Here is a 288,358-nt window from a genome sequence, read left to right as displayed (position 1 = left end):
TCAAATACTTTTAAAGTTTCTACTAGAAAAAAATTAAAAACTAATGTTTCCTTTTCCTTTAATTTTTATATTTAGCCCAACGTTTTGCTGGCGTAACATTAAACATGCCAATAATTGCATTGTACCAAAATGAAAAGAGGCCCAAAAGCCTCTAAAACTGTGGCAAAGTACTGTGCGTATTTAGGAGTGTGCATGCTTGCTAGTATTTAGAAAGCAGGGGTGCACATGTTGACAAATGAGTGACAAACTGCATCTGACTCGGGCAACACTAATGCAGGAGTTGTGAGCCAAAACAGAGCTGCTCACTCCAGCTCAGCCAATTTGTTCAGCTGGAAGCTGCCCACTCAACTGAGGAAAGCAGAAACAAGCTTTTATCCTTGTTCAAACTGTCCTCAAGGACAAAAGTACCTGAGCAGGGAGGATTTCTGATGTTGATAGGAGAAGGTGATTTTGAAGAACACCTTTGCAGATAAAACAATCGCATTTTCTTTATTTCTGCGATACTAAGCTGTTCTGCGAATCATGCAGTCTTGATAAGTTTACTTAGACATAAAGGTAAAGTTATCAAGATAACATGTAACAGTTCTTTTGTTGCTTTAATCATGTTGGTATGAACATAAATCAAGTCAATCAGACAATCAGCTGTAATTTGTACAGTTAATTTAGTGTTTTTTCCAGTTAAATTCTTATTCCAAGATTTTATCAGGAAGCCAGGGAAATGGAACCTACTCTCACTATTTCCATCTGTAAACGCATTAATTCAGCACCAATATATTGGTGAAATTTTATCACCAATATCAAATTTCACCAAGATTCTTAAGAATCTTATTAAGATTTTTATAAGATAAAGATCTTATTCAACAAGATTCTTATCTTGTTTAACAAGAACAAGATTTGATCCTTATTAAGAATCAAATAAGGTCACAAAGATGTGCTTTGATTCATAAATGGGAATAATCTTGAAATCAGCTCATTTTCTGTTGGATTAAAACTAATAATTTTATCAAGAAACTCGTAGATTTGTTTTTCTCAGTGTTTGTCACATTTAATTGTGGAGTTAAAGCTAAAATTATGCTAATGAGTTTGTATGCGCGTCAGCCTGAATCTGAATAAGCAAGACAGAGCTTAACAAAAACTAAAGGCCTGAATTGCTGCATCTCCACTTTGTGCAGCAACTTTTACTCTTAGTGGTTTACGACAGAAGAAAAGAGCAGAGCAAGATGCCGAACTCTGGTGGAGAGAGCTCATTTGTTCATTTACCTATTGCTACGATAACAAGACTTTTTTCTGTATTACTTTTTCCTCCATCTCAAGCTTGGTACAATGGAACTCGCTGTTAAAAACACTCTCAGCGCAGTTTTTATGAGATTATTTTGTCAATAAACTTGTGAAATTCAAAAGGACTTCAAGCTCCACTTTGCAAGGCATTGATTTCTGTCCAAGTTCAGTGCCTTTCTTTTGTTTATGACACTGGCTGCCAGTCATTTACCCAGCTGTCGGGAAATATTTGTGTCTCACCAGCACTCTTTGCAGGTCAGTGTGTTAATCTCTTCACCCTGGCTGCCTGTCTATGGGTTTCATGGGCTTTCTGTGAGCAGCTGGTGTGCTGCAGCATTGACCAGACTGCTAACGGGTTTCTTGGCTCAACATGAATCGGTTAACCCTCCGCCTGGTTGCCCAAGCATCATGTTGGTATTGGTCTAGTACCATTTGACATTCGATGTGATTGTTATCTGAACTTTTCTTTGAGTTCAAGGTGAACAGTGGACTTACAGTAGAAACGTTAGGGACAGAATCTTGGAACCTGTTTGGACCGGAGTCATTATCAAAACAAAATAGCAGTAAGTTGGTAGGTAACTCAAAAGTTACCCATCAATGTAAAGCTAAAGAAGATAAATTAAAGTGTGTATCCATAGTCATGTTGTTGTTTTTTTTAATCTTTATACCCCTCTGAACTTTTTCTAGTTATGTTTACTGAAATATTACTGTAATAATCCCTCATCAGTCCATCATGTTATATTTTCAGTGTGAACCATTTCACTAAAAACATGATTTTTGTCTGTGTTCTTGTTTTTTTTTGTTGAGGATATGCTAAAATGTTATGATGCTGAGTTTTGAAGGAACATTGAAGGGTTACAGATACTCATAAACCAATGAGTATCTGTCATATCCCTTAATGCTAAAGCAGCACCCCTCCGCTTCCAGCTTCATTTCAGTGTTTTTAACTTGTAAATTCACCATCAGTCAATGTTGCGTTGACAAACATGCTGCCAGCAAACTCGCAGACATAAATGCCTGCTGTCGAACTTTGAGTAGGAGGGGACAAAGGAGGGAGTGAGATACGGAGCCACATTAGCAGAAAAAAAGTGAGGCTATGCTCTTACTGGATGGTTTTGTTGCCTGTAAATTTGCTTACCATTGGTTCAGCTTTTGTTATTATAATTACCAATGACAGATAATCATTCAAACATTCTTGTTTGATTTGTGGATATCAAGGCCAGTTCAGCATCATGCTGTACCAGTGCTACTCAGGGAGACCACAGGCAGTTTATTTACATGAACCGTTGCTGATAAAAATGATAAACTGCAATAATGAAGTTTCAAAATGTCAGAAAATGAATTCATCTGCTAAATATCCTCGATATCTACTGAATCCTGAATAATAATCAAGCATATTATATTTGTGTTTGTTTTTGAAGTTTTTGGAAGTATTCATTAGCATGTTTATTTCCAAAAGTAAAACATTATCTTACAAATGTGCAGTAAGTCCTTCATAAATATTTGGGTTGGATCCGAATATTTTCTTCGGTTAAAAAATTTGAAACATTACCAAACCAAACAGGGTCATTCACATAATTGTTTTCTCTACTCATTTTCGTCATACAGAAAGTAAGACACAGTTCTCTGTGTCTTACTTTAAAAGAAAAGTGAAAAAGTGGAATGAGGAGTGGGGAAAGTTAAATCATAAAAATAGAGCCTAAAGACCAGGAGGCATCAGCTGAGGGAGATCATTACAGTGTTAGGATGAAAAATAATATCTCACTTTTTGCCTGGATTGGAACATTGCAAACCTCATCTCCTTTCATTGCTATCTATCACATACAAGCATTGTCTCAGCTGAATTTTGACGTTTGGTGAAATTGGTTTTCCCAAATTAGTCTTTTAGCCGCATCAAAGTCAGATAGATGCCCACAGAAATCGGAGTGAAGCAACAGCAGCTTTTGTCTGCACTTGCACTCAGTGTTTAAGTCTTACTTTAACTGAATAATTAAGATAAATGCTATTCTGGGAGTTAATAATTAATCAGGTCTTACAATTGGGGTTGGCTCAGTTAAAGTGCTTTTAGAAGTTTTCTTATTGTTGATGTAGTGCAGCTCAAGTCTATTTAAACTCACTTCTTGCTACAAAGTTATTAACTTATTCAACAAACAGACTGTGACGGTTTCTGCATGTTTGTGTCCTGTAATGTACATTTTTAAATGTAAAATAATTAGTTAGAGCTTCATGAAATAACTTTTAACAAGTCTTACCTGGAATATCAATATCTGCCCTCTGTTTCAACGACAAAGGAAAAGACTTCCGTACATTAAGAAAGTGTTCATAATATGCAACACATAGCAAACACTTTTTCAAAATGATGGGAAACAGTGTGACAACAACTTACAAATCAAGGAACAACAAAGAAAGAAGCTCATAAGGCTCACACAGCGGAATTTAATATCTTTCCATTTGACATTTGTCTGAGCTTCATACTCAGATATTTCCCCACTGGTAAGATATATCACCTTTGCTTTTCAGCCATAAGCATTTCTATCCTCTTATGAAGAGCAAAGCAAATAGAGGTATTGTTGGCGGGACTGCGCCCGACTCCCTGCATTAATAACCCAATGCTTTTCCTGTCTGTCTTAATAAAAAATATATAATTATGGTTTTGGTTTTATTTGTTTATCTTTTTGCAATAGCATGAAAAAGCCTCACTGCTTTGTTGATAATTGTTTATAAATTCATTATGCTGGTTTTAAACGCAGTATTAAACAAAGTTAATAAGAATGTAACACATTATGTCTGAAATAGGAGCACAGTGTGCATCAAATCATATCTGCAGTGATATTTAGCTGTTATTTTGTTAAAGGTTAAACAAACATGATTTAAGGATGGAAATTATTTTTTTCTTTTTGTCAAACATGGTTAGCAGATTACAGTAGATTGAACTGCCATGTGAAGAATTTTATTTTTTCTCTCAGGAAATATTTTGTATATTTTCAAAGAAATGTTCTGTCAGTTCCCATTGTACCAAATGTGCAATGCAGTGCTGTTTTCGAGGAAATGAAGTCTGCAAAGCTGTGATGTTGTGGACTGAAGTGTGAACCCCCAGATATTTAACAGTGTTTTATTTATCAGTTTGTCTCTCAGCTTCGTCTGATCTCTGCACACGGAAAAAAACTCAAAGAAGGGGTGAAGGAGGAAGCAAAAATAAATGGCTGTGCAGGCTCCTGGGAAACAGTGATAATGCTCAGATCACCATCATTCTGGGATTAAAGATGTCTATATTTATAGGAAAGCTGAGCCAGTACAACATCATAATATACTTTATTGCATTGCAATAGACCCTCCTTCACTCATAGTAACAGAGAAGTCATTTTTTCCAAGTGAAGTCTCTTCCCAATTCAGTCACCCTTTTTTCTGACCAAATTACATTTTTATCAACTTGACCCTAAAATCGCTTTTTAGAAGTGTTGGTTACCAGGAAAACGCCTTTCATGTTTCCAAACAGGTTTCCTCAAAGTAAGAGTTAGCTTACATGTTCCACGTCTACGTATGCATGAAACTTATACTCAAGACTAAAGTGTTGAATAAGGCTTTTGTCTTGAGTAAAACCAAAAATCACCTGACATGAAAGGGTTAAGAATTATAAATGTTGCTGAGAGAAATGCAGCTTGCGTTTTATTATTAGCTACGTGTTTAACTTGAGCAAATTAGTTATCCAGAAGCTATCAGGAGCACAATTTGCTTGGTGTTTCCTATTTGTCGTTGTGCTTTCAATCATTTTGTCTCTGATCCTCCCTGGTTCCCAGAACTGATGCGGTGAGTCAAGCCGTTGCCTTTTTGCTGTCAAGGAAACATTATGATGCTTAAATGCAGTTTCCTTGTACCACAGAAGTTTATTGTATATATGGATAAATCAGAGTTTTGTGGGCTGATTTTCAGTCTCAACCATTGTAAAGGATTAACTTGCTGATATTGAGTAATACGAAGAAGCAATGCATTACAATGCATTACAATTTATGAGCATACGGTACAGGATTTAGGTGAAAGTCATCTGAGAACTTGCCTTTCATTTTTTAGACACACATAATAAAAGGTTTTTATTATAAAGTGAATTCCCATTATCGTTTCTCCTTCATTCTTGTCTTCAACATTTCCCCTGAAGGCATCCTCTAAAATGTGAAGGCTTCATCACATAAGTATCTAGCTTATTTATAGTTCATTTTGTTGTTATTAGTGTAAAGTGTTTCATAATGAACTTAAGTGAAATATTCATAAGGGAATAGAAACATGAACATCTGATTCTAGAAACCTAAAACCACATTCAGGGACTCTTTCCAACTGTATGGTAGGTAAAGTTAGAAACAAAAACAATTTGTACTTCTGAAATTCATCCCCTTTTCCTTTTTAAGGACATCAAGGTCAATATTTACCTCTCAGCCCTTGATTTTTCTTTTCTCTTGTTCTATAGTGGTTTGTAAAACTCAAGCAGATTTTTTTCAAATGTCACTCTGATTCTAAAAGGTAAAACATTTTACATTTCGACATTTTAGAGACAGAGACTGAGTTGTTATTGAGCCAGTGCTGAAGTGCCTCTGGGTTTAAATCCACTGACAAATGCCAACAGACTTCTGTTCGAAAATCAGCTTATACTGATTCAGGAAGTTGTTTACAGAACGCGGTATCTGCAAACTGCAAAATGTACACCAGATACCAGGAAAATACAGCTCTAATTTTCCAAATGTGGGTTTTGTTTATTTCCAAGAAACTTTTCTATCTTTTCTGATGATTAATTTAATTGCTGACTTACTCTTGATGCTTTTTGGTTTTAAATTAATCTAAAAACAGCAATAATTTAGTCGACTGTGATTGGTTGGTTTCTCATGAAGTATTAAACAATTATTTACCATTGAGTGATTTAAAAATTATAAAATGTCGATATGCAATCTATGTATAGTAATGTGTTTGTGGAATTAATTTTATTCAGTTCAAAATTAACAAAAAAACTACACAAAATAAGTTCTGCTTACTCAAAAGCAATTACAGAATGTGCAGCTGGGAATACAACCTGATTTTTTTGTCAATTTTAACTCTAATTATTAAAATTGTATTACCATTCATTGAAATACTGGGTTGTGTAGTATTGTTACGAGTCACCAGTATCTTCCCTCAGTGGGAAGCAGTCAGTGCTGTACAAGTTTTGGAAAATAAAGAACAATTGTTCTTGTTTAGGAATTATGCTAACCTCCAGGAACAAATACTGTGCCATCTAAAATAACTCCAACTCAAAACTTTCTTGCTGCCAAATATTATTCTTTTGGCAACAGGACAATTTTTTGGGGAAATATTTTGTATCTTCTTGTTAACTAATGGCTTGTGTAAAATAAATGGTGACAATATAGATTCCTAGTTTAAAATATTTACTATATTAAAAAAATCTAGTATCTTTTTTCATTTAAAAGTCTTCAAAACGTTGGTGATTCTCTTGTGGTGATCTCTGCTGCAGCAGATCTAAAGAAACCTCTACTGCAGATCTTCTGTTGTTGAATTACTGAATAGTGAAGAAAATGGTCATTGTTCCCTTTTTATTTTTATGACTCTTCTTTCTTTGCGCAGTCTGCTTTGGAAGCTCCGGAAGAATCCAACAGAACTAAACCAGGCTTTTTTTAATCCGTTTATACAGACTCCAGATAACATCCCACTCTTCACCACAGACTGAGAAACTTATGAATTTAATGTTATAGAAATGCCTCTACCTGAATGTTGTTAAACTGAGAGTGTATCTTCTAACTTGTAAATAAATCTCTTACACACAACGGGCAAAATGTGAAAATGAAACAAATCATTAAAGGGATTTCTGATTGCGACAAGTTGTTGTAAAGTATACGCACTCCTGTGAAAAACAGCAGATTTTATGGGGTTTAGAAAATGAGACAATGAGAGACTTTTTTTTTCTCCACATTTGCAAAGATGTTGCAAGAGATCAACATTAACTTGCTGTCGAAAGGATCATTTAGGAGGGAGGTGTAAAAATACTCAATATTGTTCTGTATGTGCTGCACGTAACTATACAAAGAAATATGTGATGGTGTTTTTTTAACACAGATAAACTGCATGGAAGTGTATGCTTGTATATCACAGACATTTATTCATAATTTTGATGTCGTGTGTTGAGAGTTATTATTTTTGAAAATTCATATTTAATGGTTAACAGGATATTAGCTGGGTTTGGTCTGACTGCATCACCTCCAGGCTATTAGCCAATGCAGCAATGGATGAACTGGGTGTTTTTGCAGAGTTTTGTGCTCTGTATCTGGGAAGAGAGCTGTAGCTTGGCATTCAATGTTAATGACTCATAAATAGAGAGCCACTTGTTCTTTTGTTAATGGGAGTGTATAACAGAAGGGAGGTTTTTATCATGTACAAGATTAGTCGGAGTTATTTTAGTAATTTGGGGGATTTTGTCTTTTATATTCTATACAGTTAATTATATGCTTTATAAACATTTTAAAGTGTATTCAGTCATCTTTTTTTTCCCATTAGGTGCATATTTTATGTCTGGATTTTTTTTTTTGTTTGTTTGTTTGTTTAGATAAGGTCATAATTAATAAATGCTCCTGGTTTGTGAGTGCCTTTTATGTCTATATATGTGGGTGGAGTGAGGTTATTTAATCATGGCTGTTCAAGTTTAATAACCTCAAGGGAGTCATCATAAGGGTTCAATATATTGAACTTCTGTAGTTCAAAGGGCCGCTATATTTGTGCTGATATACTTTTGTTTGTATATTTTGACAGTGGTGACAGCGAGTAACTGTGTTGTTCTGTCCGAAACACTAAAATCACATAAATGTCCCTCTTGTAGTTTCTCTTTCAAACCCGTCACTCCCTGTTTCTGTCACACACTCCAGCACACCTCCTCTTTTGCTCTCTCACTGTTTGCCTTGTTCTCACTTGTACCATGAAAAATTTATCAGCTGTGTAGCAAAATCACAGAGTCCTTATTTAAACGTGTAGTCTCTCTTCATTTGCCTAAGGCTTGAATGAGCAAACTTGTCTGGAAAAGTCTTCTTTTTTTTTTTTTAACAGTTTTATGTCAGTGTGTTAGTCGGGTGGGCGTCCAATTTGATCTTGTAGTAAGTGATGCAAGTGTGTGTAACCCAATGCCTTTTTGACCTGCCACAGGAGGAAGGAGCTGTCTAATGTGCATGTGCTGTTTGAACACTGTTTCACACTGACACTTCAAGGGCAATTACAGGATGCTTAAATCCTATTGATTTTGACACAGAGAAGCAGAGATCAATGTGTTTTCTTGTCTGTATAACGTGCATACTTAAAGTATTCTTATTCCTTTAAACTTTGAAACTGGTCAGAGTTGATGTACAGAAGGAGGAAGCACATCAGCTCATCATAAAGATGACTGTATTTGTTGTTCTGATTTTTGAAGATGTAAATGGGAGCTGTTAACAGCTGGATGTTTATTCTGTTGCAGTGTTGTGTCTTCTGAAAGAGGGAGTAGACCTCAACACTGCCACTTCCTCAGGGGGATCTTTGCTGCATCTGGTAAGATACTCCCATTATGGTCGTAGTTTTAATAACCGAATAATGAACAGCCCATCTATGAATATTATTTTTCTTTTTCTTTTTTTTCCTCAAGGCCTCAATAATTTTCTTCTCATAAGACTATAATTATCAACAGTTCTGCACAATAGATTTTTACAAAGATCAATTACCATGCCACATGATTTTCACAAGTTTTAATTATCACACAACGCTTCTGTTTCAAGGCGAGTAGCTGGCTCTGCCTCTGGATATACGCTTTTCCCAAATATGGGATTAGGACTACTAATGGGAATCATGCTCTCTGGTTTTTCTGCAGTGTGCCCGCCATGATAACGTGTTTGCAGCTGAGCTCCTGATCGAGCGAGGCCTAAATGTCAACCAGCAGGACGAGGACCTGTGGACAGCCCTGCATGTAGCATGTGTGTGCGACCACGCAGATATGGTGCTGCTGCTCCTTCTGGTGAGCACGATGCATAAACACAGACATGTGATTAAGTGGGAGGATTAATCCACTAACACTAAATGCAACAGAGCACTTTATGGTTGTAGTAAGATTGATTTTTTCCGATTCCTCCAGCTTTGTTTGTTACTTACAAATTATGTTAGTGGTTTGGACTTGGTTGGCCTTCAGATTTCTTGCTGAAGTTGCTTGCAGCTTGTCAGCCTACTGGCATCACTCCCTCATCTGATAATTTCCCTTGGACTGTTGGCATATTTCATTGATGAGGACTTGTTGATTCCAGAGGCCCTCAAACATTACTTTTCATTCCTTTACATGCCCATTTACATCTTCAAAAATCAGAATCAGAATATTTCCAAATTTTGCATTGCCATGATATCAAAGAGAAAGCTTATTCTGTGGAGAGTGCCTTGACAAGACCTAAGGTTGCACTGATTAGGTCCACAATGAGAAATGTGCCAGCTGCAGGGGAGGGCATGCACATACAGCCTCGTCATTCAATGGGTTGGCACAGCTCTGCTGGTGCTGATTAGATCCGCAGAGGACTGACTGGCGTGAAGAGCTCTACAGAATCTTGTACAGCCTCATTCCTCTGATTAGCTCCTGAGTGATTGCTGTTAACCTTCTGTTAGACCAGAATAACACGATTCTGGGAAGAACAAAAACATCTGAAGAAATTCCTGGAAATAGGTATTAATTCACACGTGATCTGCTACTGTATGGTATGGCTTATGGTTTCATATATGTGAGGATGCTTGTGCATATTTAGATGCATTTAATTTCCTTCCAAGCAGACTCATTTACTGCTTCACTGGAGACTGTAACTAAATGTTTACCCGTTACAACAGAGAAAACTATTTTCCTGTGAACAAGCCGTACAAACAGGAGTAAACTCTGTAGGAACATATGGTAATGGAAATTGAAGGTCTTTTTATAGATGAAAATGTCTTTCTTTATGCATGGTAGCAAGACTATGACTGTGCAACGTGTTTAGAGGTCTGAACTTTGTAAAATGATGCTTCTTATTAAGATGCATCGTTGATAGTTTGTGGCAAATTTATAAAACCCAATTTGATTGGAGACTTGTATCAATTTCCAGTTGCTCGTATCTTTTCTTGTTGCCTGTATTGTTATAATTTGAAAGTTATTTTTGGATGAAAGCATCTGCCAAATGCATAAACATTAAACAAACTGCGCTTAGCAGAGGCAAAAGTCTTCCTAACACTAATTTTTAAAAAAAAGTCTATTCATTCACTTTTTTTTTAAATGTAGTGATATTTTCTTAGGCTGATTGGAAGGGATTTCAACTTTAGAGGAAAGTCATATTCAATGAGTTATATTTTGCACAACTTGCTTGATTTGATATACATAAGAATGAATGAAGGGTTCCACAAATACAGCATTTTGAATGACTGTTCAAGATTTCATAGACTTATTTTTGAGTTAGAAGATTTTAATTTTATTAGTTTTAGACTTATGTTAACTTATGTTCTTCCTTCCTCACTACAATCCTACCTCCTGTTCATTCCTCTTACAGGTGGGTGATAATTTTTGGTTTGTCTCTTGTTCATTTTGCCGTATGCTGCCAGGATATTTATTGTCAAAATTTTGTTTTACAACTTATTTTCCAGCATTTTACAGCATATTTTCTGTGATTTCCTAAACATTTTATGGTAACTAAGGTCTAGTAAACCATTGATATTTGTGCCATCTCCTATTTCTTAGTCAATGGTAAAACATTGACCAAATTGAAGAAGTAACAAGATCAAGTTAATCTATTGCCTACAAATATTCAAATCTTTTGATGACCTCCAGTTTAGAGAGGCTATTGCATGAAGAACTCAAGAGTCAGAACAGACCCAAGACATCTAGCAGCCGAAGTGACACGGTAATTCTGATGATAATGACAGGTTGATTTGTTTTCCTTGATTTTGCCAATACTTCTACCTGCTGCTCAGTGAATTAGAACTTTCTGTTTGTAAAAAATTACGGGATGCTTCTCTGCTCGAGTGGCTGTAAGTGATCTTCTTTAGGTCCTTAATCTAAAAGGTTTACATTCTAACCGGAAATCGAAGAGTGGTCTTACCGAAAGGAGCCTGATTGAGCCATCTTTATCTATATTATCTATGACTGGCACAGGAAGGAACACACCAGCTAATATGTTCTAATCAGTTCTGTCCTACTCTGCCATCTCTTTCCTCATTTCTCTTTTATTGCTCTATGCGTCTCTTTGTGATTTCCTGTCTCCAGTTTTCATGCAGGGAGACTGAATGATTTTTTATTTTTTTTTGCTGACGGAGAGGTTTGCCAGTAGTCTCTCATGGGCACAGCGAGGGGCGGGGGTTGATGAGAAGATGGAGTACTTTGCAGCCAATGATATTAATTCCCTTATCTTCTGCTTCCAAACAGCAGGGAAGCAAGCCATTAATAAACTGTGTTGTTTCCAGTATTTTGCCAAATGCTCCAGTTTTGGACACTGACTGTTTAAAAACGCTGGTGGGATTTGGTGAGATTGGTATTTAGCAAATGAAAACTTGAATGTGTGCATGATATTTGTAAATGCCAAAATACTAAGAATAAATATAATGTTCTATGTAGTAAAATACTCTATTCTCCAGCTTGTGATTTTGTGTTGAAACTGCCAAGATTTTGCTATGCTTAATTAATGCACATTACTCAGATTTTTTATTATCTTAACCTGCATTTGACCTTCCCGTAAGAGTATAGGTGTACAAACTATTTATTTTAACATATTTGTTATTCAGAAACTTCTATTTAATTTTTTTATTTTCATTTTATTTTGTGTTGAAATTTCCTGAACTAGTTGAAATTTATTTTTGAGTTTAGTCAGAACAGTCTGACTAAAGGAGAACTACACTGGGGAAAAAAAAAATATACTTTTTTTTTTTGCCTGAAACTACTAGCACTCCTAACGCTTTCTTTGCTGGAAAATTATTAATTCATATCTTCAGAACTCTGAGACTTTTGAAAAGATATTCTGTACTGAAAACTTCTGAGTTTTTCATCTACTTAATGTAAGAACAATATTTCTGTTTTTTAGTTTTTCAGGCAGATGGAGCTTAGAAATGATGCATACAGCAACTGAAAACATATTTCACATAAAATACTTACATATCTTTGGTCATTTTGCTTCTAGATTCATCACCAAATGCAACAATATTGTCCTACCAGTGCAACTATTGTTCTACAAACAAAAAAAAATCCCCTATGGAAAATGTTGCTTTGCTACATTCATCACATTTATCGTATTACGCTGTATAACTGTACTGGTAAACAATGCTTATTTTCTATATAAATAATATTTTCAAATGTAAATGCAGCATGTAATTGTTATCATACGATTATTTTTTATCACAATACATTTCTCTGCTAAATTAAATTGAACTGCGTTGTCCATCCCTATTTACTGTGAAGTCGTAAGCTTTTCTCTGCTGGTTGTTGGAGTTGGTCTGTCAAAACACAACTGTTGAAAATGAAGTATAACAACACAGTTTGGGTATAAACGAGTCGTGATGGGTCAAATTTTTTGTGTTACAAGCCTATGTATTTTGTTGCATCCTATGTTTTAATATGAATTGTCATATTGTCTTTGCTGGTTGTTGTCCAGCTAATTTTCAAACCTGGTCCTCTCTGACTGAGCAAGACAAGATCTGTTAACCTTACTGACAGAGTGGTATTGACTGTTTCTGGACCTTGAAGTTGATTGTGCAGTCAAGCCGACTCCTTCGTTATCACTAATGCAGTGCACAGCTGTTCCAACTGTAAGGACTGCATGCCATGTATTACGACACCCTAATTGAAATCCAAACAGCCACAAATACTCAGAGTATTATATTACGCTTAAAGATGAAAATATAAAATCAGATAGATGAGGTGGACTGTGTGCTTGTGTGACATGTTCAGAATATTATGTAATGTTGCTTTTGTGCTACACTGTTCTGCACCTCCCCTCCAATCAGGTCCTTTGTTTTTTGAAAGGTGCTTCAAAAATGTCCTGTTTTTTATACAGGATGATTAAGTAGCTGTTGGTTGTTTCCACTCTTATTACCCGCAAATCGTTTTGTATATTCCTGCAGCTAACCTTCATTGGCAAGAAAAAAAACAACTTTCACTAAATAAAGGCTGACACACAAAAGCCTCACAGAAAAAAAAACAGATTCAGAAACTGTAATTGAAAACCTCGTGTGTCCTAAGAAGCCAATTCTGACATTTTTTGTGTAGTTGAAATAATTGTTTTCTAAATAAAGAAATAGATTTAGATAGTCTATCAACATCAGCAAAAAAGAAAAACATAGTTGATTTGAGGGTGAGCTACACTTTACACAAAATGATACAGACTTTACAGTATCACTAAAAACAAAAATCACATGGTGTCATTTCATTTAAGAACTGTTATTCATAAACAAAAATGCTGCTTCTTTTACTACTACACTTAGATTATTATAATGCATTGCTGTAGTTGTTATTTGGCTGGCCCAATGATGCAAAGACACACAGTTGTAGAACAACAAATGGATCAATGATTTGTCACTAAATGGTCATATGCAACACAACGTTTCAGCGTTTTGACTTCTTACATTCAGTACTCAGATTTTCTTTGAGTTTCATGCTCTGCTGTAACACTGTGGTGTAACCTTTTTTATAAAGCAGAGAAAGACTGAGGGGTGGAACTAGTTCTCATGATGCAATGAAGTGAACCTGTAGTTATCTTAATTTTTTTTAAGGCCATTTTACTCAGTGTACTGACATGGCAGAGCAGAGGAAGCACCACTTACATTCTCTTGAGGAAAACACCTTTTATAAACCCCCCTCTGTCTCAGACATGTAATTAGAAAACATTGATTAGGTTCTGAAATCACTTAAAGCCTTTTGTCTTATCTCCTGCTGTGATGGTGAACTGTAGTGGATGCATTCTTGTTGAGTAAGCACACATTAATCTCCTGACATACATGGATAAATGCAGGCTACCGATTCCCTCACCCCTAACTCTCAGGTAGTTATCTAATAATTTATTTAATTCCCTGTATTTCTTTCAAAATATCTTCAGAGCCAGTCAGATCTGCACCTGAAGTGCCTTGATAATTAGTTCCAGTTTGATGAATGTTTCTTTTTTTTTTTTTTTTAACAGGCCGGGGTTAACATTTTGCTGCAGGACATTAACGGAAACATTCCTCTGGACTACACTTTCGAGGGGACAGAGACCAGCTATATTCTCCTAAAATATCTGGAGGACAATGGTGAACCTTTCTGTGAATCTTTTATGTTCTTTATGTGATCCCTCCCCCCATCTTTGATTATAGTGAAACATGTTTTTGTCATACTCCCATGTTTCCTGCTGTTCACAAACCATCAGTAAGATAAATGCTTAGTTTAATGTTTAATTTACATTCAAACTGTGCTGAATGATTAAATGAGCTGCTCTGCGAGTGAACGTCATCCTGCTTGAAGGTGAAATGCAGCTATAGGCCCACTGATAGCAAAATTTGATTTGTATTGTTGTCTACTATAGAAAAAAGGACAAGGTCAATAGTTCAGCTGAAATGGAAGAGATAAAAGAGGAAATTGATTAAGAACTGAATGAGAAGCAGTAAAAAAAATTGCTTTTAAATAAAACATGCGTAATGTGCATAAACAGTTACAGAAAAAAAAAATTCTTTCCCCCGTTTGAATGCGCCATCGACCTGCATGAGCCTGGAACAAATCACATGACAAGTGGCACAGTTCTTTCATAGGATCGTGGATTTATCAAGACCACCCACCACAGACACACAAACACACACTGCAATGTTCATTTCAGTTTTCTTCCTTCTGTCACCCCCATGTTGTGATCTCCCAAACCCACCCCCTTCCCACTGGGACTTGCCTCCATGAAGCATACCCTCACTCACAAGGGCTCCATCAGCCTCTGTTGCTATAGCAACAGGGTTGCATGCTCTCTGTCCTTATCAAGTTTGTGCAGTTACAGAAAAGACAGATTGTCCACGTTTGACGATGCCAGGAGGTGGGTGCTGAGGGTAAATGTCCTCTCATTCTCCTTGATGAGTCACTACCTTTCATGGCGCATTAGTTGAGTTTAATCAAGATGTTGCTTGAAGGAATTTCAGATGAAAACTATAAAATATGTAGTTCTGCTCAGAAGTTTGCATAGTCTTTTCAGGAGCATAGATGCCAGATTTATCGAGAACTTTTGATGTGGGTATTGAACCGTTGTTTTCCTCTGGTGGCATGAATGTACAAACAGACTCTGGCTCTTTCTCAATGTCCACTGGACAATAAACAAACAGGGAGAGGCAATACATAAGTGGATGGGGTTTGAGGTCATTGTCATGTCCAAACATCCAGTTATGATTTGATTGCAACCCTCTGATTAAAAATGACAGATAGAGACCAAGATCTAAGCGCCTGGTTCAAAATCAACACCTTGAAACTTAGAACTCACAGCTGCTCAGACAGAAAAGCCAGATACCTTATTGACAAACATTATGATCAGATGAGCTGTTTGGCCATTATGCATTTAAGAGTATTTTTGAAGAGCTCAGGTAAGCCGTTCAAATTTGTGACGGTGGTTAGGAATGGAATGGTAGCATTATTTCACAAAGTAAATGGAATGATAAGGAAGGAGAATTATATTTGAAGTCTACAACCTCACCTGAAATTCGCAGCGAGGAGGTAGAAAGCGGGACACAATTAGATGTCCAGCCAAGATAATAACCCCAAAAACAACAAAACAGCTTTAACTCTGCAAGATCCAGTGTTATAATATTACGTCATCACTGTACAGACCTTTTTTCTAGTGTTTTTACCAAGACTTGGCAATTGAACTGTATTTTTCAGTTTTAGAACACTGTTGGTTAGGAGATATGCATAAGTTCATCATTACAATGTCTAGAGGACTGTACAAAATGCAAAATATTTTTATATCATAATTAATCTTACCTTTAACCTTACAAAAGCAAAGCAATCTGAAAACATCACATTTTCCTGCAAAACAACCTACAAGGTTGAACTGTTTCAGTTCCCACTTCTTTGTGGATTAAGAGTGAATGCAGCAGGCGAATTTTTAAAATGTATTAATTCCCAGACTGCTGTGGATAAAGTAATATATTTTTGTTTGGATAAAGTAATATATTTTTGTTTGTACGATGTGATCTGAGAGCAAAGAGCTCCGTTAAAAAAACAGATGGATCAGATCTCTGATGTATGATAGATCTTGACTTTCAATCGCTTAAGGGTAGAGCTAGGGTGGTAGAATAACTTAGAAAGGTCACAGTACAGAGACATCAGATCAAATCAAGAGAGCTAAACACCAAACAGCTTCACAAATTACAACAGGAAGTGACGTCATACGCCTTACCTAATCCACACTTGAGTTCTGCTGTTTTCATTAGGCAAATTAGATTCAAATTTTTGCTGCCAATTTTTGCTTTAAAAATCAACTTCATTGTTATGGTGCATAATCATTCCTCTCTGAAAAAGCAATTCAGATGAATTGTCAAAATGCCTGGATTAATATAATATTCATGTCAGTGATGATTTTATGTAAACTTCTGACTAGAATTTTTGGTATTATGATTGTTCAGATGAGGACTCTTCATTAAAATTTTATTGCCAAAAGGCAAAATTTGTCCTTGCAGATTGCGTGGGAGTCAGCCTTTTCAATTAGCCATGCAATTTTATCACTGTTGATATTTTATTTATTAAATACAAGCCTACACATTCATAGCTATTAGTTAGCACATCCTGGAGCAGTATTTCCTGCCTTGATTTACGGAAAGTATAATCTCCCTAAAAAGATTCAGGAAGAAGGAAACTCAGATGACTTTTTGGTGATCTACAGATATTTTCATTCTGCAGTCTCTTACTCTGCTCTTTTCTTTTCTAAGAAGCACCATGGCTGAGACAGAGCTGTCATTAAACCATTCTAAGATAAGCTAAATCTGACACCTGCTGCAGTTTATTATTTTAAACAGTCATAAAATGTTTTTTGGTGAATGTAATGCTTTCACAAGCTGAATAATCTTTTAATGCCTTCCGGTTAAAGATTACAACTTTAGGCTCAGAGGTTATTATACAATTATAAAGATTAAGACATTGATTAACTAATTCTACCAAAATACATTGATGTTTATGGTTGAAACATGATTAATGTGAAAAATGTCAAGGGGTTCTAAAGGTTTTTTTTTTTAATATGCAAACTAAGAAGTCATAAAATCATTTATGTAATGTTACTGTTGCTGTAGGTGTAAACGTGGCTTCCATGCACACCATGAAGACTCAGAGACCAACCACCATGCTGTCTGATGTTAAACATCTTGTAACCACCGGGGGAAACCTTAACCAGCCTAATGATGAAGGAGTTACTTTGGTAATTTAACAGTTCCTAAAGATTTTTGATAGTGACCTTTTTTTTTTTGTTTGTTTCTGTTCCCATTTGATTTCTTCAACTCTCTTTTTATCAAATTATCAAAGTGTTTATTATTTTTCTAATATTCTTTCTGTTTACATCTCCTTCTTCTGAAGCTCCACATTGCATGTGCCAGTGGCTACAGAGAGGTGGTGTCGGTGTTATTGGAGAGCGGAGCAGACCCCCATCCAGCTGACAACAACTTTTGGACCCCACTCCATTTGGCCGCAAAATATGGGCAGGTACCTTGCTGTTCAATGTTTTAACATTAATCAGCTAGAAACCTAATTTAAACTGAACTTGCTCCATTGGTCCATTAAGATCGCTTCAATTAATTAAAAAGTAGAATAAAAATGAGAAATTTATTGATTGTCTCTTCCTTCACTGAACCTGCCTGTAGGCATCTGAGAGTAGGAATTGATCAAAACACGACTCTCATTGGAAAATGAAAAGAAATTAACAAAACCATGGTTTCATGATCTTATTTACTGTGAAAATTATTTTTTTGAGATTTACATCATGTTATAATATTGTTCCCCCATCAAAATCATATCTGCAGTGTCGCTTTGATTTTTTTGTCTTGCATGTTTGAGGAATCCTTGAATCTCCCATCGCAGCATTCTGTGGTCTCGCCAAGGACTGTCTTTTCCACAAACTCCTCATTAGCTCAGTAGACTTGCAGTTTTGCTAATTGCTGCTGCCACTAGTCTGGTGGAGCTGAGTGGAGAAGATGTGAGGGAGGGGTGCTCTGTGAGGTGCAAACTTTGCTTAATACTGTAGTTCAGGCAAGGAGCTTAGGGTAAATAAGCAGTGCTTATGCACTTCCCAGTAGGTGCCATTGGGAGATTCAAGGATTCTTCAACATGCATGAAAAAGTCAAAGCAAAGCTCTAGGTCTGTGTTAGGGTTAACACCTTTAAACATACATTAACAAAGACAGAAAAGACAAAAGAGTTAGATTCTTTTTCACTCGCGAGGAGAACGGACAGAGATGTGCTTCAGTTACAATCTCCTACCGCTCTGAAGCACATTTTGTCTGCTCCTCTATTTTATTGTTTCTAGGATCCCTAATCACAAGGACGCTGTAGCTCTAAAGGGAGGGGGCAAACAGCTACAGCGTCAAATGTTATTCACTAACTAACACACAATCATTCTGTACTAGATAATGTCCTTCCAGGCACAAAGATTAATAAAATATGTAGTGATCTTAGCAATGATGGTTTTATTGGAGGCCAGCAACTCAACCGAAAGCAGAGCTCTTCACCAAGAGGTAAACCTGCAGGAAGATTTTGTTTCTGCTCTCTGTCAGTGAGGCCTTCTGAGAAAGGAATCAGAGTAAATTAACAATACAAGAAACATTCTTAATTCTATAATGAGATTAACTTTAAGGAAAGCATCAATTAAAGATACATTATAAAGATCAATGAGAATAACAAATAATTGATTAATAATATCACAATTTCTCCAACATTTCCCCCCTGTTTATCAAATATTTGTTCTAATTCTCATATCCTTCCTAAACAGCCACTTCAAACAATTTTCAACTAGGAGTTCATTTTTTCAAGAAAGCAAACACGTTTACACTCAAAGTTTATACTCAGTCCAAAACTTAGAATCAGGAAACACATCAAAAGAGTCCTCATCAGAGCTTTCTCTGTCAGACTCAGGATCTTTTACTAGTAGAGGATACATCGGCGTCATCTGGTTCCCCATGGGCTAAATTGCTGTAGTGATGAGACGATTAAACAAAGAACGCAGGCAAGGAATACAACAGCATCCACACAAGGTTAGAATGGCAGCAAAGACTGCCATCGACACTAAAGCAGAGGACACAAGGGTTCGGTACTTTCCAAAAACATTCATCCAGTCGCCCCACCTGGAAGTATTCACTCCAGAGAACTCCTTCAGCTTACCATTAAGGGTACGGAGCCCCTCAATGGCCTTCGTCAGGCTGCCATCAGCCGCTGTGTTGTTGGGTAGAAAAGTGCAGCATCTTTCACCAAAGATTGCACACACTCCCCCTCGTTCAGCCAGCACCATGTCAAGTGCAATGCGGTTCTGGAAAGCCATCAGTGATGTAGCGGCCAGCTGCTCATGCACCGCCTCGAAGCCTGCCTGTGTCCAGTTGCCCAGTTTTTGTACATTGTAATGGATGTAGTTGATTCTGTCAACGTTTTTGTTTAATGTACACCACCAACAAATTGTGGACTCAAATCCTGCTGCAGTTTGGTCGGCCAATTTATACTCATCTGGTACACCACGGGGAACACCAATGGCATCGATGTATGTAGGATCATTGTTCCTCCAGGTCAGGTCTCGCTTCTGCAACTGACGTCACTGCTGAGGCACAACATCAGTTAAAGCATGAATTAGATGATCAGCAGTCATAGGATAAACAGAAACAGGCAATAATAAAGAAATTAATGCAGACATCCCTGTTACCTTCCTAGGTAATCTATTAAAAATTTTGTCACCACTGCACCACCACCAGACATCTGCACGAAAGACAGGGTTAAATTCATTGTTCACAGAGAGAACAGTCCGGTGTTAAAACATCATTTGTCATACATCAAGTTTAATCTCTGTAGTTTGCCGACGTCATACTTGCCCAGGAGACTAAAACAATGATAACAGAACTAGGTGAAAAACACACCTGAATACTCATCCTCATTCTGTAAACAGTGTTACAAGAAAACATTTTTATTCGTGACATGAATTGTTCCCAGATGAAAAACAAAATAAAAACAAAAAGATATATTCACTTGTTATTTTCATTAATGTGCAAGTCCGTTCTGCTCCTAAAGACACTACAGGGTTGTGGACAATCTTCACCAGTTTTGAGACGGAAAAACTATTTGGTTTAACCCCTTTGTAACCTGGACTTTGCCCTGTAGGTCGGTGAGCGTCCTGAGCTTGCTTCCCAATTACTTTTGAAATTAAATTACTTTTTGCAGTGTGTTAAATGTATCCAAGTTGGCTTTTCCGCTGCATCTGGGTTTTTAGTGAAATGTTCAAGCCATTTAGAAAAGCATCAATTATTTCTAAACAATATTTAACTTTTATTCAATTCTATGAAGTCCATGTGCATTACTTGAAATGGATATTGCAGAGTAGGAAACTTTCCTCTAAGTGATCTTAGATTGCCCTGAGAGTTATGTTTTGCACATATCAAACAGGTCCTACAGAATTTTTTTTTAAATAAGAAATAAATCCATAAGTAGTGTAATGTTGATGTATCCTACCATCCCCCCTGTTGAGACATGCAAAACGCCATGGCTCAATATTGCAGCCCATTTATACACATCTTTTTCTTGGTAAAATAGGTTCAGTTTCATATAATTTTCCAATTTTGCTCCATTTTTTTTTATCCATAAATCCTTTTCATATTGAGGACTTAATTGTTGCATGTCTCTTAAAGTTTCTTTCATAAATTTAATTTTTACGTCCACATGTAATACATTTATCTCTCCCTCAGCTGCTTTTTTTTTAATTTTTTTTTTTTTGTCTTCGAAAGCATTCCCTAGGGACACCTTATCTGTCCCTGCAGTGTGCGCCGCACATTTACAGATTGCTAGTTTTGGTAGGTGCACGACTTGTAATAATTCTTTTAATAATTCTGCATGTGTTACTTTTGATGTTAATGGGTGAAAAAGAACTATAGGAGCTCTAACTTCTACTGCCATAGAAGCAGCAACTACAGCTCTCACACAATGTGGTAAAGCACACGCTACACTATCAAGTTTTGAAGAAAAATATGCTATTAGTCTCATTCTATCACCATGCTGTTAGACTAGCACCGAGGTCATGACATGACCTTTACAATCCACCATCTGAACAAAAGGTTTTTTTTTTTATTGATAATCTGGTAACGCTAACGCAGCGCTTGACACGAGGGCCTGTTTTAGTTTCCAAAGTCCTTCTGCTTCATCTGCCCACAACAAAGAAGAAGACATTTTAAAATCTTTTTTACATTAATTTATTCAGAGCTGCCACAATTTCTGCATAATTAGGCACCCAGTTTCGACAATAGTTAGTCAACCCCAAAAAGGACATCATCTGTTTTTTTTTGTTCGTGGTTTGGGAGCTTGGAGAATTGTCGTTTTTCTATCCTCCGCTATGGTTTGTCCTCCTTCACTCAAATTATGACCCAAATATTTTACTTTTCGTTTACACAGTTAAAGTTTATTTTGTTAACCTTATGACCTTCTTTAGCTAAATGTTGCAGAAGCGCTAAAGTGTTTTGCTTACAGGTTTCCCTGTCTGGAGAGGCAATAAAACATCAACTATGTACAACAAAACTTGGCTCCCTCCTGGGGGTTGAAAAGTTGACATACTTGCACTCATTACTTGAAAGAGAATTGTAGGGCTTTCACAGTAGCCTTGAAGTAGTCTGGTGTACGTGTATCTTTTCCCTTCAAAAGTAAAAGCAAACCAAAATTGGCTCTCTTTCTCAATTGGTATTGAGAAAAAGGCATTTACTGATGTCTACAACCGTGAATACTTTTGCATCTGATCTAAGAGAATTCAACAATGTGTGTGGATCAGGCACATGTTTTGTGTCTGTGTACAGATAGGTCACAGTTATCTTGGCTGGGGTGACCTTGTTGAGTCTCGCTTCATAGTTCCTATCAGGCCCAGGAACTGTTTTGAACCAAAGTGTGACATGCAAATCATCAGGAGACTTTTGATCCTGTAGGGCAGAAATGGCTTTATGCCCCTCTGCCAGAAGTGTTTGTGCAGTTGTGTGGGGGTTTGTTGGGCACATCCAATGAATAAAAGTAATACAGTTCCCTGTGTCCCTGGACAACAAAGAAATCCCCTTCTTTTATTCCTGTAGCTGATCTTGACATTTTTCACCACAAATATTTTACCCCAAGAATGTTTTCTCTACATGTTGTTCTACATGCACCCGTGTCACAGAGGAAATTTACAGGTTTGCTATTTATTAGGAGAGTTATTTCAGGTCTTATGCTGTCCATAGAAAGTAAATCCTGAAGATTTAACTGGACCTCTTCACTCCCCAATTTCTCTGATCTTAATCATGCTGACTGTCCTGTGTTTTTTTGTTTTCTTTTTCTCGGCAATCTCTGGCTAAATGTCCTTCCTGCCCGCAACACCAGCACCCTGAGTAACTTTGCCTGTAGTTTCCTCTCCCACGTCTCCCTTTTAAACCTCTAAGGTTCTGACCTCTGCCCCTAAAGCCTTCTTTTCCTCTCCTCTCCTGATAGAACATTTGTTCCTCATCCTGGAAAAAGGCTCCTGGAACCTTTTCCTTTTCTTTTGTAATTTCTTTCTCCCCACTTTCTCGTTTTTGCGCTACTAATTGTACATCATGATACCCTTCCTCGTACAATTTTTCAGTTGAATTTGTTTTTTGTTTTATTTTATCCTGATCTTTAATAACTTTCCAGTCGTTTGATTTTAGACTGTCTGTTGGCTTAGTTTTACTTATCCATTTATCCATTTCCCCATTTTTTTTTGTAAAAATTTGGACCAGTTGTGCCGACTCCTAGGGAGTCCTAGAAACTGGAGATCTGATTCAGTAGGCCAGCAATTGAAAGAACCTGTTGTGGTAACTCTCACTTCAACTCTTTCGAGTGGAGAGTTCTTGCCTGTGCATCCACAAGAGGTTTGCTGCTCACAATCCTACTGTTTTACATGAGATAAAATACCAAGTGGTATTTATACCTCCAATCACGCTCACATACACACACTTTTTTTTTGTTTCACGGATTTGAAGCGCCTGTTATCGCCGTCCGTTTAACCACGGGTATTCGTCGGGCCCCGTTCCCACAACAGGTGTTCGTAAGATCTCAAACCACGTGAGGTTGCAAAACCCCGAACCAGGTGAGGTTTGCAAGTCCTCGTCCAGTAGGGTTTTACAAGACCTCCAGCGAGGTAAGGTTTACCAACCCTTATTTTCTAGTTTATTTTATTTTTTTATCACGGAATTTAAGCGCCTGTTATCGCCGGACTCCGCCGTCCGTTTAAACACGGGTATTCGTCGGGCCCCGTTGCCCACAACAGGACAAGGTCTCCAACCTTGCAGCACCAGGCTCCGTACACCTTATCGCGGAACTTTTGCGCCAGGACTCCGCTGCCCTACACGGATTTTGTGCAACTATTTTTACCTGTTAGAGTCTAGAATTGACAGGGTTTTCACTTGTGCGCGCAACAACCTTCAGTCAAAGAAGAAGTCACTCTTCTCCCACACAGAAGAATGACTTACTCTCTAAAACGTCATTCGCCACTTTTTAAAGAAGAATCACTCACCCTCTCTTGTCTTTCCCTGGAGTGTCGTCAACCTTCAGATCCCAGCAGGCAGGCCGAGCCCAGTCCTTTAACAGGTTCTCTTGCCGTGCGCACGGTCTTACTGGGGTCCGCCACACCTGCCGGAATCTTTCCAGTATATGACATCCGGCTCGAAGGACCAAAAATGTTAGGGTTAACACCTGTTAAACATACATTAACAAAGACAGAAAAGACAAAAGAGTTAGATTCTTTTTCACTCGCGAGGAGAACGGACAGAGATGTGCTTCAGTTACAATCTCCTACCGCTCTGAAGCACATTTTGTCTGCTCCTCTATTTTATTGTTTCTAGGATCCCTAATCACAAGGACGCTGTAGCTCTAAAGGGAGGGGGCAAACAGCTACAGCGTCAAATGTTATTCACTAACTAACACACAATCATTCTGTACTAGATAATGTCCTTCCAGGCACAAAGATTAATAAAATATGTAGTGATCTTAGCAATGATGGTTTTATTGGAGGCCAGCAACTCAACCGAAAGCAGAGCTCTTCACCAAGAGGTAAACCTGCAGGAAGATTTTGTTTCTGCTCTCTGTCAGTGAGGCCTTCTGAGAAAGGAATCAGAGTAAATTAACAATACAAGAAACATTCTTAATTCTATAATGAGATTAACTTTAAGGAAAGCATCAATTAAAGATACATTATAAAGATCAATGAGAATAACAAATAATTGATTAATAATATCACAATTTCTCCAACAGTCTGTATTTATGAGCGAATAACATGATATAAAGCTAAAAAAGTATATTGTTCTTAGCTCCAGAGAAATCTTCCATGACTGGAGCTTTATCTAAGAATTTGTTTAACAAAACATCTACAGGAATAGAGTGAACAGACAGAAGAGTGTTTTTGATATAAAAGTTTCAAAACCTTGGCTTAGTAGCCCATAAGAATGCATTAATTGATTACAATGATTACAATGTTTTAAATGATCAGGTTTACAAACAAGAAAAAGTTCTTTTGAGAAAAGCATTTGGAACAAATATCTCCAGATATTTGGTTTGTTAGTCCACAAACCACTATTTTTTTTTTCTAACTGTTGTATGTTTCAGTTTTATCCTCTGACTTTGCATGCAGCCTTTCTCTGTTTCATTCATATGCATCTCCAGACCTTCTTTTCCATTCCTCATGTTTTATTCTGAATTTGCACCACTAGTTTATCTTATTTTTAAATTCCCAGATGCTAATCATTTAGTAGATCTGCATGTAATAATCAACTCTACAGTCATGTTGAAGGAACTGGAGTTTAGCCATTATGTTTTTCTTTGTTCTTGAGCTTCCTGAATGCAGAATTACAATGCATGTGAGTGTGTGTTTGCAGGACTGAAATGTATTTCAGACTAACCAGAGGCAGAGTGGAGGATAGTAGAATTGATTGGGTTTTTCTTGCAGTGCTAAATCACCTCAGTTCTCTGCTCTTTACTGGTAACAGTGCACTCCCTCCTGCATGCAAAGTGCTCTACGGGTCTTCTTAACATTTGCCTTTTGTCACCTTCTGCTTATAGCTAGTCTTTCAGTGGCACATAACACAACTATACACCACCTGGTACATTAAACTCTGAGACCTCTTCTGCAGCATGCCATGTGCAGTAGAATGAACCTTTAAGAAGATGTATGACCCTATTATCCAGTTAATTAAGCTTTTCTCCTTTGGATTTGTGATAAGTAAGATCCTGCCTCCCAGCTCCCATAGTTTGAATCAAGGATTTTAAAGTTCTGGTCTTCAGAGGGACAAATCGTTCCTATTATGTTGGATTTTCAGTCAAAAGTAAAAGGGAATTAAATTACCAACCTGCTTGGATTGGATTAATTTCTTCAGTTTTATAATTTAAGCATTGGAAGTTAAGTAAAAGTGGAGCTTGGATAGTTTTCACTCTTTAACTTTAACTTCAACTTTTGAAATTGAACATGAAAACATGACCTCAGAAGAGTTCATACTAAGACTGCAATTTCTCTGGATCTGCCTAATAGATAAGACAATGCACTTGTAATCTTTTCCTGTTCCTCTTTGAAACCTGACTTGCTGAAGCATTCAGATTCTTTTAGAATTATTGATGTGTCGCTATTATTTATAGAGTCTGAGCCTTGCTGATAAGCTTCACGGGCAGAGGCTGTGCTTTGGCCTCATAACTTTACAACTGTCGGCATAGGTCACAGTTAGTCTTGAGAAAATGCTGACTCACTCTCCTCTGCTCTTCTTTTATGTCCTATTCCTGCAATACAAATAATCACTTCACCTTCCCATATGGAGGTGGAAAAGTCTTTTTTATTGATTTGGCATCATTAAACTGGCTTTTATTCTGTATTATTCATCATTGTTTAAGCTTGCATATTTTAGGCTTAGTTTTATTATTCTCTATGTCAAAGATTGAGAGTATGTAAAGCATGTAAAAGAAACAAGTAAAGGCAGTGAAGAAACCTGTTAAAAGTGGGTAAAGTGTAATGACTTCACATCTGGAACAGCAAATATGGGTTAAAATATGTTTGTGTTTTGTACTCAGTGCTTAGCTGCCCAAGTAGTAATGGCACAGACTTCAACTTGAAATAATGAAGCAAACTCAGTCAAAACAGTATTGTGGAAAATAGAGAGATTTTACATTTCCATCTATCCATCCATCCACATATGCATATCTGTTCTGCTCTTGAGTTTTCCTTGGATTTTGGAGAAACGGAGATCTGCTTTTCCTCTCTGTTTTCCAGACAAGCATCGTTAGCAAGCTCCTAAGGCATGGCGCAAATCCAACTTTGCTCAACTGCAACCAAGACAAGCCTTCTGGTAATATATTTACTGAACACATTCACACTAATGAGCATTTGATCACAAACATAAAAACCACTGCAACTGGAGGGGCAACATGCTCAATCAAGTGGAAAGTAATAAAGCAAAAAAAGAAAAAGAAAAGGAAAGAAAATAATTTTGTCACAGACATAAATATAGATGTGTGCTGATTGCCTTTGGGTGAAAGCACAAGTAATGAAGGGGTGTCACAAATCACTTTACAGGAACATGAAAACAACAATGTTATGAATTCTTAAACATTATTTTACCTTTCACCTGTTTTGTACTAACCAATCAAAGGGGAAATGATAACTAGGCCACTAAATGTGGGTTCTTAGTCGTCTGTGGTGGACATCTGTTCCTGTTTTGACTGGTAGCCGCCCGTCTTTAGGAAATGCATGAATAAATAATAAGTTACCAGCTGAACCAGCGACAATCAGAAGATTATGCCTACTTTTGATCTACAAAACTCTTCTAAAAGGTCTTAATTCCCTATTCATGAGCGTTAACGATGTGATAGCTGAGGGAGACTTTCGCTCCTCATGGAAAAGTTAATGTAAAGCTTATAGCAAAGGGCAAAACAACATACCTTGTACAGGCCAAAATAACGTTCTGTGTTCAATTTGGTGCTTATTGTTTAAGAATTCACAACATTGTTGTTTTAACAAATGTTTTTATACTGACAAGGATGCACTGCTGTGGTTTAATTAATGGTAATGGTTATTACCTGATGGTTATTTCAATCACTTTCTTTTCACCTGCAAGATGATGACTGTAAATCGCTTCAGTGTAGTTTAAGATTGGTAGTTGGGCTGTAATGGAGGGAAGTAACACATATTAAGAAATAACCATTTACTCTGCTCCTTATATGCCCTTCTTCTTGATGATGATATAATCTGTCACACAGTTTGCAATCCTAGTACCGCAGCATACCATTGTTGAAACACTGTCCTCTAATTGAAATGTCGATAGGTAAAACTAATTGAACTTCACACATTTAAAAAGTCTGTTTCCTAGCAGTCTTTAAGAATGTTTTGAAGGTAGAAAAGGTTTCCTTCAATTTGTGTTTTGGTAGCACTCAGTGAGTCATTCTACTATTGTGGAGCGACACATGAAAAGTTAAGATTGTTCTGACTGCAGTGTTGGCACTGCTCGCCAATAATGCTTTTAAGATAATAGTGGCCAATAAGAGACATAAGTCTTTGTGAGAGCATTCAAATAGATTGTAGACTTTTCCATCAAGAACTCTGTAGACATATCACTGACCTGAATTTGATGTGGCCTGTTAAGGGTAGCTAGTGGTGTTCAGCAAACAGAGAGGTGACATGTTCACTTTTAGGCAGATTAAAAACCAAACTCGCCTCTGTGTTTTGGACCATCTGGTGAAGGTTCACAACATATACTGGGACACCAAACTCTTGCAGTCTATGGAAATGGCCATAGACTGCAAGAGCTGGGTAGCATATTGAGTTGGGCATGGCGTGACTTTTTGTACGTTTAATGATGCAAAGTGATTGAGTCATGGAGACATGATCTTTAAAGGTCATTGGTCATGACACTTAAGTTTCTAGTTGCCATAAATGGACCAAGAGATTAATATTCAGTTGAGACTTTATTTATTTATTGACTTCAGAGAGGAAATTTGTATATGAACATTCTTATTTTATTAATATGGCCTATTTACTTTGCTGCCAGATGCAGTTTGATTTAATGAAGTCTAGCATGCTTTCAGGTTACCATCTTGAGATATCCTTGTCATAGAATAAAACTGGCCTGGCGCACATCGGCAGCCCCCGCCTCCATATGGTAGGCCTTAAATACCAAAATAGAACAAAAAATGAAAAGAAAGCAAAAGAAGGGAATTTGATATCCAATATATTTTATTGTATTTAGTGTAAATACATAGATGTCTTTTATCTTTTTTACTATAAAAAAAGTGTGCTGTGCAATACAATGAACAGTTTTCCTTTCACTGTCCAATTATGAAACAATTTTATTGGTACATCCCTTAAAATCTTTCTGAAGTCTATAAATTAAAATGTAATAGTCTTATGGATACTTTTGGATAGCACTGTATAAACAAACACACAGACAAAATGTTTCATAGACTGGAGCATTGAGTTTTTTTCCTCCCTTTTTGTTGGATACAATCTCTCTGCTGCTGCTCACCATTTAACCAGGCCTGTGACTCATTCTGGTCTTAATCAATACCCCATATTTGCATGAAGACACAGAAAACATGTGAGACAAACCCCGACAGGCTGAGAAAATCCCTACCATTTAACATGGAAGCTGCATGGTTTTCCTGTAGAAGCCAAATAATGGGGCATAGCAAGAGATGGGTGTCAGGGGCGCTGTCTGTCAGACTGAAATAAAAAGCTAAAAGCCATTCTCTTTCCCTTGGGCCCTCTTAGGCCTCATTACAGATGGGGAGATCCTAAAGCTGTCATCCTCTGCAGCGCTGGATTGATTCTGTTAGATTCGAATTCTGGATAAGGGCAATGTCATCAAATACATTTTTAAGAAAGAGGTTGTAATGACACTTAGTAGCGCCAGTGTTGTTTAAGCCATCAAAATTCTTGTATACCAATAATTTTAGAGTCTCCTTACTTTTTACCTTTTGTTTTTACTTCCTAAATAAATATTTGAGTGGATTAGAAAGATAAAATAGATTAATTCTGCTCCCATGCATTCATTCACAAGTGCCTGCATTAACTTGAGGATTTTTATTTTTACTTTTGGTGATGTCAGATTTTCGAATGATCTGGGTTTTCCATCATCAGATGTTGCCGTGTCAGAACCGATAGCAGAGATGCTGCTAAGTGCGGAGGAGAGCTGGTTGCAGAGACTGAAGGACCCCGGAGCCCCGCTTCCTTCAACCGACCAACGTTATGATGGAGGCTCTCATGACTTCAACACTCCTCTCAAAACTTTGTGCGTCTAATCTGTTATATGCACACATTTATTCAGTGTATTGTAAATTATGTTTTATTCATTTTAAACTCAAATATTTTGTTTAACTCACCATGCCTACTCTTTTGTTAATCAGGAATCCGCTTGGTCTCTCAATCTCTAAGCGGGACAGTCTGCTGGAGAAGTGCACCATGTTCAGAGAGGCAGGTGGAGCACTAAGCCGGCAGCCCTCTCAGGATAATGGCCTAGATAGTCCGTTTAGCTCTGGACCAAGCAAACTGGAGCAGGTAACTTTGCTTCAAAGCCCATTTAGGGATGAACCTTCTCAGAGTGTCTTTGGCTGGTAAAGAAAAAAGCTTACATTTCAGTAGAACTGACCTTTAAAACTCAAGAAGCTGTACTATACTTAATTTGGTGTGTTTTTCTTTTAATGAAGGATTTGTATCTTCTGAATAATTTAATGACAGACTTCAGTGTGACATCCTGTGATCTGATAGACAAAAACTAAAGTAGTGCATAATTGTGACGTAAGAAATGTTTTCCAAATATGTAAAATGTGGTTTGTGTTTGTATTCATTCCCTTTTAGTCTAAAATATTCCTCAAATATATCCAGTGCAACCAAGTACTCCTGTGTTTTGAAGCAAGATTAGTCTATAGATCTAAATCCCAAATATCTCATGGAATACGGTTCACTCAATCATCTAAATGTGGATGCTTAAAAATTTTGCTATTGAAATCCTGTTATTTCAACATCGAAAAGCTCAAAGTGAAGTAACAAAAATAATCGTCTCATAGAAATTACGCAATGTATGTGGACAACAACAGAGGATATCAAACACCACTCTGAGTTCAGATTTAATTCACTGCGTTTCTTTAGGTCAAGCTGATGCCTCCAGCTCCCAATGATGACCTCGCTTCCCTCAGCGAGCTGACCGACAGCAGCCTCCTCTACGAGATGCAGAAGCGCTTTGGTAACGACCAAATCTATGTAAGCCTGTTATGTCCTTTTACCTTTTACACACAAAACCTTAAACACTCAGAAAAGCCTGAAAGGCAAAGAAAAATATGAAAGATATTTTCTTGACATTGCAGTTGCCTGTTGTTATTGGGATGTTGTCTAAAGTGAAGCATTTGGATCATATTGCACAAACTATATACCCAGAAGGTCTGAATTTACAGACTTAAGGTTGTTGCCCTTAAATCTTACTATTTTTACACTTTGTGGACATAAGTTGTATTGTGAGGGGACCTTGTACTTTCTTAAAATACAGTATCTAGCTTTGGTTTTTGAATGGGCTAGTTTAATTATTCTTGTTAATTGTCCATCAGATTTTGTTTGCAACATGAATTTTATCTCTTTCTTTCAGCCCACTGACCTAACAGAGTCTTCTACCTCCCTTACTCACACATATTCTGGTGAAAATATGACAAAATCAATTCTGCAACTTATTTTATTTCCATACTTTTGTCATGCTTTTAGCAGGCTTCCAGGTAGGATTTTTGAAAGACTGTAAATGGAATAATGTAAAGCTGCTATTACAGGAACCCAGATGGCAAATAGACAGAAGGGTTGTTCCCAGTGTTGGAGGTGACTAAAGGAACTGAAAATAGAGAATAGAGAACTCTGCTTGTGACGTATTTTGTACTCTAGGATCTAATTTGTTAGACTGAAGAAATTAGTTGACAAAGTCTAATGAACGTGAATTATTGTTTTGCTTTCTGGTTAACTCTTCTAATATTTTAAAAAGTAGTACAACTGAGTTTTTCTGTTGCATAACCAAATATTTTGGTACACAATGAGTTAAGTCCTAAAAGTAGAATCATAATAAGCGCCAGTTGATTTTTTTACTGTACTAAAACTAATTGTCTTCAGTTTTGTGACACAGGGTAACAGAGCAGAGAAATTAGGGACATAAATGGGAAGGAACAGGCAGGATAATCCATGTGCTTCCGACAGGGTGATCAGGGAAGCGGGCTTTCAAGAGTGGCTGCTGCTTTCTGCAGCACAAAAGACCTCTTCTTTTCATCCTTTAAAGGAGAGGTGAAAATTGGGGAAAAAAGTATAAATTTGAGATAATTAAATAATGAATCTAATTGACTTTTACTTTTTAAGAAAAACATAAATAAAGATTGCCTCCAATCTGCAAACAATGGGATATTTGTTCAAACCATTAACCTTGAAAGACTGGCATTAACCTTGTCTGGAGGACTAAATATTAGAATTAGCAGCACTTTCACAGGAGGCAACTTGGCTCTAATGGAAGTTGTGAAGGGTTAGTTGGCTAGAGAGGAGGGTCAGAATAAGATCTGGTCTTGATGTCTGTAGGGCTTACATATGAGACAGTACATCTGAGTTCTTCATCAGGTCATTTTATCAGTTGGAGTTTCACTGTTATCTTCTTACAGTGTTTAGAAACATTATTAGAAAACATGTAGTTTGCTAAACACATATGTAAGGCTTTCTTTTAGTATGACTGTTTATTAAAATATTTAGAAATGAGGATGAATTACTTGTTTGCATGTCTCTTTCTGCTGGTGTTTAGACTTACATTGGACACATTCTTCTGCTCATCAATCCAAACAAAGAGCTGCCCATCTATTCCACTTTGGTGAGCAAACATTTAAATTACTTGTATGCATTTACAGCAGAAAGCCTTTGCTGTCTGTTAGGATGTTTTGGTTTAGATGGGAATATATGGTAATACTCTCTCAAGCAGGATGGATTGCATTAGATGAGCTTTAAGTATCACAGCTGTAAAATCATTTTATGAAGGAAAGAGTTTCCTGCATAAAGAACAGAGCAGCAGGGTCTGAAATGGACCTAGTAGTTGATAAATAATGCAGTCTTCCTGTTAGCGATCCATAAGGCTGACTCTGCATTTGGCAGAGAAAACACATACAAACAGCCTTTCCTAGACTCAAACAGTCTCAGTTACGGCTTCTCGTCACAAGAGCAAAAATGCTTATCAAGCAGAAAAAAAACAAACAACAAACAAAAAAACAACACAATCCAGTGGGAAAGTTATTGAAAATTGCTCATTTATTACCTTTCCCACAATGTAATGTGCAAAAACTTCCTCTGTCCCCGTTTCTGCTGTCACCAACATAACAGTTTCATACCACTGCTGGTCTTGGCAGACGGAGACAATATGAATGACAGCATGCTGATTCTAAATCTAAAATGTATACTTTTAACTTTTAGGATTATTTATCCATTGCTTCAGTTATAGAAAACAGAAAATGAGATTTATTTTTACTTCACTGGATTAAGTATTTAAATTTGGACATTTAAGTTTGTGCAAACTGTAGCTGCATGGTTACTTAGAGTGATATTTTTTTGTCGAACACTCGGAATGATCCCCAGTGTGGCCCCACTGTTTCACTGAAAATTGACCCCTCGCCTGATTGTGTGTACGTCTTACGTGAAGCCTCCATCTGTTTCTTAGGTGAGTCAGTTGTACCTGAGCTCCACTGGCCGTCTTTGCTCTTCTCTACCGCCTCACATCTTCTCCTCAGCTGAGAGAGCATATCACATGATGCAGCAGGAGAGACGTCCACAGTGCTTCATCCTGAGGTACTCCTGTTCCTTTCTATATAGCAACCCCCAAAGTTGAGACATTTTGTTAGGTTTGTTAGAGCGCACTAGTTTAAAAAAAAAAGAAGCTTAATGAAGACCAATGAACTTATGTAGAAATGAAGTTGTTAAAGCAGGTTTAGCTTGTTGAATATTATCCTAAACTACAAACATCCTAATGGAGCACTGCCACTGCATCAAACCTGCAGCTGTGGAGATCTGCCAATCAGACTGAATCTGATCGAATCTGTTGAAATGACAACTATTTGTCATGCCTTTTAAAAAGCCGACTTTTTGGAAAAAAAAAGTGAAAAGGGAAACCATAAGAAGGGATGTTTAAAGGATGTCACAAGCACACACAGCAAACATGTGAAAGAAGGTGTTCTGGTCAAATCAGAATAAAATGCAAAAATGCCTACATCCAAAACACAATGTTTTGGGTGAAAGCACAGTAATATGCAGTTAGAGAGAGAGAGTTTGATGGTTTAAATCAGAGCACAATCAAAGCCCAGGCCTGAATCTTCTCACACTCTTAAATCTGCCTGAATTTAACATATTTACCAAATAAAAAAGGGCAAACATTTCTGTCTATAAATGGCAAAAGTTGATGAAGAAAAAAGCCAAAAATTTTAACTAGTGTATCAGAGCAGAGAGAACAGAAATGTATTTTCACATTTTTATTTATGAACCAACCATTTTCACTACATAGTAGCATTATGCTTCTTGTTGGTCTGTCACATTAAAACCCAATAAAATACATTGACATTGCAGTTGTAATGTGATGAGATGTGAGATATGAATACTTTTACAAGGCATTCTATGTGAACCCAGAGCTGCGGTGACAGTTTTATAGCTAAATAATTGTGTGAATAATTGGCAGGTTGCTCACGTGGTTTGTCCACTCCCCTCAGCTGCACACCTGTTAAATCCTTCCAGAAAGATTAATAGCTCTGAGCCCAAACCAAGCAGTAGACCTGTTCCACGTTTGCACAGAGATGGATGTTTGTTGGGAGGGTTGCAGCGCGGTGCTCTTTGTCCTCGACTGGACCAACTCAGCACCCTGATTGCAATTAAATCCTGTTCCTGCTCTCCAGTGACATTCCCACTGAGTCGTAACCAGTCTGGCAGAGAGTTAATGCGCCCTGGCCACAGGCTATCCATCTCACTTACACACACAAACACACCCTCAGTGGCATTGTGGCGTGCACTCAGAAGTGCACACGTTTCCATTTCCTCAATTCCTTCCTTTGCACTTTATCACTCCTTCTCCAGTTTCACTTTTGGCTGTCCCGTGGACCTCCTTGTTGTCAGACATGTATATATACCAAAGTACACACACATATGCACACATACACATCTCCTTTTGCATGCAATCAATGGTCCAGATCCCTCTTAAGGCAGATACGCTAACAGTCTACCTCTAAAATCTAATAAAACTGTAAAATAAAAAGATAGCGGAAGAACCTTTGGACATGGCAAAGTAGCATAACGCATACATACCCCCAAACCCCGAAAGCAAGCTGCGGTCTTTAGTGAGGAGACCCTGACCTTCTCAAGCCATCTGCTTGGTGTTACTATGCATGTCTCGTCTCCCTGCATGTCAGTGAGTATCAGAGCATGTACTGTAGGGGAGCCTTATGTCAGCCTTAATATCCACTCACCAGAAAATTAACAGGCATCCTGGGTGTTAAAAGTATGGGCTCAGTCAGTGAAATGTCACTGATGTCAGGACATGTAATGGGTGGGGGTCTCTGAGGTGTGGGAGATGTCAGGTGGGTGGAGACATTCGGTGTAGGGGACAGATGATATTACCCTGATGACTAACAACTCACACCTACTCTTTGGAGACACCGGAAAATCTCTATTTGAGATTTTTCTTGTTTTATAATGTGTTCCAAATTATTATGCAAATTGGATTTAAGTGTCAGAAAGATTAAATTTTCTGTTGAACTATTAAACTGATAGATGGTATTGTGTGTCAGGACTCTTTTAGTCACTATGATTAATTTCAGAGAGCTGGTTGATTAGTTTGTCTGGTGAGCTCAATTAAAGGAAATCTACTTAAGAAGGATGTTCCACATTATTAAGCAGGCCACAGGTTTCAAGCAATATGGGAAAGAGAAAAGATCTCTGCTCATGAAAATCATCAGATAGTGTAGTGAATATGACAAGGCATTAAAACAATAGATATTTAACAAAAACTGAAGTGTTATTTTACGATGAATAGATTTGTGGTTGACTCAGAACAAAGATGGGTTTGTACAGATAAAGACTAATGAGGAAGTTTTCTGTTAGACAAATTCATCAAATCAAGACAGCAGCTGTTAAAATGCCCTTACAAAACAGCAAGCAGTTATTTGAAGCTGCAGGTGCCTCTAGAACCTCAAGGTGGAGGATCCTCCAGAGGCTTGAGGTGCATGAACCGACTATTAAGCCCCTCTGACCAGAGATCACAAGCAGAGACAGTTGCAGTCGGCCCAGCCATGCATGAAGATTAATTTTCAAACAGACTTGTTCACTGATGACTGCTGTGCAACCCTGGATGCACAGCACAAACTCCAGATGGACGCGCTAGTGGATTGGTGGTGGTTTGCCACAACGTAACACGGCTGTGATGTCAGCAAGAAGGTGGTGGAGTCATTTTTTGGGCCGAAATCATAGGGAGAGAGAGAGAGAGCTGGTCAGCCCATCAACTCTGACAAGTTGAAGTCCCAGCTGAAGACAAACATTCAGATGGTGACATGATGGTTACTGGGTGCTGTGGTGTGTGCTTTTCGTAAAACATAGTGTTTAGCATGTCACCCCAAAAATGCTCTACTTGTTCATCCTGGTAGTTTATGTGGAAGTCTTTTCTTGGTAGGTTTAGAGCTTTTTCGCTTTTTGGTGATAAATTGAGCAGTGCTCTGAGATATTCAAAACTTGGTATCCTATTTTATATTTGCGTTTAACTTCTCCAAAACTTTATGCATGAGATATTTGCTGTGTTCCTTGGTCTTTGTGATGCTTTTTGTCCTTTAATGGTTTCTAACAAATATTTGAGGTTTTCACCAAACAGCTCGATTCACTCTAATATCAAATCATACGTCTACTCTGACGAGTTTTTGTTGAATTGTATTTCATTCAGGGCTTTTTAAAAGCATTCTGTCTTTTTCACAATTAAGCACTGCTTTGTCTTGATCTTTCACATAAGAATTGGTGTCCACAATTGTTGAAGTTTCAATGTTACTCATTGTGGAGGAAATCAAAGGTTATAAATACTTTTGCACAACACAGTGTGAAAGACTAACTGAAGACTGTCTCTTTCTGTCTTTTCAGTGGTCAGAGTGGTTCTGGGAAAACTGAGGCATGTAAGCACATCGTCAGACACTTGACAGCTCGCTGCAGCCCCAAAGGCTTTGGGTTAGAGCACAGAATGAAACACGTACGTCTGAATGCGTCCGTCTACAAGATGTTTGTCAAATTCTGCACTTCAAAGATCCAGTGGGTGAAGAGGGGTCCTCCGTAGACGTGCATGATTTAGGAACATGCAACAATGACACAGCTGTGTCCTTGAAATGACTTTTGGATCTCATATCAGATTTCACTTCTTTATTTTTTTCCTTAAATCTCTCTGACAAACTCATAAATCCCTGTGTGCCCCCTGCCTGCCCACTTTGCTTGCATACAGTGACGTTCGCCAGTGTTTCACATATAATGGCATGCAACATCTTTATTCTCTGCATTCATGATAGATACTTGCTTGTTAGATTTTGAACACTTTTTGACGGCGCATTAATCATTTCCTAAAATGGTTTGAACATAAAACAAAACATTGCTATGTGTTTCACATTGGTATAGCTGCTTAATTGTTAAGACATGAATCCTTAAGGTCAACACTAACCAAGTTATTTTTTAAAAAATGTTTCTAGATAGGAAATTTACATTCACAACAACATTCTGCTTTTGCTCAGAGACTGATTTAAAGTACTGTAATCAGTGAGTGCTCTTTTCTGATGAAGTCATTGTTAAGTAGGCAATATCTGGGTCAACCTTTCATTCTGGGACATGAAATGATGAGACTCGAATCATAGATTTGCACTGACATCTAGTGGTTCAAAACAAGATTTTCCTTGTTACTTTTGACAAAGATGTTTTATTTTCTTCATAGTGTGTTGTGCTTTATTTCTCATTGAAAAATAATGCAAAGCTTAACGTGAGCTGTTTGATTATATTTACAGGTAAACTGTATTCTGGAAGCTTTTGGACATGCAAAAACTCCAAGAAACAGCAACTCAAGCCGTTTTATTAAGTTGCTAACGATCCAGTTCTGTGAAAAAGCAAAGACAATACTGAGAGGTAATGCAGTTTGCACATCTGGCTGTAGATGAAATTGAATTATGAATAAATTCAATGTCTTTATTGTCATAGTCGGATATGCATAAGATATTTACCAGGCATGTTAAATTTCATTCTTAAGTATATATACTATCATGTTAGTTCTTCTGAAGATTTATATAAGCCTTTCTTTTAATTATGTTTTATTCGTTTTGTTTATTATTGTTAATATTATGTTAAGTTATTTTATTGCAGTTTTCTGTGAAACACCATCACAACACAGTGTATAATTGGAAAAGGAAAGGAAACTAAAACATTGCTTTCTTGCAAATTATAATTTGCAGTTTGCCACAAGAAATGCATTTTTAGAGGGGAGATCAGTCCTAGTCAAAGGCCAAATCTGATCTAGTAGAAGATCTATTACAAAACTTGAAATTTCATCGAATCTGATCTTGGGAAGTAGGGCAAAGTGTTCAGTCTTAGGATGAGAGAAGCTAAGAAACAAACTTTTGAAAGCCAGATTTTCTTTTTCACTTTAAATGTGTATTATTTTGATTTCATTTCACATAACGGGCAACTTTCTTGTTTGTTTCACAAATGATTTAAATCAAAGTAATTTGCATTCCAACACACTTATTGTGGAAAAGTTTACAACTACAGATACCTGTTCACAGCTTTAAACAGGTTACTAGCTCTGAGCTACCACCAGGAGGCAGTAAAAGCTAAAGAATATCCCTTCATGATGATTTGATTTAATGCCTAATTTGTATTTTTTTATTTTTTTCAACATTTTATCTCCATAAATTTAATTTCATGATACCTGCCATTAAATAGGTACTAAAAAGGTAGTAATTTCAAGCTGTTAGTCAATAATGATGTGAGGTTTTTGTACTGACTTGAATACCATGTGTCCTATTTAAGCCCACATTTACACCTACATGCTGGAAAAGACTCGTCTAGTTCACCTGCCACCTCAGCAACAAAACTTTCGAATCTTCTATATGATGGCCGAAGGCCTTTCCCCCGAGGACAAGACTGCACTTTATCTCAATAATGTCTTGTCTCATAGGTATGTTGAGTAATAAAAATATTGAATTATTGAAATTTGCATTTAGAAATTGATGATTGAAGTTTGTGTTATTGTTTCTTCCTTCCATCTTCCTGTCACCAGGTATCTTACTGGTGCAACTCCAGGAGACAGCCCTCCTGTCGCCCTGGCTTCTGCCCAGAGCAGGGAGCATCTGGCTGCAGTCAAACAAGCCCTGCGCGCCCTGGGCTTCAACAAACAGGTCACCGATCTGCTTGTTCTGTTTGGTCAGATGTTGTAGGCGTACGGTTAAGGTGTAAAATTCACACACCCTAAAGAAAAAAGTATTTATATATATATAAATATATAAACTGTAATTTATATATATAAATATATAAACTGTAATTTATATATATATATATATATATATATATATTATATATATATATATATATATATATATATATATATATATATATATATATATATAATTAAATTATTGTAATTTATTTGGATGTTGAGATATCACTGTCTTTTTTTTTTTCTAGGTCCAACAGAGCTTGTTTTTTTTGTCCAAGAGGCATAAAGTTGCTCAAATTGAAATTGACTTTTGATCAGTTTGTTCAGTTAAATGATTTAAACTTTAGGAACAAAACATTACCATAACAAACTTTGACATATGTAATGTGAAATCAATTCATACAGCAAACACGACTTAAAATGAGATGAGAAGACGCTCAAAACCTGCAAGGTTTCAAGGCACCTCATGCATAAAGTACTCAATCAAGCCTCTAAGCAAAGATCTAAAAAGTGCCTCTAAATGCAAATAAAACTGTACAAAGTGTGCCTTCCTTCCATCTTCCTGTCACCAGGAACCACAAGCTGTGAACAAAGCATGTGGTGCACTTTAGTGGTGCACACAGCTAGAGGTGCGGGGAACACACCACCACTAGCTGTGTTCGCAGACCATTTTCAGGTTCTGTTCTTAAATATCCATTTAGCATTTATCAGCAGTGGGTGACCATCATCTCACCTTTTAATCCAGCAGCAGCCAATACATGTGGGCATAAGGGATGGAGGAATACAGTGGCTGCTGGTGGTGTTATCATAGGACACTACCATCCAACTGGATAAGACTGCAAGGTAGAGAAAAGGGGGCGGGGGAGTGTTAGTGGAAGTGATCGACCACCCATTGGTCTCTGTCTAAGCTCTCATCAACGGACGACTCCCAGTCCAGACCCACGGGTCAATCGTCATTAACGCTCCTTATATCACTGCTTTGCTTTGCTTTGCTTTGCTTTGCTTTGCTTTCCCTTTCTCTTTCTCTTCATCTTCGCCGTGCACAAGAAGGGAAAGGGGAGGTGGGAGTTGCTCTGTGTGTAGAGTGTCAGACAGAGACTAATGCCTGTGTTTATCTCTGAGATATCAGCTCCAATATCCTGCCCTGAGAGGGCGCAAACACAGACACATATTCACAGACGTTCACGAGCACACACCCTCCTACACAGACATCCCCCCGCTCAGAGAATCAGAGGCAACTGTAAAGTGGGGTTTTCCATGAGGCGTCCTCTGTTGAAGGGCACAGAGTGAGGAACGTTGTGACAGGAGAGGAGGGCAGCAAGAGAGAAAGCAGACACTGTTGTTTTTGCAAATTGCAACATGTCATGATGCAGTAGTTGTTTTTCTCCTTTTGTTCTGGTTTCAAGAAATTTAAGAGCATTGTGTGTTCTTTTTTTTCCCCCACACCTTGTTGTTTCAAATCATCTGACAAATTTTAATATCAAAATAAATAAAAAATCCAGTTTTCAAATAACATTAAAAAAAGCTTTTGAGAGCAACCTGTCTCTATGTAAGGTCATTGTCACCCATATTTACATTTTGAGTTAACAGTAATTAACCAAAATTCTGGGTTCAATTACTCAAGTCATGCAGGCACTGCTTTTCCTTCAAAATAAATAAATCAATAAATCAAAATCTGTATAAAAGCATAAAACAGGTTTAATCATCTTAAAATCCAACACAACACTCCTCAACATTGACAAATTTACAAAAAAACACCCAAAAAAACTAGGTCTTTTGAGAGTCTGGAAAAGTTTATAAAACTATTTGCAAAGCTTTGGGACTTCAGTCAAATCCAGTGAATTACTGCAATACACATTGTCTACAAATCCCAAAACATGGAAAAATTGAAAACCTTTCTAGGAGTGGCTAGAGAAATTTCTCCAAATGTGTATTGAAAGCTCATTCAGAATCTCTCAAAGGAAACTAGAACAACAACCCTCAGCACTGGAGGTCTTACTTGCCCCAGTTAGGTCAGTGTTTATGATTGAACAACAAGCAAGAAAGAGGCAAAATAGCAACCATGCAAATGTTCCAAGTTCAAAGCCAATGCTGAACAAAAAAATCTGGAGACACAAAGCCCCATCCCCAAAAAATAACTAAATATTCCATACACTTATTAGACAAATGTGGGGCATCTTGAAAAAAAAAAAACACTACATTTAAGAAGAACAATACCAACACTGAAATATGTAAAAGAGTCTTTGCAAGTTTCCGCAAGCAATTTACAGCAGATGTTGCTATCAAGGTCAACACAACCGGTTTTTACATTGGACTTATTAGGATAGCTTTTTTTTCTTTATATTTCTAAACATCATTAATGTTTCTTAAAAACATTGGAGACAATAATTTCTTAATGATTTGTAGCTCTGCCTATGTGCTTAAATATAGGGACGAGTCTTTTGCACTCGTCTCTTGAAGAACAAGAAATATCAACTAGAAAATTATTACAGCCTTAATTATTTTCTAGATAACAAGTGACTTTTCTGATGTTTTTTTTTTCATTCCTAATTTTCCAAATGACATAAAAAACCATTTAAAAACTTTTTTTGCATAGTGTGCAGGAAGAAAATCTTCAAAATGTAGCAATACTTTTTAAAACCTTTTTTTGCTAAATAAATATGTTTAATATAAATGCTGATTCTAAAACATCATAAAAATGTAAAATTTACTCTTTCTTTTTTATTTATTTATTATCCCAAATTTTTTTTCCAGTTACATACTTATTCCCTTTCTATCTTTTTCTCATCCAGGAAGTTGACTCTGTGTTCACGCTGCTTTCTGCTGTTCTCCATATTGGGGACCTACGTTTCACTGCCCTGACAGATGCTAATTCAGCCTTCCCTTCTGACCTGCAGCTGCTGGAGAGAGGTCAGTGCCTCCGTCACAACTATGCCCTCGGCTTTACAGGCACATTTATACTGAAAATTGGGAGTGTGGAGACCATTATGGTCCCACATCATCTTTCTCCTGTCCTCATTGCCTTTCTGTCACTTTTCCCCGAGATTGTCTGATTTAGAAATAGCTAAAAGCTAGACAGTCGCATGTTTGGCAACCAGCAACAGTCTGAAAGAGCAAGTCTGAGACACACTCCACTATGTTGAAGTCACAATTTTCCCTTTTTTCCTGCTTTATTTTCTCATGGCGTACTCATTCCATGTGGTCCTGCGACCCCCGACCCTTTGCAAAGTGGTAAACAACAACGTCAGTGCCCAGACGGGAAAGAGCCAGTCGTTGTCAGGGAGATGTGAAGTCATGGCTGGTGATGTCAGGAAAGGGTTTCTGGGTTTGCCATCACCTGTTTGTGCTGCTTGTTTATGGATTCTGCTCACAAGTCCAGCGGTGACTAATCCCTGCCAGCTCTTCCCATCAGTTAAGCAGGCATCAGCTGTGCCAGTGTTCAGCTTGTTGTGTTGTCATCGTGACGTCATGATCAGACCACTCTGGGAGGTCATCAGCATTACCTTTCAGATACTCCATTATTATTTAACGCTGTTATTTTTCAGGTTTTCATCACGTTGTTTACTCTGATGTCTGATGTTTCTCTATTTGTCTCTCTTTCTCTTCCCAGTTGCTGGACTGCTGCAGGTGTCTGCTAATGATTTAAGCACTGCCCTCACTTCTGACGTTCAGTATATTAAAGGTATTGACCAAACAACCTTCACCACTGCTTTATAGTGGTTTTTATTTTGCTGCAGAGAAATACTCTGACTACTGAAGTAGCCAAATGTCTTTAACCTTATTTGTTTCCTATAATTTCAGCTCTGCCTACTTCCTTCTGATAAACCAGGCGTTCTTGCTTAAGTTAATCCAAGCTAAACTTATTTATATCCTCCTTGCCGACTTAGATTCAAAGTTGCATATTAGCTTAACCAACATGTTTCTTCTGCTTGGAAGTAATATGGATACTTTGTAGTGATTAAAGTATTTTTTTTTTTCTGCAGAAGACATCATTTCGGTCTAACTGTGTCACATTAGGTTTAGAAAAACCCTTAATGTAAATGAGCATATTGAAATACTCATCACAGAATCTGCAACTACAGCCTTTTGCAACTTTGCCAAGAACCGATAGATTTAGCTGCCTTAATGATCTTGTGGAGTGCCAATTTGTAACACTGTATGAATTCGCCAGTTTCTGGTAATGTATTAATTACAGATGTCCCAATTAGGATAATTTGTGCATGATCCTGATCTGAATAATTTAGGAATAGACATTTCCTGATGCATACTTTCAGTCCGAATCTTAATTGAAAGAGCAACTTGCAACTTGCTTACATTCTAGACTAACATGAGCATGACTAACTACTTTGGTTTTACAGAACTTAATGGTTTTAATTATTAGATATTTCAGTGCAGTCTCATTTAATTGTATTTGGACAAATCTCAGAAAAGTTTGTCTTCTGCTTCAGAAACATAGCAGCCATTTGGCTGTGAATCTGTTATTTAGCTATTCTCTACACATTTTTTCCCCCCGTTGCAGAAAAGTTGACATGACATGGACAAATGGAAAGCTGCAGTGCTTAATACAGTCTCTTGCAATTTTAATATCCTAGTAAAGATGGGAAAACACTTAGATTAACAAGGAAAACCAGGATTTATTGGATGAACAGGATAATCTGCATTCCCTGCAATGCATATTTGTAAGCCATGCCAGTTAAAAGGGAAATGAGCTTTAGAAAATCATTGTGCTAAACATGCCCACTTGGCAACTGGCAATAAAAGCACCTATCTGAGTTTTAAGTTTTTGATTCGTTACTTTGGATTTGATCTGGACTTCCCTAGTATGAATGTTTAAAGATAATTTACATCATAACACAAAACACTATAAAAACCCCTTTTGTGCTGAGGAAACGTTTTTTTTCTTCTTCTTTTTTTATTTAGGCTTTAAATCCTCTAACTGGTGTTGAACATGTCCTGGAAAGTCCCAGTATATCCATTACAGATAGGTCATCATAGTGATCGATAAATTGTTGGGTGGGGTTTCTGTGAATTGAATGATTCATGTAATTCCAATGATGTGGACATTTTGCTGTAAGAGAACAAAATGAAGCATAGTTTGATTTGGCTGTAAAATGTTAAGGTTGGTGGAAAGTATTAAAACAACATACATAGGACCCAGAATGATGCTAAGAGAATCTACTAGAATCAGATTTATTGGTGCTAGCATGCACAAGCAATGAATTTGAGTTTGTTTTCATCTACTCACAGCGTGCATACATGAAGAGGAGCCTGCTTAATCGCCTTTTCCAGTCACCATTTTCTGACCTATTGGTCAAATTTTAAGTAAAATAAATGTTTTTAACCTTTGGTCAAGTAGTAAAAATGTTTATATTGCTTACATAAAGACGTCTAGAAGATCATCTTTAGTAACAGTTGTTTTTCCTTGAAGCCAGAGGAGCAAGGCACAGTGTACTTTATTACATACTAACGTGAAATACTGTTGACATAGTTATGATGTAAACACAACAAAAAATTAGATCACAAACATTCATGTTTGTCTGATTTATCAGCTGAATCATTTTCTGTCAAAAACAGCCAAGTCGTCTCCAAAATCATTTCCAGTGTTGTGCAAACTCCCTCCTCACTAGTCAGTTTTTATTTTACATCACTGGGAACTGATTCATTTATATAATCCATCACTTGGAAATTTCACTAATTATGTTTCACATAATTCTTTTCATAAGTTGATGTCTTCTGATGAAGTTATTTTAAATGAATTTGCAAAAAACTACTTATTTGTGGCACTTTTAGAATCCAGCTTGCATTTTTGACCCCATTTTATTTTTATTTATTTATTTTTTTAGGTGACGTGATTACTAGACGTCACACTGTAGAGATGGCAGAGCATTACAGGGACCAGCTTGCTAAATCCATCTACGGGCGGCTCTTCTACTATCTGGCCAACAGCATCAATGACTACCTTCAAGGACAGGATGACAGCATTGGGTATGTGTTATGTGTGTTTTTACTCACAATCACAAAATAAAAAAGTCCTGGGCTATTGGCTCCCTTGTGTCTAAATTCCTATCACTGACGTAAATAGCTGTCATTGCAGACAAATAGTCACATTTCCAAGGCTGAAGTACTGTAGGCTTCATTGCAGAGCGAACATTCTCCATACTTTACAAATGCACCATGAAATCCAAGAAGAAATTTAACAGACACACTCAAGGCCTATAATGCTTGGAGGTCTTACAAAAACACACTAAAAAACAAAACAGCACAAGGTGGAGGTCATGGGATCCTTGGTGTTAATGTTGTTGAGCGTTATCACACCCTGACAGAAAACCCACAGTGCATCTTCTGGAATGTGTTTGTGCTTTGCCTTGTTTGCACACATACCACTAAATATAATAAATTTGTCAACCACACATTCATGGCACTCCCTTTTTGTCAGATGTTGCTGCTTATACAACCTCACAGGCTTTACTGCTGATGTAGCATCACACCAGACTCATACTGATCCTGGAAATTAAATTCACTGCTTTAATGAATATGCTGTGTGTGTTTTTTGCTCGATTTATTACTTTCAGCGATCCTGCCATGGAAATTGGAATCTTGGACATGTTTGGGTTTGAAGAATTTCAAAGAAACGAATTTGAACAGGTGAGACCGGGTTTTCCATTTTAAATTTTCGCAAATCAAACATTAATATTGTGTGACTCTCGCCTTAAATAGAAACTCTCTGGCTTTTTTGAGCTGAAGAACAATTTGTGATCTTGTAATTTTTGTCAAATTGTTGAAATAGTTGGAGCTCTTATCTGTTTAAGGCTGGAATGTTTTCATGTGTAATTGTAATGAATGAGCTGAGGTCTGTGGCTGAGTGTGGCGTGATTTTCAGCTGTCCTCCAACGAACTGATGATGGCCACAATGACTGACTGTGCGCTACATGTAGGCTGCAGTCTCCCTCCTTCTCTCTTGCTTCCTCTCTCTCTTTCTCAGCATGAGTTAGAAGACAGAAACCATGTTTTTACAAAAATATTTTGTCCAAGAACCAACACATAACAGTAAAACAAAAAACACAGTAGTTCTTTATAAAAACACACAACTTCAGTGAACATAGAAAACCACAACAGAATTTAACAAACATTTCCCTGAACTTAAGGTTAAAAAAGGATAAAGCAACTTAAGAACTTCTCAATTTATGGTTCTGCTAAACATAACTTTGCTTTGTATTTTCTCTCCATGCCAAATTTTGTTTTTGTGCCTTCTAAGAAGAAGTATAAATACCCCCAAAATGAAAAAAAAAACTTTAGCATTTCAAAGAATGCAATGGTACAACATAAAATAGGGAAAGTGCAGGTTATTTATTTCAGATATAAAAAGATCCCAATTATTTGGGCCATTTCAAAGCTTTGAACTGCAGATATCAATTTAACCCTATTATATTTGCTCTATAAGAATTATAAAAAGAAGACATACAGAGGGAGAAATAAGTATTTGATCCCCTACTGATTTCCTAGGTGTGCTTCTTTACAAATAAAAGTACAGTCTTTACATTTTATGTTTTTTTTTTGTTTGTTTTGCTTTATTCGGTGCAGAAAAACAGAACATGGGTCACAGCTTCTATGCATTTTATTGAACAACCACAAATGCAATGGACTGTAGGCCCAAATCCTGGTACTGGGTCCGGTTGTTGAGGATCCCTGACTTGGGACTCAGAACTGACCAAATTCAAATTGTCTGACTGCAACACTTTCTCCCAAGCTTTGTCTGAGTTGTTCACCAAGAGACACCAAAGCTTCCCTCTTCATGCTTGAAGCTGAACTAGAAAGCTGCTTCTGTGACAAACTGCTATATCAGAGGTGCACAAGAGAGCTTTATCACACATCCTTCCTCTCAGCATCTGTTAGATTTTGTAACTATTACCATGCTCCAGGCGGCTCTCCCTCAATATTCAGTACAGTGCTCTGGTGAATCTAGACAGAGGCTCTATGATTTTGTGGGATGAGCCAACATGCCGACAACAACAGGGATCGACTGTCAGGTCCTCAAAATGCAACTTTAACTTTGTTTCCAGATACTGTCAGAGTTCTTGAGCATAGGGCTGCCAGACCAGAAGCTTCAAAACGCAGGACGACTGATCCTGTTGAAACTCAGTTGGATGGATAAAAAAGAACCCGACTTGTTACATGTGGCACATTATTCTGTTAGCCTTTTCAGAACTCTTTTGGCAAATTACTTTCACATTTTTTACTATTTAAACTACCTGACATTCCCCACCTATTTTCTTATCTTGTACATTCTTGAAAAAATTCTGTCTGTTAGGACATCCTATATTGTTTTGTGTATTTTTTTGTTGTTGTTGTTGTTGGCTTATTCTGAATAAGACATTTTACCTGTTGTATTTGTTTGTGACTGTAGTTCATAAATCTCAAGTGACTAAGTGCTTATTGCTTCTATTCAAAGCTCAGTCTCCTCCACCCCCTGTGGAGCAGCCTGTTTCTTCCAGCTTTTACCAAAGGCAGTCACTGTTTGTCTTTGCTTCTGAACCCTCGTGTGCCAGTAATGTTTTTTTTTTTTTTTTTTTGTCTGCGTGGCAGAAGGATAAGTACTTTCCTTATCTGGATGCTCTCCAATCCAAGTGGAAGTGAGGGATTTGCACAACCATTTATTTCAGGTCAAAGAAAGTGCCAGATTAACTGACGTATATGGGAGACAGACAACAGCAATGAAATTAGAGAAATTATCTGTCGCAGTTTAAAACTGTCAATTCAGATCTGCCTCTTGATACCACCACACATTATGAGACACTTGCAGAGGAGAAAAAGGGAGGAGCAGCGTTTGGATCAACAAACACAAGGCTCATTTACTGTAGACATGGCACATAAGTGACACACAAGCTCTGACATGTTTATACTCTCATATACACACAAACAGAAACTCACAAACACAGAACCCATGTGTGGTATGATCAGAGATATTAGATCTTGTTAATTAGAACTGTTTGTCGGTCTGTGTTGTACCTGCTCAGCACTTTGCTAATGAGCTAACTCAATCAACCACCTGCTGAGACTAAGCTTTTAATGGCCTAGACTCACTGGGAGATAAACAATAGACAAGCAGAAAGAAAACAAAAACACAAATGTGACCTTCTGCTCCAGCAAACGTCATACCTACTCCTCAGAGTATAATGAAGGAACCCTAAAATTTGGGTCATGGCAACATGGTTGCAGTGTTACATGAGTCTGACAGGTGAATAAAAAACATTAGCTTGTCAAAAGTGCCTTTTAGACCCAAAGTTCTCAAACGATTGTACTGTCGCAACCTAATTAACACCCGGAAAAGGAGTTGTCGAAGCAAATTGATCTTTGCTTGAAATAAACTGCGACAAAAGAAGTGCAGTACAAATCGAGCGCCACGAACAATCGCTAACTTAATAGCATTCCTCTGAGATCAGAATGTAAATGTGGGAATGACCTGAAACCTAATTTAACCGTGTTCCAGTTACTAGCCAGATAATTGGTGGGTAATGTGGATTACTACTGTGTGCAGTGACAAGCTATCTCTATTTGCTCTACCTAATAATGAAATGCTTTAACTAAGAATGCTTTTCCTTTGCATTTAGTTTTTAGTTTGTGATACAGATCCTCCGAAGCAGAAATAAATGACAGAATTTATTTCAACATTCAGTAGCCCTGTTGGTATTTGAAGTTGAGATTGGTGAGAATCGTCCAACTTTATCGTTTGGAATTTAACTTCAGGGGATTTTCTGTCTAATTTAAATGTTTTTGCTATTGAGTTTAACAGAGGGCATATTAAAATCATGCCCCTCTAACAAAACAAACAGCTCCCAACATGTAAGACCTACTTTTAGAAGGAAAACAACACACCAAGCCTGTATATGCCAATTTAATTTAATTAATTTAAAGGCTCCATAAAATGGTAATTGGAAATCTTAGTAGTTACCAAGTTGGTCATACTTGTAATAAAACACCTGAGTACTATAGTTTAGTGTGGTTGTTGCTATTTTTCCCCATAAATTTTATATCAACATGTAACTCGGTTCATTCAAAAATAATACTAACGACTAAATCATTATGTTCTATTTTTCTACCAATGCGTCACCTTTAATTTTAGAATGTGATTTATTAAACTTTTTGATAATCGTTATTTCCCAATGCACTACATGTCAGAAGCATAATTTTGCCAAAGCATTGCATTTCCAAACACCACTTATCTTGTACCTGCATGTAGCTCTTAATGTACTTATTATAATGTAATAAAACAGAGATAATCGTTTCTCAGTAATGACTCTTGTTTTTATTTGCATGTTTGAACATGAAAATGACTGCAGAAAATGAACGCATTAGTCCTCTCAATGGAAAGGAAAACATTTCTCAGTTGCACTCAAGTTAGCTCATCGTCAGACTGCAATGCTCTATGCTTAATTTATGATTGAAAAACAGTATTCAGAGTGGCTCCTGGTAAATATGTGTTCCTTCAATAACTTTAATTCTCAAACAGGAATTAAAAAAGTAATTTATAATTGGCAAAAAGAAGAAAATCCCATAAAAAGCTAATCTTTTGAAAACTAAAAAAATGGTTTGGAATTTCCTTCTCCATTTGTTTCAACATCAATTGGTCTGATCACAATTAAACTATACACAATAAAACTTTGTGAAAAAGCTTCAGCTACAGACACTGCAGTGACGTGACACACAAGTTCCATAGGAAAGATTTTAGCAGCTCACTTTGTCTTTGAAAAGGTGGAACAGCTGACAGGAAGACTCCTTAGTGTGTTCACAATCCACAATTTGGCCCTTTTAATGGCTAAATTCACATTGGCTGTGTTACATGAGTAGTCACTTTACTTCTGGCCCATTGACTGCCACAGAAGGTTATGTTCGAGGTTGTATTTGTTCCTTTGTTTGCTTTCAAAACATTGAGCAGCCTGTCTCTGAGGAACTACGCTGCGTGGGCTGAGATACGCGTTTTCTGTGTTCTCTGTGTGCATTCCAGCTGTGCGTGAACATGATGAACCAACGGCTGAGGCTGTACGTCTCTGAGGTGCTCTTCCAGCAGGAGCAGGCCGAGTGTCTGCAGGAGGGCATCACCATGGAGATCCCCTTCTCTGGCAACAGCCACGTCGGCGTGCTGGACTTCTTCCTTCAGGTTGTGTTTTCATCAGGTTTTGACCAGTCTGCTCCAGTTTGGTCACCCTTTAAATGATGCAAGACCTCAAAACTCGAAGTCAGATGTGCAAATCCAATGTTTCATAACCACAGAAAGGGACGTTTCCCTGCCACATCTCAAAAAATGTAATGCTCTTTTTTTTTTAAATATGGTTATAATATTTGGAAAAACTTATAAAAATGGACTACCATATAATGGCACAGCCGAAGTTCATTTCTGGCTATTTATATTGACATCCATATCAACCCAAAAGTACCACTGAAACAAAGAGTGGCAGCGAATCTGATTTGTGTCAGAGGGGGAGAGGGGGACTCTTTTCTACAGGGATCAATAGAAATGTCAGAAGGAATAATGCATCACTGGAATCAAATGGGCTTTGTAAATATGACCAACATAAATAACGAGAGCATATACTTGTTCCTACTCCAGAGGCCTCAGGGACTGCTGTGTGTGCTGGATGAAGAGAGTCAAAGCTTACGGCCTGCAGAGCAAACCCTTTACAAGAGGCTGTCCGCCCAGCTGGACTCCAGTTCAATTTGTGGGCTTTCACTCACCACCAAGGATGGCAACGGCAATCCCCCTCCCAAAGACCATGGCCCAGCCTTCACTGTCAGCCACTATGCAGGACAGGTCTGTTTTAATGAAACATGTCCACACCAGTCAGCTGTAGTGTGATTATGACCACTGATAGGTCGGCTTAACTCTGAGTTCAGCTCAGAAAACTTGTCATTTACGTTTGTCTTCTAACTTTAGCCAGCACATCCAACAGTGAAACAATATTTGTTTTTGAGAACAATGGAGGAATTACTCAAAGAACAGGTTCTATAAACCTGTTTAGGTGGAAAATACAGGATCTAATATTAGTCTGGTGGTGACAATGATACGTCTAAGAAATGTTCCCATTCTAAAATAGACACTTTAGAGAAAGTTTATTAAAATGGCAAAAATAGAAGAAAAATCCAGCTTCTTGATGTGGTTGCTAGGAAACATTGTGGCAGATAAAAATCCCGACTGGGCAATTCATTGCCAGTCGTCTCTGCTGTCGTCTTCACCAAGAGGTCTGTGTGGGGTACATTTTAACATCAAAGGGGGGCACCAAGCATACATCAAAAAAAAAAAAGAAAATGGTGAGAATACGAGTTCAAGACGAGAAACAATTATATGGAGACTGACTCTGTAACAAGCACTTTCAGATCCAAAATTCAAATATGTTGTAAACAGCAGCAATTTCAATTGCAATCCCATTAAATTTCACTGAGAAATTCCCAGGTCCATTCTGTTGGATAACTTGTGCTATGAGAAACCTGAAATAATAAATTATCAATGTCAAGAGAAAAACTAACATCAGGTTTTATCTTAGAAGAAAATAGATCCACTCACACAATATCCTTTGTATATAGTGTTTGTTTATTAAAGGGGGTCATTCTTTCTTTTCCAGGAACATTGTGGCATTTGATATCACAATCAAGTAACTATGTTACCTAATATTGCTATGAAAATTCTGTATAGCAAAAATAACTTCAAATAAATTTTTGATGTCATATCTGGCGCTTTGATATTGTGCTCTGTCTCTTTAAGAAGCTTATTCTCTTTCCATTTTTGTCTTTCCCATTTTCTGTGAGGTAACAGTGAACAAAGGCAACTAATACCATAAAATGAAAATAAATAAAATACAATAAAAAAAATAATGTATAAAAAATGTTGCATGTCTTTTTATGTTGCAAGACGTTTCATGATATAAAAAAATGTTATTGTACGGTTTGTTTTTCCTGATAGATTTCATATGACCTCACTGGATCTCTGAGCAAAAACAAGGACTCCTTCCCTCAGAATCTCCTGCTTACAATGAAAAGTAAGTTCCCAGTACATAATATGCATATGAATACAATGTGACATCAGAGCTTAAGTGAACACAAAGATGCACTCATGTTTAAAATTGCAGAACACAAACCCAGCCCTTGTCTTTATGTAGTAATATTTCTATGAGTATGCTTTAGCCCATATGCAGCAGACATCGTCTGTGTGTATATTGTCTAAATAAGCTGCCAGATGTCGGGTGTTGTGGCTCGCAGGACACAGGCAGCCGTTGTGTGACTGCCAGCTTAGTCTTGCGTCCAGCAACCTAATTGCTATAATTTCCATGATGAGGCTAATCTTCTAAAGGCTAGCCCTTCACTCATGCTTGGCTGGTATTCCTCTGTCTGACAAGTCAATGCAACGCTGCCTTTTATCCACATACAGCCATAAACTTGGACTGCCCTTGAGAACAAAGACTGGGGTGTGTTTTTGTGCTTCCCAATGATGTTTTATTCTTCTTAGCATTGGTGAACTGACCTTAGAAGTATACATGATCTGGTGCAACACAATGCGAGGCACCTTTAACAGGATCAAGAGTAGATCATGAGATCGTAGAGAGGTCAATCCTGGATCTAGAGGACAAGTTAAGAGTAAATCTTTTCAAGGATAAAACGCTCCTGTTATCCATAAACAAACTACTTTCCTTTCCAAGTAAAACTTAAAAAGAATGTTTGGCCTTGAAAATAAATTCAGTTTTTCTTGAATTTGAAAGAATTTATCTTGTTCACCGCATGTTGCAGCCCTGGTTTTTAAAGGACCTCCAGCATTATAAAGATGCTGACTTTGTTCATAGTCTAAACCTGGTTGCTAATCCTTGTAGTTGGTGCCTTCCTCAAGTAGTCATTGGGTGGCAGGGTGCACCCTTTACAAATCACTAGTAAATCATGGAGACACACAAGACAAAGAACCAACAACAACTTGCACAAACTCAAACTTAAAGACAATTTAGAGATCAGTTAACCTAACAATAATGTGGGCAGATGCCAGATTATCCAGAGAATACCCACACACTCACAAGGAGAACATGCAAATTTCATTCATGTATACGAACTGTGCAACTGTACAGCTGTCCAGCAAATATATTTTAATACATTAACAGCACACTTCATCTAATAAAAGCTTTTTGGCTTCTAAACTTGCTAAATTTAATTGACATAGTTCTCTTTCTAAGAATTTCAACCTATCTCCAGTGAGTTAGGTTAATTATAACATTTTTATTTAATAATTTACCTTCTTTTCCTTAATAACTCCTTTATATTTTAGTAGTTAACATCAAATTTATATATTGAGTCATAATAGCAAAAGAAAAAAAGTAAAACAAAAAACATATTTTGTCAAACAAAACTTGATGTGACCAGATACACATCAAAGGAGAAATGCATTGCAGTCTAATCATTTTTATTTTTTCCTTTAATAATACACTTGTAATGTTGGTTATTATGTGCCATGTTCCACGTTATGAGCATATCTGTAGTATAATGCATTATGTGTGCTTTGTCTTTTTGAAAACAACTTCAATTTTCTGCTGAAATCAGAGCTCTTAGACTGCACTTTAAAAAAAATTGAGACGTCAGCAATTTTCAATTTGATTTGTTGCACTGATCGTTTTCAAAGAATTAAGTCCTAAAATAAGTTGTGTTGCATCCTACCAATCTCTGGGCGAGAACCACTTTGGTTTTCAAGCTATGCCTTTTCCATGCAATTATCATCAGGAGTGTAAAAGAGTTGGCCAATCTGTAATTCTTTTATATTTAAGCCAGATATAATTTTTAACAAAAGGATCTAAAATGTTAGAAATTCCCTGTCTTGGGTGATTGCTTTGCATACCATTACATTAGCTCCTAATTCATTTTCTGAAAACCTTTGAATCATAGTTGAGCTGGATCTGCCTTTCATTCAGTTTTCCTCTCAACTAAGTCCCCAGAGCAGCTCACTGTTACCTATAAAATAGTTCAGAAATAGAAACAATTCTCTCTTTGAGGTATTCTAAGAAACGGCTCCATGCCTCTCCCTTCACCTTGAGACTAGATTATTGTAATTAGACATCATGAGGCTAACCTGTCATCTCAGTAAATACCTTGCAGTTTGTTCAAAACTCTTCTGCCAGAGTCCTGACTGTTGTTCAGCAAAGACGGATCACATTTTTCCTACCTTGGCTTTCATACACTTGCTGCCTGTACAGTTTAGAATGACATGTAAAATCCTGCTGCTTAGCTGCAAAGCTCTATCTGGCTATGCACTGATCTGCCCCAAAAATCTCTCTTCTAAATATTCTCATTCTCTTTGGTAATGATTTTCAACATACTGAGGTTGGGATATCTGCTTTTGTCCCTTAAACTCTGAAAAATTTAAAGATTAAGCCGTTCAATCTAAATCTGAAGGGGTATGAATAACTTTGACCTCAAAAATTGATTTGTGAATAACATTTGATTGATTGGCTAACTGATTTCTTTATGCATAGTAATAGGAAAATACAACCATGCTCAGTTCTAGCCTATTAATCATACACATGAACTTGTTTATACAATTATTTAAATGTGCCAATTTCACTCTGTTGGTATTTATCAAAACAAAACTGCAGATTCTTATAAAAAATCACATTAAACTAGACCCTAATCAAAACCTACATATGTACAATGAATGTAAAATATAATACACATTTAAAAGGAAGTGCTTTCTTTCTACCATAGTGAGGTTCTGGTGGTACCTGCAATAATTCACTACTCAGCCACTTTCTTTCTTCCCTGAACCTTTCAGATCAGAGCCTCTCTTCCTACATTTGCACACATGTTGTTTAGCTCTCTAAATGAGCTCATTGTTGTACAGTGCTCCATGTGTTACAGAATGACACACTCCACCCACTTTGTCGTCTTACGGATTGTTTACATGCAAACTTTACTATCACTCCACCTTTTGTCCCTCTTTTTTTCCGTTGTTAAATCCTTTCATATGTTTTTTCACCCCTCCCCACTTCTTGTTCTTCCCCACCTCCTTTCTCAACCAATGCAGTTGCTTATTTGCACTGATTTTCCCTGTATATCGCTTTGTGCCCTGCAGCCAGTGAGAGCGTGTTACTGCAGCAACTCTTCCAGTCCAAGCTGACTCAGACTGGTTCTCTGGTGCCAGCTGCCCAGGGTCGCATTGGCCTGAGAGGGACTAAAGTGGCCTTGATGCTCCAGAGGATGCCATCAGCCTCCTCTGTCAATGCCACTTGTATTCCCCAGCAGCCTCGGAGGTACCATGATCTTACCAAGGTAATGTTGTTCATAGTTTGGAGCTGTAGGCTGCAGTATCTCATTCCAACTTCAACACGTACAAAAGCATCCTTAAAATTTTATGGCGGCAGGTTTTAGTCAAGAATGTGTTAAAGGGGCAGTATTTCACATCAAACAGGTAGCACCTTTTTTTTTCAGCAAGCAACTGATAATCAATGGAAAAAATGAGGACAGTATTTTTGGTAAGAATCTTGTCTAATTTAAGCTAGTTCCCACCCCACATCTAAATATAAACCTCTGGGAATTGGATTGTGTGTGTGTGATGGGGTGGAGGGGTGTCCACAGACATTCATGAGATAAAACCCTTTCCCAAGAATTCACATAGAGATAAAGTATGGGTTTAGGTATAGACCTTCCAAGACATTAAACAAAAGATAAAAATCTGTTTTAACCAACTAAATATTTTTTTGCTTGGTGCTATACTTATGGGTGCTAGTATCTTTGGAAACAGAGCAGTTGTGTGCATAATGTGAGTGAAAAGGCTGTTAGGTTGTGTAACCTCCAGGAGTCCGGTCTCCTGTCTCAGTGGCTTATTATCTATCTAGGTCAAATGGTTATATAAGACCCATTTTGCCCCCCTGACTTATCCTAGCAGCCTTAAATGTTGCTGTGCTAATGTGTGTAATACCAATATACAACAATATATTTCAGCGAGTTGCATTAGTGAGTTGCATAGAACAAAACCCTTTTTATACAGATTGTGAAGCCTCCACTAATTCTCCCATTTTCCTTGGGATAATTGGTGGAGTTAATTTAAATTGGTTTATTTCCCATCATAGATCTTTATGTTACACATTTGTTTATAAAAAAGCGTTCCATAAGTGTAGTTAATGTTAGACATTTTTTTTTTCTGTTCAAAAATGGGCTTTGGTGATCATTTGAGATTGATAAGATGGTAAAACAGCCAACTGAGTCTAAGGTACAAACATTAACGAAGTACATAACTTCATTGCGTAGATTACTAATTTTCACTCTCCATGTAGTTTGGAGAAAATCCACAAAAACTTTAAATTTGTGCATCCAGTTCATGTTTTCTGAATTCAATGGTTTGTGTTGTTCATCTATTCCAAGCTGAAAAGAAAACAATTTAAATTTCTCGTCCAAACATCTGGCCACAGATGTTTACAAAAGCAAATACAAAGACAATTTAATCAAGAAATAAATGCCTTTAATAGCCTTATAAACTATTTTCTTTAGATCAAACATTAAAATGGGAAACAATTTAATGTTTGCTGAAACCCTTCTGTGATCTTCTGTTTCCTCTTGAGGCTTAACTCTTTCAGATATACAGTTTTTTCTTGTTTCATTCTACCTACAGATCCTGAAGAAAAAGGGTTCAAGTTCTTTCCTCCAACGACTTGAGCGTTGTGGGCCAGTCACAGCGGCTGTCCAGCTGAGGGTACGAGAAACTCCTGTTTCTTTATTATAAAGTAAATCTGGTATCTGCACCTTCCTCAAACATGCTGGATGTTTAGATAGTTCATTTCACCAAATGCATTTCCAGTTAGCAGCAAGCATCTGGATCAAATTTTTAATCATTACAAGCCTGTTGTTTGTTACCAAACTGAGATTTAATTCAGACAGTATCTCACGTCAGTGCATTCGTCACAATGGTTCTTCCAACCTTGGCAAGAATGCAACCCTAAGTGAAGGGTACTCATAACTTTTTTGTAAAGCAGCAACAATATTCGGTTTGCAGCAAGCAGCTTTGTCTGTGCTGGTGACGCAAGGAGGCTGAGACGTGGCTCAGAGAAGCAGTGCCTTTGGTCTGAATGAAACCACTGTGTTGCACAATCAGAGTTGTGGACCTGCGGTCGACGAGTCCCCTCCGGGAATGGCAGGGAAGGAGAGAGTGGGCTGAAAAATTATGCTGTACCAAGCCAAACATGAAGCCTTCTGCATGAATGAATGAACAATGAACAACAGCCACTGTGTTCTGTGGGCATGTGTTTCCACGTGTGTGTGTGGGGTGGGAGGGTGTTTCTGAGGAGCAATGTGGCTTTTAAAGATGAGGGGTGAGGTGCTGGGTATTGTACTTGAAGTTCCTGGGAGATGTCAGTTTGAGGTGTAGCAAACTACAGTAAGTGTTCACACACATATGCCTGTGATCTTAGATGCATCATCTTGAAGTTGAGGAGTTGAAGAAAATCTCCTTTTTCTCACCTTTGGAAGGAACAGGCAGTTATTGTTGTTGCTTTGTTCTTTTGCTTCCTTCAGAGGCAAGATGTACACCCAAAAATCAGACAATGTTGTCTCTCCCACAATGTGGTGTTGCTCAATACAAATTAATCAAATTACATCAGAGAATCCATCCATCCATCCATCCGTCTATTTTCTTACACCTTTGTCCCAACTGGGGTTGAGAGGGGTGCTGGTGCCTACCTCTAGCGAGACATTTCGGGCGGCGTACACCCTGGACAGATCGCCCGTCTGTCACTGGGCAACACAGAGACAGACAAACAGGACAAACAACCATGCACACACACGCATGCACGCATGCATACACACTCATAGACAGGGAGAATTTAGAGAGACAGATTAACTCAACAATCATGTTTTTGGACTGTGGAAGGAAGCCGAATACCCAAAGAGATCAGAGAATTTTTAGTCCCATTTAAATTTTGTGTTAAATCATCTTCCTCTTCTTTCCTTTTTCAGAACTCACTGTCAGAGATTATGAGTAAACTGCAGACTTGCACTCCCCACTTTGTAGAGTGTGTGTGCCCCAACTCTAGCGGTCAGCCAGCCAGCTTTGATAGCTTCCACGTCTCTACCCAACTGCAGTACATCGGAGTGCTTGACATGGTGCGCATGATACGTTACGGATACCCGGTCCGCCTGTCCTTCTCAACGTTTCTCAACAGGTCAGTGCTGAAATGCTTCAAAAAAATTTTTTTTTCTTCTTTTTTTACTTTTTCACATTTTGTGACAACCACAAACTGCAACATGTTTTATTATGATGTCATGTGATAGACCCACACAAAGTGAAAAGAAAAGTAACCATGTTTTCTGCATTTTTTTCCAAATAAAATTCTAAAAGGTTTCATGGATTTTAGTTTATCCGCCCTGAGTGAACATTTTGTAAAGAAAGCATTTGCTACAAATAGAGCAGCAGGGAAGTATGAAAAGCATGTTTGAACCGTAATTTTCAAGTCTTTCCACTTTGGGTCTACATTTTGAGTCAGCTACTCTTAAACAATCATTAATTTAGTTCATATTGACTGGATAGACTTGTCCTGCCAATGTGCCTAATGTTTTACATGTTTGCTTCGATAATTGTCATGTATTGAGTTCCCCTCATCTTCTACTAAATTGTGACCCACTCTCCTTGACCAGTATGTTAATTTAGTCCTCAAGGGCCAGTGACCTACAACTATTACATGTCTGCTTCTGCACACCTGGGTCCAATATGAGCTCATTTGTAGAGCTCTGTAGAGCTCGACTGCATGCTAGTAAGACAGTTCAGCCCAGTGTTGCCCAAAGTCGGTCCTCGAGGATCGGCATCCTGCATGTTTTAGTTCTCTCCCCAGTTTAACGCACCTGGATCCAATGATGGCTCATTAGAAGGCCTAAGAAGAACATTGACATGCTGAGGAGGTTGTTACTACCGCAGGAGAGAACTAAAACATACAGGATGCCGGCCATCGAGGACCGACTTTGGACTCCACTGGTTAACCATTTGATTCAAGTGTGCATGACAGGGGACACATCTGGTTCTTGATGACTGGAGTTTAAGACAATTGGTTAAGATGGTTGGCCATGTCTTTGTAGGTTTCCTGTTGTGTCTTACTGTCATCATGTAACATTTCATTTTTGCTGATCAGCTCTGCACTACTTCCAGTTGGTCTATCGCAAAGGTGCCCAAATGCAGACCACTAGTGTTATGCTTTGCGATGTATCCTCAAAGCACACTGCTCTACAACTTTTCACTTATTTGAAAAGTTCTTTAAAATTATGGAATGCTTTTTCTTGTTTCTTCTTCTGTTTGTCGTGTTTCTCACTCTTTCAGAGACTTGAAATTTATGTCGGGTCACTTTGGTCTCGGTCATGTTTAGTGTGGCAAGACCGGCAAAATGAATTTGTAGCAGCGTTTGCTTCCTCCACACTTAAATCCAGACCACATGCTCACATGTGATCAGTCACAATAAAAAGTCAGAGCAACCCTTTTATTTAAGGTGCAGTTTGACTCTGAATGTCTCTTTTTGGCTATTATGGGAGACAACTCCTGCTGATGAAAGTCACTGAAACATTTTCCCCCAAGTCAGCCTGACACTGTAGTATTAAAGCAGCCAGTTGTCTGTAAGGTCACTTTGTTCTGTCTTTAAATTCTTGGTATTGTGATTCCCCATCAGCTCCTTTTTTATACTTTTGTTTTGTTCTTCCTATCCAAGAAGAAAAAAGAAAGATCTTGTATAATACAAAAAATTCATTTTCTATCCTTTTATGTTTTCTGGTTTTCATCTGTTTTGTTCAAAATCAGCTGAAAATATACCATCTGTCTTTCATTTTGATCTTTTCTTGTATATTCCTTTTGCTGTTTTTATTTTTTTTAAATAAAGATGCAGGATTTGACATTAGCACTTTCTTTTTTGTTGCTCTCTTACCCAATTTCTTAACTCCTTTAATTTTCTTGTGTTTCTGTCTCTCAGTTTGGAGATGAAGGGATTAGGAGGAACATTTCTGCCAGATAATAAACGATGACAAAGCTGGTCGCATGACCCCCATAGCCTCTCCGCAAAACTTTCCATTCCTCTGCTGGAATTATCACATCACCACACACACACATACACCCATACAAGCTCGCTGCCCTACTGATGTCTAATTGGGCATCCAAACATCTTTCCAAGACTTGTTTTAGATTATAAGAATGAAGACTGCCAGTTTTTAAGAGAACTAATAAAGTTTAAAGAGGGAGTATAATATAAAGTAGATATATTGGACTTTACATCATGCTTTTATATTGTTCCTTCATCAAAAACATACCTTGAGTGCGACTTTGACTCTTTCTTTAATGTTTGAGAAATCCTTTGTCTTCCCTTGGCAGGGTCCCTAAACGTTTGCTCTCACTGAGCATTGCCTTTTTCCACACAGCTTGGAGCTTCCAACTCACAGACCACTCAGCTCCTCAGACGAGCAGCAGCAGCAGCAGTTAGCAAACACCTGGTGAAACTATACATCTGCTGAGCTTATTATAGTAGCTACTTCTCAAGAATGCTCTCAAGAATGATGTTAAAGGATTAATGGAGAAGCATTGTTGTCATGACTTGCGGAGTGTTATAAAGAGAAGGAGCTTCTTAAAGAGACAGAGGCTGAATTTCAAAGTATTACATTTCATAACAATTGAAGGTAACATATTAACTTGATTGTGGTATAAAATTACACTATTTTCCTGGAAAATACATAATACTGCCCATTTAACACTCAAAATACACAAAAGTGACTTTTCACCCTTATTTACTTTGAAATGTATTTCCAAACGAGGCCTAAGGCAAACCTTAATGAGGCAATAAATTCTGAATGAAGAGAGGAAAAACTAGCAGTGTTGTTAAAGCTCAGGGGAACAAAAGTTAGCATAACTTTGGGAGCAAATATGTTACCAACTCACAAATACATTAGTAAATTTAAATACTTTTCACAATGCCCTAAGCTAAATAAGAAGATACAAAATGGTGGTCTTTATTCTTTACGTGTTCTTGGAGAAGTGGCTTTGGAGGCCTAGAAAATGCAACCCAGTTCCTGCTGTGCAAGTGTGAGAATCAAAGTTGCACAGCTGTTTTGAGCGTGTTGAACCTTTCATGGCGAGATTGTTCATTACTGTGGTGGGCTGGCAGGAGCCACAGAGAAGCCTAGTAGTGACAGTGGTGGCTTATCTATGGCTGTCAGGCACCACTGTGTCTTGGTCATCAGAGAATTGGAACAAGGACCATTCACACTGGCCTTATGCCAAGGCTACATAAGGCCATGACAACCTCATGACATCCATCCTGGGCTGGAAGCTCGCCAACTATTTTGCTGTAATGCCTTTGGTGCTGCAGCTGCTATGAGCATTGCATCCAACCATTGCTCTCCTTGCTTCTCAAAGAATATTGTAGCTGATATGAGCACTCTCCACTCAAACCTTTGCATACAAAGATATCAAAATAGGCTCCTGGAAAACGTCTCTATATTGGACAGAGGTTGGTTGTGTGAAAGAAATAGTCATTTTCTCAGACTGCCTGTTTTCATATTTAGCTGTAAGGAAAGGAACAGGAGAAGAAGCAGAACAGGTGCAAGGGATTGTTTAAAGGGTTTAAAATACTATTATGAAATAGCTTACAATGTGACTAAAAAAATGGGTTTCAGAGCATTGGAACAAGGACCATTCACACTGGCCTTATGCCAAGGCTACATTATCGCTACATCCTCTCCTGGTGCTAAGATGAGGGAAATGGTGAAACTCTGAAGGTGGAGACACAAACATATTTTCAATCTGTAAATAGAACTTACTCATTTTAACTACATGTTTTATGTATTTTATGCAAAAAATTATATAGTTTTTTAACTATTTACAAATGTATGTAATTTCTTTTGGAAGTTGTACTGCTTCTACATTAAGATAATCTTACTTGAAGTTTCTATTACTCAAAAGTGCAAAAGTGCTCTGATGCCCTTTATTCCGGGCATCAGAGCACTTTTTAAAAATGTTTAAAATGCAACTTCAACACTGACTTAAGAAAAATACTGCTGTTATCCATTTTATTTTGCTTTCTTCTACCATTTTCTTACCACTGAAAGAAATAAAACATTTGTACTTTCCATTAGGCTTCAATTACAATTTCCTCTTTCAGAAGAGAAGAAGATGGCTTTTGAACAGCTGTGGTAATCTGTTCAAAAGCATATTTCACATTTAAGGTTAGATTCTGTTTGCATTTATTTGTCTTTTGATTTTTCACATGCCTATGGCACTTCCTATAGTAAAAATGATAGGCAATTACTCTGCGATTAATCTTCAATGTTGCTTTATAATCTTGTAAACAATTGGAGCATTGGATGTAAACAAATCCACTTACACAATAGAGCCACCTTTGACTCCTTTCTAAGTTACATTGGCTTCCTGAAGCAAAACACGTTAGTGTCTTGGTAACCAGAGTGATTTAGGAGAAAATCTATTTTACTGCTACTTTTATGTGTTGTTTAGTGTCCAGGATTATTTTTCTGTCAGATGTAGTTTTTCTATAAATCTTGGTCCTTTTATATTTTAACCCTCTTTTTCCAGTAATCAAATTATTCCTACATTTAAGCATTTAATGAGAAAGACTCGTGAGCAAAGAACAAGTCACAAACGTAGTTTACGAGCTTGTCGGTCACATTTTTATCTCCGTTTTTTCATGTAGGTTCTCATTATTAATTATTAATGGGCAATAAATTACCAGCAGATGAATATACATAATTCAGTTTGCTCATTGTGCCTACATATTCATGACTAAATGACACTTATGGACTCATAAAAGAGCTGCAGGTCAGAGTTTGTCAAGAGCAGTTTCAGAGTTTGAAGTACAGGTTCACCGCTGTCGCATCATTGGTTAAGTTATAGACAAGACCCAGCCACAAAGCAGCGTATAATCCATGTCTTGTATGTCAGGCTCATAACAGTTCTTTGAATCCATATGAGGCTCCCCTGGGACTTGTAAAAAACAGGGAGCATCAATAGTTTTCATATCCTCATAAGACAGGTCACAGGTTTACAGAGTTCCTTTGTGTTTTATGGGCCCTTTGGGGCAGCGTGAGCTGTCTGTTGGACCAATATTACCACAAAGAGGGAAGGTTTACGGCGAGTTAAGTCAGACCCCACTTCTCCAAATCAAACACATCCCTTATTCACGTGAACTCACTTACTCACTATTGACAATACAAGTGGTTTATGTTTCCAACCATCTGCTTCTGATGTTTACTTTGCACGTGCGATGTCATCAGGTTTTTTTTTTTCTCCACATTCCCGAGGTAATATTAAGAGCATTTACTGATGAGATTTAATTAAAGTAGCTGAGGTTAAAACATGACATTCTTTTATTAATCTTCCCCAAGCCCCAAGATAATTTTAGAAATCAAAGATCATGCAAAATGAGCCTCGGTTTTGATGTGGCTAGTTAAGCTAAAAGTAGGTGACATATAGTGCCTCACAAAAGCATTCCTTACCTTTGACCTCTAACATTTTGTCGTGTCCAACCCATACTTATATGTATTTTAATGAACTTTTATGTAAACAACTTCTTTCTACTGCTGACTTTGTGTTTTGAGTTGTTTTCCTAGTGTAAGGCGACCCTCCCCTCCATCTCTGGTCACTTCCACCCTCGATCATTTAGTTCTTTTCATTTAATTCCACACACAACTTCCCATCAACTCAGACGAGCATCTCTGTTGCTGCTGAAGAAAAGCTTCCCCCACATAATGACTCTGTCGTCATTGCGTTTGACCACATGGAGCATTCTGCATGTGAGCCAGAATGTTACATTTTTGTCTTTTTTGTTGCTGGGTTTTTGGATTGTACCAAAATGGAACTGAGATTCCTGATAACATTTTTTTTTCAGTGCTTGTTTTATTTCTACCACCTGAGCAGTGGATCTCTGAAGCTCATCCAGATTTATTTTTACTTCTGGTGCTTTTGTGAACGATGTTTTTCTTTTCCAGATTGACTGCAGCAACTGTGTTCTTACTGTCACTCTTTTCAGGTGGGAATGGAATATCACAAAGCTTCAAAACTTCGAGTATCGTTTTGTAACCTAACCCTGATTTAAAATCCCTCTATAACTTTAGACTTGTCATGTCTTCTTTGTCACTTGCACTTTATAATGTGGTTTACTCACCTAAGCCCTTTACCAGATATTCAGAGAGCTGGATTTATAGAGAGATTATCTTATGTACAGGTGGATTCTGTATACTAATTAGTGAAGACAATTAATTGTAGACTTTTGCCTACAACTCAGGCCTGCAGGGCTAAGCTTGTCAAAGAATGAGACTTGGCTCAAATGTCTGCTAGAGCTATAAGTCGCTGCACTCACCACTAGCACTACAAATCCCTAATGCTCCGCTGGTGCACTGAGGGACCCACAAAAACCCTCCCACTGTTGACATTCAAAAGCGACTTCAAGTAGATAAACTGATTCAGGCTTTTGGCTTGGTCCAGTTTGCATCAGAGTAAATTAATGGGTAGAAAATACACTTAAATTAATGTTTGTTTGTTTTTTATGCAGCTTTTCTCTTTATTGTTAAGGCTTGGACTTATATGTTTAGATTCTAACTGAAAGAGCTTATTAGCATGTATGTTGATATGACTGGCGTCGTAAAGTTAATTATGCAAACATCTGAAGAGGATAGATCCTTCATGTTGTGATCTGGCCACCCCACGGCGGGTCATAACAAAGTATATTAAGACTACCATTGAAAGCTAACATGGAAAGCTACCAACAGAAAAAGATTTATACGATTTCTTGTTATTGTCTTTTGACATTTGGTTCCTCGTGTATTAGACTATGCTTGTTTTTGCAAAAAAATTTGCAAAGGCAATATAAAAATGAAATTTAAAAATTTCTTATGAGCATATGTGCTGTTCAAGAAACCATCTGGGGTTTTTTTCAACAGTAGAATAACTAAGAATAAAATGACCGATTAGGAGGTTAGGAGTCCATATAGTAATGAATTCTTATGCAAAGAATTAATAACACAGATCACTGATTACAGGAAAACTATAGTGGCAGATGAAAGCATCTTCTTTCAAGCCTTTATAATTATGTGTGTCTGCAGTGGGACTGTCTTCATTTAAAACAGTGATATGCAAGATAATAACCTGCATGCATACTAGAAGTGAACTTCACATCATGGCAATAAAGATGGTTATTATCTGTATAAAACACTGACAGATGTATGTGCTATTTGTCTTCCAAATGGCTATAGATGGTTTTTACGTGTGAGAATGGATAAAACATTTACAACAAACTCGATTCGGCATCATGTTTTTGCTGATATTCCAGCTACTCCTTTGTTTGTTTGTACGCAATCAGCTTAGGCATATAAAATACTAAAGAGTTTACAATCTCCTTCACCTGCATTATCTTGGCAGAAACCAAGCTGCTGACACAATCCAGTTGATCATTCATAGCAAGTGTAACCAAGGACGACAGCAACAGGAGCAGATGCTCTTTGGCTGGTCCACCGTGTAACCCCAATGACCTTTGAATCCATTGTTCCAAGAAAGACTATGCCATCGAAATTTTTCAACACAGCTTGTTTATTTGTGCAGTTCTAATGTTTCATGTTATTTTGGTTGCTGTTTTCAGATATAAAGACCTAATAGTCCTGAATTTGGGAGATAAGAAGAAGTTGTCAGCTGAGGAGAAATGCCGTTTTGTTCTGCAGCAGTCCAAACTCCAAGGATGGCAGGTGTGTTTGTGTGCACACTTCGCTGCTGCTTCTTTTTGCTTTGTTTTGTTTTTGTCTCCATCAGTAACAAAAGATTTGACTTAATCCCTGACCCTGTGTTTAAAAGATCCCATGGAATCTAGACGGCTGGTTCCAGCTGTCCGACCTCATCATAATGCTGCTCACACACACAGGCACAGCAACACAAACCACTACGCCCCTCTCTCTGTCCTGTCTGCTACACTGCTGTTGTGTCTGAATAAGTGACCCCACAGGTCACATGCAGACACGCACACCGTCCCACACACACTTCTAATGCAGCCCAGTTTAACACACGCACTAACTCTGCATAAAGCTGGTGTTGCATTAGTCGTCAGTGATCAGTTTCATGCACTTTCTATAGAGCGACCTGTGTTGCCCCCCGAAATAACCCCTGAATGCTGGAAGTGAATATGCTCCACTCCCACTAATTATCATGAATTATTGCTTCATCACTGCACTCTCAGACACACTTCTGAGATGTCAGCAGAAAACAGTCAGACAGGGTTTGTGTCATGGGGAATAACTCATATTGTGTATCTGTGTGTGTAGATGGGCAGTAGTAAAGTGTTTCTGAGATACTGGCAGGCTGACCAGCTCAATGACCGTTGCTACCAGTTTCACAAAAGGATCATCACCTGTCAGAAAGGTAAGGCATAACCATTACCAAACAAACTCTTATTTGCTTCCTGTCAGTTACTGAAACCTTCCTCATCTCCTTCCTGTTTCTCAGTGATCCGCGGCTGGCTGGTCAGGCAACGGGTCAGTCACAGGCTGTCACTGCAGCACAAAGAGGAGAGTAGCGTGCAGCGTTTCCTGCAGGGAGCCGAAGACATTGGGCTACGGACCTATGACCAGCTGGTAATCCAAAATGCATCTGACATTGCACGGGAGAGCGACCGTCTGCGCTGCCATGGCAATGGTCAGCTCAAAACCCTCAGTAGCAGCCCACCGCTTGGTGAGAGGCCCGAGCCAGTGGGCAAAGAGGAGGATCAGCCAGTTAGGAGGTAAATTAGCTTCCACAAGTTGCTCATAAATAGATCAATTACTGTTTTACAATGCTGGCAGTTTTATAAGCAACACTGCTTATATGAGATTTTTCCAATATGATCAACCTGATTTTTATTTAGAATACATAAACACAATCGAAAAAAATCTAATTTCTACCAATTCACTGCTTCTGATAATAACCACAAGCTAATTCATTGTTCAAATAGTCATGATCTAATAATTTGTTGTCAATTTGGAAACATTTTACAAAAGACCATAAGAGGAAATTGTTTCCCTCTCTAAATATATTTGCGTGTTTAATCAAATGCACACGTGTGCATGGTGTTCTTGTGTGTGTGTGACAGGTGTTTTGTGATTAATGATGTCATTGGATATGTCTGAGCTCAAGACCTTTACTTGTAAGCGTTGTGATAGATGATCAGATAATGATCTGTGTTATCAGACTGTATAGTGTTGCATCAATGGAACTTTACTCCGGTCTAAACCTACCTCACACTGACCAAACAAAAACTCCAAATAATTCAGGTAATGACGGTAACGGAGAGAAAGGTTTGAATGAAAATAACTGACTTCTTGTATGGTTTGATCATGGCTCCAGGAGATTTTGTTTGTAGGTTTACCATTCTCATTAAAAGCAAAGTTTGGGGTTGATCTCTTCGTTGATTCTAAACTGTTCATTTGACCGCACCCACTAAATTTGTCACTAGATATATTTTGGGAGTTGGATTAATATCCATGGTTTTAAATTTCTGGTGCAGATCACATGACGTGGAAAGTAGAGCCAAACGTAAGGTCAAGGCATAATGTCTGAGTTCAAAACTGTCAAAACTGTTGAAAACTGTCAGTGCTGGAAACTAAGTTACACCAACATGTCATGGTCAAATTTTGAGGTTCTTCCACATCCATTCAACATGCTCAAAAATTCACAATTTTGATAACTTTATATCACACTTTCCTAATACATCAAAGTCTCCAGTTTGATTAAATTTGGAGGCTATGAATGGCTAACGTACTTTATTTGAATATTATGTAATAAACCAACAACATTTTGAAGTTTGTGTAAAAAAATGTGGACAAGCTCCAGTGGTTTTAGTACTTTTGCAATTTATAGTATAAGAGGCCTTTTGAAACATTCACAGTAAATTAAGCTGAAACAAAAGAAGTTGCATATTGCACCTCAGCACCCATTGTCAGAGAAACTCTCTCCTGATTTCTGTATCTTTTCTCTGTCTTTATACTCATAACATCTGCTGCCTCAACAGGAGCAGAGAGGGGCTACTAACAAGCAAAATGTTATCATGTCGTGTACTGTCAGACAAGTCGCATTTGCAGTTGCCTAGTTTCTCTTCTGGTTTCATAAAATGCCCCCCCTGAGCCCCACCTCACACATGCTGTGTTACCCCCTGCCTGCATTTGCAAAAGTAACAGATGGCTAACCCAGATTAGCAGAGGAAATATCAAGATAGATGTTATCCAATTACAGCAAGGAGATTATATTTAAATCCTAATCTCTGACTGTTGTCATTCAAACTGCCCCTTTAGTTCACTTTCTATACTCAAAACAGGCTTGTGGTTTCAGTATCCTAAATATCTTAATGTATTTTCTGAGTAAATCATAAAACACTTTTGTGTCAGGGAGAGGATTTTCCCCCTATTTTAATGGAAAAAGTAATTTTAGGATAACATTGAAGATGGAAAGACAATCTTAAGCAGAGCAAAAATTACATTTTTCTCCTTTGGCTCAGTATTTCACCCTGTCACATCATTTCTGTTTTATTCATTTTGCTTTAAAGGATGGTGGAGAAGAGTGGAAAAGTCCACGAGGGGCATGTCAATGGGGGAAGCAGAATTATTCGCCACTTTCGTTCTAGCTCAGTACCCATTCCCCTCGCCGTGGATAGCATGGTCCACTTCTCTGCAAGTCCACCAGTCAAACCAGCCTTGCAGCAAGCAGCTCAGAACAATGAGGACGGAGCAGGGAACGGGAGTCTCTCTTCTCCTCGCAAGCAACCTCCTCCGAAACCAAAGAGGGACCCCAACACCCGCCTGAGTGCATCTTATGAAGCTGTAAGCTCAGGATTGACAATGGCTCCCAAAGAAAGCTGCACTCCAGAAGGGTCAGGTTCACCGGCTGAAAGTCCCCCAAAATCCCAGCTATCCCCCAGTGACCCGGCAGGTATGTAAACTCCTCTGTACAATAAAATGTGTTTGATTCAGCTTTTCAGTTTTACAGTAGAGACCTGTTAGTGATCTAAAACGGCAAGTTTGTTGGGTATAGATCATCGAAATCTGAAAATCACCAATGTTTTCCTGTCAGTGAAAGCACCTGTTCGTGGTTGTAATTTGACAATATGTGAAAAGTTACAGCTTGTATGAATGCACTATACACTATGGTTATGATACTTTGTCTCTTATGTTTCATTCATTCATTAACAGGTCCCACTAATACTTTAGGTGTGGAAGTTGTTTCCGAGATAAAAACACTCAAATGTGTTGTTGTTTTTTGTTTGTTTTTGTGGTCGTACACATTGCTGAAACCTGCTTTGTGTTGAAATCCCTTCTTATGTCATTTCCTCAGCAAAGCCGCGTCCTCACAGTGATGACTACACAACCATGAGAAAGGTGCCGCCGCCCAAACCTAAGCGCAGCCCTAACACTAAGCTGACAGGCTCATATGAGGAGATTAACGCCGTGGCACCCCAGCTCCACCAGCTGCGCCCTGCTGATGTAAAGATGGCCCTGCTTTCTCGAGGTGGGGGGTTTGGAGGCCTGATGCAGAGGGCAGCTTCTTTAGATGCTCCAAAAGGGGTTCCACTCAGTCTATACAAGGGCCAAGACGAAGAGGATGTATACATTGAGATGTTAGGGTCCCAGCCACGGACTCGGAGCCTCCAAGAACCCCCTGACAGCCCAGATCTGGTGGACTCAGAAGCTGTGTATGAGGAGATGAAGTATCTCCCACCTGAAGATGGTGGAAATCCTGCTCCTGCAATCACCAAGGCTGCTAGGCTCCAGGCTCTAACACTGGGCCTGATTGGATTGGGGATGTCTCCTCCAAAGGGTGAGGAAAACAAGCAAATACCATCTAGTGCCACTGCTACTATGGATGTTTCTCACACACAGAGCCTGCCTAACAGTGCTGCTACCAAAGCTCAGCTTGGCAAAGATGGCAGCTGTGATATCCCTGCTCCGTTCCCCAACTTGCTCCCTCACCGTCCCCCTCTCCTGGTGTTTCCCCCCTCTCCTGTTACCTGTTCTCCTGCTTCAGATGAATCACCCCTCACCCCTTTGGAGGTAAAGAAGCTGCCAGTGTTTGAGACGAACCTGAATTATGCCACTGGTCCAGATAGCCCCCTGTCCCCACAGTTTTCACGCCAGAGGGCTGACTCTTCACCTAGTCTCACAGTCCTCATGCCAGAAAAGAAGTCTACACCTCCGCTCACTCCTCCACCACCTCCTCCTCCCCCAAGCGCACCACCTCCTCCCTACAGACCACCCTCACACTTCCCCTTCCCACCTGAGGCCAACTTCCTGGCTCTGACTCGTGCAGCATCTGTCACTGGGAGCTCTGACTCCCCCAAAATCGCCTCACAAAGGGCAGGTGGGGACCCAATGGGGAAGCCGCCTCCTTATTCGCCTGTGAAGATGTCTCGACCTGAGCCACGGAGGGCACACTCATGTTCATCATCACCACTGTTGTTTAACCCAGCCAATGGGAGACCCCTGACCAGCCCCCTAGAGGAGCTCAACACTTTGTTCAGTTCAGGACGCAGCTTGCTGAGGAAGTCAACACCTGCACGCAAAATGAGAGATGGAGGTCTGTTGATGTTTTTTACGATGTTGTACGACTAATAGCCAGATTTTTTGTGAATTCAATTCTTTAAGATTTTACTTTAAAATCCTTTTACTTTCAGTTTTGTTTTGCCATTTTGTTATTATTTATAATTCCAAGACTTTGCAGTAACAAGAAAGAACTTGCTTGGGGGAAGGCTCTCTCATTCTTCATCTAAAGCTGAACATTCAAGGAATAGACACCCTTCTCACTTCAGTATACATCAAACCTCTACCCAAACCCTTCTTGCATCTTCTATTATCTTTTACAAAATGATTATGGAGAGAGCACCAAACTCTTCCGCAGTCCACCTCCTTCACGGACAACAAAGTTGCAATTTCCATCCAGGATTTTTTAGCCGTTTGACATTCTGTGTTACTTTGTGATTTATTGTACAAATGTACTTGATTCCTCACCAGATCACATTAACACTCCCTAAAATTCTACATATTGCCTGAAATTACAAAAAAAAAAAAAGGAAGCAAACTAGTTAAAACAAAATATCAACGTTGTTTTTTCTGCATAAAACATGACCACAAACTTCTGACCAATCATACGTCTGACCACACAGGGCTCTGTGCAAGACAGGGGAGGCAGATACAATTTTTGTCACCAAACTAAGTTAATGATTGCTGATCTTGACACTTCTGGTGCAGTATGGGAGAGCCTTAAGCTAATTCATGCATCAGACTACATGCAGTGCCACTGACACATCAACTATTAAAGTTTACATAAGCATTTATTCATTGCGCAACTGAAGAATCTAGATTGAAACTAAACGGATGGAAAAAGGGATACACACAGATAAAATTCTATGGATAATTGTTTCCTCGCCTTTGTCAGTCATTTAGGTATCTGACATGCATTTTGCATCATTAGAGTCAAACTGTGCTAGGCTTTTAGTGATCAACTTCAGCTTACAGTGCATTTCCACATCACACACCTGCTGAGCTGTCTATTAGTGCCTCACTGTGAATTTATCTTATACAACACCTCACACCTCCATGTGATTAGTCTTGTTGAGCCTACCATTAACTATTATCTATACCCACTTATTGTTGCAGGGTTGTGGAGGTGAAGGTGCCTATCTTTAGCGATCATTGAGTGAGAGGCTGGGTAAACCCTGAACAAGTCACCAGTCCATGACGGGACAAACAACCATGCAAAAAAAAAAAACACTCTTTTTGTGCTATTACAAGTCATATGTTAAGAGTAAATAGGAACAGGAAGTGGACTGTCCCCTCTGGGGTGCTGACTGACGCAAAGCCAGACCACCACATGAGCTTACCTGTAGATTAGTTAAATCAGGTTTTGAATAGTATCAGGCTCTCTAACATCTACCATAGAAAAATCAATATTGTTATGTAGATGTTGCAAGAGCCATCTTTGTTGGCAGACTTGCACAAACCTATTTGTTACTATCTGCGTCGCCGTGCCCTTCGGCTTCCACATTTGCTTTCTCACATGTTGGCTTATGAGCAAGCTTGCATAGGCTCCTTTAGTGTCGGATAATAATCAGTTTAAGTTCTGGGTTATTGTGCAAGGCAGTTCAGTGGGCTGCATGTGGTGCACACAAAATTATAGAAAGTAGGGCAATATTTCAGTCACACACAGTTGGTGCAGTGGAGGGTCACCAGGTCAGGCTATTCAAGCCCAAAAAGAGATTGCTTTGGGATGATGTAAATATTCTAATTTGATGCAGTCTTAACACAACTTTAGCCTATAAGACAAGATAGAAATTCAGCTACCCGACTGTGTTTCCTCAGAGTTTATTAGTTGGGGCTTTGTCAATAATGTATGAGCAGTAGAATGATGAGGATTAGGCATCAAATATTTACCAGCTCACTCATGTTGTATTGAGGGGAGTGTGAATGCTCTGAAGCAGTGTACAGTACAACCTGGTCAAATATCTAGAGGAGATGTAATAAAAAAAACTGCAACAGAGTGGAAGGTGTAGCTGTTGGTGAAAATAAAAGCTCCTCTTTCCATTGCCTTATGGAGGAGCTCCATGGTTTGCGTAGTAAGCTATTGCATCATGCTTCTATAATGGTAAAAAGAACATCAAGCTGGATGCTGAGAACCTTATAAGACGCTGTATGTGAGCGAGTGAATGATGACGCATTTGCCCCACATCACATTTTGTACTTGAGTCTTCGTCAGCACCTGGACTGGAGCAGGAAAAAGCACTGGCATCATGGAAAGTGGTGTGTGTGACAGTGAGGTGGGCAGTGGGGTATTTTGAGCACAGCGGCCACCTCAGATCTGAGTGCATAGGGATGCCTATGAGTTTAACAGGACAAGCCACTTCCGTTCCCTTTTGGCAGTCAGATGGCTGAATGTGATACTCAGCTCTAGGGAGCAGGCAGAGGTTATAGTTGCTATCCCTGACATCTCTGTGCAGAACAGCTGACTCTCCCCCGCCGGCCCCCTCCCCGTTCTCACCCCAATGGTATGAGAAAACCACAGGAATACCAAGGAAAGACGGCAGGTGGCCTTGAGATTTTTCCACAAACGTGTCATAAAAAAAACCATACTTCAAAGAAATGAAGAGGATTAGCATCCAGTTTTACTTAACCACATTCCCCAGAGACAAACTTGGAATTGAAGTGATCATTTCTACTTCTTGGACACAATTTTTAACTCTGGAAGCTAATATGTTGTATTTGAGTTTGTCAAGCGTATGTTTCGGTATCGTGTGACTGGGTGGGTGTGGGTGAGCTGAGACAAAAGGTAGACATTCTTCGTGTGAGACAACAGCTGATCATCTACTAACACATGCAGCCAGGGTTACTCATGCAGTTTTTGTATGACCCTTGAAGAGCTGCAGAGGCTTTTGGAAACACATCTCAACCAACAGCCAAATTGGAAACTTTTCAAATAATAAAACCAAATTCAAAAAGTAAAATTTAAAATGCAAAAGTATGAAATTGCATTTTCATGTTACAAATGATTTACCAATTTTTCTCAAGTGGAAATAATCAGTGAATATTATTGCACCATTCACAAATATTCTCTCTTCTTGCAGAAACTTTTAAAAGATCCTAAAATAAAAGAAACTAGCAGTTATAATTAAAATGCATTTTGATAAAAAATAAAAAATCTGAATAAAAAGTAGCAACTTGGATTATCATGCTTACTTAAGAGGTATTCCAAAAGGAAGTCTAGATCCTAATCAAAGATTCCTCTATCTCTCTGTTTCAACCTTGTAAAATATTTTAAAATAAATTTCCTTTTTAATACCATGGAAAGGCAGCATAAAGTAACAAGGATACTAACAATTGAAGCTTTCTGAGATTGTCATAGATTGCTAATTAAAAGTTCCTAAACTATTGTGTCAAATGAAGAAGATCAAAATATAAACTACAAGTGTTCCTAGGAATGTTTATAATACGGGAAAAAACTTTTTTTATTTAACATTACATTTTTCCCTCATTGTTAGATTTGTCTTAATTTTTCTGCCACAATAAGATTGTAATTTATTTTAAGACCTTTTATATTACCAGGGAAGGTATTGAGTTTAGAGACCTTTTTTGTAAATGTTGAAATTCCACAGATTTTTGTCTGAATAAGTGTGACTTCTGCGTATATTGTGTTTTTCTCTGGTTGTTCTGTTTCCAGGATTCAATTCTAACATCAATCTGCCAGGGAGGGAAGAAAGTGGCTCTGCACCGACCTCACCATCCCTGCAGCTGCAAGACAAGAACGCCAACAACCACTCTCTCCATCCCCCAAGCCCTGTCCCTGTGGAGAATGGCAACCAGATATCTAATGGTAACACCACGAGGCTTTACGTTTTACTATTTGCCTTCCTGACAAATGATCTCTTGAAATCATGATCTGCTATACTGTCTAGGTCAGCCAAGGTTTAGGGAGTTCCCTGTTTCTCTTCCATGAGTTTACGTATGACAACCTATTTAAGAAAAAGCAGGTTGCTCTCATCTTCATTGAGAAAAATCTAGTAAATGGCAACGTCCAGCCCTAGGGTCCAAAAAAGGAAATAAAAGCCAAAAATCAAGCATTTTGACATTTTGTTATGCTGTGACTTAAAGTAACCGAGTTGATAATGAATCCGTCTGCACAATATGTGAACTTAGCTTTTTGAACTGTTCAAGAAGTAAACAAAAAAAATTGTTTTAATATTTAAATATTGGAGATTTATTTGCTGAAATTTTAGCAAATGAATGATTATTATTTCTCTATGGTTTTTATTGTTAATGTGTTCATTTTCTTCAAATGGAATATGACCAAATTATTCAAGATACCTATCTGAAAAAAACTTGTATACTAACCATTAAAACTATTGATAAATAATAAATAAAAATGCAAAAATAAAACTTATTTAAAAGTTATTTAAAATATCAAAACATATTTTTTCTCGCTTCACTTTTTGAACAGTTTAAAAAGCTATATTTGTATGTTACACAATAAAAACTCAAAATTAACAAATTGAATAAGGATAAACACATACAGTAAATGTCAGACTGTGCCGGCGTCCTGTATATCCACTCAATATGTGGTTGCAGCGTGCAATTGAGGCAATCAGTCTGTGTCTCTGCTCAGGTGTTATGAAAGACCAGCTCCAGCTTGTCTGCTAGTCTGGAGGCTTTCGTCTTCCTCTTGATATTATTATTCCATAGAGTCTGTGCTGGGTTTAGGTCGGGTCAGTTTGTCGACCAAATCAAACTTAGACTTCAATTGTTAAAGATTTCATGCAACATTAACATTTTTTTTTTTTGAAAAACTTAATTTAATATTTTTATTGTGACTTACCAAAAATAAAGTCTTGAAATACTTCACTTCTTGTATGTAGACTCTCTATGATAACTGTGTTCATTTTTTTTAACTGAATTGCTGAAAAAAATGACCTTTTCGGCTGCTTTCTAATTATTGAGATGTACAGTGAAAAGAATGCCACTTGAATATTTTTAGAGCTGGATTTGACCTCCGACTGGGTGTTTGCTATTTGTGTAATATTCAGGATCACTGGAGGATGAGAGTCACAGCAAGTCAAACTCCAGCACCACCTCCCTGCACAGACATTTGGACAGCCATCATACTCAGGTAATCACACATCACAAAGCATTTCCATTCTAATATTTTATGCATAGCCCCAAAAATGGCGAATTGTTTGATTAATACACTAATTTTCCTTTCAGCTTTAGATTCTGTGTTTTTTTTTTTTATTATTATTATTTCAGCCTGTTAGCTCCAGACGCTGCCTCACATTTGCAGGCTTTGTGAAACCTTGGCCTTCATTTTTAGATCAGTTTGCTTACAGCCGGTTATAGACGCACAAACATTTACTCAAACACATTCACAGCCCCTGTAACGACAGATGTTATTGTGTTTGGGTTTGTTGACGAAGCGAAGGGAAAAAGTCACCTCCTTGGAACATCATGTACCTCTCCTGACACGCGAGCTTCTTCAGACACGACAGGCAGGTGTCCTGTTGCAGGATTAGGTTCGTTGTCCTGTCCACTCGAACCCAAACTCACACACATCTAAGTGAAAAACAGAGGCACAACTAACCAGTGCTATAATTATCAACAAGCCTAAAGCAGTAGGAAATCAAACTTGCATGATCCATGCCACACACAAAAAGTCCAAGGATAGAGCAAGAGAGATTCAAGCTCTCATAGTGATTATCATGTGCTGTAATTTCACCTCTGGCAAGAACTTTTTTTTCCAAAGATGACATTCAACTTTTCTTTATATCTGGGTTGTCATCTTCTAAAAATGGAGAAAGCAGTCCTGTGATTTACTGAAAAAAATTAACCAAACGACAGCATTCCCTGAATGTGACTCATTTAGCATTTAATGGTAGATTGATTCTTTGAATTTTCCCATGTAGAACATTGGAGATAAACTCTTAATAGCTCATGTCTGAAATATAAGATAGAACTGTCAGTAATATATGTTTATTTGTGAGATTCACTTCATAAATGTTTACAGATAGCCAGGTCTATTAACATATGTAAAAGTCCTCCATGGCAGTTTTACGCTGTTGACGGGTTTAGGGTTCTTACTCTCTCTTAACAATGTGCATCTTTTTTCATCCTGATCTCAAGATACAGTAATAATCTATATCTAAATTTTTGCAATTTCAAATGATTACTTTGAGTTTTATACACATTCACGAAACATTTTATCAGGTAAACATCTCTAATATTGTGTTGGACCGTTGTTTGCACTCTTCTGTCTGAGATTTCGGTGCATCAGTCTGAGGTGCCAATAACCATGCCACTTAAAGTCACTTTTGTCTCCTTTCTTCCTCTTTCTGATGCTCAGTTTGAACTTCAGCAATTTATCTGAACCATATGATAAACATATATCAGTCAGTTTTGTTCATCAAGTCAGTGCCCATAAACAGATATTTTAACTTTCTAAAGTTAGAAAAGTAATGTGTACTGGGTATACCAGGACAGAGGAAAGTCCCTCCTCCTGACTCTGACTGGTTGTTTCTAACCGAGCGGAGTATTTCTCCAAGTGGCAATAGGAGATCAGGGAGAAGCCAAAGGAGGTTTTTTGTTTGTTTTTCACTAATTATCTGTCTCACATTCGACTGTTACGTCATAGTGACAGTTTTAGCAAACATAAAAAATTATTTTTTATTAAATAAAAGTTACATACCGTACTCCATTGTTAAGGTCCTAATATATTGCATGTTGAATAGTATTCAAACTTCCACACAAAGTTTTCTCTCAGGAAAAACTAAAAGACTTTTAATATCAGGTTGGATTCGTTCAGCTAAGCTCGAAGCAAAAGAAATAAGCAAAGGACACGGTGTACCACTTTGAGACGAGCTCACAGGATTTACCTTTCATAGATAAAACTCCACAAAAGGTGTGAAAGGACTCTGTGTTCCTTCTTTAAAATCCTGCGACTGAAGAAACACTTTTCCCCTCCATTTCCAGATGACCTGTGTGTGAACGCAGGTAAAATGCTGATGCGCCAGCTTTCCTAGTCACAGTGTTTCTAGACGTCTGCAGCACCTTCCAAGTACGGAGAAGACTTTCTTTCTCTGCAATTCTAACACTTTGCTCTTTTATCCTTCATGTATTTTCCAGAGGGGGCATCTCAACTTTTCTCCATTTGGTGCAGGGGCTGCCCTCTAAAACAAAGAGGGTGGTCAGGGGGTCTCACCGGAAACACTTCCCATATATAGGGATGTGGTGAGTGTGTCACAGCCATGATGATCTTAAGCCTGACGGCAACAGCAGTGTTTTTCATAGAAATTCTGCGAAAATATGATACGTCCTCAGAACATTGGCAAAAAAGATTAATAGTCTGGTTATTTATGGAGCCTGGGGCTTTTATAAACAACTAAAGCCAAGGAAAGAAGATCATAATGTTCTGATAAACATGTACATAAAATCAGGAAGTCAAAATTGAGAAAAGCACTGCTTTTGCATAACTTCATCAACAGTTCATCTGCTCCCTTTTTTATTGTTTGTAGAGAAACCTCGTATTACCATTTTTTATATCTTAGAAGAAAACAGACTAGCTGGCATTCCTCATTCTTAGATCGTCAATGATACTCACTGGTGCTCACAGTAATCCCAGTTCAGTGATTGATTCAAGGCATAGAAATGTGATGCTCTATTTGTAAAATTAATTCTGAAAAGTCAACAAAACTCAAAATGCAGTTCCTATTCATCATTAGATGATTAAGCTGGCAGTCAAAACTCAACTGTGGAAATTGTTACTGAGGAAAGAACATTTATATCTTGAAAATGTTATTTGCTGTTTTGCACCATGGAAGTTTTTGGTCATTTTGTAAACATTTTTGGATACATAGTGAGTTTTTTGCCACAATCTTTATCCGCCTGGGAGCATTTTGCCAGCAAGCAACTGAGATATTACAGCAAAGTTGCTTAGTTTTATTCTTAGGTGCTCTTAACTTCTGTTTTACAAGATGCTGATTTTGGAAGCTTTGGGGCTTTTTGAAAAAAAAAAAAGTTAGATCCAGAAAATTAGGCTGAAACTCACAACTTCCCAAATGCAGGATGACTATTCTTCTCACCGGGCCACCGTCGCCCCAGAGTTAAGGTTGGCATTCGTAACACTAAACATTAGTACTATGAGGAGGGTAAGAAGAAATATTTTGAATGCTGTTTACTATAGCTCTGGAAGAGAAATGATAATTGACTAGAATTGGTATCAACAGAAGAAAACTTCACAAAAACCAGAGTTCAGACCAAGGCAACAAATCTCTGATCAGTCTTTGATTTTATTTGTTATTCACCTGGTCAAAATTCTCTGCTGTCTAATGTAACTTGATTTACCTATTAATCCATTTTCAGACTATTTTTTCTTATTTATTACTCTGGTGATTCATCTTATTAAAAGTTGGACCATATTCATATGTTTGTGTTTGTGTTTTTTCTGTCTTCTTCTATGCTCTGCTCATCACCGCAGACATGTTGCAAATACTGTGAGGAAAAGAAAAGAGAAAATACTTTTCTGATGGCTTTTTGGATCGGTTTTAATGTCATTAATTTCTTCATTAATTTCATTCTACGAATCACTTTTTTGTCTGTTAGCTTCATTCCAAACTCTGTTTGCGTAGGACTTTCATAGCTAATAAGAAGAAAGGATGCTGGAAGATAAAGGGGGCAAGCTAATTAGGAATGAATAGACTGGTTTGTATTTTTCCAAGAGCAGTCGAGGCTAATTATATAGCAAATTGACAGACGGCTGAGTGACTGAAGACAATAAAGATTGATAGTTTTGTTTATCCGTTCAGACAATGTCTCGGGAAAGGCAATGACATTTAAAGTAGGAGTCTTCACACGTTTCCTTCTCCGAACTGCACAGCACAACACATTCCCATTTCTGAAACGTATGAGAAGGACAAACAGTATGATACATTGTGGACCTAAACCCGCTGGTAAAAAAGACATTTCCAAGAAAAAAAAAAGCTCACACAGAAATGATTACTGACTTCTGATGTCATTGCCCCTTTCATCTTTAAAGCACAGTCTGTTCTGATATTCAACAGATTGGGACAAACACACTTTCAAAAAGTATAATATTCTTTTTAGACCATCATACTTTTTTTTTTTTTACTTTCTCTACAAATGTGGTATAACTTAAATCACATTTGGGACTGAGATACTATATATTCTTAGAATTTATGTGCTTAGTATTTAAAAAACTAGTATATAGAATTACCATAGATAAATGCATAACCCATAGATAAATGCATAACCCTTTTGACTGAATATTTTTAATTTCACAGTTGAGTTCTAAGATCAACTGTGATCAGAACAAAGACGTCACCTGTTTATTCTGGTTATTTTTGTTTTAAGTCAGATCTGTATACTCATCAGGACTGGGGAAAGGACGCAGGTGGTTTCAAGCTTTACCTGACCCAAACTCGTGCAGGTTGTGCACAGAATCTTCATGATATTCTGGCGGTTCGGTTTTTTCGGAATTATTATAAATTTTCTTTATGTTGTAAATGCTATATTCACATCATATTATGTTTATCGTTCCATTTTAAAAATTATTGCTGAAATGTGCAGCGTTCTCAGTCAGAAAGGTCACAAACTACAAATCTTTGAATATTTCCAATAGTTTCTGAGCCTTGTTGCATTCAGTCTATTTGTGTTTGTGTGAGTCCATGTGCAGTCATGCATTGCAGAAGGACATGGTGTTCCCTCTTGTCTACTGTTCCAGTAGCTGGTGTTCCTGCTTGGCACCACAGCACTGAATAGCCTAGCAGAGAGGTGTAAATTATGGATTAGATTCTTGTCTGCCGGTGCAGGCGGTCAATCTGAGTGTTTAATCTCATATGGATATCTGAAACATAATGCTCATCTACGTCACACCACTGCTTGTGTGTAATTGCTGTGACAAAGTGACATGTTTTGGAAAGTATTACAGTAAAAATATTTCAAGCTTGGACAAATCTGTTTGGTTGAAAGAATAACTTTTCTTTGAAGCAATTTGTTTTTCGACATCTCGGGTTAATACAAAATACATTCACATGTGATACAATTAGATGATTAAATTTAGATTATGGACTCGTTAGACATCCAGTCACCTCCATGTAATATCTGGTGAACGTATTGTGTGTAAACTACTGAGTGAAATAAGAGACTTAAACAGATGGAAAAAAGACATATGATGAATGTCAGCAGGAATAAATAAATGTAAGTTTGCTTTTTTTAGAAATAATAATAACTTAGATGCAGCGAAGTGAATTGATTTTCATCGTAGGGTTGTAGAAATACAAAATTTTTATAGGCTTTAACAAATTGGATTGTTTTTATTGCTTTTTCCAGATCACAAGCTGTGTTCTAAAGACTGTGATCAGTGACGAATAATCTTGCCCTGATAATCAGTAGACAATTAAGAAAAAAACAAAATTTCTTACAAAGCTGATCTCCACATAATTAATCTGTTGAATTCTAACTGAACATGGAAGTTTCTTTTTAATATTTTCTTGGTTTGGATTATCAACAAAAAACTGAGAATTCTTTTCAACCCATACAATTGACTTGAACATCAGTAGTGATTTGCTCTTATTTCAGTGGTTGAAAGTGTTTCTACATGTGCACATTTTTATTTACGGCCTGTCAGAAAAGTCCAAGACTAGAACTTGTGTATTATTTTTTTTTTATCCAGCTGTGTTGATGTAAAACCTGAACTTTTCATTCACATCTCTCATTAATCATACATTTGCTTCTTCATCTCATCAAATCAAGTAACATATGCTCTTCCTCTCTAATCCCAACCAAACTTCTTCTTCCTTCTCTAGTTGCTCCAGCGCCTACATCTGACCAACAGAGACGAGAGTGCCGCCCTCAGGGAGCTTCTCCGTTGGCAGCAGGTGCAGTGTGAGGGGCGGAGCAGTCACAAGCAGCGTCCGCCTCAGTCCCCACCCCTGCCCCCCACACTGCTCTGGACCAAAAGGAAGGCCTCTCCTTGAGCTGCGGTATCTGAAGTTACGTCTTCAAATCCTTTCGTCAAAGATAAACTCTTTGTTGTAAATTTGATCTGGGCCACCAACCTCAGTGCCCATGGGCTACGCTGATGAACCGAGGCCGAAGGCTAAGGAGCCTAGCCCCTGGGCTGGGGCTTCGGCTTCTCCTCTATTTGCACTGACTGTGGAAGGTGCTCTACCTGATATGACATAAACTAAGTGTGCAAAGTGTGTATGAATGCATAAACAGCTGTTCCTGTGAAAGTGGGTTTTATTATATGATCAAATACTTTATGTATAAAAAAAATAAGCAGACGTATAAGAGATTAAATTATTATAACACGTCTATTTATTTTCACCTAAAGGACGATGTCCATTTATTGGAGGCTGCACCTGAGAGCAAATCAGCAGTATATTTGTGGTGGTCAGATGCCGAAGAACCTCATGTCTCTCCAATAGATGGTCTTGAATTGCTGTTGCACACAAACAAGTTTCCTCCCCACAACATGGTGCTGATGATACTGTTGAGTTCCTACATGTTCACACCGGGGTTCTTGCATGCAGACTTGTGAAGTTTACAAGCAAACCCAACGCCTTTAGGAACTTCCAGGTTTTTAACATCCGTGCAGCTGGCTTCGACATGCTCGACTCCTAAGTGCTTCTGGTAACTCGGGCAGCAAGACACCAAGGGGTCAGGTACTTCTCGTTCTCGTTATTGACCAGCCTTGAATAAAAGCCCTGTGCCCAAATTCCAAACCACTGCACTTACCTTTACCGTGAAAAGGGAATCTAACAAGTTGCTAAAGATGCAAATGTTTTAGCAGACAGGTGTGTCGTTCATGTTGTGAACACGCGACTCTGTGCCAAAGTGATTCAAGTGAAAATACGATTGAAGTATTGTTGCATATGATACATACTATAAGCTCTTTAATTATTTGATGTACAGGCTGGTTTAAAAGAGTAAATATGTTTTATTGACAATGTGAACAGAGGAAAAAAGATTGTAAATAAGAGAAAAAACATGCAAAACTCTAATTGTGTGATAACATAAGCATTGTTAGGTGAGAGAATATGAGGCCAGACCTTTCTTTGATTGAGTCAAACACATTAAGTCCCATAGAAATAATGACAACTTTTGCTCAAATCTTCAAACAATTTATATTCTTTGACCTCTGAGTTTGTAAAAGCAACTTCTTTAAATTCTGGATTTGTTCATTAACGAATATCAGTTATCCTACTGATCAGAGATGCTGCTTCATCTACAAAATTAGTTCGATGAAGAGGAGACACTTTCAAAATGTTTTTTTTTTCTAGTTTCACCCACAACAGACATGGAAAGCCTGAATGTCATTAATTCTAGGCTTCAAATGATTTATTTGCGCTCTTCTTTTTCCATGTCAGTCTGACTATAGAGGATATAACCCCAATTATTCTGATACTTATTCATGTTTTTTTTTTAGCTTGCTCATTAGTAATGAATTAATAAGAAAAAATAAATATAGTTGGACTTTAGAGTTTGCGTTGCTGTTCTGAGCCTCTAATGTTTCAAGCTTCTAACAACGAAGCGGGGTTGTGTGTTCGGTGTCATGCTCACACTCAGATCAACTGGACTTCTGTGCAGATTCTTCCACTGTGTGCTCGTCCTGCACTGACCTCTAACCCCGAGTCCTTTCCGTCATCTCCCCCGTTTGACCCCAAACCACAGACCTTCTTTCCAGCTCAACCTGCTGCCCTCCTTCCTCTAACAGACGGATGAAACTGGCTTTACGGGTGTTTCCATGGTAACGTCATTGTAAATAGCGACTGGTGTTTGAAGTCCTTTGCTTTCATCATCCCAGAAGAGCATAGAGACTGAAATAAAAGACAAAAGACATGTATGATGTGTACAAATTCTGTTCATTTTAAGGACTCTGAGATTGAAGAATGTTTTTCGATTTTGTTGTTTTTTTTGTTTTTTTTGGGGGGGGGCGGAGGGTTTGATGCAATGAATGAGAAACTGGAAGAGATTTATTTAAAACATGTGAATATCTTCTTTTTTTACAATGACCTGTCTGTTACTGTGGAATTATTTTACGTATTTATTATCCAGATCCTGTTATGTTTTTGTTTTGTTGTATTTTTGTTCGTTTTTTTCCTGATGCAAGCCGGAAGATTGATTTAACAGTTGTTTGCTGCACAATGTTTATGTGGTGTAGTGGTTGATCTTTGTGTTGGGCGTGTCTTGGCAAGCCGTTTGATCTTGGGAGATCAGCCTAAATGGTTAACAACACTCAGTATCAATAGAGCTAATGGATTTCTCTTTGCCACTGATCACCCACAATGTGTCTGATTGATTTAGCCCTACAAATTAGCAGCACAAAGGTGCAAGACGACTTGGGAATCACCACCACCAGAGTTCTTTTTTTTTTTTCTTTCTTTTGACTGAATGCCGAAATGCAAACATTTATTATTTGAGCATCACTGATATTCTTTGTAGCTTTGTGAATTATTACTGGAATATGCTCTTGCTTCTAAAAAGAATATACTTGACTGCTTAATGTGAACTATGTCTTTGTTTGGAGTTCATTTTTAAAGTGAGGTAACAATGCAAAAAGACCGATTTACTCCATCATGAACACCTTCTGAGCTGCAGAACTAGAAACATTATCGAGGAGCAAATCTGATGCAAGCATACTAAGCAAAGATCAAGCTGGTGAACTCTGTTGATGCCCTCTGCAGGGTAAAACCTACCATTCATCATGAACAGTGTTCGGGTTTTCTGTGTGATTTTTGTGCATACCCTTAAACCATGAAATAAGGCTTTTACCTTGCATGATCGATATCTTTGCACTTTCCATAACATGCTTATGTTAGGGGGGGTGAAATGCAGATTTTCTAATGTGAAGAGTTGTTTTTCGCCACACTGTGAACCCTTCGCCTACCCCAAACACTAATTGTCCTCATTAAAGTCTACAATACGTATAACTGGCAGGCCGATTACTGCCACTCATCTCTGTTTGTCAGAAATCTATAAAATCATCTCTTCAGAGATCAGCTTTCTGGTGCTACAGTCAGTGTTAAATGGCCATTCTGTTATTGTTATTCTATTATTTCTGCGCCTAAATATGGGGTTTGTCACTGCCTTTCATAATTTTGTCATATGTTTGTTTTGTTTTTTATTTCTTTTTTATTGTGATCCTTCTTTTGTACCTGACATACAATATATTTTCATTTGCATATGTATGTGTTTGTGGAAAAAAACAAAAAGATTGTGGTATTTCATAAATATTATCCCAATGTTTTATAATTCTGTCTCTGTACAGCAATAAAGCACAATTGTGTCAATGTCAGTTTCTCTATGTGTAAAAAAACAAGGTTACACAAAGTTAAGTCTAAAGATTTATTTAGAGCTCATTTCCTTTCTTGAGCAATATCACATTATACATTATCTTTTTATTTGTATTCAAGTTTGCCACAGATTACATGAAATTGGTTGGGATTATTTTGTATTTTTATGTTGATGCCACTACAATGGTGTTGTGTTCAGATTGCACATTTTGCTACATTCTCAAACAAACTTATAGACACTTATGCCAACATTAAGTTCATATATAGCCCGTCAACTCACAAATATTCTGTAAAAATGCTTTTTTTGTGAAAACTGTGGGCAAATTGGAGATTTGTGGAAGCCCCATGTTTGTGCTTGTCTACGTTTGCATGTGGCACACAAGAAAAATTGTCCTATTTCATAAGTTCTTTTAGAAATCGACGTGACTTGTCGAAATCAGCTGTTGTTCCCTGAGGCATTTTCCGTGTCACCTAGTGACACCTTTGACGACGACAGAAACCTGCTAACGAAACATGTCAGGTATGTCTTTATTGACAAAAAGTTTAACAAGCAAAAGAACATAAAGAATATGTAGCCTAATAAACTTCACTAAATTGACTTAAAATATTTTGAAGCCATTTATTTCTATCGACTTCAAAAATCATGTGCTACCTTGTGTTTCATAAAATCTCAGTAAAATAAATCTGTCCCCAACAGTTCTGGTGGTCTATCTCGTCGTGTGCATGTTTTTGAAGGAATAATGCTTTGTGGTTATGTAATAATTAAATCATTACTCTTTAGCTGCAATTTTCCATACTAAAATAAAAAATGAGACAACTGATATTAATCTTTTCTCCTGACAGATGTCTTGTTTGTAGCTTTAAAATGTTCCACACATCCCCTCTGGTTTTGGGACTCCATGTTTTGAGCTGAGATTTTGATGATGTGGAAAACCTTCTCGCCATTTATGATCTTTGAAATTACAAACGCACAGCATTTACCCATCTCCATCTAGCACTGCAGGAAATACGGAATTAAATAACTTTGTCTTTCTGTTAGTACATCAACTTCCACTATGACCTTTCAGCTTTCTTTTTCTCATATCTTGTCCATGTTGATTTTGATTCTTGTAACATTTTTTGATTGTTGAAGACAAACCCTATGCAAGAAACCTCAAAGATAACACACAACTGCAATGAAGATTGGGAAAATCAATGAAAAGGTGTGTGAGGACCAATTTCTTTTCGTAAAATATACATAAAGCGTTAAGTGTTGCATCTTTTCACAAAAACACCCTCCTCCTTCGTATGCATTCTGTGTATTTCTGTCTTAACATTTTTCAAGTCATTTGGAATAACGATGACATAGCAAATAGTGTACCTTATATCACAAAGAAGAGTTGATGAAAATGTAAATATAAATGAGTAAAGTGACACTTTTCCCTTACTGAGCAAATTTTCCATAGATTCAGGGAAAGATTTGCCTCCATAAACTAAGTTTGGTCACTAAAATCATCAGTACTCTGGCTCACAGTGAGTAAAGCTGCTTTCTCTCTGTGTAAATGTTCAGCCAAAACATTGTATGATATTGGAAAGCAGGGAGCACAAATCTGTACATCAAAATAATTATTAAAGATTCTTACAGTCATTTTCTCACACACTTTTCAGTGCACCTCCTTTCAAGTCTTTCGGTGTGGAATGAATGTGTGAAAACAAGCACATCTTGTCTTAGTGAAGTGACGTTTCCCAGGATGATGAGCGACTGCACCTCGGGGCATCACGTACACCGCAGTGCTTTCTGTTCAAAATCAGGTCAAGACAAGCACATCTTAGCCATCTAATTGCTTTAAAGCAAAATAAATTTGCCGCTGTAATTTATTAGAACGCCTCTTCGAACAGCAGTAGGTCAAACGCGCTGCCTCGCAGTGTGGGAGTGTATGTTTGAAGTTTGTGTCAGTGTGCGCCACTGTATACATCATCTGCTTCGGGGCACTGAGTCATGCACTGCTGGGTGTGTGCTGTGCGTAAAAAGCATTCATCAGCTTTGATCTGCCAGTACTGTGCCACTGGAATTTTTGAATTATTTGCTAATTATATTATTCAAGTTATTTAATCAATGACAGGAGATTAGTAAGGAGGCTGAACAGGATAAAGGTAGATTGTTTCATTTAGGAGGCGGTGTGTGGAGTTGTGGTTATTTCAGCAAATAATCAAGAGCTTTGTAACACCTACTGCCTTGACATACAGACGGCGCTAGAACAGAACAATTGGGTTCAAAGTATATTTGTCAATCAGAAAGGCCCAGTCAAAGTCCAAAATTCAGTCATACCAAATCTGGAATATTGCTGTACACAGGCACTCTCCATCCAGCGAGGCTGAACTTCAGTCATTTTTCAAAAATGAATAGGGAAAAAAAAAATCTGTCTAGATGTGCAAAAATCCCGAAAGCCTTGAAGCTTTGAATCTCTACAAAATCTTTAGCATCATTTCACAATGACTCACAAGAAAGCACGCCAACAAAGACTGCAAAACTCTGCAGCCGTTCAAATTAAATAAATGAAGTTTTTATGATTTGCTTTCATGCACTGATCTTTACTTTTAAAATACCTATATCAATCATTTTAAGCTGTTGTTTTTCTTCTCTGAATGGATTCAAAAATGTACCAATATGCCATTATTTAATGGCATCAAATACTCCAATATCGGAACAACTACTTCTTTTTTCCAGATAGCAATAGATGAGAAAAACAGTCTGAATTGTTGAATTAGTCATCACATGCTTTAAAGCCTTTCTGCTCCAGCTGCAAAAAACAAGTTTGTCCAAAAGTTATTAAGTTGTACATGTGAATGAAGGAAAACAGCATTTTTCAGAAGTTTTAGATCAATTAGCCACATGCTAATTGATGTGGTTGATCAGGGTATAATTTAAAATTGTGTGAGCAGAAATCCAGTATAATCACCACAATCTCTGAGGTAATGATTCCTCCCCTCCCTTATCTTCCTTCTTTTGTTTGTGATATAATTTTCATTATGTGGATTTTGTAATTACACTTGTATTTATGCATGTGTGCTTGACACATCTCTATGTATGCAAATTTCCCTCTATAGCATTTATTTTCGTAAACAGGGTCTTCATATTCTCAATTTTCTAGTAGAGGGATGAAAATTTAAAATATATCCTCCATTGTAATGTTCTTCCATAATGTAGTACATTTGTAGAACAGTGATGGTGAAACATAAACAACTCTTCTCTTTAAAAGTGAGGTTGTTTTAGTTTTAAAACTATAAACTACTTGTGCAGTTTTGTTAGAATCCCAACTGGTTTCCAACAATTAAATACTTTGAATAACCCGCTGTAACACATAGATTGTTTTACTTTAACTTATTAGGCTTTCTGTTCTAGATTTGAAGCTCTAGATTCATGCATAAATCCATAGCTTGCTAGTTAACTTTTAGTCCTTTATGAAATGAAACACTGAGATTTAATGAGGATTAGATTTCAGTTGTGTTTTTTAATCTAACTTCCTTGTGCTAATGTTTCTGGATATGTTTTCTAAAATGTTTAAGAAATATTTTCTAGCATTTAGATGCCCTAGTTAGCGTAATGAGATTAGATAATTGCATTAGGTCATTAGGAGTTCATTTTTCCATTTGCTTTGTTTTTCTCATAATTTATTTTAGTGTTGTCATGGGAGAAAAACTTGCAAAATTTTCTTGCATTTGATTGTTTCTCTATTTCTCTGTAGAAGAATCCGTTTTGATTCATCCCATGTAACTGAAATGTCTTTTATTAAAAATGTTTATACTGTAAAACTGCAGCAAAGGTGCTTTGGTAGACGTTAAACAGTCCACAAACATCACAGCTCATTTTGTTGGGTTTCATGCTTTCTGTCCAGACAGTGAGATCGCATCTATTCATGTATTCTTCTATTTTTATATTTGAACAGTTTTTTGTGGATTAAATCATAAAAACTTCATTTATTTAATTTGAACGGCTGCAGATTATTCTCTAAAGCTCATCTTCAGCAACTGTGAAAAATGTTCTGTTTTTCTTGAGTCACATTTGTTTTTTATGTGTTTTTGTTTGTTTGTTTTCTGTATTTGAAAGAGTGCCTTGGTACCATTTTTGCAAACTACCTGACAGCTGAAAATCCTGATGACAGGAGCCTTTGTAATTTGGTCTGTTGTCTAAAGGAATTTATTTAAAACTTGTATTATTTTACAGTATTTTAAGTTGCCAGATGTTTGCTGTGGCTTCACCTTGGTGTGAATTGTTTATGAAGGTCAGTCTGAATGTTATAAGCTGCTGATTTTGCAATTTGACAAGTTTTTTTGTGGCATTTAGGTTCGTTTCATGAGTGATTAAGGTTGACGATTTTTTTTACTTCTACTTGAGAAAAACACATTGAACCATAATGCTACTCTTACTTGAATACAAATGTTCTTGCTACACTCCCTAACTCTGAATGTAAGTCATCCAAGGTTTAAATAAACTATGACTCCAGAGAATCTTTACATCAACTTTTCTATCACTTCTTCCTGGGAGAAACCAGGTTGTTCTTCCCAAGAAATGCTGACCTGTCAGGAAGTGAGGATGCGTGTGTGCATGTGTGTGTGAGAGCAAGTGCTGAAGAGGGGGAGCTGCTGTCGGTGCCTGATGCAATGAAAAGGAAGAGGCAAAGTATTGATCACATGTGCTTGTTTTGTTTTTGAGGTCGCCAGTCCAGAGGGAGTCACACGTGGTCCTGTTTGTCCAGGAGTCTATGTGCTTGTGTTTGAAAGTAGCCGGAAAAAATGACTGAGAGGAAATATTTGAAGACTGAGAGAGACCCTGTGTGAGGCACATAAGGAGATCGTAAAACACATGTGCAAATAGGATTTCCACCTCTATTGATTCACTCAGCACAGGTTGGAGGGTTGACTGGTTTGTGTTGACTTGCAAACAGCCGAGGGGACTGGCTTGCTCCAGACTGATCAATGCAGCTAGAAAAAGACACATATGAAGGGTTGTCCCCTAAACTGTGAGCATTCACAAGTTTTAGAGGTATTCTACTGAAAGAACAAGTTGCTTGAGCGACAAGCTGCTAAAAGAGCAATAATATTCGTCATGACAATCACCCTCACCTCTTCTTTGGCTCGCTTCGCTCTCCCTCAGCCCACATCTTGTTTTGACTATTCCTCTCTGACCCTGTTGCTGTTCCCACCTTCACCTCTTCACCCACTTCTGGTTGTGGCACAGACCTCCTTGCGCCGCTCTCTGTGAGTGTGAAAAATCAATATCATCTCAGCCCTGCTTCAATTTTCAATTAACGACTTTTAGGTCAGCTTCCCCAGACACATCCATCACATCGGCTCAGCCTCTACCACACTAGAGCAAAAGTGAAACTCAGACAAGGTTCCTCTTCAACTCTCACAGCTCATTGGCTGTTTTCACAATGTAAAATACGATAAGAAATATGAATTGCAATCTCAAAAGATGTATTGTTGTTTAAGTAGTAGAGAAAATGTCCTAAAAATTAAAGCCACAGCTCAGTTCTAATTAGTGTTTCAGTATTTTATCTGTTGTTTCTTTGTGGTACTCATTCAAAGCTGCTGTCTGCGTGGCTTACACAATAATTTTATTAAAATGCTTTTTTTTCATTTTATTCTGCTTTTGATGAGAGTCACAATTGCCCTACAGTGAGAATTTCTCTGGTCCAAATCCTGCCTGAATCCTTCTGGTGTGGAGTTTTGCATAGTCTCACCAAAGCTGCTCACATGCGGTTTAATGCGGTTTAACCTCTTTTCACCTGAGTCTAAAAATGAAAACATGACACAGATTTTGTAAAACATCAAGTCCTGCCACCATAAAATCCCTCCATTGTTTTCCATTTATCCACACAGACTGAGAGGTTGAGACGGGAGCCCAGTCGTCTCTTCTCAACAACACTTAATTTCCAAAGTGACATGAACACAAACTCCTTTCTCATTCCACTGTGATCTGATGCTCCCATTCTTTTAAGAAAGCAAAACAAGACTGTGAATTAATGACAGCGGATCAGTGAATCGTATCTGCTCCACCCTCTGTGGATCCAGACTGAAGGAGCTGAATCATCTTCCTTCTGCGTGCCTTTTAGCTAGCAGTCAGCAGACACTGCCTGATTCTGTCCATAATGAAGCTAATTAATGTGACAAATAAAGTAGCTCTGCAGAGCTGACAATGTTGGACTGCAACACTCTTCCCTGCGACATAGGAATTAAAATGCACAAAGAGGCTCAAAGAAAACAAATAATCTGGAACTCGGTTCACTTTTTCTTAATTGGCGCCGTAATGATTAAAATTTTACAGCTTAATTCATCACATAAATTATTTGAAGACGGATCCTTCTGAAATGATACCAACAAACTCACGATTGTTTCCATTTAAGTGCTGACAAGTCTTCTGCAGGGATGTGTTGCTTGGGTTATTTCTCATATTGACTTATTTTGCTTCAGTTTGAACAAAATAACAATATAATAAGTACATGCATAGTTTGACTTGACATTATCCACGCTTTCTCCCAATTTTCAGAAGAAACATACAGGGTGAAAAGTCTGATATGAGCAATGAGCTCTGCTGGCAGGAGAGCCGGATTCGAAGGGAAAATGTCAGATGCTTCTCTGCTCTGTCCCAGGGGTCTTTTCTTTATGTGGTGGCCAAGCTTTTACCCGCTCATTTGTCTCTGCTGTCAGCGATAAAATGAAAGATTTGAGAAAATCCCTCAACACCACACATTTATACACTTTGTGTCCAAGGGAGACACAATGAGAAATGCAGGAAGGTAAACGCCCCATAATTCTCCTCGGATTCTATAGTCATTTGTTTCGGCACAAATAGAGCTGAGAGCCCCGCAAACATCCAGCGGACCATCCCCCCGCTCGAAACTGACCGTCAACACCACATTTTACCGTGACACTTTTTAATCAAGCTTTAGTTAACTAGCTAATCAACCATTTGCCAACCAATTAAATCTTGTAATTGCCCTACTTAAGAGGTGAAAGTAATTTAATTACCATAGCTATCTTCACTTTACGGCTGGAAGAAGAGCTGCTGAGCAGTTTGACTGGACCATAATCATTTCCTGTTAAGTCAACTACAGGCCATCTGCATTTACAATTTGTCAAGACTATAACCTTTCAGAATCTGAAATTGCACATGCAGAACTTGGTACTGTGACTGTGTAAAATGTAGGTGTGAATGTTTTCAAGCTGGTTTAAAAATACATTTTGACCACATTGATGTTTTTCTCAGTTAATATATTTCCAATTATGAAATTTAAACATACTTGGTCCATAAATTAAGTTTTCTGTAATAAAGTGGACGAGCTAAAGGTGCATAGAAGTCAAGAATATCAACTAAAATCTTCCAGTATTTAGAAAGCAATGGATGGATGGACAAGATTAGCTTTTATATAGGGGGATTTGATTTACTGACTATTAACTCTTAGATTTCAGAAGTTTATGACTATTTCCGCTCCATATTCCCACACAAATCATAAAGGCTAAGAGAAGGAGCTCCAGACATGGGTGGTCATAAACAGAGGCTAACGGGGGCCAGGCCCCCAGTAAAACTGGTCCCTGCCCCCATTAAGTGTTCTCTTCTGAAGAGATGAGTTCAGTTTCTGATGATGTTTGCTCGGACATAAGCTGTAAATAATTGGTTCCTTAGAACAACCAAACTTCAAAGTTTTACTTAAATAATGAATTAAAAAGTAAGTAGTTACTTACTTTTAGATCTAACAATCTAAAAGATTCACTGCCTTGCTCTTTTGTTCCTCGAGTGCACCCTGGTTCCCCTGGCAAATGTAGCCTTGAGCTAACACTAGAGAATAAAAACAGACATTAGTTTCTTGGTATCGGGGGAAGGTTTTGTAAAGACATTTTAAAAGGTGATATTTTTTCTGTAGCTTATTGTTTCTTTCTATGTTTTCTTTTTTGTGGCAGTGCAATGCTGCCTTAAGGGATTGGTGGCATCCTTAGTAGATTTTTCACATACCACTCATGCATGTATGGGGTTATTTCTGGGTCCTTCCTCCTTCTGAATGACATTAGGCATGAGTATGTGTTTCTCTCTGTGGGTCACTGTGTTGGCCCAAGAAAAGACCGGCAACCTGCTCAGCAGACACCCTAACTCACCCCATCAATTAGGGCGAGCTAATCAATACTTATTACCAAGTGAGGTTCCAACTATTTGAGGGACACGTCCAGCACCCACATGAGCATGCACAAGATTGGGTGAGCATAATTAAAGACCTAGAAAATGAGCATAGCTTGACTAAAATTACAACAAATAAAACCAAGGATTTGAAATGCAGCATGTGTTTATGTCAGGGTGTTATATCTGGGTACGCTGTGCTCTTTCCGTGTAAACTTCACAGCATATCTTTACACACCATGTGATATTAATGACATGATGTAATAGGTGATAGCATCTGTTATGTTATTTCCTTTAGTCATTTATGCCTTCATCTGTTCACTCCCCATACCTCTAAGGTATATTCTGTACTGGCATCCGACCAGTTGATAGTTCTAATAACTCGATGCTGTGGGAGTGGGCCAATCGTAACGATAACACTTTGCTACATCTGAGTTTTATATCACAAAACACTTCTCTGTCCAACAGAGTGACATCACAGTCAAAGACACACTCAGACATCGGATGGTTATTGTGATTCCAGCTATTTTTCGCTTTGTACAAGCAAAATACATATGAAATGAGCACAAAAAAAACTGATGGATTTCCTGTTCAATTGAAATACTAAATCCGACTGGATGTATCACAAAGAATGTGATCGACTAGTGCTGGGGATTTGAGGCTCCACTTTGGTTATACTGTTGAACTTTATAGCCATTACTATTCCACTTGGAGGCTGTTACTAATGATATAGAGACATCATAAATATTTATAAGATGCTGTATTGAGAAATATGTGTGAATAAATCTGAGAGACAGTTAAAAATTTGTGAAACATCACAGTTGGTATTTGGTGATGACTTCCACATCTCAGTAAATGTACAAAATGGAAGAATGTTGAAGATTAATAAGTGACCAAATGAAATTGTTAAATGATTTAAATAGTGAACAAATGTGTTACTGGGGAAACATTCTCATCAAATCAAATCTGAACATATCTTTTCCCTGTCTTCATGGAAATATAGAAATTAAGCAAGCATTTTTGTAATGTTTAGTATACAAAGAGCAAAAAAGTGAAGTACATCCATCCTTGTTTGGATTTAAGAGATTTTCTGATTTATGCATTGAAATATGTTTAGTTGATGGAAAATTAATCTTTTAGGCAAATTTATTATCATGGATTTGAATCAAATTTTATCACACAATGTAGCAATACTGAATGAACAATGTATATTTACAAACATTGCATGGCTATTAATACACCTTAAACTCAAACTGCAATCGTCAATGGAAATTAATATGATTTTATGCCTTTTTATTTATTAATCAGATACTTCTCCAACTCAAAACTCCAATTAAGGACATTTGGTTGTGTAAAAATGACACTTCTGATGACTTATTCTTTTCTGCAAGAAGTCTCATAGCAAAGAAATATTCATTTTATGATAAAATATTTTCTGATTTTGTTAATTTAGAAACTCTATATTTTGCTCATGTACTTATGCCACTGCTCACCATCTTTACCTCACAGCTTGGAACAACTTTACTATTTAGACTGGACGACAAAGGTTTAAAATGTCATTATAATAAAGCATTTTATTTGACAGTGCCTTTCAAAACACCCAAGGACACTTTACAACAGTAAAAACACAAATTAAACAGAAAAGAAGTGGCTACAAAACACAAAACCAGAAAATAACTACACAGTTGAAGTGAAGTCAAACTTGAACAGATGAGTTTTGAGTTGTGCTTTGAAGGTCAGAAGAGAGTCAATATTATGGAGGTCAGAGGGAGGAGCGTTCCAGATTTGGGGAGCAGAATAAGACAAGGCTTTTTCCCCTCATGGTCTCGTGGTGCTGAGAAGGACAAGAGGCACACAGAGGTGAATGGAAGGGAACATGAATGGGTGGTGATATGCAGAAGATCAGACAGGAAGTAAGGTTGTGAACTGAAGATTGTGAAATTTACATAAATTTACATAAATTTGGAACAGTAATAACATTATCGTCTAATCACTCAACAAAGAGTGATTAGAAGAAAGCTTTCGATACGTATATATATAGCCTGATAAAGCAATGGACAATCTGAAGACTTGAAACATTATAGACGTGAGACTTGGCTTGGACGTACGACTCAAAAACGTGCGACTTGGATTAACTTGTTATTGAAAGACTTGAAACTGAACTTTGACTTGTGACAAATAGACTTGTGAACATCTATGGATCTTATTCTTTTTACTTCTCTGTGCTGCATTTATCAAAGCTTTCTGTTTCTTGATGACTTTGTTCACTTCTGTCGGCCATGATTAGTAGCACACATCCTCATCTTTTATTAGAAAGAAGAAGACTGAACTCTCTTCTTTCCACAAATGGCTGACATGAAATTTGTAGGTCACCTTGCCCTTCTTGGATAAGGTGTTGAGAAGCACTCATACTTAGATCTGACACAGTGCCAGGGGTCTCGCCGTACTTAGATAAGGAACAGGACGTTATGCAGCTGCAGGCACGTTTAATTTGGGCTGCCTAACACTCTGTGTTCTCCAGAGCTGCTTGCAGCACTGAGAAAATACCTTTACCTCACCTCAATAGTGAGGAAAAAAATAGTAAAAGTTGCTCAGTTGTTCAGAAGACGTGAATGAAGTAGATTTCTTGCAGATGTATAAAATGTACATAGGAGGCATCTCTCTACAGTGTGGGGCGACACCTTGGACACGCTCAACATTTTTTCATGGACAACACAAACACACACAGTACAGACCACCATCCACACACACGCTTGTAAAGAAGGGCACTTTGGAGTCAACAATTAATCTAACAATCAATGTTTTCAGACTGTGAGCAACAACAGTCTGAACACATTTGATTATTATATTCTACCCATTTCAAATCTCTAGATTTTTGTTTTCTAACACATATCACTTTATTTGTACAGATGCCAATAAATAAATAAATCTGCAGTTTGACCACAAATTATTTGTCTATGTTTAAGAAACATTACAAACATTTTTTTTCAGAAAAAAGAATAGCTTTCACTGAGAAAAAGATGAGAGACTGCAATTATTTCAGGTGATTACCTCATAAAACACAGAATTCAAGGGTTTTTAGGTTTCTGATGACCTTGAAATGTAATGTTGGGAGAAAAAAAAACATTGTAAATATTATCCCAGCACAAATGAAGGAACAAAACAGAAAAAGAAACGGCATGAATTATGTTGTATAACTCTTTGAATGAGAAGGAATTTCTAATGAAGAATTTGTAATTGAAATCAGCCAATCAATCAATCAAGTTTATTCTCGACGTAGCACATTTCAGCAACAAGGCAGTTCAAAGCGCTTTACCTCATAAAAACACAACAATATGAAGCCAGAACACACTGTCAGTTACTGAAACATAACATTTCGTCTGGTGGCATTGTTACACATCAGAATGTTTAGCAATGTCTCATTTATAATGTTTCAAAAGCAACTCTAATCAGGTGTGTTTTAAGACTTGATTTGAAGGTACTCAGTATTTCAGCTGATTTGCAGTTTTCAGGTCGTTTTTTGCAGATTTGTGGTGCAAAGAGTCTAAATGCTGCTTCTCCGTGTTTGGTTCTGGTTCTGGGAATGCAAAACAGGCTAGAACCAGAAGACCTGAAAATAAATACATAGAGTAAATGAAATAATATGTTTCATGCCATTCAGGACTACAAAATCTGCCTTCTGTGCAGTTCCACCCAATTCTCATCTCTCTCCAGTGGTCCATCTGGGATTTCTCCCATTGAACTCTATTTCGACAGATGAATTTCAACCAGGTCAATTAGTGAACGATAATATGAGTTTTCTGCTCTGCTTTAAAACTATAATCTGCACAGCGGTATAGTGTGGCAATAGCCCTTTATTGACAAGTCTATGTATGTATTATTTGAACTTAAGATGTAATATGTACTGAAATGTGTATTTTGAACAAAGAACAACAAATGGTACAAATAGGAACTGAAAAAGTATAAAGTTCTCATGTTTTTGAAAAAAAGCAGTTGAAATGACTGCTGACATACAAAACATTGTTTTGTTTTCTTGTCTATGTTTATACCTATATGTGCCTGTAAATATGCATATTTATTCTTGATTTGTTTTTGTTTATTATTTCATACAAATTTGTTCAAAAATAAATAATATCGAACAAGACTGGCAGATGTAGCTACCAGTTCTTATTTATTACTATCTACACCCAAAACACTCTTTTTTTTTGAGGTAGACATAACAAGAGGTGAGCACCCAACCCCCATAGTCTGCAATACTCCGCAGACAAAAAGGTCAGCCAGAGTCGTACACCATAAAGGGAGACCACGGTCAATGAGTTCCTCTAAAGTTCAACCACATTCAGCAGAGGCCCACCCCTGTCTCCTCTGTCTCTCCACTTTGTGCTTCCAGAGTTTTGTGCCAACATGTGCTTCATTGCCTGCACGTGTTTGTGTGGGACTGAGCGCCAGAAACAGAAAGAGCAGAAATGACTGAGATTTTCAACATTTTCTTTAATAAACAAAGGAGTTGTTGTCAAGTGGGGGGAAGGGGCTGTATACTGACCCTGAGGCAGAGTGACCCCAGGGTCGGAACAACAGGAAGGAAGTCACATGACACATTGAAAATCCAGTCTGTGAGAGTGTGTGTGCAAAGTGCAGACAAACAGCGAGGGAGCAAAAAGCAGGGGTGACTGGGGGAAGGGGCCGATTCTGTTCTTTGCACTCTTGTTTTTTTCAGTCTGACGCAGGTGTCTGCAGACATCGCTGGCACCGCCCCAGGTGGGGATTACAACATCAAGACCACTACAAGGGTTTGACGCATGGAGACAAATTTGAAGCCCATAAAAGAAAGAATTGTTTTCAGTAACATCTTTTTATTTTAAGCAATTGTTTTTTTTCCTCTTATCTCCTCAGGTTAATTAGAAAAGCAATGAAACTGCCCACATATGGTTGCTTTACAACCACCCTCCACAAAGCAAATTATAATATGTTTTCACATTTTGACACTATAAACAGAAACTTTATTATATTTCATTGTAATACACTAACACAAAGAATTGTTTAACTGCTGTACATGTAGATTGTTAATGTGCAGCACTAAAATATAAAACCTCGCGTTCCATCAAAACAAAGTAAAGATTACTTTTAACTATAACTAAAGTCTGCTAATTGGGTTAACATTTTTCATTAATCTACAGAGACTGTCACCTCTTTTGCTCCTCTCTGGAAATAATTACTCACCTTAAACAAAGTCAGGCCAAACATAAACATCACTGGTACGAAGAAAAAACCAGCAGCCTGCAACTTTCAATGCATCCCAAAGATGTTGGAGGAGTTAACAAATCATACATTGGACTATTTATATATACAAGTACTCCAAAATGTAAACAAATAATTTCACAATAAAATGTCAGTTCAGTCTCAATAAAAAAAAAAATTAATAAAAAATCCCCAATGACGCCATTGGATTTATGGTTGTATGATCATTTTAATAACTGACTAATATACACTGAATCTCTGGCCTCTTTTCAAAATGTTAAGACATGTTTATGTAATCAAGCTGTTGTCAAAAAATAGCAAGAACATTTTTTTTGATTGGACCAAACATGTACGGAGCCATGACTTTCAGCAGTGGCGTCTTCAGACATTTTGGGGGTCAAATGTCTGAGTGGAAAAAAAGGGCTCCTTGTTTGGCACATGTTTAACAATATTCAAAACTCTGCATATCGGATCTCAAACAATGAAATTGGCAACAACAGAACACAGTATAGCAATACCACACACATCTTGCTTGTGGTATTGTTGGTCAGTCACATAAAATGAAAATAAAACACAGTGAAGTTTGTAGATTTAACATGTCAAAATGTGAAAACACTCAAACATTTTGAATTTTTGTACGGTTCCGAGTATACAGCCCTGTCAAGAATATGTTTGAGTGTTGGTTTGGCAATTTTATTGGAAGTGTCAGCCTCTCCTTTCATGAGAGACAGAGCATCGCAAGCAGTGGTCATTAATGCCAAAATTTATTGGTCCCTTATGTCATAACAGAGCCAGGGAATAATGTAGGGTCATATAAAACCAGGTTGGAGGAAGTGTTGGTTTATTACACTTTGACTTTTTATTGCGTTGTTTTACAGAAACTTCTTACTATTAGGCCATTTCACCCAGATATCTGACTTTATTGACATAAAAAGCATTTCTACATAAAAATGATTTACTGGCTTATCCTAGCTGACAGTGAACCAAACACTGTCAATTTATGTTATTAACAATCTTAAGTATCAAAAACCTTCGATGCGAGACCACGATTCTCTACTGCATTCTAATTGATAGTAGACGCTTACAAGTAGGTAAATATTTGTAGAACAGAGATAACTTACTCAGTAAGTTATTTACAGTTTTTAAATCTAATAAGACTCATTTTATTTTTATGCCTTTCTGTTTTATCTTTTGTATCTTTATTTTCTGCATATATTTCTGCTGCTGCTTCTTGAGTGTTCAATATCATTAGTTATTCACTGCAGCACCAAGTGGTTGGATAAGATTTTGCCTTGCTACTTATTTAGTATAAAAGAAAAACCCAACTTATTTTTGGATAATTGTATAACTTTCCTGTGAGAGTTTGCTCATTCTTGAAATTGGTGCTAAAGAAAGTTGAGCTCAGGTGATGTGTCAAATCGAATTATGGTGCAACGCACAACATTATCTGCCAAAGAGATGCCAGCTCCTCTGCGACAATCCGCAACAAAAATATGTTTTCAAAAAATGGCTTGGCTTGTATTGTTGAACAATCACTTTGCAGCTGTAAACCATCATTTAAATTGTTACGAAACTATAGGAAACTTACACAAACTGACATTTAATGACATTTAGAAATATTGTGAGGAATCTCTCGGCCTCGTATGCAGCAGCTGTGTTTGGGTGTCACTATGACTCTGGTCTAGTTTTGCGTATTTACCCTCCGGCTGTTTTATCTCTCCACTCCCTCTGTCGACACTGATAGTGATCAGCGGAAGTCTTTATGACTTCCGTTATGGCTGAATAATCATTGTCCTTGGACTTACACACGCACATACTCTCGTGCAAGTGCACCCTTCCCACGTAAGGCCCTGCTACTGGCCGCCACGTTCCGTGTCAAATAAAGGAAGGAGGTTATTAGCTTCCTGAAGGGCTGATAGGACTGGCGAGGACAAGATGGGGTCAGCAGTGTAATGCGTAGCCGTTTGTCAAAACACTACCTCCTCCTTGACCTTGGTTTTGTTTAAAGTCATTGTTGTAGTTGTAAATCATTGTTTAATCAAGATGAAATATAACCCACCAAAACCATATGCCCATAGAGGGAAGCTGTATAGTTGCTGCTGGAGAATGTCCATTTCTGTTTTTCTTGTATTTTTCCTCTCTTTTGATACAATTCCTTTTTTTACAACTTGTTTTCTGTTTGACTTATTATGTCAGATGGAAATCAACAAAAATATAAATTGATTTATAGAAGCTAAAGTTTTGGATTGTTGGTTGTACGTATTATTGCCCATGGCATTTTTACTGGTGACAAGTTGAGCTCCTTGCAGCTCAAATGCTAATTTGATGTCGGGCTGCAGTTTATACCTTTCTTCTGTTTTGTATTGCATGCTGATGTTTCTGATGATCAAACAAATTTTTATATTAGATATTCATGTCGTAGAATGTAAATACAAAATGTAGTGTTTAAATAAAACATACATTTATTAACAAAAATTACATTAAGAGGGGGAAAAAAATATTTTCTTCCAAAACTTTTAAAAACTCACTTTGATCTGTCTTTCTTATTGTTGAATCATAAACTCAGAACTTACTTTAAATGTGAGTAACTTACCCTCACAATTGAGTTTTTTTAGGTAAGGACATGATCTATTATTTTTTTAATTTCCAATAAAAAAAAAACATCTTCACGATATCTAATGATTGGACCTGACTGTAATGCTGTAGCCTGACCTCAACTGTGATGTTCAGCCTCAAAAAAAATATCCAGCATCAACAACAAGGGACAGTATCTTTGAAAGTATCTTTATAGTTACCAAAACGTATTTAGAAATGTGCCTTCTGTTAGAAATTACTTTGGAATTAGATTTGGAAAATATGCAGTTGTTAAATTAAAACACCCAAACAGGGGATGTCTGACAGACATCATGGAGGCTCCTAAATAGCAAGTGGATAGACAGGGTAGGAGGTTCAGAGGCTCTCTGAGCAAGGATACATCAGGGCTGAAACACTAAAACATCAAAACTGCCCTGACCTTCAACCTGCCACTGCTGTCAGAGACTGTTGTTTGTATGGATAAATATCAGGGCTTCGGTGAGTGTTTGCATGTGGACACATGAAAGGCCACCCACCACAACAAACATGGAGCATGCCAATTTTCAGATAACCAAAATACCAAGTCATCCTGTTCCCATTTGTCCAGTGGCAATTAATTTGTGTGAGTGTGATTTTATGTGCAAGAGTGTGATAGTTGAAAGTGCAACATGGTCAAATAGTCACGGGTGGTGCATTGTGAAAATGATACAAAATATAAAAATTATGACAAGGTGAAGAAAAAGAATTTAAAGCACTAAAAAGACAGTTTTTACCTTCAGGTTACCTTCATAACCTGAAGGAGAAGTGGTATTTCTCCAGTGGTAATATTATAACCACAAGATTAAAAAAAAAATTACGCACATGGCACAGAGTCTCATAAACAGAAAACACGTCCCTTCCACTGTCTCTTTCGCAGAAACACATTTGCCCAATCCTGCCCTCAGCACAACTTTGTTCCAGCCAGCAAGTGGGCTTAAAAACAAATGACGTGCTCGGCCTTTTATTGTGTTCCGGACACTGTTTTACCCTGAGGCTGGAATGCGAACAGGAATGTGTTGTTGCTCTGCTACTGCTCAAAGGGTGAAAAAACCTACCATGCTAACAAGCTCAAGGAGAAAGACCAGAACTAGCGAGACAAGAGGAGAGAGAAATCAAGTGAGGCAACTTAAAGAGAAGCTGGGGGAAACGCGCACTTGGAGAATAACAATCCATTACTGTTTGAGCGTAAACTGAGGGGGTAGGGAGCTCTGAGAGTATTTGGAGTTGTCATTGAAGGCTCACTGTTTTCCACTGGCCTACTCTGCCTTTCAGTCAGTCTCTGGCTTTCATTACTGCTGTTGTGATGCTCCGCTCTCAGACCTCGCCAGGCCTTACATAACTCTCCCTGTGTCTTTGGATTGCCCATCTAAGCATTACTCCTGTTATTTTCCCTCTTCATACTCTATAGTTCTGCATGCTGGATGTACCTCTGTTTCGCCAAGACTGGGTTGAAACTGGTTTTAGTATCTCCACCCAAAACTTAGACCAAATCTCTCAATTTATATTGCATAGAAACACTTCTTACTCAAATATAGGTATAATGTCGCAAACTTTCTTCTAGCTTGATATTAAATGCAGACACGTTCACTCCTAAAGATTTATTTGCCAGTGGTAACCCGGAGTATTTAGAGAGATTCCACAGATGTACTGGAAGAACATGCAAAGAACACCATGCTGCTGGTATTTGAACGAGAACCTTCCAGGTGCAATGCAACGTGTTAAAAACTGCACCGTTGTAAAGTTACGCTGAAAATTTGTCACTTTTAATCACAGTGCATGTATTCCATGGACCATTTCACAATTTTTCTTTCTTTTACTCTCTACATGGAGCACAGACAGAGACTTTCTCTCATGGTTTTCTACAAGGTGTACCAACAGAGATAGGATTGAAAGAAAGATCATTTTATATTCGGGCAATTATTTTTGTTCCAGACATTGTGGATCTGGAAGACCAACTGATGAACGCAAATGTTTTATTTTTTTTGCTTTCTCATAGAAATTACCAGATTTATTGACCCACTATATTCATCAGTGGGCATGAGATAATTTTCCCAATTCAGTTTTTTTATTTTTTTATTTTTTAGTCTTTGGTTTTTACCTGATATCCAACTAAAGCGCATGTTTTTGTGGAGATTCCTATAGCTTTAATTAATGCCATGCATTTAGTATTTGATGATAAGAGAAGAAAAGCTTTTTCTTGTCATTTCTTCCAAATAACAAATTCGGTTCATAGCTAGAGGTTGTTATAAACAATTGGTGATTTTGATTTCTTTTACATTCTTGTCACTGTGTCTGGTGTCAAGATAAAAAAAATAGGTCCTTGTCCAGGTTAGTTTTTCACAATTTAAAACTTTTTGATTTTCTTATTTCAATGGCATGTTCCCCTGGTATATTCCATTTTTAAGAGAAATGGGTCTGTAAGTTTCAAATCATATTCCCACAGAGAAATCAGAAATCATAAATTGCTAATTTAAAGGTCCAACAAAATCTAATCAGCTCAAAAAGTAAAATTTCAATTATAAAAGTTTCAGTTCCATTTATTTTATGGGACTTGATCGATGTACAGATAAGAAAGACACACATTGATGCTGTGATTTTGTACAGCCAGCCTCATATTACTAAAATGATTTTTCTCTTGAAATCAGAAAAATGATGGAACACTCCAATTCAGACTGTAAATCTTTGTAGATGAGGCAATGAGTGGATATCCAACAGGCCTTTTAGCATACTGAGAAAGGGATCACGCTAGATGTTGCAAACAAGTCTTCCCTTCAGTTTCCTCTATCGCAATGTTTTTCTAAAGGTTTTCTCCAGACTTTCCAGGTGAAAGTCTGCAACCACTGAGATCATTTATGACAGTGACTTGTGGTTAAAGTTGGAATATCTAGAAAGATTCTTGAATTACGAAAACACAGAACAGCAGAATAATGCATTTCTCAATTCCTAAAGGGACACAAGCAAATAGATTTTAAAAAGTTGGAACAAATTTCGCAGTTTGCAGAGTGGTTACCAGTTCTCTTTCCTGATTTCTGTGAGACTACCCAGTCCAACCAGAATTACAGTATAAAGTTGCTTCCCAGAAGTCATACTTCTCAGACGTTGCGGTTCACCACAGCCTATAGGACGGTGGAATGTTATAGCTTCTTGCTGTAGTAGACACAGACTGGCCTTACTGGAGTAATGAGGGGAATGTATTTTTCCTACACTGTTGATGCTTCAATCTTTTTTCTTCTTTTTACTGTGGTTAAATTTTAACCATTTATTTCTTCCCATTTATATATAATTCATCAATTAGGAAGATTTTTATGACGAAAAGTCTGAAATTCTAGTTTCTGTAATATATCCATTGAATTGGAGGTTCTTAATTCCAGTCAAAAGAACTACTGATACTTCACTGAGCTCCCAAAAGCATTTTGGATAATTTTATGCTTGCAACTTTGTGCAAAGAATAACCTCTTACCGTTCTAACATGACTGCACAGAAAACAAGGCCCATAAAGACTGGAGAGAGAAAATTTCACGTGGAAGAGCATTTCTGTGCTTCTCAGAGACGTCGTCTGAACCCAGCTGAACAACTTTGAATAAATTCAACAAATAAAATATTATTGTAATCTTCTGATTTTCTTGAAATCGTAATGAAACCAACATTAAAAGCAGAAAAAGAAATCGTTCTAATATTTTTCCAACTTGAAATATGATGACGTTTTGTAGATATACCCCAGCATTTCTGAATATTTCCATGTAAGCTGGGCAAAAGAAACGTTTCCAATGAGGTACAGTCATATTACATTGAAGTCATAATCACAAAGTCACAAAGATATGGAAATGCTTGAGTTCGACCAAAAATGTGTCAGTAGCAGACAAAAATATGACAAAGCATGTGGGTATTCTCCAGCTGAAGTCCCTGCCTGTCCACGGCCTGGATTAAGAGTCAAAGGAATGGCTCTATAGAGGAGGGCGTCTCAGAATGTGGGAAATTAGAAACTCCTGATCGAAATAACTGCATAGCCACCTGGTCAATATTTGTGCCTTTTTGTAATTCTTAATACTTCTGCAGAGTTGATTTAAGTCAGGTGATTGAAAGCAAGGAGAGACGTAAAACATGCAGGTCAGGGGGACTTGAGGAGCAGGTTTGGGAACCACTTCTCTGTGTCTCATGAGAATGTCTGAAACTCTGGAAATAACAGAAACAGCCAATATGGTGCTATAAACTGAATTTAGGTGAATCAAAGAGTGTGTGAGGCTGGCTGCGGAGGGGAGGATGGTGGGGATGGGGGGATAGGATGAGGAATGGGTGGATGGCCTTTCTTTTGATCCTTCATTGAGTGATGCTTCATTCGGTGTGTTGACTGAGACCACCTGGGGGACCCCAGGGGAGGCTCTGTGTTTGCTTATTGGCACTCATGGGGGGGTTGGTATCATTCGGCCATAGAAGGCTGTCAGCTCCACGGCCTTCCACATTGGGGTGATTGAAGGAAACCGATGGCCCAGTTCCAGAGAGTGTCAGTGTCTCAGGGGTTCTCACCAAACCTGCTGTGTGATTTCAATGATGGAAAACAGCTTTCATTACACAGATATTGGAGAAGCCAAACAAGGGAATCTTTTGTGCCTTGAGTCTCATTCTGGCATTGTTGCCAATGAAATTAATAGTGAAGTGGGGGGAAATTAATCCACACCTCTGTTAAATGAATGCTGGGCTCTGCTATCTCTTTGCCTTGAAAACAAGAGACCTTGTGTAGTTTCCCTAATTATTTATTTATCTCCCCCTACCACTACCAGTCTCCATCATTCAGTGGACAGGGTGGTAATTCCCAAATGAGAAACCCATTCCCCTATTTGCCTTGTGCCCATCCACCAAATCCTGTTCAACACCTGAGTGAGCAGCTTTGTGGAAGACTCTCTTAGACCTTATATAAAGGTCATCACATTTTTTTGTGACCAGAGGTGAAATAAATGAGTGTGTAAATAAAAATAATGGGACAATTGTCCTTAACTTTTCTCTTTTTTCCGTCTCTCCTCCCATCCCTCCGTGGCTTTCAAACATAGCAACTGTAAAGACGAACATAGAGTTATCTCAAAATTGACTTTTCAAGGACGCCTTCCCAGTGTAGCATAGAAACAGCACGACCTTGATCGACTCTGTGCGTCATACTGAGAGTGGCTGAGATAAGATGCAGACCCTGAGAATTCAGAATATTATCAAAGATATAAAAAAAATGTAGATGGGGAAATGTAGAGATTGGAGAAAGCAAAACCTTTGAAGTCATCAATTAACTTGGGAATAAAAGGAGAGGCAAGAAGTCGTGATTCTGCAGAGGAAAACGGGGAGAAAAAAAAGATATATGGTTATGTAGGTGTGTAGGTATGAAATGCCGGAAAAAGAGGCAGCTCTCCTTGATTCAATTGGCCAGGTATGCAATATTCCACTGCACAGTGTTCCTGTGCTCTTCCAACTAATTATTGAGCAACATTACTAACTGTCTTGTTTGTGTATCCCTAAAGAATTTCCTGGAAAAAAAGCTTGTGAAATTTTCCACAGAAGAATAACACTACATTCCAAGATGTCTTTTTATAGAAGCTGATTTTCTACCTGAAGTTTCACGCAAAACAAAGACACAACAGCTTCAGTCAGACAACTGCAAAATTATTACTAAGCAAGAGAAAGACGTCTGTTGTTGCCACTGTTTTTAACAGAGTAATCAACAAACTCCCATAGGAAGGCAAATAAAGTTCATTTGAGATTAGAAAAAAGACCCACAGAAATGTGTGTTTCCATATTTATCTACATATTACCCATGAAGATTTCAATTTGTGAGCAGAGTATTGAAAATCAGTTGTGGTTTTCATTCGTTTCACAGAATGAAATGAATGAAGTTTATTGCAATGAACTTCACTCATTTTGCAACTTGCAAGTTCAAGTTGCATTGAACTTGTGGTTATAATGCACTAAAATGTGGAAAGCTTCAACATATATCAATTCTGTTGCAAAACAGTGTACATCTTGTGCATTTTTGCTTGTAAAAATGCACGTTTCATAGAAGACATTTGCAAAAATGCTGTTAGAGATTGAAAAGACCAACTAACAAATGAGCAGAGTTGTACCAGCAGAATATTTACCATGTGCTCAAAGGCATTGCTAAATTTTGGAGCGTGCTCTTAAAATGATGCAATACACCACAATATCACATGTCTAAATTGGCATGGACAACCCTTTTATATAGTTGAAAATGTACTTGTATTTTGTTCATGTCATACCCACTGTCACAATGCTTGCCCAGAAGAATTTGACCTTGTACCATTTAAAGGATGAGGACTGAGACAATGCTTAATTTTGTGTCAAGAAAACAATTTCTGTGTTAAGTGGGCATTCTTTTAAAATGGGCCAAAAGCATCAGATCCCTCATCAGACTTAACTGAGGTTCTGGTTACTGTCCATCATTTGTATTACGTCAGACCCACCTGAAATGTTTTGACTTTAGGCTCATCTGACCAAATCACGTAGTTTCACTAAAATCAATTATCATAGATAGAAATGGTTTTCTCCTCATATTCTTCTCAAACTGGTGAACAAATGGTATAAAAAGCTGCCCGATATGTTGTTCCTTAGTATTATTCCTACAGCTAGGAATTATATTTTTACACGCTTTGACATTATGACCTCTGTGTGTGGTAGCAAGATTTACTTGGAACCCAATCTGGAATTGGTTGTCAAAGTTATTTCTTTTCCAGTTCTCTAAGTCTAGAGATGGCCAAGTTTAGATAAATAGCCCTTTCCTGACTCACAAAGATCAACACATATCTGCGTCACTTAAAGATCATGTTTTGTTTTGGGTTTTTTTTCCTCTGTTGCTCTCAGTGAAGGCAGACACTTTTTTCCTCTGCTCCCTCTCTGCCCTTGCCTGCCCTGCTTGCTCTGTTTTTGTCCTGTCTTTTTCTATATTTTGGGAGCCTTTCTTTTCACATCCTCCAAATCTACAAATTATGGATCTGGTCAATTGGTCTCTCAATGCAATTGGTAAAATTTTCTACATAAGAAGACTGGCCACAGGAGAGCCCTCTTGTCCTGCTGGGACACACCTGGCGGGATACAGCCTGGATTTATTCATGATAACAGGATTTCTGCTGTTTGGAACTTGCGGATACCTGGCTTACTGACACATTTGTGATGGACTTGGCCGAACCAGCGAACACTAGACTGTTGGTGTGGACAGAGATGCAAGTTGGATGTGAGTCTTGCTGAGACTCACAGCCCAGCTGAGGCTCAAAACTCACTAACAGGATGGAATCAATCTTGGAGAAGTTGCTAGTTTCAGTTCAGTGGAACGACCAAACTAATTTGAATGATTGGGAACTGAGACGTATCGGAGAGACTTTCGGGAAGATTGAAATTTATAATCTGCCTGACCTCAGACATTCTGTATCTGAATTGGCTTTCCTCGTGTTGCCTTTGGGGAAACACGGGGAAAAAGCTGCATATTTCCAATCTCCTTGAAGATATGTAAACATAACGCTCATTCCCACCTCACCCCCTCCTGTTATCCCATGCAGATGTAGACCTGAGCGCTCCCAAGGACTGTCCTCGATAACAAAATCTTGTCGGACTTCTGTCGGGAGGCTGAGAAAAGTGGTTTCATGCCCCTGTGATGTCACCGCCTTCACTCAGCTCTTTGTTTTGCCTGAATGTTGCCATTTGCCCTAATGTTCCCTTTCCTCTTTTTTATTTTATTTTGTAAGAAACTGTAGAGTATTCACTTTCAACCCAGAAAAGGAATTAGAACAAACTTGGAATCCAGAGGCTCTAGTTTTTTAGTCACTCTTTAGCTTATTTTTTTGGAAACTGAAGAGTACTTACTCACTGTTTAGATGGACAGTGACTCCTATTATTGCAACCCAGAAAAGGAATTAGATCGAACTTAGAATCCAGAAAAATTCTTCCAGAACAGGAGCATTTAGTTCTTATTATTACTTAGAAACTGTGGAGCACTCATTACTTTTCCAAATTTAGAGCACACTTACAAAGTCCAGAAAATACTTATAATTATTTAGCATCTCAGAAGTCCAGAGGATACTTGTTTACTTACATTTACTTAGCAATCCAGAACAGGGATTCCCTGAAAAATTGCCTTGTTGTGCATATTTGCTATATAAATAAAATTATCTTCACCTTTCTGCCTTTTCCCACTTTTAGAACGAGTTCTGAGAAATTAATAAAACACAACCACGCCCAGTTGATAAAAAAAATTAAAAAAGGTATCCATCTGAGGCATCTGAGGAAGAATAAATGAATCCTGAATTTGCAGATGTAAAACCATCAGAAAATGTTATCAAGCTTCCTTGATTTCTCTTGTCAGTAATTTTGCTAACATTGATGGGAACACAGAATAAAGACAAGATTGCTACCATGTCAGATAAAAGAACAGCAAATATTGATTTATGCTACAGTGTAAACAAGCGACAGTGAGTAGATCAAGACAAATTACTGTCCTTACTGGAGCAAAATGTTTCCCATTGGTCTGGAAAGAAAACTACTTAAAAGGTGATACAAGCAAAGGGTTGTCCAAATATTTATACACTTTAAATCTGTCTACTGTCTCTCCAATATAAAATTCTGTCAGCTGTGATAAAGGTGTGAGACCAAGGTTAAAAGATATAATCGCTTAGTGTCCATCTTTGCTTGGGCAAGATCCGAAAAAATATGAAAATAATAATCCAAGTTTTGATTTAAACTCCCTAACATTAGCATCAAAGTCTATCTGAACCCATTATTCTTTCTCCATGTTGGCCACAAAGAAAACCCCACTGCTGAAAGGCCATGGACACTCAGCAGCCAAGAAAGCAGATGTTGCTGCCTTCTAAGGAACTTGTGGCTGTCCGCAGGTTGTGTGCTGTGTCCAGTGACCACATCCATCACTTTGAGGCCTACAGCAGGGAGGGAAAGAGACGGAGAAATGCCTCTCGTACCGTGCTATTCGTGATGTTCTCATTGAGTGTGGTTGCTTTCAAGGGATAGCAGACTAAAGAGTTTCCAAATTTAAGACTGTGACATCAAAACCTTAGCTCAAAGTTTTCTGAATTTATAGTACTTTGCAAAACTCTTTAGCCACAAGGTTTATTTATTTTTTTTTACTATTCCAAAGAGAGGTAGACTTTCTTGGAATATTTGACATTGCCTTATTAAAAAGTTCTTTCAGTTTTGTTCCTAATTTTCACCTTTTTACTGTCTGTTTAAATTTCCATTCTTAAAGAAAAGAGTCACAGTTGCATGTACATATAGAGAAGCAGAACAAAAATCGGAAAACTAAATTCTCGTGTGTTGTCAGTTTTCGTAAATGAGAAATTCCCCAAAAAAAGATGGTTTGACAAGTAAAATAATTTTTGCTCCAATGCAGTGAGTCATAAATTTGTAAACCATTAGCCAAATCCTTGGCACACAGTAGCTTTGCATTTTATTCGTTGTGTCCTAAGCTTTCTATACTAAAACTAAATGAGTGGCATAAAAAACTGTGGTTAAACAAAAAAAAAATGCTTAAAGCTGTTGAACAGAGCTTGAATTTATATTATGAAAAATCGGGGGGGGGAATTGGTCCATTCATTGTGTCCTGTAATCCCCTGAGAAATAGTATGATTTTAAGGATTTGAGTTTTGTTTTTAGAAAGGAAAACTGAAAGTAAAAGGTCTGGTAAAGCAAATGGCACAATGCTTTAATACTTGGTCTAAAAGGGAAGGGTAACAGGTCGGTGGTGGAAATCATGAAGCTTTGCTTTGCTTTTTCTTGAGCTAATCAAGAAGGGCTCATGAAGCATGCAGGTCTATAGCTGTTAACTATGCAGAAAGTTGATGCACACTATGCAAAACAACATCCTCCACTTGGTTCACTCTGGAATATTTAGTGGTTAGGAAAGCCAGACACTATTAGATCCACTGACTCATTCTTTCACAAATGTTTGTTTTATACATTTGCAACCAAAGAAGTGACTGAAACAGCTGAATTCAAGGACTTGGATGAGACAGGTAACGTATGACGGAGCATGTTTGTTGAAGCACTTCTCCGTCTTCCACGCTGCTCTCTCTGATTGTCACTTTGATGATGCCGGCAGGGTGGTAATAAATCTGCTGGAACACTGATGTAATGAAAAGCTCTACCTCTGCTTGAGAAAACATGTTCACCGGCAGAGACACACCCTGAGCTGACCTGCAGCTGTAAACACACGTTCAACGCCACCTGTGAAGTGTGAGTCACACGGAGTGGGCGGAGCCAGAGGACGAACGTGAGCTCATCCTGTTCCTGTACCTTCCCACTGTTTTCTTGTTTTTCCACCTCTCCTGCCTATTCTTTCCATTTCTCCCTTTTACATCACTTCATTTATTTTCTCTACCATTGTGTGTGTCAGCTTGTATTATTCTTTTCCTTTACCCTGTCTTTATTGTGGCTTTTGAGTGAGTGTGGCCCAGGTAAATGGTTGGCCAGTCTGCGTGCGTGTGCGTGTGTGTTTGTGTGTGTTCATATTGGTAGGGATTACAACTAAAGCAGCCAGCGTGAGAAACAGGAGATGCACAAGAAGCGTGAGAACGCTACCTGGGAAACAGCTGGGAATGTCTTTGGAAGAAGATGACCTTGCACGCACTCGACCACACCAAGTGAGGGATATGAACTGAACACGCACATTTTTATGCATGTTGAATCAGACCTAACTGGGTCTGCTTTTATCAAAAATCAGTCATTCTGAACTAACATCAGTAACCATCAAACCCTGTTGTCTCTTGATAATAGTAGCACTACAATACATAGAGGAAAATTAAATGAAAGTACACAGGAAGGATTAATTTGTGTGACAGTTCACATGTAAACACAGAGAGAAAGATATCAGCAGAAAGCGGAAAGCATTCTTTGTTTACTCCAGCTTTGCTGGCTTGTAATGAAGTGCAGAGAGAATGATACAACAACGTCAACATGATCCAGAGCGCCAGCTAAAGAATCGGGTGCGTGTTATTGTAAAGAAAAAAAAACAGGAAAGAGAAACAACTGTTGACTACTGATTCACAAATAGGAAGTGGTGCTCAAGTAGATGTTCATTATTGTCATGTGTGTCAGTCAAACAGGCCTGAACATTTCTCACCTCATGATAGGCTGAGTCTCATTATCTGTTCAATCATTACAGTCACAACCAACAGGTGCCATGTTTCATTCATGGACAGGTAAGATGAGCTACGGTACCTTTCAAAAGTATCTTTGCTAAAAAAAAAAAAAATTATGTTATGTTCTTTGATCAAAACCCTTCCATTGTGTTGCTGGAAGGCAAACCTCCACCACAGTCTGCAACCTTTTTGAAGACTTTTTTGCCAAAACTTCCTTAATTTAACTTCATTCATCTTCCCATCGGTTTTGAGTGGCTTCACAACAAGCCCTGCACTAATAACCAAAAATTGATAAAACTATATAAAGTGCTTAAACCTTATGGCATATGTATGCATAAAATAGTTGTGGTTGTGGTCAATATAATGGGTGACACAAATTTTTGTCTAACTTCAGGTTAGGCCAGTTGCATTAGTTGTAGCAAGTCATTTAGGTCCTTAAGCAAAGCAGCTCAAGGCCATCACTGCCACCACCATGTTTGACTGTTGTTATGGTGCCTTTTTTCTGAAATGCTGTCTTAGTTTAACACCACACATAATAGGCTTTTTAAAAGAAAACAGAAGGAATTCACACCATCAACCCAGTATTATACTGAAAATATGTCAGCTATTAGTGGTCACTCAGGACAACTGAAGGCTGTCTGTTTTGATTGGGTGATGGGGATGGAGAGTGGGACTTGTGGGGACGTGGAGCTTTACATCCACAAATGGCCACACAGCCTCCTTGCTTTTAAAAGCACACACACATTTATACACACAGTTGCTAATGTGGTGTCCCAGACAGCTTTTCCGGAAGCGTACCATTTCCTTTGGAACCACTGAAGGTCCCTGTCCATAAGTCGGATGACCCCCTTGGGGCCACAGGCTACTTTATGCTACTCATATGGACCTCTCCATTCTTACATCTACTCCAGCCCACCCCCACAGCCCCCAGATAACACATATGCTCACTTGTGTAAATGGATACAGAGACTCGTGCACACCCAGACATACAGACGCTATTCACACACAATGAAGTTCAATGGGTTCACAATTGCAATTTGCATGGTCTTATCGAGAAAGCCTTTATTTGAGTCTAAGGTAAAGTACCACGTCTTCCATATTTGACTCAGTCAACATAAAGCACTGAAAATATCACTCTATCAGCAAACAAGCCACAGGAACAGGAGACTTGTCAGGACAGAACATGCCTGCAACGTATTTTCTACACTACATTCATTTTAGCAAACTGAAAGAGTCTTAACTTAAACATTAGCAACAAATCAAGCAGGGAATAGACTCAAAAATTAAATAACAGTGACAGGATTTTTGTTTTAATGACAATATTTCCCACTTTACTCTCAAGGATTTTGCCCTCGCATTAGCCCTGTCTGTGCTTCTGGGACATCTGCCTAATGTATGACCTCCACCCCAGGGCTATTATTCTATACCCTCTGCACTGTCAGTCAACCAGCACATCGCTGCAGCTCAACCCATCTGTTTCCAGCTGTTCCAAACAATTCCTCCACAACAGCTACAAAACTTCAAGGAAAAATCTATCATTTTCAGCTTGAGTGTAGGGCTTCATAAACAGTATTTGCACTACTTTTTAACTTTTTTGAGTATCCTACATCTACGGATGTACATGGTTTTTGTTGGAATTGTTTCTCCTTGTTCAACATGAAAGAATTCATATTTTTAATATAAAAGGAACGTCTTTTTAAACATCTTTTTTTATACAAATATAAAAAGTGTTACTTGACCTTCCATAAAACCCAGTGCAACCAGTTCTCTGCAGTAATCACCCACCCAGAGTCCTGTTGTGTGTAATTTAATCTCAATATAAATTCAGATGTTTTTCAATGCATCAGAGGTACAGCACATTAGAGAACATGAGAATAGCATCATGAAGAACAATAAAAATAGCAGACTGAGCAGGAAATAAGTATAGCAGTGACATAAAAACTGCTCAGATTTGATAAGGAAGAGGACAAAGCTAAAAAAAAAAAAAGGATCATCCTGGATGGAAACCTGAAGAAGAATTGTAACTGGAGGAGAGGTTAAGCTTTTATTCCACAGATGAAATGGTTCAGGTGAAAGCATGTTGATGTGTTGGAATGGTTCAGTCAAAGTCAAGACAGTAGTGTCACAGAAAATCTGCAGCAAAACCCAGAAATCTGTGTTCATAGATGTGCCAGCCTCTATCTGGCTAACCTTCAGCTGCATTGCCAAAAATGGAATGGGAAATGTTTTTTGTCACTTTTATCTAAATGTTCAATACTGTTTATGACATACCAATAAAATAATCAGGGTCAAAGGTGGTTTTGCAAAGTATTAAGACTATTAGCAGATTTTTATTTATAATAAAATAAAATGCAACTAGAAATTATGTTTTGTTTTCCTTCCACTTCCTGCTTATGTTCTACTTTGGTTTGGTTTCAATATAAAAATAATTTTAATATGTCTGAGGTTTATAGTTTTCACCTGACGTTATGTGAAAAGTTCGAAGGTGTATAAATATTTCTACAAGTGCACAAAAACTTGGAATCATGCCTGCCATTCAAACAAAGAATCAGCATGATTTTAAATCCCTCCAGCTGTTTCAACATGGCTTGAGGTCGGGACAACCAGGCACACAAACAATGACAATGCTAACACTGCAACTATTGCTAGATAAGCTCTACGCCCAAGTTTTAAAATTATGTTTATAGACATAGAAAACAAGACGTGCCCAATTTTTATTTTATTCCGACAAGTTATAAAAACAATCTTTTTGAAGATGAGCAAGAAACACAAACCAGTCTTCAATTTTCTTAAATATCATTTATTGCATGTATCTATAAAGAATCAATACAATCTAAAGCAATAAGCTAAGTTTAAATTATCATTTCTTAGTAGCATCACAATGTGCATGATATGAAATATTTACAATGAAGACACAGCAAGGCAAGCCAAAGCCCATGTCGTAACCTTTTTTATGATGCTGAATAAAAACATTTTCCAAAATGCAAAACACTGCTCAAAACGCCAAAAATAGTTCATTAGCCAAAAGAAATGAAAAAAAAAAGCCAAAAGATTTTCCATTTCAAAATCTGAGGACAAAATTGTACAAATGGCAAACATTTTTGATTTCATTTTTTTAAAAAACATTATCAACATTATTTCTACATTTGGTTCATCTATGTAAACTAATTTTTCGAAAGGTGTAAATATTGCATAGATGCCATGTGTGTCGTACCTAAGTATCAAGAAGTAATTGTGTCAAGTATTAATCATTATTTTCTCTCTATTTTTTTATTTTATATTCCAGAACTACAGCATTAGAAAATGTCCTCATAGTGGCATCCATTTTGCAAGACAGTAAAAGAAAAGAAAAGAAAAAATAAATCAAAAGCCAAACCTTGTTGGTCATCGTATAACTTAATTAGTGCTTTTGTTGTGTCAGGAAAAAAATTCACTCAAACACATACTATGTACAGTACAAACATATTCTTTAACTTAACACCTCTGAAATTTTCTCAGCAATTGCTCAGATGTAATTGTCTGTAACACCGCATTATCTACACTATATAGGCGAAGGTACCTGTGAGTTAAATAAAATGCTTCCCTTGGTTTTCGTTCGGCGAGTGTAAGTGTGGTGGTTTGCGTTGAGTACATCTGGATGTCGCCTTGTTGAAGCCTGCGTTCCCAGGCTCAGAACACAGCACGTACTACATTCAGCGTGTCTCGTGTTACAATCTGGAAAGTTTGTAAATGCAGGACCGCGCAGAGAAGCCTAATCAAAGGGCGGGGCCCTGTGGTCCTGCAAGGTTTGTGTGCCACATTGCTTTGGTGACAGAGCGCTGCAATGAGGCATCAGGTGAGGGACAAATACTATCCTAGGCTGTATAAATCGCTCGCAAACATTCATTCTCCTGACGCTTGTCCTGACTGGGCATGGACCGGTTTCTGTTGTCAAGGCTTTCAAAAAGTTGAACTTTTATAGCTGTCAACATGTTCTGCCATATTTTCATTTTCAGCGATTGCCACTGCTGGTTAGCTGGCTGAAACAAGGGTGCCTCGCTCTTCCCTCGCTTATGAGAAAGACCGATTCAGCTGTTTGGAAATATTTCTGGTTGGCAAAAACAAGGGCAGTCATGCTGTGGAAACATGAGTGTTTGTTGCTCTTGTTAAAGTAAAAATATTTTACTGGCAAACTGGCCTATAATTAACCTGCTCATTAATATCTCAGTCTACATAGCACGCCCTTGAAAATGATCCCAACATTTTATATTCTTATCATAAATTTCCTGATTAGCTCTTTGTCAAAATAAATAAATGCCTTGATACTGTGAAACTGGTGTTTTTCTCCAAAGTTGTCATCACTTTAGAATCTCACACCGGTCCATGCCCAGTCCAGGTGGGTCATCGTTTCCTGCAGCATGTCACAGGTGAAATGAGACTTGTGCTCAGACAGGCAGACACAGATGTGATGCTCTGCTGCGCGCGCCTGTGGTGCTACTAAGGTCATCCTGGCATTAATTATCTCTGTGTGAAAAACCATGTCATGGATCACAATAGATATATTACTCTGGTCTTTGAATACATCACTTTTGTTATAGATGTGGCAAGATACGGAACTTAATCTCAGAGAGGCTGGCTCTGATAAACATTCAGTCAGTTAAAATGATCATGTAAATCTTTGATACTGTGTATTTAAAGGTCCAAACTGAAGGGATCCATCAGAATGAGGCTGATGGCGAGAGTAAGGCTTTGGATTGATGGGGGGTTTTTTTGTACTTTTTTTGCATTTTATTTTAACATTCACCTCTGAAAATAAATATTTCATATATATTTCTACTGTTTGACTCAGTGCTGAGGTAGGGTTTTTTTCTTTTCTTGTGTAAGTAGACATTACCTTTGACTTTTAAATAAGCTCCACAAATGCTATCTTCTTTTTGCAGCTCAACCCTGTATGCAGATTCTCACACCCTTTTCATTTAATACATACATACATCATAGATAAATAAATAAATATATATCAGTATTCATGAAAGGTTTTTTTTTTTTCTTTGCATGTAATTGCGTACGCATGCTCTCCAGGTTTGGTTCACAGGTTTTCAGGTGAGAAAAGTCTGACAACTACTTGGCTGAAGCCAAAATAAAATCCAATTCTAAGTCTGTAAATGGAATAAACTACTACAGTAAATGCTGTAATAAACTACTGCAGAAGAGATTGAAGGCCTAGGAAATGAGATAAAGTTACCTATCTAGTGTTAAGAGTTTCATATTCTGTCGGAGTTCTTGGTCTAGCACTACAGCAGCAATGGCACCTGGATGTTTGGGTGCTGAGAAAAAAGGAGAGGAGGGATGTAGGTCAAGGGTCAAACGTCTGTGTTTCCATGGTTATGGCCGTCTCCAAACCCCCCACAGAGGGCAGCGAAGAGGTTAAGGGACGTCAGCTGTCCAACTGTTGCAGTGGTGACTTAATCATCTGGATACAGCGGAGTTTCACTTTCACAGGAAGGGGAGGAAGAAGAAGAGGAGGAGAGGTGGGAAGACCCATCAGTCTTCATTCTGGAAGAAGGGGAAAAAAAAACTTTTTAGAACCAGATGTTGTACTGTGATAAAAACACATGTTTCTATTCAGTATCTTTTTAATGGAGAATGAAAGAAAAGGTCCACAATTTGGACCTTTTCTTGGAAAATGTCAAGTTTGTGTTTTGGGTAGAGCTGTGTAGACACCTCAACAATGCTGGAAAAACTCGGGTGTTGTTTATTGACTGTGTAAAAAAGACTATGGAAAAAAAATTATGATCTGGTACACTATTTTAAAGAAATACAACCTCTGTTTATTTAGAGGGGCATTATTTTTGTTAACAGTAATAAAAGCAGTTTGGATATATGAGAAAAGCCCTGAAATTACACACCAGATGAACTCAAAGTTGTGTCACTTCCTGCTACAGCAGCCTGTGCCTTCTGCAGTAAAGCAGTGATACATAGAGTATCACTGCTTTTATGTATCTCTCTGGCTGGTGAAGGGAATTAGATCAATTAGTAGATGTGTCCTTTGGTTTATCTCTTTTGTTCAGCAGTTATAGGTGTGGTGTCTCAAATGTCATAATACCGATATTATTGTTTAGCCTGTCTGGAACTGGGTCCAAACACCTCAAACTCCCAAAACACATTGGTTTGCTTATTATATGCTTTCATTCTGTAAAACACTTCAGGCGTCCCATTAAGGAAGGTATTTTTTCCCTCTAAAGAGAACAAAACCATTGAATCCTCCTATTGGACACTTCAAAACACATATTTTTGCCTTTCCTTCTGTCACTGTTTCTTTTTTCTACAAAATGCTGCCAGATCATTTAGAAGTGGTAGATGCTTCTTCAGTGATTTTTTACAACACAATCTGAGAAACAGAAATAAGGTTTCCAATATTTTGGTGGCAATAGAACCATGTGGCAAATAGAAAAGGGCAAAAATCAAGTTAAACCTGGACTGAATAAGTATACAGTGAATCCCCCAGTATGTGAGGTAAAGGTTGACAGCAATATAGCAAAAACCTGAAATCTGCAAATACTAGCAATGCTTTCTATAAATGCTTATAATTGTAAAAAAAAAAAAAAAAAAAAAAAAAGTTTTTAATTTCTGAATCTAGCATCTGCAGTCTGCCTTATTTCCGCTCTGGGAGAACAACCAATCAGTGCCAAGAATCAAGATTAAAATATTTTGCTTGCAAACAAAATTTCATCAATTCTTTCCACCTCCATATTTTGAAGCTGCTAATGTTTTCTACCCTTTTTATAGTTTTTATAAATAACCAGTTGAAAATAAATACTCATTTGTGTAGAAAGGGCTTAATGGTCCCACTTTAAACAACAGTTGCCCTTCGAGGAGTTTGCTTTTGTGTTGTATATGCCTCGGCTGGTGAACACGGAAGTGGCAGGGGGATAAAACAGTGAGGCATTTAACACTATGCAGCTGAAACATGACAAGACTCTCCTGCTGACTAAAAGAAGGGAAAATACCAACGCTGTACCTCAACAGAACTTTCATCTGTCCCTAGCACTCAGACAAACGCATGAGCTTCCAAATACCCAGAGAGCACGATGTTTGACGTCTAGCATGTCTCTCAGTGGAAAGCTGCACTGACCTTATGCCCCTGTGTACATGTTTGTGAGGTTTCATTTGCATGCAAGGCTATCAGATAGGAGCGGAAGTCTTGGCCGGCTGACACAAACACGCACACACACACAGAGATAGCGGCTGCATTTCTTCTCTCGCTCACTGCCTCCTCTGCTTCTTCCTGGCCGTGAAGAACAAGAGCTGTTTTCACAAAGCTGGATGTGATCATCATTCTCTAAAACAAACCTTTCATTCAGAATCCCTATATACTCCCCTCCAACCCCTCCTCCACCCTTTTCCCACTATAAACATACAAACACACACACTTCTGTTCTCTATCTCTGCTCTATATTTTGCCTTGAAGGAAAATGAAGATAGTAGTTTGTTCTAAAGAGAAAAAAAAAAGCACAGGGAAGTTGCTTGAGGGGGAGTCGTTGTCCAGGATGCAAAAATATGGATCTGGAAAAGCTCGTTTGAATAAGCGGATAATTGATTTTACTCCTGAGGTCACCTGTGCTGGCGGAGAGGGAGGAAAACAGACATGGTGGGGTGGGAAGCGGTGGAAAAACCACAGTAACAGAACGAACCTGACAGAGAGGAACGGGAATGCAGTGAGGTCATGGGACTCGGAGACCATACCGATCCAAATGTGTGTGAGGGGATGGGCTAGTCAGCAGCCTGTAGAGGCAAGCACTTGGGTGAGAATGACTGCGATCTGCCGGGAAGGAGAATTGAATCACCTTACCAGCTCAGATCAACAACCAGGTGTGGCTGCTAAAAACAAAGTGATGCATCACCCCTCTTCTATCTATTTTATTTTTTTAAATTCCTAAGAACAATAATTGCAAAGACGGCGATCGGCCACACACAGCGCTTTTCAAACCCAAGAAGATTGTAGCGAAGAAAGGAGTAGGCTGGAAGGTTTGGGAAAGTGGGTGTGTTACTGGGAGGAGGGGATCCAGCAGGGGGGGATGAACCCAGTACCCCCTACCCCTCCTCCTTTTTACAAGCACATGCACACACACCCCCACCTCTCACTGCAACAAAAAACCCACCCTCGTGGCCCCCACTCCCGGCCCCATACCTGCCCACCCACACCAACACAGACACACACACAAGCTCTGTTCATTATTTATTTAGTTCACTCAAGCTAAAATTAGCCCCTGCTCCATTCAGAGACACAGTTATGTATTAGCAGACTCCTCTCCGGCTCTTCACTGTCTGTTTGCAGATGAATCGCCAGTTTATGTCACCATCTGTCTGAAAAACGGGCCAGTAAACGAAGGAACGAACAGGTCCGCTTTGTTTACATTCCTAAACCTGGTCAGCTCCTCCCTGATGTACAGCAGCGCTCAGGCCAAACAAACACCGGCTGACCTCTCACACCTGACCTGACCAACAAAACAAAAACAACAACAGCAAGCCAGGCTGTTGTCCCACACCCACAGCATCAAAATTTATAATTAGAATATTTTTCTTTCCCATTCAACAAATGTATATAATGTCAATAAACAAATTATTGACATCATTAGCAGTCAATAAATCAATATACATTTACTATGATGTGCATTTGAGCATACATATGAATGATTCTTCATCATTTTGACTGGTTTAAAACTTCTTCCTAAAATTAAAGGACCTTCTTTTTTATATTTTTTGTTAAAAAATCTGTCTAAAATCAGAATCAGAAAGTCAGACTATTGGAACAGCAAAGCTCAGCTTATCTTTTTTTGCAGGAAGCTTGTTGTTAGGTTTCAAAGTCCTGTACCGAAATGCCAGAAAAAGTGTCGTACTGACTGGACCAGCTGAACAGAGTAGAGAGGTGCAGCCCCTCACTTATTATTCTATCAGTTATTCAGATAATTAATTGATTAATCTGATAAAAAAAAAGACCAGGACTTTTTGCAAGTTCTTCATTTAACCACGTAAGCCTTTTTTGTACAATATTAGAAAAATATTAAAACATGCAAATATTTTTTTGCAGCAAAGATTGTGTCTGCAACTAAAGAAATACTTCCAATATAAATGAAAATTTCAGCCATTTCTGGTTTCTACAACTTTTTTATATTTTATAATCAGGATTATTATGGCACCAGAATCTCATACCGACAGATGTTTAGTTTGCAGTTATCCAAATAAATTAACACAAAGAAGAAACCCTCAGAGCTGAAATGAGGCAACACCTAGTTGTTTGGCTTAGAGTAATTACCTAATCCATCAATCAATCATCAGAGCAATATGTGCTCTAATTTTAATTCAGGTGTCTGTGATAAATGATGTGACAGCTCCATTCTCCACTAAAACAAACAACTGGCAGGATTCCAGTCCAGAAACAGAAAGTCATCATACGTGACTTCAGAACGCTGCACGATCATAAACATCAGATGTGCGAGCTGTCTTTACATTAGATCCCTCTCACCTGGCGTGTTTTTGGGTACAGGACGAATACACACACAGAGCCACTGCCTCTGCTTCACCTTTCGAAAAACAAGCTACTGAACAATGTCTAATCCTGAAGAGAATGTAATCCGTCTTACCTCCGAGCTAAATTGAGGATACGTGAGGTTAACTTTGTTTTGATCTTGCGCTGGAACATCCCGCCCTACTTTGCTCAGAGTTATGTATCAGAGACGCTGCTTACGTGAGTCTGCAGGCCAGGGGGTGTTTGGGACAGGTGAGGATGCACACAACCCTGTGTCCTAAAACTGAGATGCACTTAATATGAAGGAAATGAGACTGAAATGAGAATCTGGACCGTTTTCTAATGTGCACAAACAATTGCCAGTGAGTTGTGTGTAAAACCTAATCAGAGATTCAATAAACAACAACAAGCTCCCATGTGCACTGGATGTCACAATGTTTCTGAAAAACAGAAACCACAGTTTTGAAGAGCAAAGACGAGGAGAAACGGGGGGAGGAGGACGCACACAGGAGGAAAGAAAGGGGGGAAGGGTTTCGGGTTGGCTTCTTGAAACTGCTTGGCCACACCCCCATCTCCCCTCTCTATCCCTCTCTCTCTTACACACACACACACACACACACACACACACACACACACACACACACACACACACACACAGGCACCCTCTCCCTCTGTTGTTGTGGTGGCAGATGGTGGCCAGTCACTGCCGTATTGTCACTCTCCTCGGAGGAGCCAGATAACCAGTGAGTACTGCTTGGCGGGGCAGGTGCAGAAACCCCTGACCCCACCACACCCCCACTACCCACCATCTGCCGATAGCTGTATATCTACGCACTTAGTAGTGGCACACAAAGTCAGAATGTGTGACTGGTGGGTGTGTGTATTTTCAGGGATAGGGGGTGGGCGAGCAGTTTGGGCCCACAAATGGAGAGCGTGAGTCAGTTTTCCCCCTCCGTCTGCACCCGTGCAGGACTGCTTTGATTCAAAGAACCAAATGTTGCGTAAAAAGAAAATAGGAAACAAAAAAGCTGGAAAATTGGGGGTTAGAAATGACAAAAGGATGATGAAGAACATTAGCAGGTAGTACAAAAAATGGGGAAACAAAAGGAATAAAGAGAAGGTGTTAAAACAGCAGACAGGCCTCCGTTACCTGTTCTGACCGAAACATAGACATTTAAGTGAGTGGATTTCTCATAATCCTTTCAACACAACACCACCTGACACCCAGACAAGTAAATGACACAAGCTGTGTTTCCATCAGAGTTCACTTCAGGGCATTAGGAAACACTCACAAAGCGGTCTAAGTTTGGCCAAAAGCCTCCTCTACATTTTCAAAACATGTTTTTACGCGTCCTTCAGGTAGATTTAGTCTCTTTTGAAAAAGAGCCGTGGTGCATACACAAAGGTGGACACACCTCTAAGAGTTCACATCAAAAATTAGCCAACTTGCGGTAGGAGAGAATTTTTAGATTGTGCAAAGAAAATGTCAGTAAATTTAATGTGTAATTGTGTAAGGTAAGGCTTCACCAATCAGGCTTTTTCTGACTGATATGCTTCTCCTTTTTTGACAAAATTACATTTTGACCTTCCAACTATTCCTTGTAGGAAGAATGTGATGCAGGCTCTTTAATAGAGGTGTTTGTTTTGACAAAATAAGTGAATTTAAAGATTAGTTCCCTTTATCTTTAAGTGATTTTTGTATCAAATTCAAAAAATGCATCAAAGTACATGCAATTGTTTGATGTATTGATGGATGGAGAATCACCATCAAGTATTACGTTTTGAGGTATTTAATCAACAAGAAGAAACTGATTTTTGGTTTGGCTTTTTCTGATCAGGGCAGATAAAGGGAGAATCAATTAGAAAAATTCATTGGTGCCTCTAATGTAATAATTTTTAACTACTACCTTCGACAAAAAAAGATCACTCTGCTTTTAGCTCATTGCAAGCATTTGAGCGCAAACTTTCCATTGGTACAAAGAACAAGAATAACATGGTAATTTGACTAATTTGCTTTGTTTTTGTGAAAAGTCTGAAAGAGTCCGTCTGAAATTTGCAACTCAAATAAAGAGAAATGCGGCTACTGTCCGCAGGCCAGTAACGTTTCCAACGGAAAACCTGCAGAACTTCCTCCGTACACTGACAGACAGGAAGTGTTAACAAATTAGCAGCATCTTCCTTCTATGATCTGGGATGACACATCACAACAGGTGATGGCCAAACGTACATGAAGAATGGCAGGAATGCAAACAACAGTGTACCAAGCGAACATGGGGAATGTGGTAAAGCCTGTCAACTTGTAGTAAACAGGTTCCGCTTTTTTTTTCTATAAGAAATATTTGATATTTCGATGCCAGAGGTCATTCATCTGCAAATGGGCAAAGACTGACTAACATTTCCCCCTGCGTTGTGTAGATGAAGGCATGTGACTGTTCTTTTTTTTTTTTTTTTTTTTCGGCAAGAAACATTTGCAACCAGCAGATTTTCTCATTCTTGTAAAAAAGTTCAAACTTTATTTCACCTTATTTCAGCTAGATGGCTGACACTGTGTAGCAACAGGTGGGGGCAAGGCAGCGCTGCCATCATTAATGCCCCAATAAACAAACAAGCATCACATTTCCAGGTCATTTCACCTTTTTGGTCATTTTATTTATCTGACTTTTTGGTATGTGAAATTGTGATGTGTACTGTGAGATGTTCTACCGTGCGTCAATTTGTAATTCATTATGTTAACGTCTGTAACATAATAAAGTTACTCGACCCCAATAAATTATCACTCAATTGGACATTTATTGTGTGAGGAAACAGCTCCAAATGCGGATCAAAACGAACGGAAAAAGACTGTAATTCAAAGTTTTCAACTAATAACATTCAACTGAATCATACATTTAATTTTCGAACCTTTATGACTATTAATTTCTTTATATTATCCATAAAAATAATCAATAGAGAGAAGAACTAATACTTAAAAACAGAAAAGAAAAATTCTACCAAACAGTTTGTACACTGAGGCGGGTACCAAAGGGATGCATTTACCCAAAACCATATCCATACAGGGAGGAGTTTCAATATTTCTGAACAATCCAGGAACATTTTCAACAGGTCGGAAAGTACACGTTTACAGTGCATGTGTGTCTCTTTCAAGACAACTATCCCCACACAAAACATGTTTATCAGAGCTTGTTCTTGTAAAAGAACATTTCATTGGCATGTTTGTGAAGTTGCTCACAGAGGGGGAAAGGAAAAGAATCCTCCCATCACCCCCTCCTCCTCCTCCTGCTCCTCTAAGTCCATCCCACCAGGTTAGAAAAACAAGTGAGCATTCACCTCTCCCAGCAACCTTTGCACACTGCCCACATTCCAGCTCTGAAACCCAGTACCTGACAATTGATAAACAACTGACTCACTTGTTTTTCTGGGGAACCCGATGACTTGCACTGAGCTCCATGCCGGCTGTGGCTCAGAGAATGAGAGCCTTGGCTGAGACCAGAAAGGGGAGACAAGCCCAGTTGTGAAAGCACAAACACTAATTAAACTCTACTATTTCACCATCAGAAACACAGATTTTTGTGACTCATGATGATCCTGTCTTTCTGTATTTTCTTTTCAGGCAAACAACTTCTAACATGCCCCTGCCAGGTCATCAATCTCTGTAAATAAACCCCTGCCATTTACATGTGTATGAAAAGCCACTGATGCAACACTGAACAAAATGAGGGGAAAGGTAATATTTTGATGGGGGGTGGAATACCGCTGCTCCCAAATGTTAAGCCTTTTCATGGTTACAAAACACAGCGGAAGACACTTTAAATAAAACATATTCTAGATCCTTCTACAGTAGGATCGTAATGTGGTGCGTCACTGTATAAGATTATTTTTTATTTTTTTCCTGATACACTGACGTGGCCGAAAACTGCGTCATTGAGGGAGCTCAGAGCGAACCATTCACACAAAACACACGATGGAAGCGTCAAGCCAAACAGAATACACCATAAGAAGCTCTTTCAAAATAAGATGGCTGCAGAGGAAGAAAGTATGACTCTTCTTAGCTAACTTAGTAAACTAATGAAAGTGCAAATAGACAATGTGCTGCACCCAAAATAGACACTATTTTCTCCATTTGTATCATTTGATTACTTCATAATAGTAATTCAAACTCTCTTATTTGGGAAGAGAAATAAAACTGTTTCCAGTATGCCAGCTCTGCAGTTTCAAACAAGACGAAAGACTTCCCCAGAATCACATAGCCTTGAGATTTTTCAGTGATGGGTGGAACGAGTAGGTGACTAATCCTATCTAAACATCGCAGCCCACACCCGGTAGCCATGTTAATAACTGGTTTACTTCTGCGAGACTTCTGCAGCCTGTGTTTACATATTAGCAGTGGAGGAGTAAAAGAAAAAAGACACAGTTGATTACCGGGTGCTGGTTATTTTCAACACACTATATAGAGTCAGAATTATGAGGTTAGGAAAGATCTGCAAGGTAAAAAATAATGGCCAAACAGGCTTGATGCAGATGAAGATATATGTTTTGAGGCAGGTAATGTCATCACATAGAAGTGCAAAAGATGTAGGAAGTGATGTTATGTGTGGCCAATCTCTGGCTCACTGAGGCGGATTATGATCCTACTATATCTACCCTTACACCACTCCCTTTATGAATGAAAAACCTACTGAATGAAAGGGCGTGTGCAATGAGGACAAACACTCACCTTTCACAGCAGCAGTAGTAGTCTCCTTGAATCCCATGCTGGCGTAGGGGCTGGCGCTGAACCCATTTAGACCCCCTTTGCAGCCGCAAGTCGTTTTGAACCTCAGGAATTCGTCGCATCCACCTAACCTGCCTGTTCCGAGGTTCCCTTCCATCAAGTTTAAGGCAATATAGTTCAGTCCGTTTTGATATCCTGCTGACGTTTCCCTGCACATGGGGCTGCTGTGGTCCTCGCCGGGCTCCTCAGAGCTGTGGACAGAGTGGGACACGTTCTCCACAGAAGCGGAGCTGTGCCGCTTGGTGTCATGGGCAAAAGACGGGCACACAGGCGTCACAGTGGTGGTGGAGGAGAAGGTCTCGGAGCTATGGCGGCGACGCCCCTGAGGGTCAGCCCGGATAACCTTGGCCCCCCGGTCTGGATCTACAACACTGAGAGATAATGATGGTGCCCCAAGTAGGAAAGAATCCACTGGCACAGGGGGAACCACATCCACTAAGCTGCTTTCAAGACTGAGTCTCTTCACACATGCAGTGGGGCTGGTGGGGAGGGGGGTGGCATCAGTGGCACAGAGAACAGATAAAGGACCAGGAGGACCAAAGGTCATCTCAGTGTAGTCACCTTTGGTAATAGCAGGCTCACATTCAGGACTCCCTTTCTGTCCCATTGTCTTTGTCTCTCCCTCCATTCTCTTTTCATCCTCCTTCCCTTCAACTCTCTGTGTGTCCTGCTGGTTGCTCACCATGCTGGAGCACATCAAGACATCAGATGTATGGTTAAGACACCCTGTTGGGTGGGAACTTTCTACTTGCTGTGATTGGCGATGAACCGATGAATTGATGTCGATGTTAGCATAGTCTGACAGAGACAGTGATCCCTCCATTGTACACATTACGCTTCCAGCCTCTGAGCTCTCCAACAGTGGGACTTTGGCAGTACTACCAAAATCAATGTTGATGTACTCTCCAGGGCTGCGAGGTTCTGAGGGAAGGGGATGCTCACTCATACATGGTAGTGTTCGAAGGGATTCCAGAGCCAGGCGGGTGGGCCGGCACACCCTGCTGCGATGCAACAGGCCTCCGTCTGATCGAATCAGTTTTAGAGGAGAAGGGAGAGAAGATGGAGTGGTTGGCGTATCTGGGGTACTGCTGGTTCCAGATTCTCCGGGTGAGACGGGACTACCGTTTGACTCTTCTTCTATCCGTTGTCTTTGTAAACTCATTACAACATACTGGTCGGTGTCAGCAGACCCAGTTCGCTGCAACTGTCCTTTGACTGATCTTGGTAGGGAGTTGTAACAATAAGGCTGTCTGTGGTGGGGCTGGGGGTCTCCTGAGAGGCTGAGAAGGTACTCTGGGGGTGTGAGAGAAACCAGAGTGTCAACGGGAGACATGTACAGATACTCTCCATTGCTTGGCTTTCCATCACTGCTTTCCACTGACATTTTGTGTCCGCACCACATAGGCATGTAGCCATTGTCCTCCAGAGAAATACTCCCAGGGGAGTCAATGCGTGGGGCTAGCCCTGCAGTGCAAGCGTGTGAACGTGGATTGATGATCTGCTTTGGAGCAGAAACACACATAGGGCTCATAGGCATGTAGGGGTCATCCTTGGACCCTGGAGTCTTGGGTGCAACTCCGGGCATCATTGGCATGTAGCCGCTGTCACCTTGGAGACTGTTAGAGCTGATGTGAACATCCCTGTAATCTTCTAGTCCACTTCCTTTAGGTGAGGCCGTGTGACACCTCAAAGAAGTCCGGCTTCCACTGGTGTATGTGGCTCTCATGAGAGTGTATTCATCCAGAGAAGCTGAGGACACCTGAGGGGGTCGCCTCTGCTGGCGGGGGGTAGTGAGGGAGTACGTTCGCTTTCGATACACTTTATCCAGCTCTGACAGCCGCCGGTAACCATTCTGATTTTGCCTCTCCATCACCATGTAGCCATCAAGTTCACTCCCATCCCTGGAGGGAGGGGTGTCTGCTTTCAGAGATTCAGGAGTGTTGCTGCGAAGAGTTAAGGGTAACCTGAGGTCCCGTACATCAGCAGGGCTGGAGCCATATTCTTCACATGATATAAAGCCTGCATCACTGGGAGAGCCTGAGAATGATGCACTGCAGCTGGAGGGGCGGGGGACGTTGCTGTCCACACAGTTGGACACATGTCCTGAGCATGGGGTGGCCACAGGCGGAGAATGAGACAGGGGCATAGACATGGACTTACTGTGCTGGAGAGTAGAAGACTCAAAAGTCAAGGAGGGTCGTGCTGTTATGGTGTGAGACCGGCTCAGGAGGGTCCTGTGGACCCCTGGGCTGAGGGGGCTGCCGGTGACAGACATTGGGCGTGTCATGGTGCCATCGCCCTCGCTGGCTGTGCGTATGCGACAAGACAGGCATTTACTACTCACAGGAGATGTGGCAGAGGTGCTGTCAGTACGTGTCCTCCGGGGGAGGCCGGTCTGGCTCGGTGGGAGATTATTCAGATGCCTCCTTGTTGGCACAGAGATGGGGTTGGTGCTAGATGACTGACTTTTGCTGCGCGGGCGGAACTCCGACAGCTCCTTCATGGCTTTCATGGCCTCTAGGATAGTTTCGTGGATATTCTGAGCCACTACTGAGTCATCAGCTTGCATCCACAGCTCCCCTGGACCGATGGCTGCAGATCGACCCACCTCGATGAAGAAAAAGCTGTCGGAGTGGCCGCACCTTCTGATGTTCATCAGCTGTAGTACGACAGAGGCGACCTCCGAGTTGAGTTTAACAAAGCTGATCATTCGGCTGGAGAGACAGAGCCTGTACACGCCGGTCAGATTCCTACTCTGCCCCAGTCCCCTGGATTTGAGGTTAACCTGCCATACCTCCTTGTAGGCGGCGGCCACCGGCGTTATTACACCGTAACTCGTCTCGTCGAAGCCAACCAGTGAGGACGCAGAGTTGGACGCCGAGCCGTCACACGCTTTCCCCTCGGCCATTAGGTCCGTCAGCGCCCGGTACCAGTTCTCCTGCTCTTGCTCGTTTTCCGCCGCCACGGCAAAATACTCGTCCTTGGTGTAAAGAGCAATGAGATACTTGTGTTTCGCGTCCGCTCTCTTGCTGACGTTGAGGCAGCAGTCCAGGGGAACAACTCTCTTGGCGGCGGACTTGTTCCTCCATTTCTTCTCGTTCTCGTAGTACTCCAGCCGGGCAGGGAATCCTTCGCACGGCTCCTTTAAAACGAAAAAGCGCTTGTGTCCGTGTTTCTGCTTCTTCAGATATCCACATTTCTTCGCGCTGTTATTATTTGTATTACTGGTGCCGGTCATCAGCGCCTGGCCGCCCGTGGTTGGCGGACTCGCCATTCTCGTGCTCCTCTGGTCCAGACCAGACCGCAGCGCTTGGGTTTCCAGGAGTCGCTAGACGAAAAGAAGAAAAAAAAAAGAGAGAGAGAGAAAAGAAACTCCGCGCTTTATGTTTAGTCCTCTATTTCCAGAGCCGTACGTGCGCTCGTCTTCTCCCGCAGCCAAGCAGTAAATAACGCATGCCGGCTGATGTGCAGACTGAAGAGAGGAAACAACATGTGACGATCCACACATCCAGCTTTGGCTTAAAAAAAGGAAGGGAAAGGCGAAGGAGGAAAAAAAAAAAGTCTCTCACTCACTCACTCACGCACTCACACACATACACGCACACACCGGCAGTGGGCGGTGCGCCCTGAGCTCATTGTGCTCATTGGTGGAAACGGGATGAATGCTGGAGAGAGAGGAGGAGGAGACAGCCCTCCTACTATCACTCTGCCCTCTTCCGACTCATTTACGCGTAGTCACACAGCAGCGTAGCTTTATTTATAGCCTCTACTCCCATGATCCATCCAGCCTTTTTTTTAAAGCAGGATATGGATCCAAAAAGACCACCAAATGAGATCTTGTTGTGTAAATCTTTGGGCGGATTATAAAACACCGACTGACACACTTTTTTTTATGTTATCGTTTTTGTAATCATAGAATATTCGCAAAATAAAAGATCAAAATTATGAATTAGACAAAGATCAATTAAATGTTAAGTTATTTTGTAAATAACCTTGTAGAAACAAAACGCCAACATTATGAATCTGGATTGATTAGCCAACATGTGTATATTTCTTTAATATTTAAGTATTTGTTTCATTAATATGTTGCATGTTATAAAGTAAAGACAATTATTGTAAAAAGCTAGTTAGTTACTTCTTATTTCAGTTTTAGTTTTGAATTTACCTTCGTAGGTCGCTATGTTTATATGTTATTTAAAATTATATATTAATATTAACATTAAGGATGAAAAACTATAATAATATAACAATTTTGGAAGGTATTATTTGGAAATAGTAACATAATAATAGTATTTAATGTTTTGTTTAAAGATAATCCATATCTAATAATTATTTCATAAAGTTTTTCTTACATAAATTGTGTTTTGCCTTGTTTTCTTATTAAATAACCCAAATTAGTATTTATAGTATGACTATTAATGCAATTTTACTTACAAAAAATATGTCTGTATTCAATTTGAAAAATTATTATAAATGTTATATAGTTATTTACTCGCACTTAGATGCTGGCACTTGGTCAGAAGTTCATGAAGCCCTTTATTTTCCCTTCCACTCCAGTTATTACAAGAACTTGTGAAATGTGTGCTGTTGTATAACATAACCTGTTAAGCTTCTGCATATTTGTGTTTGCCTGGAGCTGCTCAGAGACAGTCTGTGTCCATCTGCACAAAAAGGCAGAGTAAGGAAGGCTCAAGCATAATTCACATATTCAACATCAAAACATAATTACTGCGTGCAACTTAAAAAAAAAAGAAAAGAAACAAAAAACACCCATATATGGTCAAGCCAAAATTTACGCAAAAAAATAAATCTCCTCTCTTCACTGCGTCACCAGCTGACGGCGTGCGTCATGATGAAATACAGGAGCCAGCTTGGTGTGCTCTGCTAGTCATGCAGCCTGAGAGAGGCAGGAGTCTGTCAGCCAGCCTGACTTCCTGTGGGGAGGGAGAGAGAAAGAGAGATGCACCTCATCCTGCTCAGCAGAAGGATGGTGCTGTTTCACTGACGAAAGCAAGTAGTACACTGTGTCCTAACAGTTATGAATGCAGGTCAAACACAGGAAGCAGATGGAACCGTATTAAAGTAGGGATTCATTTTTGTGTCTGTTTTCACTAAAGGCGTGAAAACAGACACGAGGCATAATAGACATCATTTTGAACAGCATTATATTCTGCAATTATGACAGTTTCTTTGGTGTAAATCATCATCGTTTGCTGTTCATCCAAGGTGCTGGCTCAGCATCTGAGTGTCCTTGGTGAGGCACTGTGCAGGTTAATTAGCCCACCTATTTCCTGATCTTAACTCTTTTTCATTCTTACCTCCAGACTTATAAATTTAGGGGTGTTTTGGTAATTTGTTTTGTGACATATGGGTAACAGATTTCATGTATTCATACCCTTTGACATTTTTACATTTTGTCATATTCCAATCAAAATCTTAACATATTTTATTGTAATATTACTAGCAAGACAATAAAGTGATGCACAGCAAGTGAAAGAAAAACAGGAGGTCTCCATGATTTTTTGTTTTTAATTTTATTTTTTAAATTAAACTGTTCTGCTATTGAGGATAGCATTTTTCAAGAACTGCTAATGATTCTTGGTTTGAGTTGGCTGTGGGCTTTGAATTGCTCAGGCTGAAACAGAGATACACTTTGATCTCTAAACAATTTATCTGGGACTCTGACTGAATGTTGCAGGTTTTCCTTTTGTTTGATAAACCTCAGTTGAGTCTTTTGCAGCTTTTTACATGATTTGTACCAGCTTTGTCTTGTCTCATCAGCATCCCCACAGCATAATGTTGCCTCCACCATAATTGACAGAGTAGACAGTTCAGGCAGATGTGTAGTGGAAGTGTTTCATTCTTCGTGTGTAGGCTGAAATGTTGAACCGCATTCACTTTTTAGGTTTGAGAATAAAGAGGGATGGATATATGCTATTGTCTGCAGATGTTTTTTGTCTGAAGCACACACATATGTTTCACAGTTACACGTTCATGTTTGTGATTGCAACAAAATCTGAAAAATTCAAAGAATGTGAATACTTTTGTAAAGTAGTTTCTAGCAGGCAAATGCTTTCTTGCATGCCACTTAGGTAACAAACTGTTAAATATGGTGCAAGCAAAAAAGTACAAAATCTGTGTAATAAATATTCAGCTTTACATCAATTTTAACTTGCTATATTTTTCTCTTATTAGACTGTCTATGTCAGAAGTATTTCAAGTAGATGACAACACAGCTTGTATAATATCATGACCTGACAGCCAGTATAAACAGAAATACAGTGGGGGTGGTGTGAGGAGAAAGCAGGGGCACTTAGAATGACTCCTTCCTTTTGCATAATCCATGAAGCATAAGAAATTTAATGTATCTTTAAAATAACAATATGATGTTTATTTGAGTGGCCAGCCCGGTGGTGTCTGTGATACGTCCTTGTCCTTTTCTTAGTTAACTACATGAATATTTATTTCCTTACACTACATGGCATGGCGCATTAATTTGCAAGTGAATTAAACAGCCAGCCAAACCTGATTTACAAGGCTTGAAATGGGCCATCTCATTGACTGACACAGCTGGTAATAGCTCCATTTATTCTAGTTCTCCATCCTTTGATGTGAATATTTTACCTTCTGTTTTTCAAAGTCGTATCACTTATGCAAACAAGCAAACAGCCCTGACCTGTCAGAAAACTGATATGGGAGAAACTTCAACCTTCTGATCTAATTGTGGCTGATGTTCAGATACAAAGAGCAGAGTCATAAACTCGTAACATTCCAGTCATCCTTCCTCCTGCACTGTCACTGTTTGTAACAATTAGTTTGACGAGCTTTCAAAAAGTAGATTAGAATCGCTCGGACTGATGAGATAAGATTAGGGACAAAGTGATGGTTGAAGGAAAGGATTAGACCAGGTCATGCACCGCTGACTGCCACATTAGGCCCCTCCTCAAATGAACAGTAAAAACATGTGTTGTTGGCATCAAAACATCACACACACACTCCTCACCTCGCCGCCGCCTCATCTCATTAGTCAAAGCCAAAACAGATTATAGTCGAAGCCTGCGGTGTCTGATTCATATTGTTGTGGCACTGCTGTTTTGATGTTTTTGATCTCAGTATAATCCCCATGTTATTTATTGACTTTTAATTTCTTTCTTTTTCCTCTGTCTTGTTTGTTACTGGCATTTTGTTTGGTTCTTTTTAGGGTTTTATTTTAAAAGCCTTTTTAGGAAAAGAGCTTAATTTAGCACCACTTAATGTTCATTTAAGAAAATGAACACTTGTTTTTGCACTCAGACAAAATGGAGGGGACTATTTCCAGGAAGTTGCCATATCTTTTTGAAGGGACGACTGCTTCAGAAGTCCGAGTTCTTGTCTTTGTTGTTACTGTTTTTATTTATACAACACATCAACTGTGTGGTTCCCAAACAATAAAGAAGTGAAGCCAATGTCAGCAAAACACAAAGCTGACCAACAAAAATTGTGGACGTGTCCGCTGATGACATCACTCTGTTTACATGTCAAACTCAAGGCAAAAATGTTCCTTATACTGTGAGCATTTACATGCAATCCTTTGCACACATTACACCCACTAACATCAATGTATTTCACACAAAACAGGTCATAGTTTAAAAGTATCTGACACACAAAAGTCCTCCAAATAGGTGCAGGTGTTTTTATACATCTATTTCATTTTACTGCATTCAGTTAGTGTTTCACAGAGAACCTTAGTAGTGGTAGTATAATGCTTAGGGGATGAATTTCTTCAGCAGGCAAAAGAAGCTGGCAAGAATTGATAGAAGAATAATTTAAGCTGAATTTAGAGCAATTCTAGATAAAAGCATATATGTTAGTTGACTTGAGACTGGGGCAGAGGATCAGCTTTCTGCTGGATAATGTCTCTAAGCATCATAAAGTATAATGATGCATTAGAGACATTCTGCAAAAACCTACAATTACAATGGTAGTGAAAATAGTTCTATGACTCAACCAAACGTTGAGTTTTTAAGCAAACAATGTGTCTTTTTTCTTACACTTCATAATTTTGCAGCACTTTTTGTTGTTCTGTGACATAAAATGTCTGAAAATACATTGAAGTTTGAAGTTGGAAAATGCCAAACAGTTTAAATGGTACAAACATTTCTTTGTCACTATGTAGCTGCTCAGTTAATCTGCAAAATTTTGAAAGAAGAAAGCAAGTATTGATAGATGAAGCAGTTTTTGTGCTCTTACGCACATATGGATCACCCTGTTCAGTCTCTCATTGTCGCCGGTAATTAACTCAATGCCTGAATCAACTCATCAACATAAAAGTGAAAATTCACCTCTGGTTAATTTTTGAGGTGATTGATCACAGGCAGACTGGCTGGCCTGAAGGAAAGATAACATGCGCTGATGGGTAGGATCACTGTTGTTGAACATCTCTGTAGGAGCTCGTATTGAACCACAGCACAAGTGAATGCAGTTTCGATTGCTCTGGCTGACTCGCTCATTGGTGTGGCTTTGTTCTTTTACATGTTAAACTGCTCACTCGACAAAATGAATGCGTTGCCAGAAACTCCATTATAGATAGGAGACGTGTCAGCGACACCCTGCTTCCTTAATGTAATAACAGCTCTGCATGTTTGATTCACTGTGAAGGTGAAGTACTTTATGACCATCTTTTCCCTTCCTTAAGGAGAGATAATAACCTCCACTCACCGCTTGCTTTGCAGACTTTTAATACTATTAAATTTTCCATTTTACTGATTAATGATTTTGGTGTTTAGTTAATAAGTTTACTGAAAACAGAGAAGAATCATCACATAACTGTGACTAAAAGAGAAATCGATAACATCATGTAGGTTGAGTATATAAAAATAATTTCCCAGTCTGTCCTTCCATTATCTATTCCAATTTTTCATTGTAGAATCAGAGAGGAGCTGCCCGTCTCCAGCGGTCATTCAATTTGAGGCAGTTTACACTCAGGACAGGGTCACCAGCCCATGCAGACACACTTATACCTAAGGACAAATTAGAAAGACCAATTTACTTACCGGTTATGTTTTTAGATTATAAGTCTGAGTACCCAGAGAGAAGAATGAAGACTGAGAACATGCAAACTGCATGCAGAAATAAAAAGAGCTAAGCATTCAAACCCAGGACCTTCATGCTGAAGAATGTCAACACTTTTGAATGGCACAATAGACACACTATACACTTTTGGGGAAAGCTGTGTTAAGTTTAACCAGTCACACTCAGGGTGGATTACTGTCAGACCTGCAGAGTCAAGAAATTTCTTCAGCAGATTCCATCAGATCAAGTGAATCAGATAAAAGGATCTCAAAAAGCTACACATTACGCTGGGATCTGACAAAATTCAAGAGCAGATGAGGAACAAACTCACCAAAATCCAACTGTTTGGAAAGGGTTACAAACAAATGTCCACATCTGAAGGGTTGAAAACACTGCAGTTTTACTGAGTCTATGTTTAGTTTTAAATCTGACCAAGGTTTTTCCTCCTTTATTTAATGAAATCATAATTTAAAAAAATCTGTTTTGTACTTTTGAGGTTATCTTTATCTGATGTTACCATTTGTTTGAATATCTAAAACATTTAAGTGTGAAAAAAGGTACAAACATGAGAAATAAGTAAGGGAGCAAATACTTTATCACAGTACTCTATAGAGACATTTTTATTTATGAACACATCGTCTTCAAATGAATCACTTTTGCCCTCCTGGAAAGATATAACAGCACCACAGTCATCTGAATACTCAGCTCAGAGTTGCTGTGATCAAACAGATATGAATACATGTGATATTCAGACTCCATAATGCCATCATCCATCATATGTCATAATTATGTATTATTAGACGTCACATGGTTTGATGTAGATGATAAAGGAGAGGTGGATCCTTTATGCCTGCCTCTGTCAGAACAGGGAGGAAGTTGATGAGTGTGACATGAGGGGGCGCATTAAATATGAAGATCAAGTTTCTTCCTGTTCATACTGAATAATCCTATATCCAGCAAGTGAAAACATAATTTCAAATCTGAGGCGAAGCAGTGAGAGAATCATGAATGATTTAGAGTTATTATTTCATTTAAATGCATTACATAGGTTTAAAGGCCTAATTTACTATGCAAATAACTCACTAAAAAACAAACAAAAAATAAAACAAGCCCAACTTTGTCAAGTTATTGACTATAAGAGAAACATCCTCTGGCAGTGTTTGGCTCATGGTGGCATTAGCCTCTTAGTCATCTTATCCTCTGCAGCTTAATGATACTGTGCAGATGTTATTGTGTTGAGTTGCTCTGTTCAGCAAGGCAAGATTAAAGGGAAGTGTGTAGGTGTACATTATTTACAAAGGAATTGTGCAGGTTTTAAAAAGGAACTGTGTAGGAGTGTGTAGGTAGCTACCCATTCTTGTTTGTTTTCTTGCTTGCGTGTGTGTGTTGTGCATTGATTGCTGCTTCTACTTAGTCTGAACTGACCTTCTGATTTAATATTCATTGCTCTCCCTTGTCATTGTGCCATCTTCTCCTGTTTGCTGTGGCCAACACAAACATGGACACCCATTATTTTTTGTGCAGAGAACCCACAAATAAACACAGTTAAATGTGCATAAGTAGTCCTCGTTTCATATTCAGGGGATTATTCCTTCATAAATGTTGTTCATTAGTGGTGAAGTGTAGGATTCAAATACCGGTCAAAGGATTTGTAGATATGTGACAATTTAAAAAAAATTGTTTTCAAATATACCATTTTAGAAGATTAAAATGATGGTTAAAAACACAAACTAACAACAATAAGAATCATACAACTTAAAAAATGTAGATTAGTGGCTCTACAAACAAATATACAGTGCTGTTCAAAAATTTACATAAACTTGTCATCAGCAAGAATTTCATGGTAATTTTGGTTATTATAAATGGATTTGAATTGTTCTTTTCCCAGCATGGAATGGTTATGAAATATCAATTAACTTCAATTAATTTTAATAACTAGAACTGAATGTACAAATGTGAAGGGGTTGTGACTTTTCTCTAATCCACAGAGGTTTGAATATATTTATACGCCTTTAAAATATGCCTAATTCTCTCTAAGTAAGTTACAAACAGTCCCATTAATAACTATTTTAAAAGTTTGCCTGAATGTTTGACAACTCTTTATATCAGAAATGAACAATCTGTTTCCGGTTGACTTGTTTCCTGGCACTAACCAGCCTATAAAACGCAATCAGAGGTCAGAATGATCCCTTCATGCTTGAATAAAATTTGCGGCTGCCTACATGGACGAGTCACTTATCTTGTCAGGAAACATTTTATGACAAGAGGACACAAATATTCAGCTGGAAACTACTTGATTTATTTCCAAAAAGAAGAAAGATACAACCAAAATAATGCAATTAGTTTTGTTCATGACAAAAGTGTATGGTTTTTCCACAATTTCTGAGAAAATACTTGATCAAATTGAAGTGAACATGTGTGTAAATATTAGAGTGTGTATGGATTCATTCTCAAATTATAGTTTTTAAAGTTGTACTCACAGTTTTTTTTTTTTTAATTCAGTTAAGTTTTTTGTTGTTGTCGTGGGACTATTGCAAAAAATAATCCTAAAGTTTAATTGTGACAGGGAGGGAATGAGCAGGATCAATAATTTAAAGCCCCAAAATAAAAGACTTTCATACTGATAATAAGTTTATGTAAACTTCTGACTGGAAGTACAATGATACCACAATTTCTAATATGAGTAAATATACTAAAAAAAATAAAATAAACTTGAAGTATTATCAGAAATAATGCTTACATTTCCATTGCATTTTCTACGTAGAAATGTGTCCTAGCTGATCAGATTACAAAAGATCAGATCTGATTACAGCAAACAGTTTAGGACTTTCCAAAGAAAGTCTCAAATGACAACCGCTGAGGTCTGAATTGGGCCCAGCAGCCTGCGTGTCCCTGTAATAGGCGCATGTTTTTTAGGGTGTTTCCAGAGGCCCAGATCAATTTATATTATCTTGCAGTGAGCAAAGCCAAACCACAATGACATCTATACACAACATGCTTACAGGAGACAGTCTGAGTAATTTATGTTTTGACTTTTCACATTTTCACGGTCTATTTTATGCTATACTTAATGAAATTATGTTCACATTATCTATGTGGCTGCAAAACCAAAGTGGCATTTTCACTCAGAAAAAAATATGACAAATTTGTTTTCTAAATGATAGGGATGCAGCGCTTCAGAGCAGTTGCTGCTGTTCAACGCAATCAAGCTGAAAGTCTGTGTTGTTGTACTCTCTTTGGTTTTCTCCTCACGTGACAGCACCCACTGCGACCTGTGACGAATACACCTCCATCCTGTCATCATAGTAAACATGTTGCTGTGCACTGCAGCGGAAAAATATTCACATTATGCCAGCAAAACTTCACTGCATGGGCCTGCTGACAGCAGAGTGAAGCTCAGCTAGAGACACTGAAAAACACCATTTGGCAGTAGGTGTGGAAAGCCTGCACCTCCGACGGCTAATAAGAATATTATTTTTGTCTGTTTTGTTTTACTTTTGCTTGTGAAATGCAAGAATTACACAATCCCTTCTCTCATCATAGCTAGACTAAATTAGAGATTAAACGTTTCTTATATTTCAGCAGAAAACGAACTTCATTTAATAATTTCAATGATTAAATAAAGTTTTCTGTGTGAGTTTTGAATCTCAATCACCGAAGACTGAGCTTGTCAGACTCTCTGTAGGTATGAATGGTTCATGAAAGGATTTCCTAATTCATGGTTTAGTTTTTGGCTGTGAAAACACTTTTTAATCATGTATAGTGTTAACCTAGTAAAGATAATAATGACAAAACAAACATTAAGTGTTTATCAGATGTGTTGCATGTGTTTTTTGCTTTCATTTCAGACAAATCAGTTATCGACGTCTGTTTGGATATGCATATGTGTATGTGAATGTTTGCCCATGCAATGAATGTCAGAAAAAATGTGTTAGTTCAGGCAATAAAATTCAGCTGTGTTGTTGCCTCAAATGAGTTCTTTCATAAACTTCACAGGACATCAAAAATACTTTAATTTGAACTTTCTAAGCTGCTTGTCATGTCCTAAAGTCCTGCTGTGGCTCCCTCTGGTTTGCTTTATTTTTTCTGTCCCTCCGCCACCTCAGCTGCTATCAATAGGCTTCTACAGAGACTGTCTCCTCATTTGTATCTGATCATCTCTCCAACATGCATATGGAAGGCTGAGGGTGGAGCCGTGACGCCAAACCAGCATTTACATGACGGACTGAATATGGATGTTGTGCTGGTCTTCACATTAGGTTATTTATAACCAACATATTCAACACATTTTCTGGTTCTTTTGAATTTTTTATTTTCCATACATATTAGGTGTCAAAATGTCACACACAGGCATTTGACAAGAAAAATCTAACAACAGTAAATGAGTTTAAGAAAAGCTGGTTAAAGCATAGACATGCTAGCAGCTAAGAAGCAGTATGTGAGGTATATGTTTGCCTATGCATTTGATGCTTCTAGTGTATAATTGCATGCAATTATGGGGGTTAGAAAATTAGCTCCAGTGTGTGTACATGTGTGTGGTTTTGATTTTAATGGGAACAGAAAAGCGGGTGACAGAGGTTGCATTCTTAAATTATGCATGTTGTTTAATTAGCCAATCAAGTGTTAAAATTAGCTGTTGATGACACCCCCTTAGGTCAAAGAAAAAAGCTGATTTACTTTGGATGTAGGCAAGTTTATTTCCACTTACAAAACTCATCTTATTGTAGTTGTGTTAATTTGTGTCTTCGTCTGAACTTAGCCCTTGTATTTATTGGTTTTCTAATGGTGTCATTAGTAAGTTATTACCTGATTTGATTCATGACTTTAATTATATCCGCAACATATTGCATGTGGTAATAGTTTATATATATACGCCGAGCAGTTGTAAAGACAGTACAAAACAAATCCCACCGGTTGTGTTAAATGAACCTCCCCCTGAAAAGCATTGTGTAAATCTATCTTCAATTTATTGCTGAGAGCTAAATTTGACGTTAAAACAAACGATACATTTTGGTATTGCAAGGTTTTAGTGAAACAGGATGCAGAGATAGAGACGGTAAATTCCCAATTTGTTGAGCTTTATAATTAGCATACCATAAGGATTCACAAACTGGCCACGTCCCAGTGGCGTCAAGCTTCCAGTGGAAGTAACAATATAACTCTGATCCACTGAGGCTCATTTCACTGACACACATCCCAATAAATGCTGTCATTTTTGTTGATTCAACAATAAAATGAAATATTAAAAAAAAAAGCTTAGAAGTTAGATGTTTTAGTGCACCAGGACAAAACAAGCAGAGGTTGCTGTTGCAGTTCAGGGCAGAATAGTAAAGGATTATCAAACTCTACATGGAAAACATATTCTAATGCTTTATATGTGTGAGATTACATTGAATTATTCATTGCTTGAATGCTTTTTTTCTTTTTTTTTGGCATTATTAGATGATTTAATATTACAACACACATGTTCTCATATATATTTTACTGAGATGTATGCTCAGTGGTTTGCATGTAAATGAGAGAGCATTGTTATTAAAAGCCGGATCTAGGCAGGGCATACTCTGCAGAGGTTTTTACATTAAATGCATACATATCTTGCTCTCTTTCACCTTCTCACTAAAATATACATCTTCCATTAAGGGAATAAACGAAAGGTGAGGGAACTGTAGGAAGATAGGGATATGTTTTCCTGTAATGTCAGGTGGGATTATCCCTTGTTGGCAAGAGAACCAATTTGAGATTGCAAATATCTTGAAACTTGTTTTATAGCACTCATGATCAGTTCATTTAAAACAAATTTGTTATTTCATTTGTAAAACTTTGAGGCTAATGGATTTTTGTTTGCTTATTTGGGTAGTTTTTTGTTGTTGTTGTTATTATTATTTTTGTTTTTGTTTTTTGAGAGAGAGAATTAGCTCTGGCCTATTTAGCAATGAGCTTGTGGCTCAAATCTTCCCACATAAAAGGGATGAGATTTTTAAAAATTTCCCTAAACCTTAAACTTGTGTTGAATTTCTTCTGGAAATCGTTTTTTGTTAAGCAGATTAGTGTTCAATGCTGTTCAAATGGTGCAAAAACATATTTCTTTGGCCAAATGACTCATTTTGCACATCAGATAAGCTGAACTATGATGCCGTTGCATTGCTCTCTTCAGAGAAATAACATTCTCTGAAGATTGATGAAGCGCTGTAAGCTTTTTTTCACAGTCAAAACTTGAGCAAAGAAGTTTGTGAGGAAACAAAATTACACAAAATAAAAATTGTGGAGGAAGAGATATTTGCTTTTTATTTACTAACTGACAACTCTACCTTAAATGTGAAGAGCATGTTCCTCTTTATGCTTAAATGATTCATAGTTCAGGGTTAAGAGAAATTTCACAAGCAAAACAAACATTTTGTTCTTCTTTTTTTTTTGCCCAAGTAACTTTTTTTTTTCTCTAAAAGGAAGTAAGTTCAGTAAAAACAAATTAAAAGAACCTTCATAATACTAGTATTGTATTATTTTTGCTTGTTATTTTGATTTGTTTTGAAACTTGGTTTTTGTGCAGGTCACGATTAGCAGAGAGATTTTCAGAAAAGTTAGTGGATTTTAATGGAAGAAGGATAAAAGGAGAGTTCAAATGTAGCTTTAGCTGGAATCCAGTCTTCCAGCTCCATTTGTGCTCTATTTAGTCTACGAAGTCTAATATTAACTGAGTATTAAGGACCAGCTAGGACCAGAATTATGCATAGGCCACCTAGATTAATTTATTTAGATTTTAGGCCTTCAAAAACTATGACAAAAAATTAAGTACGATATTCTGCTTCGTTTTGAGCACAACTTCAGCTGTTAGTCATAGCAGTACCAGTCTAAAGGGCAAAACAAACAGAATAATCAATGCCAGAAAAATGGCACCAATACTATCTGTGCTGAATGGATGAAAAGTGTTTATCATTATTAAAATAAAATTCTTATAATCTTTAATAATTTTGTTCTATATACCGTAATTACAAAACCTGCTGCATCTTCTGTGTTGGGAGGGGATTTTCTAACACTGAGAAACAGTGTATGATATCCTGTCTCCTTAATGTGCACATTTAAAACTGAAGAAAATGTGTCGACTCCTGTTCTTACTGGGCAGAGCTCCAGTTCCCTTCAGACTTTTCCATACATTGAATGTGGGCATGAATGTTTATGAAAATATGCGCAGGGTGAAGAGTGGAATGAATGTGCTGAATGTTTTTAGGAAATTCACACCAAATTACTATAATTTTTATATATATATAAGTTCTATGATCCACACGTTGTCAAAAGGTTAAATATAAACTCAAACACATACATTCACATAAATATTTCAGCAAGAGGTGCCATGCAGCATAGAATGGGTTTCACTCTAAAAAAGTCAGGATCAATTAACTTCTGGTGACCATGATTGTCTGTGGATGGTGTTTTCTTTCTCTCATGACCACAATTTTTTTTTTTTTTTTGACTGCCCACATTTGACTGACAGTCGCTACATTGGAAAAGCTCTAAAGAATGAGAATTGTAGATTTACTTCATAAAGTTTATGGCGTTTATAAAGTCCTTTGAACAACAGTTTTCTCAGGGCCCGGGGTAAAAAAAAGATTTTGCACAAGTACAAGTTATATAGATGTGTCTCAACTTTCCCAGAGGGCCTAGAGCTAGTAAACAAACAAACAAAAAAGAAAAAAACAGTTTCCGTCTCCATGGCGAATGCTTTCAAGCTCAGTTGATATTTCTATCAATCCACATATTAAATCCACAAATATTAAAAAGTTTTAGCTGGCAAGAAGTATGTTTGACTCAGTCAAGCAGAGGTTTTTAAATGTAAGCACATCGTATCAAATATCAAGCATGGTAGTAGGAACTTCATCTAAAATGTAAGTGGAATAATAATAAGGATAAAGAGGGATGGCAACCAATTAAAATCTGGATGCTAATGCGAATAATAATTATGTCAAAGTCTTGTCAAAGCTGGAAATGTAACGGAGAAATGAGGACATTCTTCTGGAATGACCTTCCCAAGACCTCAACATCACTGAAGACTTGTGATCTCTGTTTAGGATCAGCATTGATGCAACGTAATCAACCAGATTAAGTCAACTCTACCAATTCTGCCACAATGAATGGTCAAGGTTATGACAGAAACTTTGATGAGGTGCAACAAGTGCGGGTGAATGTACACATTTGGACCAGTGTGTATAATCCTGATCCTGTGTGTAAATGTTTTTGTTGTTGTTTTTCTGAATTTGTGTCCTTGAGCAGAATTTCACATCGGTAAAACTGCACTATGCATAATTTTTTACAATTTATAAATAATCTGTGTATGAGGGTGAAAACTTACTTACTGGAAGCGCTGCAAAGTAATTTATTTCAATAAATCAGACAGATTTGTGTTTGCTATTAAAATTGTATTAGTCAAGCTACATAATTTTCAAACAACACAACTATTTTGTTTGCTCAATAATCTGCACATTTACACACAGTAGCACCATAAAACTGCATCAGACTCAAATTTGAGCAGGATGTCTGAGAAATTAGATTCAGGTAGTAGTTTTAATGATAATGTATCTGTGGGCACACAGACCTGCATAATTTAAATACACACAAGGGGTTTCAAATGCAATCAGTTGCATAAGTTCATGCATGCACAAAGGCTATGCTAATGAAAGCATCAAACATTACGCCATGCTCTAGACAGATTCATAAATACAGTGGTCCACACCCCCGTGAAAGTGCTTAAGCAAAGAATTTGAAAAATGAGAATATTTGCCTTTACATAGCAATAGAAATATTGAGCCCACCCATTCCTGGCAGTGCACAATTAAAGTGGAAGTGATGGATAATATGTGCAATCACATGCGGAGTTGCACATGCGCACAATGTAACGGCTACACCATCACATGAATATATAATGAGGAGTACAGTGAAATTATGGGGGGTGGAGTTTTATATCATCCTACCCACTCCTTCTTCATCATTCTCACTTTTGTCCCACACCCCACCTTTTCATTTTCCTCCCCCCATATTGCTCAGACGCCTCATGCTCCTAAATATTTAACATTTCACAATGAGCTATGTCTGTCTCATTTTTCCTTACAGCAAAACAGACAGCTTCCATAAACTCGTGCCATCCATATGGAGCAATAAGTCATCTGAGCGGGTTATCTGCATTCAGTCTAGGATTCGGAGACGTGTCTTTCCAAGCATCTGTTGAGTGGGGATAACCCATGACCACATGTGTGTCGGACATTTGGGTGAAACATCCTGCTTTTCTGTGTTTTCCTTAGTCAGACGCTGTTTGTTTGGACTGCTGCTGAATAAGTAAAAAGGTGTTTGTGGCAGGAAAGTGAGGCGGGGCAGAGGAAGTGACTGAGCAGAAAATATCCTCTTCAAAATATGGATGATCCAAGTGGGCAGACATCAGCTGTTTTTTATAGGATGCACTGTGAAGTACAATCACAAGCAGAGAAATCTTGTTTTTTCGTCATGCCAGTACCACCATCACAAACTGAAATGTTCAGTTTCAAAAAGGCAACTGAAGCTTATCTGACCAAACAACATGTTTGATCGGATAAGGATAAGAATGAACTTTTTATTGACTGGTAGGATATGTGATGCTACGGGCCTATATCTACTACAATCGAACTCATGAACTATGAGAAATAAGAGGATGTTTCAAAAGTATTGTCGACAATCAAATGGATTGTCTATGAGTGTTTCAACAGGAAATAAATCTCAACCCAAATCGACACAGAAATGGTTCACAAGACAGAAAAACAAGACTGTTTTGAAGCCCATTTCAATACCTAGAACTGAAACCCAGAAAAACTCTGTCCTGAACTGAAGAGAAGAGAGGATAGAAGATTTCCAAAGACAATCTAAAGCAGGAGGTCTGCAACCTGTGGCTCTCCATACCTTATACAATGGCTCTAAATAACTATGGTTAAACATGATAAAGAGCCAATTAATGTTTTAAATATAGATGTAACAACAAATGGTAGTTTTCAGCTGCTTATTCCTGTAATAATTTCTACAAAGAGTGGCACTAACAGCACCTGTGATATGTATTAAGATTTATTTTTCTTTCCTTGTTTCTTGTGCCCCTTTTTTCTTTTTTCTTTTTTTTTACATAATTAATCTTTTCACTTAAAAATATGATCCATCCTCTTTTTGTAAAATGTTATGTTCATCTTTATTTTAAATCATAAAAATATAAATAAAGTTTTGGCTCTTTAAAAATGACACCAAATTCCCTAAAGTAGATATTTATCTAAAATACTACATTTTCATCTTTTAAAATGCATGTCACAGTTGCGGCTCTAAGCAAGTTATGTTTGCCTGAAAGTAAAAATTATTCTTTAGACTGTAAAGGTTGCAGATCTGGAAACATCCTGCAAAAAGAAAAAAGAAAAAACTCCAAGCCTGTGACATGCTAATGGAAAACACTATCATCCTATTGGTACGCTTTATTGTAATTTATCCATCCATTCTTCCATCCATCCATCTACTTCCGCTTATCCAGGTTCAGGTAGTACCAGCCTAAGTTTTGTAGACGGGTTGAGTGAACTCCCACACACCCTCCAGGACCCTGCTGAGGGTGTAGAGCTGGTCCAGGTCGAAACCCACTGCTCTTCCTGAATCCGACTCTCCAGGACTCTTGATTAGACCTTGCCAGGGAGGCTTAAGAGTGTGACCCCTCTGTAATTGGAGCACATCCTCCAGTCTCCATTTTTGAACAGTTACCCCTGCCTGCTAATCCAGGGGAACTGCTCCCCAATATCCATGCGATATTGCAGAGTCGTGTCAACCAACACAACCCTTCAACATCCAGAGCTTTAAAGAACTCTGGGCGGATCTCATTCACCCCCGAGGCCTTGCCACCGAGGAACTCTTTAACCATATTGCATGTGCAGAAAATCATAAACCAAGGCTCTACTATTTAGATCTTCTAATTAACATGAAATAATCAGATCTATCTCTGCCATATCTATGTAATTATGCGAAGCCTTTCCTTTTAATTTATTCAAAGGAACATTATACACTGAGCATTAATATGGTGATGAAAAGCATCCAGATGGACAGAATTGTGTGTGAGAGACAAAATAATACATTGATTCAAAAGAAAGCTCAAGGTAAACACAGTTCAGTCCAAAAGCACAATTTTTAATGTCAATTCTCTCTCTGAACTGGTCTTTGGCATAAGCATGTCTCTGCATGGTTGTCTTTTCAGGGTGTTCCTTGTCCTCTGGCTGCCACAGATAGGCAGTATTTAGTGTCCTCATTTTCAAATTATTTGTATTTTTGTGAGACCTCAGACTATTAGCAGTTTATGACGACTATGAGGAGCAGTCATAAACTGCTCTTTATCAGATTATCTTTATACTCTGATAAAGAGCAGATTATAGTCTGGGTCTACTTTACCAGAGATGGGCTCAGCAACTTTACTTCCAGTGAAACAATGTCTTTAAGTTTTTGCTTCTTAAAATATTTTGTTCATTTTCATGAGCCCATCATTGTGAGAACAGTAGGGTGGCTTACTCTTGGACCAACATAAAGCAGTCAATCATTAATGAGCATGCTTGGTTTGGAACAACATAATACATTTGAGATGAACTCTACTTAGCCAAAGGCACTCATCCAAATCAGTTACTGATTTTGCAAATGTCCTTCAGGAGGAATCACAGACAGACTAATGGTTTCTGTGCACTATATGCTCAAAAATGAACAGACTTTGGGAGAATTTTGGTTATGGTTTAAATGTAAATCCAAACCAGGAATAAACATCTTGTTACCACCATGTTTGTCAAAATCAGTCAGTCTACTGGAAAGTTTCAAGCTTCCATACTAAAAGGCCAAAGGCGTCCAACATTCCTCTTGGGTCCTGTATTCTCTCTTGCTAATGAAGATGGAAAAGACTCTTGGAACAACATTTAAAAGGCCATGGACACGCCTTGCGTTCAGAAAAAGAAAATAACGAATAAAACCTCCTTTTCTTCCATCCTTCTGTGGCCATAGGGCTGCGGTATGTGATTGCATGTTTAATCTGGAGTCTCTTGAGATGTTGAAGGACAGCCACACTTCTGTAATACTGTTGAGCCAGCATGTGTCGCCATGGTGTAAGCACATTTTCTGACGTGCCCAGACCACTGTTGAAAAACAACCATCTCCCATGAGGGCCCCACCCCCACCCTCAACTTACCCCCCACTACAGCCACGTGACAGCAATTGTGTCTGTGTGTAAGTGTTGCATGCGTTTTCTGTTGATGCAGGTGCTACTTTGGCCTTCACAAAGGCTAATGGAAAGGACCATTAAGAGCACAACAATCCTAATTGTACTGTAAATACTTGGTCTGGTGGTGTAATGATAGCTTTGGTCAATAATTCAGCAGCTGCCGAGAAAACAACAATCCAGCTCTCAGAATAAAGCAAACAGCATTGTGGACAATGTCATCAGATAGCCAGGGGACGCAACATGTGTGGAGGACAAAACACATTAAAATTCACTCACATAGCTCCGCATAAATGTTTGGAGTTGCTTAACAGAAAAGAACAATAAAAAAATCAAAACACTTGAAGTAAAATGAAACGACGTAGTTACTGTGCAGTTGTCGGATGTAGATTATGTATTAAGTTTCTGTGGATCTGTGAGCTGCATGGGTTTGAATGAAGATATGAAGACAACCACTGCAGCCAATAGGAATAAAACACAAATCAAGAGTCTGTCATAATGTGCTGATCTTCCCAACATGCAGTTTATTAAAAATAATGCAGTATATCGCGTAAACTTAAGTGCTAACACTGCTCTTGCATACTTATATTGTTTTAATATTTGTACGCTACCAAGAAAATTTCAGCATATTTTTGGAACTTCTGTTCAAATACAGGCCAGGTATTTGGACCCTTCACAGTCCAAAGAGCAATTTCTCCTTCAAATGTTACCTGCATATAGTTTTTGACCTAATGACATGAAGACTTACAGAGTAATTTTGTTGAGGCAATTTAGTGAAAATATCCTATTTAAAAACAATGCTAAAACCCACATTTGTAATTATTTCTACACTTTGCAAAATTAGCTGGGTTTTTTTTATCATTTTTAGCCAAAGTTATAAAACCACTTTTTGGACTGTGGAAGGTCGAAAAAGTTACTTGAAGTACAGAGCTGCAGATTCAAATGAGGGCTTTATTACCAGGTCTCGGCAGAACTTGGCAAGATGGTAAGGAGGTAATTCAGAAATCTGAATCATTTGCAGAAGTATATGACTCGCAAGGACATGTGTTGGACTCTCCAAATTATGATCAGAGCATACTGGCCGAATTAAGGACCATTCCTAAACCCAACCCAAGTACAGTCTGAAAGCCTCAGCTATTTTGCAGCCTTTCACACATTTTAGATAATCATATGTAAAACAGCTTTGAGAACATTTTGTCCTCTACTTTCCAATCATGCACAAATTTATGTTGATCTGTCACTTTAAAAATCCCAATAAAATATTGTAATTCTTAGTCAGTGACAGGTGACAAAGTGCTTGGAGAATCTGTGTGTTTGCTCACATTAGTTTGCTAAACCAATACCCTCATCCGAATGTGGCTGTTTTCAGGAGCAAAAGCAGACTATTGTACGTTTGATTTGTGGCTTAATCCTCAGCTTCTTCAGCCCACATGAAGAAATAACTGATGTCACAAGTATCAACAAGGTGTACCCAGACTGTGTGCTGCACAACTCTTGTGTGCGTTGAGTGAATGTGGTTTGTACTACAAAGTCCTCTGAGTGGCCAATAAGACTTGGAGAAAAGAAGTGCTACATAAATACTGCCCATTTATTTTCACACTCCTAGCATCCAGTCCTCACACTTCTCCCACAATCCTCTTCTCACACACATAAAGAACAGATCCTAATCACTATTCCTCCTTGGTGTGAAGTCTCGTCTGTACACAGTGTACTTTTGTTCTCCTTGTTTAGCACCGCAAACCTGAACCGCATATATATAACCAAAGAATAAAGGCGTGTACACAAGCAGCAGCACTATTCTTTCCGCTTCAAACACCGCCTGTCAAAAAGGCCAAGACTCTGTGCTGATAAGCTCACCCCTCATCTCATTAAACATTTGGCATGCAAAATACTTTCTTCCTCTACACATAAATTGTTTGACTTTGCATGTTCAACTATGACACCCAAAGCATTTGGCTACTCATCTACACTTTTAGTTCCCCCATGTCTCCCTGTTTTTGGATGTCTCCATAGTTTCCTTTGGTCTGACATCCACCTACACAATGTCCCATTCTGTGTTCCCAATACTAGACACGGGTCTACCAATGCCAACCATCTGATTCTGCAGACGGACCAGAAGGACCACACAGAGCAGCTTGTGGAGACTGCCAGTCATTTTACAGAAATAGTTTTTTGAAACGTTACTCTTTCTTCTGTTCTTCAAATTTTGAAATTCCTACGACACCAGGGTTTAACTTAAGTTTTATGTTAAATAATTAGTTGGAAGGTGTAATGCTGGATCATTGCTACCATGGAGCCCAAACAGACATGCTTGCACAAGCAAGTTGAAGAGATTAGTGGCCAAAACATGTACATTTTTGACTGAAAGAACCTAGAGAGAAAGCACGGATGCATGAAAATACGTAAAGCCCTGGCAGAAAATCACCAAATTTTGGTCTTAAACCCAAAATCCTTTCATGCAAGATGGCAGTGCTAAACCATTCATCCTGTGAGCAAAAGTGAAAAATTTCAACACTCTGGCATGACAATAGTCAGGATTTTGCCATTTTGTTGCAAAAGAACAGGCATGGCATGTGTGCTTACCTTCTAAATCTGACTACAATAAATTATGTAGGTGTTGTGCTAATATTTTAGTTTGAATTTCTCAGATTTGTGTCTGTGTGTAACCTAGTGTTTCTTTGGCTGGGTGTGTTTCAGCGTGGAAGAAGACTTATTAATGACAGAGTCATTGGTTTTGAGAAAAGCTGCCATCACCGAGTCACTAGGAAATCAGAAAGGTAGCACGCAGAAGAGGAAAAAAAAAAAAGAGTTGTTGAGGAGAAGAAATTTACCACAGTACAAAAAAAGACAGATTGAGAGTTGTACTGGAATGCCTCCCACAAAATCACTCCCACTCTTCTTCTCATGCCCACGCACTCTCTGTTACAGTGACGTCCACTCTTCTTTTTAACTCCCACGCCCGGCTATGGAGGCGTTCTGCTCTCCTCTCATTCATGCAGCGGCACACTATCTCCATATTTCTGAGTGGACGCTGGTGTACTGAGTGAAAACAAGTGTGGAGGGAAGAGAAGGCAGAGGAAGAGGAAGGAGGAGGAAGAGCCATGTTTGGCTGCATCCAGACACATCAGATTTCCGATCATGCTGAGATCGTGATCAGACCTTACACAAGTGCCAAGCTCTGCAGATGGAATCAAATTTCCGATGCTCGTGCTGTGTAATGCAATGTAGCTGATTTTACACTCACGGTTATGTCAGCACATCCTTGTGCCGATGGGCCGAGCTAATAATATCCCTAAAGTCAGTGTCAAAACAAGTTTGTCATTTAATAAATACTTCATGTAATTTGTGAGAAATGATCTGCAAATTAGTTATGAAACACAAACTGGTTCTGCAGATCATTATCACTGTTCAAGACACATCGAGTTAAAGTTCTTTCACTGAAATAACATAAAACTGTAGGTTTAAAATCTAATCGAGACTTGTACCTTCCCCTACAAACTAATCATTAATAGCAGTTTCATCTTCAACCTGAAGGTTTAGAATATAAAAATAAAGTTGAATAGCTTTAACAGGAGAACAAAATGTTAAATAAAAATGATGTCCTGAGTAGCATTTTGTGTCACTTTGCCAGTCAGTTTTATGTGTTCTGATCTTATCTTGTAAGTCATAATTTGCATTCTCCATTACTTTATTAGTTATTGCTTTATTTATACTTGTTTGTTTGTATTCAAGTCACCATTTTCTATCTAATCCCCTCAGTTACCTCTAGACTTCTGTTTTCCACATATCTCATATTTAGTAATAAACCTTACTATTTTTTAACTACTATTTAGTTTGAAAATGATAAAACCAGCATAAACACAAATCTAACTCTGCCTCAATGTGTTTTTTCACTGAAAAAAAATTATTTCACTTACACCCTTTGTTAACATAGATATAGATAAGATTGTTTTCAATTTTCTTTTGCAGCCAGTGAGTATGTATGCAGTCTGCTGACCTCTGAATGCTATGTGTTGCATGCCATCTACTCAGATAATCTGAGTTTGGTCAGGTCAAGAGGGTTAGGAGGGTGTGTTTAAAGTGGTGACCACGGTATGTGACCTACTCAGAACAAAACTCACAAAAAGGAGCATATCTTGACCCTTTTCCAGTAAATATTGTAGAAAGATCTTGGAAAACAAGGTACCCTCTGAGTTTGATGTGCATTCATTACGTTTTTGTAATATTTCAACAATAATTTTCCTTGAAATGTTACTTGTAACTAAACAGATTTTCACGGTATTGTCTATGTAATGTCAAGGACAGATTAGTCTGCAGCATGAGCACAAAGCTGTTTTAAAGGTGACTGTAATTCTTGGGACTCAAATTAGCTCTGTGAGAAAACAAGCTATAGGATTAAGTTACTTAAAGATGTTAAATCTTTGAAAGCTCCTGCAGGCATTATACTTACAGGCGCTGGTCTGATGTTGTCTGTGGATTTAGACCTAAATACCACTGGTACTTTGTTGTGCATTAAAACTCTTATTCCATGCATGTAAATAGTTAACTAAATTTCTTATTTTGTGAGCATTGTGAATTATTATCAAAAGCTAAAGAAAACATTTTTTTGTATCCACAGCTCATTGCAAACTACAAGATCTGTTGCATAATCTTGTTTTTATTCCATATTTTCATTTCGCAAAGCACAACTTCTCTTTAAGCAACAAACACTTTGAAAACTCAAGTAATTGACTAATAATGTAATGATGTTAGACCTAGTTAATTTGTTAATTATTTGATCTAATGTATTGTGGAGTTTAAATTGAGGTTAAGTGGATTAAGATTCTCTTCTGTTTTATTAGATTAGGTTATTTAAAGATTGCTCTGAGAAGGAAGCAAATCTGGGATGATAAGCAGATAAGGTTATTGTGACACCAACAATATGCCTGAGCTCATTGTGGTGTCCGGCTGCATGACAACAAGTTAAATCGTGACACCGCTGGTGTCTTTCAAATACTTCTTCCCCTCTCTGCCACAAACTTCACTATATTTTGTTTGCGTTTTATGTGATTCCTCAACACAAACTAAATCTTGCTTCTAATTTACTGCTTCTAAGCATAATTCAGCTCTAAATGCACGATTAAGGTTGTCGCCCAGATGGAAGGCGTTATAACCATCCATCTTCCCTTTAAGTCTGACCAGCTTCTCTATTGGGGACAAGTCAATACTTTTACCACCATGTTTCAACATTGTTTTGGTGTGTTCATAATGATTTGAAGTGCAGTGGCTTGTTCCCTCAACAATGATGTTGCTTGGTATGCTATATTCTGGTTGGAAGGAAAGCCTAGTTGGGTTCTCCATGAGGAGGTGAGTTTAACCCAAACGCCTAACTAGCATCACACTAGTGCAACGTCAAACATGACAAACATATTTTTCATGCTTTTTGTAGGCAGTGACATCATCTTCTACTCATTTTCTGTATCTGTGGTCTGCATTGCTTGTGGCAAACATTTGAAACTAATGGCCCTCTTTTGCAATGTCATTGTTTCTACTACTCTTCCAAAAAGACCAGATTCATGGAATTGCTAATAGTTTAGTCAACAGGTTCCTCAACTAGAGCTATGCAGCTCCTTTAGAATTACTGTGGCTTTCTTGGCTCCTTTTTGAATGTTCTCTTTGCTCAGCTTATTAAGTACATGATGCATGCATGACATGTCTTGATAGGCTTGATATCAGTTGAGCTATATCCCTTTTTTTGATTTTTAAACGATGAATTAAGCAGTGCTCTATAAGATGTTCATAGCTTAAGATGTTCTCTGATCAAATCCTGCTGTAAAAATTGCAGCAACTTTCTCTCTGACATGTCTGACATACTCCTTGGTCTTCATGATGTTGATTCTTCACTCATGTTTTCTACCTGACCTCTGAGGTTTTCACAGAAAAGCTGAGTTTGTACTAAGATTAAGTTGCACACAGGTGGAGTCTGTTAAGCAGTTGCATGCAATTAGTTGCTGCAAGGTGCTGAATACAAATACAAGAAGCACCAAATTTAAAAAGCCAAAATCTTAAAAGAATCTCAAAAACTTATTTTGTGCTGACAATAATGAGTCTTTTTCGTTCCATTTCACTATTATGCTGACATATAATGATCTTGCTGATGAGATAAAATACAATGTTCACGGTTTTTAAAATAAAAAAATTATTTGAAGTAAGGAAAGGCACAAGCATTGTAATCATTTTAATTATGTTTAGTTTTTAATTCTTTTTAAAAATAATAGTTTCTTTTTTAGATGGCCATCGAGTCATGAGAGAGAAAAATATTTATTTTTTTTTCTCTCTTGACTCACCTTTGCTCAGACTACAAGTATTTGCTATGTAACATGTCAAACATTTGTCCCTCTGGCTTGTCGATGTCATGCATCCAAACTCACTCCTTTCATGTGACCTTATGCTCACCGGTCAGAGGTTAAGGCCTCATCAGACGTGTTTATGAAGACAGCCCGGGGGGTCAAAGGCTCTGTTTGCCTCTGCGGTGGGGAAAGAGGAAACAAGGGATATGATTCCGGCAATAAATGAAAGACGAGATCAGAGTTGAAAGGCAGAGTTATCTGGTCCTCTGCGGAACAAATCGATCCATTTGTGCATTTGTTGGGGTGAAAGGGTTCATTGGCCACACTCCCAGGAGAAGTGCTTAGGATGCACCTGCATCATGTTGTAAGCAAGTGATGTTACAAGGTGGCACCTTTTTCTTATACTTACATGCTGACGAAAGATAATGTTTGATTTAATATGTCATATTTAAAGGAGAACATAAACACACAGCTGAATCATTCAGTTGGAGAAACTGGAGTAACTTCCAAACAAAATGAGTTGGTGGCGCCCTCTTGTGGCTTTAGCATGAAGCGTTTCAGCTTCTGCACATTAAAACATTTCAAACTGTTAATTATATTTTTCAAATATTTTTACCACAGTAGTGACACAATATGAGATGGGCTAAAAACGTGTAGTAAATGCTTACAAGTGCTGCAAATTCTGTTTGTACTTTATTGGGGGGAGGGGGTCCTGATGCAGTTTTACATTTACCTTATGTCAAAGTTTTCACCAAGCGGTGACACAAAGAAAATAATACTGAATAGTATAGGGATGAGGCTCATCTATACGTTTGGTTTATAGGTCTGATATAAGGTTAAAGGTGTCTATGGAACAAACTTTTTTTTTTTTTTTTTAGCTGTAAGCCAAAATAATCAAAATGAACATAAATACGACCTTTAAATAGATATGCTATGAAGCTATCTAATAAATGTCTCCTTTTTTGCATTTAATAACCATATTATTTTTGACATACTGTAATTCGCTAAGATGTATTTGTTTACGACCAACAACAGGAAAATTGTGGCCGCCTGCTGTGACAGTCTCCTCTAAAGCCCAAAAACTGAGGAAAACTCTCCTTTTTGTAGTTTGTTTTTTTGTCCATTTATTTTAGATAAAGCAACAAGAAGGGTGTGCAACAATAGTATATGCAAAAAACATTAAAACACACATAATTCCTAATCCATTCAGATTCACTCATATAATGTATATACACTCATGCACGCACTCTCTCACACGCAAACATTCAAACTTTCAATGCAACTTCAGTGCTATTTTTTTATGTTAATATGGCTGTTAAACAAAGAAATATTAATCTTGAATACACTGAATTTCAGATTGACAACCAACATAATTTTATAAATTTCATAAATAAAAAAAATGGGCTTAATGACACACAAACTGATAGAGAAATAACCTGAGGAGAGTATGTTTGACTGTGGTATACAGGAATGCATTGTATTTACAACAGAGTAATTGGTGTCTGCAACGCTACGGTTTGAGAACTGACAGTCGTGTAAGCAGTGGTAAGTCCCATAATTTTCAACATTAGTCGATTTAAACAATTTATAACATGTGAAAATATATATTATTGTGTGGTTACATGCTTGAATTGTGTGGCACTGGAAGAGAAGGAAAATTAAAAGGGGGGAAAAAAGTGAAAGGCAGACAATTACAACTCAATAGCACCTGTCTTACACAAACAGCCCTTTGAAAGATGAACACCAGTTAACCTTTTTAAGGGATTTCAGCTCAGTGCAGTGGTAAACCGGGCGTCATTCTTTGGAAACACGCTGTGTGTTGCTTCTAGGAGCAAAAAAAAAAGAAAAAAAGATTTCAAAAAGCCCCATGGTCTCTGTTTGCTTTATATTGTTCAGTTGCTGGATGTTTTGCAACTCGCATCTCTTGTTCCTCTCCATTCACACACGATACACAGGGAAATAGCACCATCAGAACAGGAAGTAAAGCTAAGTTGAGGATGTCGATGCATTTTTTTTTTGCTGTCCATGTCTTAAAAGAAAAGAAGGCCTCTGGTTTTAAGTGAATGTTCTCTTCATGCACACTTGACAGCGGCTTATGTGTGTTCGGAGGCTGCCTGCTTTGAGCGTCGTCGGGACGGGTTTCCTGGAAAGAGGACAGGTGGAAAAATTACCACTAGTCATGACCGTTTGCATCATAAAAGAGGATAAAAAGGTGAACATATCTGTAAAAATAAAGATGACACTGACACCATGGAAAAAGATTTACAAGGTGCTAAGAATACCAATCAGTAGAGGCCAACAAAAGCAAACTTTTAAGGGTTTTTTTTTGACAATGAAAAAATATTGGTCTTACGTAAACATGTCCTCTGTCTCGATGGTGGCGAGCCAAAAGCTGTAGGAGTTGGCATAGTAGTTGCAGGTTCCGCGACCGTGACATTCGATGAATGGGGCGCTGCGAAACTCCTCCAGACAGGAACCGGGAGAGGCCAAAGCCTGACCTGAACCTTCAGCACCTGCGCTGGTGTGCTACATAAAAACACACAATGCAGTGCAGATGAGTTTACACAACTCTTTTTGTTGCATTGATTGATACTTCATGGCACAATCTGTGGATGCTGCGTAGCTAAAAATAAATGAAAAATAAATAAATAATAATTAAAGGCTTTCCCATTCTTGATGTGTAAAGAAAATCTAATTGTATTTTAATAATAATCCAAATGTTTTCATTGAGACAGCAGTCTGGAGGAAATTATTTATCTGTATTTGTAGTGTCTTTTTTTCATATTTTAGTTAAGTACATTACCACATTAATTTTCTTTAGACTTTTAAAATAATCCTACAGTATTTGGATTGTCCTAATCTAATCCAAGTGTAGGATCGAGATGCTGTAAAAAAAAGGGGGGTCTGTATTAAAATCTTTTATGAAACTTCTGATCCCTGCTGTTGTCTGTGATTTGATGTCAGCCCATAGAGAGCCACCACCGTTGAGCTGCATTGTACATTTTGAACTCAGCTTCTGAAAATGTATTATGGGCTAAAATACCCTCTGTACTTTGTAGCAATCTAAATAACTTTGTATCTTTAAAATGAAATTCACAGTAACAGAGACTGCGTTGCCTGCTACAGCTTTCTTTCTATCCATACCAAAGTCGAGTGTTCACAAAGCATAAGCTATATGTTGTTAATAAACATGTTATCTTAGTTTCTTTTACTTATTGGCCTTAGCTTGTCTAATTCCCTTCTATATTTTGAAAGAAAGTGAAAACTAAACTAAACTTTAGCAGAATTGTGAAATACATTGGGACACAAACATGAAACCATTATGACGACAGGACAGGAGTTTTCTGTACATGCTGAGTCAAAACACCAGAAAGTTCGAAAAACCTCCATGCTTTGGAAAAGTGTGTTTATTACTATTGATTCTGATCCATTTAATGTGCTGTTGGTCCTGCTGATGAGATTTTGTGGGGGATTTCTTTCTGCTTGCCTTCACTGTGAGTATCTTAGATAGTTTTTGCTTTCTCAAATAAGAACACAATCAAAGCTAAGCTTTTAAGCTCTTAAACAAAATGAACTTACCATGACAAAGGAGTAGCCGATCCACAGAGAGTTCCAGCCTTGAGGACAAGGCGGGATCCTGATTGTCTGACTGTGGACTGCGATCACCATGGCCGGAGCTTCACATACCACACACCTGCAGTCATATGAGAACAGCAACATGTGTTGTAGATGTGTCATATGACAACATGAAAGCCCCGTGTGGCTGGAGTCGTAAACACACCTGCTGATGAAGGGTTTGATGCTGTCCCCGGTGATGGGTGCCATGCTCATAGGCATTGGCTCCGGTGAGGTGAGCCAGTAGGAGTAATCGTTACGAGACGCAAAGTTGCAGACGTTGTTGATGTTGCAGAACAAGAACGGCATGGGGCTGAACTTTCGGAGGCAACTGCCTGCCGTACCTATAAAAATAAAAGAGACAGCCAAAACTTTGAATAGACTCCTCCTGTATGTCCCCATGTGTCTCTTCCTTATTTCCTACTGCTTACCTAAGTCTTGTCCATGGGAGCGTTCATTGCCTTGCACATAGAGCAACGAGTAGCCATCATATATTTGAGTGGTACCTCCAGGGCACAGTGGCACCTCCACACTTTGGCTGTGGCGTGTTACTAGGAAACCATGGTCCATGGACGACGGGCCAGGCGGACCCACTTGACCTTGAACACCATCCGGTCCCGGTGGACCTGGATATCCTCTGGGTCCTGAATACACAGAACCATTGATAAATTGGAGATTAGCAGCACAGCGGTGAAGATCTTCATTTTCCTTTGCTGTGCCTTTCTCACCTTGTGGCCCCGGCACACCAGGTTCTCCTTTAGCGCCTGGCTGGCCATCAAATCCATGGATACCGGTTTCACCTTTTGGACCCTGAATACCCATCACACCTGGAGGTGTAAAAAAAACAACAATTGCAAAAGTTGGAAACAAGGAAAATCTTTAACCAGTGTCCCCAGAACGTGACGATGCTGCAGCAGAATAGAGCTCACCCTGCTCTCCTTTCTGCCCAGGAAAGCCCGGTGGTCCCTGAGGTCCAGGGAGACCCTGATCTCCTGGGAGTCCAGTGTCTCCTTTGATGAAGACCCTGGGGCCGGGTGGACCAGGGGGGCCTTCATTACCTGAAGAGAAAAAAGTTATAAAAGATATCCCAGATCTCATCAAGAACATTTTAACATCAAAACATTTGTAGTTACCTTTTTCTCCAGGGAATCCTCTGTCACCCACTTCTCCTTTAAATCCAATGTCACCCAGAGTACCTTTTGAGCCTAGATAAAGTGAAAATTATTACATTATTACTGATTAAAATTGTTATTATTATCATTACTAATTTTAGCATTTTTAACCAAAGTTATTAAAAGCTATTGTGGAAGGCTCAAAGAGGACTTTTAAGCTAGTTATAACTGGTAAATCTTGCTCAAGTTGATTGTTCAGAGATTTCTAATGAAATATTAGTTACTGCAGAATTATTGTGTCAAAATATGAAGATGACGTCATAACCCAATTTACAACAGTTTGACCAAAAGTCCAGAAAATCCTCAGAAAAAGCTCAATAAGTGACATGCTTCACTTCACTATTTTACCTGATGGGGGACAATTAAACAGGACGCAATTTAAATTAAATTAACTCTCCAAAGTGACTGAGGATGAATTATAGCATCGCTCTTTCAAGTATCGTTGTAGGGATTTATTTACCTGGGAAGCCTGCAACTCCCGGTAATCCTCGCTCGCCCTTGTGGCCGTTGATACCTGGGAGGCCGGGTGGCCCCTGGAACCAGCACATGCAAACACAACAAGCAGTTCTTATTGTCATGCAGCCGGCGTCATCTAGGTAGGTAAAAGTGTTTAGAAAAAAGAAGAAGCAGCAAAAGAGCCTGATGACGTACAGGATATCCAGGAGATCCAGAGTCGCCCTTTTGTCCCGACTCTCCCTGATAACCAGGTCGACCTGCATCTCCTTTCTCGCCCTTTAGGCCCTCCCTGCCTGGCACTCCAGCAGGTCCTGGTGCCCCTGGTGTTCCTGTTGTTTTTGATTTGTTTAGTTTTTTTCACACAGCACAATAATATATTGTCTCATATCTAAACACTGTGTAGTGTTTTAGGATGGCTAACACAAAGAACGCTTTAATCAGTGTCATAAATTTCACGTTACCTGTTTCTCCGACGGGTCCCGTTGCTCCCTGATTTCCTTTGGGGCCTTCCAGCGAGATGCCAGGAAGACCTCGCTCTCCTGGCTCTCCTTGTTGTCCCTGAGGTCCTGGAAGTCCCTTTTCTCCTTTAATACCAGGAACACCTGGTTGACCAGGGCTGCCCGGAAGACCCGGATTACCCTTTTCACCTGCAGACGGAGAGAACAGGCTGCACTGTGGAACGCCGTCGGCTGATTGTTACGGTGGGATCACGGGAATCAGTCTGCGGCAGATCGTTACCTCTTTCACCGAGAGCTCCAGGAGGTCCAGGCAAACCAAGACCTGGTAAACCTACAGGAAGGAAAATTTATAGTATAGTCACTGCAATGTTCTTTGTGTTGAAAAACAGCAATATTCTGCTAAAGAAAAACTGAACAAAGTAGTAATAGTTAGATTTGCAGATATGCAATTGCTTATTGGGGGAAACCAAATTAAATTGCTTATTTTTTTATGCCTCAATGTCATTATTATGTCATTTTTGTAATGGGCAGAATGTCAAATATGTCTTAGAAATATAAATGTGCTTTGCTCAGCAAGAGCAGGACGATGTCATAGAGAAGAAGCAAAGCAAAAGCAGCCATAAGCTCTGCAGTGCGGCCCCTAGTGGTCAGATCATAGATTACAGCTTCACGTTGCTGTGCTCATTGAAACATAACATAGCAAAGTATCTAAGACTTCATGTACCAACTATTGTGCAAGTGCCATCATGTGATGAGAGGTGTTTAAGAAGTCGGCATAGCAGCCAAATTCATAAATGTGAAAACTATTCAAGATTTTCAAAGTTTTTTGTAATCAAGAGTCAAATTTAATAAAACTTTAGCTGAATGTGTAGGAGAGGAAACGTTAAAGAAAAACTGTTCCGCTGCTCTCTTTAAATCAACATTAAATATTTTTGCTCTGGTGAAACAAATCACTTTCTCATAGTTTGTGATAAAGCGCTAACCTGCGTCTCCTCTCTCCCCAGTGGATCCAGGGATGCCGTCCCGTCCAGGCTCACCCTTGTCTCCGCGAGGACCTGGAGGTCCCTGCTGGCCACCTTCGCCTGAAGAAAAACAGAAAATGTAAATTTACTGTACCTGTTTCACTGCTGTTCAGAATGATACAATCTCTTTTTTTTTCAGATCTGCTTTGTCTTTGTGCTTTCTAATTTACACCTACAAATGCTTTTTTTTATTTGAAAAGTATGAAAAAGTGAGGAATGCAGACAAAATATTTAAATTATTTAGGCTAGCTTAGGAGATCCATGCCAACTATTTTCACACAAACAATACAAATAAATGTTTGGCATATCAAATCAAACTTCTATAATTGTGTTGTACTTGTATTATTGTATGTTAAGCAACCGCTGCTCTTTCTAGCTGAGAAAACAGAAAACCTACATACCAGGGCGACCTTCACGACCGGGCTCTCCGGCAGATCCAGGAAGTCCAGGATTGCCCTTCTCGCCTGGCCTGCCTGACTGACCTGTAGAACACAAAGACACAAACAAGGGAAAGCACACACCTTTAAAAAATGCTTCAGAGGTCCTGGTGGATACAAAAGATGAAAAGGTCGGTCTAAAATCGAACCTGGGTAGCCAGCGCCTCCTTTGTCACCCTTTGGTCCCTGCAGGCCGGGTTTGCCAGGCATTCCCTCCTGACCCTTCTCACCCTTGTCTCCACGGGATCCTGTTAATCCTGGCTCACCTGTCCTGCCCTGTGAGGGTGAAATTATCAAGAGAGTTGGTGAGAGACAGGCAGTAAAACCCTTGAACGCTGGTGGTTCAAGGAGTGGTGGCGTTCAAGGAGACTGTCTATGTTTGCTACCACACAGAGTTTTGAAGGCTTTTCTGTGAGAAATTCTAAAAATCCTGCTACCTGTTTTGCACTACGACACTATTTTGTACATTTCAAAGTTTCATCATTATGTCAGGAAAGACATTGTTCTGTGGTGCTGATAAGTTTGGGCTTGTTCAGATCAACTCTTGTCACGTCAAAGAACTCGGTGCATGATGGGAAGCCAGTTTCATCAGGTGGGTTACCTTTTCTCCAGGAAATCCAGGGACACCAATACCTGGCTCGCCAGGTAGTCCCTGGTCTCCTTTTTCACCATCTGTGCCTCTGAACCCAGGATGACCTGGTGTACCAATGTCTCCTTTGGATCCTTTTGGACCAACTGGACCTACACAACCACACAGAACAGTAAAACAAATGACTTATGAAGCCTTCATTTGTATAGAAGTGTAGCTCACTGTGCTGAAGCCAACTTTTGCTTGCAATAATGATATCAGTTGATAGGAATTTCAGCTGTATCAAACTTTTTATAAAATTTAAACTTTTCACAAATGAGTCCATGTTAATGTGTTTATCAATGTAAACATATGTTTCACATCTTCTGGAGGGTTGCCTTGGTGAACTCAAATTCAAAGATCCTACAACATCACAGAGTCTTTTTAAAACATTTCTTGAAACTTTTGGTGCTATTGTATCTGTGCAAAAACAATTTTAGGTGTTTTATCAATGCATTTACCTGGTATTCCCATCTCCCCCACGCCACCTTTTGGCCCTGGAGGTCCCATGGTACCAGGATCTCCAGGAAAGCCGGGATCTCCTTTCTGACCTGAGAAACAGATGCAAAACACAAACACTGACATGTAGACACCCGCATCTCAAAGCTATTGCAATTAAAATGAGCTGAAGTTGAATGGTTTAAGCTACCTGGCTGGCCAGGTGATCCAGGTGCACCGTCTTTGCCAGGCATTCCCTGTTCTCCTTGAACGCCAGGGTGGCCTTTCGCTCCGGCAGAACCACGTTCACCTTACCGGTGGAGAATTTACGTTAAAATAGGAAAAGAAAAAAAAAACAGCCAAAAATCAATGCCTTCATTGCCGAGTTCATACCTGGGTCTCCAGTGTCTCCCTTTTCCCCTTTCATATGCTCCATGTCGGTTTGAGTGAGATTTCCTGGAGGACCTGGCGGACCCTCCTCTCCCCTTTCACCTTTCTCTCCTTCTTTCCCAGACTCTCCTCTCGGTCCAGTAACGCCAGGATCCCCTAGGAAGAAATGTCACACAAGATTACTACTGAGGAAACCCAAACAGGGACCGGTAACTCACTTCGAGTCGTTATTCTGTATGCCTCACCTCTCAGACCAGGCGACCCGGGTTGCCCGGGTGGTCCTGGGAATCCTGGAGTTCCTGGAATTCCCATAACCCCCATTTCACCTTTGGGACCTACAGCAGTCACAAACAAACACACACACTGTTGTAAAACCACAACTGTTGACGGATTCTTACAAGAGTTGAAGATACTTTTCATGTACATATACTTATATAATAGGATCACAGCTGGAGTTTTTAATCATAACAGTCATTTTATGAAATTAGTTGTTACTAGTTGAAAGAAAAACTAAAATTTCGAAGAAGCTTAACGGCTAAGCTACAGGAACATTTAGGCTAAACCAGAAGGGGGCAGGAGAGAGAAGAGTTTTGGAGATGAAATATCAAAATCCAAACAGTATGACGTAGCATTTTATTCTTGAAGTGTAAATAAATCTGCTGGAGTTCCTTCCTGCTGGTCACTCCTGGTACTGCAATTAAAGCCACATTAGAAACCAGCCAAAAAATCTGACGAGAGTCGTCTCAGTCTACTCGTTGTACACTGACACATGTTTCCAGATTTAAGTTTGAAGCTAACAGATTAGACCAAGAGGAAGAAATGCTGACATGAGATTAGACGCGACTGTCCCAAATACACCTTTGAGAACGAAGTCATAGCGAATAAAGAAATTGGAAAAAATAACATTTTCGAGATGTTTTAGCTCTGAGTGCACTTCCGGTTGATTCTCTCACCTTGGTACCCTATTAACCCGTCTCGGCCTGGTAAGCCTGGCAGACCCGGCAGTCCTTTGGTACCGGGGTCTCCTGGGAAGCCAGCAGCTCCTTTGTCTCCCTGAGGTCCCGGCATGTCGAGGCCTGGAGGGCCAGGGTAGCCCTTTTCTCCTTTTATACCTTCTCTCCCTGTAGAAAGCATATGTATTTTTTTTTCTTTACATTTGTCAAGATCTGAAATATGCATCCAAAGCTGAAGACAGCTATTCCAAGCTAACATTTAGGCTTGTATAGAAGCAAACTTATTTGAAGGATTTTATTTTTGTATGTATTTCCAGGATCATAAAGATTCTGACAGAGTTAAAAATTCAAACAAAATGTTTGTTTTTTTTCAACTGTAAAATGACAAAATACCTTCCATGAACAAAAACTATGTGCTAAATTTGTGCTCACCGTAAGGTCCTGTTTCTCCACGTGGTCCTGGAGGGCCTTGTGGACCAGGCAAACCTTTCCCCGGAGCACCCGGTTGGCCGACCTGACCGGGTGGTCCCGGAGGTCCGACGTCACCTTTTTTCATCAGATGAAATAGCTTAATCATAGTTGGTTCACAACATTGACAAAATGTAATGAGGTTTAACCGGAGAGTTTCCACGTCTTGTTACCTTTAACTCCCTGAGGTCCCGGAGGTCCTGTCTGTCCTTCTGAGCCGGGAATACCTGGGAGTCCCATGCCACCCTTATCTCCAGGAAAACCCGTGACTCCTTGGAAGCCCTGCGCACCTTTAGGTCCAGGAAGACCCCGTCCTGGCTCACCCTGAAATGGTGGGAAAACTGTCAGATATCTAATATCGCAAGAAAAAATATCCAAGAATGTTGTTTCAGATGAAACAATATAGACGATGTAGTTGTGAATTGTTTTACAGCACAATTTTTGTAGGATGATTGATTTTGTTTTTACCTTTAGTGCACAATTCTTTCATCTGTTGACATGTTTTACTGTATAATCTTAGTCTCTAATGTATCTCTTACAGCAATTTTAATTTTTTACTACTACTTTACTTTCATTTAATTAGATTAACCCAATTCAAATCTGACCAGAATGATATATATATATATATATATATATATATATATATATATATATATATATATATATATATATATATATATATATATATATATATATATATTTTTTTTTTATTTTTTTTTTATTTTTTTTTTGATAATCACTTCCATTATTTTTCATAGTCCTTGGCCTCCTAACTGCTCCATTGAAATAAATGTAAATGAAGCATATTTGTAATTGATGCTTCACTTTTTTCTAAATTGATTATGTGTCAAGGATCTTGTAGTTTGAAAAGCATCACTTCTACCCCTGCAGTAAAACACACGACATAAAGAAGAGGCTAATTTCCATACATCACGCTTCAAAATGTGGGAAACAAGAAAACACAGCGTTCAGTTAAGGCAGAAGTCTGAAAACTGCTAATTACTATTCTACAGCTAGCTTTTCCTCCTAGGCAAAATTATGACACTGCACCAAAACTTAGATCTCATTTAATAGAGGAAAGACAGGAGAACATGTCATTGTTGGAAGGTTGAGTTTCAAAAATGTGATTATACTGACAATAAAACATACGTAGCTGCTCACTTAAACGTCTTTCTAGCTACAGTCAAAAAAAAAAGAAAAAACATAACTGGAGCTGCTGGTCAACAGATCCAGATAAATCAGGTTTAGCTTTCAGAAAAAGTGTAAAAAAAATCTCTGCATGGATTTCTTAAATTATTTTTACTTTGCCCAGTTTTAGCAAACCATCTTGTCCACATCTTTACCCAGAGTTTATTAACAGCACTGGATGCAACACAAACACAAGTCGACAAATACACACTTTTTGTCCAGGTGGACCAGCTTTTCCAGTTGAGCCGTCCTGTCCGGGTCTCCCTGGCTCTCCAGGTAGTCCTGGGGCTCCAGGGATTCCACTGATACCTACAACACATACAACACATTTTCTCTGGGTTCCTTTTTAAATTCCAAAGTGCATGTGATCACTATAAATACCTTCTTTTTTTATTTATTTTTTATTTTTTGGGTCACGAGACTCACCTTTTGCACCTGCTGGACCAGGAAAGCCGATTCCAGGTGGTCCTTGTTCCCCTTTTACTCCAGGAAAGCCTGGAAGACCTTGGACACCTGGTTCACCTCTGTCACCTGCAAGAACGACATTTTTCACAATGAATTTAACAAACTTCAGGGACTGGATTAGAATCTGAGATTCAAATATGAAGAAAGCACACTGATATCGACACAGAATGACTTCAGATGATGATGATGATGATGATGATGATGATGATGGCAATGCTGTTACTGACCTTGAAGTCCCGGCATGCCACTGGCTCCCCGTGGTCCAGGCTGCCCCGGGGGTCCCGGGCTGCTAATGCCTTTACCTGGCTCTCCTTTCAGACCTGATATAAAGCAGGACATTCAGCAAAACGCTGCAGAAATTGGACAGTTGGGTTTGCATCGATTGTTTTTATGGTTACCAGGTCGTCCTGGAGCTCCTGGTCGGCCTGGCTGTCCCTGACTGCCTTTCTCTCCTGGATCACCTGGCCGGCCAAACCCTGGAATACCAGGGGGGCCCCTTTCTCCAGGAGGCCCTACGATGCCGGGGTCACCCTCTGGGCCACGTTCACCTTTGATGCCTTCTTTGGCCTCGAAGACGTAAAAGAAAAGAAATAAAAAGTTTTTTTTTAAGAAATACTTTGCCATTTGAAAAAATGATAGTTATTCCAAGTAAATCCAAATTAAACTTTATGAGATTCTGTTTTCAAGATGTGCATGGTCTGTCTTTTTGCTTGTCTTGTAAATATTCACAAATTTGTTCTCTTTATGGTGATTTGTCTGGTCATGTTCAAGAATTTTACTTCAATAACATTTTTATCAGTAACCTCTGATATTATGAAATTACTTATTCATGTTTAAACTTTAATAAAGTTTGAGATTATTTTGTATTGTGCTAATACAATGGTGAATGGTAAAATAATCAGAATTTACTGAAGAATTAATTCATGAGTCTACTTAACTGTGTGTATTCACTGCTTTAATGCACTCACAGGTTCTCCTTTGAGGCCCGGTTGACCCGGGAGTCCATCTCTCCCTGGCAGTCCTTCCCTCCCAGGTTGTCCTTGTAATCCAGGACGTCCAGGAAGACCTTTCTCCCCTTTAGAACCAGGCACTATGAAAATGTCTCCAGGTTCCCCTACAGCGCCAGGAGCCCCCATCAGTCCAGGAGGTCCCGGAGAACCCTACACAAAAACGTATATCAGTTTAGATACTGGCATCACTTGAATATTAATTACGTTGTCAATATGCAGACGCCATTTTATACTCACAGGTGTTCCAGGTTCTCCAGGTGAACCAGAGCGACCCTTTTCTCCTTTACCTCCAACCGCGCCTGGTGGTCCTGGCAAATAAAATGGGATGTTGAGTTTAAAACTGAACATGTGCTTCATCGAAAAACTCGAAACCAAGTTTGGGCTTTAGTTAAAGTCAGAAACTAGTTTGCAAACATCCTATTAGACAAAAGCTAAGCGCAGTTATATATGAAAACAGTCTTGTACTTATTCTATTTTTACTTAAATGAGCCACATACTAACGTAAATAACCGAAATAACTGTATAACTGCTTTTTTTTTCAAAATCGACAACAATTGTGTGTATACAGCATAAATTCATGAAATTAGAATCGGTGTTCTCAGGAGGATCATTTGTCAGATTAAAAGTATGTTTAAGCATGAATAAAACATGCTTCTCATTAAGTCCATATTTTTAAATGTAATCTGTATAATTCAGTTACTGAAATAAATAATTTTCTTCAAGACCGTTCATATTTACTAAGTGTGATGAAATGTACATGCTCACCAATGATTAACAAATTTTCAATTGTGAACAGAAGTTTTACACTGAAATGTGGACATTTTTTGGGGGGACTACTTTCTTGCGTATAAACAGCCCCAAACTACACCTACCTTGCTCTCCTTTAACACCTGCAGGGCCAGGTGGTCCAGGTCGACCATCACAACGAACACAAGTGTCTCCTTTATCACCTGGAATTGGGCAAAGCAGCATAATTTAATAATCTGTGGTTTGACTAAATGAGGTTAGAAAGTCAAGCGGCAGGAGTGCTGAATGTCACCAAACACATAAATACTGTTGTTTTATAGAGATAAATGCATTTATTGATTGATTTTAATAGATCTGGAGTAACATTACTGCTTTTCTTACCTTTTTGTCCCTCCTCCCCTGATAATCCAGGAGGTCCAGGTGGACCAGGGTTTCCTTTCTCCATATTACACTCTTCAGGGTCAGCTAGGAAGGCAACATACATCGTCAGATGGGTTTGATGATCAAAACATTTTGTGGAGCCGTAATCAAGTCAATTAAAGCATGACTTAGACCTACGTGCTAATCCTGGTGGCCCCGGGGGTCCGACGGGACCTGGTCTTCCTGGTGGTCCATAAAGAGGTTCTCCATCTCTGCCTCTGTCCCCTTTGTCACCCCTGTCTCCTTTCACCCCAGGATCTCCACGAGGACCCTCCACGAAGACGCCTGCGATGCACAAAAGTGAAATTAGAGAACAAAAGCTCTATTCGATTCACACAATTCACAAATTCATACGTTTTTGTTGTTGTTGTTTGTTTTGTTTTTTTTACTCCCTACAAAGTTTTGAGTAGATGTGTGTGAAGAGACATCAACTAAAAGGGACTCTAGCATTATAGGTAAAGTCAATGCCTCCAAAACTCCCTGGTGGCCGATTATGTCAAGATTTAAATCAAAATAAACTGGCCACGCCCCCCAGCTCAGCTTTTACATGTGTAACTCTATTACACAGTTACACATGTTTGAAAAAGAGCCTCATGTTCAACCAACAAGAACGCAGCGAATGATTTATTGTGGATGTAAGTCAATAACAAAACACTTCTTTTCCAACAGCTCTGCTTGGGTTGCTTGGTGAGACGTAGAGCCTGCTGATTTCTGATGTTAAATTGTGAAGATCATTGCCAAAAACACTGAGGCGCTTTGAGTTGTTTTTACTTTAAAACGTCCCCTTTAACATAAGCGGGGTGACACAATGTGATATTAACTACAAAGCAATAACATTCCAATCCCAAGTTTTCCTTAAAGTATTTGAAATCCTGCATTGTTTAATAGGCTTGTATTATGAGCTGCCTCTGATTGCTTAAAGCTCGTGTCACAGAGTTGCTCCAAGTTGCACAGAATACTATAGAAAAATCAGAAACGTAAAATGCACTCAAATGAAGTGTCGCATCACTGTTCACAACAACTGTCTACCCATCATATTTTACCTGGTGGGCCAGGTTCTCCCTGAGGACCAGGAAAACCTGAAGATTAGAATCGAGACATAAATGAAAACCACAGATGATGTTAGGAGTGATCTCAAGTGTCTGAAAGCATGTGGAACAAGATGCTCTTGCTAAAAATAAAAACACAAGTATTTTTTCAGAAAACAGTAACACATCTCTACCTTTTTCTCCCAATATCCCTGGGAGACCAGGTGGGCCGGGAGGGCCAGGTGGACCTTCAGCCTGCAGTGGAGAGATTAGATCAGACTTTCACAGTTTCATACTAAATTTCTACAAGAGATCTTAAAGCTAAAAGTAGTATTGGTTACTGAATGTAATAGACATTGAATCTGTCTAAACAATTGAATTATTATTGGTAGTAGTAGTATCTATATACATGTATTTATTTACAAATTGCAACATTTTTTGACTGTAGAGTGCTGTGAAATGGCATTTGTTGTGAACTGGCACTACATAAAAAACGTAATGAATGGAAAATGTAAAAACACAAATGAGAGGAATTACTTACGTAACCCGGTGGTCCTCTTTCTCCTTTTTCGCCCTAAAACCAGATGAAAAAAATTAGCCTGTGCTTCGTCAGTCAGTTTAACATGCATGAAACGTAATTTCAATTAGAATTAGAATATGAAAGCCCATAAGCTTTGAGTTGTTACCGACAAACCAGTGAATCCAGGAACTCCCGGTGAGCCTCTCTCTCCCTGCAGGAGAATAGGTCGCATGTTAATTATCGATAAAAACTATAAAAGAAAGCTCCTGTTGGAAAGCTTTGCAGATAGATAATAAATATCAGCATTACCTTTATCCCAAATTCTCCATCTTTACCAGGTTTACCCTAAATAAAGACGTAAAATTTGTTGTTTAATTTTACCATAAAATAATAAATTAATCCTCTGGGAGGACAAAGCATAAATTAATATCTTGTTTAGTTATTAGCTATTTTGTAGATATGATTGACAGAAACTCACTCTTGGTCCAGGTGGGCCTTGTTCACCTTTGATTCCTTTCTGATGAGGGAGACAGAAGCCCTGGAAAAAAAAAAGAAAAAAAAAAAGAAATCAAGAGTTTTATTAAAGATTAATGAGAGAAAACTTTCTTTCTCTATTACAAATTTGACGCCATATTATGATGATAAAGTACTAACTTTCTCGCCTCTGTCACCCTTCAGTCCTTTCTCCCCCTATTGGGACATAAAGCAATCAGAAGATAATTAATAACACAAATTGTAAATAGATTTTTTGTTGTTTTTTTATTTAATCTTTGAAGCACTGAATGAGCACCCGTGGTCCCGGTACAAGAACTGTGGTCTGTCCCGTCGCTTCTTCAGATGGTCCAGGAGGCCCAGGTGGGCCTCTGAGTCCTCGTTCGCCCTGCAAATACATATCTGGTCACTAAACTGGCAAGGGTAAAAGCAATTTTAATGGAAAAAAAGATGCATTTATACCCTACAAAACACATAATACTTAATATGCTTAATTATACATGAGGGAAATGATTTAGATTAAGAAAGTCATTGTGGACAGTAAAGGGAGGTGCACCTATAAACAGACCAGATTCAGATTTGGGGTTTTTTATATATATATATATATATATATATTTGGGGCCAAATCTGCAATCGTTTTCTGTTCGGTGAACCCACCATGCAACATCCCTGACAACAACAGTCTGGTGAGGATGCCAGTTTTGATGGAATGAGATGCCACACCGTGACTCAGACTGTGACAGATAATAAATTGTACCATATTAAAAAATACAGCAAATGTATAGTGACACTTTTATGGTGAGAGTGGGCGTCATTCACAGTAATCGGACAGGAAACAAGCAAATGTCCAAAGATTGGGACTCGACTGAGCCACAGATAAAACTGACCTCCATTTGCTCTAAGTACAAATAATGCATAATATTACAAATAACTTAATAATACAAATAAACAAATAACACAAATAATACATTGCAAAACTGTCATGGATTTCAACCCTGAAACATATGTAGTGGTTTAGAAATATATACTTTTGTACAGAAATAGTTTCCAGGTGAGACGTTCCGGTTGGGTAAAGTGGGTATGTGACATGTGTCTGACCGCTGCGTCTGGTCAGACACATGTCTTCCTCCTGCTCCCACTGTGTGGCTGACGTCTCATGATTTCTGGCGGTAAATTGCAACAAGTCGCTAAGTGTGGTGCATGCTGCTCTGATTTTCTGTTCTCTCTCCCTGCATTATAGCTGATCTTTGTCAGAAAATCAAAATTTAAGTTAATTTAAGCTCTCCTCCTCTTCCTCATTCTGCGAGTGTGTGTGCGTTTGTGTGGATTGGCAGGTAAGGAATTAACGCTCATTGTAAGCTCCAGTTTGTTGCGGTTTTGTTTGAAATGGTGACTAATTAACTTTCATAGGTCTCCCATTGCTGCTCTTTTGTCTCCTGGATTTCTGCACATTCACCAGTCAAATTTGGACTGTCGTGGAGGTCACGCGCCCCATTTAAAGTGGTGTTTATGATGCGGCCAGTTCGCCTCCTGCTGTGAGGCCAGAGGGCCACACCTGGTTTTGATGATATTTCAGCTTGTATTTTCTATGTTTTCCTTATTATTATTTATTTTGTTTCTAGCCTTTTTGATTTTTTATATAATTGTTGATTAATTTGGGCTGACATTGTTTTTCTTTTGTTGTATTAGGCTCAAGCTTGTTGCATTTATTAGCTGTTGGCAACTGCTGAGGTCCGGTGGCGGTGCTGGTGTGGTGAGGGTCTCTTCCTCTTCTGTGTGCCGTGATCCCTGAGTTTGGGTTGTCTCACTGTGTCTGGGGCTTTAAAGTGTTTTTGTTAGCTGTGTTTGGTGGATGCGGTCCCTATAGTGGCCCCTTCTGTCGGTAACCTCAGCTCCGGTAGTTTCTTCTGTTTTTTTAGTTTTTTGTCATAAAGACCTGGTTTTAAAAAGAGTATTTTAAAAGAATTTAACAAATAGCTTTTTGTAAATTTGAAATTGTCTCAGATGTCTCAATTCCATGCATAACCGAACCTGCGTGCCTTAAAAGGAAGGTAATATTCACTCGGTGAAATTCCCAGGGTGGCGTTGTTGAGCAACTTATTATTTGGGTCCAGAAATTTTAATTGCACAATTTTCCTGAGTTTCATCCAGTGCTGCCACACATATTTTACTGTTGAGGATAAACATACTGTAACAATAAAATAAAAATAAAAATAAAATGCTTTTAATGTTTTTTCAAATAGGTCGACACTGACATTGTATTTAAGATATCCTTACTATGCTTGCAGAATAGATGTAGGAAAACTACACAAGAACATAAATAAATCGAAAAATCCTGTCAACAAACTCTTACAAAGCTCTCACCTTATCTCCTTTTTCACTCACAAAGGCCAACCTGTCACCCTGGAGACAAATAAAAACAAAGTTATTGATAAAACAAAGTCAAACAACCACGTTAAAGATGAATGATCTCACTTTCTCTCCTGGAGGGCCGGGAGGTCCAGGATCCCCCTGTCAATCAGTTAAAGGTGGTTAAAAATGAGTCTGGCAGGAGATGCTGAGTTTTTATTGATGCTTTGACATGTTTTGTACTCACTTTGTATCCTTGGTATCCTCTGGGGCCTGGAGGTCCAATTAGTCCAAAGTTTCCAGGTGGTCCCTGAGGGAGAGAGACAAATCGAGGACAGACGTTATTGCATTGCTTAAGGTATGCATGTCCTCAAACAAACGCTATGTAGTACTAACAGGTCGTCCAGGTGAGCCAGGAATCCCACTGTCTCCTTTACGGGGGACAAACCCAATCACATCACCAGGATCTCCCTGTAAAAGACATGAGGTCATCAGCATGTTATTACAGTAGAAGATTTAGGAAATAGTCCATGGCAAAAATATGAAAGCTCTATGAACTTACTTTCACTCCTTCCAGACCTGGGAGGCCCTGAAAGACAGAAGAAATAAAAGAAGCTTATGAGCATAGCAATAAAAACTAAGTCTGTTTGATGAAGGCTCTTGTTCTCTGGTGAGTAGAGAACATTTGCTGGCTGCTTACAGGCGGCCCTTGAAGTCCTGGAAAACCATTAATGCCGTCTATTCCTCTTTCGCCCTGAAACACAGACATCAGACCATCAGCAATTAAAAAATAACAGTTATGAGAACAACATAAACGTGCAAAGAGTGTCCAAAATCCTCAAAGCAACAATATCCTTCAAAATCTAGGAGAAAAAAGATGCAGCTTACTTTAGTCCCATTGCATCCTGGGATTCCAGGCGCGCCTGGTGGGCCGTCGTTTCCATTGAGGCCCTGTGCAGTTAGTTGATAGTTAATAATGCAGTTACCAAAAGTGGTAACACTTTGAATGTTACCATCTAACATTCAAAGTGGACTTCAACACGTGCATAAATTTAGTCGACAAAATCCACTGATGGAAGCGTTCTTCCATTAATTGACTGAATCATTTCAGCATGTAGGGCAGGTTGGCAGACAAAATGAACTTACTGGTAATCCTGGGTTCCCTGGAAACCCTGGCAGACCAGGAGGACCCTGTAAAATAACCAAGCACATCCAGTCAATACAAAACTAGAGCTAGAGTATTTATGGAAAAAATTAGGTTTGAGTGGCGTCATTTTTGTAATGGATGGTTAATTACTCACTCGCACTCCTTTTAGTCCCGGAGCTCCAGGTGCTCCTAGATCTCCCTGTGGAATAAATTATGGAATGACTGGTATTAAAATATTTATTTATTTAAGAGATAGAAATGTCCATAAATTTTTTTAAATGTTTACATAATGAAAATGTATCATTTGAGCAATTAGTTTTATTACAGCAGCAACAAGAAGGAAAATATATATAAAAGCAGCATAAATAATTCACTATAAAATGCTGCGTATATTCACATCTGTGTACCCCACACATATAAGCAAATACATTTAAAAATAATAATATGAGAGTTTGAACATAGATCTTTGATTTAGAAAAATGTGAACATATTCTTTGCTATTTTAAAACAAGAATGGGAAAAGTTGGCTTCTTTTATGAATGAATTGAATATTATGGTGAAGTTGAAGTTTTAGCACAAGTTTTGGAGATTTGGTGAACTTTACCACTTTTTCTTTTTTTTAAACAATTTAAGAAAAACACTCAAACATGCAATTTACTTTTAAATGGGTGTTACTGAACATGTTCATCTACCTTGGGGCCCATTGGCCCAGGAGGGCCCTCATGCCCCTGCATTCCTGGAAATCCCATATTACCCTGAAGGCCAGGAAATCCACGCTCACCCTGTGGTAAACATGACAAGAGAGCAGAAAATGCATGTTTTCATCACTAAACTTTGTTTACAATAAAAGGAGATCAAACACAGAACACATGATTGAATGAGATCAGACATTTCAGTCAGTGCAACCTAACAGTCACTCAGGGTCAAATTCAATGGTGGTCAGAACTTGTGTGCATATATTTCTTCTTCTAAAACAAGATGCAGAGGACGGCTCTGCACCAAGCAGCCTTATTTCCCTTTTTAAGTACAGTAACAAGATGTAACAAACACATTGAAACTCTTAGGAACAAAAACCTATATTATAATACATAATATATATCATATATGATGCTTTGTATTTCTAAATTAAGCATTTAAATGAATAGATCATGTGCAACATTACTGATGAATTTAAAGAAAGTTTCCAACCTTATTCTTCCTGACAGATATGTTTAAGGATTTGGGAAAAAAAAGTTAAATCTGGTTTAATAAAATGTAAATATTGAAGAAAATGAATGTTTTCCCTATTTAATGAATCTGATTGCAAATTGGTCCAATCAGCTGAATGTAGTGGACATGAATTCATGCATTTAGTTGAATCTGATTCATGAAATAAAGCACATAGTGGAAGCAAAGCAGCTGAGAAACATGGAGGAAACAGATTTGCTTCATGAACTTCCTCTGAGTTTCTTAAAACATCTATTTTACTAATACTCTTAGAATGAAAGCACAATTCTTTTATTCTTATTAATGTTTTGTGTTATGTAAGTTTTTACTTATTTATTTAGCCCGTGACATCCTGGCTACTGAAAATTGACGGATGGATTTATCCAGACTGACTGAGAGCTATTCCACTGTGAGACACCAGATGGCAGCATCATCCTAAGCTAACACTATTTTTTTTTTTTAAGCCAGGGGAAAACATTCATGTCAAAGCTATTATTATAGGGTTGATTTTCACAACACCAGGCTTGCATCAGTCAAGAGAAAGATTGCATGTACACCCATGTGGATTACCTCTGTGTTAACATGGAAAATACAGTTGTACAACCAAAGGAAGGATTTTTTGTGCAGTGATGTTTGAATCTGAAAAACCAAGAGACTAAAACATTCTGCAGGGATCTGACAAAACAACATAGTGTACAGCTCCTCTAAAGCAGAAAGAGTTCAGTTACTGAGTACATAAGATGAACTTCTACAATGTTGAATCAGTAGACTTCTCTAAGTTCTGGCTAGCTCCCTGACAGGATAAAAACATAAATATAACATCGTAATACAATTAGGAACATATGAACAGATCATTAAGCACACCCTTTCTGTGCTTATGGATAAATTTCTATTTTAATCTTCCACAGAAGGAACTGAAGACTCTTAAATTAAAGGAAAATCTGTAGCCGTCTTTGCAGCATGTCTGGCTAAATTTGCAAATGTATTTCAAACAAACTTCCTTTGACCTACTGAGCTGATATTCTTCTCTTATGTTCTTGTTTAATGATTATCGCTAATCTCAGCGTGCTGACAGAAGAACGGCTCACTGGTGTGTTGTGGCTTCTGTGTGTCTGTAACTGTAAGCTTCCCTCCATCTGATGGGATTAAGTCCTGCAGCTCAGCTGAGTGCGCCGACATGCTCTAATTGAAACTGATCTCTGTGTGCGTCTGGCTCTCTGCTCACGTCCAAACCCACTGCATGTTTACCTACAGGTCCAACTTTGGTCTTAAGCTCTCACAAAGATTTGCTGTGGGATTTTTTTTTTTTTTCAACTAACCAGAGCAGCTTGTTTTACCTGTCTCCTCCATGGCTTGTGGGAAACTGCAAACAGGACTTAAGCTGTTTCTTATTTCTCAAAATATGAGAAATGAGAAAAAATAGAAAAATATTTTCTTTGCACTTGAAAGTTAGGCACTGCAGTAAAATGCATTGAAGTTTGTGACAAAATGTGAAAAAGAACAGGGATAATAATAAATGTGCAGGAAGCATGTAGGTGAAATACCACAATGATAAACATGTAAACATGAAAGTTTTACCTTGGCGCCCTTCACTCCACTGCAGTCACATTTTCCACATGAAGCTCCACAACCCTGAAAATAAAAAGAAACAGAAATAAAATTTCAACACTGCAGGAGAAAGTGCAATTTGGCCACATGAGGGCAGTAGAGGCACGTTATGAATCCCTTTTACCTTTTATAATCTGCTGTTGATTGGAGTATGTTTGTTCAGCCAGATATTTAATGAACCATATTAATTATGATTAATAAAAAATTTCCTGTCACAGAATATGGAGATCATGAGAGGAAATTAAATGAACCAAACTTTTTCAGTTAAAAAGTGAGGAATTTATTGCTAAATTTACAATTCGATTTATTTAATTTCTTGTGGCTTTCATTTCTCACCTTATCACCACAAAAGCCCCATGCAGGGAATCACCTACATGCAGCCAGAAGGGCTTGAACACAGCTGGTTTCTACCCTCCACCGCCCTCCAACACCCACCCCGCTTCCTTTCCTCTGTGGTCTCCGGAGGCCGGAGCCTGGGAACTGGCCTGTACTGTCTTGGCTCTGTCTTTCCACATTGCTGCTCTCTTCCTTTTACTCTCCCTCTTCCAGCTGTTGCTAGACTCACGTGTAAGACTTCCAGCCAAGATGCTGTGAGAGCGAGGGTAGGCTCTGCACGATTGGGAAGAAAAGTACACAGCTCCTCTGACCACACATATTTCTGCCTCTCTCCGGTTCTCACAGACGCAGAACAGACAAATAAACAACTCTTCTAATAATAACAACAATTACTCATCGACTCTCCAGCCTGGGGAAACACGCAGAATTTCACTCGATGGTTTATCACATCTCAACCTTCAACTCAGTTACTGATAACTGCTGCTGCAGGCCAGCATACCTGCTAATTGAATCAATATGCAGGCCTGTAAACCATGCAGAGCCACAGCAATCCCAGGTCTTTTTGCAGCCAATCCCAGTGCACTTGTTCTCCTTGTTTTACTGCACGAGTGTGGCCTACAACATTTGTGTTTTCTCAAATCCAGCTCCTTAAAACATTTCTCACTCACTCCAATCTCACCTCCCCGCTTCCAGTTACCTAATTGCTTCATTTTTCCAGTCATCCTGCAGGGCAATCTAGAAAACACTTGCTTCAGAGCAAACTAACGCCACAATAGAAAGAGAGGGGAAACAAATACTGACTGTGTGAAAGCAGAACAGGTGGGCCTTATTATGGAAAAGTTCTGCTGTTTGAGCAGACTCAGCCAAACTAAGCAGACATGCCTGCATGTTGGAGTGTGTGGCAGGGGGCTCCTCATTCTCACCCCACTCTGTGATGTCTGCTGGATCTCTAAGCAGAGCTTGCTAATCTGCAGGTAGATAAGAACAATGGTTTTCTTTGATATCCCCCCCATCTTCATCCTTTACACATCTTCTTCACAAACCCAAACAGCAGCTGGATCGTGAAGGCTCAAAGGCTCATAGGACATCTGCACAAAACGCATGTCTTGTTCACGACTCTTGGAATCGTAGATTAGATCCGTGTGATTTGGGATCTGAGTCATATTTTTAAGGAGATTTAAAGTGGATCTTATCACGCAACTCCTCAGGTAAATAAAGGAGCTACAATGCTGAAGGGCAGGAATGGCTTAAATGTGAGAACTAGTTCATATGGAGATTCAAAGCTAAGACAGAAATGTTTTTACATGCATGTTCAACTCTGTAGACTTTTCTATTATGTGTGCATCAGAAACTTTGTATCATTCAACTTTGCTCCACAGGTCTTGGAGGACCTGTATCTGTCAGATAAAGCCAATTAACTGTCAGGAAACTAATTTATCACATCTTTACTGGGAAACGTGTGTCCTATAAAAGTAAGAAATTAACATTATGTTTAAATTACATAATGTATATTTAAGTTTATGCTTGATAAACTATGAAAAAGTGTTTAATTATTTTTTCTGTTTTTCAGTTTTTAATATTTGAACTCAAACAAACTTTGAAATTAGGTAAATATAGAAAATAAGCATAAATATAATACGTAAGCTGTTTTCAGGTGTTTTCATTTAGAAAGAGGAACGAGCCATCCAAAAAAACTTTTATATCACATTTAAAATCACATTAAGAATAAAATGTGATTTAGTCAATTGTAGTCTAGTCACACTATGTCACAATTTATCTATTATAAACTGGATTTAATGTAGATTTATTTGGCTAAAATCCAAAGACATGGTGTAATTTTTTAAGGGCTTCTCCTTTTAGATTTGTACTTATGACTTGCTCCTCATCTCTGACATTCAACCACTTAAGAGTAATTTCCAGCTTACCCGACTTTCTAAATGACTACAAATAGATCTGATTGGATTTCCTCTCTTTCCAGCATTTTTGTCTCAATTCTATTCATTAATGATGTCAGCCATCTCAATATTTCCACCTCTATGTCATACTGCTCTCAATAATGATTAAGTCTGATTGGAACATTAAGCTAGATGGGGGTTCAGTTGGTTGCATTGCTGCAAAAAGGTCCTGGTTTGAATCCCAGCAACATTTAACTATTCTGTTTTGTAGAACAAAATAGTGAGAATTTATAAGAACATTTAATGTGAAAGTCCTCAAAGCTTTTTTCTGAAATATACATATATTTTTTAAAGGAACTGTAGGCGGTGAGAAAGTGGGAAAATGAAGATGATATGACTCTGCACAGGCAACTTGATCTTCCCCAGAGCAAACAGACCCAAAGCTCAGGCCCAGCAGTAATGAGTGTTAATGTCCACAGTGAGTATTCAGTGGCTGGTGAGACAGTGAGCTCTGTATCAGATCCAGTAAACCTCTGCAGCAGAAGGCCTCACGTGTTCCCAGACAAGTGTTTGTTTCACAGTCGAGTCAGGATGGCAGGTCGTCTGGATGTCTCCAAACTGTGAAAATCACCATGGCGAGTGCTGGCAGGTTGCTTACATTTGCTGGATGCTGCACAAGACAGTGCCTTATCATGACTGTGTGTATGACAGTGTTTGTGGTTGTTTACTGTGGCTGGAGCTGGCAGGGAAACACCGAGCTGAAAGTTTGTTTTAAAAGACAATGTTATAGATACAAAAAGGGCCGACAGCGGAGCGATAGAGGAGTGGGTGTAGCTGTGTCTGTGGCACGCTCACAGACTAAAATGTTGCAGAAAGAAGTCTCTGACTGCGGATGTGTGACAGAGGCCCTGCAGATCACATGTGATGAAGAATCTTCCCAAAAGATGTTTGATCAACAGTCTGTTGATACGTCTGACATCATGGGACAGAAAGACACAGCTCTGAGACAATCCCTGGAGAGGAAGGGATGAGTAATGCTTGCTCTGGAGATAAGAGGTGTCCGTCTGCAGGGAGTACTGATCGAAAGATGCTGACATGAAGGCAGGAAACATGTCAGTCCAAATGAAAATCAGGACTGACTGACTGGGCTTTTTAAAATCAGATGCTGATTAGAAATGTGGTAAATATAATAAATTTAAGACAGAAGGCAGAAAAGAAGGTCAAGGCACATATTCAACTTTAATCAAGTTTATATATATATATATATATATATATATATATATATATATATATATATATATATATATATATATATATATATATATATATATATATATATATATATATAATATCTTTCTTTAAAATCTGCTTTAAGCTTATCAGATGAACTTATTCTGCCACTGACTATTTTAATTCTGCAGTTTTTTCATCTCATCAAACAATCCTCCATTGCAGTTAAACTAGAACCATCATTTTCTCAGAAAGGTTTATGCCATGAGAATATTGGCAAGGAAACATCTCACTCCTGTTTTTTATCTGTATTAAATAGCTTGCTTTACTTTGAAACTACCTATATACTTTTGGCAGGACCCGAGTTCAACCATTATGATAATCTCTTCAAAACATTATGTAAGAAAGGATAAACTATGTTTTAAAAGGTGTAAAAACACCCCAACATTCACAACTTAGCCCATACACAGTTATTATACAAGAATACTACCCTGAAATGACAACATTTGAGTGTATTCTTTGGGGGGAAAAAACTCTGTGGTGTTTAGTTTTTACTTTGAAACTTTCCAGAGAGTGTACGGTACTACGCAAAAAAGTGTTGCATAATTTAAATGGTAAACTGTTTAACCTAGAAAGCATGTGTGACTCTTTACTTCTAAAGCTACAAACACTCTGCAATTTTACTCTAGAGGAGAAAGAAACAACATTCTCACACTAATTAAAATAGTTTGCTGAATTAGCTACTCACAGACCATATTATATGTTCATAAGGTACTAACTATGATGTGTCAGGTGTAAAATATCTAGTTCTAATTCTTTCTCAGGAGAATAAGCCATTAAATTTACTCTGTATTTTTTATTTTTTTTTAGTTGTATGACTCAGACGTTCTGTTCTTTCCAGAGCGGCTAAAATTACTCACCAGGAGCAACAGCCAACCTCCAATAACGGTACAAATAAGTTCCCTTCATTTTCCCTGAGTGCAATTGTTGGTTTCCTTAACATGTTTCCAGTCTCTTTTTTTTCCCACAGGAGGGCAGAACCATTCCCATTCCAGCAGCTGCTCCAAACGGACGATACATGCAGCACAACAGCTGGAGCTGTTTGCCTGCATCTCTTGCACCATGTTAAAGGAAGCAGAAGATCACACAAACATCTGGCCAGTGTCTTCAGCAGGTTTTGCGTTAAATCAACACCACATTCTCAGCACATTCCTCATGCTACAACCTCGTACCATTGCTGAAGTCAAGACGCCTTCAATCCATATGAAGGCAAAGGTCTTAGGATCTGTCTGAAACAGTGGAAGAAAATAATTTAAACATGCTTTATTGTTACTTAAACAGAACCCTGGAATAGAGTTTTTGCCCTTCTCTCTGTTATCTCCTCTGCTCAGAGATCCGAGGAGCCTTTCTTCCACACTGATACGGATTTCACTGATAAATAAGGCAAATAAATCAGCCGCACATTTTAACTGCTGCTGAGCATGCCAGAGATTCCTCACGCAACTCCACTGTAGCATCCACACAATAGGCTTCCTTGTGTCACGCAGTCAAAGGGTAAGCCAGATTTTTCCAGATCAGTCCTAACAGAATAGTTGCATGTTTTTTCATTTGCAATCCCACTGATTTTTATGGAGTAAAAATCAGTGGGATTGCAACTACAGTGCAGTTTGATGCATTGTTACTGCAAACTTTAATGAATTTCATTGGATTATTTTGGTAATTGGTATAATTTGGACAATTGTATATGGTTTTCAAATTGTCTGTACTTAGCCCCCTTTACAGAGATGCCTAAAGGAAACCCTGTGGAAAATACCAAAAGCCATTAAATTACATGGAATCAAGTGTGTGTAAAACACACTTAGCATAAATACAGATGTCCAGCAAAAGACTCAGAGGTTTGTTAGAGATCATTGGTAAATAATCCCCTCCATGAAAACCAAAGGGAACACCAGGTATGTCAGCGATAGAGTTGTGGAAACTATTTTATAAAACAATATTTACTGCTCAATCCATAATCTGAAACTGGAAAGTGTCCAGGACAGCTTTAACTTTACCCAGACATGCTTTCTTTCTAATCTGGCAAACTGGACAAGGAGAATGTTAACCAGAGTGAAGACGCAGAGAGGTCCAACTCTGGAGGAGCTGCAGAGGTCCTTAGCTTAGGTGGATGAATCTTTCAGTGGTAAAAGTGTTTGATGGAAGACTAGCGAGGTGGAAACCATTATTGAAAGAAAGTCATATGAAGTTTCTCACAAGTCAAACATGTCCATGTGTTACAATGGAACAATTAAAGTCCAGATCTAAGTTCAATTGTGACTCTTTGGCAAAATAAAAAAAAAAGATCCTCATGAGTTTTTTTTTAACCTAAACTAACCTGTCAAAATGTAGGAAGTCTCTGGGTGGTTTTATAAACTTTGATTACAAATAATTGTCCTTCCACTTTATAAATTGAAATGTATGGTCAGTCACATACATTTCCACTAAAAGCACTGACATTCTGTGTTTTTTAACTTGATGTAGTTTGAAAAGGTCCATGTTCACAATGAAAAAGTTCAGGCTCACATTTAAATGTTCCAAAATTTCAACATTTTAGATTTCTGTTTCAAATTCCAAAATTCTCTGAGTTTGTTTCTGTCTAAGCTTTACATAAAAGCTGCATTTGACAGGCGTGGATCCATACTATAGGAGGGGGGACAAAAATACATTTAAAACATTTCTGCAATCTAGACTGTCACAATCCCTCTAAATACAGATTTGCCCTGCGAGGTTAGCCATATTATTGCTTCACACAGTTTTTGTGTTTATATTTTGCGCTGTGTTTTGGGCGTTTGGCTGTTTGGGTTCTCAAGTTGGCTCATCTAATTACATTTGATGACATCCGATGAGATTTTAGTTCTGTGTCCCAACTGTAAACATTGTGCAACCTTGCTAAGTTGTTAGCATATCTGAACTTTTACAGAAACATCTGGGTCTTCTTGCAGACTGACTGCAGTAACACAGAAACATTTTCTTCTTCTTACGTGTGCCAAAGTGGAGCGAACAGGCTCCCGTCTTCTCTCAGGCGCAGATAAGAAAGACAATTACAAGGCAATCTACTGAATCACCATTATGAGCCACAAAATGGGATGCTTCTCTGTCACAGCCAATTTACAGCACTGACATACATGTTTGGCTTGTTGAAGTCATCCATATAAATGTACTGACTGCATTAAGACACAGATTATAGCTTCCAGATGGAGACTATTAGTATAGCGTTACCATATAAATGTCTATAGGTCTCAACATGGCAGCAGGACTCATTAGGGAAAGATAAATTGGACATTTGTTGGGGATTAAACTGTATTATGACTGCAATCATCATGATGTGTAGACACCAGGACCCAAATGCAGAGCAGCAAAGAAATAGAGAAGATGATGAATGGAAAATGAAGAACAAAACTTACAAAAATCGCAGAGACACAGGGAGCCAAAACTCAGGACATCAATTACTAAACAGGAAGAGATGGCTGATTAGAAACAAGTTTCAGGTGTGAGGGGAGAGAGAGAGTAAGAAAGTAGGAAATGAAACTAACGCTAAAGAATAACTAGACCTAAGAAACATAACCAGAGTAACAAAGAATAACTAGAGAGGAGAAATCAACTTAACCAGAATCATTAAGGAAGGGCTGAACTAAAGTAACATAGAAACAAGACTGACCTAATCAAAGAAAGAGACTAATAAACAAACCCCAAAACAACCCAAGATTCTGACTGCAATACCAAAAGTATAACTATATAACCTGTCTTTGCTTTTGCTCATGAAAAGTAAAACTAATTGTGCATTTTCTTAACATATACAAAGAACTAAAATGGAGGAAAACAGAAACAGTAAAAGCATAGCAAAGGATGATTGATCTTTTTTTTTTTTTTTTTTTTTTGGTCAGTGCTGGGTTGAACTGTGCCACCCTAACATTCCTGGCCTTCTCTGAGTCTGAGGCCAGGGGAGAGAGAATAGCAGCGGAGGAGGGGATTTTTTCTGTCTGACTGCCATACTTGGAAGACAAGGGTTCTGGTCCAAGTGGCTCTGTAAACAAACATGCATGTGTGTGTGTGTGTCTATGTGTGGGTAGCTGCATCCAGCAAAGGAGATCAAACAACAAATCTTTTTGAGATCATAAAACAAACCTGGCTTTGTTTAATGATACAAGAAACAAACCTGATTTTATAAGCAAAGTATTTAAGAAGGGTTTTTTTAATAGCGCTGACTTACAGTAATATGTGATTTATCTCAACCAACTGCTAATGCATTCCTACTTATCTAACAGCTTCTGTGGTTAAACCAAATCATATGGAAGCCAAACCAAACAGAGAATGAAATACAACACTTATATCAAGAGGAACTGGTGAGCATGGCTTTAACCTATAGCAACAATCATCCTTAACAAGAGATGAAGGTTTGTGTGACTCTGCAGCCACCTTAAAAGCTGCTTATTACACCATCTGCACAATCTGTACAAGCAACCATGTGCAATGTGAAACACCCATGAGGTTTCTAGGCCCCCAGTTAACCTAACCTGCATGCTTGTTGACTGAATAACCAAAGTACTAAAGCAAACAAGACATGCAGAAAACGCTGAGCTACCGTAGTCCAACACAACAAACACTCTATTTACACAAGTGACACGGTCTGAACAAATGTGGAGAACTATTACATTTTCTAGCTCTGAAGTATGAAAACAAATACATGCAGAGGGTAATATTTGTATTTCTAGTCTTATTTTTTTTCTGTCTTTTATAACTCTAGATTTCTAAATACCAGTCGCTCCAGCTAGTGTCCTTTTATACCAATACTATAGAAATGATTCACACAAAACAATTACCTTTATGTCAGTTTTTTATCATTTCCTCCTGGACATGTTGCGTTTTGGAGTTACTGACTGAAACGTCATATATGTTCTCATTTCTAAACTCCTCTAAAGGGTTGATGGATAACCGATTGGAGCCATGCAATCTTTCAGTCTAGAAATGTGTTAATAAGTAGCTATTTCTACCAATCCGTTGATCCCTTTGTCCAAAATGTCTGTCTGTCCTCTCTCACAACTGCTCTAATTAAAACCTATACTTCAAGCACATACTAACCACTGCAGCTTGGTCCCTGCAGGGTTTTGGTGTTTCTCAAGAAGTCAGTAAAGTTCACTGTGAATGGATCAACAGTGTCTCATTGAAGGCAAAAAAACAAGCTCTTGAATTAAAAAATAGCAAAAGGCAAAAGGCAATATTGTGTTTTTATAGGAGACATAAAATAAAATGTTCTGGAAGGCCAAAATGTTTCTCCTAAGCTAACAAACTCTAGAGATAAATTTCAAATATGCCTAATTTCAATTTTATTTTATTCTAAATTAATGGAATAAGTCATGCTTGTGTGCATAATTTTAACTTCTCCATTGGTGCACAGACTGCTTTACGCCTCTGAATCTGCGTCAGATTCGGTAGTTATCCAATGAGATTTCAGATGGGACCACGATGAGGTCATTGGACCTGAAAGCTAATATATTTTCACCCTGCAATAAAACAAATCTGTTGAACAGCACTTTAACAGCTCCAATTAGTTTAATGTGAAACATGTTCAGCTCTGCTGCAGGCAGCAGGTAATTATCCACAGCACAGACACAGCTGAAGGCTTCTGAAACCAATCGCAGATTATTGTACACAGAGATGTTCTCACAAACATGGACTCCGCCCATACCTGCTCTAATTAAAACCACATACATGAAATGGATATAAACCAGATTAAATCCAGGCACAGTGAAAGTCTGCAGATTCGTTTTTGTTTTGCAAGATTCATGGTGTTTGTTTTATTATGGAAAAATACAAGAGATGACAACTTCTAGGTGCAGGGGAGGAGGTTAACAAGGAAATAGCTCAAGGATAATAATGAATAAATAATTGGATTTTATGTTAAACACAATACACAGCTATTCCTTTTAAGAAATGTTACTTATCTATCTTTAGCAAAAGAAAAACAACTAAATAAACACTATTAATGGTGTGGACAATGTTGCCTCTTTGGGCTACGAGAATTACCGAGTAAATGAACAAATGTGAAAACCAGTGGACAGATGGTGTCAGTAACGTAGACTCAACCAGAACCAGACCACCTGGTTTTTCTCTCATAAAATTCATAAATGATTTTCCTGTTTCTCATTACTGTTTTTCCCTCTTTCATTTTCTTGACAGCTAGTGTTTATTCCTAGTCTGGTAAAGATCACTTTACGCTTTTCCCTTACGCTTTACTTTGTGCAGAGGGTCTGAGCTATTGGGAAACGATTGTTTCCTGGAGGAGTGGACTGTCTTCAAGATTTAAACATTATCCAATCAATAAAGGTTTGGCCATGAGGAATATAATACACCATTTCGACCCTATGAAGCTTGATGGATTATCTCTGTGCTCTTAACCACCGTCCCCATTGTAAAGTGAGAAGTGCTGATCGGAATGAGATGTTCAGATGTTAAACATTTTAATATTTAGAAATGTGGCCAACACAGACAGAATGGCTTCATTCACTTCCTCTGCTGCTACTGCTAAAACTACAGGCAGACTACATTTCTAAAACAGCTCAGAAAATTAACCTGATCATTCACAGCTTCTTCTCCTGTTCACTGATTGGCCCAGTTGAGATTCAACATGAGAAATCAAAGACAATGGGAGAAAACCCAAACATTGAGAGATGAGATTCAAGTGGAATTGCATCTGAAAGCAGTGGACACTACAGGCAGACACATTCATTTAGGAATTTTAATGTGTAAAAGCAAGAATTCAAAAACCTATATCTGTACCTATGTCTCGCCTGGCACTAACATCCAATCCTCTGCCACACCCATCCAATATCCGACTGTCTATCTCCATCCGAACCAAATCCAGCAAACTATTTGGCATGGCGTGAGAAAATCCTTTTATAAATTTTCCCAGGTGTTGTTGCTTAGTACTGTGTTTTGGTGTATGTGTGTTTGTGAATGCAGAAAATCTGAAAAGAAGCTATAATTATCCCCCCAGATGGATGGATGCATGGATAGGGGAGATAGATTTATACTCCATCTGTGTATTAATATATATGCTTCCATTTGACTTTCACTTTACTGCTGGTACACCTGAATTCCCCCCACTGTGGGGCAATAAAATATATTTGTATTCTGTTAATTTTCTGTACTGAACAGAAATTTTTACACAGTCATAAACCCAAATAGTCAGAATGTCTGCTATGGTTCGAATAAAACCAACAACACACATATATAATTCATTATCATACGATGCTTGAAAGGACCCCTTCCAAGCACAGATGGTTTATTTTAAGCTCTGGAACATTTTGAAGTTCACCAACATGTTATTGTTTCAGACAACTTAGCTATAAACTCCCTTCATTGCATTACAAAGAGAATTGACCTTCCTGAAGTCAGATTGTCCAATGGCATCCCGTCATGACCAGTGAAATGACCCTAACCGGATCATCTTGTTGACCTGCGACCTCTGTCCAGACAATTAGACAGGGATTTCACTTAAAGGTCATTGATAACTTTGTCCACTTCCTTTTAAGTCTAAGTATACACATCGAGATGCGTCTGTGGATGAAATGTTGCCCTGTTAACAAATTAAAGCGGACTTCTGCAACTCATTTGGTCTCAGCGGGGATTTCCCAGCTCCATCCACTGCACAAACAAACTCCACCCATATCCCAAAGCTAACTCCCTGCCTAGGAAAGAAATCATATATTTTGTCAACTCATAAAATGTACAATTGAAATATATTAGAATCCTAGCAATCTAACTCTGAGGTATAGCCAGTATTGGCTTTGTAAAGTTTGCTAAGAGATGTTCTGTTTCTTTGCAGAGGTCTGTTTATGCATCTACACACCACAGATCTGGCTACTAATTATTCCGCATGAATTCAAAGATAAAGTCTTCTGCAGTTTCACTGAAGCACAAATGTTAAATTGCTCATAATTTAGCTTTACTTGCACTTCTTTCTCTACAGGTACACAGAAGCTTAGTTGTATGAACGTATACGTTGAAGGTAATGAGTAAAACACAGTAGTTAAACATTCAAGCTGGGTATTGAGGGCAACGATTAATTCTTACTGTCCTAAAGAATTTGACTGTATGAGTCACAAGCTTCCCTGTGAATGTGCCGGACCCTGGCACCGGAAATAGGATTGAGGAAGTCGTTCTTTCTCCAAGGAGGAAGGCCTCTTCCTCGCCTTTTATGCTAACAAAGACAAGAAGGGGCTGGGCTCGAGTGGGTCTCAAGGCTGTGGCAGTATCTGGAAATAATGTCAGCACGTGAACACAAGGAATGACCTATGTGACTTTATGACTCAATACTTCCATCCTGGACATTTCTCACATAAAATTAACACATTGAAGGAATGTAAAAAGTCTTGAGAGATCCTGTGTAAAGTTTTAACAAGTTCTGCAAATGACCCTGAATACAAGTTTATTATGATGACAGACGGTGATCATGCTGTGGGAATGCGTTTTCTTGCAGATATGTGAAATGGAGGTTATGGTTCAGCAGAATAATGATCCTTAACTGCAAAGCTACAATACAATGACTTAGATCAAGAATATGTATTTGTTCAAATTGTCATAAATGCAGTTCTTTCCAATGCATGCTGGTCTTTTTAGTTTTCTCATCGTACAGTCATTTTTAAAATTATGTACTTTTTATTTTCCTGTCCTTGGTGCATTACAAAATCTGATAAAAAGGCACCATAAGAGGAAATGAAACTGGAAAGAGAGAATAAAGGTTTTCATGAGTGAATTTCACATTCTATCAATGACAAAGGCTCCAAAGTTATACACTGCATTTCATTGTAGAACTTTTCATTGGAAAGCTGCCCCCTTTTGATCTCCAGTTTCATACATTTGCTTTGTCGAACTTCCAGATTTGACTTCCACAAGTTCCTACAAGACTCCTGAAGAAAGCTCTTCATCGCATCAGCTTAATTTTTCCTCATTTAACTCCTCAATCCAGATGAAGAGATTAGAAGGTATCTTCCTCCTCTGAGGTAAAAACCCTCCATGTGACCAGCTTAACTTGTTTCCTCTATAGAGTTATCTGATTAAGCCTTTCAGAAAACAACTATTAAAAACCGTTGTGCAGAGGCAGCAACAAGAAAAAAGACAAGGATGAATAAAGCATTTGTTCTGCCAGGAAGGCGCTTCAAGGCTGTTGCAATGGATACACAAGTCATCTCAGGTTATCTGAATTACAGCTGTATTGGAATCACGTTCTGCTACTGCGATCATTTCTCCTATTTATTTGCACTAATTCCATTAAAAATACAGTGAGTTAGAGTTTGCTCGGTTATGGTGTGGAGCCTCCAAAGGATGGATTTCAGCTACGTTCAAGTGAAGGAAATAAAACCCGCCTTCATTGATTTGACTTGTCAAAAGGTTAAAAAAATATATATCAGAAACTAAATTAACCATAATGATTTAATTTATGGGACAAATATGAAGCACGTGCCTCTCAAATCTGTACAATTATGATCTATTATTCATTTTAACTCATCACACAGTTGACCATTACTGTTCTTTTCAATTTAATCCCACTTCTTTGCCAACTTTGAGCATGAATCTTGATGAGTGTCTGCGGAGCAGGAAGGAAGTGAACTGCGTCTTTAAAACAAACGGAACCACTTGTGACATTTGTCAAACCGTTTTACAGAACGCCTGGACACGACAACCTGCTTTGCACTTTAAGTTCGCCTATTTTAATCAGGCATTGACAAGATTAAAGCCACATCTGTCACAGGCAGCTGCTACAGGCAATAATGTGTGATTAATAACAAGAGAAAGCAACATCATTTTGCAAGTCTGTCATGTTTAGCCAAAACTGTGGAATCTCATATTGAATACAGTTAAGTAAGACATTTTTACAGGCCAAGCATGTTTGTCTTTGTTCCTGAAAGGTTCAAAACTGTGAAATATTTTTTCTTCCGAAATAAATTTAAAAACCAAAATGCACAGTTTAAGATTCAATGTTATCTTTAATTTGTACTTTAAAATGACATTTAGCCAGCTTTGCAGCTGAAACTAAATGTTTACATGCATTGTTTACAAAATACATCTTTGATAAATATTTTATGTTGTGTGTCAGCTGGATTACTAAAACTATTTGCTAAGTGCCAGAAGACTAGGAGCGAGAAAACAAAAAAAAAAACATAACCTTGAACAAGGATTAACTGGAATGCAGCAGCACGATTTTGTGGTTTGTCAGACTCGAATGATGTGAAGCGATCGTCTCGTTGTAAGTTTAGGAACGTTCAGTTCTCACTGAATAAGCTGGTCGAGTTGTGCAAGTTTGATTAAATCTCTATTTAGTAATTTTTCCTTTTTATTAGAACAAAATGCTTCATAGTTGCAGTATAACCTTTTCGTTTTCAACTTCTTCATTTTTAATGAAGCAGTAAAACTACGCTTACACAAAAACTCACTTAATTTCCTTTTCTTTACAGATTTGCAGTCTTCTGTGTGCTTAGGTGCAACGGTGAGGTTTTGGAGGCTGTGATCATTTAGAAGATTTAACACGATCTCTGACTCCAGGTCATATCAGAGTCAAAGCTTCAATCTCTCTGGGTAAAGTAAGAAGAAAACTAGATCATCAGACTAACTGAGGAAGAGCAAATAAAGAGTTTAAGCTCTAACTCTTTCATTCACAATTAAAAATACTAAATGTTCCATGTACTATTTAAATACAGTTTCAAAGGTTCACTTTTGGTTTAGCCTTCACAGAGCAGTAACAAGATAAACCCAGTTAGATTAAAATGATGCTTCATCACACTGAAACATCTTATATGAACTATGATGCGAAACATTTAGTAGTCTTATCTTTCTGACACATAAAATGCTTTTAACAACAGGTTTTTTTTAATACTCTGACTTGATCTGTGGCCTAAATCGAGAACAAAAGCATGAGGGGAGAAATCAAATTAAACACTGACAAAATAAGCATAAAACAGAAGGTGAGCAGAAGGTGTAGCACCAACATTCAGTAATATTTAAACACACTCAGCAGCCTTAAACGGCTTTGTAGGTCTGCTTATCGGGGTGGTCACCATGAAGCCCTAAGAATTTCCATCTCTCCAGTTAATTTGTGTGTTAAATTGTTTTCATTTGGAAACATTTTATGGTTGAAGCAACTTCCAAATGCAGGAGAATGAGCATTTATTCTAAATATTAACACTGCAAGAAGGCTGAACCTTATACAGGCAGTGCTTGGCTGCAAATTTTCAGCCCAGTTTATTTTCTTCTGACCAAAACTCATTCACCTTAAATCTCAAGTTTAAGGGAAAAGGGCAGCATAACCTGAAGCAAACATAGAACAAAAGCATAAAGATAATTTCACTGTTGTAGTTTTTAGCATAGAAAGCTACAGAGGGAATGTAAATGGGATTCTTTGCTGTAGTTTCTAACAATCTCTATACATAAACTACACATGCAAAAACAAAAAGCAGAGTTTTTAAAAGTCTGTTGCAAAACATCCATGTTAGTGTGGACAGGGCCAGTTGTGTACTTTATGTGAATGACTTCAATTCAAACTTTTAATAACAAACTGCATGGTTTTACGTGACGCATGTCTGATCTATTCTGATTAGGTTAATCTTCAGCCTAAAGGACGAAGTGTGATGCTGGATGCTGATAGAAAAGAAACAGCAGAGTTCATCTAAGAGCAAGATTAAAGCCAGCACGTGTGGAATTATCCTTCAGTTCATCTTTAACATCATCGACGAGGTCAGCATCTGGAAACAATGAGTAGTGAAAGCCTCATCAGCCAGCTGATAGCGGAGCACCTATGTCACAAAGGAAAAACCCCAACTATTTCTGCTTCAAAACACCAGAAAATTGTTTGCAATCAAGCATTGATTCTAAACACTGAACGAAACCTTAAACAACTGTTGTTTAACTTGCATAAGCATGATCTGAGGTTTCCATTAGATTTTACTTGCCAAAGGTTGAACTCACAGACTGAATCAAAGACTGAATATTGCTGTCAGGTTTCTGTTTGTTTGCTCCAGTCCAGGTAGATCAGGAAATGTCTAACAACCATAAAGTCATCCATTAAGGGGGATGACTTTAAGATTTATGTGGACCTTCTATAAGCACATTTTCAACACCATTGCAGGTTGGATTCTATGAAGGCTTTTCATCATCATCTGGTTTGTTTTGCCAATGGACAGAGTTCTACGTTTTAGACACGGAGAAAAAGGCTTCTGGTTCAGGAAACTCCGGGTTTCATCTTTGCTTTTGCACATGATGTAGTTCTTTTGGCATCTACATGCCATGGCTATCAGCGAGCACTAGAGCAGTCAGGATAAGACTCAGTTCATCTACATCTGAGACTGTGATTCATAAACTAAATCGGGTAGAGTACTTTGTTTGGGGTGACAGTCAGTCTTTCACTCAACCGGAGAAGAATCTCGGGGTTCTTTTGAAGACCGATGGCATGATGGAGCAGGAGACTGATATATTAATCTGTCAAAATTCAGTTGCTGCTTTTGTTGTTGTGGCAAAGAAACATCAGAAGGACTTGGTCGTGGTTCCTCAGGCCACTCATAAGGAAGCCTCTGTACCTCCCTTTAAAGGTTTTGCAGGTCCATCCTGCAGGGGCACACCTACAACGTGCTGGAGGGGTACATATGTCCCTTCAGGACTGTGAATGCCTTGGGTTCACCAGAATAAGCAGAAGATTGTCATGAGACAGAGGAATGTATGGATATGTGAAAATGCTACTCCGACAGTTTGATCTCTAATAGAGATAATTGGATGAATGAACACCAAAAGTTTTTTTTTTCTTAAATGAGACAGAAGACTTGTTCCAAATGCAGAATTTGTTCATCTTCTAAACTGCACCAATTTGACAGAAATTATATCAACATTGACAAAAAGATAAGTCATTCCCAATATTCTGCCTGCATTCTTCTGGAAAAGCCATTAAAACACAATCAAGGCATTTCTGTTTACCAGAAATCTTGTCTAAACACCTTATCAACGCAAAATCATTCCTATTCAAAAATGAACAACTGGAAGACAAACCAAGCGAGATTTACACAGCGTATAAAAGGGAAGGACCCTCATAAATCTAAAGATACTGTCAGCACTGTCTCATATTCCATCATTTGGACAATTTGGCAGCAAAAGATGGAAGTCCAGGTCAAGGACCACAAAGTGAGACTAAAAGATTTGTCACGGCATATCATCTCTGGCTCCAACACACATTCTTTCACTTTAGGGGCTCAAAATCTTCTCTCCTTCTCCTCCTCATGTTCTTCTCTCCCCATCACTCTAAACTTCCCACCTCCATGTCAGATGGATGTGTCCATTCCAAAAGCTCTGTCCAAACCACAAAGGTCATTTATGACTCACTAATTACACACTGGAATAGCTAAAATGACTTTTCAACACTGTAAAGCACCTCGGGATATTAACCAATCCCAAGGATCAAGTCTGTCTTAAGAGTGGAAAATATTATTGTGGAGAACAGAACGGGTGTTTTGGGGGGTTAGGAGAAAACAGCAGCTAAGACAGATCTGAATGAAATGTTTCCCCCACTTGACACGAGTTGGAACTGAGAACAACTTTTAGGCTACTTATTTACTCTTCTCTGTGACAGAACAGACTCTCAGGCTGCTCTGAAAATAGGACATACCTGCCACAGTTCCTTGAGTAACAAGGTCAGAGGAGAGTTATCTTTGTTCTCCAGAGGCGCCTGTTAAAATAAGGAGCCTAAAAGATGGGCACAATTCTTCCAAATGGAGACATTTTTACAACAAGCAGGTTGTGGATTCCCAGGGTTGCATTGCTTGGTTGGTGGTCAGTCACAGGGACAGATTCAGCTGTTGCCCGTGTGGGGGGTTGTCTACGGGATCAGGCCTGTCAACGCCAATCGACAGCAAGAACAACAAATCAACTCTTAGATTTCAACGAGCTGTTTAAGGAACAGGATAGATTCTGCCTCTGTCAGTCATGATAGGGTTGTGTTGAACAGCAGAGGCAGGTTTTGAACTGGATAGCGGAAAGAAACTTGACTTTCCCAGTAGCTGCAATGGTCCACCCATCTAACATCCCACACACAAACATTTATTCCAGGAATTTGTTGATTTGCCCTCTGCTTCCTTTAGGAAATACTCATGCTTTCTTCTGACCAGATTAAATGCCTGACCCCATGTTTGAGTAGCAAACAAATTCTTGAGAAATTTCCTTAGGATATTGCCTCTTATCTTTGCCTTTTGCGATGTCAGCCTGACCTGCTGCGGGTCAAAGGTTGTCATATTTTTAGTACATCTTTGCTTGACCTTGATTTGTTTCATCAGAAAGTTCTGATCAGTGTCATGTGTCTCTACATCTTGATGTCAAAGTCAAACAAATTGAAGCTCTTTATGGAAATTACAAGAATCATATTAGATGTTCTGCTAAATTTAACATCAGCTTGAGAGCTTAGTTAGGTCTGAGACAAACATCCCACTGTGCAGGAGAGCAGCGTGGGGTTGATGAGAGGCCCGAGTGGATCACAGACCTCCTGCTGTGGACCTCGCATGGGTGGATTCAGATTCCTACAGTAAATCCAGAATGATAAAATACTCCAGTTTCACTGCTGTCGTCTGATCAGCAACAAGTTCTTTATTACCGTCTGTCCAGATTTTCTGTATCTGTTGCATGTTTGTGGATCTAAATATAAATTTGCAGAAGATAAAAACAAAAGAACTGCTCTTTGCCTCTTGATATGTTTTATTTTGTTAGTCTGTCAGGAATACGAATAGATTATCATAATTGATGTCTACAATGATTCAAAGGTTGGCATTCAGTCTTTTTGAGTCTATAAATTATAGTGAAATCTTATTAACTTGAATTAAAAGTTCGGCTGTCCTAAACTGTCCTGGGAAGCTGCAGTTTGCAGAGAGTTTACAAAGGAGTGCTTATCACTGCCTATTTTAGTTATTCAAACACCAAATATATTTTAATATGAAGTAATAGATACAGTGGAAACCGTCTCAGCATTAAACTAATCTACAAATCTTCCTTATCACTGATCCTGAAGTGTTCAGCCAATCACAAATACGAATGCCACTCTGGATTGGCTGATTTGCAAACAACAGTCAGTAGTTTGTCAAGTAGCATTTTATCTGGAAATTTCAGCTACCCAAGCTGCATTTTATTTTGAACATTTTCGATATTGTCTACACAAAAAATAATCATCAAATAGAGACATTTTCCATGAATAATTTTGAATTAAGTTCCACATAAAAATATTGAACTGTGAATATGTAAAAAAAAGCAACCAAAACCGATTAGTTCACTGCAAGTAGTAGGGAAAAATGCATCATGTGGTAAGAACTAAAGATGGCATCCTGTTTTCTACATGATGTGTTATTCATGTTTCAGAGGGAATGGGATGAATTTCCCCCCTTCTTTCCCCCATTCCTCTATTTAATTAATTCTTCCCAGAGCAGAGAACAATTCTTCTCCTTCCAGGAAAACGTTTGGATCAGGAAGACTTGTGAGATAACTCTTGGCATCATGTCCAACTTATTCAGAGTTCAAAGGTTTGAGAAATGGGCTTTCTACCTTCTCTTCTCTTCATGGCGCCCAAAGAGGACGCCATGAAGAGAGATAAAATGCTATCTTTTGTGTCGCTTATTTGCATGTCTACTAAACAGAAACGTGTGTATACTGACTCCCAATTCTGTCCAAAAATAAAGAAATATTTTAATATTTTCTTGATGAGTCTGGTCAAATTTTTAACATCTGTAGCTCAACATGCTACATACATGGACTGGCTAGACAATTCAAGATGAAGAACTTTTTTTTTTCTCATTACAGCAAAGATTAAATAATTTTTTCTGATACATTGTTACATATGGGCACAGGATGAGCATCGTTGAGGAGGAGGTGATGTATTGTTATATGCAGAAGGTGGGGCTCAGCAGGGCCCCAGTCAAAGGCAGTTCTTGTATGAGTGGGGCCTGGTGGAACCACAGTACCCTACCATGAAAAAGATAATTGTTTTATCACAATTTTACATGATATTTTATGAATCCCAAACTGTCTTAAGCAAACTTTTGGACATGGGGTAGGATTTCTTGTTGTCAACTTAAATAGGCCAAATTGTGAATTAAAGAAATGTCCGTAAAAGTGATCTAAGGCCCATTTATTTTACATGGGAAGTCGAATATCATCAATGCTAACCTCTGTCTTATAAAATCTGCTATGTGTAGTATATAAGGACACGAGCAATGATCAAAGTAAGTTTAAAACTGTGTTAAAAACTGTTTAAGTGTTGCATAAAATCAAAAGCTTTGAATCAGCATCATTCTCGCTGCCATATTTTCTTCTGCCGCTTGCTTACTCTCTGCATAAAACATGGAGGCACCTCATTCTTATTGAACGCAAATAAAACAAGAGCAATAAGAACAATCATTTGGGGCACAGCTGACTCAGAACTGAGCTAAAAACAAACTCTCCTGGCACCGCTCAACAGCATGGCACAAGTCATGTCTCCCACAGCAAGAAACACTCGTGAAAGAACTACCACTCATTGTAAGCACTGGATCTAAACTATGAGCTATGAAAGCTACACAGAACTTCAATTCATATTGTTTCTATAGCACCAAGTCACAACAAATCAATGTAATGTAAAACATACATTTGCACAGCATGAATCAGCTAATAAGAAGGAAGGATAACTTGGATTAAATCTAAATTATCTGAACATTATAACATCTCTATGTTATTCATAGAGATAACATGTTATCTCTATGTTATAGAGATGTTATAATGGGTAATTTTTTTGTCTTTGTACAGTGCATCCAAGATCAAATCATCAAAAAAAAGAGAGAATTGAATTATCCCCAAAACAACACCAGTCAGAAAATAAGAGATTTTCTGCATCTCTTATTGCTTTACCAGACCTTTCTACAGAACAATCTAGTCCCATACAGAAATTTCAGCTACTGGAGGCGTTTGCCCCACCCTCTGCCCTCCTCCTCCTCCTCCTCCTTCTCTCTGGTTCCCTCCAACAGAGGTGGAGGAGCCAAAACTCAGTAGATCTCACAAAGTTTCACAAAGGTAAAACGAAGCATGTTGCCAACATAATAACTCTGTTGTATTTTGTATAAAATGGCCAAACACTTCTGCACACAAAATGTGTTTTTAGTATTGAGGGTCCCTAAAGTAAAACAACTGAATGCCCCTTAAATGGAGCCGTGAAGTGATGGGAGCACACGGCTGGATGTAAAAGCTCTGATGTAGACTTAACTGATGCCAGGTCGTATTTTTTTCAGCACAGGCTTCCATCTAAACTCAACACAAACTTGCATGCACTCACCTCAGCCCGCGTCAGGTCCAAGCTGCAGTAGAGAGCTGCCAGCAGCAGCAGCAGCGGCGGCAGTGCGCCGGACGGTGACAGCATCGTCGAAACGCGCTCAATCAGCCCCTCTCACCCGCTCCTCTGCCTCTGTCCTCGGCTAACTCGCGGCTTATCTGCGGAGCGCGGACGGTGCGTTCAGCTGCATCTTTGTCCGAGACGATGTGAACTTCTGATCAATGCAACTTGCTCTTGTTCCCGCTGCACCACACCTCCCACCTTCCTCCAGAACGACCACCCTCTCGTCCGGAGAGACAGACTCTAAACCTTGTTGTTACAAACACTTTGACTTTTCTCTGTACGGAGAGGAACTGCTCGGGACACTTTGGGGCTTTTTTGCGGGATTCTTGGGGGCCACTTTTTGTCACTTTAGTGACGGGGTCCGTGACTTCTCTGGCTCTGGAACGGGAGCATCTCTCCTGCCCGTGACACCGCTATTTCATTACGCGCGTAGCAGAGGCGGCCGTAAGTTGTGCAGGTTTATGAAACTGTTTATTTATACCACCGGATTAAATAAATCACGTATATCTTTTGCGTTATTGCAAACTCGAGGGCTTGTTTTTGCACCGGCGAGCATTTGGGAGATGATTGGACTAAGAGATAAATGTTTCTGACTGCTTAGATTTGTGGATGTTATGCATTTTTATACAATTTATAAACACGAGTTTCTTCTGCCTGCAACAGGTTGAGTAAACATGCTTTAAGTGAGCGTTCAAAAGACTTGAGTTTGCGCACCGCGTTGAGTGCGACCATGCAAAGGCAGCAGGACAGAGAGCACACAAATCTGAGGTAAGCGCATCGTTAACAACTTCCAGAGCTCAAAACGAGCGCAGTATGTTTCACTGGGTTTCACAAGCGTGTGTTTGAATCAACAGGGTGCTGCTGCTCTGCCTCTTCCTCGCCGCCCTCGCCTCGACAGTGCAGGCTGTAAGTTTTATTTCCCACATATTCATGGTTTTTCACTTTAAAAAAATGCTGCCTGGTTGCAGTTTACGACAGAAAATCAATCCCATCCCTCTGGGTTGGGTTTGTCCTGGTTGGAACTGTTCGGATTTTTGCAGCGTGTGCTGCAGTGGGAGTGTCTGGTGTGGTCTGGGTTGGGGAGTTCCTTCTGGAGGAGGCCTCCTCTGTTTCTCCTTGGCATGACTGATTCAGAAAACATCAACAAAAGATAAAAGTTGCCGCAAGAGTGAGTCACTTTGCCGTTCAGCATCCGAATACTGTAATGTCGAGGTTCTTAACAAGGAAAACGAAAAAAAAGATAACTAAAATGAGATCCTGCAGGGTGGTTTATGTTGTGCCATTCCTGACCTCTTGACCTGGCACAAAGGGGGGTGAAGGGGAGGTCATGACCTCTGCCTCCTGCATGGTAACTTGCTGAGTTTTTTAAGACTTTTAAATAAAATTTATTTCCATTCTCTTTTCCTTTAGGTCCTTTGAAAATAATAATTTAATACTATGACACTTTTGAAATAACCATGTAAAGCTTTGGCCTTAAATTTAATCAAGAGGATGATGCATGACTTTAAACATGCTGTTTGTTGTTTAATACCGGAGAATGTTGCTGAAATAAAACAATTGTGTTTAATTACCTCTTCAGCAATTAACCTTTCCAAGGTTCTGCAAGACACTAGCCCTGAGAGCCTGGAGTTTGAGAAGCCTGAGCTACAGCCTGGACATTACGTTGTGTCTTCAGTTAATGCTAGCACTGGCTTCATAAGAGTTACATGACCATAGGTCAGAGATACAACCAACAAAACCACGATCTAACGTAAAATGGTACAATTTAGGGAAAATAAGCTTCAATCAAACCATGTATTGTATTGAGGGGAAATGTTTTGCACTCACCAGTAAAATGTGTTGAAAAGATTTGAATTAATTCCAAACCTGGAGAGTAAAATGCCAGCTACTGTCATATTGAGTTTATATAAATCATCTGATTTGTTATCTATGTATCTATTTCTCTGTGGCGCAAAGGGAAGAGCTGACATCTTGCAATATGAAAGTTATTGGTTTCATTCTAGTGTCTTCCTGTCACATCCTGATGTGTCTCTGACAAGGCATGTCAGAACAAATTTCCTGCCAATTTGTGTATCAGTTTATCAATATGCATGTGTGTTTGTGAGTGTGATTGATCTGGTAGATCTGGCTGGAGTGTGAAGCGTTTTGAGTGTTTGGTGTGACTTACAAAGCTTCATATATTCAGGTAAATGACCTGAATATGCATTTGTGAGCTTATTTGTTTATAAATGCAAATAAGCTTTGCATTTATTTTTTTTTAAATGCAAACGTACTCAGGCATAACAAAAAAGAGAGAGGCTACATCCCATATTTCAGGTGAATACCTCAAAAAAAAAGAACTTGCATATGAAAACATTGTGTTATTTTTAGTCAATACAAAGTCTGTCTTATAAAGTACAAATCATTTACTGTCAGGAGAGAAATAGTCCCTGAGTTGCCCGAGGTTGACAAAGATTGACCGGATGATACTCAGTTATAGCAGGATGGAAAAAACACAACTAAACAATGCTTTATTAATAATTTGGAAGCACTTTGAGAATAATGCAGCTGGGTAGTTTTACACTGAGCCTGCTGAAACGTGGACTCCATTCTGCTCAGATCCTGTAAAACACAATTTGCAAAATTAAAAAATATTTCTACTGTTCCCAGGAATGTGGTTAAAATATACCTCATTCTAATAAACCCAAATCTCATCTCACGAACTGGCTGCATTGTGTCGCCCCTCACTACAAAAATAGATTGTAAAATGGAGACATACTCAAACATTTACATTTTCCAGATTACTTTTGCATATTTGACTTCCTATTCCACTGTAATAAAATAAAAGAGTTAGTTTTTCGACTCCCTTTTGTCCTGTAGCTTTTATTAACTTTGCTCGTCTGCATCATCAAGCTCAACGTGACGCAGAAGTCCACGTGTGCTTTGTGTACTGACTAGCACCATGTGAATGTATTTTCTGTTTATTTGTGTCGAGTGTCAGCTGTCTGGTTGCTCTCCAAGTTATTTAATATCATACCCAAGGCTCTCAGATAAAAACTTATTTTCTTGATTCTGATGAAAAGGCCTGTTGTTCCAGGCTCTTATCAAATTTGCCTGGCTCTTGATTAGAAGCATGTGGCACAGCGCAGCTCCTCTGTGTGTTGTGTGGCTTCTCTTTAGCACACCGGGGGTCAACTGGCTAAATTTACTTTAGCACAACTCGTGCTCTTTCCAGACGAGTTTGCTGTCATATGGATGATTCTGAAAAGAGCTTCAGAATAGCTTTGTTTTCTTGGTGTGAACTGATTGTACGTTACAAGATACGCGATGCAGTTCGACAAACGGTCAGGAGAAACCATGCGCCTTCTCTGATGATTCCTGTCTGGCTCAGAATTTCTCACTTTGAAAGCTCCCCTTATGAAATATGTTTCTGCTTAATATCAGACCTAAATCTGACTCATGGGACAGCTTCGCTTCTTTGAAGCAGCCCAGTGTACATCCATTTCCCACCATTCGTTTCTGTGTGACGATGCAAATCTGGAATTCCTACGCTCACTGCAGTTCTCAAGATATCGTTCTCATGGCTGTTCTAGTCGTGATTCTCACATTTTTCACCGTCATTAAAATCCCCGAGTCAGCAGGGGAGCGACTCGACAGACGTTTTAGTTGCTTGATCAACACATTAGGTCTGTTGATCTTCACAGAGACTGATGAACATGTAAATAAGATGCCATGCAGACTTCCATGTGTGCTGTTGCAGATGGTTTTTGACACACACACAAAAAAATGAAACAGTAGTTGTTAAAAGATCAAAAATCAGTTTTCAGTTTTTCTGTTGCAGATAAATTATCAGTGCAGGGGGAAATTCGATATAATATCGACATCCACTGACAAAGAGAATGTTGATGAAATCGGAACGTCTTTGGCAATCTTTAACAAAAAGCAAGCTGAAGTGGCTCATTCTATCTTCATTTTCCTACTACTAGCTAAACTTGTTCCTGGAAGCCAACATTTGTTTTTAGCACAGACATTGTAAAAACTGCTCTGTTGTGTTTTTCCGTGATTTTGTTTAGTTTGCTTTTGGCTGGTGAAGCTGAAAACTGGCACCTGAGACGAGGTCAAGTTTATCTTCAGTTATTAAAGAATCCAGTTTTGTTCTAATTCTTCTTTTCTTTGATTGTTTTTGCAGCAATCCCTCCTCTGAGGAAGTACGAGACTCTTTTTTGAGCTGTGAATGTTTTTATCACACTTTTCTGAACCTGCTGTTTGAAGTATATCTGACCCTTTCGGCCTGATTCAATTTACACCATTTTCTGTATGTGCACTGTGGTGGGAAAACAGAATTATCAGACTCACAACGCCAATACTTGATTGCATGTATGTATTTAACTTCCATCCGCAATTCATACACAAACAACATGTAGAAAAATATTGTTTATCAGCATCTGTTGGCAGAGGAAGGAAGGCTCTCGAGAAAGAAATGCTAACAGGATGCTTTATAAAATTTTGAGAGGCTTTGATGTGATTTCATGTGTTTGCGAATAGATTTCAAAATGTGCGTGAGAGCGTGTGAGGTGGAATTTGGGAGGCGATGTTAGCAGGGGACGTGTGACTGTGGAAATTTAGTCTGCGGAAGAGACATTTTTGGCTGCGCTTTTCTACCTGGAAGCCTCGCAGCGGCGTCTGCTTAAACAATTAACCTCCTCTCTCGTCTCTAAGTGGATGATTGTGATGGATGTTCCTACATGTGCAGATTTTGCTACCGTATATATTGCAAAACATGGTGAAAATAAATGCAGATCAGAATGGGTTTTTTTTTAACATCCATGCAATTTCAATTGCTCGCAGGCCTTGGACGGTGAAGGTTTAAATCTCTCTCAGTGTGTGAATGAGAGATCAAGCGATAGCCTCACCCAGTGGAAAGCAGACACGTGACCGACCTGTTGAGTGTGACTGTTTTATCGGGGAGGAAGGGTCACCTCCGGGGCGAGGGGGAGATGTCTGCCTTTGATAAGAAAATGGAAACTTGGCCAGAGCAGTGGCTGTCACAATCAAGGGAAGAACCCATTGTGCTGCTGTGCAGGAAGCTACAGCCTGGGATGAGAACAGTAGGGTTTCCCTGACATTGATGTGGGTGTGCTTGTGTGTGTGCATGTGTGCTAAACGCATCAATCCATGTGTTGCACTGGAAGAGGCTGAAGCCTGGCAATTTGTTTCCAGTCATGTATTTGGCTTCACGTCAGAGACAAACCCTGTGACCTCTCTGCGTTTTTGCCTTTTTGATAAGTAGGCATGTGTTTGGACGTGTGTACGACTGCACACAATGTGTGTCTTTTGTTTGCATGTATCGTTAGCTCAGAGGTAACCTTTATTGTTTGGTAAAACGTGACTTTCTGGTGCTGATTGTTTGATTAGTCTCTGCTGCACCACTGCATTGTAAATGAGAGGAAAGTCTTGTTGCACTTGGCCGCCAGCCCCACCGGTGTACAAATATCCTTCTTAAACAAGAATGCATGTGCAACGATGAACACCAAGTGCTATGGTGTAGATTGAAAAGGAAAAATAATGTGTATTTGTTTTGTTGGCTACTAAAAGAACAGAATTAGAAGTGGCTCTTCCTCATTAGCAGGATGCATGAACCTCATTTTCCTCCTTGCGCGTGCAGAAGCTGTGGTATGTATGTTTAAGTGTTTGGGCTCAGTGATGCTCAGCTGTATGGGAAACATCTTGAGTGCATGCAGAAATGTGCTAAAAGAAAATTGATTATTTAGAGGGGGCTACTAAACAGGAAAAGGAAGAGGGGCGCAGTTACAGTCAGGCAGGACCCCTGGTCAGCATTTATTCCGCCGTACAGATATAATGTAAACTCTGCCCAACAAGTGCTTCAGAACATGTTTCAGATGTTATAGTGCAAAAGAAATCTCACTATTTTAACTTTTTCCCATCTTCTCACATTATGAACATACAACATTACTGTGCATCAAGACAAAACCTTATCGTTGTAGCGGCTAAAATCCTGTATTTTAGTCCATTGGAATTTCTCAGTTCAAGTAAAACTCTTGCAAAAAGATGATGAGCCATGAACATCTGGTCAAAATATTGATTACCGGTACTCTTAGTCACTCTGTTTTGAAAATTCAGCACAAACTTGCATTTGTTATCATATCTACAATTAAAACATTATTTAATTCTTTGTCAATTGAAGCAAATGTTATTAGGAGACTCAGGAGATTCACTTTCATCATTTGTTGCTCAATCTATAAACTTTTTAGAGTGACAACAACAATTTTTTGAAGAGATTTATTTCTTCTTTATATCTCTGTGTTAAAGAAGTGATACGGTTATATTTTTGGAGCTTTATGTTTGGTTTTGTCCATGTTTATTTCCAGTAACGCGTGAGAAGGACCATCTCAAGAAGTTTTTATTTGACTAGGAGTGACGTTTGGATGTAAAGTTAGTGGTTCTCAGTGGAAAATCCCTCTATACTACCTACACTGTATATCCGCTGCTGTCTTTTCCTCTTATTCGCTGCCGCAGTGATTAATGAAGGGACACAGGGGTCCCATCAGACGGCGCTGAAAGAATTCCAAACTCTCCGTTCTCCCCGTCCTCCCAAGCTTCAAGTCTTTCAGTGCCGCACTGTCCCTCACTTCCTTTTATAGCCTCATTCCTCCGCTGATTTTTATCTGTGTCGTATTGTGTCCCCTCGCGTTCTCCATGTATCCCTGAAGAGGAGACTTGGCAGACTCTCTGTCCTCCCTCTTCCTCTCCCAGCTTGTCCTCTTCACATTTCAGCGGCCTCCTTTTCCCCGTGCCCTCCTCGAACACGTGCGTTTCTGTCTGCTTTTCGGTCTGTCCTCAGTGGAGGTGAGACTCTTGGGCGAGCTCAGATGGAGCTGTGTTCACAGAAAGAATTCACACTCTGTTCTCACAAAACGCCTGGATTTTCTCACCCGGCTTCAACAGGTGCTTGCACACTGATTTCATTCCTGTAATTTGTTTGAGACTGACTCATGGTGGTTCTGAGTCAGCCGGGGGCTTTATTTCGACTTATGAGATATGAGAACTTTAATCAGGACGAAGCAATAATGTCTCATCAGGACAGGGCACTCACTGCTCTCCTCTGGAAGAATGACAAAAACCATCACTTTCCATCCCAGCTGTGGTCTAATTGATGGGAATGAATTATTTCTAGTCATGGGAGGAATGTTAACAAAATATAATGCACACTTTGTGATAACATTACCATGTCCCATTTCTGCCTTTGTCTCTCTTTTTTTCCTTAGAAGACTGTTACCACTTCAGCCCAGACAGTTACATCTCTGAAGCTATTTAATGGTCTGTCATGATATTTGGGGCCAGACATTCATGCTGCCAAGAAAATGAACTCTTCTCCATCATACAAATAGCTGAATCTTACACACAGCGGCAGCTCTCAGAGCAGCCCATGTGGGCGGTTGCCCAGGGCACCATGCGAAAGGGGCAGAAAAACACCATTAAAACAAATTAATTTATTATTTTGTCGGCTATGCACTGAGCATGCACTTTACATATCGTGGGGCAACCTTTCACTATTCTCCACCGTGTCTCGGTCGGCGTGTCCTTGTTTTGAGGTTATGGATTTGTTCAATTTGAGAGCCTTCAGAAGGCTGAAGCTGCAAGAGCAGCTCAAAAGGGCCGAATATATAAAGGGTACAAACTAGATTTTAGAAATGACGTCCTCACAAACTGGGATTGTTTCTACAGATGTTTTTATTGTAACAAAAGCAAGAAAATAATAGGGAAGCCCCAGTGGATATACAACTGCAGGCAACCTGATACATGATATGCCACGAACAACAAAAGATATTTCAAGATTTTTGAGACAACTATATTCACAGTTGTTTTATTTTTACAGATTAAAAGTTCCCATAATCACCTTTCTTTAATCTGTAATCAGTGTAGAATAATGAGCTTATTTTAACCAGACCACATGTTTTAGTTTAACTCCATTAGAAGATGTCCAAAACCTGAAAATGTATTAAAAATGCAGTTTTTGTCTTAAAATAAAGGTTTTATACATCTTAAAGACATTTTCTTCAGTCTTGGTGAATAGGCTTGGTAAGTCAAGATATTTTGCATTTTAAACTTAAAGTGTTCAAGTGCAATTATTAGACTACTGTGAACTCGTCCTTTTGGATGAAGTGATATTTTTTGTGTGTGTTTTGTTTTCAAAGCTGCATAACACACACATATTCACTTTGATAAATAAATAAATAAATAAACGTGATGTTTAGCACTGATTCCTATTCCTAAAATGCTCTTTCTTGCCAATCACAATCTCTAAGTCTATTCTAGTTTATCCAGATCATCTTTTAGACTTTTATTGTTTTAGGACAATGAGCACAGTGCTTCTCAGACCTCTCATGTTTTGACATAACACGAATAAATCCCATCTGTCATGGATCATCTTATTAGCGTTGTGAGCAGAGGGACTATCGAAATGAAAACGTCTCAAGCTGGTCCGGTTGCATTCGAGTCCAGAGCACAAACGTGGCTAATCCCAGGATGAATTAGTTGAGTTTGTAGCAGGAAGTCCTGATTAAAAGAGTGGCCCGCAGGGATCTTGAGTGAAGTCTCTGTTCGACCTGAGGCCAGTTATGGAGAAGGAAGGTCGAGCCTTGTCAGCCCGGGGCAGAAACCAGAGCCATGTTTATGCTGGAGCTCAGCCACTGGGGCACATTGGGAGTTTCTGCTCTGCCCTGTCTTTTAGGACCCTTTGCTCCAGTTCATGTTCTCCTTTAGAGTCCTGCAGCCTGACCCACTAACCCTAACCCACTGACCCTGCTCTTCCCTTTCCCTTGCTGCTATTTACCTTGCTACCTTGTTCTAGGGTTGCAAACAAGATTTCCTGGAATTTCTGACAACAGACATTCCAGTAAAAGTATTGAAACTCCTTGAACACAGGCACAACATCCTGAATATGCTTTTGTTCAGCGGCAACACCCAACCTGATCAGAAATGATGGGAAAATGGATGGAGTTGAATGTAGGACAATCCTGGAAGAAATCCAGTTGAAACTCTGGAAAAGCTTCACCTCCCAGCAGGATAATGACTCTAAACACAGAGCCAGAGCAACATTAACAACTTAGACACTTTCCCTTCCAATCTCAATAAGCTGAGGTAGTTTGCAAAGAAAGACATGGCCAAGACACATTAAAACCTTATTTCATATTTGTGAAACATTTTTTAACAAACCTTTCATTTCAAGTTTGTGCTTCTATCTTGACAAAACGTGAACAAGTGCGAGTATATACACTTTTGCAAAACAACTTTTCGATAAACGTATTCCTCCTAGCTGTTCTTGTCTTCTGTAGGTAGATTGGGACACAAAGAGACAGCAGCTCTTAAATTTTCCAAGAAGAGAAGAGAAAGAGGTTTTAGTCGGACGCTGAAGGAGTTTTGTTGCTTATCAAGAGAAAAAAAAAATGTGAAAGCTTATTTTGGGTTCCACACGATTTCCACCATAAGAAGGCATTTAGACAGCTCCCATGTGTTTATCAAGATTTAATCCAGTTTAAGTGGGCCAACGCAAACATGCTGATGTTTGATGTTTCGGTTTGTGTGCGTTGTGTGTGCGCTAAGGTTGGAATCTGATTATTTGATAAAACCCACTGGAGATCAATTGCCGGAAGGAAAACGTGAGCAGAATGTATAAACTCACCCTTCTGAAACTGGTGCCTCATTTTTCAGCCAGTTTTAAAATTTAAAAGGTTTTAAAAGTTTGTGTTTTTGTTCTATTTTCCCTTTTGTTTTCAGAGAACAATGTTTGATAATAAAACAAAGCTGAAAGCATTTTCCAACCTCCCTGTGAAGAATATATTCACAGAAAAAAGAAAATCATTTCAATCGTTATTTTTTACAGTTGAGACTAAGCATCTGCACAAGACTTGCACTGTGATGGAAACAATTACCCTCGCCCACATATGAAGAACTTGCCCAGAAAACAACAGCAACCAGCATTATTTTCTCAGAATGCTTTTGATGTTGTTCTGGATTCACTCTGAACATAAGGAATCTATAAACCGCCTCAAGAACTTTAAGTAGGATTGCTTATTTTCACATTATGAATTAATCGCTTTTTGCAGGTGAAGAAGCTACAAAATGCTCAAAGTGCTACAAATAGGTCTGTAGGTAGCGATATGTTGCATAACTAAAAATATTCCTTCTAATAATTTCCACCATTTCTGTAAAATAATTCTTGAGATTGACACCCGCTCCCCTTTCTACCCTTCAAGAATAAACATGTTCAGAAAAAGGAATGACGGACAGACAGCTTTCCTTTTGCAAAATAATTTTACAGAGATGGTTTTCAGCTGGTAAAGGGAGGATCAGCCAGCAGATGATATAATGCAGAAGCCCGTCTGGTCAAATGTAACACCATGCCTCCATCACAGATGTGTTACAAACACTGTGACACCTCTCAGAGCTTTATGTAGCCCAGGTGTTTCCAATTGAACTGTCCTGCTTGTTCTCTTTGACATCTGTCTCATTAGTGTGACGGAGGGCAGCTGGGGCTCTGGCACATTATAGCCCTGACAAATGGGCTGATACTTTTTCTGTACAAAAGCATAAGAACCTCTACAGACACATTGAGATGGAAGTTACAAATGCTTAGTCTCAGCATTGCATGCCTTCTCCTCACAAAATAAAGAGGAGCTCCGTGCAGTTCTGTCTTTTTCAGCCGATATTACAGTTTCAGATCTTGCCATGTATGTGGGTGTATCAAGCAATGCAGGTTACACTGGTCTAAAAGTGGGACAAACAATTTTTGGGACTTGATGTCTTGTGTCTGCGAACTATTTATGTCCTTGTTAGTACCTTTTGTTTTGTAGAGTGGGTGTATTGCAATACACAGTTCATTGTGTGCTATGCTGAACTGCATCAAGGCAAGGTATACATTACTTTTGCCTGACATCACCACCTTATATTCCTCCCTCATGTTTAAAAATCTACTTACCATCTGGGGTTGAACGTCCCCAACTGGCTGAGTGATCATTTGCTAATTTAATCAGAAAGTAGGTCAGATTGCCTTGAGTTTGAGCATTTTTACATTTCTGTAAGCATTCAGAATGCTGAGGTGGGTGATTCTCCATCAGCACACGCATAGTGTCTGCATAACAAGATTTAAGCTGTTCTCACACTGTTTCTAGTTGGATGACATTCAGTGTTCAACCGATTGTACAACTGCCGTGACATCATCATGTTTAATGAATAACGTTCTGGAAAAAAAAAAAAAGCTGTATGAATGAATATCTAACCACCATATCTTTGTGGTTAGATATTCATTAGACAAATTTCGGTTCCAAGGCGAGATGAGGGAAATTTCATCCTAACAATAGAGACAAAGAAATATTTTGTCACAGTTAAGGTTTTGGATGAAAAGACAGACAGACAGAGTAAATGCTCAAGAGCCATTGTCTTGTATAAATATTAAATATTTCTTTAAACTTTGACCTTCACTGGCTGTTTGCATACTTTGAGATAGTCGTTAGTAGATTGTGTCTTGTTCAGAAGTGATTGCTGGATGGATTTAAAAACCGATTCATGTATTGGGATCTCATCTGTTCTATTATAGACACAAAAAGCAAATTTCTTGATTTATTGCCTTTTCCTGTCAATAGCAACGTCTGCCTTTGATTTTGGTGTAAAATTTGTCTGAACGTGGTTGCTATCTTCTCCTCATTTCAGCTTGTCTTGTAAATAATTTGTGAGTTTGCTCATCTCTGTGGGTTTTATCTTTCCAGTTTCTCTGAATCTACTGCGCACAACAAGTCATGAGTGGAGCCTTAAAATCACGCATTCCTCAGAGTCAAAGTTCAAGTTTATGGTGAAAAGTCGGAAGTGTGGTTAATGGGAGACGGCTAAAGGGAGAAACTACTTATGGGCCCTTTCGATTGATTTAGTGTCTTTTGTGGCCTTGACTCATCAGTGCAGCTATATTTCACACCTTTCATGTGTCTAATTCATCGTAGTGTGAGTTGTGGAAGTTCAGAGAGTCATCCTCACAGACAGTAGTCTGTGATCTCCATCCATCTGATAGCCTGCTCACAAAAGGCTCGCACTCAAACAGTGATTATGCTTCCCTGTCTCGTTTCATGTGTGAAAACTGAGAAACCAGCTCATCGTTCTCATCATTTCAGACTCGCATGTGTTAACAAGGCTGATCTGTGACTGTTTAGGCTGTGAAATGTGGCGTTATCTGTGTAACAAACAGGAATCGCGAAAATCTGTCACAAGATCTGCTGGTGGAGATTGCGTTTTGTGAAAAATGTCATCCTGTGAAGTTAATCTGCCTTCATCGGGATCCTCACAGTCAGGAACCGCTTCAAGCGTGTTCATGTTTCAAGGATTTGTTTTCGAGTTCGACGGCTATATCTTCTGTAGGCTGTTTTATAATTTTTAAGGGTGGATGAGAAATGTACAACTTTGTGTCGGCTTGATGGATTCACATCTGTCTATCTTTCTCTGTGTTATGATCCATGGTTTTATGTACCACAGTAGACTAACTCTCTTCCTTTTGCTAATTGTTTCAACTATACAGAGATTACAAATCTGTTATCTAATCATGTCACGGATGCTTGTATGGCATTCTGGCTTCACTGATCTACAATAAATCTTCTTGTTTTGGGGATCTTTGAGACAAATTTGAAGTCATGAGAGTCAAAGACAATTCTCTAAATTTAGGTCCTAGACAGTACTGACCCTGCTTTCTACATCTTTTGAGTTTGTTTTGTCTGTAATTGTTCTCTTTGTGTGTTGCTTGTCTTGTCATCGCCCTGTCCATCCACCTGAGTCTCGTTGTCGTTTTTGGCTGCATTTTGACTCTAAAAGGAAGTGGTGGGAAGTGGTTTTGTCTGTGGTCAACCTAATCTACACAGTATGTAGTGATTCATGTACCCACAGTGACTGAAACTCACCACAAACAATCCACACAAACCAGCTGTCATTATGACTGTTTGTGTTGTACAAGGCCAAGAAAAAGATAAATGTAGAAGAATGATAGCATATTACTGTAAAGATTAGTCATTTTCATCTTTCTTTGCATAAGGGCAAGATTAGCTGTGTTGTTTTTTTGTCTGTTATGGTCCTGTATATGCACAACAATCCAAAGAAAGTATATTTTGGAGAATTGAAAATATTGGCATTGACTCAGCTGGTTTTATTCTTGTAGCTATGCAGCAGTGCAGCCATAAAGAGCTGGAAAGTAATGAAAACAAAAATGAATCCAAACAGCATGAGCACTTCCAAAAAGCACAACAAAAATGTAGGCTATCATCACAAAGAAAGTTGTTGCTACTTAAGGAGCCAAAGCTTGGGAACTACGTATGAAATGGGCAGATTCATTTACACTTAAACACATGTGCAAGGCCATAGAGACATACACAGCCTACTACAGTAACTTAATTTAATCATAGTGTGCTTTTAAAGCATCAATCCTAGTTGTTTAATTTTTTAAATCATTATTTAAGACAGTATATTCTATATAGATGTTTTGAGACTGTAATCAGCTACATCGATCATATTCTGTTGTTTTTCTTCAGAGGAAATGGTTGATTTTCTCTAAATTATATGTGACTTAGTTGCTTTCTGTACTAACACTCACTTTCCTTTTAATGAGTCTGATGTTTTGTAGTAAAGGACGGCATTACCGATAAAATTAAGAGAGTAGTAGTAATTATAGTTCACAATTCTAATAAATGTTTTCTTCAAAAACATATTTCTTTTTTTACCATTTGTTATCTGTTCTGATACCAGACTTAATGTATTTATGTGATTATTGTCCTGTAAAGCATTCGACTCTGTCCCAGTTTGGAATAATCAAACCTCCCAGAATGACACTAGCGCCACCGTGCTTCACATTTGCTCGTGTTCTTGTGTTTGAAAGCTCGTTATCCTTGTCGATGTGGTGAAAAAGCTCAGTCTTTGTTCTCACTTTAGCATAAAACGTTTCATCAGAAAACATTTGACCTCTCCGTGTGAATCACAAGAGATATTTATCGAGCTTAAAAGCACAAATTTGCACCATGGCCTTATTTCTTCCTTGTCGAGATTGTTCAAGTTGAAGTTCAGATTCGCAGAGAGGGACATTAGTGTCCAAATCTGCAAGTCTGCTGTTGGAAAGCAGAGCATGCTTCATGGGAAGAAGTTATAATCACAGCAGGATTATAAGCCCAATGAAGTAGATGAAGAGTCAAAGATCATAGCCACTGCTTATGGTCACTGTTGCTTTCTGACAGCCTGGAACATATTTTCTCTTATCTTCTTAAAATCTATCTGACGATTATAAGAGTGTTATTTATATATTATAAAAGAAAACAGTCTCATCTGGTAAATTTGTCAGGTTTCCTTTGTTTAGACTGCGATTTGGTGCTTTGTTATTACAGTTTGACATGCAGGACTGTCGGTGCCAGATTTATGACACCGTGGCTTTGTCGCCCACATTTACTGGTTTGATTCCTCTGAAGCAGTAGTTTGTTAAACTTTGTAAATAAATAAAATAGAGATAAATAAGATCAACTGCAAAAAAAAAAGACAAATTACTGGGAGTTAAAATCAGTCCATGTTTAAAGGTCACAGAACTGCGACTCTTAAAGTACAAGAACTTAAAATGCCTCAGCCAAGAGTTTGAGAACTCTGAGTGCTTCAGAATAACTTCCCAGTGATTTAAGAGTTTCCAGAAATCCTGCAGAGTGTCAAGACACAAATGTTTGCATTCCTTGTTGTAATTTAAATTTTTTATGGGGTTGGCAGAATTTATGAAAGTTTTGGTGTGTCTGTGCCATCGCATCGGACCTAAAACATGAAAACGGTGACTTTGTCAAAAGTCAGGTTGTTGTGCCTCTGGATGGGGAAACAGGATGCTGTTGCCCAGTCCCATTGTCTTCTGGCGAGGCTTTCATGAGCTGTTCTGAGCTCGTGAAATGTAATAATTGCTTCTATGGGAGCTGGTCCTTCTGTGTGTCCGTCCGGGAGTGACTCAGTCTATTGTCTGTGTTTTGGATTTCCACCTCAGTATGGAGAAAGGTCACGACGTGACTGCCTTACATCCTTACTGCAATGAGGTGACCATTATTCTTTTTCATCTTCTGTAACAAATAATCGTTTTTTAGTTGTTTCACCTAATGCCCAATCAAAAATCCATTTTGAGAAGATAAAATGACTCCTTTTTGTTGACATCAGTGACACAGGCTAAATCTGAACCATATAATTCTTAGTTTTATCTAACAGCATCATGAAAAGAAGTCTTCAGATGCAACGAGAGAGAAAAACACTAAATGGCGTCTTGTGCATTCCATAAGGAGAGGAAGAGGGTCTTTTGTTGGAGATCTGGGATCATTAAGGACGATGGCTGTGCAGCAAAAAGAGGTTTTTGTGCTCTTCAATGTGGCCTTTGTACGTGCCAGACCGAGGAGGGAGAGTTATTCTGATTCTTTATCTTCCACTTTGTTGCCACTGTGGGCATAAAGTGGCCATTTAGATTTTATAAACAAGGAAGAGGAGAAGGTATTTGCACATTTTCTGCCTAAGAAGGCTTCGGTATGGGTGTGTAGGTGGAGGACATGGGAGGGCGTAAGAGGGAGAACGTTTTCTGTGATGTCTGCAATAAAAGCTTTACACTCGCATCACGTTCAAAACACGGCATGGTCTTGTCTCTTATCCTTAAACAAAGATGTGAAAGAGTTATTTTGATGTATGTGTGTAATATTAATATTCTCTGTCTGGCATCACTAATGAAAGATGTAAGAGAACAATTTAAAAGTAGGTAGAGCATTCTTTGCACTTGTGTCACAAATGGAAATGGTAGAGATTCTGCACTCACGAAGTAATACAAGTTTAATTTGGTAGATTGATTTAAACATCATCGACAACATTGATCTATTTAATTTACTAATTTAGTGTGAAAACCAGTTAAATCAAACACTTGTAAACAGTTTCATGTAGCTCCACTTAAGGCCATTTGAGCCGTCCATAATGTCTGGAACTAAGAATCTTCAAAAAATATCAACTGAAAAATCTGATTGAAAATGTTTAACCTAATTTGATTTAAATCAATATGTTGAATGTATTTGTGTTCTCTGATTGTTTCAGCTTGTTGATTATTTATTATGTTGCTCATGTTGTCCTGGAAACTTTTGAAATGAAGATTTTGAATCTTATTTGGCATTTTCCTGGTTAAATAAAGTTTATGTGACAAAGCCTGAAGCAGCACAGGCTGTTCATCACCTGTGCATTATTATCTCATTATCAAACACACAACTGGGTGTCATCAGATTTCTGAATCAGTATTCAGAATGGAAGTAAATGAGCACTGGACTCATTTCCATCTGGGTTTTCGCCTCCAGTGATCTCAGCTGCATTCAGGTCTTGACTCCCTTGACCTTCAGGATCTTGTGACTGATTTCTTTGATCATGTCAGGTCTACACAGACCCCAGGCTCTGCTTGCGTGTCTGCGTGTATGTGTGTATGACGTCTGACACAGATCAGCCTGTGATGGTGGGTGGTTTGGTTGGAATGCAGACATCTAAGGAGGAGCTGTCCCCGTCTGTCACCATGCTAGTCCTGTTTCTTAGCGCCACAACAAACCAAAATTTCTACGATATCGTCATGACTCATTTGAGCCACACCAAAACATCCTCACCACTTCAAACTAAAAAGTGTGCAGATGGCGGTGCGACAATCAGCCGCTCCAATGCAACAGAGAGACGTTTGTGAACCGCAGAGCTCACAGGCACAGCTGTTTACGCCAACACTTCACCCCCTCGCTGCGTCCCGTTACACATAAAGACGCATCACTGCAAATGTGGTAAACAGGAACATGCGGCGGTGATGTAAATATGTGAAATTTCTGCTCTGAACGGCAAAAAGCCCTAATGTTGTCTGCTTTGTGTCTGACAGGGTGGGAAGAAGCACAGTGGCCCATGTGGGGGAAGAGACTGCAGCGGTGGTTGTAAATGCTTTCCAGAGAAGGGTGCCAGGGTAAGTCCTGTTCTGTACAGCTCTGCAAACATCCCTCTGCTTGTCTTTCTTCCCTTTGCTTACCTCAAGGCAGAGTTAACCATCACCAGCTTTTGGTTTTCAGTCTGGAGAAACAAATAAGGTTCACACATACACACACCCACACCCCCCCCCCACACACACACACACGCACGCACACACGCACACACACACACCCACCCCCACACACACGCACACACGCACACCCACGCACACACACACACGCACACCTACACACACACACACACACACACACACACACACACACACACAACATTTTGAAAATAAAGTTTAATTTTCCTTTCACTTCACAGTTATGCACTACTTTTCTGCCGGTCCATCACATAAAGTCTAAAAAAGAAAATTGTTGATTGTGGTTTTAATGTGACAAACTGAAAAAGATTATGAGTTCATGACAACACATTTCACTTTAATCTACTTTGATGTACATGACAGGTTCAGAAACTACATTTAATGCTGAAAATTGATAATCACAATAACCTATTGTAAACGTGTTGAGCAATGAGAATTTATCCAGCTGCTTTGGACATCCTGGGAAATTGAAAACTGTTTGAGTAAAGTCAATAATGTGACACTGTGAAAAGTGTTGAAATTCACCGCATTAAACCTTATGAAATAAAATAAGGATCACAGCAGGACCATCTGGAGTTTGGGAGACTGATTATGGGGGAAAATGTAAGAGCGAAAAAAGAAAGTACGTTTTAAATCAGACAGACAGACGTAGACTAAACATATTCAGATAACAAACTTAGTGTGAGTAATGGAGGTTCTGCATGACTAAAGGCTGTGTTTTGATTCAGACACGTGCTTCATCAGATAATTGGACTGAGTTTCCCTTCCTTAAAGACTTTTCAACACCACAATCTACTTTTTGCACCAATTGACCCCACGCATAACGAGTTTGGGGGAAAAAAATGCTTCTATATCCAAAGCAGACATTTTCCTTTAAGGAATAAACTGAAATTATTGACCTTTACAATAGATAGCATTCCTCAGAGGTGCTTCTACCCATTATTCTGACACGTCACAATAAGTCCTAAACCTGAGCATGCATGTGGCGACAGTGAAGAGGAAAAAGCAGGAGAGGGACATTAATAGTTGGCAGCAGTATCTCAGCTCTCAGAACCCGGCTCAGTGTGAGCGGACTTACAGGGCATAAAGCAAACTTAATGTAATTTTAAAAAATCGTTCCATCTATCAACTGATGAGATTTGTTTGATAAATCACAACATTGAGAACAGCACACAAGAATGTAAATGCATTTATATGCACGCCGCCATGCCTTGTGAAAATTGTGAGGTTGTTGGATAAATTCTCACATAAAGGCGTCAAACCGTAAAGAGATGCCAGTGAAGGTCCAGCTACACATTACTGTTTAAGAGAAGCTTAATAAACATAAACAAGCCTTTGTTTTCTGTCCTCTTTCCTCCAAAACATGTTTTGTCCATCTTTAATTTCAGTTTAAACACTTTACCTGGAGTCTAGAACTGAGTTAAATGTTTACCCATCCTAAGTTTAAAACAGGCTAAAGACAAACTGTCCCGATGACAAATTCGTCCCATTTCCTGTGTTTCTCTTATTCTGTGAACAATGCTCATGGAAACTGTAAATGTCTCAGTTCAGACGTAAGATGCTGTAAACTGAAATCAACGTGCGTTGGAACAGCTCATGTGAGAGCGTCTCTCTAAAACGTCAGGAGGGAAGGCAGGAATGTCTTCCAAATGCACCTTGTCATTCACTGAGAGTTTACTGGACAAGCTTGACAGTGAGTCTGACCTTTGAAGTGCGCTCTGGGCATGTATACAGGAAGCTCCTGTTCTGAGACGCAGAGACAGGAGTGAGGAAGTTTTACATTCCACATCTGAAAGGCACAAAAGTCTTGCAATGAGGTCATCCGTCCACCTATCTCTTCCTTCCTCTGTAATCCTGACTATTGCCCAGAATTGGCCAGAAACAAAGGGAAACATTTTTTCAGTCATTCAGTAACAATGGGCGAGAGTGAGGTTTTATTGTGAGCAAGAATTTGTGTTTCATGTATGAAAACAAAAATTGGTTCCCTGCATCCTGTTACATTCAAGATTAGCCCGAAATTTGTCATTTTTCTTCAGTTTTACACAACTTGTGTCCTCTTTACATGTGTTTTCTACATAATCTCCTTGTTCAGATTGGCAAACGAAACAGGTTCAAAATTTTTCTCGCTGTTTTTTCTCAACTGTGTCTTGTTGAAAATATCTCCATCGGGTGAGATATGGAGATGTGTGCTTCACTGGACGTTCAATGCTAATCCACTGCAGATGTCTGGATTGGCTGAGATTTTCTACAGCTGTTGCAAAAAAGTGGGTGCTTGTTTATAGGTCCACGATGTGGTTCTGATCACTACATGGAAACATTTAGACCGACTGTTGCCTGTCAGATAGCCTAAAAAGAGAGTAAATACAGATTTAAATACAGATTTAAATACAGACGTGTACAGATAATCAAGGATCATATAATTTTATTATTAAACTCCCATCTACCTTTTGCTCTACTCTGTTACTTTTACATCATCTACATTGTAAGAGCCACCAGCTCCAACAAAAACATGACAGAATGAGCAAATTGTTTGCAAATGCATTTGCGTTTGTCTCCATCATATTTGATAACAATTCTGCCTTTAAAAATCATCATCTTGACTAAGAGTCAGATTTTGAAAGTATTTCAACGTTGTCAAAGGCCAAAGTCGTCCAGGTGGAAGCCTTATGACAATGGTTCCCTATTAAATGCTCGGTTTTATTTTACAGCAGCCAGGTGTGACGCAAGAAAAGCGTCGGACGGATTAATCTTGAAAAACAATGAGTTCAAATTTGGCTGGAAATCTAAAATTTATTATAATGTTCTCAAATATCCACGATTTTTGTGATAAAAAAAAACCCATCAAAAGTCTAAACAGAGGAAGAGAAACAAAAAATAGAGCATTGGAGAGACTAAAACAATGAAGCCAATTCATTGCTGAGGAACAAATATGTTATTTTGACAAAGTTTTCTGCTTTAGGCCTTCGGCCGCCTGATTCTTTTTTCTCTGCCAGCCTGCAAAAAAACATAAGTTTCCCCTCTGTCCTCTCCCAAAGCTGCCATTGTTTCCCTTCATCATTAGTGGGTTGAATTCATGATCGGCAGACAGTAAAAAGAAGGAATGGCGCACTGAGATGGAGACAATGATTAAAGCAGTTTAGGGGTTTGTTTTATAGCTGAGAAACAGGTTTAACAGAGCTGGCATCCTTACAGACAAAGTAAAGTGAAAGATTCACAAGCTCTGCAAGGTGGGCGGTTCAACGAAACTGAGCTTTTTGTGGTTTCTGAAGCCTTGAAACTGGAAAAGGAAAGTACAGGAACAACATACCAACATGAATCATCAATAATAACCTGAGCTGCAGATTGTTCCTTTTCCAGGCCTCTATGGGAGAACACAGTTACCGGCTTTACGCTGAAAACAATAAGCCTCACTTGCATCCTGTGGATGAGCTCAGTGAACATGAAGGGAAAAACAAACTCTAAAAAAGAAACAGAGGAAAAAACATGGCACCTATTATAGACACCGTCCAGAAGGGGGGATGCCGCCTCTTTTCCGCCATGGGAAATGCAGGACAGGGAAAGACAGGAAGTCATGCACAATGACGGTCTACTGATCTGCTTTTCATATAGTCACCATGTTTTGTGGGAACAAGATTGTATGTAAGTTTGACCTTTGCTATAAATGGCCCGTTTCCTTGTTCCATTAAAAACACATCTGTATAATCTGAGTCGCACACTAAAGGTTGACAATAGCCGTATATATGTGCATAGATCTTGGATGCCATAGGTAAATAAGGACAGTGAATGTAGCGCAGATTCAATACACAAAATAGTGAAATAATGTCGCAGCAGCTGCATCTTTGAACGGACTGATTTGCAGCGATGATTGCAGTTCAATAGTTGTGCAGCTTTAAGCTGTGAGATCCCGTGCATTCTTGCAGATGTCTCTTTAAGGTAAATATTCCAGGGAAGACCAACCTGATTAAAAAACGCAAAGAAAATAAAAAAGGATTCATGCATGTGAGGCTGTGGGAGGGCAGCAGAGCAACAACCTGCTGCTATCATTAAAACATTTGGAAGGGAGGATTTTCTCTTCTTGAGACGGTTGGAAAGAGGAATTCAGTGGGGATCTTGGGGCTGGCAGAGTCCTGTGTGAAAATAAGTCTGTGGATTTGGAGGGAATGTGACAGAGGATGCTCAGACTGACGGACAGAAAGCAGCTGCTGGTTGCAAGATGGAAAGGTTTGTGAGAGGATAAAGCGGTAAATAACATAAAACAAAACTCGCAATAATGATTTCATGACGTGAGATGTAGCAGAAAAGGGTAGAAAATGTCCTAATTACACCCACAGTGTATGAATCAAAGGCTGGCAATGCAGCATTAAACAATTTGTTTATATTTTGTTCAGACCGTTTAGAAGACTAAATATTAAGTCATGCAATTCAGCTAATTGGTCTAATTGTTTGGTCTTTTTAAGTGGAAGTTTCATATTGTGTTGGGGAAAAAAAAGATAAATTATGATTTATTTCTATTCAAAGTTTTGTCACAATCATAATCCAGAATTGAAAAAAAAGAGCAGCTCTGACCTCTCATGTGCATCAGCAGAACTAAACTTTTTTATATTTTATTCAAAAGGAGCCACTTTGTTATTGTACTTCTCTAAATTACATCAACGAGAATGTGGAGATATCTGAAACATACCTGATTCTTTTTCCATCTCTATGACTTTTCTTTGCCATTTAAACAGGAAACACCCACTAATGTATGTTGCAGATCCCTCCTTGTTTTGTGGTATTCAGGGGGATCAAGGAGAACATTTTTTTTTTTTTAAAGTAACAGGACCCACCATTTAAATTGAAGTTCTCAATACACAATCACGGTAGCTGTGTTTTGGTGGGAGAAAACACAGCTACAACAGAAACAACCAAGATGACCAACACACAGCACCATATGCTTCTCATATTTGATGTGACGAACATCACAAGAGAACATTATCCTGCTCCAGATCTGTCTCAGGCCAACCCAGAAATCAGTAGTTCTGCTTCGCTTCTCTTGTTGCTGTCTGGTCTGACCAGCCAAAGTCCATCTTTAGGGGCCTTTAAAACTGTCAGATCTTCATAGTTTAGAAGATGGATGTTGTCTAGGAACAAGACGACTATTGTTTGCATCGAAAAAAGAGGACCTGTTTTCACTGCCGATTCAAAGGAACACAACACTCCCCAGAAGATGGCTGCACTGACTTTGGACTTAATGAATAAAACGAGGCCGAGAGCAGCAGATGAGTGGTGCAGTGATGAGCTACGGATTATACAATCAGCCAGATGCAGGATCTAAAAGTCTCATAAGTCTCATTGATAATTTTTCAGAAGAAGAGGAAGAAGATCAGATGTATAATTTAAATTTGATGCATTTTCTCAGACAAGAAACCACGTTTAGTTTGTGTGCAATTTTTGTTTTGTAAAGAATGTTACACAGAGAATAACGATACGGATTTTATCCATGGTGCTGCTTAACCCTTTGGCCACACTTTTTCTTCCGCACAATTTTTTTATAGGTGTTTGTGAATGCCCAGCTTCTTTAAGAATGATCTTGTCTGCTGGAAAGTAATTGTGTCAAGTCTCAAGTCAGTACTGTAATGTGGTGTTATTACAAAATGTATAAATTTAATAATTTTCTGAGAAATTACACTGAGTTTTTATTAGCCATAGCCCATAATCACCAAAACTAGTAGAAAATAGTTTTTGAGGATGTAACTTTTATTTATATTAATTTATTGAGACGGACCTGCAAAGGAAGATGTTGAGATAGTTATCTACAGCAGGTAAGACAATATTTTTTAAAGAATTTTAACAGAACCTCCCTTCAAAGGCCTTGAACTATAATGTCTTCACATACCAATGCAAAGCCTTTTGGCTGCCATGTAGCTGATAAAAAACATATCTGCGATCCATTGAATGGCCTTGCCGTTTTGAATGAGGCTGAAACAAACATTAAGCAGGTGATAAATTTTGGTTGCAACAATCATTCTGTGCAAAGTTCAGAAATCCTGTTTGTGTCTTCCTCAGTCAAAACACAACAATAAATCTAAAGCTGTTGTTTTCCACCATGTCTGTGTCATTTCAGAGCAGAAAGCATGACAGGCATACAGTAACAATATTTTCCAAAGGAAGGAAGGCGAATTGTTTGAACAGATGTGTGTGTGTGTGTGTGTGTGTGTGTGTGTAGTCAGGAGTCGAGCGCTCAGAAAAAGTGGCGATTTTGTGTTTCTGTATCCTGAAGTTATTCAGTGACCCTGACTGTGACCTTGTCTCCATTACAGTAGGGGAAAGGTTCAGCGGTTCAGTATTTAACTGGGTGTGTATCTACACACATCCTGACCTTCTTACCATCTGTAGTCTGCTTGTGTTATCTTCAGAGCACAGGGTGTAAGTAGTGTGTAAGCAAGGGCAGGTGAAAAGATGATGACCAGAGTAGGAGCTTAAATATTTCATTTGATGTTGTGGCTGCATCTCTGAATGTCATTATTTCTTTATCATAATCCCTCAAAATTGCTGAATTAAGGTCAGTTTTATTTTATTCCCCATAACCTACATTCCAGTTTTCTGAAGGCTTGTTCTTTTTTTTTACTATTTTCTGGAGGACACCTCCTGGTACCATCTATCTTCCCCCATGTTTAATTTAAAAACACGGACACACACACACACACACACACACACACACACACACACACACACACACACACACACACACTGCATGCTTTATCACTGTTTAATCTGTCTGCTCTGTAAAAAATGAGAGCTTTGGTGCAAACGCTGTTATCTTCTGCTCATCTCCAGTCACATCATCAGTGGTTTTTATTTGCAGTCAGAAAGAAGTTTAACATTTGAAGACAAACTGCGAGCTCCGTGTTCACCATCAGGGATTATGATGGAAACCCACATCAGGGTGAAGAAAACAATGAGACTCTCATGTTAGACAGTCTCCTCTAAGACTGGCATGATGCGAGATTTGAGTTTATCCACATGCCGACACACTGCAGGTGCTCATTTATTATGCAAATGTTTCATGGGGCTGTTTAATAATTAATATTTTGATAGTTATTTTAAAATGATTACTTGTCGGTTTTGTGGGGGGGGGAACACTGAAGTGACAAATGTTAAACAATATAAGAAAAGGAATATGCTAATAACGGTGTTGTTAAATAACAAGGTTTTTTTGCCATACAAATGAGCTCACTTTTTTGCGAACTAGTTACTAACAGGTGATTCACAGTTTAAATTTCACCCTTTTTCACAGATTTGTGTGCCGTTGGTCGTAAACGTGAATTATTTTTTCATCTTAATAACATGTTTTGATCCACCTCTCTGTCTTTAAATCCACGGTGTTCCCTCAGGAATGAGCTGACTTTTCCTTATTTGGTTACTAAAAAGTGCAGCTCTTCCTCTCCTCTTTTTGGCAGCTTTGCTTGTGCTGACGTCTCATAATTCAACTCAACATAATTCAATAATTCAAAAGCGACAGCAGTCTGCCCACCAAACGTAATGAAAATATGCCAATATGCCAAAAACATTACATATTTTTGATGATTAGGCTCTTTTATGTGGTTGATTGAAAGAAAAGCAAAATTTAAGGAGTAAATTACTTAATGAATCGGACACTGAGTTGGTCTGCAGCATGTTCAGAGGTTTTAGTCTCCAACATTGTTATCCTGGGTTTGATTGTCCTGGGCCATTTGCTGCGTGATTGTTCAGTGAAGACAACCATATACTAAATTATATGTCTCTGATGACTAATATGAGGGGGAACCGTTTATTTTTTTTAACCTTATTAGTGACGTGATTGTAAATGTTCTAGAACTGCAGCGACGAATCCCTGGTGAGAAAACTTTTCCTCATCCAGTCCGGCATGTTGGGTCAGCCGGATGGTTTCAGACCAAGATCCTGAGGATTATCCCTGGTGCTCAAATTATTGAATTTTATTCATGTAAATTGGGTCCAACAGCTGGACGTTCACAAACTTCTCAAGCCGAGAAGAGGAACAAAAGCTGTCAAATTTACCATCCAAGATATGGACAATAATTACAACCTTGACATCTTTCATTTCTCAACATTCACAAACACTAGCAAAACAAAAACTACTCCACTCTTCTTCCTTTCTCACCCTGAAATACCTGTAAGGAAACTATTTATGTCAAATGGTTTCCCTCAACCTCGCACGATCACTCAACAAAATCTGAAAACAAAATCAGTGGCAATATAAATCATTTTAATTTGAGTGATAAATGTCACAGAGGGATTAACGGAGGCGACCCACCTCATTGTCCACTCAGACATGCAGACACACCTTTCAGACATGCAGGTGGTTGATCTCCAAGGAGAAGGCAACACCTCATTTCTTGCTCTCTCTCTTTCTGTCACACGCACATACAGACTGCAGCTGCAACCTCCAAAGGCCTGCGTGTGCTCATAACGCAGGCTCAAGATGTCTCGTTCCTCTGATGTGAGGCAATATCGCAGGTGTCGGGCCCCAGAGGCCCCTGGGACGCTTGGACAACCAGACCGTTCTGTTCTCAGGCCGGGATCTTCCCCTCGAGTTTTGATCACTACAACAGAGACAGACACACGCTTTATTCAAACGGGTCATTAGCAGCTCTCCGTTGAGTCTGAGCTCTGTCACATTTCTGGCTCGTGTGCGTCCGCGTGCAGAAATTAGAGCTTAAACACATGAATTCAAATGTAAACTAATGTCTTTGTGCTGAATGATTAAACAAAGATCTGCATGGGAAGCGGAAACAAACGACTGATGCTGCTCTGCACGTCGTCAGCTTTTGCCCCCTGACTCCTTCCCTCTGTTGTGGAACAAGAAATATTTCCGAAACATGACTCACAAGTACCGGTTGCAGTGCGTGAAAGCGTTGCGTTTAGCTTTTTCTTGTTTCCATGGCAAAAATCAAGCAAAAACTATCAACTTTCTCACGGAAAAGCCTTCATTAGACACTATTTTTCCGTTTTTATCTCATGTGACCAACTTGCCTCCTCTTCACTTCCAGAGTAACTTTTTTTTATTTTTTTTATCTGATTCATGACGGCCATCCGGGACTTCCAGAACATTCTCAGAACTCTCAGAAAGCTGACCTTCCTGGCTGCAGACGGGGCATCTAAACACACACTAATAGATATCTAAACATCATCTGCAGATGTTTATTTACCCTCCTTAGGGGATCCAGTTGACTGCCCCGTTTGCCCTCTGAGCAGAACCCTCCTGGCCTGCCTCTAAAACCCAATCTCCCTCCGACCAGTCATCCGGGAAGGGGGCGCAGAGTCCTGTTTTCTTCTCTGAGCATCAAGCATGCGGGACGCGGCTCTTCAGGAAATGAGTCCAGGAAAAATGCGTCCAAGAAAAACAGATGAGATAGGTCGCAAAGCAGCAGTACTAAGTGGACCAAAGCGTCTGGGTCCAACTGGGGGAGTCAAAGAAGAGGCAGACGTTCAGTGTTCGCGTTCTCCTTCGTGGTGGTCACTTCTTATTGTTCTTTTCTGGTTTTTTTCTGCTCACAAATGTATCTGTTGTGTTTTTAATTGGTTCAAGAACTTAATTAAAACTAACTTCCTCATGTCTTCACAGCACTTTCAACCTAGATAAATTTGCCAGAGTTTTTCAATAGAGGAAGCAGACATTTCTAAGGATATGAGAGAATGATTTTTTTTTATATTTACAAGCATCTGGAATATTTAAAAGCATCTGGAAATGGGTTAATTGGGTTTTATGAAGCTGCTGTAGTGTTTCAACCTCACATACACATTATTAAATGTGAATCTCACTATGAGGGCCTTTGTGAAGGGAGATGCTAACTGATGTGCTAGGCTAAAACTAGCCCCTGATCTCTCAGTTTTGATAAGACTTGCAAATTTTCAGATGCAGTGCCAATTAATCTTGTGAGGAGAGACAAAGTGCTTTTGCCTGTATTAAAGCTGTGTTTTACTTTATCCCCATTGTGATAAAATAATGGGTGGTGCTGAGATTTAAAGAAATGTGAGACCAAATTAGCAAATTTCCAAATTCAGTGATTTTCATTTTTTTCTTTCAAATTCCTTGATTCTGGTCCTTATTTTTTACGTCATGGACGTTTTATTGTGCATTCTTTTTGTGGTTGTGTCCTTTCTTTCTGACTCACTTCATCTTGATTAATTGTGTTTTTATAGGTCTCCCTGCCCTTTTCTAAATAGTTACAGAATGTCTTATGCAGTCCACAGTATCTGCAATCACAGACTCATGAACTAACAGAGCGGGTTTCCGGTCAGTTGTTTATTAATTTACATTATTCCTCCCAGGTCAGAGGTTTGCCCTTTGGGCTTTGAGTTCCCATCCTGCTCTTTGTGAACTTTCCCAAACTGGCCACCCCACGGGACTGTCTGGTCCTAGGTTAAATTTATGATGTCAAGCAGTGGGAACTTTAAATAGTTTTGTGTTTTCTGGATGACTAAAAAACTCATGTGCTCACAATGAGAGCACCCAGATAAAATTTTGTGATTCCTATTATACAGAATGGGGGGATTAGGGATTTTGTCACTGTTTGTTTGTTTGTTTGTTTGTTTGTTTGTTTGTTTGTTTGTTTGTTTGTTTGTTTGTTTGTTTGTTTGTTTGTTTGTTTGTTCGTTTGTTCGTTTTATAAGAGCCATGATGTGTAAAGAGATAAACCCGAAATCCAAAAGGCCCAACAAATATGTGTCCTTGCTAGATTGATGTGCATTAAAAAAATAATGTAAGGCAATGAATAAATGTGTTTAAAGCTCCTTGGAAAGATTTACTAGAGATGTAGTGAATGACAAAAATTCATAAATGAATGATTACTGATTGTAGCAATTGTTCAGGATACTTAATTCTGTTTATGTATTAAAAATGTAATATTATTTCTTAAATCTTTGTGTCTACTGAAGCATTCAGTAAAATTTAATACTGGAGGACACCTCCTGGTACCATCTATCTTCCCCCATGTTTCATTTAAAAACACGGACACACACACACACACACACACACACACACACACCACACACACACACAGTAAGAAGTAAGAAGGTAAGAAGGTAAACATAACATGAGTATGAATGACATTTCAAGTGGTTATGGTGGAACCATTCACCTTCAGCATCAGGGATTACTTTATTGGTAATCACACTAATATATCTGAATGATTAAATAATTGAAGAATCAAAAACATAACACACTTGAAATTTAACAAAAGGAGGAGTCATAGAAATATTGAATGTTCTTGGACGTGTCAAAGTTTGAAAGAGGGAAAGAAAATGAATAAACTTAAAGTGAATTACAGCAGATCCACTAGCTCTGATCACTTCCAAAACAAATTAGACAAGGCATCAAGAAACAATACCATGTACACCAAATTTATTGTGATATAATCTGACGGGTCACAGATGGGTCAAAATATACGATAGGCTCCAGCATGTGGTGGAAAAGTATTCCCAGGAAGCTTGCTTGGCTCATTTGAGTGAGATTTGTCTCACAGGAATTCTGCATAAGTTGGTTTGTTAGGGTAAGAAAACTGAGCTGCAACCAGCTCCATTGGTGACACAAGAGAAGACTTGAAGAGATCACATAGTTACAGCTGACACAAACTACAGCCTCCAGGGCTTCACCTGCCAAAATTATGAGCAGCCTTGAAAGACTGAGGAATTCAGAGCAAACAGGAAAGCCCGTGTTCATTGACCTGTAGGGAATCCAAGATATCTATTTAACAAGAACTCAGCTCCTCTGATCTCAGGCTCCCTCGTCAGAACTCTCATATAATAGGTTGCTATCAGCAATCTATTATATGAGCATTGGGAGTAAAGCGTTGATGCTTTACTCCCATAACTTCACTCTGCCAGCCAGTGGTAAAATAGCAACGGCCAGTCTGAGTTCACTGTTCACCTAGTGGAGGCTTTAGAAATGAAGACAAAAACATGTGAGAGCCCTCTAGAACTTGGTGAGGAGAGGAGGAAGTGCTTGGTGGAAGGAGACAGCAGGTAGCCACCGCAGTACGCCTTCTGACAGAAGCAGCGCTGTGAAGTAGGGATGTGTGAGAGGAAAGGACAGCAAGGAGATTTCTGCTCAGGAACAATGAGTTTTACTGGAACAGATCCCACCAGGTTTCATCTACCAGTTGCGATTAGGAGGATTTAGACATCTTTGAAACTCGATATACAGTGATAATATGACAGTATTTATACATTTTGTTAAATTAGAGCTACAAACTTGAAGACTCTTTGTTGGGATTTTATTATTGTGAAGTGGACGGACAGTTATAAATGGTCATCTAAATCTAAAAAGTCTCACTCAATCTATGCAGCCTCTTGACTGAATACTTTGCCAATTTATGCATTGCTGCAGCTGTAGCTGCAAGTCATTTGGAACTTGCTTTATATAACTAGAAAATACATTTATTGCCAATTCATTTTTGTTAAATAAAAAAATAAAATCCTTCTACCACCGTATTTTACCAGAGGAATTAATTTGACCAGAACAAATTAAACATACAAACAAATAAACTCTGTTCGCTATGTAATTAATTCGTTATATGGTCTGGGTTTTATTTAGGGATATTAAAGTAAATGGGCCTGAATTTAAATTTACTCCACATTTCATGTTTTCTCCCTGCAAAAACAATTAGAAACCATGTAGCATTCTTCTTCCATTACACAGTTGAACGCATGACTTGTGTTGGTCTGTCACATGAAACCCCAATGGACCAGCTCCATGTTGCAATGTAAGAAAATGTGGATGAGTTTGCGTCATGCAAATACTTTTGCAGAAGACTTTTCAGTGGAGAAAATATCAGTTATGCATCTTATCACTACAAGGACGTAGCAGCCATTTATCAGTTTTCAGGCATCCATGTTTAGTTTGACTTATTTTGACACAACCTGTTTGATGTTCAGTATTGATATTGAGGACAAACAAATATCTCCAGGTTCACAGTTGACTTACATTCAGCAGTCAGCTACCTAACTAACCATCTCACTGTGTGTTCAGAGCGTGATTAGGTTGCAGTTCAACATGGTTTATCTACAATATAGTCCAAAGCATTTCTGGCAGGGAACTAACAAAACAGTGGTTGTTGTTGGTTCTCACAGGAACCAACTCAAACCTCGAGAGTCATCACTGCCTGACCTTAAAAGCCTTCCAGCTACATTAATTTGTCCTCATTCCTCTATGTTTGCGGATCCTATAAAATTATTCTCATGTGATTTTGGTTCTCCTCACATCCTCGGGATCTCGCTAGGCTGTTTTAGTTACAATGTTTACAAAGTGCTATGGGTTTTTCTTGTTTGTTTGTTTGTTTAGCTCTAAAGAAGGTTTGTTTCACTTTCAAATAAAATCCACCTACAGGAAGTACTCCACCTGGAATAAGTCAGTTTGCATTGCCACACTTCCGTAAAGCAGAAGGAACATGGCATTTAATCACCTAATCTTGCCTCTTGTCTCCTTTCTTTCATTTCTTTGTTTGTCATAATCACATTATGACAAACAAATCATAAACATTTTAATCTTTTTTATTAGTATTGTGAAAGTGTTGACATTAACTAATTGATCAAAAATTTGAAACGTGCAATATATGGTTTGGCCACTAGATGGGAATAGAGAACGAAGAGAGCTGAGTGCCATATGAAAAGAAAGTTTTCTGTCTCCCTCTGGCGGATTAAACAAGAAGTGCAAGAAAAATGTAATCCTTCCACGCATTTGTCTCAAAACCTCTCAGGATTTAAATTCTTGTTGACATAATATAATAATAACAATTATTATTATTATTATTATTATTATAGTTAAGGTGAATTTCAAATAACGTTTTTTTACATGACTCAAGTGGACTTTCCGAATTTGAAATATGTAACTAAAACAACAAAAACTACAATACACATCTTAACAAGTCTGCAGAGATGCATGGAATCTTTTTGAGACTAAGTTTCAACCTAATATTTTATTCTCAAGTACTATTTCATATTGTTTGCACTTACAATGGTTGTCCACTAGATGTCAGTGTATTTGAGTCACACACTCGAAAGCAGCAACACCTGCAAATATACAACACAGCTGCTTTAAAATAGCTGTCACAAAAAGTGTCACTTATTTTGTGACTGCTGTTGTCATTATTGAACAATTCATTTATAAAATCGCATAAATACCAATGCAGCACTTTGAATTTATTTGTTTATTTGTCATTTATATTGTTTGCCTCTTTTTGATAACCATCCCACTTTCAGGGTCTTTCAGGGCCTCTTGGTCCTCAGGGCCCACAGGGGCCTCCCGGGCGACCAGGGGATCCTGGTATTCAAGGACACAAGGGGCAGAAAGGTGACCAAGGATCTGGTGGCTTCATAGGGCCAAAAGGCAGCACGGTAAAAACACTTATTGCTCTTTTGTAATGAGCAAGAGAGTAGCAGATTAACCTGCTTTGTTAAATACATGAAACCTTTTCACCCTGAAGGGAATGACTGGTGTACCTGGGTTCTCTGGGAACGACGGCATCCCTGTGAGTAAACGTCACGTCGTTTCTAAATCTACAGCTCAGCCTCTGTGTGCTGACAGGATGTTTGACCCTTGTGTGTCATTCCCTCTGCAGGGCCACCCAGGACAAGCTGGGTCCAGAGGGAAACCTGGTGCAGACGGCTGTAACGGGACCAAAGGAGAACCTGGATTCCCAGGATTACCTGGTTTTATCGGGGGCCCTGGAAATCCCGTGTGTAACTCTTGATCTACCCAAGAATCTGTGATTACATCTATGTTCATGCAAATAGTAATTTTTTTTACTACTGTTGTTCCAATTCCAGGGTCTAAAAGGCAGGAAGGGAGAGAAAGGGGATTCTCTGGACGTCAGAATTTACATGGAGCGCTTCAGGGTGAGAAACAAACATGCAACTATCTCTTTATTCACTGCCATAGAGTAAATTATTACAGAATTGCTTTGAACATCTTTCCTTAGGGAGATCCAGGGAGACCGGGAGAGGACGGATTTCCGGTAAGACACATTTAATTCAACTTTATCCCATTAAATATGATGGGTGTGCGCTCACACCTGGCTGACACCTTTGGTCTACTTTAAACAGAGCAGAGTTAATTTCCGGACCAAATGTGTTAGGTGTGAATCCACACAAACGAATCCTCAAGTGAGCCAAATAATCCACTTTTGGAGGTGGGCTCAGTCTGCCTCCAAACAAACTATGGTTTGCTTCTGGTGTGAAGCCCCGATCCGAAGTAACTATAGGAATTATGTCTTTATGGACTTAGTAGTAAAATTAAGCTAACACTGTATGTGCTGAAATCATACCTGATCTGCCGTTTTCTGCATAGCAACGCTGCTGCCAGCGTGTTGTGCATAGGGGGGCCCAGAGCATTTCTACTCATTACAAATGAATTCGCCAATATCACATCTCAAAACGTGTTTAATGAGCTGCTCTTCACATTCAAAGCTGTATTTCTGTAAAGCAGGAATACAGGAAGCAAAACTTCCAAGGTTTGATTTTCTGGGACTGTCATCAGTCCCAGAAATGATCGTTGCTGTCGAATCAGAGCGATGGTCGTCACCCGCGTGGGTTTGTTTGTAAATTAATTTTCTTTTTCTTCAGGGGCCTCCAGGACCACAAGGACAAGAAGGTAGCAGAGGCCCTCTAGGACCAAAGGTAAGGGTCTCTAAGTCTGACCCTCACTTTCTTATCTTATCAGTTTCTTAGCATATTTTGAGGAATATGCTGCACTTCTCTTCTAACAGGGTCCTCCAGGTCCTCCAGGGCCGCGTGGACCAAAGGTAAAGCATCACCAAAAAAAAAAAATGTTATGTATTTCATTATATATGCGTGTTAATTCCGGAGATAACAGCCATACTCTGACTCTATGCTAACAGCAGGAAGACATTTAAAAGTGTGAAAGCTGCTTGAAGTGTTTCCTTCTTTTCAGGGCACCATGACCAAAGTGTTGAAGGGAGTCAAAGGAGAAACAGTGAGTTCCCACACTGATATTGTTTGTCTAAAGCTTTGCAAAACAAATCATCAAGCTGACTTTTATTGGCATGGAGAAGATGTATTTTAGATTTCTTTTTAACCCTCCCGTGGACTTAAAAGATAGGGTCATTTAGACCCATGAGTTTTTCAATCTGTGCGCCGTCCGGCGGGGTCGCACTGACTCTGTGTGTGCTTTACAAAGTTTTTTTCTTTTTTTGTATGTATGTGTGGTTCCGGAAATCGGTGGTCTGACGAGACAATCCCCCTCTTCCCGCACTAAGATTGCGTGGGGGTTAATACAACAATATGAATATTACAGTGAAATAAATAAGCATTTGATCCCCAAAGGAAAAGTATCAATGTCTACCATTTATGTCAGATTCAATTTGGGACAGAAAAACAGTTGTAACCAACAATCTTGAAAGTTAATTTGCACCTTGATGATTTAAATCAGAGGTCTCCAAGTCAAATCCTCGATGCATCCATTCTCCAACACATCAGAGTCAAATCATTCGAATTCCCTCATCAACATTTCATTCAGCTCTGCAGGGCTCTAGTAACAAGCCTCTCATTTGATTCAGGTGTGTTGGAAAAAGGGATGCATCTAAAAGCTGCAGGCTAGTAGCAACGCCTGAGTTAAATGAATGACTGACCCACTATGATGCACAAGAGTGGCTGTTACAAACAGATCAACCAGTCAATCACTTACTTCTGCTCTCAGTTTGTGAAACTCAATACATCGGAATATTGATTATATAGATCCATCACACAAAGAGTAACATGTTACGAGCATTTATTGTTGTTAACTCAAAATTCAGTTTCTCACAAAAATATAAATATTACATAAGACAAATAAATAGAAATTACAATCGCTGATCCAGAGATAAAAGGGATCTCCGGATCTCCATTCAGAAAATACTGAATGGATAGTTGTCATTGAGCTGCAGAAGGTAATTACTGAAAAAGCTTGCTGCTCATAGATTGCTGTATCAAAGCATGTGGGCTGGAAAGTTGAGAAGAAGAAAAATGTTTTGCAGGAAAAGGCCTGCAAGCATGAATAACTAAAGCCCATTCAAGAGTTTGAGTAAGATTCACAAAGTAAGGGCTGCAGCTGGAGTCACCACTTCCACGACACACAGATGTTTCCAGGACATGAGCTGCACATGTTCTGTTCCTTTTGTTGAGCTGAACTAGAGACAATGTCATGCTCTCACAGAGACAAAGGACAAACAGGACTGGACTGTTCCTCAGTGTTTTCTAGTCGGGAACAGAATCTCAACTGCTTGTGGTCCTGTGGGAAGTTTCCACAGTCACTGATGAAGTGGGTCTGCAAGGATTCTGCTGGTGCTGGTCTGCTGTGTTTTAGTCCAGAGCAAGTCCAGTCATCAGAGCATTTCATAGTTGCTAAATGTGTCCTTAATAATGATGCTCTCAAGTTTAAGTTGCACTCTCTGCTTTGACCACAGGGGGACATCGGACCACAGGGCCCACCAGGAAACTACACAACTCAGCAACGTCAACCTATCACTGTAATCAATTATAATGCTTTTTTTTAATCTACAAACCTGTTCTAATAAAAAATAATTTAACAAAAATTTACCAGATAATATTTCAAATCATTTTAGGGACCCTCTGGATTCCCAGGTGACAAAGGAGAAAGAGGAGATCTGGTATGTGATCACTCATTAGCCTTCATCACATCATAATTATTTCTCTTTTTATATTTGGAAATTGAAATACAGGCTCCTGTGCTAATTGTGTGATCGGTTTATTTCAGGCAGACAACTTAGATGGCAAAGGAGAAACCGGTATAATGGGAATGCCTGGCTCTCGGGTGAGCATGGTCGCATTTTCACCAATCACCCTTTAACGCTCCTCCTTTTACATGTCTTACACTTATTCTGCCTGGAATATTGTTTCAGGGCGAAAGTGGTGCAGATGGACCTCCGGGTCAAAAGGTTTGGTGATGTTACTCTGCTTAACCTTGCATTAAAATTATAAGATTTTCTGACTTGTCATGAAAACACTGTTTCAGGGTGAGCCTGGTTATCCAGGGCTGAAAGGCAGAACCGGGCCAAAGGTGAGACAGCAGCATCAATGAATGCATGGATCCTGCTTCTAAGTGAGCAGCCAATGACTAATCAAGTTAGCGACTGATATCAAGAGCCAACATCCTCTTTCTCTTATTCATAGCATTAGAGTTTGAGAACACAGAGGCAATGCAGTTCATTTTAAAACCCAGAGAGATTTTGTTGTCTTGACACTAAATTTGCCAACCTAAAAATGTCAAATTTAAAAAGAAATATGTACGAGGCTGTTTTAGAACTGCTTGAATTAAATATATCGCATTGAGTGAAGTATCACAGAATCACATTTGGATTTTTGTGCGATTAAAATCAATAAAAAGTATAATTTTCTCTGTTTCAGGGAGGCATAGGTGATCCAGGGGAGCTAATTTCATCAGGATTTCCCTGGTCTGCGGGTAAGGTGATTAATGACTGAGCAAACAGTTAAATTTGAGCGCCACACGTCTAAAATGTCCTAAACATGTTCTGGGATGTCTTGTTAAAAGGCACTAATATGTCCTGAAAATAAGATAATAAATTTGAATAAGCAGCAACTCTTCCAGAGATTATGATGTTTCATTATAATTTCTCCTGAGCTGAGAGAATAATATAATATCAAGACAAAAACATTAATCAGACGCAGCAACATCCTCATTTATAGAGATATAAGATAACCTCAAACATCTGCACTTTGACACAGTCATTTTAATGTTCCACATTTGAAAACAGCTGAGTAATGAGGGTGAAAGGTCACATGAATCACAGCTGACTTATTGTGAAACTGAGTGTGGAAATGCTGGAGATTACTCAAAGTGAGTAGTGACACAAATGAACTTCCTCCTGAAAACCCAAAGTGAGACGTTTAAAGCCAGTAGACGAACAACTGATTAAGATCCTGATCAGCGGGAAAATTTACTTACCATGGGAATTTTTTCTCTCCTTTAACATCGTTGCTTGTGTCAGAATTATCTTTCTTATGCGATTTGCAATTCATACGTCTGAGAAGCTGAGACAGACAAAAGTGGGACCTGTGCTTCTGAAGAAGCACCACTAAAGTACCAGTTCATGTATTGAACTCAAGTTAATTTGGGGGAAGGATTAAAAGAAACTGAATATACTCCAAATATAGCTAGAAGAGAAGAAGAAAAGAGGCAGATGCAGTTTGTCTGTAATATTAAATCTGTGCAAGAATTCAGTATAAACAATAATTTGTTGAATTTTCCGAGCTTAAATTGGGTCCAGGTTCCCATATTTATATGAGAATATTTTGTATAGTGCTCCAGTATAATTTATATTTTAATAATATTCTGATAGTGATATAAATTCATGTACTGGTGGCACATCGACACCAGACAAATTATTTGTCAACGGTGCTTTACAGAGTAGTCTGTAAAGTTGTGAGAAACAGAAGAAAGGCTGCATCTTTTTGGACTCCAGTGGTAAAAGACATATACTGTAAACTTAAGCAAGCATTCCTTCAACCCAACTGCACATCTGCTTTGCCTGTGTGTGGCTTTATTGATAACAACTTAGCAATTTAGACATCTGACACTAAAGCTTTTGCATTGGAGTCTCTTCCCATGACATGAAGATTAGGATTACATTAGATCAATAAAAATAAAAAACATTTTTAATACAGAAATGGGGGCTTAATGAAAAGCATGCACTATTCATTTGTTATTTATTGGTTGAGAGACCGTGAGGCGTCAACTAGAAAGCACTTAGTTAAAGTTTCCTCTACCTGTCTGAACTTTTTTAAGGTGGTCTTCCTGGGCCCCGTGGTGAGACGGGTCCAGATGGAGAGAGGGGTCAGATCGGAGACCAAGGCAGACCCGGACCACCTGGACGTCCCATCTCTGACACACAGCAACAAAGTTTGTAAACTGAATACATACTGAATACAGCTTGTTCTTGCCGTAGCATATCAGCAGTAGCATATCGTTGCTATCTTGCCTCTTTGCAGATAATAAAACTTTTGGCTCTCTGGCAATAAATTGACTTTTACAATATTCAGATACAGGTTTGGTGTTAACGCTGTTTTATGTCACTGAACCGTCAAAGATAAAACAAAGTGATTGCATACTTATGAGGTTTTATTATATAACTTTGAACTTTAGATGCTCTACTTTGATATTGAAAAGATTCATGTCTTTGATAAGGTTTTGTGTTCAGTTCACTGACTGATAGATTCCAACAAGCTTGTTTCTCATCTGTTGTTGTATTTTGTAAGATCCAGATGTGGTGTGAATTTTTGAGACCTTTTTGTCTCAAAAATTGTCAGAGATGTTGTCAGAGAAATGCTATTGAAATGATTTCTTGTTTCAGCTGGTTGGACAACAATCAGGCCTGGGCAAATTGTGGTCATTCCTGATAATTCATGATTTGACAATGAGGAGGGGTAATAATATTATCACATAGCAATAGGTTAGTTTGGATAGCTTTTTATCCTGAATTAAATACATTATTGTTTTTTTTCTTTATCTATTCAAGTCATCATTTTCTGGTGTTAAAATTTGAATCTGACAAAATATGTAAAAGGGTAAATACTTGTTCAGAGTACGATCTCTTTTCTTTACTCCACAATACAAATTCTAAACACATTTCTATGACATCATTCAGCTTTGAAGTGAAGATATGTCTGAAAGTTTGAGCTGGAGTATGAGAGCAACAAGGAGGCTTTAGCTGGAAAGCTGACAAAGAAAACCTGTTCACAAAGAAAAGCTTTTAGCATAGACGGTGATCTATTAAATTGCTATTGTATTTCTTTTTGTTAGTTTGGGATTTCTTCGGCCCTTTTGGTGTAAAGGGGGGGAAAGGAGACAAGGGTCTACCGGGAGACCAAGGAAGACCTGCTGTCTTTCCGGGACCCAAAGGATCTGATGGAAGTCCGGGGAGCAGAGGCCCTCCAGGACCCAGAGGATCATGTGAGTGTTTGTGTTTGTGGAGAAAGTGATTCCAGTTCCATCTCTGCATTCCTTTTCTTTAACTTGTGTTTACCTTTAGGGAAAGAGTTCTTTAAAGGAGATGCAGGGCCAAGGGGAAGACCTGGCAATGCAGGGGCTAAAGGATTTAAAGGTGCTCTATTCGCGTGCAGAGAATCTTATTCTTAGCCCGATTCTCCGAAATCCCACCTGAATGTGTTTTGTGAAAACAGGGGATCATGGAGAATGTCAGTGCAGTGGTGAAAATTTCCGCCGCGGTTTACCTGGTCCTGCCGGTGAGCACGGAGATCCTGGGATGACTGGAGAGTTCGGATACGAAGGAGACATGGGAGACCAGGGTAGCAGAGGCGCCAATGGGATTCCTGTAAGGAAATAATGACTTCAGTCTTTTTAGTTAAAATCCTCTGTAAAGTTTATTCCCTCACACTTGACCGTATTATATTGCTTTGAAGGGATCTGCCGGCCTCAAGGGTTTTCCAGGGCCCAAAGGACGAAAAGGAGAAACAAGTGTTGCGAGAGAAAAAGGTGCATAGTTTGTTATCCTGTTATTATTTCTAATCATTGAAAGAATTACAAACCGGTTTGTTTTCAGGGTTATGCGTTTTGGAAGTTTACACATGTACTTTCCTCGATACCCTCAGGATACGCTGGAGATCCTGGAGATCCTGGAGATCCTGGAGACCCCGGGATTGATGGAGTGGTAGGATCACACGGTTCTCCAGGCCCAAATGGTCTTCATGGTCGCCCTGGTAACCGCGGTCCTCCAGTGAGTCCATCATTGTAGTGCATCATTGTTTCTTTTTTAAATTAGTTAGCTTGCTAATTTGGATTATGTTTCGTTGGAATTTAATTATATTTTTCATGGTACTTCATAAATACAAGCCAAGTATTTACAGTTTTGTGATTTATGACTAAACACTGGCAAAACTCAAAGGTTTTGTGCCTTTACCGTATTGCTTAACTGTCTGGCTTTGGCTTGCTGATATTGACATTTACAAAACACGTCATTTTACTTCATGATATCTTTTGAATGCACAGGGATTGTCAGGCAGCAGACACTCTGAGATACTCTGTTGATTTAGTTTGGGCATTCGATCTGCTTGAGTTTATACCTGCTGCCAATTACAATAGATTTTATAAACCTGGAAAAGCTGCAAGTGTTCCAGAAGGAATTTCCTATATTGTTAAGCCATATAATAATTAAGCACCATGGGTCAGTGAAGGAACTCACTAATAAATGGAGAAACGTGGGAAAACAAAGAAGTGGCAAAAAGTGGGGGATATTGTCCAAACTGCAGAAAGACAAGACAGAGACTGGCCAGAGAGGCTGCCAAAAGGCAAATATTTCAGACTGAGGAAGAACTGTTTCCCCAAAACTTTGAGAGAAGACTTTTTATGGTGTAATAAAATAAAATGTAAATTTTTAGGTCAAAGTTTCTAAAGGTGTTTGGCACAAAACCAACTGTCCCAATGTGGAAGAAGTTATGAAACCTAAAACCAAGGAGATAAAGAAGAATATTACTTTTTAGCATCACAGTAAGCTCAAGTCCAAATAAAACAAACGTCTTCATTATAGGAAAACTAAAAGATCTTTAGAATGATCTCACCAGAGTCCAGAATCAAATTTGACAGAAAGTCAGTGGGGTTGTGTGAACTGAGATGTGGACAAGAGACGTTCCCATAAACTGATAGATTTGGAGAACGTTTTGCTAATTCAAGATGTTGACCGACTCCTTCTTGAAAAGAGATTTTCTGATTTTCCACTTGAATAGTACAGAATCTGTGTCACATTATATGTGGAAAAGGTTTGGAAGGGATTTATCATGGTCTCATTGTTTAAAAATCACATTTTTCCCTGGCAGGGCGAAGGACCCTGGGGAGAGCGTGGAGACAAAGGGTTCCCCGGATGGCCCGGTAGACCTGGTTCTGCTGGGTTAGTGGGGACACCAGGTGTAAACCTTGTAGGTATCAAAGGACAACGTGGTCCACCCGGTGATGACGGCCTCGCAGGCTATGACGGAGTTCAGGGAACACCTGGAAGTCCCGGTAAGGAGCAGCTGACACCCCGGTTTCCTTTCTTATATTCATTCCTATTTCTGAGTGCCATATTTTTGGTTTCGAGATTTTTATTTTTTTTCTGTTTTTGCTTTTTATAATTTTCACCTCTCTTTCAAAGGGCTCTCTTGCGTAATCCATTACAAAACAGTGAATTTGGAATGAACGTTAATGGCTTTTGGTTAAAAAAGAAGGAAGCATGACCAGCCGTTTGCTTCTCTTCCTTCTGCTGTCCACTCAATGCAAACGCTTGCATCCCTCAAACCAGCTGAGCTTGTTTGAGACCAAGCTTGTGCTTTTGAATAACTCTTGTTCCGAATGCATTTCTTTTTCATTCTCCCTCCTTTTCAACTGAAAGGCGACTGTATTCCACATGGAGCTGGAGGACAGGTGGATGTGACAGGTAGCTGGTATAATAACGTTTTTAATTTGTTGCTCTTCCTTGTAACTCCTCTGTTGTGCTTCGCCTCTGACTTATTTAACTTGTTTGCATGAGAACTTTAGTGTTTACACTGTAAGATGTACTTTATTGAAGCAGCAGATAATGTAATAATAATAATAATGTCTGATAGAAAACCTTCACGCTGGGCAGAAGTCAAACATCACTTGCACCCAAACAGTTATTCATAAACAGCCACTTTATCAAAACGCGTCGACGTTGTCCTGAAGGCTGTGTGTCGTATCATTTTATCTCAGGTGATTGTGACCCTGTCCCGGGTCCTCCTGGTCTGCCTGGACCTTCTGGACTCAGTGGAATACCAGGTTCTCCAGGTAACTTTACCGACTGACTTGTGTTAAATCCCGTATGCAGGATGGCTTCTTGATGCATTGCTCTGCTTTTGTTCCGACAGGAGTTCCTGGCCCAAGAGGTTTCTCAGGTCTGCAAGGAGTCAATGGAGAGAAAGGAGAACAAGGAGAGCGCGGCAGAGGCGGCACCCCTGGACCACGAGGTGAGAAGTGACGATATGACATTATGCAAAGGTTTGATGAACAGACAACGGGTGGCCTGAAACCCACCAGAGCATCTATCTCTGAATGGTTCAAAAAGTAAACGGAAGGTTTTGGGTTGGCCAAATCCAACTGAGACTTACCTTTAATTGGCCAAAAAAGGTAAGTAAACTGATCATTTATGCTAGAAAACCATCCACTGTGGTTAAGTTAAAACAGTTCTGCAAGGAAGAGTGGGTCAACTCTCCTCCACAGAAATTTAAATGGCTCATTGGCTTTTATTGAATATGTTTAAAGATGTTTCCACCACAAAGAGAGGCGCAACCGGTAATTAGGACAAAGAGGCATTATTTGTCACCTTAGGTCAGGTTGGTTTGCTAAGTTTTGGGTTTAGTTTGAATTCAAACACATCACACATTTTAGGTCTGAACACTGAAGGTCTGTAGTGTTTTAAGGAGTTAACACACATATTCTCTTGAGTTGCTTCTATAATAAAATTGTCTTTGATGTCCTTTTTTCTTATTTCAGGTTTTCCTGGTCCACGTGGAGACTTGGGGACTCCTGGCAGTAAAGGCTCTTTAGGGAATCCTGGTGTTCCGGGTATGCCTGGCCGATATGGATCTCAAGGGGAAAAAGGTGCTCATGGAGAAGTAATGGGAGCATCGCCTGGCCCTCCAGGTGACCCAGGACTACCTGGCCTGCGAGGGCAAAAGGGCCAACTTGGAGATCAAGGGCAGCCAGGGTTTTCAGGTCAGCTGAACTTTTCAACCTGGTCAAACTGTGGAGGAAAGAGCATTTGATATTTGCTGGAATATCTTTGTTCGACCAATGTTTTCAGGAGTTGACGGGATGCCTGGCATGATCGGCTTCAGGGGACTGAAAGGCACCCCAGGCCTGCCAGGGGAGGAGGGAAGACCCGGGCCAGCTGGGACGTACGGCTTCCCTGGGGATCCTGGCAGATCAGGCCCACCTGGTCCGGCAGGGACAACTGGAGAGCCAGGTTAGAGAAGCAGACACACAGGCATATTCTTTAAAAAAAAACAAAATTGATTTTTCACTGTTTCTACTGGCAAATTGTTTTATCTCATCAGGAAGATCTGGAGAGAGAGGAACAGAAGGGGACCCAGGTCCTCCAGGTCCAATAGGATTAAAAGGAATGCCAGGTGCTTATGGAGATGACGGTGCGATTGGAGCGCGTGGCCTGCCAGGTGACCCTGGAGAACCAGGTGCAACCGGACGACCAGGCCTTCAAGGACTCAAAGGTCAGTTCCTTAAAAGGCCGACTGTCAATGACATGAAAATCTTGACTATTTATCAAACTATCTAAGCTAAAATCTTGTTTTTCTGTAATCTTCTCAGGAGTAAAAGGTAGTCATGGAACGTCTGGTTTTGAGGGAGTCAAAGGGAATACTGGTCTGAAGGGCTTTGAGGGACAAAAGGGGGGACCTGGAACGCCTGGAGAAGTTGGCCTGAAAGGATTCTCAGGAGCAAAGGGAGCGAGAGGTAGGACTCACTGGTGTCACTGCTGTGATAGAACTGGTACCTTGCCAGACCTTTATAGCCCTGTTCATTAACCTTTCCCACTCCTTGCAGGCGAACAAGGTCTGCAAGGTAAACCTGGGGTGATGTCACCAAAAATGCTTATCCATGTCAAGGGAGCCAAAGGAGACCACGGACACCAGGGCATTCCGGGTTTCACCGGACCAAGAGGTCTGTATCATATAGCAGTGATCCGTTCTAAGGTCTCTGGCCCCCTCCTCTCTTATTTTATATAAATTCATTTTTTTTTCCCTGTCAGGTACCAAAGGTTACCAAGGTGTGCCAGGCTATGATGGAGCTCACGGTCTTCCAGGGGACCCCAGCAATGAAAAAGGAGTTCATGGAGATCCAGGTGCACAGGGCCTGCCAGGCGTCAAGGGAATGCCAGGGACACCTGGAAACAGAGGCATTCAAGGCTTCGACGGAATGCATGGCGACAAAGTGAGCAAACTTACCAAAGCAACATGCTGGCTTAGGAAGTGCAGCAGCCAAGGAAGTGATGCTTTGCATCCAAATAATTCAACTTGGCTGTCCAATGGGATTCATTATTTTCTTAGAGAATCAGAGTCTTTTGCCACTGATGTGTGTATATTTGAGGGCCACTGTATTATAATAGGTATATTAGGTAAAATATGAACCTTAGATCAATTCAAAACCTTTTTAAAGTAACCATATTTATCACATTACTTAAATAAGTAGTTCCATGTGAATTGAATGTGTTGATCCAATTTAGCATGTTTATTTATTTTTCATTGCAGTAGCAAATGTCAAATCCCTAAATAAATTTTAAATCATTTGGCCAAATGTTTAAACTTTAAACTGAGTTATGTTTCAGGGGGGCAAAGGAAGCCCTGGTGCCTACGGTCATTCAGGAGTGAAAGGAAAGAAAGGAGGAAAAGGTAAAAAAAATTGAATTCAATCATCGAACTGCCATTTAGCCCCAGCATGATGTAAATATGTGGAAGTTTCACTCTGTTATTAAGTACAGTAATATATTACAGGTGAGAAGGGCATTCGAGTGGACCTTCCAGGATCTCCAGGATTGAGAGGCGAGGACGGGTTTACAGGAGAACCAGGTACAAATTCACCTGAGCCTGGTGTTGTTGTTCTTCACCGGAGCCAACCGACACTGGTAAACCGGGAGTGGCTGACCTGAAAGGTTTGATATTTCTCCTATAGGTCTGAAAGGTCTACTTGGACCAATCGGGGACATTGGTATAACCGGATTTGACGGTATTGAAGGGGTAAAGGGACAAGCCGGGGATCTGGGGATTGGAGGATACCCAGGTAACAATACTATCTTCACCCTGTTCATTACACATTCTCACAGATCTATGTTCAATTGACCGGATTCTGATTATTTTGCAGGGTTGGATGGGCAGAAAGGAACTCCGGGGAACCAAGGTCAAAAGGGTTTTCCTGGAATTCCCGGGGAAGATGGACTACCAGGCTTTCCTGGCTTCTCTGGAAGCAAAGGTAAAACAAAAGGGCCAATAAACTTTTGTTATTGCATTTATTTATTTATTTTTATTTTTTTTTTTTTACTAAAATGTATTTTAAATGTGTGCAGGTTTCCCCGGCTTACAGGGTCTTTATGGATTAGATGGACTGAAAGGACAGAAAGGTCTCTCAGGAACACCAGGTAGCAAACCTAACAATCGCAAAAAAAATAATTACACCCAACAAACAAATTTGTTGCACTGAATTGTATTAGTTTATCAAAGCAGAGGGGGATGGATGCAAATGTAAAGTACATCTTTTAGATTTTCATCTGCAAAAGTTTTGAAAGATTGTATTATTTTTCTTTCATCACATTTGTGCACTACATTGTGTTGGTCTATCGTGCAAAAGCCTTATAAAATACATTGAAGTCTGTGATTTTAAGGTGACAAAATGTGACAAACTTCATGAAAATAAAACATTTTGGCGATATATGTACAGATGTGTATTTTGCAGATGTAGAGTTCATGGAAATTGTGTAACAGCTTGCTGACTTGAGCTTTGTAAACATTTTAAGTTTTTGTCCCGCCCTCGTCCCCCCAAGTCTGATCTTTGACTTTTAAAGCGTGCTCTCTTTGGTCACATCAGGTCTGGACAGTATTGGACCTGCTGGAGAAACTGGCGTTAAAGGAAGAAAAGGAGAAAGTGGTGTTCCCAACAGCCAGCCAGGTTCTCCAGGTTCATCAGGACTGAAAGGCTTCCAGGGAAATCTGGGTGAGCCAAAGACTTTTACCTGCTGCACATGCTACACGGGCACATTTCTGTGGGACTTCACTCGCATAAAGCTTGACACCATGTTTCACTTATTCAGGTGACTTTGGCCAACCTGGACTGCCAGGACTACGTGGCCTTCAGGGACCAGGTGGGATCCCAGACATACCGGGAAAGAGGGGGGATCCTGGCTTCCCAGGACCTCGAGGATCCCAAGGTTGGCAGAAAGCAATTTCTGAATCTCTTTTCTTTCTTAAGCACTTCATTAATTGTGCTTTATTGTTCATTTGAATTGCTGTTTCCCAGGTTATCCTGGACGAAGTGGACCCCCTGGATTGGACGCTTTCCCAGGAGAGAAAGGCGTACCAGGCGAAAATGGGTTCCCCGGCCCTACTGGTAAGAGAGGATCTCAAGGAGATTCAGGTCCAGCAGGCTACAGGGGCCCTGATGGAATCTCTGGGAAGAAAGGTAAGAGAGATCTCAAGAAAACATCTTTGGCCAGACCTTGTGATTACAGATTATTTCCAGGAGGTCTCTATGTTGTTTCTTCTTATTTATATGCATACATGGGTGTATTTTTATAACAGGACCAAAAGGAGACCAAGGTCACATGGGAATTCCTGGACAGACTGGCTTACCGGGAGAGAGAGGACCAGTGGGTCCGAAAGGAGACACTGGATTTCCAGGTCAGATATGGGCTCCTAATAAACTTGCATCCATTGGACTAGTAAAGATAGATGTTTATCGCAAGGCTCTTTACAGTTTGTTTGTGTTTTTGTACATTCAGTCAAATGCTCCACAATTATTTGTCTTATGTACACCTGAAAAATGATTTCTCATATCACTTCTTTCGTCTGAGACAGGTTTTGATTTGTATGATTAGTAGTTTTCTGTTTAGTGCCAGGCTTTTTCTCTTTCTGAGGGATACATGATGCTTTTTACCATCTGTAGTTTAAAAATTAAAATGTTTAGTTTAACACAATGATGAAAGCCATAAAATGTCAAACTGGTCAAATTGGACTTCACAAAAATCCCAAGAATACATGAACTGCAGCTACTTCACCCTGAGTCACTGAACAAGCAATCGACCCCGCAGGTTATCCTGGAGCGCCTGGCAGCCCGGGCCGTCCTCCGCCTTCCATTAAAATCCCAGGAGAAAGAGGCTTTCCAGGTCTGCGGGGTATCCAAGGCCCGAAAGGGATTTCAGGGGTGTCAGGACCTCGAGGCCCACCTGGAGATCCAGGTTAGTTTACAATTTTTCATGTCACACCATTTTTACCAAGTGAGTATTAAAATATTTCATTGGTAATGTACGCAAAGTACAAGAAAAGCTCTGCGACAGATTTATTCTGTGTCTGATCAGGGTTCATGGGACCTGTTGGACTTAAAGGCATGCCTGGGATTAGTGGTACTCCAGGAGTGCCAGGTTACCGCGGCGAGGTGGGCAATGTGGGGCACCCCGGTCTCCAAGGCATGGAAGGTACGTCTCACACTGCAGGGCAGTTTGGGATTAGGGTTATAATCCTGGTTTAGAAGATTTAAAGTAAATGTGGGTTAAGACAAAAAACAAGCAATTTTGAAAGTTCAAATATTGTTTTTGTTGTTCAAAAGTTCAAAAAACGTCTGTAATATTGATATAAATCGAACCCAATGACAACAACAGATGGCTAACTGAGTCCATGATTCCCCAATAGGTCAAAGAGGCAGGCCCGGCGGGCCAGGATTACCTGGCATGGCGGGCCGCAGTATCAGCGTGGGCTACCTGCTGGTGAAACACAGTCAGTCAGAACAGACGCCCATGTGTCCGGTGGGAATGTCTAAACTGTGGGACGGTTACAGTCTGCTGTACCTGGAGGGCCAAGAGAAGGCCCACAACCAGGACCTCGGTGAGTCAGTGTGAATAATAAAAAACACTAAGTTGACTCTTTTCTTAGCATTACCTCTCAGAAAGCTCCTGCTTTGTTTCTATTATTTATGTCCTTTCCCAGCACTTGTTCTCTGATCTTCCCAGTCTGATTCAGTTGCTCTGAGGATTTTAATTTTGTTCCTAAGAGAAATTGGGTTTTCAAAGAGGCAGAATTAATTTTGCTTTTCAAGGTTTGCCAAAATCTGATAAAAGTCAGAGAACCTCTGGGAAAATTCTCGTAAATTCTATTCTACTTTATTTCCCACTGGATCTTGCTTCTTTGAAAACTCAAAATAATTGAGAGGTGAAGCAGGAGACATGACGGCAGGGTGGGGGGACAGAAAGCATAACAACTTTAAGCCATTTAATCTTTAAACTCACTTTTCCGATGTTTGTTCCCAACAGGTTTGGCTGGTTCCTGTCTCCCACGGTTCAGCACCATGCCCTTTCTGTACTGCAACCCTGGGGACATTTGCTACTACGCCAGCAGAAACGACAAGTCCTACTGGCTGTCAACCACTGCTCCCCTCCCCATGATGCCTGTCGAAGAAAAGGAAATCCAGCCGTACATCAGCCGTTGCTCGGTTTGCGAGGCTCCATCAGTTGCTATTGCGGTTCACAGTCAGGACATCACTATCCCACAGTGTCCCGTGGGCTGGAGGAGCCTGTGGATTGGCTACTCCTTCCTCATGGTGAGTTCCTGTTTTGGGTGGAAAAATAAAAGCGCCTGACTTCAGTTCATTTACATTGTGTTACAAAAGTTTTTGCAAACCCCTTCAATCATCTTCACATCTTCTTTGGTGTGTTGTGCGAAAAGTTTCATGTGACATAACGAACTACACATAATAGCACAATTGTTAGGTGAAAGACAAATAGTTTTCATGTAGACACTGATATTTTTGCAAAATACCCCAACCTCATAGTGAATGGACAGAGAGTCATCAACGTCAGTTTACAAATGTTTACAGGACTCTCATTTGGACTTACATTGGAACGTTGACTCAGGTTGTATGTTTAGCATTGATGTCCCTCTGAAACCACTGCAGCAGTCTCAAATCTTTTGCAGTCTCCAATAGATCTTCTTCCAGGGTTGTCTTTTATTTAGCTCCATCCATTGTCTAAAAACGTAGACAAGCGTAACTGTAACTGCTGAAGAGAAGTAGGAATAATATGTTCAGGATGATGTGCAGTGGCAGTTTTTGTGGATTACAAAATGACACCCCATGTAGCAACACCAGCTTACCTTTTATTCTTACCTGCCTCAGTTAAAGGCACTCTCACCTTTCTCTCCTGCAGCACACGGCAGCAGGAAACGAAGGCGGCGGTCAGTCCCTGTCATCGCCCGGCTCCTGCCTGGAGGACTTCCGCACAACGCCGTTCATTGAGTGTAATGGAGCCAAGGGCACATGCCACTACTTTGCTAACAAACACAGCTTCTGGCTGACATCCATAGACCAGTCATTCCATACTCAGCCATCATCGGAGACACTAAAAGCAGGCCAGCTCCTTTCACGCATCAGTCGCTGTCAGGTCTGCATGAAGAACTTGTGAGAAACTCTGCCGCAGCGCCGACAGACAGACCTGAAGTTCTTACCTGAGTCGACGCCAACGAGTAACTTTCTCGCAAGCCGCAGAGCTCAGATGTGCAATGACTGTGCAATTCTTTGAGCTTTAATGTGCACTACAGATACAGCAAGGAAAGCCATAAGATAAGAACAATTGCATCATGGAACAACTGTCTGTTTGTTATCTGCAATGTTGTGTGTTAAATGTGACTTGGTGCTTATTTTTTAACTTATTACCTCAGTTATTATGACACATTGTTAACCATCAAAGATCACAAAGTACAGCTAAACCAAAGATGCTTTTGTTTAACTCTGTATTTCTGTGGCTGAGCTGCAGCAGTCACACTTAAAGCCACTAACACTGCCTTAGTGCTGAGGGTCTATTTTTAAATATCCTGTATCATTTTATTTGCTTGTACAAAGCCTATTTTTCTATATTTACAGCAAGCTGTGCTCTTTTTTTTAATGCATGCATCAACTACTGTTAGCTCATTTGTTTTTCATATGTTCACACAATGCACTGATTCTGTTTAGACATTTCAATAAAATAAATTTGACCCTCTCTCTAGGTGTTTCGATGCATAGTATTGTTAGAAAATATTTCACAGCACTCATATTTTGCTTCCAAGAAATGAGATCTAACTAAAACATGTCAGGATAGGACACAGGTCCGACCTCTGTCATTCAAGACATAGCGATTATAGCCAATTGATTTTGCTAGTATTTATATCTGAGTTATGTGAAAATTTGTTAGGTTATTTTTCTGTAAGCTCCTGATATTTCTCTGAAATTCAATCACAGCTTTTATTTGCCCCAACCACTTAGTTTCACGTTGCTTTTGGGTAATACGACTAATTTGTAGTATTTAATCCGAAGTTGTTGGAAGGGAGCTGGGTGTGGTATTGAAGAGCTTTCCAATGAACTTCCTTCTTTTCTTCAGATCATGAATTGGGACTTATGGGCACATAAGTTGTTGTTAGGACCATCATAGTTATCATTCTGTTGATTCCTACTTCCATTTCCTACCTGCAAAACCACCTTTTTGTAATTATTTTTCTTAAATTATGGGGGATTTCCTTTTAATCTGTTGTTGCTGTGTTCTGCAAGAACTAATTATGTTTCTGCTTTTTTTTTGTCAACAAACAAAGCAAAGATTATCTGAATGAAAGCAAAACAGTATTCAAAAAATGATTTTATGTATTGAGGAATAACATGTAAAAAAGACTCAGCCCGGTAAACCTTTGTGCTATAATCTTACCCTAATCCCCCTGAAATGGCAAAATGTTCTGCATGACAGTTTTGATTCCACCATGTTGAAGGACTTTTGCACAAGAATGGCCCATCACAAAATGATCACACTCTAGCATTTCAGTCGAATTTAAATCCAGATTTTCTGTAAACTGTCTCCAACTTGCTTTCTCCCCGTTCAGGGGTGGATTCGCTGGTGTGCATTGGATCAATGTCTAACTGCAACTATAGATGGTTTACACATGACTGCTGAGCCAGTTACTTGGGTCAAGACTTAAGTTTAACATCTCCAGGAGGAGTGTCTTATCGCTGTCAATCACACTCGTGTACGAGCGGCTTAATGTGCTAGTGGCGGATAAACAAATTACAGGAAAACTATTCATTCAAAACCGGAAGAATGTCTGGTTGGTTAGACAAAGAGAATAGAGAAATAAGAGACAGTTTGAGACTGAAGATCAAATCTGATGGCATCCATGTTGCAGCCATTCACCTCTTCAAGTCTAATTTAGCTGTGCCAAGTGAAAAACATGACAGACCATAAAAAATGGTCAGAGCCTCAGCCAGGTAAACCTTTAAAGCAGAGTTTCTAAAGTGGGTAAAATGCTCTACTTCAGCTCTAAAACTAGAAAAAATGAAAAGGTAAAATTTACATGAATATAATTTCATTTGATTCAATTTTTTCATTCTTCTGATGAAGTTACATATCCAAGAATGCAAACAAACCTGGAAATAAATGGCTTTATTATATTTTATAAAATTATATTTTAAAAATTAAACACTGACATTTTCATCATTCACTCGATTTTAATAAAATATAAAGACAAACATCAATATTTGTAAAAAAAAAAAATGGTTTGATTAAAATGAAATGTGATCAAGATTGTGCAATAAACAGTGAAATGAATGATTAGTGCAGTTCATTTAGTGGCAGTACATAGTAAAACATTTACAGCAGTAATTTACTCTTTTCTCAATGTGTTTTTTGGGGCCACAGGCACATCTTTGGAATATTTAAAGCGCAGTTTGAGTTATTAAAGTAGGAGGTCTATTGCATAAAGTGATATTTCCCTTCCTATAAAAATGTCTCTACCTTTATCTGCGCTCATATAAATCTTCACATCAATGGGAAATGTGTTTGCTATCGAGTCACAGCCAAGGCAAACACAAAACAGTACAGTCACAGTGTGGATTTAATGCTCAGTCAAACTTGGCGACTAATAAAAACAAGTCTGCAGCTGGGAGCCTCGTTGATGCCTCAGATCTTTAACAGCAGTTGGATTTTTCCTGCTTCCCATTGACCTTCCTCCAGTCCTCCAGATTTACGGTCGGAGACGCGTCGTTCTCCTGTCTCTTCCTCTGGATGGAGGGCACCACCAGATCGAACAGCGTCTCAAACAGGACGTCCACGTTGTACCCGGTCTTGGCGCTCGTCTCGAAGCACATCTTGTCTGCCGGGAGGCTGCTCTTCTCGTCCAGGCCTTTGTATCGCAGTATTCTCCCGTAAAGGGCCAACACGTCCTCCCGCGCCACCTGCTTGTGAAGCAGCAAACCGTTGAGGGATGCGGGGACCGCAGGAGGAGTGGGACAGGTGGACATGCGGTTCTGTTCTGTCCTCTCCTCCTCGCACTCGCACTCGGTTCGGTCCTCGGGGAGTTCGTCCGAGTCCTGGCAAAGGTGGGCTTTGGAGTCAGTCAGGTCGGCCTTGTTTCCCACTAAGGCGTAGATGCAGTCCTTGTTGGCGGTATCGGTGAGTGACAGGAAGCGCTCCTCCAGCTCAGCGAGGCTCTGCCAGTTAGTGACGTCGTAGGTCAGGATGACGGCGGCTGCTCCTCGGCAGTACATGGAGCCCAGACCGTGGAACTGCTCCCGACCTGGAAAGACAGGAAAAGTTACTGCTTTACCATTGTTACCTCAGTCAGACTGAATCAAGAGCATCTGAACAGAGAATAGAAATTGCAGTTACCGATTTAGGTTTGGACTTTGGCCGGACCATCTTAATATGAATATGCTGTCATAGAAAACATCCCATTCAATTGTAGCTAGTCTTTTGAGGTCTATCAGGTTTTCTTCTAGTATTGTCCTGCATTTAGCTCCATTCATCAGCCCAAACAGCACTGAAAACCAATCCTACTACAAAGTGTCCATCTCTGATGTGTGAATTATAGACCTATCAGTCAAAATTAATATATCCAAGAATATTAAGACATTTTGAACAACTGTTAAATTAGTTTGGATATAAGACTGCAAACAGATTTCACTATATGTTGCATATTTTGCTAGACAAGAATCCTTGTTACTCATTGTAGATCAATTTCCTTGGTGAAAACAGTTAAGGAAAAGAACCATCCTCAACACTTTATTTGAAGAAAAAGCTGTGAAGTCTTTGTCAGGCCACACAGACCTGAAAATATGTCTCTTTCCTGAGGGAAACAGAAGAATCTTAGCAAGAGAAGAAAAAGGAATTGACCAAAGGCCTTTCAAACAGAAGAGGTTTGAGCTGCTTCAGCAGAAATCTAGTTTTCTTTCGATGTTAAACCCTCAAACCTGTAACAGTAAAGAAGGCGATAAAGCCAGAAAATTTGAGTCACGTAAGGAGTCTTTGCAACCATTTTTTTTTTTTTTACAATCAATGTAGTAGAAAGACCAAACCAGTGTTTTATGAAAGACAGTCAGGAGTTTGAAAACAAAAAAGCTTTGTTGTCAGAATATGAAGGGGAACACTGTGTGTAGGAATACATTCCACTGAGGACGTTTCATTTTGTTGTTTAGTAATTCAATATGCTCAGCTACAACAAATGGGGTTTAAACAATAGAGCAGTGATCAGTCACATATTTTTGGACAAAAATAACCCTGTGAACCCCTGGTATTTGCAGGAGTTGGGAGATTTCAGCCGCCTGCGAATAGCTAAAGTCAGCAGATACTTAAGATACCCTTATCGCTGCCAATTTTAAAAGTTCAAACACCAAATATACCTTATTATGAATTAATGCACACAGTGGAAACAGTGTTAGTACAGTAGCAAAAGCTAATAGCTACAGTTTTCCTTATTTTCGCTCTTGGCGTCACAGCCAGTCAACAGGAAGGAAAAATGAATGTTGCTCATGAACTGGCTGGTTTATAAAGACCAGCCAACAGTGTGGCAAGAAGTGCAGCATCTAGTTATTTCAGCTTGCCAAGCAGGATTTCCTTTCCAGTACCGTAGATATGTCTTACAAAGAAATCTAAATAGAAGGAAGTTTCCAGAAACAACTTGGAGTTCTGTTTCATCAAAAAATATATATATATATACATACAAATGCTGCAGTTGAATGAACACCGATCATTTCTTAGTTTGGCTTCATTTGAACTGAAATCCAAGCAAATTAAAAAAAAAAAAGTTGGAAGCTATGCGTCATACTTGACCCTCCAAAAAACAAGGAAGAAAATAAACACAAGCATGTAATTGCTACTGGAATGGAAAAAAAAAATAAAAAATTCACCCTGCATTACTCTATGCTCCTCTACAGCCTGAGAAAACTCCGGTCACCTCAAGTAGCTCTGGCATCATGGAGAGTTTATCATAGAAACTTTATCATGGTAAATGTCAGTGGCCTGGGTTTGCCAGTATTTCATCTGGATAGAGGTGAAGTTATGCCTGTGACATCGCTTTCACTAAAATCTGAAATGTAATCAATTTTCTACCTACAAATTCAACATAGCACATTGGGTTTCTTTTTTAAACTGTCAGCCTTATGACCAAGAGAAGTGTGTCGTATTTGTGGAAATACTGCTGTGTGTGATACTTTGGAGAAGACAGGATGAAGCAGAGAGAGCCGCGACTTATCATGTGACTGAAGAGGAACTGGATCGAGTTTCTTTTTAAAAGCCAAGCCTGAACATCACACGTGAACTGAAAAAAGTTATAATAATAAAAAATGGGTGCGATGTGACCAACGGTCGTCCAAAAACCACAATGACCCTCTCCGACTGCTGCTACTTCCACAGCTATGTAGTCAGTGCTGATAGATATGCAACAATAACTTTTACTAAACGGTGACTCAATAAGGCTGAACTGGCATTTCGAGGCCATGTTGCATGAACAGATGCAACGTGGGAACACAGAGGTCACAGACACAGGCAGGAAACGGTTCATTGTTGGCAAGGCCAGTTTTTCCCTCATCTCTGTGGCTCAATACCTCAACTGAAGGTTTGTGTTTGCCTAAAATGGTTTTCTATTAATCATATTTACACAATACTGGAATGCTACTCTGACTTTATCACGAAGTAACAATATCCAGGTCAAGGCAAGAGCATAAGGTGAATAAAAGCCATTAAACCCTTAAAAAAATGAAAGAAGTCGGCATGGCCTCTTCATAAATCACAAGTGTTTTAGGTCCTAGTTAAAGATCTACAGTAGTTGAAGACCTGATCACAGTCTTCATTAACCCTCATACTTTGTTACTGTAAGGGAAAGTCATGCAGGTGTTTTAATATCAGCTTGGTTGATTTTCACACCTTTGTGATGCCCATCTACTATTGCAAAAACAAATTAAGAAAATCAAGACTGATTTATCGGTGCACCCCTACTTTCCTTCATTGTCTCCCAAGATATGATGCTCAGCTGACTGTGACGGTGAAATAGCAAATGTAAGATCATCTGTCCTTTCCTAACAATAAGAACTCTGTATTTCTGAATGTTTGTGTTTGACTTCCCACAAAATGCTGACTTAAAATAAACCAACTATCAGAGACCACATATGGTTGCACTCTACCTCCAGACCAGTAGAGTCAAAACACAACACACCATACCCGGATTTCAATTATTTCCATCAGTCTGGAAGCAGACTGACAGACTGGTTTGGTTTTCAGTCAAACCACTGAGTTAATCCACTTACGCTTTGATAATACCTATCAAAGTTTTGATGCAATCCTGGTTTGGTTTTCAGTCAAACCACTGAGTTAATCCACTTACGCTTTGATAAGACCTATCAAAGTTTTGATGCAATCCTGGTTTGGTTTTCAGTCAAACCAAAGACAAAGACAAAGTGCATAAATGATCCGAAAAGCACTGAGTTAATCCACTTACGCTTTGATAATACCTATCAAAGTTTTGATGCAATCCTGGTTTGGTTTTCAGTCAAACCACTGAGTTAATCCACTTACGCTTTGATAAGACCTATCAAAGTTCTGATGCAGCTATAGAAAACAACTTAAAAGTGTTCAGACTTTTAAAAACAGATAGAGTTAATGAATATCTGAAGGCTCTCCTTGAAAAGGCACCAACAACAACTGTTGAATTAAAAGCAGGTGGGGGAGTATGTGAACAGACGTGAGCCCACACAGTGATGGAAAATGCTTGGATTAGATTACATTACTACAACATTGAGCAACACAGCACATGACGGGAAAAACACTGATTCTAGGACACACCAAGCAGGAGCGACCGAAATTACTTCACAAGTTATTATGTCTGATCAGCATTCTGACAAAAAAATACAGACAATTGTGCTACATCATACTAACATATTTGTTAGTATGATGTATGTTAGTATCTTCACATCCTAAATATGTCAACAGGATGTGAAGAGTTCACCAAATAAAATATTTATCAGTAACTTTTGACTCCAAGTATCATACCAAAAGGCGAAATTGCGACAAAGCAGAAACTAAAAAAAAACAAAGTCTTGATTAATGATAAAACAAAACTATTTATAACAGCATTTGAGTATAAATGACTGTAAACTCTTTCATTTTTTTATAATGCAACAGACGACTAAACTTGCATTTTGTGTTAAGTGATGGTCTGGAAAACACCTTTACCACAAACTCAAACTGAATTAGTTCAGACATTTACCGGCATATCAAACTCTCAGAACAGATAAAAAAATTTTGTCACACCATATCTATGTTTTAAAGATTTTACCAGAAAAAGTGCATAAATGATCCAAAGTTTCTTTGGTTCCTTAGTCTATGGAGTAACAGTACCACCTTTACCTCCTACTTGTTGTGCACAATACCTGTCATAAGGTTAAAATACGGATATTACACTTTCCCTGTAAAATGAGGCTATTTGGGAAGGTTTTCAATTGAAAAACATGGACAGAAATGTTGTGGAAACTAATGAAACTCTTTATATGGAAGTGCTGTTTGGGGTATAAATAGTTGGGGATGTTTAAAAAAAACAGTTAAAAGTAAATACAGTGATGGATTAAAATTACATTTTCTTTACTCAAAGTTACTAAGTTTCTTTGGTTAACTTTGACAGGTTAAAATTGTCTATCCATCTACTCAAACGTGCAATAAAACCCTCTTCTTCACTCTAGTTTGTGAGAGAGAAAGCTGGTTGGTATCTGGCTGGCTGGACCTCATTGTGATGGATTATCGGATTGTTTTCCTCCTGCCTGACCTGAAAAGATTGGATTGTGCCAGCAGACTTTGCATGAGCAGCTCTGGCTGGTCCTAACAGCTCCCAGGCCACGGTTCCCACGAAAGCAGGCCGCCTGGTTGCGATCACCGAGCGGTCACATGCAGCTGATTGCCTCGAGTGGCGACAGCATGTCTCCTCAGGTAATCACTGATAATGAAGCGCACACAAACGAGCCGAACAAGCGGATGTATTACCAGCCGTGTCCCAGATTGATATGTTGTAGGGCCCCCACTGTTTGAGGAAAAAAGCCCCTCCAACGGTGCTGATGGTGTCTTTGAACTTCCTCTCCATGTATCTGTGGAGCAGCGACGTCTTCCCCACGTTCATGTCGCCCAGGAAAACGAGCTTCACGTCGGGCTTCTTCATCTTCGACCGGTCCGGCATGGTGATGGTCCTCCGTCCGTCTGCACGCGCTGACTATTTGTGTTCAAACCCCGACGAGGAGACGCGGTCTAACTCAGAAAAATAACCCCGCGAAAGTACCGAATTTCTGCAACGAAAAGCATTTTATGAACTAGAAGACGATGTTTAACTTCTTCACTGTGTGACAGTTAACCTTCAGCACGCGCATGCTGAGCGAGACTGAACTTCAAAAAAAGTAACTGAGGTGAAACAGGAAGGAGGTGGGAACCGGAGGAGGAGGAGTTGTTTCTCCCTCGGTATTGTCTTACAGGTTCAATAAACGATTTTCTTTCTTTCTCTTTTTTTTTTAAACACAGTGTACACTAATAATATGATTGCAGTCAAGTAATAAGGTATTTATTTCAACTGCAGGACGTTATAGTAATACAATATGTTAGATGTGTAACTGGTTCAATTAATTAATAATTTATATTAACTTAAATTCACAACAATGTTTTAAAGCAACTAAAAGTCTTTCTTTTAAGATGCTAATTATTAATTTAACATAATAACTTTTGATTTTTTTTATCAACACCAGAGATCAATATGTTTTTCCACTTTGAGTATTTTTTTGACAACAATAATAACAATAACTGCAATAATTTAAACACTACAACGATCGTTCTGATTGTGTTATTAGCTTTTGGTCTAGTTTCTGAGCGTGATGTATTTTTACCCACAAGACAAAACTTTTTTTGCCCAAAAAGTTTACACATGAAAGACAGTGTCTGTGACTCTTAATAATTTTTAGAACCTTAAATGCTGCATTCTGAAGGAGAATAGTCTGCTTCAGAATTCTGCATAAGCATACTTTAGCTCTTCAGGACCAACATTTTTAAAAGGATGTAAAGAAAAGCATATTTAAGTTGCTGAGAGAAAAACTAAGGATTTCTGTGAGTTCTAGTCAAAGTTTTGATGTTTTACAGGTTGCTCCTGTGTGAAACGTCTCTAGTGGGCCAAATTTTCTCCACAAAGATGAAAAAGACCCATTGTCAGTCTCCTCAAACACATTTCTAAAAATGACTTGTTTGTCATTTTAATTATAAAAAAAATGTTTTGTGTTTGGTTGCTCCCCAATGGCACATCACAGCCTTATCTATCAACAGAAATCATTAAAAGGCACAAAGATGTTTATTTGCCAAAAGACAAAGGGAAAGCTTTCTGAAATGTGTACTAGCTCAAATTTCTGATCACATTTTTGTGAACTGCTACCTGCCTACTACCCCACATCACCCCGTGACCCCCAGCATAGCCACCAATGACAGCGGTGAAACGTCACTGGTTTACTACATATATTTGTGGCGCTGTGATCCTGGAGTGTCCGAGCAGTCTTTAAACGCATCACCGCCGTCTTTTTCCTGCGCTGCTGTCCTGGGTCAGACCGCCTCATGATCCGGAGGTGTGGTGCGCACTTCCCAGCGTTCAAGCGCATTTTCCGTTTAGGTAAGAAGGACTGCTAACAACTCGAGGGGGTCTTCCACGCGTGGGGAAGCTCCGTGGTTCAATGGCTGACATTTTGCGAAACAATGGCTCCTCAACAGATTCAGACACAGCTCTGCTTGTGGTTGGTCACAGTTGCTCTATCGGTCGTCGCCACGTTCGTCTGTTTTAACCAAAAAGGTAACGTGAAGGGGATTTTCTTCCGACGTGCTATTGTATTTTAACACAGCCATGACTGTAGCATGTCTGTAGCTGCGTTTGACTGCAGCCTTTGTGACCGCGGTGTTTAGGACCCCGCGGACACCGAGCAGGGCGGAGGACCAGGCTAGGTAACATTAACCTCAGAGGACTGATCAGAGGTCAGTTTGGAAAGCTGCCCGCTAAAGCTAATGGTTCCGCAAAGTCCTGCGGAAGCTGACCCGTATTCAGTTGACCCAAAAATAATTCGCCACGCACTTTTACAGCGACGAGAGCGGATAGACAGAGGCGGCTAGCACACAACTAGTTGACCCTGCACGTCGCTTTGTTATGAAGCTAAAGTTTGGGACTGCATTCTTAAGCCCTGCCGAGCTATCAAAATGGCCACTGATCAGTGTTTGGGCTAGCTGCGCCGCGCCGCTTCAATGCGGCCAGACCCGACACTCCTCGCAGTCTGCGGTGTAAACGTCTCCATTCAACTCCGATTGGTAGGGGTCACGCCATAAACCGGAGCAGCGATGCAGTCCAACACGACGCGGGGCTTCTTGTGGTCCGACATAGAGACCAGGACCCTGCTGAACATCTGGGGGGAGCAGGACATCCAGACGGCGCTGGACGGAAACTTCCGAAACAGCTTCGTCTACCGAGACGTTTCCCGCAGGCTGGGGGCCATGGGCTTCGAGCGGACCCCGGAGCAATGCAGGGTCCGCATCAAGAGCCTCAAGAGGCAGTACCTGCTGGCGAAGGAGGGCAACCTGCGAAACAACGGGCAGTACCACAAGATCTGCAAGTTTTACGACATCATGGAGAGTATTTTGAGCAACCGGACGGTCCTGGACCCGCAGGAGCTGATGGACGGCGGGGTCGGAGGGGAGGAGGCCGGAGATGGGCTGGAGGAGGATGGAGAGGATGCTCAGGATAGATACTCTGAGAGCACAGGAGAGTGTCCCTATCCTGCTGAGACTGAAGTCAAGCTGGAATACCCCGCTGTCCCCATCCCCATCCCAGTCAAAGTCACAGTTGGCAATAACAGTAAGTAAATCTCTTCCCTACCCCTCTGGGTCACGTTTTCTGCACCTATCAGCCTTTATCTGGCCTGTAACACTTTGATGAACCCATACATTTAGTTTCACTGTATTAATGAATACAGTTTGCATCTCAATTAAAAAACTGTAACGCTCTCTGCAAAAAAACCCCCACAAAATATTAAGTAATGTCGGTGTAGTTTCTAGCACAAATGTATTTAGCACGCTTGAATTCAAAAATACTTTATTGACCCCAAAGGGAAATTAAATAAAAACTAAGCTATTTTAGAAGGAACTTATCAGACACAGCAGCTTATTTTAAGTCAAGTGGAATAAGACGATTCTGACTTATGATATGGAAAAACAATGTTGTTCCACTGACAGATTATTTCATTCATAACTACTACTTTATCATCAATATCAAGCATCAAAACAAACTCCAATATCATGCAGAAAGTTAGTTATAGCTTTGAATCTTATTTCAAGTGCACTAAGTGTGCTAGAAAGTAGGCCAGCAATACTTTGGTAAGATTTTGTTTTTGCAGTGGATATGATGCAAAAACTCTCGCATTGTCCTGCTGTTTGCTGTTTATTTGAGTTTTTCAATTCACCAGGTGAATTGAAATTCACCTGGTGCAACAAATGAAAGGGGATCAAATATGCTGCAGCTTCTTTGATCAAGCTGATGAGATGAAAGTAGTAGCTTTGAATAAATCAGATAGGAATTGCAAGATTATCCCTATTTATGCATCTGAACACATCTCAATAACCCCTATGTTCTTCTTTCAAGTCAAAAATGTGGTGTTGAAGAACAAGCTGTTGATTGATGCATTTACAAATGCAAAATGTTGTTGCATGGAATAAATAACAAGGGAGAAAACAGATGTGTCAGTATTTGCTAATCAAGGGACAATTAGCCAATTCTGAGCCCTGGTAGATTGCTTGATGTGTCTGTTTGAAAAAAATTGTTACCGTCTTAAGACATATTTATGCTTGCTCACATAAGGTTTTTGAATTTCTCTTTCTAGGCACCTCTGCAAATCCGCCCAACAGTTGCAAAGTAGCTGGCAATTTGCCGGCCAGACCGCCTAAGCGGCCCAGAAAGAGGCGTTCCAACTTCCCCATGGAGAAGCTAATGGAGCAGTTCCTGGAGCAGAGCGCTCAGGCCGAGGAGAACTTCTACCGCGTGGAAGAGCAGCGCCTGCAGGCGGAGGACCGGCGTCGAGAAGCGGAGCACGCCAGAGAGCTGCACATGCTCCAGATGCTGGCGCAGGTGTTCTCCTCAGGCAGGCCCTCCTCTTCCTCGTCCGCTCCCTCCAAGCCGTCCCCTCCAGCCCGACCTCCGGTCATCTCCAGCACCCTCTCGTCGCAGCACAGCCGTGGCCCGCCGGGGCACCTCAAGCGCCCTGCGTCCCAGACGGACTCTTTCAGCCAGCCTCTGAGCACAGATCCTCAGTCTTTAGGTGTCAGGTGTGGCGGCGTGTGTGAAGAGAAACTGAAAGGCGGCGCAGGTGTGACGTAAACACTCAGCAGTGATCGCCCTTGTTATCCATCTTATAATAAATTTTCTCAGTGTGTTTTCTGGTTATTGACTGAACCTGAGTTCTGGTCTGAAGTATTCATTCACTCTTTAGAGACATGAATGTCAGTAATTTGGGCCTTTTAACGGAGTTTTTTATGATGGACTCATAATTCAAGAAACAAATTTAATGATTTTAAACCCCAAGTTTGGATTGAATATGGATCTTCTGTAAGAGAGTTACATTGGTATTTTCCAGCAGTGATATTTTCTACATTATTATTATTTCAAAAGACTTTTCTAAGTCCTTTGAAATGTAAACTTGCTCCTGTAAGCTTCAGGAATACAGGGAGTTTTGGAGGGAATTTGTTACAAAAACTATCAATCAAATCTTATGATGAATTTATCATGATAATTGAAACGACGTGATAAATGCTCACACAAAACATCCACAAAGGAATGGTATTTTTAGTTGCCAAGATGGTAGCACTCACAAAATAGTTTTGGGGACATTGCATTGCAGAAACCTGAATAACAGTATTGTATTATTCAGCAATACTGTTGGAATTACATGTTTTCCTAATATCATGCAGCAAAAGTGTAAATTACATATACATCTTCAAATGTACGCATACAAATTCCAACTGTTTGTGTGGATTTGGAGGCATTTTTCTTTACTTGTTTATTCAAATGGAACAGTACCACAGGCACTGTCGGTTTTTGTGGTTTCTGGGTTGTTCCGGAACATCTAATCATTATGTTTTCATCTGTGTCCAGCCGGATTCAGATGCTGCCTAGGAAAGCCTCTGCCAAACGTTAGAGTGGGCTGTAGGTTTATATTTGAGCCTGTGTGGATTATAGAAAATCCTAAATAAATCCAATGTTGTGCCCCTATTTCTTTTTAAATTGTACATAGTTGTTGTACATTCAATCATATGTCCGCCAATGAAAAATAAGAGTAAAAATGCTCCAATTAAAGACATAAAATAATTTTAATGCAAATGATGACTGAAATATCGAACATACAACTGTTTTAAATCCACTCTTAAAGTCTCTTTGCTTTCCCCCCCCTCCTCACCCTCAGTGTTTGAGCGATACTACAGCTTGGGCTCTTCATCTCTCGGAGGCATGGATGATGACTTGGTCTCGCTAGTAAAGAGTATAGTTCCTCCACTCACCTCCAAGAAGCACAAAGGACAAGACGGCCGTATTGGGATCATCGGGGGATGCAAAGAGTAACGTCACTTGAAGACCAACTCCTCACTTTAAACATTTTATGATGATCTACACAAAAACATCCTAAATCTTCCCATCTTTTACTCTGTAGTTATACTGGAGCTCCATACTTTGCTGCTATCTCTGCACTGAAAGTGGTAAGCTGCAAATCTAATAAGTAGTGTTGCACATTCACTGTAAATTTGAGGTAGATACTTATTTTTTTTTTGGTTGTTTTTCTTAAGGGGGGTGACCTGTCGCATGTATTCTGCACCAAAGATGCTGCGATGGTGATAAAATCCTACAGCCCTGAGCTCATAGTGCACCCTGTTCTGTAAGTACATCTGCTGGGCACTGCGTTCACAAAGAACAGCTAATATGTGATGAAAGCTGCCATGCACTGCCAGAGCAGTATTGTTATAATGTGACAGGAATCTCACGTTAGGATTGGAGCAGAAATGAGAAATCAGCTTTATCCGGATGAAATGATCATTAAAATGATCGTCAACTAATTTAGTAGTCAATTAACTATGAAAAAGACAAACGCGTTCACAGCAGTAATTATTCAGAAACTTTTGGAAAAATACATACAAGAAAAAATCAACTAAAATTGTTGCAATTTAGTTGGGGTTTTTTTAAGGAATGCTATGTTCACATGGTCTTCATTTTATCTTTGGCCTGCATGTGTTTGTGATATTCTATTTGTCCGCGGTAAAAATAACATTTCTCTCTGTTTTGTGTGTGTTAAGGGACAGCCCCAATGCTGTGGAGGAAATAGAAAAGTGGCTCCCGAGACTCCACGGCCTTGTTGTGGGACCAGGTCTGGGCAGGGAAGAAGACTTACTGAAAACAGCCAAGGCATGTGGAATATATTCACTCACATAAACATTCATCGCCGGCATTGAACTCTTATCTTGAGTGGTCGAATCACTACCTTATGTGCTAATTGACACACGGCCGTGATGTCATTATAATTAAGGAAACGGGATACAACATATTGCTGCAGAATTCCCATTTTTATATGTGATTAAATTGGGAAATTTAATAAAATAGCTACAGTCAGAATAAATGTCACACCTCAGAGAAACACTGTCCACAATCCACCTCCTATAATCCACTGGTAAACATAATCTAAGTTGTGTCCGAATGTCTTTCTCACTCCCACGTAAGATAGTTCCAATAAGTTCATAATAACCTTCGCCTCAAAAAAAAGAAATTCTCTATAATTTCCCCTCATAATGCTGTTTGTCTCTGGTTTCACTGTTTTCTTTTTTTTTCCACTCTTTATTTTTCAAACAAAATAAATTTACAGTGAAGGTTTGCTTCTCTTGCATGAAATGCTTAGACTGTCTTGCAGTAAAATCATTAACTCTTTACAGAGACCTGCTGTGCCTTGTTCTTTCTTTCAGGAGGTGATTGAGAGGTCTAAAGCCAGGGACATTCCTATAGTCATCGATGCAGTAAGTCTGGATAAAAATCATTTCCCAGCAGTTCTGGACTTTAAAAACTCAGTCAGGCTTTGCTGTCCAACAGGACGGACTGTGGCTCGTCACACACCAACCAGCGGTCATTCAAGGCTACCAGAAGGGCATCCTTACTCCTAACTTCATGGAGTTCACCAGACTGTTTGAGGCACTGGTGAGTTTTGTTTGAACAAAATGGTCACGGTTGGGTTACTTGCGAATTCCTCGCCTGTTGATTTCACCCGTTCATGGCGTTCCAGCACCATGAACCCATGAACAGCAGCGACCACCAGCGGAGCGTCATGCAGCTCAGCGCAGCTATGGGCAACCTCACCTTGGTGCTAAAGGGGGAGCAGGATCTCATCTCAGACGGCAGTAAAGGTCCGTGTCCAAACATCCGCCGTCATTCCAGCATTTCTTTATCGCGAAAGCTTATGGGCCGCTGTTTTTAGTCTACCCATGCAGTGTTGAGGGCAGTGGGAGAAGATGTGGAGGACAAGGAGATCTCCTGTCTGGATCGATGGGAGCCATGGCACACTGGGCTCATGCTGCTTCAACAGCAGGACTGATCAGAGGGTGAAGAACTGCTATTTGTATGCTAGGAGCTACATTACTGCTGGTTATTTATTGGAGAGAATCACAGAAATAATGGCAAAAAAAAAAAATGCTGAGCTGATCCTCCATATCCTTCTGCTTTTTCTTCTATCTCTCAGTGTGAACCCATCAGTGGTGGCAGCGTTCGGCGCCTGTTCGCTGACCAGACAGTGCAACAATCAGGCGTTCCAGCGGCACGGCAGGTCCACCACCACTTCAGACATGATCCAGGAGATCGGTCCGGCCTTCAGGAAGCTGTTTGAAAGCTGAAACAATCAAACAACCAGAAATATCACAAATGCTTAGTCTTAAAATTAGCTTTCTTCAGCTATGCTTTAAGGGAGTGGAGGGGAGTTTGGTGGAGGAATATACTGTACATGATCACATTGTTTTAAATGTTTTGAATAAACCAGAAGTAAAATTCGACCAGCGCCTGATTTTGTTCTTGGAAGCTGTGTATTTTTTTTTTTCCACACCAAATATGAAGCCAAATTATTTGGTTTACACAGAAGCCTGGGTTCGCTACATCAAATCAGCAAAATGTATATATTTTTTTGTGTTTTTGATAAAATTTAACTTTCTGTATATTTGTCAAAAGTTATGCTTTCAGTGTCAGAGTATGTTTTTGCAGTAGAAAGTGTTTAATTACAATTTGTTAATAATTTTGTTAGGCAAAAAAGTTGAAGTTTAGGGTTGTTAAAGTAAGTACAATGACAAAAATAAGACAATTTGAAGTTCACGGCTTGTGGCACCGCCTGTACTACAAAAATCCATTAAATCACTTTTACTTGTAGCTTAGTTTCACATTGATGTCACTGAAAGAAATTTTCTAATGAAATGAAAAAATCAAATCTTGAAATGGTATCAACCTGGTCCATAATGGAGCGTCCTTACATTGCAAAATAAAGTCTTATACAAGTAAAAAAAAAACCCAATGAAATCGTGTCCTATCCAATTCAAATTAGTGCATCGACGGGAAAGTGTTGCTGTCGTAATAGGATTTTTTTCCTACATACTGCAGGAGTCAACGTTCTCCCATTCTGGCTACTGAAAGGGTTGCGCATGCGCACATTGAGGTTCGTTGTTGGTTTCTGAGGAGGGACTCTCCTCTACTCACCTCAGCTCCGTAGTTACACATAACCTGGTGTTAGTAACACGGTACCATCAAGGAGACGAGGCGACCAGCGAAAAGCCAAGCATATCCAGAGGTCAGGTTTTCTGCGCCGTGTTCATAAGGGAGATAGATACGACTGAGCTGCGTGGTTTTTGTCCGTGTTTGTGCCACGCTTCGTTTTGTAACGGTTTAAGCTAGCAGGCTAACTTAGCTAACAGTTACACACGCACACACAAAAAAAGAGTGGATTCACAAATATTAATTTGCTGCGATTGTTTATGAAACGGGATGAAACATGGTATAAATCTATCCACATTTAAGTTGCTATGCAGTTTAATACGGTGTAGGTTTTGCTGAACGTTGCGCTATGTGATTATGGTTACATGAGCGATAGCGCCTTAAGCTAGCTAGCCTGTTACAGCTTTCTCTCGATTTACATCGACATTGTTTTGCTGCCTTGCTGAGTTAAATCCAGGTTTCATCTTTGGAAGAGGGGGAAGACGCTTTAACGTCACTTTACTTTGAATAGGCGATGGGAGATCATATAATCGATTACCATTCAGTACCTTCGACCAAATCTCCGATTAAAATACATTCATTTCACGTCTGTTTCTGGTTCAAAGAGAGACAGCGTAAGATTTTAGGTACATTTTACTTAATTTATACAAATGTATTATTCTTAAATACATCTGATGGTGGGGCTTTTGTTTGTAATATTGAATGATCTAATATTCCATTGATTAGATGTTAGATTATTGGCAGATTAGGGATAATTTCAGTCATGAGTGCAAATCTAAAATATATATATATATATATATATATATATATATATATATATATATATATATATATATATATATATATCCGTCTATTATGCCATTCAAAACTGTATTATGACATCTCCATGTAACATATAGTCATGAAATGTTCAGACAATTTTGTCTTGCTCAAATGTTATTCATTACGATATTAATACCTAAACAGTTTGATGTGTTTAAAAAGGGGAAGAGTAAAACTGATATAGTTGGTTTTATAAGGTCTGTACATTAAGAGATCAACAAAGTGCCGACCCAGATCCTTGAAGCATTTATTCAGGGGCAAATAAAAATGGAGCCCAAGCTTGTCTTTGCCATGTTGACGTCACACACAGTGACGTCGCGCCAACGCTAAGCATTTGCAGCGATGAAGAGGATACTAATAGTGATTTTTTTGTGTGTGTGTTTGTAGGTGTAGGAGCGTCTTCGGGGTGAAAAGGAGTGGCGATGTTGAACCCGAGCAACGGCGACCCAGGCCACGTCGTGGTGAATTATGTCGAGGAGTACTTGGACCTGGTGGAGTCTCTGCCTTTCGACTTGCAGAGGAGCGTGTCCCTCATGAGGGAAATAGATGCAAAGTATCAAGGTGAAGAACCTCAAGGAAGTGAATTGTTCAGGCTTGTTTTTGCACATTTAAAAGACATGGTAACAAACATTCTAAAATATACTTTACTAAGAGTGTTTTAAGTAATTTATCAAACTGACACACAAAAAAAAATTTGTTTCAACTTTCTGTCACAGTAACATTTTAGCATGAACTGAGTGAGTCTACATGAAATTACAAGCGTGTATCTAAATTGTGCAAATTAAAAAGTTTCTATACCTGACAATGCTCCTCTATGACAATCAACATGCAGGAAGCATGTTGGTTTTGTGTGATTTCATTTTCTCATCTGTTCTTTTTGTCTTTTTCCCAGATGCGCTCAAGGAGCTCGACGATGCGTATGAACGCTACCGCCGAGAGTTGGACTCGCTTCAGCGGCGCAAGCTGCAGTTATCCATCCAGAGGGCGCTGATCCGCAGTCAGGAGCTTGGAGACGAAAAGATCCAGATTGCTGGTCAAATGGTACGTTTAGAGAAGAGCTTCAGTTGTTGGGAGGCGGCAACTCTGGAAAATTCCCAAACCTGGCCGTGTTCAGCTGATAAAGACAGAGGAGAGCCTGCATGTCAGCGTGGTGCTAATCTGCTCCAGGGTGTCGTTTTTATCATCTAGAAACTATAAAAAAAGAGGAAAGCTTGGGAACGCCGTTCTTCATCCTGACTCAAAAGACAATTTCTAATAGCTCGCCAAAACAACCAGTTTTTACAAATTAAATGTACATTAAAATGAGGCTACATTAGTGTCACATTTTGCAGAATTTCTGCTGATACATATAAAGTTGTAAATATAAACTTATTTATTGTAAGTGTTAAGATTTTCTTTGAACCTGCCTGCAACATTTAGAGTACTGAGATTTTATGCTCCGATGAGCTCATAAATAATGCACACAGAAAAAATAGGTGACTTATTTTAAGCATGTGTATTTAATTATTAATTAGATTTAAGAAATTAAACTCCTTCGACTGAAAAGTTTGAAATATTACAATCCGAGTTAATTTGAAGTTTGTACTTCAATTTTTTGAAAATTGACAAACAAAAAATTTTTTTCAAAAATGTACATCCATATTTGTTGTGGGATGATTCGATCCACATTCGATCAATTTAATCGCCTTGTGAATTTCTCTGGGGTGCTGAGACATTTTTATGGGCATTTTTCTCTTGTGTAAAAAGGTTCATATTCACACTAACATAAAGGTTAAAGCAATAGTTTATTGAAGTAAACATGATGTAGGATCATTTGGAAACTTGTGACACCAATTGCAACCTTTACTAATGCCAAGTCTTTCAATGTGTTGCCAGTAAAGACGTTGCCCACTGCAGACACACTTATAATAAACTATCCTTGTTTAATTGAGCAAAACATTGCTCCATCATGACATAAAAAAAAAAAGATTTCATACAACTTAAAGATTTGTGTGTTTCATTTAGTTGAACATTTTTAACGCGCTCGTCGTTTCAGGTGGAGTTGGTGGAGAACCGAACCCGACAAATGGAGTGGCATTCTGAGCTTCTCCTCTCCTCCCAAGAAGTGCAAGAGAGTCACATTACGACGACGACGCCTATGACCACCGCTTCTGTGTCGCTGATGTCGGCCTCTTCGGCGACAGTCACTCCGGGCAAATCCGGCCACCACGACAAGAAACGAGACGAGGTCACCCCGGGTTCGGTTGGCGGAGACAAAGTGGGAGGGAAGCGCTCCAGGCGTCAGAAGAACGGAGAAAACCGCGAGTGCTACGGGGGTCTGGATCAGTCCGAGGAAGTGGGCGCACCTCGGGAAAAGAGGCCCAAAACGTCTTCCAAGAAGAAGAAACGATCTAAAGGGAAGTCGGAGAGGGAAGTGTCGCCTCCTGACCTGCCCATTGATCCAGACGAGCCGACGTACTGCTTGTGTGAGCAGGTCTCCTACGGAGAGATGATCGGCTGCGACAACGACGAATGTCCCATAGAGTGGTTTCATTTCTCCTGCGTTGGGCTCCATCACAAGCCCAAAGGCAAGTGGTACTGCCCCAAGTGTCGGGGAGAGAATGAAAAGACCATGGACAAAGCCCTGGAGAGGGCCAAAAAGGAGAGAGCTTATAACAGGTAGCTCGCTTTGCTTGGCCCAGTGAACTCTGAATAAAAGCTACAATTTTATGTCTTTGTTTTCATTTAACACTTATGAAGTATTGTACTGATGAATAGGGTAATTTAAAAAGTTATTTTTGTAGCCGCTGCAGAGCTGAGGAACAAGATGCACCTCCGACTGGCTTCTCGCGATTGTAAAAACATTAATAGTAAGATGTGTGCATGTTTTAGGATCTGCTCCGCACTCGCATCGCTTTTTGTTCCCATCGTACATGAAACCCAAGTTCAAGTATATCTGCTCATTAAACAAATAAAACATTTCTAAACTAATAACCTATGGTGTCTGGTATAACAGCTGTCTCAGAGCTTGGTTTGTAGTTCAGCTAGCTGTAAGTTGTAGTTTATCGAAGTAAACGTGTTTGTGTATGTATGTGTGTATGTATCCTTTGTTTAACCAGGTACAATTCATTGAGATTAAAAATCTCTTTTTCAAGTGAGACAAGTAAATGATTACGATTCTTAACTACAGATATCAAAATCCAGTATGAATAATAAAAGGAAACAAAAAATTAAAGAGGAAACAGTCTTCAAGTAAGAGATACAACTTGAATACAATTCTATATTAGTCAAAGTATTTATCATTCAGTCTTGGCTGCTGGTTAACTAAATACCAAGGCCTTTCCAGTCTTTCACGGCTTGTAAAATATGATGTTAAATGTTTTGGATGTTATTTCGAAGGAATGGTTGAGTGAGGGTCCAATTTTTCCTCAGAAAAAGAAACAGACTGCTAAGTGCAGCATGCTTTCAGAATCAGTCTACTCAACAGGACTCATTTTGATGTAATCACAGCTGGTCTTTTGTGTTAAATCTGCACCACTTTTGCACAACTAGACTAAAATTTGTCTTCATTCTTTTCCAAAATAGCTCAAGCTCATATGGATAGCATATGTGATCAGTTTAGAATCATGGATTTAGGTCTGGACTTTGACTGGGCCATTTTAACATGAACGTTTAATCTGAATCATCAGAACTGATTAATTTACCTTTATTCTGCCCTTGTCTTAGTGTTCCCCTGTTTTAACTGAATTCCTCAACCTTTACCATCTTCCTGCACCATCAGTATAGTGTATTCAGTGATGTGTCGTATTTGTGTTTTGCATGTAGGTCAATAAATCATTTTGGCCTTATGACTGGTTTGCCTTTACCTGTTTGTTGCACCTCCCTCATTAGCTTAATGCAATGATCATTTCTAACATAAAACTATACATTTCATTGTGTAGTGCGTAATTTGGACAGCTCTCAAACTATCACATACAGTGAATTGAAAGAGTCACTTCAAACGCATAACTGTAGAATTGTGAAAAAATTTTGCCAAAGTTGGGCAAAACAATATTTAACATGTAAAGAAAGGTTAGCGTGAATACTAAATATGTGGCCTAGTTATCTAAGGCAGAACAGGCATATGAAATTTTAAGGACTTTTCAATTCTGTTCTACCTCAACTTAAAATTTATTACAAAACTAGAATGCCATGGTTCTTAGAATAATATCATTATGAGTAAAAAACAAAAAAAGCTCAAACATTCCCTGTTAAGGATGACTTTGTTTATTTACAAGAACTGGAAAAAGTGACATGTGGGACAACCAGTGCAAAATCTGTACATAATTTCAGTTGCAGGTTTCTTTATATACACGAGAACGCAACAGGATTGTGAATACACCATGTCATGCATGTAACAGTTCACAACACAGCAAAGGATGTGGAGTAGAGACGTTTGGTTTAGCTGTAGCAGGTGATGCTCAGGCTGCTCATTATTCCATTGCATTGTGAAAACTGACTAAACCAATCAGGTGCACAACAGAGAAGAACCAATGACCTAAATGATGCACCCTTGTAGACTTTTACCATAACAAGTCATGGGAAGTTATTAAAGCAAATAAGAACACACCATTTTTTTTTTCTTGTTTAGCTTAGTGGCCCGTTTCCCCTGGTTGACTAGAAAAGAGGGAACCAATAAAAAGAAACTCTCTCTCTGGGCCAAAAGAAAAAGAAATCACTTGGTGGGGAAGTTGAGGGTAAAGTGCATAAAAGCGTTAAAGTAAAAGATGGGAGCCAAAAGGTTAAAAAATTCAGTTACTCCACTACAACTTGCGGCACACACAGCTTAACGATGGAGCGAGCAGCTGTTGGGATTGTCAGGTCAACTGTCCCTCCAGCTTTGTTCAACAATAGCCGACACGCGCTTCTCGTATTCCCGCTTGTTCTCCTGGTACAGCTGGGCTGCTTGGCTGTTGGCAGGACTGTTGGGGTTTGGTTCGTCAAGCAGAGACTGGAGGGGCAAAAACAGTATGTTACAAATTTCTTAGTTTGAGTTGATCTTTTTTCTGCAGCTGTTTACTTAAAACCTCGCATTTTTATGTTTCCAGGAATATTTAATTCAAGTAACAGTTTCGTTAAGCCATAGAGCAAGCACAAAGAAAAAGAGACTTTTGGGCAAAAAAAAATTAAAAATTAAACAGACATTGAATGTTGCATTCACAGCTTTCAAGTTAGTTTCTGCAAGTTTCGGTTTGGATCGCAGTATCTGTCAGCTAATATATTCAGTGTCATGAGTTCACACCATTTTAAGGCCTTTAGAAATGAAGTTTTAGCATTGTGAAAAATCTAAATGTATTTAAAAAGATGAAGTTAACTGATTTTTTCCAACTGAAGTTTTTCCAGTCATAGAATGAGAATCAATGATATTACCTTTTTTTTTTTCAATATAAAGTAAGCTTCAAAAGAGGTATTGAGAACAGGATTAGTGGTTTGCTCTTTCCTATAATGAAGTAACAGGTGGCTTAATTTATTTTTTATTATTTTAATTGCTTTAACATACAATAAGCCAATTCAGAAACTGAATTAGTTTGAAGGTTTCCAGAACTGGCCAATCATTCTCCAAACAAGGCAAAATATTGATGATAGAACCAAGTATCGAACATCATATCAATTCAAGATGCATCTAAAAAAAGAATAAAGAAAAGCTGGTTTTACTCCTGAACTTTTAGAAATGTTGCCATAAGAGCAACCGGATTATTTTTGTTGATTTTGACATTTTAAAACATTTTACACACTCGGGTTGTAGTCCAGTTGTTTGTCCTTTCTTTGAACATAAAGGGTGAGAAGACTACATCTATGTCTGTGCTTTGTTATGATGATATTTCTTACCTGGATGGAAGTAAGTATAGAGGACACATCATAAGTAGGACTCCATCGGTTCTGTAGAATGTCTAAACATATACTGCCATCTGCATAGACTGTGGACAACAACACGTTGAGAAACAGCCCACAACAATCACTAATGAACTAATGTGACCACAGGTTACAATCCTCCTACCGTTTGGATGAAACATCTTTGAGACAAATCGTACTGTGGGTGGTTTGTTGGGATATTCTTCTGTGAATTCTACAATTAATTTAAATGTACCTGAGAGAAAACGGAAAAATATAAATGTGGAAGGATGAAGGAAACAGAATAAGCTGTGACCCGACATATTAATTATAAAGAATAAAAGTTAGACATTACAACAACCTAAAAGTTACAAATAATATTGAACTGTCACTTTTCAAACAATCGATCTACATCAGTGAAAAATGAAAAACAGAAATTGTATCAGGAACTGCATTTCAAGTTTGCACCCATTAAACCTTGAAATTCATTCTCGACTGAAAATCAACACCAGATTCTTACCATCTTCAAAGGGAGTTCCCTCAGGTCTGTAAAAATAAAATAAATGCACATCTTTTCCTTTGTTTTACATTTTAAAACTGAAATTTTCTGGCTCAGTACATTTTACATTCTTACCCAAAGATGACTGCATTCCACACCATTATGTTGTTTTCAGAAGGGGCACCACTGACACCAGCTGGAGGATCTTCTTGTAGCCTTTCAATCAAAAAAGGAAAAGTATGGTTGGACCCCATTTCTTTAAGGCAAACATCAAGAATCAAGATTTGACCATTCATTTCTATTTCTATTTCTAACATGCTTTACTTGCTCTTTAAATAATTTTTTTTTCCAAATCTATATATTATGTCAGTAAAATACAAATGTGCCTTTTCATTTCAACAAATAAAAACATAAATTGATGGTAACGATGGCTGAATCAGTCCCCCAATTATAGCTCAAGTAATTTACCTACTGGCCAAATGTGGAAATTTACAAAAGATAATTTCCCATACTGAATTGCCATCAGCATTGCAGGTAGCGAGACTCCTTCCATCAGATAGCTAAAACCGGTTTTAGCCATTTTAGCTTTGGATGCACAAGGTTCATCCAACTTTTGCTGTTTTAAATACCAAACGTGTCATTTCACTGCAACAAACTTGACCTCACTGCAACAAACTTGACCTTTTGCATGAGTAAACAAAACATTGCAAGTAAACAACCAAAACAATAAATAGGTAGACATTTTATATCAAAATGTAATACATTCTTGAAATTTAGTTTTTGTTTTTGTTGTGATTTTGGGTTGAAACTTTATAGGTTGCAATAAGGTGTTGAGACTATTTGAGACAAAAAACCCCAAAACTAACGTTCTTCCAAAGAACCCTGAAATGAACAGACTATCTAGATATGTGTTCTTGGACGCAGTGAAACTTGTTTAAATTCATAAACAACTCTTTTCGTGGACAAAATGTCCCAGTACAGTCAGAACAGCAACTCTCTTAGCTTCTCCCTTCACAGAATGCAGTCACCGCTTGTTCGTGACTTCCTTCGTTACTAAAGTCAATCTTCAGGGAACTGCGGGATTGTATGGTCACCTCACATTGCGGAACGTATTCGGCGTAAATACGGCAATGAAAATAATACTTAAATGAACTTTAATAAACTGTCACTACACGGCTACAAAACAAACGAATTTGTTAACAACTACGCTATTTGAATTTATTGCTAAGAAGAGGAAATGTTTAATCGGACGTTAGTTTTCAAAAAAAGTGTCCATCTGGTTATTTCTGTCGGGCATTTAAATAGTGGCTAGTTAAGGCTTAGCCAGCAGTTACAAACTGTAACAGTAAACCGAGTCGGCTAACCTGCTAGCACTGCTCGCTTTTCCGGCGTTTCTCGTTCTTTATTATTTAACCGTACTTACCTAAGTCACATAGGCTTTTAAAAACAGAATTTAACCCAAAGCTAACTGTACTAAAGACGCAATAAACCAAGAAGCTCAAATTGGCCGTTTATTGTAAAATATTATTGCTAGCGCTAACAAGCTGACGTAAGCTAGGCTAACGTTAGCTGTTTTGAAAAAAAAAACGGCTAACCCAGCGTTATTTCAGACCGTGAACTCACCGTTTAAAATCTCTCATAAGTCTTCGTCTGGCCGGAGTGGACATGTTTTAGCCTATGAAATTCTTACTGGTTGCTGAACTATACAAACGTGGGCCTTTTCCCTTTTAAACTAAATTAATATATTATACTTATGGTTATTTTTGAAAAGGACGGCTCGTAGACTTGGCACCGCTACCGACGTTTTACGTCGTTCTCCTAAAAACCCTGACTCCCCACTTAGCCCAGATAGATTTAAAGGGCCATACCACCTTTATGGGAGGAGGGCAAGTGCAAAATGTAAACTAGTTGTAAGCCGTATGTATCCTTTCAATGTAAATTCATATTAAATATAATAAAAAACATATATCTAATCACTGTTAATACGGATTTCACACAGGATATGTGTTATGGAAAGCTATTTTAAATAATTTCCATCTATACCCCCGCCATTATGGTTGATGCCATCTGCTGTCAGGAGGCGTGGCCACAGAAGCGTGACGTTAGTGCAGCGCAGTGAAGATGACGTTCGCTCCCACTGGCAGATTATGGTGTGTCCCTACACGTGAACTTATTGATTAGCTGATGTTTCACATGTGAATCAGAATTTCAGTTCATGAGCTGGCCAGGACCAGAACAGTCATTATATTTTTTTAACCATTTAAATATCGATCATTGTGCTCTGGGCAAAAAACTGGAATGCTTATAACGAAAAATTAATCAATACAATACTCAGTTGGTATTTGAATAGTAAAGATTAAGTACCAGGAAACGTTTTTTTTTTTTGTGGGTGTATTATGACCTCAGTACATTGTGACATAGTCTGGGCAAGTATTTTGCCCAAAATCCTTTACAAAATGTTGGTCTTTTAAAAAGTTTTATGTATTTATATTATTTTCCAGAAGAGTTTAAAACAAAACACATATATACAAAGTATTCCCAGGTTTTTCAAACAAAAATCCATACCAATCTCACTTGAACAACTATTTACTAAAAACATTTTTAGGACAAGAAAACTGAACTGGAAGGATCAGGCGAAATAAACCTGTGCCGACAGAAAAACACACTGAAAAAAGTCCAGTTATGCTTGTGCTATAAATTTACATTTGTGGTATTTCTTAGGCTTCACCCATTTCAGTTCATTATTTCCTCTACTCTAAATGTTGGTGCTTTATTGCATCAAACTAAACCTAATTAATCTCATCTAAAAAATAAATTGGGGAAGAAAACATGAAAGTTTGCAAAACTCTTTAATTCTGTATTAATGTACAATTAATGTATTTAAACTGGTTTAGGTAACATCAACTTGAAACAAATCTATCTGTAGTGTTGACGGTGCTTCATCATGGATCCTTTAGTTTTATGAAGGCCATCGGCAACATAAACAAACATGGGCTGAACCGTTTAGGTGTTTGACAAAAAAAGATAATTATGATTAATTCACGTGTCCATATACGTCCTCTTTACAAAAAAATAAAAATAATACAAAAAACACAACAAACATAAACATGACCACTCAGTGGCTTCAAGGCAGATGAATGCTTAAAATCAATCTACATTCTTGTCACTTTAGCATCCATGGTAAAGAAGCATGGTGCTGTAGAGGGTATGGTCATACATCTGCTCTGCTTTGACAGACTTCTGATGCTCCACCTGGCTGCCAGCACTGCTACTGAGCTCACTCTGGATGTGCTGACCAAGGAGCATTCCTGCTGTTGGGCAACTTGAGGAAAAATCCCCGCAGTGTCTCTCACCTGCCTCTGTAAACAAAAACAGTTATCAAAAAAAATAAAAACAAAACAAAAAGCAAATACACATCGATTAAACCTGTTCATTACATATGATGCCAGTGAAATCTGGACCGATTTTGTTTTGCACAACTTTAAAACAAAATAAGTGTTCGGGTGCAGGCAACCAGTTATAAAATTCGACTAGTAAGTGAACCAGTTTCAAAGTACTAAATACACAAAATATGATCAATAAGTTGCAAAATACACCCAAGATTCTGACGCAACTCGACAAGCTTTGACCAGAGACTTTGGTAAAAGTGGGTCATGTTCACATGGTCAGTCTTTGCTTTGCATGTTTAGAATTAGAGAAAATGCATAATGTGTCATTTTGTTCTTATATTTAAAATCAATCTTTTGTAAATGATTTAAAAAAATACAATGAATGACTCAAAGCATGAAAAAAACAAAGGGAAACACCATCATGTTTATAAAAACCATCCACATTTAATGGTTTCACACAGTCAAGTACAAAGCTAAACCTGCCAAGTACAAAGAACTGCATTTTCAAAATACACTCACCTCTTTCATATAAAAGTATGAACAGAAAACACCACCAACATGGAGAACAGCAGACAATAGTGAAAGAAAAAAACTTTTCATCTATAAAAAGGAGAGAAACAATGGATATGATTTTTTTTAAAACTTGAACAAAATCTCAGGTTGTAAGGCTTTTTGAAAACCATGCAATCTTCCTCGAGATGCTTTAAAACAACTGTAAAACAAGGTGACTAAATTTGATAATTACATAAGATATTCTGTGACATAATGACACACACAAATAAGCCCTGCTGACTGAATAAAAACACTTAATATACAGTATATAGTATTTAAACCAGATCAGAAACAACTAGAGGGATCAAGCCCAAGTAGCATTTGAAAAGCTACCAACTACAAAAGGCAGGAGGATTATTTATCTTTAAAAGCTACATTCATGTTGGGATATGCTCTGGCTGAAATTCTAAAATAGTTTAGGTTAGTGTATAATATCATGAGGGACTGCTTTATCAATAATTCACATGTCTAACAGTGACCGAGCAATAAATTCATCTTATTGTACTTAGAAATTTTGTAAATGAAAATAAATTAAATGTAAATCTGCATTTCCCCTTAAGCTGTTGTGTGAGTAAACACAAGATTCATCACCCTTTAAAGGTCAAATGTGTCAATCCAAGAACAGATGCTGAAATTCCCAAAATTTACTTGAGAAAAAAAACAAAAAAAAACTCAATGTATCTGAGACATACTACTCTTCTAGAGGGACACAAATACTTCCATAAAATTGTGCAAAACAAAATCAGACTATAAATATAAACCTAAAGAATTACATGTGGGTAAACTAGAGAGAAATATAAATTCATAAGATGTACAACTAGAAAAAAAAAGTTATATTCATCCTAATTTTATCAGTTACATAGATAAGTATGAAACATTCCACACACACACTTCCTCACATCTTTCCAATTTAAATCATTCTCTTGTGTGCGAACCACAGAACAGGTAGATCTGATAATACAAACAATTTATATTAGTGGACCAGTACACACACACGCACACCCCCACACACAGCTCCCTCTACAGGTAGGCATAAGAGTTAGTGCAACGACATGGAGTCTGCATTGACGCCACAGTGATGACCTCCAGCTCTTTAGCAGCAGGGCTCGACTCGTCCTGCGGCCCCTGGTTCACACACTGATCCACCGGCCATGGCCCCTGAGGCGGGGCAAACCCATTCAGCCCAAATGCAAAGCTTCCAGGCCCACCTGAGGTTACAGCTGGTGCCATCTCCATGTTCATGCTCTCCATCTGGACTTCCCCGGGGCCACCTAGTGGCCCGCTCCCATTCTGCGGTACAGCTCCCGTGGACAGTCCTAGGAACAGACAGAATCACTTTTTAGAAATTACATCTTAACTAATTTTGTTCTTCAGAAATTATATTAATTAACTTTCTCTCCCTTTTTAGGGACGTCATACTGATTCATTTACTATTCATATGGTGTTACAATTCAAAAAATTGATTTGCAAAATTTTTGATTTTGCAAATCAAAAATCATAAAACAAATAGAATGTGACTTATTGCATAAAAAAAGGTCTCGCAGGTGGTTTTGATTAAAAACATCACGGTTATCACATGGCTTTACAATGTTGTTCTGTGGTTATTTATCCATTTGATTTTGAAACTGTGGTGCTACATTTTGAGCTTACAATGCAGCAGTGTCCAAACTTTATCATAATAAATAAAAGTGATTTTTTAAATTGTTTTTATTAAAAACAGACAACAAAATATAGGGTTTTCTTCCTGCACAACAAACTACCTATGCAAAATATTAGTGAAACCAATGAAGTTGTCATTTTGTGATGAAGGAATTTGTAAATCATTAAAGATAGAAAAAAGTGCTTTTGAGTACAATTCAAAAATGAAAACAGATCTTCTGTTTTAATGTTTTAATATCTGGAAAAAACAACAACAAATTCTTCAGTCATAAAAAAAAAAAAAAAAAAGAAAATAAATATATATATATATATATATATTGGCATCAGCTACCTGTACTGCAAGACAGATATGTACCGTTCTAGAATTATTGTCTGGAGCCACACAAAGTTAATCGGACCCCATCGGGCGCCGGGCCATACTTTGAACACCAGTGGTTTAATAGAAGACATTCACGCAATGCTAGCAAGCCTTTTTTGCAGTAGTGAAAACTTACTTCCTCTATAATTTTTGGGAGAACTGAATTGTAAATTGTTTGGGGATTTCTGCAGATTAAATTTTTACCACATAATGCCCAGTGGTCTTGGTAATAACGCACATTAATATTTATATATTTCTGAAAAGGTAATCCAAAACAACAGAAACATTAGTTAAGTGATCTCACCATTGGGTCTGGACTTTTTCAATGGGTTTGCCTCAATGCCTTCAAAGGACCTCTTCCTGTTGGGCACACCATTCAAGAAGCTGCGTCCCTGGATGGTGGCGTGAGCATGGCCCCCGTTTTGGGTCACACCGTTCAAAAAAGCCCCATTAAGGGACTGCGCCATGTTTTGCTGTAGGTTCTGGGCATTGGCGAGCATTTGAGCACACTCCTGGAATCCCTGTGCGTGGGCCAGGTCAGCAGCCGTCAGCCCATTGGCATTCCTCATGCTGCACAACGGGAAGAGGGGGTGTCAGAAGCACTCACTGCACGTTTGAGTTACACAAATAAAAACAAAAACACATAAGACAACATGAGACAAGCCCAAGCGCACGCATACATACCCGCACGCACACCAACAGACAGCATTTCAGCAAATATTCACACAGACATTCATAGATGTGGAAAATTGGCCTGTTCTGCTCTTGCCTGTCTCATACTGTTCGTCATCTTCATGAGAGATGACGACTGATCCTCTTTGGATCAACTCTACATAGAAGTTCGTTCATTTCCCAGTTTCCACAGAACTAGGGAAACGTATCTGCTGCCAAAGGACATGATTAGGACAACTGGAGACATTTTTATGCTCAGTTTGTGTCTCCAAGGCGAATGAGGGGACTGAAGACTATGAACACACGCGTCAAATCAGTCACCGTTTCAAAAGCAGAACATTTCTGGAGACAGGCTTCAAGACATAAAAGTCTTGTCAAGGAACTGAATTAAATTCCATTTTCTTGTTTCAGACGATGATTATGATCATGTTCAAGAGGCTCCACATCCAGATTCCTATGAAGCGCTCCCAACAAGAAAAGCTGTGAAAGCAAAGGATTCTTCAAAGACGATCAAGACTCGGGAAAAGTCTACAGATCACTCATAAGGATAATTTCCTTCGACAAGTCTCTCCACTGGAGGGAGGAAGGGAAAAAAAAATCAAGATAAAAGTTCAATCATCAAGCATGAAGGATTCTGACATCTTCTCTGCGGCTGAGGAAGTCTAATTTAAAACCTCTTAAGACAAGAGAACAAGGGAACAACAAGAGTCATACCTGTATATTCATAATTTAAATTACTCTCTGCGTGCTGTAAGCAGTTGTGTTAATCATGTCCAGCTGCAGCAGAAATACAGGAATTTTATGAGTGCAATAATGAATGGACAAACAGTGCTGTGCCAGAAATGTCCTCCAATTTTCAGACAAAAGATTTGTGCCCCTAGAGTATGGAAGCAATGTAAACAATAACACCTAAGGCATAATTTGTGTCCTTTTTTTGGGAGGCTTCAGAAAAAAATTATTTTGCCCACAGCTATTAAAAGGAAAACAACTCGTGCAGTGCATCTATTCTAAATAAAATTAGCATTAGCATAATTTCAGTTTAATAATTAGGATTTCTTTGCTCTGTTTGAGAAAATAAAACAATAGCACACTTGTTCTGTGCCTACATATCATAAAGCAGGTTCTCTGAGCAAATAAATCACTCTGTTAAAAAAATCAGAACTATATCTACCTCCATCCCATTATTATTATTATTTAAAATGCAAATGCGCTTCAGGAAAACATTACAAACAATGCTAGTGACGTATAACTTGTGTAAGCTGACTAATAATATTTACATTGGCTTCCATACGAAGCAGAATTTAAAGCACAGTTACTGTTCCGTCATTCATTTCTGATCAGAAATAACTCATTCTCTGCATTCTTATCTAAACATTAGTGCAAAATGAAACAGTTCAAAAGCTAGTGCACATGATAAAACATTTTGTAATGAATTCAAGATTTAACAAAAAAAAAAATCACAAAAACTTGCTGCACATTACCCGTCCCCATTTAAAATTAACGCTTCCCAGAGAATATCGGATTTATCCAAGAAATACTCGGGTAGATGGACCAGTCTCACACCAGGAATACAAACCCTCTACTGACGTCCACTACTGCTTTAAGGCACTCTATCCTGTAATGCGCAGTTAAATTTAACTATAAACATAAGTGGCATCATCTTTTAAAATGGCCACTCTTTTCTTTAAGTATTTGTCATTGCGAGCAACAATACAAGTCAAACATCTCAGTAGGGATTCCTGTTCTGGCAAATTAGGGAACCAGCTTGTAGCGCTCATTATAAATCCAGTCTCAAATCAGGTATTTTTTATCAGAATATAAATAATTCCTATTTAATACACTGTAATAAATACAAATTAATTAGCATTTGTCACAATGTTTTAAAAACATGCAACCCAAAGAGTATCTGAAAAGCTTTAAGTATTTACATTTAGGAAAATATACGTCAGGAATTTCTAGTATGAGAAATTTCATATTCTTTTCCATGTTAGACGTTGCAGTTTTATGTCCAACATTAACGTGATCTTTAATGCCCTTCAAACTAAATTTAGGTATAACCCTTTTGGTTTAAATTGGTATTCCTTTAGTGAGACCTCACACACCAATAATCCAGATTTGGATTAGATTTTTTTTTTTTTTTAGTAAAAGGGAAGCGTTAATTCTTTGTAAATGCCTGGTATGCTTTGCTTTTCAGTCCTAAGCACACAGTATGCATCTTCGCTAACTATTGTCTAACCTCCCAGAGGCAGCCTACGGTCATGCTACATCTTGACATGGGACTCACGTGATTAAACCTGTCCATATAAAGGACTCTTATGGTTAGTTCAAAAACAAATTATAAAAATCAAAAACAAAAAAACTGTCTAAATACAGGAACAATTATGGATAAATAAGCAAAGCATGCAGGTCTAAAAAAAAACAACAACTTTAGTTTTGATTCATTAAAAAAACCTAGCATTAAAACCAATCACCGCAAGAAATACCTCAACAGTTTGCCAGTGTGTAGATAGGAAGCGATAGTGAGAACACTCAATGCCACAACAGTGCGGCTATCCCAGGGAACGGGGCAGACTCAGCAGTGTCTATTCTCCCCCTTTCAAGGATTACTTGAAAAAACCAAGTCATTTCCAATTCAATGGCTGCAAAACATTAAGATGTATGGTTCTGTTTTTGTTAACATTATAGCAAACGTTTTTCTTCTGTAACTTATTGTCACTTTCATAAAGGAAAAGGTGACAAAGATTAGACGTCAAAACAGACTATGATATTATATAGGGTTAATACTGAGACAAACAAAAGAAAACATTTCTGTGTATAAAGGAAGACATCTGGTACAGTGAAATGACAGTGAATAACCATAGCAACAGGATGATGTTAGCATTAAACAGGTCAGTACATGATGCTCATCTCACTCAGCTGCTCTAAACTCGTCACTGGCAGCCTCTCAGCACTGTCCTGCCTGCAGCTAGCTCATTACTGAACCAACCCCAATACTCTGAGGCTCATGACAAATGCAAACTATGACTCTGATCACGTTTTAATCCAATCCGAGTTAGGAGTTCTGGCAGTGACACAAATGCGTTTTTGCAATCGAAATTTCTGCGAAGAGACTGCACGTCGTTTCCAACATGTTAAGTGGAGCGATCCAACAAATATTATAAGTTTCAAGAGCTTTATTGACTTTTAGCAAAATCTTTTAGCTGAAAAGCTGAAAAAGAGTCCACCTGAAATCGCTTCAAGTTTTATATATATATATATTTTTAAAAAAGCAGCAAAAAATGTGTATTGTCTTGTTTAAGTTGTGGTTCCCTCCAACAAAAAATGATGCTGCAGTCATGCCACCATTTTCTAAAACTTGAAAAACGTTGAGGTAAGTCAGCAAGCGGGAGTGAATGGATCCACCCACAGAGGGAAGGTTTCAGGTGGAAGGTTTTTTTTGACGAAGAAATCCTTGACAATCAGGAGGTACAAGGGTGGACAAAAGAAGATGAATTGTTAATGTTGCCTTAATTTATAGAGGCAAAATCTGCCTGAGGAAACTATCATGGTATCCTTTTTGTGGTTTGGAAGAGCTTGAAACTATTTGACCCAAGAAGAAAAGGTGAAGGGCTGCCATGTGTTCTGGCTCTGTCATGCCAACACTGAAGTATCTTGGTATGATCTAAATCTGGCTCTGGCATAGTCACATTTCTGCCCAGCAACACAGCAGAATGAAGAGTGGGATGAAGTGTAATTTCTTCCATCGGTTCAGGAACAAAGTTATGGTCGTTTTATTGGTCAGCATGAAGGTAATAATTAAAAGTGGTTCAAAGTTTATGAGGTTGAAATGTTGGACCTCTGGCAGTGGAGCTGTGAGAACCTCTGGGTAACTCAGGGTGAGCGGAGAAGCTAGAGTGAAACATCTTTCCAAGGGAAGTTCAGGAATTATGAAGATTTACTAACATGTGACATGATTATTGGTGTTCCAGTCATCAAGATGCAAAACATTTGTTTCACTGCCAAAATCTTTGTTCAGGATTGAAGGGATTTTATTGACATTATCAAGTTGTTCCAGCTTGTCTTATGCATTCAGATTTTCATGATTTATTGTGCTACAATACAAGTTATGTGATATACATTTATAAAATAAGTCTAAAAATGTTTTTAAACATCACAAAGCTTCCAAAGTGCTTAAAATAAAAGCCGATTATGTAGTAAGAATGTACTTCCTGCTTAATTTCTTTGTTTCTAAAGGCTTTATCTTCGCAGCAGTGCCCCCTACAGTTCAACGTTGAGATGAATGACTTATCTGCTCTTCACTGCACAAACTACTTATATTAACATAGCATAATTAAGTATCTTTCTTTTTAATTAAATTTCAAAAACAAAAGGATTTGGTGAAGTTAAGGTTACATGTGTAGGACTTTGTCCAATATATACAGGAAGTGAGTAGACAAAATCTTAATTATATTCAACTCTTACTTCGTCTAAGAAACTTATTATAAAGCCTGCCAAGTCCAAAGACAAAATCTCTTCGTCAGGAAAATATTGCAGAAAACTAAATTTGTAGATATTCTAACAAGATATATTAGGTTCATTAAAGGATTGGCCATGTTTTTGTTGTGGCTCTTTTAGTTTTACCATAGCAACGGTTTTATTAAAATATATTGCATTTAAAATCTTAAGCATAAAATTACAGCCCTTACAGCAGCTCAGCATCACCCATTAGGTGTTGTTTGGAAAAATCCTCACTACTGAATTCATGGTGGAGGAATCTTACAAATTTCAACATGGTGTCTTAATAAAAATCTAATCAATTTAATTATTTGTATTTTCTTTTCCTCCAACATCAAAAGACTGAGTTTGTGAACACTCTTTACCACGGAAAACAATGAATCATTTATTGATATATATATATATAAAAAGGTGAATTGTTTCTTCTTGTGAATTCACAAGTCTAATGGTTGGTTGCAGGCTTTGGAGATTAATAAGCACATGAAGAGAAAAAATTGAGACCAAAGGTTGTTAACTCAGGAATCTAGAACAATGTCAAGTGTTGCAATAAAACACAAAGGCCCGAGTTTCAGTGGTCTTTTTAAAGTGTGTGAACGCCTCTCTGGCTGGCACAATGGAGACAAACTGAATGTGTTAATCCTCGTACTGGAGGAAGCCTCAGTCTGGTGCATGCAAGATTTGTGTTTGTGTGATGCAATAAATTGCTTTTTTAAATAAATTGCTGTTGGATCAACATCAGGGTGCAACTAATTGACAGCTTTCTGGTGTTAAACCAAAACAAAAGCTATGGTCAAGTTCCTTGAAGTATTTGCTGACTGATAAATATTTAAATAAGCATTTTCATAGACGTTTATGCAGAGTATCAATAAAAGACTTGAAATAAAGATTTTTTTCAAAATGTTCATCTTGACATAAAAATGTATTGGTTTACAAAAAATTTTATTAACATGTAAATGATGTTTAATAATATGCTGAGATCTTTCTAGCTCTCAAACAGAAAGTTTTTTAAGGATATCGGCTAAACAGACCCATTTTTGACGTTTCATGTCTGACTTCTTAACAGAACTACATTAAATAAAGTTGTTGAGTGTTTCCAGTTTTTAAATCTCATTTAAAAAATGATTTGTCACGAGCCTCATTCCCCGCTTGTGTGCTGTAGTATTCCTCCCAGTTTTCCCCCACTACAATCTTCAATCATAAATAAAAATAATAATAAAACAGAAGACAGACTTCATAATAGACTGAACTAAATATCTGTGATCTGCAAGGGAAAAAAGAATAACATTTTAATCATAAATAAAACTCATCAACTGATGACCAAATGCACATAACACTCGGCTGAAAACATTTGAACACATGTACATTTATCTGGCTAAAATAATCTAAGCAACCAGGCGGGTTTAGAGTAACTGGAACATGGAAAATTAAGCATTGGAGAAAAAGGTAAATCTCAATCAGTTTGGTCATATGTCAATGTAAATAAATGTATTATATTTTAGGTTTCAAAAGCTTTCAAAAAATAAAAATAATAATAAAAATAAAAACACCTGTATGTGTACAACCTTCTAACAAAAGATTTTTTTCCATAACTTATATTTCTTATCTGTACTCAAAAAAGGAGGAACAAAAGACTCAACATGATACAATTATATTGATGTTAAGGTTATTTCTGGCCTCTTTGCAGCACATCTCCAGTAACAGCCAATTTTCTTCTCTGGAGTGTTTTCTTATATTTGATGCATTATTAAAGAAGCTCAGCAATATTAGACCTCTAAAGGTGCATAAGCAGAACCGTTCCCTCTGTAAACCCCCTGGTAGCTCCAAGTTATCATACTGCAATGTCTCTTCAAAGCAAAAAAAAAAAAAAAAAAAAAAAAGCAAAACATTTGTTGCAGAAAATGAAAGAGCAGGTCAAAAAAAAACACTTCAGAAGAAGAAAGGAAGAGGAAACAAATGGGATGCATCCATCAAAAGAACTGAGCACAGATGAAAATATTTAATGTCATCCATTATGTTTTTAAAGGAATGCAGACAGACTTGCTACTAAAGCTAAAGCAGTTATCAAAATCTGGCTAAGTGACAAGAAACACATTTTCCTTGCAGCAGTTTAATTTCAAGACATTAAAATGCTGTAAACCTGTTTTTTTTCTTCTTTTTAAAAAACTTTTATTGTAACTGGATAAAATAATTTAATTGCTTCCCTGCAGGTCTTTGATTTAAATGCAGGAAGAAGAAAAAAAAACTAGGTGTGCATTTTTCTTCATTCTTCGGCTACATCAATCACTAAATGTTTCCAATGAATGGAACCGTCTTGGCACAAGTTGTGAAGACAATCAGCGTTATCTTTTTTTTTCTTCTTTCCTTTCAACACATAACAATGACAGTCTTTGTGTTTCTAAGCACTTGAAGGAAGTTAACCAGCGGCTCAATTAACTTTATCTCTGCAATTTCATCTTGTGCAACAAAAAGCCTGCAATGATTTAAGAAAGTAGGAGTAAAAGTGCTTGAAAGAAAAGAATGTGCATTTGGTCATCCAGTCAAAGTTGTGTATGTAAGACACGAGAAAAACAATGTTAAATAAAACCACACTAATTTAACAAATGTCATGCAACATAATCTAAGAGATAATCAACAGTTTATCAACCTTTACATTAAGTTGTCCTTTTCTTTGTGCAATGATTGCGCTGCAATTATAAATCCTTCATTAAGATCAAAGGTGCAGGTGAAACTTAATATTTTACTTTTACTTGCATTTATTTCCCAAGATTCAAAAGATGTTTTTTCTTCTTTAAGCATTTAAAAATGCAGTTTTTAAACTTTACTGATTGTATTAGTCTATGTTAGTTAATATTAATATTACACAAAGGACAACTTAATGCCAATTGTTATAAACAACAATTTTAAGGAATAACAAAATACATCACATTTCCAAGGGAGCAACATTAGCTCTATGTTAATGAGCAACAAATCTGATGATCAATTGAAGATGACAAAGATTTTAAAAATCTCAGACTGAAGCAATATTTCAACTCTTCATCAAATGTAAAGATGTGCTGTTTACTACTGTGTAATAAATCTTCAGCACATCTTAGAAAGACTTTCACCACAGTCTAATTTCACTAACTGATACTGAACTCACTGTAGCAGAACAAAGTGGTATTTTAGAGCTTTAAAAATTTATCTTTTTACAAAAAAAGATATTGCTGTGTTACACATTCAATATCAAATAGATTTAACATCTAGAGAGATTCTCACTTTCAGCCAAGTGTGGCATTTCAAATGCAATTTGTTGGCAAAGCCTTTACTCAAATATGTAGATTCTTTCATTTATCCAGAACTAATGCAAAAATGTAACCTTCCAAATGTTGCCATCTTGAATTTAAATGTAATGGTGATCCCTTGGAAAGGTGCAACTGAAATGTTGGATATTAAAGAGGAAAAGAAATGTGGACGAGACTGATGTCAGGACTTACTCAGCTTTCGCTCCCTGAATCAAGAGAGCATTGATGCAATCCAGACTGCCCGCTCGAGCAGCCTTGTGGATGGGCGTCTCGCCCACATAGTCCTAAAAAATGACAGGAGAAGCTCCATTAGAAGAGATCAGACTCTGGACAATTAATGGTATCCAGTAGGTTTATTTTTAAGGGCTAAAAAAATGAATTTCTGACTAAATATTAGATGATTGCCTATTTTAAAAGCAACAGAGGCTTGAGTGATATGTATGTTGCGCAGCAAACTGAAGCTTCACTACCTGAACAGGCCTGACAAATTACCTGAATAACGGCAGCAGGTTATGATTCCAGTATTGCAGATTATTTGGGTCTGATGTAGCAGTTCCAACCTACTTGTTTTGGGGGGGTTACCCCTAAATACTGCACATCTAAAATCACTTTTATTCTAGTTTAATAATTAAAATCTGACCATGAAAGAAAAACGTGTTGAAGATCTCTTGAGAGAGCTAGTAGTTTGATTTCAAAATTAAACAAATTAAAAGATTATACCCTACTTCAGCACATGCTCCTTCCTTTAATTTTTCATTTCATAAAAAAGTAGATCAACAACGCGAGTGGTGGGACTCTCCAGCACATTGATTATGATTCAGAAGGCTAGCATGTGATTATAAATTGATTATGTAGCAATCGAAAAATTTCTTTCAGTTTCACACATCGTGAACATGGCATGGATCTTGTTCACCGGTTTATTTTTTGCTTTGCATGCGATATCCCCCACAACCTGTCTGGTAGCCGCAATGACACACTTTGGCGGGAGTCCCGCCTTCTGCATTTCTCAAATTAGGATATCAAAAAATATTATGATAGTGATTTTTAGAACATCCATTTCTTACCGCCTCCAACGACGAACTGAGAAAAATTTGACTAATTGGTAGGTGGATCTCTATCTGTTCTGTACATGCTTTCTGGAGTCCTCCTTCTACACATCTGAGAACATGTTCCAAAAACGATAGCAGAGCTGCGTCTGAACTTTTCACCCAGACATCAACACCGCCCACACACATTTACAGTTACATTTGTCAGCCTGCGAATGGAGGAAGGGAAACAGACTCTTTTAGAGGGCTTGCCACTAACCACAATGCAATGTAGGCCACACTCTTGATACTTTTCCATTCTGCTTCCCAGTAGCAGTCAGCTGAAACAAACACCTTAAATTCAAACTCTTAGAAGATTGATTCAGCAAAAATGCGGAGGAATTTCAAGGGCTAAAGAGATCAGCGAGCTGCATGATGACGACAATATGTTATGTCATTGTGACCTACTAATCCAATCTCTTCTCAGTAGTGCGGCAGACCATAAAATGTAGCCTGAGTGCATAAAAATCCCACAGAGAGCAGAGGAACAAAGCAAAACACAAAAGTGCCCGATAGGAATTTGTGTTGCAGAAAGTGTGACAAACACTCATTCATGTTAATATAGGTCAAGTGTGGAGTAAGTAGACATTCTTCCAAGGCAATGATCCCCAAGTTGGGATTATCCTCTCTGATGGGATCATCTAAGATCTACTCTCTTTTCATTCACTTCATTTCTCCTATTGGCTATTCTCTGGGGCTACTTTGCAAAATAGAGTTTCAGGAAATGAGAGCTGGAAATGTGCACCGAGCAAACTGCAAATCTACGTATACATGGTGTGGGATGTGTGCATCTGGCGTCATACCTGTCTGTTAATATCTGCACCAGCTTGAAGTAGCCATAGCAAACACTCAGGGTGGCCCCCGAAGGCAGCGATGTGAGTGGGCGTCTGTGCAAACCTGGAGGTGACGGAGTTCACGCCGCAGCCCACTTGAACCAGACGCATCACACACTCCAGCTGTGTATAGAAAAGAAGGTTAGCTTGCACGGAGAAACCTCGGCACTGCTTTCTAAGACACTGGGCAGGTGTGGACAAGTGTGGTACTGTCTATGGAGCCCAGATGGATTTGGGCATGCAGCCAGGCCCTGTCGTTTCTGCAGAAAGACTCTTGGAAATGCAAATCTGAGCACAAATCCGTGACTAAATGTACAGAAATTAGCGATATAGCATTACAACTATCCTTAAAAGATGCTTTAATGTGTTGCGTATGTTCTACTTAATACCTTCTACATCAATGAAATGAAAAGTGCTTCATAATGTGGATAATGTTCAGTGAAAGTTAGTCATTGACGGTCATGTTAGCTAACTGTAATGTTTTCCACAATACGTCGTGCAACGCGCGGCTGTTTAGGTTTTCCCGCCTCGTCTTTATTTATTTAACAAATACAAACTGTACACAAAATGCAAAACATTTCAGGAAATGAAATCAGCTGGGAAAGCGTTAGCTAGTGAGCAGTATTTTTTTTATTTCCCTGCTCCGATTAACGACGGCTTCGTTCAATTCAAACACCAGGAAATGGCCGAGAGACGTGAGCCTCACGTCGCTTTTTTTTTTTACAGAGAGCCACTCAATCAAACCGTTTGCTCGTCTCTACCTTTCCGAAGTGAGCGGCCCAGTGTATGGGCGTCCAGCCGTAGAAAGTGTCCTCAACCGCGAGGTCCGCGGGGTTTGAGGTGCACTGAAGGAGCGAGCACAAGGCACCGACGTCTCCATCTCTGCAAGCCCGGTGGAGAGGGAAGCGGCTGTTCAGCACCTCCTCGCTCGAGAATCCAGACTCCACTCCCAGAGACATGGCAACAAAACGGGGGTACAGGAAAGAAGAAAAAGAAAAAGAAAAGAAAAGTGACTGACGGTCGCCAGCTAATTCAGAGAAAACGGAGAAATTTCTAGCTATTGTTTGATGGCGTGAGCTGCCGGGATGCCTGCCTGAGCACACGCGCCACCCTGACGACAGTGTTTCTGCCTGACAACACAAAGAGCTCGACACCCGCCGGAGTGAAACCTGAGAAGCCCGGAGAGAGCTGCAAACTCCGGACTGGATTTCTGCTCACACGCTTCCACTGGAGCGGCTTAGTTCTTGTATGCTTGGCGCTCTGGGGCTCCTGGGCAAGCCCCTTCATTTGAGTATGAATATAAATTTGAATATAAAAGCAACTGGGAAAATAAAATCCTATTAACGATCATTTACGTCTGAAAAAAATAGAATATTTATATCTTCTGGAACACATTTGAAAAAGCTGTTTACAAATTCATTACACTGAGTGAAAGATTAACTATATGTCTAGCGATGTTGACTATTATGGCCTAAATATAGTAAAAACAAATAATTCAGTGTCTCAGAAAATAGTTAAACATTGGACTTGTATTCTGTCCTTATCAGCTAATTAATTAAGTCATGTGCAAAGGTGTCAATCCAACCATTTTCTAACACCATTGTCCCTGGTGGGGTCGAGAGGCGTGCTGGTGCCTATCTCAAGCTAATGTTCTGGGCGAGAGGCGGGGTACGAGTCGCCAGTCTGTTACAGGGCAACACAGAGACAGACAGGACAAATAACCATGCACACACACACTCACACCTATGAGAATTTAGGACCACGCATGCATGGAGAACATGCAAACTCCGTGCAGAAAGACCCCAGGCCGGGAATCAAACCCATGACCTTGTTGCTGCAAGGCAACAGTGCTACCACCTGCGTCATTGTGCCACTAAAATGTTCTCAGTGTATCAGAAGTCACAGTTACTTAAAACGATTTTTCCAGTGCAAATATCTTAATATTTAAGATATTACATTTTATAATATATTGGAACTAAGTCATTGAAGGTAACTTTTTCAGCAAGATATGTGAGCTTTTTTCTGTAAGTAACTCATAAAACTCATGATTTATTTTGTAAGTGTTAGTTTCACTAGCAGATTATTTTACTTACAAGATATTTTTCTCAAGTTACAAGCGACTTGTAACCAGTTCTACCAGTTCACTGGTAGAAGTGGTTTCACTAGTTCTATCAGTGGAACTAATTTTTCATCAATATTAATGAACTATTGACTTAAAACAAGCTCCAGAATTTTTCTGAAATGTCACTTGCAAGTTAGTTTGATCTTATTTCAAGTGTACTTAGATATTTGCACAAGTAACTAGATACAATGCAATACAACACTCACTGACACTTTCCACAAGGCCACAAAAGATCATGGCTAAAGGACCTGATGTTTTTTTAAGGAGCAATTCAATTTTATTTTGTCATCAGTGGGTATTTCTTTGCAAGTCTTATGCATTCAGGCTAATATATGATGGTTTTCAAAAAAGTTTGCATAATCCCTAAAGACTTTCAATCCTGAATTGGCTCTGTTTGGGCCAGCAGCTGGAAAGGATCAACTCAGATGACCTTTTTGCCATGTATTAACTACATTAAGTATGTTTTATTTCACTCTTCTCCTTTAACTTTTCTGATGGTTTTCTTTTGAATCTGTTAGCTTTGCTGTCATCTTCACCTTGACTTTTTCCATGAAGAAATGCCGCGGACTCCTTCTCGCTTCTACTTCCGCAGTTTCTTCATCCCGATTGGTCCTCCTTGCTAACAATGACCAAATGATGACTGCGCATGTCTGTTTGACTGACTACGTCGCCCTATGACTGCGCATGTCTGTTTCCCTGGCAACACTCCTGGCCTGTCCATTTGTTTTCTGACCGTTACAGGGCAGGCAGGTCCCTTCATTTCAAACCAGATTGAAATTACACAATGCCCAACTCATTGCAGTCCCTTGTTTGTTATTTTAGGCAATATTTATGTCATCCTCTTATGTGATGTGCACTTCCTCAAATTGTAAGCCCTCAAGTGGATGGGCAAA

General features: G+C 38.8%; 9 protein-coding genes across 13 annotated transcripts in view; 4 read left to right on the top strand and 5 right to left on the bottom strand.

Moving 5' to 3' along the window:
• myo16 (myosin XVI) overlaps positions 1–85,465 on the top strand; it is a 95,485-nt gene extending 10,020 nt beyond the window's left edge. Inside the window, exons 3-35 of the mRNA XM_055031731.1 lie at positions 8,756–8,826; positions 9,143–9,286; positions 14,436–14,544; positions 17,548–17,672; positions 17,828–17,953; positions 26,720–26,795; positions 29,582–29,732; positions 29,848–29,998; positions 30,590–30,700; positions 32,256–32,321; positions 33,159–33,286; positions 36,602–36,707; positions 37,504–37,621; positions 38,522–38,669; positions 38,772–38,889; positions 41,720–41,837; positions 42,538–42,609; positions 44,771–44,912; positions 45,500–45,572; positions 49,930–50,082; positions 50,533–50,733; positions 51,880–51,955; positions 55,018–55,214; positions 56,554–56,634; positions 57,894–58,099; positions 65,549–65,651; positions 66,222–66,318; positions 66,403–66,676; positions 68,474–68,856; positions 69,259–70,497; positions 74,131–74,283; positions 75,491–75,573; positions 81,278–85,465. Of these exons, the coding sequence (XP_054887706.1) occupies positions 8,756–8,826; positions 9,143–9,286; positions 14,436–14,544; positions 17,548–17,672; positions 17,828–17,953; positions 26,720–26,795; positions 29,582–29,732; positions 29,848–29,998; positions 30,590–30,700; positions 32,256–32,321; positions 33,159–33,286; positions 36,602–36,707; positions 37,504–37,621; positions 38,522–38,669; positions 38,772–38,889; positions 41,720–41,837; positions 42,538–42,609; positions 44,771–44,912; positions 45,500–45,572; positions 49,930–50,082; positions 50,533–50,733; positions 51,880–51,955; positions 55,018–55,214; positions 56,554–56,634; positions 57,894–58,099; positions 65,549–65,651; positions 66,222–66,318; positions 66,403–66,676; positions 68,474–68,856; positions 69,259–70,497; positions 74,131–74,283; positions 75,491–75,573; positions 81,278–81,448 (5,570 nt within the window). The 3' untranslated portion in view covers positions 81,449–85,465. The remainder of the gene's footprint in view (positions 1–8,755; positions 8,827–9,142; positions 9,287–14,435; positions 14,545–17,547; positions 17,673–17,827; positions 17,954–26,719; positions 26,796–29,581; positions 29,733–29,847; positions 29,999–30,589; positions 30,701–32,255; positions 32,322–33,158; positions 33,287–36,601; positions 36,708–37,503; positions 37,622–38,521; positions 38,670–38,771; positions 38,890–41,719; positions 41,838–42,537; positions 42,610–44,770; positions 44,913–45,499; positions 45,573–49,929; positions 50,083–50,532; positions 50,734–51,879; positions 51,956–55,017; positions 55,215–56,553; positions 56,635–57,893; positions 58,100–65,548; positions 65,652–66,221; positions 66,319–66,402; positions 66,677–68,473; positions 68,857–69,258; positions 70,498–74,130; positions 74,284–75,490; positions 75,574–81,277) is intronic.
• A 29,221-nt stretch (positions 85,466–114,686) lies between these two features.
• Positions 114,687–129,715, bottom strand: irs2b (insulin receptor substrate 2b). The gene is made up of 2 exons (XM_055031838.1): positions 126,127–129,715; positions 114,687–117,439 (listed from the first exon to the last, which is right to left on the bottom strand). The coding sequence occupies exons 1-2, from the start codon at positions 129,455–129,457 to the stop codon at positions 117,435–117,437; spliced, it is 3,336 nt and encodes a 1,111-aa protein (XP_054887813.1). The 5' UTR covers positions 129,458–129,715; the 3' UTR covers positions 114,687–117,434.
• Positions 129,716–154,893: 25,178 nt separating this feature from the next.
• Positions 154,894–197,044, bottom strand: col4a1 (collagen, type IV, alpha 1). Its single transcript, XM_055031473.1, has 52 exons — positions 196,833–197,044; positions 175,983–176,036; positions 173,891–173,980; positions 173,353–173,397; positions 173,198–173,242; positions 172,940–173,002; positions 172,752–172,805; positions 172,614–172,640; positions 172,448–172,522; positions 172,299–172,361; positions 172,178–172,213; positions 172,067–172,105; positions 170,001–170,090; positions 169,865–169,900; positions 169,689–169,748; positions 169,520–169,555; positions 169,377–169,421; positions 169,232–169,264; positions 168,885–168,945; positions 168,706–168,741; positions 167,801–167,947; positions 167,624–167,707; positions 167,368–167,445; positions 166,733–166,803; positions 166,454–166,645; positions 165,884–166,052; positions 165,713–165,805; positions 165,447–165,551; positions 165,232–165,329; positions 164,006–164,156; positions 163,797–163,910; positions 163,365–163,532; positions 162,657–162,746; positions 162,415–162,567; positions 162,233–162,331; positions 162,045–162,134; positions 161,557–161,696; positions 161,105–161,231; positions 160,920–161,000; positions 160,480–160,578; positions 159,777–159,827; positions 159,500–159,685; positions 159,234–159,367; positions 159,043–159,115; positions 158,544–158,615; positions 158,340–158,468; positions 158,139–158,237; positions 157,842–158,054; positions 157,577–157,754; positions 157,375–157,489; positions 156,149–156,321; positions 154,894–155,938 (listed from the first exon to the last, which is right to left on the bottom strand). Exons 1-52 carry the CDS (start codon positions 196,914–196,916, stop codon positions 155,851–155,853), a joined length of 4,932 nt encoding a protein of 1,643 aa, XP_054887448.1. The 5' UTR covers positions 196,917–197,044; the 3' UTR covers positions 154,894–155,850.
• Positions 197,045–197,166: 122 nt separating this feature from the next.
• Positions 197,167–245,768, top strand: col4a2 (collagen, type IV, alpha 2). 3 transcript variants are annotated; one of them, XM_055031471.1, is made up of 48 exons: positions 197,167–197,336; positions 197,556–197,660; positions 197,747–197,798; positions 213,811–213,891; positions 228,241–228,375; positions 228,465–228,509; positions 228,600–228,716; positions 228,808–228,876; positions 228,960–228,995; positions 229,603–229,656; positions 229,746–229,781; positions 229,931–229,972; positions 231,441–231,503; positions 231,600–231,644; positions 231,752–231,808; positions 231,897–231,932; positions 232,010–232,054; positions 232,402–232,456; positions 233,801–233,914; positions 234,815–234,964; positions 235,044–235,115; positions 235,195–235,346; positions 235,435–235,507; positions 235,624–235,748; positions 236,845–237,028; positions 237,396–237,440; positions 237,734–237,808; positions 237,889–237,987; positions 238,514–238,735; positions 238,824–238,985; positions 239,077–239,247; positions 239,345–239,488; positions 239,579–239,695; positions 239,784–239,965; positions 240,360–240,423; positions 240,526–240,600; positions 240,704–240,811; positions 240,893–241,000; positions 241,095–241,166; positions 241,613–241,738; positions 241,836–241,952; positions 242,042–242,203; positions 242,323–242,421; positions 242,832–242,978; positions 243,099–243,215; positions 243,430–243,621; positions 244,047–244,333; positions 244,938–245,768. In XM_055031471.1, exons 2-48 carry the CDS (start codon positions 197,623–197,625, stop codon positions 245,190–245,192), a joined length of 5,022 nt encoding a protein of 1,673 aa, XP_054887446.1. In that variant the 5' UTR covers positions 197,167–197,336; positions 197,556–197,622; the 3' UTR covers positions 245,193–245,768. The 3 variants fall into 3 exon arrangements, with proteins under 3 accessions (XP_054887446.1, XP_054887445.1, XP_054887447.1); XM_055031470.1 differs by having other exon boundaries at positions 237,396–237,443; XM_055031472.1 differs by lacking the exon at positions 237,396–237,440.
• Positions 245,769–247,177: 1,409 nt separating this feature from the next.
• Positions 247,178–253,271, bottom strand: rab20 (RAB20, member RAS oncogene family). The gene is made up of 2 exons (XM_055031474.1): positions 253,056–253,271; positions 247,178–248,325 (listed from the first exon to the last, which is right to left on the bottom strand). Exons 1-2 carry the CDS (start codon positions 253,243–253,245, stop codon positions 247,718–247,720), a joined length of 798 nt encoding a protein of 265 aa, XP_054887449.1. The 5' UTR covers positions 253,246–253,271; the 3' UTR covers positions 247,178–247,717.
• A 1,317-nt stretch (positions 253,272–254,588) lies between these two features.
• naxd (NAD(P)HX dehydratase) lies at positions 254,589–261,143 on the top strand. 3 transcript variants are annotated; one of them, XM_055032272.1, is made up of 11 exons: positions 254,601–255,933; positions 256,955–257,437; positions 258,530–258,680; positions 258,773–258,818; positions 258,906–258,994; positions 259,410–259,518; positions 260,070–260,120; positions 260,194–260,298; positions 260,384–260,504; positions 260,576–260,699; positions 260,837–261,143. In XM_055032272.1, exons 1-11 carry the CDS (start codon positions 255,420–255,422, stop codon positions 260,985–260,987), a joined length of 1,944 nt encoding a protein of 647 aa, XP_054888247.1. In that variant the 5' UTR covers positions 254,601–255,419; the 3' UTR covers positions 260,988–261,143. The 3 variants fall into 3 exon arrangements, with proteins under 3 accessions (XP_054888249.1, XP_054888247.1, XP_054888248.1); XM_055032274.1 differs by lacking the exon at positions 256,955–257,437 and having other exon boundaries at positions 254,589–254,706; XM_055032273.1 differs by lacking the exon at positions 256,955–257,437 and having other exon boundaries at positions 254,606–254,883.
• Positions 261,144–261,792: 649 nt separating this feature from the next.
• ing1 (inhibitor of growth family, member 1) lies at positions 261,793–266,501 on the top strand. The gene is made up of 4 exons (XM_055032430.1): positions 261,793–261,925; positions 263,059–263,232; positions 263,564–263,712; positions 264,707–266,501. Exons 2-4 carry the CDS (start codon positions 263,094–263,096, stop codon positions 265,331–265,333), a joined length of 915 nt encoding a protein of 304 aa, XP_054888405.1. The 5' UTR covers positions 261,793–261,925; positions 263,059–263,093; the 3' UTR covers positions 265,334–266,501.
• A 399-nt stretch (positions 266,502–266,900) lies between these two features.
• Positions 266,901–270,850, bottom strand: ube2al (ubiquitin conjugating enzyme E2 A, like). The gene is made up of 6 exons (XM_055032431.1): positions 270,644–270,850; positions 269,156–269,236; positions 269,042–269,067; positions 268,688–268,777; positions 268,519–268,607; positions 266,901–267,640 (listed from the first exon to the last, which is right to left on the bottom strand). The coding sequence occupies exons 1-6, from the start codon at positions 270,685–270,687 to the stop codon at positions 267,512–267,514; spliced, it is 459 nt and encodes a 152-aa protein (XP_054888406.1). The 5' UTR covers positions 270,688–270,850; the 3' UTR covers positions 266,901–267,511.
• A 1,002-nt stretch (positions 270,851–271,852) lies between these two features.
• Positions 271,853–286,542, bottom strand: ankrd10b (ankyrin repeat domain 10b). Its single transcript, XM_055031691.1, has 6 exons — positions 286,105–286,542; positions 285,314–285,466; positions 283,618–283,709; positions 275,283–275,548; positions 274,170–274,277; positions 271,853–272,379 (listed from the first exon to the last, which is right to left on the bottom strand). Exons 1-6 carry the CDS (start codon positions 286,300–286,302, stop codon positions 272,189–272,191), a joined length of 1,008 nt encoding a protein of 335 aa, XP_054887666.1. The 5' UTR covers positions 286,303–286,542; the 3' UTR covers positions 271,853–272,188.
• Positions 286,543–288,358: the final 1,816 nt, after the last annotated feature.

Source organism: Poeciliopsis prolifica, unplaced genomic scaffold (genome assembly GCF_027474105.1).
Source record: "Poeciliopsis prolifica strain line A6 unplaced genomic scaffold, Auburn_PproV2 SCAFFOLD007, whole genome shotgun sequence".
NCBI classification, from domain to species: Eukaryota; Metazoa; Chordata; class Actinopteri; order Cyprinodontiformes; family Poeciliidae; genus Poeciliopsis; species Poeciliopsis prolifica.
This window is presented reverse-complemented; position numbering and strand designations above follow the sequence as displayed.

What these genes read in the sequence shown, in the direction of transcription:
- irs2b (XM_055031838.1), bottom strand. Translation starts at nt 129,457, where the DNA reads ATGGCGAGTCCGCCAACCACGGGCGGCCAGGCGCTGATGACCGGCACC.
- col4a1 (XM_055031473.1), bottom strand. Translation starts at nt 196,916, where the DNA reads ATGCTGTCACCGTCCGGCGCACTGCCGCCGCTGCTGCTGCTGCTGGCA. An exon ending in AGGGGAGGAGGGACAAAAAG is followed by an intron (nt 167,446 to 167,623) that starts GTAAGAAAAGCA and finishes GCCCAATTCCAG; the next exon opens with GTGATAAAGGAGACACTTGT. An exon ending in TGGAGCTCTCGGTGAAAGAG is followed by an intron (nt 159,686 to 159,776) that starts GTAACGATCTGC and finishes CTCCGTCTGCAG; the next exon opens with GTGAAAAGGGTAATCCGGGT.
- col4a2 (XM_055031470.1), top strand. Translation starts at nt 197,623, where the DNA reads ATGCAAAGGCAGCAGGACAGAGAGCACACAAATCTGAG. An exon ending in AGGATTTCCCTGGTCTGCGG is followed by an intron (nt 232,457 to 233,800) that starts GTAAGGTGATTA and finishes AACTTTTTTAAG; the next exon opens with GTGGTCTTCCTGGGCCCCGT. An exon ending in AGGAGCAAAGGGAGCGAGAG is followed by an intron (nt 239,489 to 239,578) that starts GTAGGACTCACT and finishes CACTCCTTGCAG; the next exon opens with GCGAACAAGGTCTGCAAGGT.
- rab20 (XM_055031474.1), bottom strand. Translation starts at nt 253,245, where the DNA reads ATGCCGGACCGGTCGAAGATGAAGAAGCCCGACGTGAAGCTCGTTTTC. An exon ending in ATCAATCTGGGACACGGCTG is followed by an intron (nt 248,326 to 253,055) that starts GTAATACATCCG and finishes CTGTCTTTCCAG; the next exon opens with GTCGGGAGCAGTTCCACGGT.
- naxd (XM_055032272.1), top strand. Translation starts at nt 255,420, where the DNA reads ATGCAGTCCAACACGACGCGGGGCTTCTTGTGGTCCGACATAGAGACC. An exon ending in AGTCACAGTTGGCAATAACA is followed by an intron (nt 255,934 to 256,954) that starts GTAAGTAAATCT and finishes TTCTCTTTCTAG; the next exon opens with GCACCTCTGCAAATCCGCCC. An exon ending in CTATCTCTGCACTGAAAGTG is followed by an intron (nt 258,819 to 258,905) that starts GTAAGCTGCAAA and finishes GTTTTTCTTAAG; the next exon opens with GGGGGTGACCTGTCGCATGT.
- ing1 (XM_055032430.1), top strand. Translation starts at nt 263,094, where the DNA reads ATGTTGAACCCGAGCAACGGCGACCCAGGCCACGTCGTGGTGAATTAT. An exon ending in AATAGATGCAAAGTATCAAG is followed by an intron (nt 263,233 to 263,563) that starts GTGAAGAACCTC and finishes TCTTTTTCCCAG; the next exon opens with ATGCGCTCAAGGAGCTCGAC. An exon ending in TCCAGATTGCTGGTCAAATG is followed by an intron (nt 263,713 to 264,706) that starts GTACGTTTAGAG and finishes TCGTCGTTTCAG; the next exon opens with GTGGAGTTGGTGGAGAACCG.
- ube2al (XM_055032431.1), bottom strand. Translation starts at nt 270,687, where the DNA reads ATGTCCACTCCGGCCAGACGAAGACTTATGAGAGATTTTAAACG. An exon ending in CTTATGAGAGATTTTAAACG is followed by an intron (nt 269,237 to 270,643) that starts GTGAGTTCACGG and finishes TTTGATTGAAAG; the next exon opens with GCTACAAGAAGATCCTCCAG. An exon ending in CTATACTTACTTCCATCCAG is followed by an intron (nt 267,641 to 268,518) that starts GTAAGAAATATC and finishes TTGCCCCTCCAG; the next exon opens with TCTCTGCTTGACGAACCAAA.
- ankrd10b (XM_055031691.1), bottom strand. Translation starts at nt 286,302, where the DNA reads ATGTCTCTGGGAGTGGAGTCTGGATTCTCGAGCGAGGAGGTGCTGAAC. An exon ending in ATTCAGGGAGCGAAAGCTGA is followed by an intron (nt 275,549 to 283,617) that starts GTAAGTCCTGAC and finishes CCCGTTGTGCAG; the next exon opens with CATGAGGAATGCCAATGGGC. An exon ending in GAAAAAGTCCAGACCCAATG is followed by an intron (nt 274,278 to 275,282) that starts GTGAGATCACTT and finishes GTCTGTTCCTAG; the next exon opens with GACTGTCCACGGGAGCTGTA.